Source organism: Phyllostomus hastatus, unplaced genomic scaffold, assembly GCF_019186645.2.
Source record: "Phyllostomus hastatus isolate PE091 unplaced genomic scaffold, TTU_PhHast_1.1 phas_contig_41, whole genome shotgun sequence".
In the NCBI taxonomy this organism is placed as follows: domain Eukaryota; kingdom Metazoa; phylum Chordata; class Mammalia; order Chiroptera; family Phyllostomidae; genus Phyllostomus; species Phyllostomus hastatus.
Window position 1 is genome coordinate 7378582 of NW_025333876.1, and position 288358 is coordinate 7666939.

General features: G+C 39.8%; 2 protein-coding genes, 1 non-coding gene and 1 pseudogene across 3 annotated transcripts; all 4 read right to left on the reverse strand.

The window, feature by feature from the left end:
• Window positions 1-1967: 1967 nt before the first annotated feature.
• On the reverse strand, window positions 1968-155747 carry RNF17 (ring finger protein 17). Its single transcript, XM_045844774.1, has 37 exons — window positions 155061-155747; window positions 147443-147578; window positions 138500-138594; window positions 133333-133424; window positions 131502-131613; window positions 130450-130530; window positions 128611-128711; window positions 110990-111161; window positions 107625-107701; window positions 107019-107093; window positions 96792-97087; window positions 95910-95987; window positions 94578-94736; window positions 87190-87379; window positions 86206-86374; window positions 84760-84950; window positions 82032-82177; window positions 68150-68299; window positions 62680-62795; window positions 61654-61774; window positions 47441-47561; window positions 44980-45207; window positions 44099-44249; window positions 43827-43945; window positions 37659-37749; window positions 36536-36651; window positions 34715-35004; window positions 33121-33284; window positions 25929-26048; window positions 22509-22589; window positions 19458-19583; window positions 17112-17165; window positions 9402-9518; window positions 8067-8235; window positions 5342-5477; window positions 3410-3599; window positions 1968-2066 (listed from the first exon to the last, which is right to left on the reverse strand). Exons 1-37 carry the CDS (start codon window positions 155745-155747, stop codon window positions 1968-1970), a joined length of 5616 nt encoding a protein of 1871 aa, XP_045700730.1.
• A 19199-nt stretch (window positions 155748-174946) lies between these two features.
• Window positions 174947-202660, reverse strand: ATP12A (ATPase H+/K+ transporting non-gastric alpha2 subunit). The gene is made up of 23 exons (XM_045844775.1): window positions 202603-202660; window positions 202211-202398; window positions 199355-199414; window positions 196650-196853; window positions 195726-195839; window positions 194671-194805; window positions 194429-194546; window positions 193924-194231; window positions 192367-192565; window positions 192093-192202; window positions 190317-190451; window positions 184821-185013; window positions 182745-182920; window positions 181924-182060; window positions 179659-179809; window positions 178601-178769; window positions 178357-178511; window positions 176736-176859; window positions 176422-176567; window positions 175859-175992; window positions 175623-175724; window positions 175087-175178; window positions 174947-175003 (listed from the first exon to the last, which is right to left on the reverse strand). The coding sequence occupies exons 1-23, from the start codon at window positions 202658-202660 to the stop codon at window positions 174975-174977; spliced, it is 3237 nt and encodes a 1078-aa protein (XP_045700731.1). The 3' UTR covers window positions 174947-174974.
• A 37881-nt stretch (window positions 202661-240541) lies between these two features.
• Window positions 240542-241593, reverse strand: LOC123822783 (annotated as a pseudogene).
• A 9658-nt stretch (window positions 241594-251251) lies between these two features.
• On the reverse strand, window positions 251252-251412 carry LOC123822793. The gene has a single exon (XR_006786418.1). It is a non-coding gene; the product is annotated as a U1 spliceosomal RNA (small nuclear RNA).
• Between the last annotated feature and the right edge of the window lie 36946 nt (window positions 251413-288358).

Consider the following 288358-nt stretch of genomic DNA (forward strand, 5'->3'; position numbering starts at 1 on the left):
TGAGCTGTTCTTCTATTTGAGACATCTCTCTCTCTCTCTCTCTTTTTTTTTTGGTCTGGTTACTCCTGTTACAGTGAGGGACAGAGCCTTAGGTGTTCACCAGGGCTGGGCACCCCAGTCGCTAGATTGTGACATTGTATGTGGGGGTGGGGCCGGGGGCCGGGGGGAACAATGGCAGTAGCTCTGTTCTCCTGGGACCTCAGTCCCTTCTCTGGGATCCTGGGTTGTGCGCTCTGCCCTGGTCCACAATTGCTGCCTCACTGGGTCCGCCAGCTGCCGCTTGCGTACTCAGGGTTTACCTGCTGCGATCTCGTGCACCCCAGATCCCTTACACACTCCCAGTTGCCTTATGCGCTCAGTTCTCCCTGTTCTCCTCACGCCGAGACCCCGCGCCCAGCTGCTGCTCTCCGCTGCTCCTACCGGTCTGGATGAATGGGTCTACTTCAACTTCTTCGCTGTCCGACTTCCATTCAGATGAATTCTCTGTCAGTTCTGGGTGTTATTCTGTCTCTAAATTGCTGTTGTTCCAATCTTGGTTGTGTGTGGAGGTGCGGTGCATCCACCTATGCCTCCATCTTGCCGGAAGTCGGATTTTTAATGTAATATAGAAAGCTCAAACCTTAAAAGGTTGGTAAATGAGTGAAGTTTCTATGTGTCTAAACATGTCACAAAAAAAAGAGTAATAAGCTACAGACTAGAAAAAGATACATATACCTGACAAAGGATTAATATGAAGAATATATAAAAAATCCTATAAATCAGTAACATAGTTGCAAACAACAGTAAAATGGACAAAGGACCTGAGCAAACAAGTGACTATAATGAGCTACCTTTTTATACTTGTACCATATACTGCAAATAATGGTCTAGCCGCACCACATGTTGGTAAGAAACTCAGATGATGCAGTAAGCTAGTAAAACCTCCTTTTGTAAAGCAATTGCCCATGATCTTGTACTAGTAAGTATATATACTAGAAAACTGGTAACAATCCAAAAATATTTTAGCAACAGAATAAATTATGTGCAAAGATGAATGTAACAGTGAAAGTGAATAAAATATACCAATACAGATAAACGGTATAAATAAAATAGGAAGCTAAAGGTAACTCTGTGACAGTTAAATATATACAGAGCAACATGGATACATTCATAGACAGTAAAAAATTACAAAGACCTATGTAAGAATGATAAACACCCAATTCACAGTAGTGCTCACCTCCACAGGTAAGAAAATGATTTGGGAAGAGGGACTATAGGTGCCTAAAACTGTACTGATAATACCGTATTTCTTAAGCTGAATATACATTAAATGAGGTTTTCCCCATCAGTCAAAAATATTTCAAAATTACAGGAAAACAAAAATATTTGAAAGCAAATATTTATTAATGATTTTTCAAACAATTCCTAACAGTTCAATATGTAAGGGGGAAAAAAGGGACTAGCATTACTGCAGAACAAGTTGAGAAAAACAAGCCTGAAATGGTCTGCATACAACAAAAAACTTTCTTCTGGGCTGTATACCTGGAAAACAAAAATTATTTACACCTTTTCTTAATGTTCAATCTAGTTCCTATATCACTTGTTACTTTATGTGAATGGATAAAAGAGTAAGCTCATTACCCAAGTACTTTGATAACTTGGTTACTAGGACCTTGATTATTCAGCAGTGCTTACGCACTCCATACAATGTGCTTTAGTTATTTATAGAGGCCCCTTTCTTCTGCTTTCTTTACCCCCATAACTACTACTAGGAACGGTCACAAGAGCCTTTCCAAGCATTCTAACACTTACAGAACTTCTGATACTGGCCTTCACTGCTGAGGGGCCTATGAAGAAATCTAGGAAAGATTCTTGTTGACCTCTGATGTCACTTCTTTGAGAAATCAAGGAAGTCCAAAGGTGCTTTTATGGGCATTAGTCACCTGCTTTGTGCCAGCTATACGGGGAAACAAGAAGTGACACTTACATCATTCATCTTGTTCTGCAAGCCCCATTTCTACTAATGACATATGAACTGGATACTGTTCATCTTCATATAATGTCACAATTTGTTCTGGTTCCTGAGCCTAAAATTAAGATACAATTGTAAAGAAAACACAATAATGTCTTTGCTGTCTTTTCCCTCCTACCTCTCTGACAGGAGAGAAAAAGCATTCTCAAACTTATTTATAATTTATACTCAGCACTTTGAAAAGGTATATAATGGTTTCCTGATAAAGCACGTTTTTTTCCGTCCTTCTACTTTATTTAACACGTAGCATAACTCTTCTCCAAAGCTTTCCTACATAGCCAACAAGCTTTAAACACCACCATCCTTGTTAAAATTAATTTACATTCTACACAACAAGCATTATACCTTTATGCAGAAACTGACCAAATTTTGAATGCTACTCATAGAGGTAAACATGTATGTCTAAGAACATTTACTTGCCCTACCTATATTCTCTTTTCAGGAGCTTCTTGAGAGAAAATGACAGAAGCAATTTGTACCATTCTGTACACACAGGAGCTGGAGAGGTACAGAGGTTTTCAAAAAAGCACTTTCTAGTAGCAGCATTGTTTCATTAAGAGCTCATTCTTATCACAGCCAATACACCAGGACTCCTAAAGGCTTGGGTCCCCAAAGCAGGACAGGTTGGGCTAAAACAACACTGTGAGGGTGGGGTGAATTGGAGAGAATATTTCCAAGTGAAAGGGTTCGGAAGGGAGAACTAGGGTTCCTGCATTTTATAAACCTAATCAGAATTCACAAGTACAGACTTTTAGGGGAGTAAAATTCTCCAATTTTAAAACACTGCACTATATAAAATATGGATGCAGGCTGGATTCTGCCTGTGGGCTCCCCTTTGTGACATGCTAACCTCTAAAGAAGAAAGTACATTTACACCAAACATCACCTGAACTTTCTTGACAGATGTTCTTCATTAAACAATTCAAAATTAGTGTATGGTATTAGTGTAATTCAAGCCTTTCTATGACCAGAATCCCCCTTCTGGCCTTTCCTATTTATCTGCTAGAATGCAGAGCAAATGTCACTTCCCTGTCCTACTTCTTCAATGTAAGTGCTGGAGTGCCTACTAAGGAATATCAAATGTAATATCCTCATCATTCCTGCTTCTTGCACTCCCCAAAGTTACCCTCTTTAATTAGTGGTTTACGTGTTTCCCTCACTGACTTGTAAGTTCTCTGATTACAGAAGACTTATCTTGATCACTTTTATCTTAGTCAAGACATCACCTAAGACATTTTAACAAGTCTTAAAATTAATCCTATAGTATTTACAGCTTTATATACTTTAGTTGAAGCATGTTTGCATGTAGAGTTGCATTGGCAGAAAGCATTTTAGAAAGTTAATAGGACTCTACAAATAACTTCAAAAGGATTCTGGAAAATTAAGCCAGATATTTACCATGGAAGAAGCATAAAGTTGTTTTCCTTGAAGACAGTCTATCATAGCCCACAATGCTTCCATACTCCACTTGGGACAATATGGTATTCTTGTCTTTCCTAAATCTTTTAAGGGAGGTTTAAACCCTGCCAGTAGAACCTTTATGGCTTGGGCTGGATACTGCATAAGGTGAAGAGGAATCTGACGTAGTCTGTCACAAAAGAAATTTTTAAATTAAAATGTTCAGAATGTTACAATTAAAATTCTCTAACAGCTAAAACTGGAAAACAAAACTTTGGATTTGGCAATGATTTCTTGGCGGTGACTGCACTACATCAAACTAAAAACTGCAAAGGACATAACAAGAGTGAAAAGGCAACCTACAGAATGAGAGAAAAAATGTGTGTTAAAAATAGTATCTTCTACTAAGAAGATATATAAATGGCCAACATACATGAAAAGATTCTCAGCTAGGAAAATGCAAACCAAAGCCACAATGACACCATCTCACACCCATTAGAATGACCATTATCACAAACACACACACATACACAAAATGCTGGTGAGGATGTGGAGAGAAACTGGAAACTTTGTACACTTAGTGGGAATTTTTAAATGGTACAGCTGCCAAGGAAAACAGTTTGGTGGTTCCTCCAAATACTAAAAATAGAATGAGCACATGACCCAGCAATTGCACTTCTGGGTACACATGTAACCAAGAGAATGGAAAGCGGGCCTTAAGGAGTTATCTGTACACCCACAGCAGCATTATTCACAAGAGCAAAAGGTGGAATCAATCCAAGTGCCCACTGGTGGATGAATGGATATATAAATTGTACTGCACATACAGTTCAGCCTTAAAAAGGAACACAATTTTGACACAAGGTGCAACTTGGATGCATTTTGAGATCATTATGCTCAGTGAATTACGTCACAACAATCAAATACATTAGAGACCTACAACAGTCAAACTCATACAGATGAGAGGGGTGGCTGCCAGGGGCTGGATGAGCGGGGATGGGAATTTTTGTTTAATGGGTACAGAGTTTCAGTTTTACAAAATGAAAAAATTTCTGGAGACTGGTTGCACAACAATGTAAGTAGGATTACCACTACCACTGTACATTTAAAAATGGTTAAGACTATATTTTGTGACAGGTATTGTACCACAATATAAAAAGATACTACAAATAAAACAAGCCAAACCCTCCGTCCCTTGAAATAACTATTGGCAAGGATGTGAAGAAAGTGGAACCCTTTTCATTGCTGGTGGGAAATGTAAAATCATCAGAAAGTTAAACACAGAATTACTGTGTGATTCAGCATTTCCACACCAGGGATGCACCTCCAGCAACTGAAAGATGGGCTCCAACAACTGCTTGTGCATGTTCACTGCAGCATTATTCACAGGAGTCAACAGGGAAACAACGTGAGTGTCCTTCAACAGATGAATGAAATGTAGAAATGTAGTCTATACATAAAATGACGTGTTACCCACAACAGTGATGAGATTCTGATACATGCAACAATTGGATGAACCATGATAACATTACACAAACTAAGTCAGACAGTAAAGGACAAATATTGTATGATTATACTTAAAGAAGCACACTGTGTGATACCAGGAGCTAAGGAATGGGGAATGGAATGTTACTGTTTAATGGATACAGAGTTTCTGCTTGGGATTTATGAAAAGGTCCAGAAAGTGGACAGTGGCAATGGTTGCACAACACTGTGAATGTATTTAATGTCCATTACTGATAACTGTATACTTAAAAATGGCTAAAATAGTAAGCTTTATCTGTATTTTAACACAATAAGAAAAACTTAATTAAAAATTCCCAGTATATCAACATCTTTAAAATATTTTCTTTGAAAAGTCAAAATATTCCTAATAATTATTACAAACAAAACTAAGAATCCTAATTCAGGTAAGTTGACTTTGTTAAAAACCTGTTTATTGTCAGCTTTTCAGTTGACCCGTAATCCACAAATTGAACCAGGATGGCTACCGGGTTAAATTCTTTAATGGAAACAATCTTTGCTCTATACCATAATCTATCATTGTATTCTGCAAGGCAAGGCATTTCTGGAGAGACAGAAAAAGAGAAAAAATCACATTGCCTTTTATTTTGTTAATAGTTTTTTAAAACACAGTAAAGTACAGAGAAAATGTAATCACAACATAGCCATTACTCAGAATTAAACACTCAGCAGTTAGCCATATGTTGGCTTGTGCTCTTTTCTGTTTAGACTACAGGTGGCAAACACAAGGCCTACAGGCCAAATCCCACCCTCCACCTTGTTTTATCTGGCCCGGCACCTTGTTTCTACCTGGTGGTAGCACCAAGCTCTCACTTAACTGTTAAGAAGTAGTTACATTTGTACAGTTCTAAAATTACATTCGGCCCTTTGAAGGCAACTGGGAGGCTGATGTGGCCCCTGGTGAAAATGAGTTGACACCCCTGGTTTAGACTTCATAAACTCTAAAGAAAGGCATGCTCATGGCTCTGTCTTGCTGTTGCCCAGGTCTGTGTCACCCTTCCACAGCCCCCTGGCTCTGTATTCCCTAAATCTCTTCATTTGGACCATTTTCTGCAGAGAATAATAAAACATTTTCTATTCCTGTTTTTGAGCTTGTCCTCCACCAGTACATTCTCTATAAAGCCATTAGAATTAAATAAAAATTTCAATTACACTTTCTTGTTTAAAATTCAATGGCACCTTAACTACCTGCAATATCAAGTCCTGAGAAATTTGTTTTCCAGGGTTCATAATCCACTCCCCGCCAACTCCTACCACAACCCTCAGTGTGCTACCTGAACACAGTTACTTCAGTGCATAGCTGTTCCATCATCTGGACTGTGCCCCATGCCCTTTTTTTATGATAAACATCTCTTCTTTCAAAGATCAGCTCAGATGCGACTTCAGAAAGCCAACTCCTATCATGGTCTCTGACCCAATGGTGCCAGGCACATAGCTTTAGCATTAGCTCTTCTTCTCACACTGGACTTATGCACATGTCCCTTCTCTGCTTCCCCACTACTCACACAATCCCACCAGGTACCTGGTATAAGCCTTTGCTCAGTAAAAAGTGTGTAAATGCATGCCAGGCTTGAGTAGAGTTGAAGAACAATGAGTATAACTACATGCTTCCCCTTCTTCATACACTCTCAGATTGCAGAGCAGACAGAATACACCTTAGGTTCCTATCTTGCTCTACTCCTGCCCCTCCCTTTATTCTCTTCTACAAAGTTTCTATAAAGAAAAGTAGTTGTGGGCAAGTGGCATTTAAATACTTCATACTCTAATGTTCAGATTTTTAAAAAACAATTTTTATCAAAGTTAATTTCAGTATATGGAGGTTATCAATAGAACAGTAAGAATCTCATCTGTCTGCATAGTAAACAACTGCCTGAATCATGGTTAACAATCCCCTTTAACCTTTACTATTTCCAGCCTCAAAAACATGGCTGAGTGACATCTCAAAATAGCACTGAAAAAACCCACCTAGTTGTCATTTTAAATCCACAAATCAATTCTTTAACATAAAGTACTTATTCAAATGTATGTCTTTAATAGGCACTTGCCTATGAATCAACTTGTACATATGTGCACTGAGGAACCAAGGACCTATAGAAGAAGTCACAAACGTGTGTACAGCTCCATGAATCAGAATGTCACACAGATGGTTGGTTTGACTTCCCTTGAGACAAGAAATACGAGGAAGAATTGTTTTTTTCCAGATTATAAATCTAAGTTTACCAAAAAAATCACAATGAATTTATTCTTTCATTCAACAGATATTTATGAGCACCTGCTTGTGCAAGATACCCTGATTGCTGATGACACAGCAGTACTGGGAGTCCCTATTTAACAAAGGAGAGGAGGTGGCATGGAGTGTGATGGGGTAGGGAAGGTGGTAGTGCCACTCACATAGGGTGTCAGGGTAGACCTGCAATAGGGGAAGAGTTGGGCAGAGACCTAAACTGCTCACAGGCTGGGAGAACATTCCAGGCAGAGGGAACTGCAAGGGCTATTTATCAGCCAAACATGGGTCACAAGTGATAAAATTCTCATTGAGTAAACTTAGGTACATCAGGCCAGATGTCCTTTGCTTTGGCACATCCTCTATGTACAAAACAGACTAAACACATCTCTATATCATACATGGACAGAAATGCAGAGACGTACTCAGTATCAGGAATTGTTGACACCTGTACTTGTGTACTCTCCTCACAGGAGAATCACATATATTTAATAAATATGGATAAGAATAAATTATAAAGAAAAAAGCAGAGTCTGACCTGGGTTCCCATGCCCCCAACTCTAAAATCATCAATTAATTGCAATGGCTTGCAATTAAAATGACTGCCATTTGGGTCTCAGTCACAACTCTCAAAATTTGAGCGAGTCACAAAACCTCAAGCTTAGACAAAACATCTTCATGCAATTTTCCAATGGACTCAAGTTCTGGAAAATCGAACTGCCCCGATGCAGTACTTACCTTCTCTTAGATGACTTAGAAAATGGGGAAAGTCATCTATAGCATCTTGAAAGTTGAGAAATGAGCAAATCCAGAGAGAGTGATAACATTAGAAATCACCAACCTCGTTAGTCCATTCAAACAGAACAAGTTTCACTAGGAATTCCAGGGTACTCAGAAAGTGTGGGCTACCTGTTCTGAAGTCCGTCAGAGGCAGGAGAGTCTCCACATTAGTGTTGAGCCTCTGCAGAGCTTCACTGAGGCTCTCAGACTCAGATTCCCAGCTGACTCCACTGCCATCTGTATCACTATGCTGGTTACAGAGATTACACTTTTCTACAGAATCAAGGCAAATATATACCTAAGTGGGGGGAAAGCAAGGGAAAACTTTCAAATTATTTTAGTATTCATTTATACAGACAAAAATCACCGTAGTAGACAGTCTCCAACAATGGCCCCAATGATTCCTTGTAAAGTTCCTCTCCCACATCATATTGGAGTTGATCTTCATGACCAAAAGAATGTGACATGATGCCTCTCTGTCTTGCTGGCATCACTGCTTTCCCAGGGAAAGCTGTGCTGTCATCCAGTCAATGGAGAGGCCCATAGGACAAGGCACTGAGTCCCCAGACAGCATCGTGTGAGTCTTTTTGAAAGTGCATCCTGCAATGCCTTCCCCTCACCCCAACACCTTCATTGTGACCTTGAGAGGTCCTGAGCCAGTACTGAATTAAGGAGCTTCTAATTCCTCACTCTCATTTGTGTTGTTTTCAGCTGCTATATTTGGGGTATTCTGTTAGGCAGCAATAAATAACTAATACAAAAAACCATTATAAAACCCAACAGTAGTATACCCCTATGCTCTCTGATGAAACTGAAGAGCAAATTCTTTCCTTGCCAGTGAAGGAAAGAGTTTACTGTGCAAACTGGCTGAAGGGACTCTTTTACTTCATTGTCATTGCTTCCTTTTTTGTTGGCTAAAGACTTTTTCGTTAGTGTACTTATTAAATTCAATTCATATTTATTGAGTGCCTATTATGTATCAGGCAGTATTCTAGGTTCCGGGGATACCAATGGCCAAAACAGACAAAAGTCCCTGTCTTCGTGGAGTGACAGTCTGGTAGGGAAAAGCAGACAAACATTGTAAGAAAATGGAGAAGGCATCAGAAGGTGATCACTGGTACAGAAAAACTGGTACAGAGCATCTAGACTTCCTCTAGAAAGAGGACAGGGGAGTGAGATGTTGAAGACTTCATAGTTTAAAATAGGTACAGATTAAAAATCTAAATGTCTGGTATAACTACAGCAACACAAGACTGGGAAAACCAGCCAGTTTAAGAAATACTTGACTTCTTAAGCATCAACAAATGTCTGAACAGGAAATTGCTGTGTGGACAAACTGGCAATCACCAAGCTCAATTATTTGAAGTCAGTAAGAAGAAAAGGAGAAGACTCTTAAGAGTTAAAGACCAAGATTGCATATTATGTCTTTAACAAACAACTAATCGTGCAAATTAAATTACACACCTCATTAGGCGAGACCACGTGCTTAACTTGAACAGCATAGAGTTCTCCTGGAGGAGGCAGAGGTGAAGGCAAATACGGTGGTAAGATAGGGGTTTCTGTTTCAGACAAAAGCAATTCCTAAAACACCACAAAAAATTCAAATTGAGAATGATTACTAAAAAAATCCACTACACTATCAAAATTCATGACAGTGCAACTTGCTTTCAGTTAGCAGAAAGCAAGTTCTCTGACACAGTGAATACCACAAATTGGAAAATATGACAACAAAAGATCTTTAGAATTCTTTTGCCCACCCAATGAAAAATTTTGTATAAACCCCCCCCCCCACATTTTCTTTTAACATATACATATCTGCACATACACAATGTTCTGCAGAAATGGTTAATAAATAGTTAACATTAATGCCACTGCCTAATAGGACCCTGGGGTTTGGACTTTTTGCTTTCCACATTTCTGTAGCATTTATTTTTAGAAAAAGTATGTTTTTGAATTTAAAAAAATTAAAAAAATTTTTTTAAAAATATTTTATTTCTAGAGAAGGAAAGGAGAGAGAGAGAGAGAGAGAGAGAGAGAGAGAGAGAGAGAGAGAGAGAGAGAGAGAGAGAGAAACATCAATGTGCAGTTGCTGGGGGTCCTGGCCTGCAACCCAGGCATGTACCCTGATTGGGAATCGAACCTGTGACACTTGTTTTTGAATTTTTAAAAAATTTTTAAAAATTGTTGTTCAAGATGCTGCTGTGTGGAATGTCTGAGATTTTCCTGCCAGTGTTTTCCTCTAGGACTTTTACGGTGTTACGACTTATATGTAAGTCTTTTATCCACCTTGAATTTATTTTTGTGTATGGTGTAAGTTGGTGTTCGTACCATTTTTTTTGCATGTAGTTGTCCAGATCTCCCAACACCATTTGTTGAAGAGGCTATTTTTACCCCATTTTATGCTTCTTCCCCCTTTGCCAAATATTAATTGACCATAGAGACTTGGATTTATTTCTGGGCTCTCTGTTGTGTTCCATTGATCTATGTGCCCGTTCTTATGCCAGTACCAGGCTGTTTCGATTACAGTGGCCTTGAACTACAGTTTGATATCAGGTATTGTGATCCCTCCTACTTTGTTCTTCTTTCTCAAAATTGCCGCAGCTGTTCAGGGGCGTTTATGGTTCCATATAAATTTTTGAAATGTTTGTTCTATATCTGTGAAATATGTCCTTGGTACTTTAATAGGAATTTCATTGAATCTATAAATTGCTTTGGGAAGTATGGACATTTTGATGTTGTTAATTCTTCCAATCCATGAACATGGTACATGCTTCCATTTGTTTGTGTCTTCCTTAACTTCTTTCTTCAGTGTTGTATAGTTTTCTGAGTACAGGTCTTTTACTTCCTTGGCTAGGTTTATTCCTAGGTTCTTTATTTTTCTTGTTACTCTTGCAAATAAATTTTTTCCCTAATTTCTGGTTCTGATATTTTATTGTTGGTGTACAAAAATGCCTTTGATTCCTGGATATTGACTTTGTATCCTGCTGTTTTGCCAAATTCACTTATTAGGTCGAGTAGTTTTTGGTGGAGTCTATAGGATTTTCTATGTACACTATCATGTCATCTGCAAACAATGACAGTTTTGTTTCCTCCTTTCCAATTTGAATGCCATTTATTTTTTTCTTGTCTGATTGCTGTGGCTAGGACTTCCAATACTGTGTTGAATAGTAGTAAATATTCCTACTAAGTAATAAAAGTGGCTAAGTAGTAAAAATTTCCTACTAAGGTCTTTCCTAAAAGACCTTAGTAGGAAAGCTTTTCATTTTTGCCCATTGAGTATAATGTTGGCTGTAGGTCTCTCATATATGGCCTTTATTATGTTGAGGGATTCTCCTTCTATTCCCACTTTGCTGAGTGTTTTTCTCATAAATGGGTGCTGTATCTTATCAAATGCTTCCACATTTGATATGATAATTTGATTTTTTGTGTTTTCTTTTGTTTATGTATTACATTGATTGATTTGTGAATATTGTACCATCATTTCATCCCTGGGATGAATCCCATTTGATTGTGGTGTATGATCTTTTTAATGTATTGCTGGATGTGGTTTGCCAATATTAAGCATCTATGTTCATTAGCAATATGGGTCTGTAGTTTTCTTTCTTTGTTGTGTCTTTATCTGGTTTGGGGATTAAGATGATGCTGGCTTCATAAAAGGAGTCTGGGAGTCTTCTGTCTTCTTGGATATTTTGGAAAAGTATGTGAAGGATATAGGTTAGCTCTTCCTTAAATGCTTTGTAGAATTCTACTCTGAATCTGTCCTGTCCAGGGTTTTTGTGTGCTGGGAGTTTTTTGATTACTGCTTTAATGTTGTCAGTTGTTATTGGTCTGTTCAGGCTTTCGGCTTCTTTTTCATTCAGTTTTGAAAGATTATATTTTTCTAGAAATTTGTGCATTTCACCTAGGTTTTCAAATTTCTTGGCATATAGTTCTTCATAGTAGTTTCTTACACCCTTGTATTTCTGTGGTATCAATTGTAATCTCTTCTGCTTCATACCTGATTGTGTTTATTTGGGTCCTCTTTTTTTCTTCATGAATCTGCTTGAAGGTTTGTTGATTTTGTTTATGTTTCCAAAAAGCAGTCCTGGATTTATTGATCCTCAGAATTGTTCTTTTAGTCTCTATATCATTCAATTCTGCTCTGATCTTGGTTCTTTCTTTCCTTCTCCTCGCTCTGGGCTCTCTTTGTTGTTGTTCCTCCAGTTCCTGTAGATGTAGGGTTAAGTTGTTTATTTGAAATGTTTCTATCTTTTTTTTGGTAGGCCTGTATCTCTATGAGCTTCCCTCTCAGGACTGCCTTCACTGTGTCCCATAAGTTTTGGAGTGTTGTGAGTTCATTTTCATTTGTTTCCAAAAACTTTTTGATTTCTTCCTTGATCTCATTCTTAACCCATTCATTGTTTACTAGCATGCTATTCAATCTCCATGAATTTGAGTTTTTGAGTTTTTTTCCTTGAGGTTGCTTTCTAGTTTTAGGCCCTTGTGATTTGAGAAGATGCTTTCTATGATTTCAGTTTTCTTCAATTTGTTGAGGCTTGTTTTGTGTCCTATCATGTGGTCTATTTTTGAAAATGTTCCATGTGCATTTGAAAAGAATGTGTATTCTGCTTCTCTGGGATGAAAGGTGTTTATATATATAAATATAAATTAAGTCCATTGATCTAGGGTATTGTTCAATGCTATAATACCCCTGTAGATATTTTGTTAGGAAGATCTATCCATTTTTGACAGTGGGGTGTTAAAATCCCTTAGTATAAGTGTGTTGCTGTCTATATCTTTTTTGAAGTCCTCCAAAATTTTCCTTATGTATTTGGGTGCTTCTGTGTTGGGTGCATATACGTTTATAATGTTTATGTCTTTTTGATGGATTCTTCCCTTGAGTATTGTGAAGTGACTGTCTGTGTCTCTTTTTATGGCTCTTGTTTTGAAGTCTATTTTGTCTGATATGAGTAACTCCTACCTCAGCTTTTTTTTCTTGTCCATGTGCTTGGAATATTTTTTTCTAGCCCTTCACTTTCAGTCTGTGTAGGTCTTTTGTTCTGAGGTGGGTCTCTTGTAGGCAGCATATGTGTGGGTCATGATTTTTTATCCATTCAGCTATTCTATCTTTTGATTGGAGCATTTAATCCATGTACATTTAAGGTTATTATTGATAGGTACTTCATTTTTCTTCCTTCATACCTGTGTTCCCCCCCCCCTTCTCTCACTCTTTTTCTTCCTTTCATTAATGCAGTCCCTTTAGCTTATCTTGCAGTGATGGTTTGGTGGAGGTGTATTCTTTGAGCCTTCTTTTTGTCTGGGAAACTCCTTATTTGGCCTTCCATTTTAATTGAGATACATGCTGGATAGAGTGTCTTGGTTAGAGACCTTTGCTTTTCATCCCCTGGAATATTTCTTGCCATTCCCTTCTGGCTTGGAGCGTTTCAATTGAGAATTCAGCTGCTAGCCTTATTGGGGCTTCCTTGTATGTTACTTCTCGTTTCTCCCTTTAAGATTCCTTTAAGATTCTCTCTGTCATGGAATTTTGCCATTTCAATTATGATGTGTGTTGGAGTGGGCCTCTTTGGGTTTGTCTTGATTGGGACCTTCTGTGCTTCCTGGATTTGTGTGATTTTTCTTTCATCAAATTAGGGAAGATTTTCCATCATTACTTTTTCAAACAGGTTTTCTATCCCTTGCTCTTCTTTTTCTCCTTTCGGTATCCCTATTATATGGATATTATTACATTAGAATAAGTATGTATTTTATAATAAAAAGTAAAAAAATATAGGCAATCCCAAAAGAAGATTTAAGTAAGTTAAAAATCATCATTAAAAAAAAGAGTGCTCTCTTTTAAGCTCTATAAAAGCATAAGGAATAAAAAGTTACATTATTCCCAAAAGGATTATAGCACTTAGCAGTTGTTAATAGCAAATATACATAAAAATGTGGGTGGTTTTTCTTTTAGAAAGTTAAAAAAATTCTTGAACATAATAATTAGCATACAAAGTAAAATTATCACATTCAAATTTGTAGATTAATTTATTACTATTTAACATTTTTAAACTGGTGATAAATCAAAACATATCTTAACCACTTAGTAGAGTTGAGCAAAAAAGTGATTACACTACTGTTGAATTTTACTGATTTCTTATGTTTCACTTCAGAACAAACATCTATTTTTATAATAATAGGAATGAAGTTCTACCTATGAGAAAAATTCATTTATTGAAACTCTTCCCATACCTAATCACACATGTGACAAAATATAACATAAATTGGACTCATTACAATTAAAAACTCTAGTGTTTCCATGGATGGACACCACCAAGGAAGTGAAAAGACAACCCACGGAATGGAAGAAAACATTTGCAAATCACATATCTGTTCAGAGTCCTGCAATACCAAATATGCAAAACCACAAAAACATCGGAAATTACAGGGTGGACAAACCAGAAGTCACCAACTAAAGCCCAGCTAAGAAGGGGTAGGGCTTTTTTTTCCATTCTTCTTTATTTTTATTTTCTATTTTTCTTCAGTTTTACTGAGATATAATTGATATATAACATTGTGTTAGTCCATGTATACCGCATAATGATTTGATGTAGGTACATACTGTGTGAAATGATTACTACAGTAAGTCTAGTTAACGTCAATTGCCTCACACAGTTAGAAAACCTTTTTCCTTCTGATCAAAATATTTAAGATTTATTCCCTTAGCAACCATCAAATATATAATATAGTGTTGTTGACATTAGTCACCATGCTGTATGTTACATCCTCAGGACTTAATTCTCTTATAACTGAAGTTTGTATCTTTTGACCATCTTCACTAATTTTCCCCACCTCTACCCAGCCCACCCACCTGTGGCAGCCACCAGTCTTTTCTCTCTATCTATGAACTCAGTTTCTTTAGATTCCACATATAAGTGAGATTATATGATATTTATCTTTCTCTGGCTTATTTCAGACCATGACTTCAAGGTCCATCAATGTTGCCATAAATGGCAGGGTCTCCCTTTAATGTCTAAGTAATATTTCAATATATACATATACATATATATCACTCATATATATATGTATATGTGTGTATCTATACATTTTCTTTTTTTGTTGTTCAGTTACATTTGTCCCACCTTTTTCTCCATTGATCACCCCAATCATGTCCCCTGCTGACTCCCACAGTCAATCCAGCTCTACTGTCTGTGCCCGAGTCCTCTATTTGTGTTCCTTTGCTTGCCCCTACTCACTCTGGTCACTGTCAGTTCGTTCTTTATTTCCAAGTCTCTGGTTCTATGTTGCTCATTTGTTTGTTTTGTTGATTAGGTTCCATGTATAGTTGAGATCCTATGGTATTTGTCTTTCACTGCCTGGCTTATTTCACTTAGCACAATGCTCTCCAGATTCATCCATGCTGTCTCAAAGGGTAGGAGCTCACATCTTCTTTATCCAATTGTCTGGCAATGGACACTCAGGTTGTTTCCATGTCTTGGCTATTGTAAATAATGCTTCAGTGAACACAGGTAGCAGGTATCTTTTCAAGATTGTGCTTTTGTTTCTTTGGATATATGTCTAGAGGTGGAATTGCTGGATCATAAGTTAGTTGTATTTTTAATTTTTTGAGGAACCTCCATTCTGTTTTCCATAGAGGTTGCACCAACTTGCAGGCCTACCAACAGTGCATGAGGGTGTCCTTTCCACTGCGTTCTCACCAACATTTGTTGTTTCTTGCCTTTTTGGTGATAGCCATTCTAAAAGGAGAGGTGATTATCTCATTGGGGTTTAGATTTGTACTTCCTTTATGATTAGTGATGTTGAGGATCTTTTCAGGCACCTGTTGGCCATTTGTATGTCTTTTTTTTTTTTAATCCTCACCCAAGGGCATTTAAAAAATGATTTTGGGGAGAGAGTAAGGATGGCAGAGAGAAACACTGGTTGGCTGCCTCCCATATGCACCCTGACTGGTGATGAAACCCACAACCTAGGTATGTGTCCTAACTGGGAATCAAACCTGCAGTGTTTTTGTATATGGGATGATGCTCCCACCAACTAAGCCACCCAGCCAGGGCATCATTTATATGTCTTTTTTAAAAAAATATCTATTTTGATTCTCTGTACATTTTTAAAATGATTTTTTGGGGCTACTGAGTTGTATGAGTTCTTTATATATTTGGGATATTAGCCCCTTATCAGGTATGTGAGCTGCAAATATTTTCTTTTAGTAGGCTGCCTTTTCACTTTGTTGTTTCTTTTGCTGTGCAGAAGCTTTTTAGTTGGATGCAGTCTTGTTTAATTTTGTTTTTGTTGCCTTTGTATTTGGTGTCAGAAATTTCTCCAAGGAAAATAAACAAATGGCCAAAAACACATGAAAATAAGCTCACTATCATCAGGAAAACACAAATGAAAACCACAATGAGAAACCACACTTCACACCTATCCTAGGATGGTTAGAAAAAAGTCAGGTAATAAGTGTTGGTAAGAGTATAAAAAAAGTAGAACCCTTATACATTCCCAGTAGAAAGGAAAATGATCCAGACCCTTTGGAAGACAGTCTTGGAGAGTTCCCTAAAATGGTAAACAGAGTCAGTACTGTGTCCACTCCTAAGTCCATACCCAGGAGAAGTGAAAGCAGATAGGCATCCACCAAAAAACATGCACATGAATGTTCATAGTAGCTTTACTTGCAATTGCAAAAGATGGAAATAACCTGTCCATCAACAGATTAATGGGCAAACAAAATGTGGTCTATTCAATGAAATATTAATCAGACATGAAAAGGACACATACTATAACATGAATGAACCTTGAAAATATTATGCTGAAGGAAAGAAGCTAACACAAAGGGCTTGGTATTGTGTGATTCCATTTGTGAGAAATGTCCAGAATAGGGAAATCCGCAGAGAGAAAATTTCTAGGACACAGATTGGGGAAAGGGAGAATGGGAAGTGACTGCTGTTGGTGAGGCTTCTCTTTAGGGTGATGGAATATGGAATTAGATAGTCATGATGACTGCATAACTCAGTGACTATACTAAAAACTACTGAATTGCACACTTTAAAAAGTTGAAATTTATGATATGTAAATTACACCTTGATGAAGCTGATATAAAAGAAAATGCTTACTTCCTGATTTTGAATCAGGTCCTCTGCATTGATAAAGTGTCCAAAATTTCCAAAATATCTGGATAGAACTTACCTCAAATCTTATTTCCCATCTTTCCTCATATTTTTTACTGTAATCTGTTGGTTTCTGAAATATAATATTATTAATGAATAAAACCATCTTTATGTAGTATCACTTTTAAGGCACTTTCATATTTCATCTCTGTAAAAGTTGGGTGCATGTCCTTGTTTGCATTCATTTAAGTATTTTAGGTTAACTATGGGAAAATCTAATGTCCTGAGTAATCTGAATATTGCAACAGTAAAAATCCTTAAAATTATGCTAAACATATAACAACAGTAATTAGTTTAATATAAGAGAGTGGGAGCACTTACCTTCCCCTTTAAATGTTAACAATGCAGTGTAACACTAAAAGAAACTAAATAATCTTTATAAAACCTGTTTGATATTGGAAACACCTTTTAGAGGAACACAAGGGGGGGGCACAAACGTACATGCGCACATCCAACTCCTTAAAGGAAACAGGTGGCAGTGAGGGTGACATGGACAAAGCTAAGTAGTATCACAGATACTATGTGAGAGAAGAGCCGTTTTCTACATTTGATCAAACATTCAATGTTTGGTTTTGTTCTATCACTAAAATGAATATTAAAAAAACTGACAAGTGGGCTAGGGTCAGGTTAGAGGGGGGAAAGGCAGAAAATTGAACATGAACAACAATAAAAAAAGAATTAAAAAATATAGAATGGGGGAAAACATATTTGCCAGTGATACCTCAGACAAGGGTTTAATCTCCAAAATATATAAAGAACTTACACGACTCCACTCTAAGAAGACAAGCAACCCAATTAAAAAATGGGCAAAGGACTTGAACAGACACTTCTCCAAGGAGGGCATACAGAAGATCCGAAGACACATGAAACAATGTTCAATATCGCTAGCTATCAGAGTGATGTAAATTAAAACCACAATGAGATACCACTTCACACCAGGCAGAATGGCCATCATAAACAAAGCAACAAACAACAAGTGTTGGAGAGGCTGTGGAGAAAAGGGGACCCTAATGCACTGTTGGTGGGACTGCGGACTGGTACAACCACTATAGAAAGCAGTATGGAACTTCCTCAGAAAACTAAAAATGGATCTGCCTTTTGACCCTGCAATTCCACTGCTGGGACTATATCCTAAGAACACTAAAACACCAATCCAAAAGAACCTTTGCACCCCGATGTTCATAGCAGCACAATTTACAATAGCTAGGTGCTGGAAGCAACATAGATGCCCATCAGTAAATGAATGGATCAAAAAAACTATGGTACATTTACACAATGGAATTCTATGCAGCAGAAAGAAAGAAGGAGCTCCTACCCTTTGCAACAGCATGGATGGAGCTGGAAAGCATTATGCTAAGTGAAACAAGCCAGGCAGTGAAAGACAAATACCATATGATCTCACCTTTAACAGGAACCTAAACAACAAAAAAAAGAAACAAGCAAAATATAACCAAAGTCACTGAAATAGGGGACAGACTGACAGTGACCAGAGGGGAGAGACGAGGGAATTTTAGGGGAGAATGGGAAGGGTTTACAGGAACAAATTTAAAGGACACATGGACAAAAGCTAGGGGGAGGGTGGTAATGAGAGGGAAGTGGGGAGGGTTGGGTGGGTGGGCTGGAATGGGAGTAAGTGGGAGAAAACTGTACTTGAACAATGATTAAAATAAAATTTAAAAAATATATAGAATGGGAGTAAAGGAGAGAAAACTGTACTTGAACAATGATTAAAAAAATAAAAAAAAATAGAGTATTTCCAAAAAAACAAAAAACTGAAAAGTGAACTATAACTATAGAAATAAAAGTAACTTATCATATAATATTTATGATAAATAGCATTTATGGTAGTTTGCAACGTGAGCCCATATCTATAATAGACTAATTATGTTTTTAAAAATATTAAAAACAAAAGCAACAAGCAATTGGACTGGGCTACTTAATGAAGCCAAGCTTAAAATATGGCTCTGAGTTTCCTATAAGCAGGCAAAATGGGGGTAATAGTATAATGCCAAATAAAAGTAAAATCATTTTATCTGAGAGTCCTCTTCTGGCAGTAAATTCTAGTAAGATTTTATTACTTACATCTGTCTATTCAAACAATACTGGCTAATATATGGGCTTCTCACTAGGTTTGAAGGTACAGAAACATTAACTGAATTTTAGTGCAATTGGTCTTTTATAGGACACCTATAAAGCATGTTATAGCATATCACTTTCTCAATAAAAAAATTTACAAATTCTCTTATCTCTCAACATATCAGACAGGTAGAATAATATTGAAGACTTGAGGTATAAGATAACATAGAAAATTTTAACCAGAATTTTTTCTCTAATTTAGATTTTTATAAAAAAAGAGTTCACTTACTTCTTTCAGTATCTCCTCAGAATGTTCAAAAGTACAATATTTATGGTGTGCCATAAAATAAGAAAGTGACATTCCATCAAAATAGAGATGAACAGATAATTTCTCCCATGGATTTACAGGTAATTCCTATTTCAGTTTAATTAAAAGAATTATTACTATCAAAATAAAGTCTTTTTGAAGATTAAAATTTTAGTCAGTAAAAATAAGATTTCTGAAAATTACAGTATTACCAGTTTGACCAGTGACTCATTTCATAACATTTTCTTCATAGTCCTTTGGCAGGTTATGAGGTAGTATGATGTTATTTTGGTTTTTGTAAAATATATTTACATATCAATAAGAGAATGTTATACTTATCTACTAAAAAATAATTTACTATATATAATTTACTACACCTCATTTTTATTTATTTTAAAGTTTTTTAAAAAGGTTTTTAAAATTTATTTTAGAGAGAGGGGATGGGAGAAAGAGAGAGAAGGAGAGAAACATCAATGTGTGGTTGCCTCTTGCACACCCCCCACTGGGGACCAGGCCTGCAACCCAGGCATGTGCCCTGACTGGGAATTGAACCAGCGACCCTTTGGCTCAAAGGCCAGTGCTCAATCCATTAAGCCACACCATCCAGGGCACTACACTTCATTTTTAGATGACACTAATAATTATACCAAGTAGAAGGAGAAAGAAAAGTTCTTTTCAGGGGTAAAAAGAACAGAATTTAGTTATAAATTCAAGAATGGAAGAAATGGAAGGATTAACAGCAGTCTAGAAGGCGTCACACTAATGGCTCTTCAGGCCCTCGACTGTGATCAGGTACTGAGCAGGCATATATTCACCAGCTGATGTGTCTCATCCTCTTCCCTTAGCTCCTGAGTCCAAAGCCAGGTTTCTACTGAGTTTCTGTAATGGCCTGCCAGTAGAGCTCTCTGCTTCTATCTTTTTCTACTATTCAGTTTCTATCAGGCAGAATGAAAACACTAGAATGTTAGGTCAGATCATGCCACTCTCTTACTCCAGGTCCGCCCAACAGCAGATCTCTTACAAGTTTTCTTCTTTGCCCACCTCTTCTCTGTGTTGATCCTTCTGCTCTTGCCACAGATGCTCCTTGGCTGCACAGGAATAGTCTAGGTAAGCTCCTGCCTTGGAGCCCTTTGTGCTATTCTTCTGGTACTCTTGCTCTCTCACCATTTTAAAGTCTTTACTTGAACCTTTGTAGTCATGTTATCCCTGACCATTCTATTTAAAATGACTTCCTCCCTGGCCTTACCTCTCCCTGTCAGACTTTCCTGCTTTATCTTTCCAGAAATTGTTACTACTTAACATACCTTATGTTTTAATTTTGTTCTGCACCACTAAAATGGAAGCTCCATGAAGGCAGGAATTTCTGACTATTCAGTTCACTACTGTGCCTCCAGGCCTGGGGAAAGTTTGGTAGACAGTAGGGCTGCAGGACATACAAATCCATGGTTCCTGAGACACTGAGCAGTGTTTGGTACATAGCAGGTCCTCCTTCAGTTAAGCCTAGAAACTTAACTTTTCATTTTGTTTGAGGACTTACTATACTACAGGTTGTTCTCCTATGTTAAGCTAATCAGCAGAGAAAGCTGCCTTGATAAACTAAAAAAATCTGAATCCCTGCCTTACTTCTGTGATGTCCCACATAGGCTGTGAGTAACCAGAGGGCCTCTGGGTACTAACACAAACAACATTAATGGCTTCTCTATGTTCTCATTCATGTAGGTCTGTGGCTCTTCTTAGGTCTTTATCACCCACCATCACCGCTTTCACAGAGAAATACTTCCCTTACAGTTTTGTATTTTTCTACTAGAATCCTCAAACATAGCTGCAGATTAATCTTAACTCACTCACTGCTCAGACTGACCACTTTCTTAAATCCTATTCACCACTATTTTTTTCTCCCAAAACCTCTGTTATTCTAGTCAAACAGTTATACTATTTCTTAAAGAATATGCTATGCTCATTTGTCTCTCTCTGTCTCCTGGTGCATTCCATTTCCCTGGTCAGAACTTTCCTATCTTTCCTTTAAGAACTACCTCAGTTCTCACTATCTCTAAGTCCCTATGCACTTACGCATTTCACCAGGCACTAGACTCTTGGCAAGTTACTTCATGGTGTACAGCTCTGAGGCTTATGTCTGGCATCTAGTTTCCCTGACTGGAGGTGGTCTTTGAGCACAGGGTTTTACCTGCAACTAGTATAGTGCTCCATGTGCAGCCTGCTCTGAAAACTACCACACATACTTTTAATTATTTATTTAAATCCTCGCCTTAGAATATGTTTATTGATTTTAGAGAGTGGGGAGAGGGAGCGGAGGAGGAAGGGAGAGAGGGAAAGAGAAACACTGATGAGTTGAGTATCATGTTCTCTGCATAGAGACTGAATCCACACCTCAGGCATGTGCCCTGCCTGGGAATCAAACCCATGACCTACGTATGTACCCTGACAAGGAATTGAATCCACAACCTTTTGGTTCATGGAATAACACTCCAACTGAGCTATCAGGCTAGGGCTACCAAACACATTTTTAAATACCTCTTACTCTTTAATATTGCTCCCTGCTATTAAATAAGTTGTTAAAGAATCTTACAAATTACTGACTTTAATGCTTATAAAAGTTCTCAGAAACTTGCTCAAGCTTGGCTTTATTTAAAATAAGGCCAGGGCCCTGGCTAGTGTGGTTCAGTAGATTGAGCACTGGCTTGCAAACTGAAAGGTCACTGGTTCGATTCCCAGTCACAGCCCATGCCTGGGTTGTGGGCCAGGTCCCTAGTTGGGGAGTGCAAGAGGCAACAGATCCATGTATCTCTCACACACTGATGTTTGTCTCCTCTCTCTCTCTCTAAAAAAAAAAGGTAAATAAAATCTTTTAAAATAAACCTAGGAACCAAAGTGGTAACTTCTTTATATCAATAAGTAATTTACAGTAACATAGGAACATGATTCATCATAACAAATACGCCTCAAATTATGTTACCTGTAACACTTTATGGCAAACAATTTAAATCAATGATATATGCTTTAAGTACAAATTACCATAACATGAATTTCCACCTCTCTCTTTGAAAGCAGTTCCTGAAGGAGTTCTATTGCATCTGGTTGCCAGATACCCCCAACCTATTTGAAAAGAATAAAATAAGAATCATTCATACTTTCATAAAATAATTCAGGAAGCAAATGAAGATATGCAAAAGTAGCCACAAACACATACTATTGGAGAACAGTACAAAATATATAAGCAGTTTTCAGAGAATACCTTGGGTGTACGATAGAAATTATCTTAAAAAACTAGTATTTGACTGAGCTTCCCACCATCATAACCTCTTAAAGCATTTTATGCTTTAAAAAATAAGCCTGCCTTAAAAATAAAGCATGATAATACTTTTTAAAAATGCCAATGTGGTGCTTGTACAATATGTATTACAATGTCTACAAAATGTGTTTATTAGGGAACAGTGATTGTTATGTTTCACATGCCGAGAACAAGGAACTGGGGCCTCCCGCTTCCTGCAGACGGAGTGTGAATGATAACTACACCTCTGGTGACACTGTGACTGCAGAACCACCAGGAACCCTGAACCAAACCACCTAATCTGTGGTTATAGAATCTTTGTGAAATTAAAATGAAGTTTACTGATAATTTAATCACTGAGCCTCAGCTTGTTTGTTATATATGCAGCAAGAGCTAATTAACATACAGTCCTTTATCTCATTTCTAGTTTCAAATCTACTGAAATTATATTTGATGAAGAACAATTTTTATAAGCTTATGCCTTTGCATCTATGAAGATATTAATTCTCTTCATTTATTCAGATGTTTTTCATCCTTCAGTGGAAGTCTGTAGTTTTCTTCATAAAGACCCTTTGGCTGTCATATTAAATATTTTATTATTTTTATTACATTTGAATTTTCATAAAATTGTTAACAACAGTATTTAAAATTAATCATCTGACAATCATATCAATATTACAACTAAAATGCAGAACACTCATCACTCAGAACCATCAGAAATTGAAGAGAATGGAAGTCTGACAACTATGGAATTAAAGAAACCACACATCATCCAGACTGGTAGGAGGGGTGCTGATGTGGAACAGGCTGGTGCTACACCCAAGTGTGTTGGATAAAAATCCAAGAGGGGTATCTCAGGAGTGAGGAGTCCCAGACCCACAGCAGGCCCCCCAACTCAGGGTTCCAGTACCAGGAAGATACATCTCCATAACTTCTGGCTGCAAAAACCAGTGGAGATTGAGTCAGTGGAAGAAACTTCCGCAGTCCTAAGCAGTTCCTTTGAAAGAACCCACAAAATGAGTTAATCAGACTCACTCCCTCTGGGCTTCAGCACCAGGGCAGCAGCTTAAAAGGCACCAATGGCATACAGGGAGTAAGTGAAGTGTCTGGAATAAAGTCAAGCAAAGGCCATTGTCCCCTTTCTAAACCATCCCCCAAAAGGAGCCAAAGAGCTGACAAGCTGGTGCCATATGTGACTCCATCAGTCTAACTAACACTGTTTGACCTGTCCTGGAGATCCTAAGAGACTCAGTCCCACCCAATTTACAGGCCTACCCAAGCTGCTTTTCCATAATAGTGGCTGGTCTTGGCTCATGCTTCACAACTTCCTAAATTCTCTCAAACAAGCAACAACCAGTCTCAGTGAGCCCTCAGCCTCTATACCCCTAACTAAGGGGTTGCTGGCCCTGTACTAACAGCAACCAGACTAGATTCACAGCTTGGATTTGCCTGGGAATCTCCAAGCCCAGCATAAGTAGCAGGTATCTAAGATTGCTTTATAGCTCAGGCAGGGTGACCCCAGGCAAAACATAGGTGGGGGCTGCACCATCCTGGAAACCCCAAGGCTTGTGCATCCAGTGGATGGCTACAGACCCTGTTGAGCACCACGACACAGCCCCTGCACAGCTGATCCTCCATGGAGAACAGAGGTTGGTGGTAAGTGGTCATAGCCTGTCCTTGTAGCTGACTGGCCTGGGTAAATCCCTCCCATTGACCTGCCAACAAGCAATCAAGGCTCAACTACAAGAGGAGGCTGTACTCAGTCCATACAAAGGGCACACCCTGAGTACTCAGCCTGGGTGATAAGGGACACTATGCCACTGTACCCCATTAGGCCATGCTACCAAGAGAGGGAGTCACAGCAACTCTACCTAATACATAGAAACAAACACAGGGAGGATGCCAAAATGAGGAGACAAAGAAACATGCCCCAAATGAAAGAACAGACTGAAACTCCAGAAAAAAAATTAACAAAATGGAGATAAGCAATCTCTTAGATGCAGAGCTCAAAACACTGGTTATAAGGATGGTCAAAAAACTTAGGACCACAACAGTATAAAAAGATATCCAGTCAGAAACAAAGGTTACACTAATTGAAATCAAGTACAATTTACAGGGAAACAACAGGAGAGTGGATGAAGCCAAGAATCAAACCAATGATTTGGAATATAAGAAGCAAAATCAATCAATCAGAACAACAAGAAGAAAAGAGAAACCCCCACCCCCCAAATGAGGATAATGTAAGGAGCCTCTGGGACAACTTCAAGAGGTCCAACATTTGCATCACAGGGGTACCAGGAGGAAAAGAGAAAGGGCAAGGAATTGGAAGTCTATTAGAAAAAAGAATGAAAAGAAAACTTCTCTAATTTGGAAGGAAATTAGACATGCAAGTCCAGGAAGCACTGTTAGCCTCAAACAAAATGGATTCAAAGAGGCCCACACCAAGACACATCATAATTAAAATGCTAAAAGTTAAAGATAAAGAGAGAATCTTAAAAGCAGCAAGAGAAAAGCAGTTTGTTACCTATAGTGGAGTTCCCATAAGACTATCAGACAATTTCTCAAAAGAAACTTTGTAGGCTAGAAGGGACTGGTAAGAAATATTCAAAGTAACAAAAAGCAGGTACCTACAGGCAAGTTTACTCTATCTGGCAAAAATATCATTTAGAATCAAAGGGCAGATAAAGAGCTTCTCAGATAGAAGAAACTAAAGGAGTTCATCATAAAGCCATTATTATATGAAATGTTAAAGGGATTTCTTTAAGATGAAAACTAGAACAATAAAATGGCAATAAATATATATCTATCAACAATTGACTCTAAGAAACAAACTAAGCAAACAAGAAGAACAAAGACTAAATCATGGATATGAAGAGCATTTAGATGGTTGCCAGATGAGATGGTGGGCATGGGAAGTGGTGAAGATGTGAGAAGATTAAGTACAAATAGGTAGTTATAGAATAGCCATGTGGACATAAAATACAGTATAGGAAATGGAGTAGCCAAAGAATCTCTGTATGACCCATGGAGATGGTGTGGGGATTGCTGAGGGAATGCTGGGTAGAGGGGGGAAAAGGGAGTAAATTGGGACAACTGTAATAGCATAATCAATATATTATAATTAAAAAATAAAGAGATCATCCTACAGATAACTGTTTACTCACAGGTATAGTACGATAGAGCTGACAAGGGATGCAAAACTGGGGTGTGTCAGGATATAGCAAAATAGGGTAAAGATGGCACTGCGGGATCTTCTCAGTGAGTCCATGATCTAAATATTGTACCTGAAACAAGATAAATGCAATTTATAATTAAAATTTACTATTAAAAACTAAGGGGCAGAAGAAATTCCTGGGGCTTATAAAAATGGTATCTTAATAATATATCTAAATCTCAAATTGAAAAATCTTCAGAAAAAAGCAACATCATATACCCTCATCCCATAGTGTATTAACATTGCCAAGAGGTTTTCTTACACATAAACCAGAGCTTTTTTAAAACAAACAAACAAAAAACAAACACACAAAAACCCAAATGAACTGGCCCTTATTAGATTTACAAATTCCTGGATATGAATTTATTTTTATGGAAATTTAAAAATTTTTCCCCCCAAGTATTTTAGAAGTACTCAGTTACATTTAGTAAAAGAGCATTTCTCAAATTCTCAGTATTTCTGAGTTTCAAAAAGTTCCTTCTTTGGTTATCTTGGCAATCAGCATTTTAAAAATGAAATAGATCACAGGATTGTGAAGTACATCATAGGGAATATAGTCAATAATATTGTAATAACTACATGTAATTGAAAAAGAACAACAGTCAAAGCCCCAAGTGAATAGAAGGAAGGAAATAATAAAAGATCAGAGCAGAAATAAATGAAAAAGAGTCTAAGAAAAAAAACAATACAAAAGATCAATGAATCCAAGAGCTGGTTCTTTGAAAAGATAAACAAGATTGACAAACATTAACCAGACTCATTGAGGAAAAAAGAGAAAGGATCCAAATAAAATCAGAATCGAAAAAGGAGAAATGACAACACCAAGGGAATACAAAGATTGTGAGAAAATATTATGAACAACTGTATATCAACAAACTGGATAACCCAGATGAAATGGATAAATTCCTAGATATATATAATCTTCCAAAACTAAATCAGGAAAAATCAGAGAACCTGAACAGATAGATCACAACCAGTGAAATTGAAGTAGTAATAAAAAAACTCCCAACAAACAAAGGCCCTGGACCAGATGGCTTCACAGGTGAATTTCACCAAACATTCTGAGAAGAACTTACACTTCTCCTTCTCAAACTATTTTATAAAATTCAAGAGGAGGGAAGGCTCCCACATGCATTTTATGAGGCAAGCAATATCCTAACCCCCAAACCAGATAAAGACACCACAAAGAAAGAAAACTATAGGCTAATATCCCTGATGAACATAGATGCTAAAATTCCCAAATAAAAAAATAATACTAGCAAACTGAATGTGACAATGCATCAAAAGTATTATACACCATAATCAAATGGGATTTATTACAGGAATGCAAGGTTGGTGCAACATCTGCAAATCAATAAATGTCATTCACCACATAAACAAAATGAAGGATAAAAACCATATGATCATATCAATAGATGTATTAAAAGCATTTGATAAAATCCAACACCCATTCATGATAAAGACTCTCAGCAAAGTGGGAATAGAGGGAACATACCTCAACATAATAAAGGTCATAAATGACAAACCCACTGCCTGCAACATTCCTTTTTGATGAAGGACAAAAACTACAAGGATTCCCTTTAAGACTGGGAACAAGACAGGGATGTCCAACTTCACTATTCTTATTTGACATAGTACTGGAAGTCCTAGCCACAGCAACCAGACAAGAAGAAGAAATAAAAGGCATCCAAATTGGAAAGGAAGAAGTAACACTGTCATTATTTGCAGATGACATGATACTGTACATAGAGAACCCCAAATATTCCACCAAAAAACTACTAGAACTGATAAATGAATTTCGGACAGTAGCAGGATACAAAATTAATATCTGGAAATCAGTTGCATTTTTATATGACAATAATGAACTAACAGAAAAAGAAATTAAGAAAAACAATCACATTGACAAATGCTTCAAAGAGAGTAAAATACCTAGGAATAACCCTACCTAAGGGTGTAAAAGACCTGTACATAGAAAATTATATGACACTGAAGAAAAACTGAAGAAGGTACAAGTAAGTGGATGCACATACTGTGTTTCTGGATAGGAAGAATTAACATCATTAAAATGTCCATACTACCCAAAGCAATCTATAGATTCAATGCAATTCCTATCAGGATTCCAATGACATATTTCACAGACTAGAACAAATACTTCAAAGATTTTTATGGAGGAACAAAAGGCCCTACATAGCAACAGTGATCCAGAGAAACAACAAAGTTGGAGGAATCATGCTACCTAATGTCAAACTGTACTATAAGGCCATAGTAATCAAAACAGCATGGTGTTGGCATAAAAAGACACATAGATCAATGGAACAGAATAGAGAGTCCAGAAATAAATCCACATCTTTATAGTCAACTAATATTCAACAAAGGAAGCAAGTACATACAATGGACTAAGGATAGATTATTCAATAAATGGTATTGGGAAAACTGGACAGATAGGTGCAGAAAAATACAGAAAAATGAAACTAGACCACCTTCTTACACCACACACAAGAATAAATTCAAAATAGATTAAAGAGTTAAATGTTAGACCTGAAAACAAACATCCTAGAAGAAAACACAGCAAAATCTTGGACGTAGCTTGTAGCAATTTTTTTTATCAGATATATCTCCCTGGGCAAGGGAAACACAAGAAAAAAATAAACAAATGGGACTACATCTCACTAAAAAGTTTTAGCATAGCAAAGGAAATCATCAACAAAATAAAAAAGACAACGCATAAAATGGGGGAACATATTCACCAATACATCTGATAAGGAGTTAATATCCAAAATATATAAAGAACTTACAAAACTCAACACCAAAAAAAAAACAACCAATCCAATTAAAAACTAGACAAAGAACCTGAATAGATACTCCTCCAAAGAGGACATTCAGATGGCCAGCAGACATAAGAAAAGATTTCTCAGACTTCCAGCAAGATGGAGGCATAGGTGGACGCACTGTACCTCCATGCACAACCAAGATTAGAACAGCAACAATTTAGAGGCAGAATAACATCCAGAACTGATAGAGAATTTATCTAAATGGAAGTTGGAGAGCCAAGAAGTTGAAGTAGACCCGTTCATCCAGACCAGTAGGAGGGGCGGAGACAAGCAGCTGGGCGTGGGCCGCGGCACAGGTTGCCGCAAGGAGAGTAGAGAGAGTTGGGTGCGTAAGGCAACTGGGGGCACGTAAGGCATCTGGGGTGCGCAAGATCGCAGCGGGTGGACCCTGAGTACGCAAGCGGCAGCTGGTGGACCCAGTGAGGCAGCAATTGTGGACCAGGGCAGAGCGCACAACCCAGGATCCCAGAGAAGGGACTGAGGTCCCAGGAGAATGGAGCTACCACCATTGTTCCCCCCTGCCCCCGCCCCCACATACAACGTCACAATCTAGCGACTGGGGTGCCCAGCCCTGGTGAACATCTAAGGCTCTGTCCCTCACTGTAACAGGAGTGACCAGACCAAAAAAAACCAAACCAAAACAAAACAAAACAAAAAACAGAGACATGTCTCAAACAGAAAAACAGATCAATGCCCCAGGGCTCATCCTTTTGAGCAACCAAGACATAGCCAGTCTATCAGATGCACAGTTCAAAACACTGGTGATCAGGAAGTTCACAGAATTGGTTGATTTTGGGCGCAAATTACATGAAAAAATGCAGGTTACCATAAAAGAGATGAAGGAAGATGCACAGAGAACCAATAGTGAAGGGAAGGAAACTGGGACTCAGAACAATAGAGTGGACCAGAAGGAAGAAAAAAGCAACCAAACAGGAAAGAATGGAGAAATAAGAATCCAAAAAAACGAGGAGAAGCTTAGGGACCTCCAGGACATCTTTAAACATTCCAACATCCGAATTATAGGGGTACCAGAAGGGGAAGAGGAAAAGCAACAGATTGAACATGTATTTGAACAAATAATAAAGGAGAACTTCCCCATTCTGGCAAAGGAAATAGACTTCCAGGAAATCCAGGAAGCTCAGAGAGCCCCAAAGAAGTTGGACCCAAGAAGAAACACACCAAGGCACATCATCATTACATTAGCCAAGGTAAAAATGAAGGAGAGAATCCTAGAAGCAGCAAGAGATAAGGGGACAGTAACCTACAAAGGAGTTCCCATCAGACTGTCAGCTGATTTCTCAAAAGAGACCTTACAGGCAAGAAGGGGCTGGAAAGAAGTATTCCAAGTCATGAAAGACAAAAACCTATATCCCAGAATACTTTATCCAGCAAAGCTTTCATTTAGAATGGAAGGTCAGATAAAGTGCTTCTCAGATAAGGTCAAGTTAAAGGAGTTCATCATCACCAAGCCCTTATTTTATGAAATGTTAAAGGGATTTATCTAAGAAAAGAAGATAAAGGAAAAACATGTATGGTAAAAGGACAGCAAACTCACAATTATTAACAACCACACCTAAAGCAAAACCAAAAGAAACTAAGCAAACAACTAGAGCAGGAACAGAACCACAGAAATGGAGATCACATGGAGGGTTAGCAACAGAGGAGTGGGAGGAGGAGAGAAAAGGAAAAGGTACAGAGAATAAGTAGCATAGATTGTAGGTTGAAGATAGATAGGGGGAGGGTAAGAATAGCATGGGAAATGTAGAAGCCAAAGAACTTATAAGTATGACACATGGACAGGAACTAAGTGGGGAGAAGTGGGTGGGAGAGGGTATACAGGGTGGAGGGGAGTGAAGGGTGGAATGGGACAACTGTAATAGCATAATCAATAAAGTATATTAAAAAAAGAACTCATGGGCATGGACAACAGTGTAGTGACTGTGAGAGAGAGGGTTGTGGCTGGTGGTGGAGGAGGGTATAAGGGAGATAAATGATCATGGAAAAATACAATAAAATTTGATATACTAAAATATAAGTAAATAAAATATATCTTGAAGTTAAAAAAAAAGAAAAGTTTCTCAATGTCAGTAGTCATCAGAGAAATGCAAATTAAAACCACAATGAGGTGCCATCTCACACCTGTGAGAACGGCTATCATTAATAAATCAACAAACAGGTGCTAGTGAGGATGTGGATGTGGAAAAAGGGGAGCACTTTTGCAGTGTTGGTGGGAATGCAGACTTGTGTAGCCACTGTGGAAAGCAGTATGGAGATACCTCAAAAAATTAAAAATGGATCTGCCTTTTGACCCAGTGATCCCACTTCTGGGAATATATCCAAAGGAACCCATAACACTAATTGACAAGAACATAAACACCCCTATGTTCACTGCAGTGTATTTACAACTGCCAAGATATGGAAGCAGCTCAAGTGTCTATCGGTAGACAAGTGGATAAATAACTACGAGACATTTACATGGTGGAATACTACCTGGCAATAAAAAAGAAGATTTTACCCTTTGCAACAGTATGGATGGAGCTGAAGAACATTATGCTAAGTGAAATGTGCCAGTCAGAGAAAGACAAATACCATATGATTTCACTCATATGTGGAATCTAGTGAACAAACTGAATTAACAACCAAAACAGAAACAGACCCATAGATGGAGAGCAGATGACAGCAACTGGGTGGCACAGAGGTTAGGAGGTGGAAAGATTGAGCAAAAAAGAAAAAGAACTCATGGACATAGACAACAGTGTGGTGATTGCTGGAGGGAAGTGGGTATAAAAGGACTAAATAATAATGAAAAAAATACAATAAAGATTAAATTAAAAAATGAAATGGATCACAGGAATGTAAAGTACAGCACAGGGAATATAGTGAATAATATTGTAATAACTACATATAATGCCAAGCAGGTACTAGATTTATCAGTGGGAACACTTTGTACATTATATAAATATCACTATGTACTACACCTAAAATAAATATAATATTGTATTTCAACTGCAACTGAAAATTAAAAAAAATGAATAGAGCTGAATGAAAAATGAGAATATTAAATGTAGTTAGGGTGAATACAGTTTCATGTAATATGTATTTCTTAATGTCAATTATAGGATAAACTTTGACAGATATCAGGTTAAGGAATGAAAAGTTTATTGTGCATACTTGAAATGAAAAATGACCACAGGAAATAAAAGTGATGATTAAAGTATGACAATACTTTGAAATAAATTTTAAAAAGAACAGATATAAGTATGAGAAAAAATAAAGTTCGCCACCATCTTATTTATTTGAATTCCATGTATGTAAAGTTCATAAATTATGGTAACTTAAAGTGAATTTCAGTTCACTTTTCAATTAAAGAAAGACTGTGTAAATGATTCAACTGTATGTGAAAATGTACTCATTTATACATAAACATATAAATCTGTAAGTATCCACATGCTTAAATACCCCAAATTTGAAACTACTTTACTTCTACTGCAACCATTTAAAGCTTGTCCAGTAGAAAAAGCACAAGCCTTAGATCAGAAATTTAGGAATGAGATGCTAAATTTCAATTATCCTATTAGTACAATGGAAATAACCCACACTTAAGAAAGTTAAAGACAAATTATGAAACATGAATGCACGTATTTGAAAGACCCTTAAACACCATAAGTGCTATGTAATTTTTAGGTATGATCACCAAATAGATAATAAACTCCATGCAAGTAAAAAAAAGACTTTTTTCTCCCCTCCTAAAATTGAAATTTTCAAGTGCTGAACTGCTCATGAGTTAGTTGCTTTACTTAGTAAATACATTATTAAAAATGGAGGTATTTTTACATGTATTTATATACACATGTTTTTTCAAAGCTCTTTCTGAAGATACTGCATGAAACTCAAGAACTGTGTCTCAGTATTCTGGAGGTAACCATTATCCTGATCAGGTAAATTAGCCGGACTGTAAACAAATTAGCCACGAAAATATGTGATGTACTGGGAAACAAGTTGTTTTGACTTAACATCCTGTATACAAACACGGCTTTCAATGATAAATAAGTGATACTATTAAAGCACCAGTGTCCAAATTTCTACCTGGAAGAATTTTTTTTTTTTGGTTGCTCAAGTTTATAAATATACTAAAAAATAAAAACAAAAATTCTTATTACAAACAAACATGTAATACATCTACTGGTCTTCCTACAGGGCTGAACTCATTAAAATATATATTAATCAAACTTTCATGTATTTAGATTCAAAAGACCACTTAATGTTATAGCATTTAGTCTTAAAATAGCCACAAAAGAATGTCAGACTCACCCTGATAGTGCCGCCAACGACTTCGATTACCTTGCCTCTATACCACATAGTGTCTGATCCTCTCACTGCACAGGCTTCTCCCTTTTTCCAGAAATAAGGCTCCAAAAGACCAAGGCATTTTAAATTACTTTGAATTTCATTCATCATTTTTATTAGCTCAAATTCTGAAGAAGTTATTAAAAATAGAAAGTATTTAGGAAAAATTTCCCACCATTTCAAATGAAGTCATTAACCTTTAATAATTTTATCACTTAGATAATATTATAAAGAATTAAAAATCAGTTCCTACATTATACAGCTTTAACAAAAATCTAATTATTATAGCTTCTCTACGTTTCAAAATGTACAACTGAGCAACAGCATATAAGTAATTATTTTGATCTTCAGTTATAAATGCAATCATTCTTTTGGAAGTCCAAGAATCATGAAAAACTCTAATTATGTACCAGATAACCTAATATGCCATTTTGTTAGCACACCTAAGTAAAATATAAGACAAGTTATGTTACTTGATGCTTAGATATGGCATAATGCTGGGATATAAAATTAAAATTCTCATGTTGCTACTTACTGCTAATTGGCCCATTATTTCCACAGTAAATACATATCCCCATAACTGATAGCATAAAACACAAGCTCTGGAGTTAGTTTCCATTAACAGTTCTACCACTTTAGTTGAATGATCTTGGGTAGTTCCCTTATCCCCATAAATCTCAGTTTGTTCTTTTGTGAACTGGGTATAATGGCACCTACCCACATTATCAGTTTTGTATGGTATTAGATGTAAAATGTCTAGCACACTGCCTAACACATAATAGTCAAGCAGTTTTAGCTATGACTATACATGTCTGGATTAAGTACTAATGCTAGAGGTCTCAAACATTGTTCACGTCTTCCAAAAGGGTTTCTTGGTTCTAGAATAGCCAACTGCACAGATTTGGTTTTTCAAATTAAAAAGTAATCAACAAATGAGACAAAAATTTCAACAAATTCATAGCCACCATCCCCTTAATCTATAGGTGGATTTACTATGGAGCCAAAAGAGTTTATAAGTCCTGTAAGTGCTAGAGTTGCTGGGAGTTGCTGGATACACTTAAGTTGTAGAAAGGAAAAATTTGTACATAAGCCTAACAAGATCTCAGAGAAGACCTGAGTATCTTCAAAGTATCTTCAAAGGGTCCTGAACCTCCAATCATTTGTGGTGATGTTTTTTCTCATTTTAGATGAATATACACTCTTGTATTCTTTTTTCTCTGAGAGCCTCCAAACTTGTGTGAGTGCCTAATATAAAAGACCTATCCACTTAAGACATGTGGAACCTGAAATCACCCCTATGCTTATCTTAGGCCTAACATCTATTCCCAATATCTCAGTAAATGGCTGTTATGTTCTAGGCATTGTGAAAAGCACTTTGCATGCATTATTTAATCTAACCCTCACAATACTACAGTGAAAATGAGGTTGGAAGAAGTTAAGTATTGTCCAAAGTATTTCAATCCATGTCTATCTTACTAGAGAGTGAGCTGCTCTCTTAATCCTAGTCAGTATAAACTAGGACTTATACTGACTAATCCTACAAGATAAAAGACCTTACCTGACAATTTAGGCACCACAAATACAGTTCCATCATCACCGATGCAGCTAACTACTGCCTCAAATACTTTCATGTTGGGAATAACTGGTGGTTTATAGCATCCAGGGGTTCTTGGTTCTATAATTTTCTCCTTAAATTCAGATACCTTGTGTTCACTGATAATATCAGAAGCTTTTTTGTCAGAGTCAAAGTTAATTTTAATATTCTTAGTAACCACTGAATCTTCTTGTTTCAGGAGGATTTCGAGGGGCTTCTCAGATAATGAATGGCTGTTGTCTAACTTATTAATTCTGTAACATCCAAAAAAAAATACATCTAAACATGAGCAATAAGAAATTCTGAAGAAAACAGTTTAAACAGAATACTTTTAATATACTTGAAATTTAAAATATTTGCTGTAGTCTAGGTTGTTTCATGAAAAGAAGGATAATTTAAGTTGTAATAAAAATTATTTTAAATTATGAATGAGTTTGATAAAAAGGAATATGATTTCACTTAAATGCTTTATATTTTACATTTGTATATTATTTTCTAATACTCATGAGTATTAGATAGCATTGGGAAATACAACATCTTCAGACTGATTCTGATTTAGTCCACATGTACATGTGGCAAGTTATCAACATTCATATAAGATACTACATGAATGTACATAAAGATACTGTAAGTCCCCTAAAAATATGGTACTATTCCTAGATGAAAATATTAACATTGCTCATTTTAGCAGAATTATAGCAGATTTTTGTTCCTTCTATTTTCCTATATTTTCTTTTAAAAGGAAATATACATTTATAAATAACTACATAATTTCTCATCTCCCAGGGCTCCCTCACAGTCCCCAACTTTGAGACAGCTGGTGATTTCAGTGCTGTAGAAGCAGGTACTATCTATCAGAGGTAATAACTTGCCCAGTATTGTTCTCTTTAACATTTCTTTTATTAGGAATTGCTTTAGTCTAAAGCCAGTGAACCAGAAGAGAGACACACGTGGGACTAATGATACAGAGGTAGCCATAGGCCACTGCCCAGCATTAGGGCAGCACCCACCAGGCCAGGCTAACTACCTCATGACCTATTTCACTTCTGATTTCTTGTTCTCCTTCCATTTCATCAGGACTGGGGCCCAGGTCCAAATAAGGGAAGATATAATAATGTAAGATTTAAAAAATAGAGATGTGTACATGCATGGTACCATGCATGGTACCATACCATGAAGGTGGCTGCTTGGAACATGTGTCAGTAATTCACATAGACCTCTATATCTAGAAGGAGAAGGGAAGCTAGAGGTATTGCAATATCCTGATCCTTCTCCCTGTGGACCAAAAGTACTTAAGCCCTAAAAGCAGTTCCCCAAAGGATCTTTAAATGTAAGTATCATTCAATTACAGGGTTTTTGTTACCCATATTTTTGTTTCACAAAAACACATTTTTGGTGTATACCTACCAGAATTGTCAACATAAAACTTAAACATTTCTGTCTAAGCAAATGAGGCCAAAGGGCGTGGATCTGGTACCCACTATACCATCCCCTCATCTCCTTCTCTTTGATTTGGAGTGTAAATGCCAAAGCAAAGGGAAAAGTAGAGAAGCAAACAAATCATTTTAAAGAAGGGTTTAAATATGCAAGAGCTGATGGGCTCAAATAAAGGAACTGGCAATCCTGAAGGACTCTGTTTCTGAGCTGGCTCCTCAGGGTTAGTTTGTAAATCATTTTTAAGAACGAACAAGATGAATTCAAATTTGAAAGCACACAGACATGAAGATTTACACAGGCAAATAAGAAGCATCATCACAAACTGATGTAAAGAAAAAAAGTTCATACCTCCTTTCTCTCAAAGCCAAACCCTTTCTAATCAGATATTTAGAGACATCAACACGCTCTCCTTTTTCATCTTTGCAGAAAATTTTCACTGGTAATGGCCATACCATGTTGTTTTCCTGGTGGTTTAAGCAGTGTAAGAGACACAAAAATAAAATCTATACAATACACTTTTCATGGGCATTTTCTTTACATTACTTCAACCCAGAAACAAACAAACAAAAACCTCCCAGCCAAGTAATTTTGATATATGTATATATCAGAGAGAAGACAGCCTGGAAGAGAGTCAATGGGGATAGACACTGACTTGAAAATGCAGCTGAAGGGGCTCACTGTCAAAACTTATCAAAATAGGGTCAGGGGAATACAGGTTGAAAAACAAGGTTTTTTTTGTGTGTGTGTGTTTTGTTTTGTTTTTTTTTAACCCCAGAAAGAGGGTGGGGAGGAATACACATCAGTTACAAGTTCTCTATTGTCCTAAACTCTGCAAATCATAGATCAAAACATATTTTCCCAGATGTGCCTTTTTTTCCCTACAAAAAGCAACAGAAAGGAAAGAACTATGAAGCATATATTCTGCTTCGTAGAAATTATAAAAGTGAAGAAAGTACACATAGAAAGAAAAAAGTAACATGGAAAAAATTACTTATACAGGAAAATTCTAGTCATTAATGTAATAAAACATATTAAATTAGAAAAAAGTAAAAGAGGCAAAGAATGTCCTTAAATGTTCCAGAAAGACATATTCTATACATATCCTCTTCTCAAATCCATAGTCACAGACACTTTTTATGACAGTTACTATGACTTCACTAGAAGCCCTATTAAGTTTCCAGTTTGAAAGAATATGAAAAGGCTTCAGAAATATGCTCTGGCATACATATATTCTTTTTTGCAACATGCAAATTATCAACTCAAGAATATTACTTTAGAAATGTTTTGATTCATTCATATGATCATTTGTATCACATCTGTTATCAAACAGGTGTTTTAACGTGAAATAAGACCAAAAGAAGTTTGGAAAAAAATCATTTTGCTGTTATTCTGTCAACAAGAAAATAAATGGAATATTATAAAAACGTCAATGAAATAATCAGTACATTTCTATTGAAATACCAATGCATACCTGCAAAATTATAGTTGCTACAGCTCCAGTTAGATACAATGAAAGACAGTCACAAGCTGTCGCTGTCCACTTGTCACTCCCACCAGTTGGTCTAAAAAATAATAACTTGTTTTATAACAAACAGCATAGGGCATATAAATATAAAACAATAACCATATACATATATATTTGAATCAACTACATATGTAATGAGAAATTAATTTCAACATGGCTTTTATTATTTCCACAATTTTATTCCCCATTTCATAGCCTTTTGTTCACTCTATTCAAATGATGAGATCATTGTAGGTATGATAAAAAGAAGCTGGCTAAACCTGTAACTTTAAATGGCTCATTAAGATTTTTAATGTTGAAAAGGCCTTTGGGGTCTTTTAGGGATCTTATAGCTTTGTGAACAGATCTGTAATATTCCCATTTGTGCCCATATTTGAAAAATGTACACACATACATGTATGTATGCCTTTCAGCCAAATAATAGCAGTTGACTAAATGGATTTACTTCAAGTGAGGGAGAAAATATAAGACAATCCCCAACTAGAGCTTCTTTGCATTGTGGATAACTGTGGGTAACACATCAAGCACAAGGAAATTATCCTCCTACCCAGCTTTAATTAAGATGGAGCTCCTTCTCACATGTGAAATTACATCTCATACTCCATAATGAATAGTAGCTAAGACCTACCCAGCAATAGCTAGTGACTCTTGAACCTCTGGAGGGAAGGCAAATTAGCTTTAGCAACACTGTTACTTCAGTAGCTAGATATTCCGATTTTTGTCAACAGAGCTAGAAATTCAAATATTTATATGGCACCTACTGGTTTTTAAGAAAATGTTGATTAAGTAATTCAAAATTTTAAAAACTTTCTGTAGGCCAGATACATGGTACTTGTTACCAGGATTTGGCCCAGACTCTGGAAACTACAACCTCTGACATAGAGATATGCTTTTAAATTTCCAGTTAATGTATCAGAAAGGACAGCTTAGATGTTAAATAATGGAATCTGAATTTCAAAACTAAGTAGATGAAATCTGACAGGAATAAATGTAAACCTCTATATTTTGGTGAAAAAAATGATTTAAGTGTATAAAAAGGTATGGTTTCCTAATAAGCTCCAGTGAAGAAAAGCAGGTGTCCCTCCTATGGAACCCCTTCTAAGTGGAAAGCCTGTGTAAGGACATCACAGCTTGTCCTGCCCTCTAGCTCAGTGCTGGGTTTTTGGCTGTAAACTCTGTTTTGTTTCAACGGGCGATATCTCCCCTTAGAGGAGATAGGGCATGATTATTCTGATAGAGTCCACAAATGAATAGAGATTGATGTACTCGGATGCTTTTCTATACTACCATTATTCAGTAAAACTGAAAGTTGAATGGAGTTACATACAGCTCACAGCACTGGGTTTTTAAGTAATATTTACAAGCTTAATGCAAGTTCAGTGAAAACTGCTTCAGAAATTCAACCTGACTCACCTCCACAAAATACAAATTCAAACTTGCAATGCTAACCAAATGTAATGATCAGAATCACATTTATAGTTTTAGTGAGATCTGCTCGGAATACACCTGAAGTAATTCTTCCAACTTAAACCAGAAAACATTTAGAGAAGGCAAGCAGGAAAACATAGAAATCATGTTATTTTAGGATTATTTGAAAAAACTGTAATAGCCTGGAAGAAAAAAGAAGTCTTAGTGGAATGCAATATCCACCTTTCCATATCTGATGGTTAACAGAGTCAAGAGGTTTATTCTGAGGTAAAATGAGGATGTGTGGAAGATATGAGGAGACAAACTTCAGTGTAGTGTAAGGAGATACTAGCAAGTTCCCTTGAGGAATAGTCTCCGTAGTACTGGAAGTCTTCAAGCAGGTCTTCAATGTTCATTTATTAGGACTAGTATAAGGAAATTACTGTCATGATGCCTCCATGGTCTTTGGATTCCAACTCTAAGATTCTATAATTCTTGTTACAAAGACACTATGATGTTATTGCTATGGATTTATCACTGAAGGAAGGTCTCCCAGAATCAAGAATTTGTTACTTTATTTTTCAAAAATAAGTCTGAGGGTAATATATTCCCATGCTAAGTGCTCCTGTGACTCCTTTCTAGCCTGGGAAAACCATAAAATGCAGGTCAGCACTGAGATCTATGAAGAACTATATTGAGTTTTACCAAACCAACATTTTCCTCTTAAATGATCTACTCAAAACAGTATTTTTCTATACACTTTTAAGCTATATCTTATTTAAGCTATATCTTATTTACAGGTTTTTCTTAATAGCTGAATAGTATTGAATATTTTCTTTAAAATCTGGTGAATTTGCCTCTAAAAAGTTATTATGGTAATTTTCAAACATATTCAAAAGCAGAATGAATAAAATAAATCTGATGTATCTATCACTCAGCTTCACCAGTTACAAATACATGATCAATTTTATTTCATTTAGACTCCCACATACTCCCATCCATGATTATTTTAATGAAGTCCCAGATATAACATTTTATTTGAAAAGATTTTAATTTGTATTTCCAAAATACAAAGCCTTTAAGAAACATAACTACAGTATTATCACATCTAAAAGGTTTAATAATTCTTTAATATCAACCATTCAGATGATACTCATTTTTTCCTGATGTTTCAAACCAGTCCTAATTGGTAGAGTAAACAAAGACCACACATCATGAATGGTTGATGTGTATCTTGAGTGCCCCTTTCCATCTCTTTCTCTTGTAACTTTCTGTTGAAGAAACCCAGTCATTTGTTCTACAGTTTCTATGGTCTGTATTTAGCTGATTACATTGCCATAGTGTTTAACACATTCCTTGTATTTCCTCTGAATTCACAGTGAGATCTAGAGTCTTGATCAAATTCTGGCTTGCATTTTCTTTTTGCAGTAACATTGTTTACAGGCACTTCCAACATGAGGTACACAATGTCTGATTCTCTTTTTGTGATATTAGCAGAACTGGTAACTCTCACCTAGATTCCCTCCTTTGTTTACTATGGTTAAAAAATGGTGCCATTTTAATGCTATCATTCTTCCTTGGTGAGAATACTTATAAAAAAACAACTTTATAAGCTGAAATATAATTGTAAAGGAAAAACAAGACAAAAAGCTCTTTCCCCTTATCTACCAGTTTTGAGGATAAAGAGGTGGTTCCCTAAAATCCTCTAAAGGTAAACAATGAGTTGTTTTTTTTAAATCACTTTATAAACTTAGGGATTTAAACACATCAAATACTTTTATACAATTATTCTACTGATACTCACATTGTCTTATCTTTAGTCAGGAATTTTACTCAGGTTGGCTAAATCCCTTTGTTATAATCTCCGTAATTCTTTATTTTTAAGATTTTATTTATTTATTTTCAGAGAAAGGGGAAGGGAAGGAGGGAGAGAGGGAGAGAAACATCAATTGGTTGCCTCTTATATGCCCCCAACTGGGGACCTGGCCTGCAAGCCAGGCATGTGCCCTAACTGGGAATCGAACCTTTTGGTTTGCAGTCCGGTGCTCAATCCACTGAGCCACACCAGCCAGGGTATCCATAATTCTTTACAGCTTTCTTGCTTTTTCTATTGTGCATTTCCTATCCCAGACCTAGAACCAGACATTTTTCCAAAGAGCAGGAATTTCTGTTAATGGGAAATGGCATTTGGAGGCCACAACCTGCTTCCAGCAAAGCTCATTGTGACTGGGGCCTTCATGTTACAAGGCTGAAAAATATGCATTTTTTTCTTACAATTATACCACCTCAAGAGTTTCTATTGACACTTCTAATTCAAAATCAGGAGTACAAGGTAAATTAGCTGTACTTTTACACCTCTGTCATCTGTCTACCACACCAGTTCTTACAATAAGTACATAATTCCTATTTTGACTTACCCCACAATACACACAAGAGTAGTTTCTGTAACACTACAACCCACTGTAGTGAAAGTAATGAAAACAACTGATGGAGGCAGTGGGGAGAGTTACTTTTTTGTCCTTACAATATATTCCAGTAAGAATGTATTAAGTCTACTTAATGTGTTTTAAGTCTTTTGGAGAAGTTCCTCTCTGAAAGGCTATGCCACCACTATGTAGACAAAGTGAATTTAATTTTCTTTACAATTTTACTGATTTGTTTACATAAAATATTAACATAAATCCAATATTAAATCAGTGTATTGTTAGTAACCTCTTCTCACTTTCCCCTAACATCTTATTTGAAGCACTTACTCCTAGTGAATACCAATTAGACAAACAGCAAGTTTATTCAAGTTTTCATATATATTTTCCTTTCCTTCCCCATATTTGAAGTTGTGCTATATCTACTTTGCATGCTATACTATTTCCTTAATCACAGTTCTGAGGTAAAATAAATGTTAATGTTCATCACCAGTCCTTATTTCAAAATCTCTTATGTCTTGTTATCTAAAGCTTGTTCTCTTACAGATTCCTCAGGAACAATACTTCCTGAGTGGTCATGTAAGTTTGTCTGTGGTCTTCATCCTGAAGGTCAGTTTGGCTGGACATAAACTCATGGCTTGCCAGTTTTTGTTTGTTTGTTTGTTTGTTTTTATTTAAAAAAATGTTACTGCATTATGTTATGGTATACAGTGGTGATGATGGTGTGATTTTATTCCTCTCAAAAGCCAACAGTTTTACTAGATAATCCCTCCATGTCCTGATTTTCCAAGCTATATGGTGTATTCTTTCATTATATAGTTTTAAATAATCTTTTATTTTAGAAACACTTTTGGGTTTTTAGTATTTGGTTCTATTTTAGTTTTCTTCTTTGAAATTCCTGGTACAGGTATGTTGAGTCTTTTTATTTTTTTTGGTCTCTTTTAGATATCTTTTGTCTTCTTTTGAATCCTTTGATTTTTTTTTAAATTAAAGAATGTCCTTATCTTGTATTTCTATTAAGACATTATTGTGTATTTGCTTTTGTGTTTTTCTAGTTTAGTGTACACTTCTGTAAGATTCTCTGTTATTTCTAATTCTTTCTTGAGTGTTATCTCTTTTTTCAAAGCTTCCTTTTTCTGTAATAAATCTTATTTGTGAGTTTTTCTAATTGTTTTATACTGCTCTCCACAATGTCTATAACTTTCAAATTTTTTTTGTTTGTTTTGCAATACTGGATTACTGTTTATTGTGAGTATGCTTTTCTGGTGGATTTACACTGCCTCTAGAGATAGTATTTGGCTCCTTATTCTTTCTCATAATAATTTGCATGGAATTCAACCATAACCTTTGCTTTTGCTCATATTTTAAACGAAATAAAATTTCCTGTGCTTTTAGGAGAAAGGGGTAGATCATACTGCTTTTCTAGTTTCATAGTTCTCTTATGTTGTTTTCTCAAAGTGACAGAAAATGGGGCCTCACACTTGATATTCTGTCTTTTCTTTGCCCCACTGAATGTCTTGTTCAAATCAGGCTCTTTTCCCAGCAGCCTCTCCTCAGTGTGGAGTCCTGGGTAAGAACTGAGATAGCTGAGAGGTTCCATGGCATTGGCGCATTATAAACAGGTCTCTGGCATCTAACTACAAAGTCACTCCCTTCTCAGTTCAGGTTGCTGGCCTGCATGCTCCAGTGAAACGCTGTGCCAATTCCTTTTGAGCTGTGTCAGCAGCTCAAACAGCTTTTTCTCCACATGCCTCTCACACAACTGCTGACATCATACAGGTTGATTTCTGTGTGCCACATCTGCTTGTATTTGCCTACTTTTGTTGTAGATGTTGATTGTGTAGTTTTAAAATTTTGCTATCACAGTTCTCTGTGTTTTTGGTAGGATTCTGGCAGACTCAAAAACCATGCCATGCCACTTTCCTAGAATTCTCTCTAACACAGTCGTTTTGGTAATTTACACATTTTTAGCTTTCCATACAATCCTATGCTTGTGAAATACATTTTATTTCTACATGCCTCTGTTCCTCAAGTTGTTTTTTGTATTTAACATTTTGAATTTTATGTAGATACCTGTCATATTTACCTACTTCTATTTCCTTAATACCACAAAAATTCATGTGCTCCAAATTTTTATCTTTCTCCTTAAAACCTTAAAATTAACTAGATTTTATGAAAATTTCAGAAAACATTAGCAAAATAGAAACTGATAAGAACCCATCCCAAAAGAAAAATATTTAAAATCACATTCAATAATGAGAAAATTTACTCAGATAAAAACTACCTTATATCAACAAGAGAGCACTCCAAAGATAATCTTCCCATTGTCTTTAGGTTTTCTTGAAGTTCTCGTAAACAGTTAACATTCACTACTAGTTCAACACCCACATCATATAGCAAGACCTAAGAAAACAATAACTTTAATTCAATGAAAAGAAAACGCTTCAAAATTTTTTTTTCAAATGAAAAGCTTAATAAAAATTAGATTAAATAAATCCAGGATAAAAATATGAAATACATTCACTTTCATGACTATATTTTTAACTCTGCATTTACCTCTACCAATGTTTCTGTAACCATCCTGATGATCTGGCCTCTTCGCCACAGATTGTTATCTGGAATCTTAACAGCACAGTGCATATCATTTTCCCATTTAATAGGTTCCCATTTTGAATTTTCATAAGCAGCTACCATCTGTTCTTCTAAACTATGTAAAGAAAAAATATTTTAACTTTCTGAAACTTTTCTTATGACATAAAATCCTCTGACCACATGTCTTCTACTGTCCTCCCTTACTCACTCTATTCCAGCCCAACTGAATGCCTTGTTCTTCCTTGACTACCCAGCCTACTTCCATTGTAGGGTCTTTAAACTAGCTCTTCCCTTTATCCCCCAGATATTCTCATGGCTCATGCCCTCTCCTCCTTCAGGATCCATTTCAAATGTTACTGTCTCTGTGAGGTCTTCCTTGATTATCCTAAAATTGTCCTCCTACCCACCTGCTTTATTTTTCTCTTCTTATCAGCATCTGCTATACTAAATACTTTATTTGTTCATTGTTTTGTCCTCCACTAGAATTTAACCTCCAAGACAGCAAAGACTTGTCCATGTTTTTACCTACTGTAACCTAAGATCTAAAACACTGGCTATCAAATAACAGATGCTCAATAAGCATCTGTGGAATGAACAAATCCTAATAAAGTGAAAATAACTGGTAAAGATACTATTTGTATACTTAAAAGTAGACTACTTAGCTGAAATAATGTTGCTACTTTTAAAATTCTACATTTATGATGTTCTTTGAAACAAAATATTAAAAAATAAAACCATATGCAATGTTTTCTTTTTTACTTTATTATTGTTCAATTACAGTTGTCTGCATTTTCTCCCCACCCCTGCCACCCACCCCAATTATATGTTTTCTTTATATCTAATACCTATTAAGTAAGTTTTCTGTTAATAACCACTGAACATAAATCTTCTCAGGAGATATTACATTACAGATATGCACAGGCAGTTCCTTATCATAAAGTGACTGAAGATTCTCATTAGGTAGAGATTTTGCAGACACAGAATTTAAGCTGTTTACTTCCTTTGAAATAATTTCTTCTGGAGAAGGATCCCACACTTCAGTATACTTTTTGGAATTATCTTTGATAGTGTATCTGAAAAATAACAAAACCCATTAGTGAAAAGATTACTTTGAAAAATATGTTTGCATTTCCTTATAGATCTAGAGATAAATGAGTTTTAACTATGACTCACTATTTCCCAGTTTTGATATGATAGCAATTTCAGTCTTTTTTAAAAAAGAGTTCTTAAATACCACCAAAGTAAGCACAAGAAGAAAAACCTAAAAGACAACCTTTATATCTTAAAAACAATTTAAAATACCAACTTTGCTGCTGATTTCATCATTTCCCATTGCTTTTATACAAACAAAGGAGAAGCATTATTCAGTTTTTTTGATAACTTGAATATTTCTCTATGACTAAAAAGTTATCAGTGTATGGTGATGAGAATACAAGTGGGAAACAATAGCTATTAAAAGGTGTTAAGGAGCAAAATTATTATAAAAAAGTTTAGAATGTTTATTAAATCAGATTAGTTCAGAGTCTAACTACAGCTAATTAGATACCATTTTCTATTTTTATAAAGGAAAAAACTTAATTTTTTTCATCATAAATTTGAGATTTAACTACCCAAAGTGAATAATTTTTGCTGCTAAATTTAGACTGTTTTCTGTCCTCTTGACATGAACTCTGAGAACTAGCTGACAGCTTAACTCAAAGAAATACAAGGTTCTATGGCCAAGAAAGAACTGTGCCTCTAACTTTTGGCTACAACTAGATTAATAAAACAATTTAATTATTTGACTTATATGTCCATGTAACAATATTAATATTGATGAGTAACTGAGGGCACGTTCACAGCTTGACACATAAATGTTATCTTCTACTGTGTATTAACTGTACTTTATGACCAGATGGACAATTAAAAAAAATATTAGCTTTACTGAGATAAAACCGATATACGAAATTTGAAGATATTTAAAATGTACATGCATAGCCCTGGCTAGGTAGCTCAGTTAGTTAGAGCAATGTCCCAATACATTGACATTGCAGGTTGGATCTCATGGTCAGGGCACATACAAGAATCAACCAATGGCCCTGGCTGGTGTGGCTCAGTTGGTTGGAGTATCAATCTGTGGACCAAAAGGTTGCAGTTCAGTCACCAATCAGGGCACAAATGGGAGGCAACTGATTGATGTTTCTCTCTCACACTGATGTTTCTCTCCCTCCATTCCCCTCTCTAAAATGGGCACGTCCTCAGGTGAGGATTTAAAAAAATCAATCAATAAATGCATAAATAAATGTAACAACAAATTGATGTTTCTCTCTCTCCCCCCTCCCCTTCCTCCCCCTCTAAAATATCAGTAAATTAAAAAAAATTCAGAAATCAATGTACATGCATGTTTATAAAAGTCCGTAACTGTGTACCTTAAAAAGGGTGAATTTTTATTGCATATGTTATATCTCAATAACTTTGACTTAAAAAAAACTCAATCTAATCTATTTTAGTGTTTCCTCTCACCTCTTTCTCTCCTTCACTTAGGACCTATACTGGATACAGGACAGGCCCTCTCTATTCTGCTACTAGCTCTTCCAGTATTAGGGTAGGGACGGAAACAAGACCAGATGCTGAGCACATGATTGCAAGACTCTGCTGGTGTCACTGCTTCTCTGGTTTACTCTGACAGACAATATTTGCTTTCTTGAGGGCTATATGTGGCAGTTCTTCAGAAGATCCCTCAAGGACTACCCCACTGCACAAGTCCCTATCATGGAAGAATTGCTTTGTCTTGAGTTCAAACCCTCCCAACCTTTCCTCACCACTACCCTTCCTTTTTGCTTTTGGGTGGTCTCAACCTCTGGCCGGTACTGGGTATTACTGCAATGGCTCAAGCCTGGTTCTCTTTTAAGTTATCCACTTGAACCCAGGAAAAATGTACATTTCTCCAAATGGGAATATAGGGTACTCTACCAGTACACTTATTCTGTACCCTGCCATTTCTCTAATTATCTTCTCACACAGGTATAAGAGAATGCCTAAGCAGATATTCTATCTAGAAATAAAATGTCAGTATTTTTTCTAACATGCATCCTCAATCTTCAGGAACCTTTCTCATCATTTCAGGATTCCTTAGGGATAGAGTGTAAAGCCACTGTAGTCCCCATTAGACTAATGACTTCAATTATTGTTCCTGACCCATCAACAGAAAAAAACGCCCACCTATGACCCAAGTAGATATCCAAAGGGGAATGCTGTGTCAATTTCCCTTCCTGTGAATAAAGTATTACATATGAACTAAAAATAAACATTCACAGGTCTACTTACCCTACTTCATGAGATGCTAGGCCCTCTTTGACCAGCAGGTCATTAATACTAGTAGGAGTCATTCCAGGAGCACCAAGAGAGTCGAAAAGCTCAACTAAGAGCACATTATCTTCCAGAATTTCTGTAAAACCATTAAGACTAGTTTGGAGAAAGAAAGAAATATGTTCCAAATACACTAAATTGAAGCAATTAAAGAGACTGGAAACAATTTTTTTCATTTAGTGTATATAAGGTTTCTTGCAAATAATGTTAAATTCTCTCAATGGCTAAGAATAGTATTTTGCAGACACAAGAAATGCCAATGTTACCAACAGCATACACAAATTAATAAAATGTTCATTTTAGGTTATTTTGTGTTGTTCTATAATGAACCAAAAGCAGTTTAAAGCTTTTAGATTCAGAAAAATATAAATTAATGTATATTCATTGAAAAATTGTTTTGTGTTTACACTGCCTTATTGTATTCAACTAAGTTACAGAGGACAAAAAAAAAAAGAATAAAAGTCAGTTTAGGTCAGTGATTATTTGTGAACATTTATGGTTTTAAAAGAACAATCTGACAGTAACCAGAGATGAGGTGGGAGGAAATAATGGAGAGGAAGGGTTTTCAGGAACAAGTATAGAGAACTCATGGACAAAACCAAGGAATCAGGGGAGGGAGGTGGAGAAGGCTGGGGTCGGAGGAGCACAGGGAGGGTTAATGCAGACAACTGTACTTGGACAATAAAACAATTAAAAAAATAAGATCAATATTACAAACATAAAACTGTAACCACTCTTGTAAGCTGTATTACATTTTGCAGTTTTTTAGAGTATACTAAGAATGTGTTTGATTTACTGCAAGTGAATTGGTTAAAACCTTATTTTTCTTGAGTTTTTACAAAATTAAAAGGATTTAAAATTGTGATTTTTATCTTATTACTAAAATTTCATTTGGAGAGGAGAAACTTTTACCTTTCCTCTAAAAAGTTGAAATGAGGGGCCTTGCCCATAGGAGTTACTACCAGAAATAAATGTTTACAACCTGCCCCCACAAAAAGAATGGCACAAAGTTTAAAACAACAAAATCCTCAATCTAGAACCCTTAATAAACTGGAGTTTCTCCTCATCACTTAACTGGATTTTGCAACAAACCAACTAAATTTCTTTTAGAAAACAAACTAGTTGATTTTATTAGATCTTTTTCTTTAACTAAAAGTTAGCTAAAGGTTAAGTTTACATACCATGTGACTATTTATTTATTTATGTTACACAACACAGAGAATCTGTTCAATGAGTACCTGAATAAATGACAGGCATTTTTTTAGGCAACACATATTTCTATGCATGAAGACCAGTTTATGCATAAACCTATAAATTAGTAGCTAGTACCTGCCAGTCAGAATGCAGACTCCAAATAAAAAGATAAACTGTTACTGGCAGTAACATGCTATATTACCTAGTCATAAGAATACATACTATAAAACATTTATCAAGAACTTAAAAATCATTCCTAACCACTTTTCAATGGACCAGCTATATTATTTAGAAATGAAAAGCTGAGGGCCTCAGTAAAGTTTGATTTCCTCACTTTCTCTTATGCTCCCTTTGATTCTCTGATTTTCTACTTCCCATACATGGAGTTCCTTATTCCAACAGGGCCAGCTTTCCCTGTGTTCTGTGCCTTCAGGACCTCCCTGCTCTGCTCCTAATTAAAATGTAAATGTCCCTTGCTTTATAAGGTAACAATGCATATTAAGAGGAGGCTCTAATTCTCATCTGTGGTAGTCTTGAACTCTCAAATCTCATCATCGTGCAAGTTAGTGGGGAAAGATATTTAGGTTGAGCAGGGCCTTCTGGCACTCCTTTAATCAAATGGTCTAGGGTTACTAACTATAGTACAGTTTTTGTGTTTGAATGCTGTTGGTATAACAAATAATTAAGTGGAGAAAGAAAAAGGGGGAGTCGAGAAAAAAACCCAGGGGGTCAGTTCTTCATGGGTTGTCCACTGGAGGGAACATTCATGTGAGAAGCTAAAAATCAACAAAATAAATACCTGAAGGATAGCTGAGAAGCAGAATTATCTACATTAAGGTAAGCTCAAAAACAGTGGAAGTTACTCAAGGACTAAGAATCCTTAACTTACTGCTCATATCAGAGAAGGCAGATATAAAACTTCTATACACTAAGAATGCAATTTCTATAATCATATTCCTCTTCGATAGAACTATTTTTTAGTTTATTTTTTATTTTCTCCATTACCATTTATCCCTATTATATCCTCTTCCACCTCCACCCAACCCAAACCCCCCCACAATCACCACACTTGTCTTCTTTAATTTTTGCTCCATGACTCCACCCCTAAACCCTGCCCCAACCCCAGAGCTGCCAGCCTACTTTCTATGAGTCTGTCTCTATTTTGCTTGTAAATTCAGCGTGTTCCTTAGATTCCCCATATGAGTGAAATCACATGATGTTTGTCCTTCTCTGACTGGCTTATTTCACTTGGCATAGTTCTCCAGGTCCATCCATGCTGTCACAAAGAGTAAACTTTTCTCTTTTTTTAAAGGCCAAGTAGTATTCCATTGCGTAGGTGTACCATAGCTATTTTATCCACACTACTGATGAACACCTGGGCTGCTTCTAAATCTTGGCTATGTATATAACACTGTACCGGACATAATGGTGCCTATATTCTTTTGAATTAGTGTTTTGGGTTTCTTCAGATAAACTCCCAGAATTGGAATCGATGGGTCATAAGGCAGTTCCACTTTTAATTTTTTGTAGTTACTGAATACTGCTTTCCACAGTGGCTGCACAAATCTGCATTCCCACCATGAGTGCAAAAAGGTTCCCCTTCCTCCACATCCTCCTCATCAGCACATGTTGTTTGTTGGTTTATTGATGATAGACATTCTGACAGATGTGAGGTGATATTTCACTGTAGTTTTAATTTTCATTTTTCTGATCAGTGACATCGAGCAACTTTTTCATATGTCTACTGGCCATCTGGATGTCCTCTTGGAGAAGTGTCTATTCAGGTCCCTTGCCCATTTTTTAATTGGATTTATTTTTTGGTGTTCAATTTTATAAGTTCTTTAAATTTTGGATATTAACCCTTTATCAGATGTATTGGTGAATATATTCTCCTATTCAGTGGGTTGTCTTTTCATTTTGTTAATGACTTCCCTTGCTGTGAAAAAATGTTTTAGTTTGGTGTAGTCCCATTAGTTTACTTTTTCTTTTGCATCTTTCACCTGGTAAGATTTATCAGAAAAAATACTGCTATGAGCGACGTCCAGGATTTTACCACCTATGTTTTCTTCTAAGATTTTTATGGTTTTTATTCTAACATTTAACTCTTCAATCAATTTAATTTACCCTTGTGTGTGGCATATAAGACAGTGGTCTAGTTTCATTTTTCTGCACACATCTAATTTTCCCAACACTATTTATTGAATAAAGTATCTTTAGCTCACTGTGTTTTTGCTTCCTCTGTCAAACATTAACTGACTATAAACTGTTTTATTTCTGGGTTGTTTTGTTCCATTGATTTATGTGTCTGTCTTTATGCTGATACTGTGCTGTTTTGATTAAAATGGTCATGTATAGTTTGATATTAGATAGTGTGACTCGTCCAACTACCTTCTTCTTTCGAAGATTGCTGTGGCTAGTCAGGTTTTATTTTGTGGCTCCATATTAATTTTTGGAATATTTATTCAAGTTCTGGAAAACACACTATTGGTATTTAGATAGGAATTGCACTGAATTTATGGATTGCTTTGTGCAGTATGGACATTTTAGTCATGTTAATTCTTCCTATCCAGGAACACAGTATGTGTTTCTACTTATTTGTATCTTCTTCAATTTCTTTCTTGGGCCTTATAATTTTCCAAGCATAGATCTTTTACATTCTTGGTTAAATTTATTCCTAGGTATTTTGTTCTTTTTAAAGCAATTGTGAATGGGACTGTTTTCATTATTTCCCCTTCTGGTAGTTCATTATTGGCATATAAAAGTGCAACAGATTTCTGGATATTAATTTTGTATCCTGATATTTTACTGAGTTCATTTATCAGTCAGTAGTTTCTTGGTGGAATCTTTAGGGTCCTCTACATATGGTATCATGTCATCTGCAACTAATGAAAGTTTTACTTCTTCCTTTCCAATTTGGGGGTCTTTTCTTCTCCTTGTCTGATTGCTTTGGCTTGGACTTCCAGTACTACACTGTATAGAGGTGAAAGCAGACATTCCTGTCTGGTTCCTGATCTTAAGGAGAATGCTCATAGTTTTTGCCCATTGAGCTGGAAGTGGGTTTGTCATATATAGTCTTTATGTTGAGGTATGGTCCCTCTATTCCCATTTTGCTGCGAGTTTTTATCATAAATGGGTATTGGATTTCATCACATGCTTTTTCTGCATCTATTCATATGATCATGATCATCCTTCATTGTGTTTATGTGGTATATCACATTTATTGATTTGTAAATATTGTACTGACCTTGTATCCTCAGAATAAATCCCACTTGATCATGGTGTATGGTCTTTATGATGTATTGCTGTATTCATTTTGTTAATATTCTGTTGAGGATTTTAGCATCTATGTTCATCAGGGATATTGGCCTGTAATTTTCTTTATTTTTAGTGTCTTGATCTGGTTTTGGAATTAGGATAATACTGACCTCTTAAAATGAGCTTAAGAATCTTCCTTCCTCTTCAATTTTTTGAATAATTATATGAGAAGTGTTAGTTCTTTTTGGAATGTTTGATAAAATTCGCCTGTGAAGCCATCCTGTACAGGGCTTTTGTTTGTTGGGGTTTTTTTGTTTGTTTGTTTTTAATTTTTTTGTTAGTGCTTCAATTTCACTAGTTGTAATCTGTCTATGTAGACTCTCTGATTCTCCCTGATTTAGTTTTGGAAGATTGTATATTTCTAGGAATTCATCCATTTCATTTGGGTTGTCCAATTTGTTGGCACATAGTTGTTTGTAATATTTTCTTACAATTCTTTGTATTTCTTGTCATTTGTTACTTCTCTTGTTCCAATTTTATTTAATGGGGACAACTCATTTCTTCTTGATCACTCTGGTTAAAGTTTTGTCAAACTTATTATCTTTTCTAAGAACCAGTTCTTGGAATATTTGACCTTTTGTATTGCTTCTTTCAACTATTTCATTTGTTTCTGCACTGATATTATTTCCTTCCTTCTACTCATTTAGGGCTTTGTTTGTTGTTCTTTTTCAAGTTCCTTTACGTGTAAAGTTAGACTTACTTGAACTTTTTTTTTTTTAAGATAGGCCTGTAATGCTATGAATTTTCCTCTTAGGACTGCTTTCCCTGTGCCCCACAAATTTAGGGTTGTGTTCTCATTTTCATTTGTTCAAGGTATATATTGATTTCTTCCCTGATCTCATTGTTAATCCATTCATTGTTTAATGACATATATTTAGCTTCCATGTCCTTGTGTATTTTTCAGTTTTGTACTTGAGATTGATTTCTAGTTTCACAGCATTATGGTCAGAGAGGATATTTGAGTGACTTCAATCTTCTTAAATTTATTGAGAAGTGTTTTGTATCCTAACCTGTGGTCTACCCTAAAAAATGTTCCCTGCGTACTTGAAAAGAATGTTATGTTGCTTTGGGGTGAAGTGCTCTAAAGATATCAATTTAATCCATTTAATGTAGTGTGTCATTTAAGGCCTCCATCTCCTGGTTGATTTTCTGACTAGATCTATCCATTGAAGTAAATGGGGTGAAAAATTCCCTACTATAACAGTATTCTGTCAATCTCTCCCTTTATTCCCATCAAGATTTGCTTTATATTTTTAGCTGTTCCTATGTTGGGTACATAAATATTTTCTAGGGTTATATCCCTTGTTGAATTGTTCCCTTTATTATTATATAGTGTCCTTATTTGTCTCTTAATATATCTTTGGTTTTAAAGTCCACTTCATCTATATAAGTATTGCTACTTTAGCTATTTTCCCATGTGCATGAAATATCTACTTCCATTCTTTTACTTATAGTCTATCTGTATCTGTTGTTCGTAGGTGGGTCTCTTGAAGAGAGTATATATGTGGATCTTGTTTTCTTATCCATTCAGCTACCCTATTTTTTTTTTACTGGAGCATTTAAACCATTTACATTCAAAGTGGTTACTGATATTTATTGCCATTATATTTTTTAATATACCTTCTCCTTTTCCTCCCTCTCAACTCCTTCTCCCTGTCCTCCTTCTTCAAGCAAGCTTTTTAACATTTGCTGCAATACTAGTTTGGTGGCAACAAACTCCTTTAGCTTCTTCTTGTGTGGGAAGCAATTTATTTCTCCTTCAGTTATAAAAGATAGCCTTGCAGGGTAAAGTAGCCTTGGTTGTAGGTCCTTGCTTTTCATCACATTTCAGGCCAGTCCCTTTTGGTCTGAAATATTTCTGTTGAGAAATCCCATGACAGTCTTATGGGAGGAGCTCCCTTACAGGTAACCAACAGCTTTTCTCTTGCAGCTTTTAAGAGTCTTTCCTTGTCTTTAATCTTTTCCATTTTAATTATGATGTGTTTTGGTGTGGGCCACTTTTGAATTCATCTTGAGGTCTCTGTACTTCATGGACTTGTCTTCTTCCTTCAGCAGTTAGGGACATTTTTGGTCAGTATTTCTTCAAATAGGTTCTTGATCCCTTTTCTTGATCCCTTACTGTCATTCTCCTTTGGTGTCCCTACGATGCAGATACTGTTATGCCTCATGTTGTCCCAAATGTCCCTTAAACAGTCCTCATTTTTAAAAATTCTTTTTTTCTTTTTGCTGCTCTGGGTGTTTCCTACCTTGTCTTCCAAATTGTTGATTCAATCCTCTGCTTCATCTAACCTGTTATATTCCTTCCAGTGTATTATTTATTTCAGATATTGGATTACTTATTATGGTTTCTATGTCCTTTTCATGCTGTTGAGAATCCTTGCAATCATTACCTTTAACTTTATATCTGATAAACGGCTTTTCTCCATTTTATTTAGTTCTTCTGGTGAAATCTCTTGTTCTTTCAGTTGGGGACTGTTTCTTTTTCTCCCCATTTTGGCTGCCTCTTTGAGTTTGCTTCTATGTACTAGGCAGATCTGCAATGACTCTGGTGCAGACCTATGTCAGATGCTGCTTGTAACTAACCCTGGGCAACCTACTGGAGCTATCCATAATCCATAGCATGGCTCCCTCTGCCAGGTAGGGTGCATGCTGAATGAACCAAGCTGCACACCAAGGCCAGCTTTTATCAGCACTGGTCCTGGGGCAGGGTCAGTTAAAGTCTCAAAGTTCCCAGAGATCTGCCTCTGCTTTTAGGCTGTTAAGCTTAATTCCTGTAATATTCTCCAACTGTATTCCTTGGCAGGGTTTAAGCTCCACATAGTAAGGCAAGAGGATTCCTGTGGGTGGATCTATCACTCCGCCCCAGGCTGATGCTGCATTGATGGGAGTGCAGTGCCTGAAAATGATGGCTTCTGCATTATGGGTAATGACTGAACACAGAGACCCTGTTGGCTGAGCCTTCAGCTATCACTACAGAGACACCAATTCCAGACTCTCCTCATGCAGCTCTAGTCTGCTCTGCCTTCCCTCTGCTGTAGCCCAGTGTAAATGGCTGAAAATGAATTTTTTTGCATTGGCCCTTTAAGAAGTTGATTGTGTCTCTAGACATCTCTCCCAGATGGACAGAAACACTGCTGTTTTTCACAGCTGGATGTTATGTGGGTGCCTTTACCAGTTCTGTGGCTTTAGGTTGGGGAGCCTGGATTGTAGTTTAAAATTCACACTTCTCAGGGGTAATGCCTCAGGCCCACTGAAGTATCCTTCTGAACCTCAGCTGCCACCCTTGAGAGCCCAGCCACCCCTCTCACATCTCCACACCTATCAGTCCAGATGTGATGGCATGATTCTCTCCAGCTAGTCTTTAGTTGGATATTCTGAATTATTTTTCTATAATTGAGTAGTAATTCCAGTTTGGTCCTAGGAGGGGATTAGTGTAGCTTCCAGGTATTCTGTTGCTGTCTTGGATGACAGAACTATTTGTTATCAGAATAATTTCTTATATCAAAGTGAATAAATTTGGTTTTAATTTGCATTTCTCTTATGATTAGTGATGCTGAGCATCACTCCACCCCTACTGGCCACGTGTGTGTCCTCTTTAGAGAAGTGTCTCTTCAAATCCTTTGCCCATTTTTAAATGGGATTTTTTTGGTGTTGAGCTTTATAAGTTCTTTATAAATTTTGGATATTAACCCCCATCAGATGTATCATCAAATATGTTCTACCATTCAGTGAGTTGTCTTTTAATTTTGTGGATGATTTCCTTTGCTGTAAAAAAAAACAACACTTTAGTTTGATGTAGTCCCATTTATTTATTTTTCTTTTATTTTCCTTGCCTGAGAAGATATATAAAAAATATTGCTATAAGAAATGTCTGAGATTTTACTATGTTTTCTTCTAGGATCTTTATGGTTTTGAGTCTCAAATTTAAGTCTTTAATCCTTTTGAGTTTATTCTTGTGTGTGGTGTAAGATAGTGACCTAGTTCCATTTTTTTTGCTTGTATCTATCTTATTTTCTCAATACCATTTATAGTATAAACTACCTTTATTTAGCCCATTGTATGTTTTTGCTTCCTTTGTCAAATATTAACTATAAAGGTGTGGCTTTATTCCTGGGCCCTTTATTTTGTTACACTGATCTATATGTTTTTATCCAGTACTATGCTATTTTGACTAATATGGCCTTGTAGTATAGTTTGATATTGTGATTCCTCCAGCTACATTCTTTCGCAAGATTGCTGTTGCTTCAGGGTCTTTTGTGGTTTCACATAAAGTTTTGGAATATTTGTTGTACTTCTGTGAAATACATTTTTGATGATCTCGATAGGACTTACATTGAATCTGTAGATTGCTTTGGATAGTATGGACATTTTAATGATGTTAAGTCTTCCTGTCCATGAACATGGTATATGTTTTCACTTATTTGTATCCTCTTCAGTTTCTTTCTTCAGAGTTTTATAATTTTTCAAATACAGGTCTTTTACATTCTTGGTTAAATTTATTCCTAGGCATTTGATTCTTTTTGATGTGATTGTGAATGGGATTGTTTTCATAATTTTCCCTTCTGATAGTTCATTATTGGCATATACAATACAGCTTATTTCTAGATATTAATTTTGTATCCAGATACTTTACTGAATTCGTTTATAATTATAGTAGGTTTTTGGTGGAATCTTCAGGGTCCTCTACATACAGTACCAGGTCATCTGCAAATAACTACAGTTTTACATCTTTCTTTCTGATTTGGATACTTTTTATTTCCTTTTCTTGTCTGGCTGCTGAGTCTAGGACTTCTAGTACTATCTTGAATAAGAGTGGCAATAATGGACATCCCAGTCTTGTTCCAAATCTTAAAGTGAAATCTTGCAGTTTTTGCCCATTGAGTATGAGGTTGGTAGTGGGTATGTAATATATGACCTGTAACATTTTGTTGAGGTATATTCCCTCTATCCCCATTTTGCTGAACATTTTTGTCATGATTGGGTGCTGAATTTTATTAAATGTTTTTTTTGCATCAATTGATATGATCATGTGGTTTTTATCCTTCATTTCAAACCACAATAAGTTATCACTTCACACCTATCAGAATGGCGACCATCAATAAATTAATAAAAAACAAATGTTAGTGAGCACTAGAAAAAGGGAAACCCTTGTGTGCTGCTGGCAGAATGTAGATTGGTCAGTCACTCTGGAAAGCAGTATTCAGTTACTTCAAAAAATTAAAAATATGAGGACTTCTGGCAAGATGGAGGCATAGGTGGATGCACCGTACCTCCACGCACAACCAAGATTAGAACAACAACAATTTAGAGGCAGAATAACACCTAGAACTGACAGAGAATTTATCTGATGGAAGTTGAACTGCCAAGAAGTTGAAGTAGACCCGTTCATCCAGGCCGGTAAGAGGGGCGGAGACAAGCAGCCGGATGTGGGTTGCAGTGCGGAAAGCAGAGAGCAGTGGGCGCATAAGGCAACTGGGAGTGCGTGAGGCAACCGGGGCGCACAGGATAGCAGCAGGTCGACCCTGAGTACGCGAGCAGCAGCTGGAGGACCCAGCGAGGCAGCAATTGTGGACCGGGACAGAACGCGCAGCCCAGGATCCCAGGGAAGGGACTGTGGTCCCAGGAGAGTGGAGCTAACACCATTGTTCCCTCCCACCCCTGCCCCCACATACAACGTCACAATCAGGTGATTGGGGTGCCCAGCCCTGGTGAACACCTAAGGCTCCGCCCCTCACCCTAACAGGAGCGACCAGACCAAAAAAAAAAAAAAAGAAAGAAAGAGAGAGAGAGACATGTCTCAAACAGAAAAACAGATCAATGCCCCAGGGCTTATCCTTTTGAGCAACCAAGACATAGCCAATCTATCAGATGCACAGTTCAAAACACTGGTGATCAGGAAGCTCACAGAATTGGTTGATTTTGGGCGCAAATTACATGAAAAAATGCAGGTTACCATAAAAGAGATGAAGGAAGATGCACAGAGAACCAATAGTGATGGGAAGGAAACTGGGACTCAAAACAATAGAGTGGACCAGAAGGAAGAAAAAAACAACCAAACAGGAAAGAATGAAGAAATAAGAATCCAAAAAAACGAGGAGAAGCTTAGGGACCTCCAGGACATCTTTAAACATTCCAACATCTGAATTATAGGGGTACCAGAAGGGGAAGAGGAAAAGCAACAGATTGACCATGTATTTGAACAAATAATAAAGGAGAACTTCCCCATTCTGGCAAAGGAAATAGATTTCCAGGAAATCCAGGAAGCTCAGAGAGCCCCAAAGAAGTTGGACCCAAGAAGAAACACACCAAGGCACATCATAATGACATTAGCCAAGGTAAAAATGAAGGAGAGAATCCTAGAAGCAGCAAGAGATAAGGGGACAGTAACCTACAAAGGAGTTCCCATCAGACTGTCAGCTGATTTCTCAAAAGAGACCTTACAGGCAAGAAGGGGCTGGAAAGAAATATTCCAAGTCATGAAAGACAAAAACCTATATCCCAGAATACTTTATCCAGCAAAGCTTTCATTTAGAATGGAAGGGCAGATAAAATGCTTCTCAGATAAGGTCAAGTTAAAGGAGTTCATCATTACCAAGCCCTTATTTTATGAAATGTTAAAGGGACTTATCTAAGAAAAGAAGATAAAGAAAAAACATGTATAGTAAAAGGACAGCAAACTCTCAATTATTAACAACCACCCCTAAAGCAAAACCAAAAGAAACTAAGCAAACAACTAGAACAGGAACAGAACCACAGAAATGGAGATCACATGGAGGGTTAGCAACAGGGGAGTGGGAGGAGGAGAGAGGTGGAAAAGGTACAGAGAATAAGTAGCATAGATTGTAGGTTGAAAATAGGGGAAGGGTAAGAATAGTATGGGAAATGTAGAAGCTAAAGAACTTGTAAGTATGACAAATGGACGATGACTAAAGGGGGGGATTATGGGTGGGAGAGGGTATACAGGGTGGAGGGGAGTGAAGAGGGGAGAATGGGACAACTGTAATAGCATAATCAATAAAATATATTTAAAAAATTAAAAATGAAACTGCCTGATGACCCAGTGATTCCACTTCTGGGAATTTATCTGAAGAAACTTGATACAAAAACTTGAAAGAATATGAGGTCTATCCAGAAGGTATCCAGCCATGTAATATGAAAAATAGAGACATTTATTGAAGAAGGTATAGGACACTGTACACAGGACAATGATGCCTCAGTCCCCTTCAAAGTTGGCACCTTGGCTCCTCACACAGTTCTCCCAGTCACTATCAGCTGCCCTGTTGTATTATCCTGAATCTCATTGAAGATCTGAAATCTCTTCCCTTCAAAGGTGATTTTAGTTTTGGGAAAAGCCAGAAATCACAGGGCACCAAGTCTGGGCTGTAGGGGAGTTGAGTCACCTGGGTAATTTGATGTTTCAGCAGGAAACTCTGCTTGACACATGATCCATGAGCAGGAGTATTGTCATGATGAAGCTGTCAATCACCAGTTTTCCACTGCTGTGACTTTCTGAATCATCTTAAGAGTTTTCGTGGAGGAATGTTCAAGCTTAATGCAAAATTTGATGCAGATTCATTGTTCTACTTGCTCATTTTGAATGTGATGGCCACACTGTACACATGCTTACTCAAGGTGTCTACTGACTCCACTGACTAATACAGTGAAGTCATCATTGTTCACACATGTGTGTTCCAGTCCACTCTCCATTGCTGCCAGGTTATGGCAATTTTGTACAAACTATTCACCTTATATTAACAATGGCTGGACTTTTTCCAGACAGACCTTGTATATGCACCTCTATTCATTGCAGCATTATGCACAATAGCCATGATATGGAAGCAGCCCACTGTCCATAAGTAGATGAGTGGATAGAACAACTATGGTACACCTACACCTTGGAATATGACTTGGGTATAAGAAAGCTTTACCCTTTGTGACAGCATTGATGGGCCTGAACATTATGTGAAGTGTTATAAGCCAGTCAGAGAAAGACAATTACCATGTGCTTTCACTCATGTGTGTAATCTATGAACAATCTGAATTAACAAGCAAAACAGAGACAGAGTCATAAGAGAGTAGACTGACAGATTTGGGAACAGGGGTGGGAGGTGGAGGGATCCAGACAAAAAGAAAAATAACTCATAGACACAAAAAAGAGGGTGATGATTGCAGGGTGAGGGAAATGAGGGGCATAAATGCTAATGGAAAACATACAATGAAGAATTAATTAATTAAATTAAAAATGAATAAATGATCATATATGTCATTTTTTCTAGGTTATGTTACTTTGAGCATTTGATCACTAAGCTTCAGTTTCCTTACTGTAAAACAGGTTAATAAATAATCTGTTTCAATGGTTGGGTTCACTTAACAGCAATATAATAGAAGTGAAAAAATGGAAGTAAAAATTACCCTTTAAAATCCCATAAAGACTAAGCAAATATAGTCTTGTTTATCCTGCATAATACTCACTAAAACCAGCACAGTCAATGTCAGTCATAGCTCTGGAACACATCAAAACCTCAGATAAATGACAGATTCCCAATCCCCCTATCCAAATCCCTTGGGCCCAGATATATTTCAAAATTCTACGAATTGAGGTAAATAGCATATTTCATAATATCCCAGCAGATTCTGAGGCAGCATACTACAAATGAGCATTATTATTGTGAAGTAGAATTTATATAGGTCCTCAAATAATGTCTTTTTATTATAATATTGATGAGATGTTGTAGGAACTGAACTCATTTACATCAATTAGCCTATAGTAATATTGGTTTCATTATACATTGTTTTGTTTAAAGTCTCAGAACCTATCGATGATGTTAAGTGAGGACTGATTGTGTGACTATCCATTGTAAAGGAGACAGAGATGATGTGTATATACTCGTATGTATCCTCATGTTCATTTAGATCAGGTTTTGCCATTAAACTGTTGACTTTCACAATTTGTTGGGTTACAAAATCATTGACTAATGTCAGTCTATGTCTCAGACCCAAAGCATTCTGAAACAGAAGTAACTTTTTTCAAAATATGCTGAGAGCCCAATGTTCAATTTACTTAAGTCAAATGAAATTAAAAACAAAAACTATTTACTAGTTATGTCCCACCAGCCTTTACTTTCCTGAAAATTAAATGTTGGTATCTGTGACTACAAAATCAGGGACAGAGTTCTAGCAAGAATGCAAGCAGAATAAGAGAAGCTAATTTCTAACTTTAGGGCTTTCATGAGGCTATGTTAATGGTAACTTGATATTTAATAGTAATTTTTGCCTTGTATGCTGATTTAAGACTCTAAAGCCTAAAGATACAGGGATGTCCAACCTTTTGGTGTCTCTGGGCCACACTGGAGGAAGAGGAGTTATCTTGGGTCACATGTTAAATACACAAACACTAATGAAAACTGATGAGCAAACAAAGGTTTTAAGTAAATCTATGATTTTATGTTAGGCTGCATTCACAGCCATCCTGGGCTGCATGCAGCCTGCACGTTGGACACCCCTGCTAGAAGATACTACTCCATTTTATCTAATTTCAATAGAAGTTATCTGCACTACTCTTACTGATACACACTGAATTTATTATCAGATCTGGTGAATGTTATTCTTATTTAAAATTATGGATGATCACAGAGCAAAAAATAAAAATGAAAATAGCTTACTAATGACTGAACATGTCATAAATTTATCTTGAGTTTTTTCTTCAAATTTTTCTTTAGCTTTTTTCGACCACTGCAATGTCCCTTTACATGGTTCAATATAGGCCAGCTTACATTTAATTGCCTGTGTCAAACAAAATTGCACCATTAAGACAGTGAAATTAATTTCTAGTTATTTTAGAATCTAAGCTTTATGTTAGCTGTGTTCAAACTAAACTTTGTGTTTCAATTTAAAACATATTCAGAAGATAAATATGCAAGATGTCTACAATATTACTTTATAAATTCAAACAACTGGAATCAACAGGGTATTTGGTTAGATGAATTACTGTACACTTAAATTATGGAATAACAAGCATCCATTAAAAGAATTATAGATCCTTATGCTATATTGTTAAATGACAAAAACAGGTTATAGGACTATACTATAGTTTAATCCCATAATTGTTAAAAAAACACAATGGATCTTAGAAGTACATATTTCAAAAAATATTAAATAATTTTGAGTAGTTTCCCTCAATTTGCTTATCTGTATTTTCAAGCTTTTTCCCTATAACTTTCTATCCATTTACCAAATGAAAAATATTGCTCAAAAGCAATTCAGAGGATTCTAGAAGGACAAATGTTTTTCTCTTTCATCTAAACATCTCTTTTTCTCTTGCACGTTATATACACTGAAACATAAATGGGATCACGGTAAAAGTACTTCTTCAATGAGCTTTTTTTCCACATAATCTGTCATACTTTTACCACATTATACATATATTTCAAAATAACATTAAAAATTGCAGACCAGAGTTCTCATAAAGACACAAATATATATACACATATATTTTTCTAAAAGTACTTATTTACTAAGATACACAATGTATTTTTTAAATAACTATAGCAACTTTTTTCTATAGTCCATTTAACAAATTATAGGCAAATATGGCAGTTATCAGAAACTTCCATGTGAAGATGGCTTCTAAAAATGCTTTCATATATGTGCTAAAATTCTAACCCTATAATTCACTGTAAGTAGAATACCTTCTCTGGGGGATTCAGAAACTCATCCTTTATTTTACGCATTTCTTTAAGTGTTATTTTTGCAGTATTGCCAAAGTCCACATATTTAACTTCAACTTCACGATGTCCAGGCAATCCTTCAAAAATTATGAAATTAGAAAAATTTTTTAAATTATGGAAAGAGAAAACTAGCAAAATTTAGAGTGATTCGGACTGAACTAGATTAGAATACTTTTATGCTAAACATACAAACTTAATATTTTTTAAAATGTAAAAAGTATTTCTAATATGTGAACTTCAAAAAAATTCAACCATAATGCACAGTTTTTCAAACTTGGTGAATGAGAAACTAACATGTTATTGAAAGGACAACCAAAATCAGGATAACAAAATAACTATCAAGTGCTTGGGGTTAGGCCTAAGAGTTAAGAATTAGGCTTTTAATTAGACTGACTGGATTAGAAACGTAGCTTAGTTACTGAATGCCATATGACTCTAAGCAAGTTAGTTAATATCACCAAGATACTACCCTGAGCAAGTTCATTTTTTCCTCCAACCTTCACCATTTTATTTGTAAAATGGATACACCAAAAAGAAAATCAAGTCTTGCACAGCTTTTTTTTGGAGGATTCACCAATTTCAAAAATTTTGCAAAACACCAAGCACAAAGTGAGCACTTAAGTATTGACTTTCAACATAGGATCAAACAAGGCAAAATATTTAATAATCAAACTAAAAATGTATTCATATAATGGTAGCTAACTATGAAATTTTAAAAATTATTTTGGGGATATTGTAAAAATGACAAGTAGAGGTAGACCTCTCTCTCTCACACACACACACAGAAATATGTATTTTTAATCCTTACTTGAGAATATGTTTTCATTGATTTTTAGAGAGAGAAAGTGGGAGGAGAGGGAGGCAGAGAGAGTAAGAGAGAAAGAAGCAAATAAGTCATAGAGAAACATTGATCAGTTGCCTCTCATACACACCCTGAAGGGGGATTGAACCAGCAATCTAGATATGTGCCCTGACAAGGAATCAAACCCACAACCTTTTGGTGTATGGGACAATGCTACAGCCAACTGAGCCACTTGGCCAGGGCTAGTTCTGTATTTTAAAGGATACCAAACAAACCTCTGAAAGATAAAAACACAGTGAAGTTTGAATAAAGTCTTCAAAAACTTTTTGAATAAAGTCTAACAAAAACTTTAAACCCCTCCCCCCCAAAACTCAAAGTATACCATTGACTTTAGGTTCTCTCACCACATGTATATAGTGCTAGTAAATTTGTTGCCATCAGTTTCAAATTTAAGGATTTTGTTTGGAAAAGTACAGGCATTCTTTGCTTCTTAATAGAAGTGGAAGCAGGTAGAACACAGGTACTCAAGATGACACTTCAAGATGACAGTCACCATATAGTAGGTGACTGAGAGGACACTTGTCCCTAGAAGGTAAGAAGGTGAGGGAACTTCTCTCTACTTCTACTGGAATCTACATCTAGAAGGATATTCTCAACTGTAACAATACCATTAAGCCTTATCATTCCTCAAGTCTCTTTTTTTAATTCTGATCTCTGAGTTATATTTATTCATTTTGATTTAAAATATTTAAAATTTTTTTTGCTGTCCAATTACACTTGTCCCCATTTCCCACCCCAATACTCTCCCCTGCCCCATGCACCCCCACCTTCCACATCCAATCCTGCTCCCCCATTGTCTTTGCCCATGGGTCCTTCATATATGTTCCTTCTTCAAGTCTCTGAATGAAGATGTCATTTAAAAAAAACAGAAATAAGGTATGGAATTTAAAGATTATTCTTTTACCCAAATTATCAATCATGCTTGAGAGGGAGTCAAGAGACATGCGAGGTCTCAAAATTTACCTACCATTTATTCTCTCTGAGGAAATATTTAGAAGATGCTCCCACCAAAATAAGGGAGGAAACCAAAGAGACAAACATGAGATCCAGAAAACAAGGGATCCCATACAGAGAAAAATAAAGTGAATAATCAAGTGAAATAAATTCTCAGAATAACTAAGTGTAGTAAGCCTGGAGGACAAGTAGTCTAATTGGAGCGGAAGAATTTTTTTTAAAATATATTTTACTGATTGTGTTGTTATAGTTGTTCCAATTTTTTCCCCTTTTGGTCCTCACCCAGCACCCTTTAATCCCCTCAGGCAATGCCCAAACCATTGTTCATGTCCATGGGTCACGCATATAAGTTCTTTGGCTACTCTATGTCCTAGGTTGTACTTTACATCCCCATGTCTGTTCTGTGACTACCAATTTATATTTTTTAATCACCTTAACTCTTCACCCATTCCCCCAAACCTTCTCCCATGTAGTAACCATCAAATGCTCTCTGTATCCTTCATTCTGTCTGTGTTCTTGTTTGTCTAGTTTTTAAAATTCAATTGCTAATAGGTATGTGTTTATTGCCATTTTATTATTCATAGTTCTGATCTTTTTTCTTAAATAAGTCCCTTTAATATTTCATATAATAATGGTTTGGTGATGATGAACTCTTTTAGGTTTTTCTTGTCTGGGAAGCTCTTTATCTGCCCTTTGATTCTAAAAGATAGCTTTGCTGGGTAGAACAATCTTGGCTCTAGCTCCCTGCTTTTCATGCTTTCAATATTTCTTGCCAATCCCTTCTAGCCTGCAAAGTTTCTTTGGACAAATTAGCTGACAGCCTTATGGGGACTCCCGTTCTCTTGCTGCTTTTATGGTTCTCTCTTTGTCATTAACCTTTCGAATTTTGATTATGTGTCTTCTTATGGACCTGTTTATGTCCATCTTGTTTTGGACTCACTGTGCTTCCTGGACTTGCATGTCTATTTTCCTTACCAAATCAGGGAAGTTTTCTTTCATTATTTTTTCCAATAGCATTCCAATTTCTTGCTCTTTCTCTTTTCTTTCTGGCACCCCTATGATGCGAAATGTTGGTTTGCTTGAAGTTGTCCCAGAGGCTCCTTATGGTTATTTCTTGTTTCCTTATGTTCCAGATCATTGATTTGATTCTCAGCTTCATCTACGCTAGTGTTGTTTCCCTGTAAATTGTTTATTTCCATTAGAATATACTTCATTTCTATCTGTCTCTTTCTTATGCCATTGAGAAACTCACTGAATTCCTCGGGCATTCTTACAACCACTGTTTTAAATTCTGTATCTGACAGATTGCTTATCTCCATTTTGTTTAGTTCTTTTTCTTGAGTTTTGATCCTTCTTTCATTTTGGCCATGTTTCTTTGTCTCCTCATTTTGGCAACCTCCCCATGTTTATTTCTTTGTATTAGGCAGAGCTGCTATGACTCCCTCTCTTGGTAGCCTGGCCTGTAGGCTCCAGTGGCACAGCTTCCCCTACTACCCAAACTGGGTACTCAAGGTATGCCCTTCATGTGGGCCGAATATACCCTCCTCTTGTAGTTGAGCCTTGCTTGCTGTTGGCAAGTCTCTGGGAGGTTTTTACTCAGACTAGTCAGTTGCAAAGACTGGCTGTGATCACTAACCACCAACCTCCCCTTTCCATAAAGGATCAGCTGTACCAGCACAGGGTGGTGGTGCCCCAATGTGGTCTGTAGCTGTCCATGGGGTGAGTAGACTCGGGTTTCCTGGGTGGTTCGGGTCAGCATCAGCCACCAATTGTGTTCTGCCTGGAGACACCTAGCTTGAGCTACAAAGCTATCTGCAGATGACTACTACTTGTGCTGGGCTTGGAAGTTCCAAGGCAGAGCCAAACTGATCCAAGGGTTGCTGCTACTTGTGCTGGTCCTGGGTCTACTTAGACAGAGGTACAGGGCTGGGGGAAGGCCATTAATTGGGTGGAGTGGAGCTTCAGTTAAATGCCAGGGCAAGGGAAAGAGTTTAAGCCAGGCTGATGGAGTCTCAGATGTGGCTACAACCTGCCAATTGTGGCTCTGTGGAGAGAGGGCTCAAAAAAGGTGGACAATTTACTCTGTTGCATTTCTTTATGGGAGAGAACTGTCCCTTAGCTCTTGCCCTGATGCCAGACACATTAGTTCCTGCTCAATATGCCATTAGTGCCTTTCAAGGGGCTATCTTGGTGATGCCAGAGCTCAGACAGAGTGCCTCTAAGTTTGGCACGGGCCCTTTAAGAGGAACTGTCAGGGAGCCCTGTATTTCTTTTTCATCAACTTCAATTCCACTGGCTTTTACAGCCAGAAATTATTGGGGCTTCTCTTCCTGGCACCAGAACCCTGGGCTGTGGGGCCTGGTGTAGGTCTAAGACTACTCACTCCTGAGATATCCCTGTTGTATTTTTATTCACCCCACATGGGTGTGGGATGTGCCTGTTCCACATCTCCCAACCCTTCTAGATTGTTGTGGTTTCTTTAGTTTTGTAGTTGTCTGACTTCTACTCAACTTGATTTCTGACTGTTCTGAGTGACCTTTGGTCTGTAGTTTAACTGCAATTTTGATGTGGTTGCGCGAGTAAGCAAGCTGTGTTTACCTATGCCTCCATCTTGACCAAGGTCTCCAGAAGAATGTTTTCAAAGTTAAAAAAAAAGATCAAGCTACTGTATTTTGCTATGTACAATGCATATTTTTTTTTGCCCAAATTGTTGAGAGAAAAATAAGGATGCGCATTATATATGCATAATACCTCACATACCTTGTATCTGTTCTTCTGTTTTGTAATTATTTGTTACATAAAATTTCTTGTACCAAAATACATTAAAAAATAAATGCTAAAATTCTTTTACAATACAAAAAAGTATCTAAATATAAGTGAATAAAAATTGAATTAAAAAATTAAAAGTTTTTCCTGAAAGTTTGGGCCAAAAACATGGGTATGCATTATACATGGCAAAATATAGTAATATTATCTGGAAGTCTAATCACATGGATAATTGTTTCAAATTATTAGGAAGATGTAGCCATAAATTAAAAGAAAAAGGGAAAAGTTAATGCAATTATTAGCTCAGAACTAAAGGATACTTTATGGCTTACTAGAGAAAATATTTACATAGAATAATTAACTAAAAAATGTCAGACTTCTATGGGGGCTAAGGTGAAGACAAAAGAGCAACGAGAGATCTAGAACTTATCTATCAAAATAGATAACAACTAAGACTAAAGTATCAACACAGTATTACATATTACTTAGAAGAAACAACCCAGGTAAATACCAAAAAATGGCTGGAAGAAAAGAGAAATGGTTGAAAGAATTAAACACATTTGCCTTTTAGGAGGAGAATGGAGTATAACTCATTTAGCATTATTCAATTTTATAAATATAGTGGACATAAGAAAACAAAGCAAAACAAAACAAACAAACGGTCAAATCAAATGAAATCTAAGAAGCCAGAAATTCATCTTCCAACATTGCTATCATTAGTTTTCTAGACAAATGACAGATAAAAATTATAAGATCAAATAATATCATTCCCAAAATTCAATGTGTACTCAGATGGTATCTCTTCTTAAGCATAACATTTCCCTGGAAAAATAGCGTGCAATTGCCTACCAATAACTTTTGCTCGGTACCAAACTCCATCTTCAAATTTGGCTACACAGGCTTGGTCTTGAACTGGACAGAGGATTTCCAGATTTTCCCCATCTTCACTTTTATAAAAATCTTCGATTCTTTTTAATAGAAATAAAAAATCCAGGCTCCCTACCTAAGAAATAAAGGAATTAAACACTGTAGTTTCTTAGAAACGTAAGATTTTAATGTTGCATGTATTATAGACATTGCTCATAAAATTATACAATGTTGGAATTAGATATAAATGTTATGTAATTTAAATATGAAATAATTTCAAAAGAAGCATACAAAATTAGCAGACATAAAAATTTTTAATCACATTATTCCAGATATCTTAAGTATATATCCTTCTAGATATTTTTCTACACTTTCCATTCTTTTGTTTTATAAAAAATGAAACCATACCATAAAGTACAATTTAATAACCAGCATTTTAAATCAATTCTCACCTTCTATATTTCAGTAAGGGCCCCTACTAGTACTTCTAGACCATATTTAGATTTCCCCAGCTGACCACAATTAGTATCCAATCCAAGACTACATATTGTATCTGGCTGTCTTAGGAAGTCTAGGATACTGTTCCTTTTTTAAAATGACCCTGTCTTATTAAAAAGTGTGTTATTTTTCTGCAGAATGCTCTACCTTTTGGATTTATGTGGTTATGTCCTCATGCCATTATTTAACTTGTTCCTTCACCGAGTTAGGTCTATCCCTTGAATTTCCCCAAAGCGGAACAGTGCTATCTACAGGTGTGATGAATTAAAGTAATCCTTTTTTACTAGAATAGATGGTATATATGATAACTAAAATTGTTGCTATATCAAAATACATATTGTTACTGAATCACTATGAATGTGCTAAGATTCACCTATGGATTGGGGTGCTTATTCTGATACCTCCATTGTACAGTTATGTTCCCCCTGGTGGCCACCAAGAAATTCCTGTAGTGCTACACTGGCATCATGTACAGCTTCCTATCTACGACCCATATAATGGTTTTTCACTGAATTGATAAAATATTTAAATCAGTTAATTTCAGCAGAGCTTGTGACATGACCACATTATGTAATAAAATAGAGCTTTCTATTATTAAATAGGAACATTTGGTTACTTTAAATCATAGTTCTTAAAGTTTTTATAGTACCTAAAATAGTTCCTAAAGTAAGAAAAAAAAGCATTTGATTATTTCTCCAAAAACCAAATCTTAAGGTTAAAAAATTCATCTCAACTGGCAAAAAATTAAGTTTTTCTCTTTTGTGAGTATAATAATGCATGTGGAAATTTTCGGAATCTCTCTTTTCTTAATTAAGTTACTTTAAAAATACTTAACATTCCGATCTTTTACTTCTAAGGATGAAATACTTATATTTTTCCATTAACAGGTTATCTGAAGTGAACACTGAAAAATTCAACAGGGATGACAATAGCAAAATAGCAGACTAGGAAGTTCCAAGATATTGTTCTCCCATACAAAGATTGAAAAATCTAGAAATCATCTGAATAAACTTCATTAGAGCTCTGGAAAATAGCCAAAGTGTTACAACAACCAAGCAACACCTCATCAAGCTCTTGACATTCAAGGAAATCACTGTAAAATGTTTGCTGAATACAAGCTAAAGGAACAGGTACCTCAAAGATCACAGAAGGAATACTCTTTGCCAAAAATAGTTCTCTAAACAAAGAACAAACCAACAATTACAGTCTTCAACAATTAATTAACAAAAAATTAATTAACAATTTAATTAATTAACAATTAATTAACAAAAAAATCCAGCAAACCTGATTGGGGAAATCTGATTTTCAGAAGGCACACATAATAAACAGACAAAAACTGCCCCCGAGGAAGCCCAGATAGTGACATTACTAACAAAGACTTAAGAGCATATTTATTTTCTTTTTTTTTAAAGATTTTATTTATTTATTTTTAGGGAGGGAAGGGAGGGAGAAAGAGAGAGAGAAAGAAACATCAATGTGCGGTTGCTGGGGGTCATGGCCTGCAACCCAAGCACGTACCCTGACTGTGAATCAAACCTGCAACACTTTGGTTCACAGCCTGCACTCAATCCACTGAGCTATGCCAGCCAGGGCTTGAACATATTTCTTAAATATACTGAAAGAGCTAAAGCAAAACATCAACAAAGAATCAGAAGAAACCAGGAAAACAATAAAGGACCAAAATGAAAATATCAACAAAAATTAGAAATTGTAAAAAGGTATCAAACAGAAAGTGTGGAGCTAAAGAGTACAACAGCTAAAATAAAAAATATATTAGAAGGTTCAAGAACTGGTTTAAGAAAGCATAAGAAAGAATCAGTGAATATGATAGGAAAATTGAAATAATTTTTCTTCTTCCAGAGAAGAGCAGAAAGAAAATTCAATGAAGTGAACTAGAGACTGAGAGACTTGTGGAACACTATTAAACACACTGATATACTCAGTATGGGAGTTCCAGAAGGAGAGAGAGAGAGAAAGAAGCAGAAAGATTATTTGAAGAAATAATGCTCAAAACTTCTCAAATTTGATAAAAGACATGAACCTACAAATCCAAGATGCTCAATTTTATGGGTTGAATTGTGTTTCTCCAAAAAACAGTCATAAACCTTTATTTATTTATTTTGCAGTCATAAACCTGTAGCCCAGAATGTGACCTTAAACAGAGAAAGGGTCTTTACAGAGATAATCAAGTTAAAATGAAATCACATGGAAGGTGCTAATCAAATACAACTGGTGTCCTTATTAAAAGGAGTAAATTTGGGCAAAGAGACAAACACCTGGGAGAAAGCGTATGAAGATGAAGGCAAAGACTGGGGTGAAGTGGAATCCATGGAGCACCAAAAATTTCCAGCTAACCACCAAAAGCTAGTAGAAGGGCATGGAATAGATTCTTACTCACAGTCCTCAGAAGGAACCAATGCTACTGATAATTTGATCTTGCATTTCTAGATCCAGAACTGTGAGACAATAAAGTTATGTTGTTTTAGCCACTTTACTCATGGAACTTTGCTGGGACAGTCCTAGAAAATGCATGCAGATTTTTGTTCTGGAAAGTAGGATGCTGCTGTAACAAATACTTAAAATATGGCAGTGGCTTTGGAATTGGGCAATGAGTAGAAAAAGAAGAGTTGTGAGGTAACTGAATGAAAAAATACAGATTACTTTGAAAAGACTGCTAGTAGAAATATGAACATTAAAGGTGCTTCTGGTGAGATCTCAGAAGTAAGGAACATGTTATTGGAAATTGGAGGAAATGCAATTTTGGTTATACAGTGGTAGGGAGCTAGGCTAAATTGTGTTCTGTTGGATGGAACACAGAACTTAGATATTTAACTGTGGAGACCACTACGCAAAGTGCTGAAGCACAGCCTGCTTTCTCCTTGCTGCTTCTAATAAAATGTGAGAGGACAGAGATAAATCGAAGAACTGTTAAACATACAGATACCAGAACTTGAAGATTTAGAAAATTCTCATACTATTCATACTGCAAAATATGAGGAAGAGTGCTCTGGAGACAAAGCAAAGGCTTGGCTGGACACTATTTCCTCAGATTACAGGTATGTGAGTTGTGGACCCAATCAACCATCTCAGCAGAAACACTGCCAGCTTAAACTACAGGGGACAGAGACTGGAGTAAACTAAAAGGGGTTGCTAGACACATGGGATTCTATAGGTAGAAAGAGAGCTGACAGAGATATTGGCCATGAAATATGCTATCTTTCAAGAAACAGAAGAATGACCCTGAAGGTGATTCAGACTGATGTGTCTGCCACTGCCACCACAAACCCAGAGGGCAAAGAATTGAGAGGCTGTGTCTACCTCTGTTCCAGGGGTGGGGCCTCCTACTGGGTTCCAGAGGGAGAGGATAACTCTCAATTCCAATTGGTAGGGCTGCTGCCAGGGCTGAGATGATAGGGCCACCACCCCAGTGGGACTAAAGGACAGAGCACCTAGCCAAAGAGAATTATTTTCAAGACATAAGAATCAGAATTTGCCCTGCCAGGTTTGAGACTTGTCTGGTCTCACAGACTGAGATGAAAATAAATTTAGCCCTAGTTTTAGTGATACCCAATTCTTACCTACTTGACTTAGATGAGAAGATTTGGGATTTTCAGTTGAGTTGATGCTGGAATGATTAAGACTTTTTGGAATGCTAGAATGGGGTGAATGTATTTTGCATGGGGGAAGAAAATTAACTTTTGGTAGACCAGAGGGTGGACTATTGTGAGTGAATTATGTCCTCCCTGCAAAGTATGTAGGAGTTCTAACACCCTAGTGCTTCAGAATGTGATCACAGATAGCTATTTGAAGCCAGGGTTTTGACAGAGGTTATCAAGTTATTCAAAATAAAGTCTTATGTGGGACCTAGTTCAATATGACTGGTGTCTGTTAAAAAAACTGCAAAAGACAAGTACACAGAGAGAATTCCATGTGAAGAAGGCAAAGAGACTGGTATGATGGGTGCTAAGAGAAGGCAATGGATGCTAAAGACTGCCAGCAAACCACCAATATCTAGGGTAGAGACATGGAACAGATTTTCCCTCTCAGAGCTCAGAAGGAACCAACCTAGCCAACACATTGATCTTAGGCTACACTTCAGAATTCTGAGACAATAAATATGTTTTATTTAAACCATCCAATTTGTGGTATTTTGTCAATAGCAGCTCTGGGAAATTAGTACACTGAACAAACCCCAAGTGGGATAAATTCAAATGGATATGAACTGAGGTGCATAATGATCAAACCATCCATAGTCAAAGACATACTTCCAGCCAAGATGGAGGCATCAGTAACTACACTTTGCTTCCTCCCACAATAAAAAAAGGACAATAACAAATTTAAAAACAACAATAACCAGAACTGTCAGAACATTGAACCATATGGAAGTACAAAAACCATGGAATTAAAGAAACCTTTACTCAGACTGGTAGGAGGGGTAGAGATGGGCAGCCAGGGCACAGAGGATGAGCAGCAAGGCAGCAGCTGGTGGACCAGGTGGTTCCACATCTGGGTGTGGATAAACTGGAAGGAACAACTGGGGAGTGAGAGGGACCATGCAACCCACGGTTCCAGCACAGGAAAAAAAAAAGACTCAAAACCTCTGGCTGTAAAAATCTGTAGGAGTTGCTGCAGCACCAGAAACTCCAAGCCTCACAGAGGAGTTAATTGGAGAGACAAACAGGGTCCTAGAATGTATACAAAACTACCTACCCAGGAATCAGCACAAGAAGGGCCCAATTTGCTTATGGGTAGCGGGGGAATGACTGAAAGTCAGCCAAGACATAAGTAAACAGCACTGTTCCCTCTCATACCCCTAAGGCAGATACAGCACCACAACACAGCAACATGGGTTGCCCTGCCCTGGCAAATACTTGAGGCTTTGCCCCTTACAACACAACAGGTGTGTGGAGAAAAAAATATGGCCCAAATATAAGAACAGATCAAAGCTCCAAAAACAGAGATGAGCGATATAGTAATAGCCAACCTATCAGATGCAGAGTTCAAAACACTGGTAATCAGGATGATCACAGAAATGGTTGAGAATGGTTGCAAAATAGAGGAAGAAGTGAAGGCTATGAAAAGTGAAATAAAGAAAAATATACAAGGAACCAATAGTGAAGGGAAGGAAACTGGAATTCAGATCAACAATTTGGACCAGAAGAAAGAAACATTCAACCAGAACGGAATGGAGAAACAAGAATTCAAAAAAACGAGGAGAGTCTTAGAAACTTCCAGGACATCATTAAATGTTCCAACATTCAAATTGTAGGGGTGCCAGAAGGAGAAGAGGAAGAGTAAGAAACTGAAAACTTACTGGAAAAAAAAATAATGAAGGAGAACTTTCCCAATCTCGAAAAGGAAATAGACTTCCAGGAAGTTTAGGAAGCTCAGAGTGCCAAAGAAGTTGAATCCAAGGTGGAACACACCAAGACACATGAGAATTACATTACTCAAGATTAAAGATAAGGAGGGAATCTTAAAAGCAACAAGAGAAAAGGAGATTGTTACCCACAAAGGAGTTCCCATAAGACTGTCAGCTGATTTCTCAAAAGAAACCTTCCAGGCAAGGAGGGCCTGGAATGATATATTTGAAGTCATGAAAAGCAAAGACCTGCATCCAAAATTACTCTATGCAGCAAAGCTATCATTTAGAATGGAAAGGCAGATAAAGTACTTCCCACATAAAGTAAATTTAAAGGAGTTCACTATCACCAAGCCCTTATTATACAAAGTGTTAAAGGGACTTATCTAAGAAAAAAGAGGATGATCAAAAATATGAACAGTGAAATGACAAAAAGAAAAAGAAAAGAAACTCACAGGTATCAACAACCAAACCTAAAAAACAAAAACAATCTTCTCCTTTACTTCTTTGCACAACAAAAAGGAGGATAACAATCAATGTACAAACAATAAACCACCAAAAATGCCAGAAAATAAAACTGCATGTAACTCTGACAACCAAGGAATTAGAGAAACATTCAACCAGATTGGTAAGAGGGAGACTGGCAGTTGGATGGGCAGAGAAGACCCACGCCAAGGAGGTCGGTCATGTGGGTGAGGCTGGCTGAGAGGTCCGGAGGCAAGGTGGCAGACTGCTCAAGCAAGGCAGAGCTGGCTTAATGGGAAACTAAAACTCAAAGCTAGCTGTAAACTATGGCAGGGGTTGCCATGGCAGGAGAAACTCCTATTCTCACAAGAGAGTTTGCTGGAAAGGAGTTCTAGAGCTGAGCAAGGGTGCCACATTGTTCCCTCTCTGATCCCTCTGCCACGTACAGCACAACAGTGCAGCAAAGAGGGTTGGCATGCCCTGGAGAATATTTAAGGGCCCACCCCCTTACAATGTAACAGGTGCAGTGAGGCAAAGAAATATGGCCCAAATGAAAGAACAGAGCAAAGCTCCAGAAAGAGCGCTAAGCAACAAGGAGAGAGCCAACCTGGCTGATAGAGTTCAAAGCCCTGATAATCAAGATGCTTACAGAGCTAATTGAGCTTGGTCACAAAATGAAGCAACAAAGTAAGGCTACCCAAAGTGAAATAAAGCAAAATATTCAGGAACCAACAGTGACAGGAAGGACACCAGGACTTAAATCAACAATGTGGAACAAAAGGAAGAAATAAAACATCCAACTAGAACAGAAGGAATAAACAAGAATTAAAAAAAAATGAAGAGAGACTTAGGAACCTCTGGGACGACTTTAAACATTCCAATATCTGAATTATAGGGGTGCCAGAAAGAGAAGAACAGAAGCAAGAAATTGAAACTTATTTGAACAAATAATGAAGGAAAACTTCCCCAATCTGGTGAAGGAAATAGACTTCCAGGAAGCCCAGGAGTCCCAAAGAAGTTGAACCCAAAAATGAACACACCAAGGCATATCATCATTAAGTTACCCAAGATTAAAGATAAAGAGAGAATCTTAAAAGCAGCAAGAGGAAAGGAGAGAGTTACCTACAAAGGAGTGCCCATAAAACAATCAGCTGATTTTTCAAAAGAAACCTTACAGGCAAGAAGGGCCTAGAAAGAAGTATTTGAAGTCGCAAAAGGCAAGGACCTACATCGAAGATTACTCTATCCAGCAGAGCTATCATTTAGAATGGAAGGGCAGATCAAATGTTTCCCAGATAAGGTCAAGTTAAAGGAGTTCATCATCATCAAGTCCTTATTATACAAAGTGTTAAAGGGACTTATCTAAGAAATTGAAGAAGATCAAAAACTATGAACAGTAAAATGACAACAATCCACAAGGAAAAAAATCCAAAACACTCAAACTCATGGTGATTGAATAGCATGCTATCAAACAATGAATGGGTTAAGAATGAGATCAAGGAAGAAATCAAAAAGTTTCTAGAAGCAAACGAAAATAACACACAACAGTCTGAGACCTATGGGACACAGTGAAGGCAGTCTTGAGAGGGAAGTTCCTAGCAATACAGGCCTACCTATAAAAAGATAGGAACATTTCACATAAACAACCTAACCCTACATCTGCAAGAACTGGAGGAACAACAATAAACAAAGTCCAGAGTCAGTAGAAGGAAGAAAATAATCAAGATCACAGTAGAATTAAATGACATAAGAGACTAAAAGACCAAATTTTGAAGATCAATAATTCCAGGAGCTGGTTTTTTAAAAAGATAAACAAAACTGAAAAGCCTTTAAGCAGACTCATCAAGAATAAAAGAGGAGCCAAATATATAAAACCAGAAATGAAAGAGGAGAAATGACAACTGATACCACAGAAATACAAAGAACTGTAAGAAATTACTATGAACTATATGTCAAGAAACTTGAAAACCTGGGTGAAATGGACAAACTTCTAGAAAAAACATAATCTTGCAAAACTGAAAGTAGAAGCAGAGATCCTAAACAGACCTATAACAGCTGGTGAAATTGGAAGTAATGACAAACTCCCATCACACAAAAGCCCTGGATCAGATGGTTTCATAAGAGAATTTTATAAAACATTTAAGGAAGAACTAACTCCTATCCTTCAAAGACTGTTGGAAAACCTCCAGGAAGAGGGAAGACTATGAAATGCTTTTTGTGAGAACAGCATCATCCTAATTCCAAAACCAAAGACACAACAAAGAAAGAAACTACAGGTCAATATCACTGATGAATATAGATGCTAAAAACCTCAACAAAATATTGGCAAACCACATCCAGCAATAAATGAAAAAGATCTTACACCATGATCAAGTGGGATTCATCCCAGGGATGCAAGGATGGTACAATATTTGCATATTAATACCCATAATATAACCCATAAACAAAAATCACATGATCATATCTACAGATGCACAAAAAGCACTTGGTAAGTTACAGCACCCATTTATGATAAAAAGACTCATCAAAGTGGGAGCAGAGGGAGCACACCTCAATATAATAAAGGCCATATATGAAAAACCTACAGCCAATATCATACTCAATGCATAAAAACTAAGAGCTTTCCTACTAAGATGAGGAACAAGACAAGGACATCCACTTTCACCACTTCTATTCAACATGGTATTGGAAGTCCTAGTCACAGCAATCAGACAAGAAGAAATAAAAGGAAAGGAGGACGCAAAAGTGTCATTGTTTGCAGATGGCATGATAATGTACACAAAAACCCCCACAGACTTGACCAAAAAACAACTCAACCTAATAAGTGAAGTTGGCAAAGCAGCAGGGTACAAAGTCAATATTCAGAAATTGAAGGCGTTTTTGTATACCAACAATGAAATATCAGAAATGGAAGTCAGGAAAAAAATTCCATTTGCAAGAGCAACAGGAAAAATAAAGTACCTAGGAATAAAACTAACGAAGGAGGTGAGAGACCTGTACTCAGAAAACCACACAACACAGAAGGAAGAAATTAAGGAAGACATGAATAAACAGAAAATATTCCATGTTTATATTTGGAAGAATTAACATTATTAAAATGTCCACACTACCCAAAGCAATTTATAGATTCAATGCAACCTCTATTAAAATACCAATGACATACCTCACATTTCTAAAATTTATATGGAATCATAAATGACCTTGAATAGCCACAGAAATTTTGAGAAAGAACAACAAAGTAGGAGGAATCACCATACCTGACATCAAACTATATTACAAGACTACGGTAATCAAAACAGTCTGGTACTGGCATAAGAAAAGACACATGGACCAATGGAACACAATAGAGAGCCCAGAAATAAACCCAAGTTTCTATGATCAATTAATATTACACAAAGTGGGGAATAAGCATAAAATGGAGTAAAAATAGCCTCTTCAACAAATGGTGTTGGGAGATCTGGACAGCTACATGCAAAAGAGTGGCTCGACTGAAAACTTACATCATACCCAAAAATAAACATAAGATGGGTAAAAGACTTAAATATGAGTCATGATACCATAAAAGTCCTAGAGGAAAACACAGGCAGCAAATTCTCAGATATTCCATGTAGCAGTATTTTCACCAATATGTCCCCTAGAACAAGGGACATAAAGGAAACAATAAACAAATGGGACCACATCAAATTAAAAAGTTTTGGCATGGCTAAAGAAATCATCAGCAAAATGAAAAGGGAACCAACCATATGGGAAAATATATGTGCCAATGATATCTCAGACAAGGGTTTGATATCCAAAATATATAAAGAACTCACACAACTCCACTCTAAGAAGACAAGCAGACCAATTAAAAAATGGGCAAAGGACCTGAACAGACAATTCTCCAAGGAGGGCATACAGAGGGTCCACAGACATATGAAAAGATGCTCAGTATCGCTAGCCGTCAGAGAGATGCAAATTAAAACCACAATGAGATATCTACTATTTCACACCAGTCAGAATGGCCATCATAAACAAGTCAACAAATAATAAGTGCTGACAAGGCTGTGAAGAAAAGGGAACCCTAGTACACTGTTGGTGGGATTGCAGACTGGTGCAGCCACTGTGGAAAACAGTATAGAACTCCCTCAAAAATATAAAAATGGAACTGTCTTTTGAACCAGGAATTCCACTGCTGGGATTATACCCTAATAGCCCTGAAACAGCAATCCAAAAGAACCTATGCACCCCAATGTTCATAGAAGCACACTTTTCAATAGCCAAGTGCTAGAAGCAACCCAAGTGCCCATCAGTAAATGAGTGGATCAAAAAAACTGTGGTACATTTACATGATGGAATACTACACATCAGAGAGAAAGAAGGAGCTCCTACCCTTCATGACAGCATGGATGGAACTGGAGAGCAATATGCCTAGTGAAGTAAGCCAGGCAGTGAAAGACAAGTACCATATGATCTCACCTATTACTGGAACCTAATCAACAAAACAAACAAACAAGCAAGCCAAATATAACCACAGACACTGAAATAAAGAGCAAACTGACAGTAACCAGAGAGGAAGGGGATGGAGATTAACAGGGGAAAGAAGGGAAAGAGTCATCAAGGAACATGTAAAGGACCCATGGACAAAGCCAAAGGGGGGTAGGATTCAGTGTGGGAGGTGGTGGTGGGTTGGGTGGGGGAAAGTGGTGGAGGGAAAATGGATACAAGTGTATTCAAACAATAAAAAATGGTAAAATAAATAAAAATAAAAATAAAATATAATGTGAAAAGAAAGAACTTAGGAAACTCAACACCAACCCCCGCCCCCCCAAAAAACAACTCCCCCCACCACGAAAAGCCCGATTGAAAAATGGGCAAAGGACCTGACCAGACACTTCTCCAAGGAGGATATACACATAGCCAATAGACACATGAAAAGATGCTCAATGTCACTAATCATCAGAGAAATGCAAATTAAAACCACAATGAGATACCGTCTCACACCAGTCAGAATGGCTATCATTGATAAATCAACAAACAACAAGCACTGGTTAGGATGTGAAGAAAGGGGAACTCTTACGCACTGTTGGTGGGAATGCAGATTGGTGTAGCCACTGTGGAAAGCAGTATAGAGATACCTCAAAGAATTAAAAATGGATCCGCCTTTTGACTCAGCAATCTCACTTCTGGGAATATACCCAAAGGAACCCAAAACTCTAATTTGAAAAAACATAAATACCCCTATGTTTATTGTAGCATTATTTACAATTGCCAAGATATGGAGGCAGCCCAAGTGTCCATCAGTAGATAAGTGGATAAAACAAGTATGAGATATTTATACAATGGAATTTTACTTGGCTGTAAAAAGGAAGAAAGTTTTACCCTTTGTAACAGTATAGATTATAGATGGACCTGGAAAGCATTATGCTAAATGAATTATGCCAGGCAGAGAAAGAAAACTACCATATGATTTCACTCATATGTGGAATCTAATTAACAAACAGAACTAAGAAGCAAAATAGAGACAGACTCATAGATAGCAGGAAGGCAGCTAAGGGGTAGGGGAGGGCAGCGGGTGGAGGGATTGAGCCTAAAGGAAATGGATGCATGGACAAGGATAATAGTGTGATGATTGTGGGGGGAAGAGAGTTTAAGGGGACTAAATGGTAATTTAAAAAAATACAATAAAATAATTCATAGCTCTAAATCAATAATAAATAAATTTTTTAAAACTTACAAAAAAGAAGTATGAATTGGTAGTTACAAAATAGTCATAGGGATATAACTATGCATGGTGCCAGGTGGGTATTGGAAAATATTGGGAGGCCTGCTCTCCAAGGTATTTCCAAGGTACATGATTGTCTAATCACTATATTGTACACCTGAAACTAATACAATAATAATATTGAAATAAAGTTAAACCGAATTCATACACTATAATCTAGTAGTTAGACTCCTTGTTCTGTACCTAAAAGAACTGAAAGCAGAGACCTAGACAACTGTACATGTTCATAATAGCATTATTCAAAATATCCAGAAGTTTAAAACAATCCAAGTGTCCATCAATAGATGGATAAACAAATATGGAATATACATAAAATGACCATTAATCAGCCATGAAAAGGAATTAAATTCTGATACATGCTATAACATGTTAACATTATACTAAGTAAAGTAAGGCACACACAAGAAAAACTAGTGTTTGTTTTACACTTAGAGAAAGCAGAACAGGTCACACACTGCGGGGGGTGCAGAATGGGGAGTTACTGTTTAATAGGAATAATGTTTCCATTTGAGATGAAGAAGATCTGGAGAGGAATAATAGTAATGGTTGCACGACATGGGGAATATACTTAATGGCACAGAGCTATACACTTAATGGTTAAAACAGTAAATTTTGTTAAATATGTTTTACCTAAATTTCAAGACACAAAAAATTTAACAGAAGAAACACATAAAAGCTGTACTTAGTGCCAAATAGGCAGATTTCCACAACTCCTTTGGGGAGGCAGTAGAGTGTGGTGCAGTGTTTGAGGTGACAGGCTCTGAATAAAGCTGCACTGCCCAGTCTGATCCTGGCTCTATCCTTTGTAGTTGTGTGACCTATGACAAGTTGCTTCACCTTTCCAGTTTATCTCCACATATAAAAGAAGGTAACTGTATCTTTCCCATAGGATTGTTGTGGATTAATGAGAATTCACACACAGCATTATGGCCCTTGGAATGAATTAATTTATATAGAGCATTGATGCAAAGAGATCAATAAGAATGAACTCACTGTTAATAGCCTTCTAAATCCACCAGTCACATGTCCAAAAATTTAATATGAAATATCTTCAATTTGAAATCTATTTTGGCGCTCAAGTTCCAAAAATTACATAGTAATAATTCATAAGTGTTCAGGTATACATGATCAGAAACAGGTCTTTTTTCATTTTGATTTGTCAGCTCTATGTGCTTTCCTAATCTCTACAGTTGATGCTTGAACAACACTGGTTTGAACTGCTTGGGTCCACTTATATGCAGGTTTTTCCAGTAAATACTGTTAAATATATTTTCCTTATGACTTTTATAACATTTTATTTTCTCTAGTTTATTTCAATAATACAGTATATAAAACATGAAATATACAAAATATGTTAATCAACTATGTTGTTGGTAAGGCCTGTGGTCAACAGTACACTATTTACTAGTATTCACATTTTGGGGGGGAGGTCAAAATTATATGTGGATTTTTGACTTTATGAGGAGGGGCAAGGGTTAGCATCCCATGTTGTTCAAGGGTCAACTGTAGATTTCAGATGATAGCAAGAAAAATTTATACATTATATATCCTTCACTGTCCTTTCCCTCCACTAATCACTAATTTGCATGACGAAGAACACCCTCAATTCACTATAAATTATGTGAATTTCTTGAAGTTGCAGCCACTAAGAAAATTAAATTTTCAGAAGATTCATAAGTGGTTTGTTTTGCTCTGAAATTCATACTAGGCACTCATTTCTGTTATACATTTCCACTTAAAACTTTCAAAATAATTTGTTTCAAAGGAACACTATATACTTACCAACTGAAGATAGAAATCAGAAGGACTATTTATATGACAAACCATTACTGAAGCATCCATCATTTCTTTAGGCAAAATAGGTGGATGATAGTGTAAAATCGTATTTTTTTCACAATGACTTCCTGGTGAGTTTGACCTAAACCTAGTTAAAAGAATAATCAAAAGCATAATTAGGAGCCATTTTCTTTAAGTCTCTCTTCTCTCAGTGACTTGATCTAAGGAAAGGACTCGTACATATACTGATTTATCTACTAAGAGTATACCCTTTCCAACTTCTCTCTTCTAACTTATAATACTTCTTGGTATTGTATCCAATTACAAAAAAAGGGTTAAATAAGATGTTAAGTTTCAAACCTCAATAATTAACCTTCAAATTTGTGTTGGAGCATTTTTGAGCTGGACCTCTAAGTTTCTCTACTCTTTTGAATTGGTAACCAGTCTGACAGGAGAGTTGAGGGCTCTCCATGGCCCCTTGCAGCTCCCAGACCCTACTTTTATTTTTTTCAGAAGAGAACCTACTTAGTTCACTTCCAGAGTCGTGTAATTGCTCAGGACAGAAAGTTAGTATCTTCCACTATCTCTGCAGTAACTGAGATGAGGGAGGAAATGAACTCACAGAACCCATTCTAGATTCATATATTAAATACAGACTAGTTAGAAAATTTGTCAGGAACTGTTAAACTACAATTCCTTTTGTAAAGAGTATATTTTATTGATTATGATGTTACAGTTTTTCCAATTCCCCCCCTTTATCCTCCCTCTGCCCTGTACCCCCTCCAGTATTCAACCTCTTTAGTTCATGTCCATGGGTTGTACATGTAAGTTCTTCGAATTCTCTGCTTCCTATACCATTTTTGACCTCTTCCCATCTATTTTATGCCTACCAATTATGCTTATTATTCCCTGTACCTTCTCCCCATTCCTTTCCTCTCTGCTGAAAACCCTCTATGTGATGTCCATTTCTCTGATTCTGTTCCTATCCTGTTGTTTGCTAGTTTTTGTTCTTGTTTTTCTTTTCTTTTAGGTTCATTTGTTGATAGTTGCAAGTTTGCTGTCATTTTACTATTCATAGTTTTTGATCATCTTCAATTTCTTAGATAAATCCCTCTAACATTTCATATAAGAGCTTGGTGATGATGAACTCCTTTAACTTGACCTTATCTGGGAAGCAATTTATCTGCCCTTCCATTCTAAATGATAGCTTTGCTGGATCTCTATCATTTAGAATGTAGGACCTACATCTTGAATGTAGGTCCCTGCCTTTCATGACTTCAAATATTTCTTGCCAGCCTGTTCTTGCCTGCAAGGTTTCTTTTGAGAAGTCAGCTGATAGTATTAAGGACACTCCTTTGTAGGTAACTCTCTCCTTTCCTCTTGCTGCTTTTAAAATTCTCTCTTTATCCTTAATCTTGGGTAATTTAATTATGATGTGCCTTGGTGTGTTCCTCCTTGGGTCTAACTTTTTTGGGACTCTCTAGGCTTTTTGGACTTCCTGGGTCTTATTTCTTTTGCCAGATTGGGAAAGTTTTCCTTCATCATTTGTTCAAATAAATTTTCAATTTCTTGCTCTAGTTCTTACCCTTCTGGCACCCCTATAATTCAGATATTGGAATGTTTAAAGTTGTCCCAGAGGTTCCTAAGCCTCTCTTCTTCTTTTTTTTTTTTGAATTCTTGTTTCTTCATTCTGTTCCAGTCGGATGTTTACTTCTTCCTTTTGTTCCAAATTATTGCTTTGAGTCCTGGTTTCCTTCCTGTCACTGTTCGTTCCCTGAGTATTTTGCTTCATTTCATTTTGGGTAGCTTTCATTTGTCCTTTCATTTTGCAACCAAGCTCAATCAGTTCTGTGAGCATTTTGATTACCAGGGTTTTGAACTCTCCATCAGGCAGGTTGGCTATCTCCTTGTCTCTTTCTGGAATTTTGCTCTGTTCTTTCATTTCGGCCATATTTCTTTATCTCGGCACACCTGTTAAATTGTAAGGGGGTGGGACCTTAGGTATTCACCAGGGCAGGGCAACCCTCCTTGCTGTGCTCTGATGCTGCCTGTGGGAGAAGGGCCAGCAAGGGAACAATGCAGTTCGCCTGCTGAGCTCTAGCTCCACTTTCCACCAAATCCTCATTTAAGACTGGGAGTTTCTCCCACTGAGGCAACCCCTGCTGTAGTCCAGTCAGCTGAGTGTCAGTCTCCCGTTCAGCCAGCCCCACCAGCATGGTCCATTGCCTTGCAGCAGGTTCTCTCAGTCTATCCATCTTACAGGTCTGCTTGGTCTGGTTGACTGTTTCTTTAATTCCTTGATTGTCAGAGTCCCATGCAGTTTGATTTTCTGGCACTTCTGTTTGTTTATTGATTTTAGATTGGTTGTTATCCTCTTTTTGGTTGTGTGAAGAAGTGAAGGGTTTCTACCTACCCCTCCATCTTGGCCAGAACTCTACAATTCTTGAAACCCTAGCGCAGTTGCTTGTGAAGTTATCAAGAGTATTGTTCACTATCTACAAATAGTTTCTACTTTGAGGTACTGTGCTTTCTCTATTTCTTTAAATCAAATGATCTGAACAAAGTTTTCACAGACAACTGTAATTAGAAAGCTTGACAGTAATATTTTTAATCTCTTAACAGAGAATGTTGAAGTTATATTTGAAGCCCATAGTTTTTAAAGGTAAAATCTGCTATTCCAATTTATAGCTATAATCTCAAAAAATATTTAAGGTTTAATAAATTACCTACCTGGCCAGTTCCATAAAAACTAATGCATCTCTAAGAGACACAGGCATGTCACTGCTTATTTTATTTGTTGGTGGTTTCTGCAGATCTACAATAAGCACACCATCTTCTTCTCCAAAAACTTTCATTAAAACAGCCTTGTTGTTTACCATTTTCAAAAACTCGACTTTAGCTTCTTCTCCCCATGCTTCATTCTGTGGAAAAAGTTAAATTCCAATTAACTCAGTAATTACAGTTAGCTCTAATGTTATAATGCTCGGGATTTAGCTTTACACCAACTGAAGTCTGCAAATCTGAGCAGAGGCACTGAGTCAACCACAGACATTAAAAGCAGAAGCTGAGGCCACAAATCTGAGGATAGTCTTATAGATGCACAGTTGTGGGTCATACTTTGATATATAAATATCATCTCAAGGTTGTATAGCTACTGCACTTCAGGACTTAGTTTCTCTTCTCAATATTAGTAGAAAGATTATAAATATTTTAAAATAAAACATGTATTAAATATAAATTTTCCACTTAAATGATAAAAAATTCAAAAGGTAATTCTGGAAGTATCATGGAAGCCATGTAATACAATCAAGATGTTTATAACCATGACCAGTTAACTTAGTTCCTATTACTACAATAAATGAGGTATATGCTACTTAAATGAAGAAAAATATTCACCCACTAGAAAAAAGGTTTTTAGGTTGATCTTTGAAACTTTACCTAAACCTAAAGTAAATTTCAAGAATCAAAACTACACATTCCTTAAAAACAAAAATAAAACATTTTTCTAAAGGTTTTATGAGCATAAAAGTAAAGCCTACTCAGAATAAGAAACAATAAAAAAAACAATTTACCATTTTGAGGAAAACACATTTTTATGTTTTCTCCTAGTTTTTATTCATTTACTCATTCTTTCAAATATCTGCTACATGCCTGGAGTACAATAATGAGCAAACATATAGATTCCTGTTTTTATAGATTTCATAATAATATAACTGCTTAAAATGTTTTCTTACACACAACCCCTATCTCCCAGACGTTTGCAATCTCAATAAGGAATATCCAGATATCCATAAATACTACAAAGCAGAATGCCATATGGACTATAAGTAATGAACAATGTGCCAAGGAGACAGTGAAGAAATGTACAGAAACATAAACCACACCATATTTTATTTTCCCATACTTGTTTAACTTCAAAACTTAGTGGTTTGCTTGGACATTTCACCTATCATTATGTTCACATATGTTTATTCAAGTTCCCACTAAGAACATTTCCAGTTGTGGAAAGCAAAGTTAGTTTCTTGTTTCATCAGCACCTATCGGGTTATTACGCAAAATGGATTTACCAGGAGTAGTGATGCCTTAAACCTATACTCAGCAATCTGACTGGCAATGCCTAGCCAAAACTGGAATACTTAGCCCCCAAGATGAAAGCATAATTTGAGTTCCACTTACTGAATTCTGTGGAACAATGTCCTTCAATGAGCATGGTTGTGCTAATGGCTGGACGTCTTTCAGCAGCCCTTCAATATATGGTTCAGACTTCCTTAGGGCCAGACATAAGTCATTTAGTACTACACGTTGCTCAGCAATGTGTTCTGATCTCACATGGTTATCACCAATTCTAGGAAGAATTCCAGTAATATTTTTTGAAAATGCTTCAAACCCAAACTTATTTCTCCCATAAAAGTTACACATTTCTAAGAGTATTCTCCTTACATTAAATCTTCTAGGAAATTATATTCTAATGCATATTTCCTTACAATACAGATTAAATCCAGCTTTTGTAAGTACAGACACTTTTTCTTATCTGTAGCGTACATACTCAATTGCCTTTTTCTGAGTTGTCTTGCATATATCTATTTAGCTTGAACTTAAGGGGATAATGATGTCCCCAAATAGACATCTACTTATTTATAAAGCTATGACCAGTAAGTAATTAGAGAGCATGCTGTGTAGTTAATACTGGTCCTTATTACAAAAGCATTCTTAATTTGTTTTATTTTCTTGGAAAACATTTTTGAACATAGAGTGAGCTAGACACTATGCCACTTTAACATGTATTAATAAAATAAGAGAAATTTTATTAAAATTTTTAGTCAATCATCCTACAGCTAACTACAACACTTTAGTTCAAATAAACTATTTTTATGCATCATTCCCATGCTTCGAAAAAACAAAGAAGAGTAAGTTCAGATACATTGAGAATCTCCTTTTCTTAGGTCCCTGTCTAGTAACACTGTTAAATAATACTTTATTAATTTAATAATTAGTAAGACAAATAATAGAGCAAAATAAAAAGTATATGCCTTAGAAGTGAAGAAATGTAAATTACTCCTCTCCACTCTTTCCCAGTTTCCTTTATTCTTTATACCCTCCCCGCAATCACAAATGTTTCCAAGCAGACTGGGTACACACAATAATTATAAAATATCATACCCTGTAACAATTAGGACTTCAGAATTTCCAAAATCTACCATAAATATTTGTATTAGTGCAACTTCACATACTGAGAATTTGGTTGGACTACAATATTTTCTAACGTTTTCCTTTTCTATTGGAATTAATTCAGTAATAATTCCTCGACACCACATTCCATTTTCAATACTGCTGACAAATACTGTTGCACCTAATAAGGGAGACAAATCATATCAATGTTTATGGAGAAATAATACCTAATAAGCTCTAATTTACAAATGTGTACATTACTTACACTACTAAGAAGTCTTAACTCATTTATCTACTGATGATATAGTACTATGTCATTTATCTACTGATGATATAGTACTATGAGAAGAATGAAAGTAGTGTATTAGTATAGTGTTATAGAGAACCTTATGAGCTAAATGGGGAGATAAAAACAAAGAATACTCAGAAGTCACTTTTTGAGGGCCTATATTTTATGAACTATAACATATATGAATAGGAGCATGCTGCCATCAAGACATTCAAGAAAGACAGGCAAATAAATTACTACAGTATGTTGTATTTGTAACAATAAAAACCTTCTATCCTTGTATATGTACAACACATGCATGTACAGATACACAAAATATTGTGAAATACTTTGGTAACAGAAAATAACAATTACCTTCACTTGGTTAAGGGCAATGAGAATAAGTAATGAAAAAGGCAGAGTGTGAAATGTCAAAATTATATTAATACACAGTGGAATTCAAGAGAAAGAGAAGATGAACCAAAGACTTACCAGCAGAGGACGATCTTATGGAGGGATCAGATGAATTACCAATTAATAGCAAAGAAAAAAAGAGCAAGGAAAAATGAGCAAGGAAAAAAAGAGGCCTGAATTTGAATGCTTACAGTGAGCTCAGCAATATCCTTGGTATTTTATGTCTGAATTCACTTACTCTGTCAACTAACCTGTGGAGATGGTGCTCCCATCACATAGATGAGGCAACCAGGCAAAGAGAGGTTGAAAAGAGAGGTACTCCAAGCCACAATGGTTACTTAGAAGAGTGGGAAGAGAATGCAGGTAGTCTTAGAACCCATTCTTTTAAAAACAACTATGCATCACAGAGAATTTGGTAAGCCATTGATTATAAACATAGGATGCTGTATATTCACCTTTGTGCATGCTAATAAAAACAGGAGTTGAGAGGTACTTCAGGGTGGGCTTTTAAAATTTCAAGTTCGACCGAAACATTTGTGTTTGGTCTTCAGATTGTCATGGATCCTTCTCTTATGCTTATATACCACATAACCAATATTCTTAGTTTTAACCTACATGCTATTAAATAAATCTTTCTTGCAAAAGATAAGAAAAAAGCCTGCTGAAGCCATTTGCTGTTCTACATAACGAAGAATGAGAAGAAAAAGGGAATAATAAGTTATCCTTCTAAAGCATATCACATTTCTACCCTTGTAAAAATGCCTCAAAATATAATTGAGTAAATCATGTACACTTACCTTGGAATAATAACTATTAGTTTTTGGTTTATTTTGAAAAATATATTTTATTACTACCAGCAGGAGGGACATGGGGGTGGTGGATACACTGGGTTCAGGGTATGTGTGGTCTGTGAGGAGATGATTATGACTGGGAAGCTGGAAGGAGAGGGTGTGGGTCTGGAGGCCAGCTCCAAGGACTTCTCGGGTATACTTGTGGGAACAGCTAAAGGACTCATAGCAAGCTGCTGCCAGGCCACCAGTAAGATTAGGAAACTCCTAGAAATCTAACTGCCCATTCCTGTTCATATCCAATTTCTTTATCATGCAGTTAAGGATACCAGGGTCCTTCTGGTTCTTCGTGAATGCGGCCAGTTCTGTATTCCTGAAGGTTAGGAATATCTTGGAAAGTGTATAGCTGTTACTGTCCTTTCCAGCATAACTCTGGAAAACACCAATCAGGGACTTGATGCACCAGTAAGTCTCACTAAGACTGGACATTTTTGCCATGTTGGAGTAGAGTGATGCACAAAGGCTGTGAGCACGGAGCAGTGTGGTGAGCTTTGGGCAGCGCTCAAATTATTAATTTAAAACAATGAATGATTTTCTGGCTTTCTTAGAACACTTTCTAAATGGAAGCTGAGCAATTTTGGGCATGTATTAAATTTTTGAGAATTATTTGCAGCCATAAAAATAAGTTTAACACTATACTTCCCTCCTTTAAGATACTCATAATTTAAGTGCTATTTTTGTTTTAAAATGATCAATCTTTTGTTATAAGCATATGATGACCTTAGGCTTCTAATATTCTGTTAAGCTACAAACATGAGCTAAGCGTTAATCACACTTAATTTTTTAAATAACATTTTTAATTTTTGTTCAAGTACTGTTTTTTGTCTTATTCCCACACCACTCCCCATGCTCCAGCTCTATCCACTCCTTTCTGTTTCCACCCCCCACCATTATTGTCCATATGTCCTTTATAATTATTCCTGTAAACTCTTCACCCTTTTCCCCATATGCCCTCCCCTCTTCCCTCTGGTCACTGACAGCCTGTTCTCAATTTTGATGTCTTTAGTTATATTCTGCTTCCTTGTTCATTTTGTTGATTAGGTTCCACTAACAGGTGAGATCAGATGGTATTTCTCCCTCACTGCCTGGCTTATGTCACTTAGCATAATGCTCTCCAGTTCTATCCATGCTGTTGCAAAGGGTAGGAGCTTCTTCTTTCTTTCTGCTGTGTAGAATTCCATTGTGTAAATGTACCATAGTTTTTAAATCCATTCATTTACTGATGGGCACTTACGTTGCTTCCAGGACTTGGCTATTGTAAAGTGTGCTGCTATGAACATTGGGGTGCAGAGGTTCTTTTGAATTGGTCTTTCAGGGTTCTTAGGATATAATCCTAGCAGTGGAATTGCCAGGTGAAAAGGCAGTTCCATTTTTACATTTTTTGAGGGCTTGTTCCATACTGTTTCCACAGTGGTTGCACCAGTCTGCAACCCCACCAACAGTGTGCTAGGGTTCCCTTTTCTCCACAACCTCTCCAACACTTGTTTGTTGCATTATGATGGCCATTCTCAATGGTGTGAGGTGGTATCTCATTGTGTTTTAATTTGCATGTCTCTGATGGCTAGTGATACTGAATACCTTTTCATGTGTCTCTGGATCCTCTGTATGTCCTCCTGGGAGGAGTGTCTGTTCAAGACCTTTGCCCATTTTTAAATTGAGTTGCTTGTCTTCTTAGAGTGAAGTCATGTGAGTACTTTATATATTTTAGATATCAAACCCTTGTCTGAGGTATCATTAGCAAATATGTTTCCCCATTTGGTTGGTTCTCTTTTCACTTTAATGCTGTTTTACTTAGCTATGCAGGAGTTATTTTGATGAGATCCCATTTGTTTATTCTTTCCTTTATGTCCCTCTAGGAGACATATTAGTGAAAACATTGCTGCATGGAATATCTGAGATTTTCCTGCCTAAGTTCTCCTCTAGGACTTTAATGGTGCCATGGCTTATTTTTAAATCTTTTATCCACCTTGGATTTATTTTCATGTATGGTGTTAGTTGGTGCTCGAGTTTCATTTTTTTTGCATGTAGCTGTCCAGATCTCCCAACACCATTTGTTGAAGAGGCTATTTTTGTTCCATTTTATGCTTCTTCCCTCTTTGTCAAATATTAATTGACCATAGAGACTTGGCTTATGTCTGGGCTATCTATTATGTTCCATTGGTCCATGTGTCTTTTCTTATGTCAATACCAAGCTGTTTTGATTACTGTGGCCTTGTAATACAGTTTGATAGCAGGTATTGTGATCCCTCCTACTTTGCTCTTCTTTCTCAAAATTGCTGCAGCTATTCAGGGTTGTTTATGGTTCCATATAAATTTTTGCAATGTTTGTTCTATGTCTGTGAAATATGTCATTGGTACTTTAATAGAGACTGCACTGAATCTATAAATTGCTTTGGGTAGTATGGACATTTTGATGATGTTAATTCTTACCATCTATGAACACAGTACATGCTTCCATTTGTTTGTATCTTCCTTAATTTCTTTCTTCAGTGTTGTACAGTTTTCTGAGTACAGGACTTTTACCTCCTTGGTAAGGTTTATCCCTAGGTATTTTATTTTTCTGATTGCTATATCAAATGGTATTTTTTCCTGATTTCTGTTTCTGACATTTCATTGTTGGTATACAAAAATACCTTCAATTTCTGAATATTGACTTTGTATCCTGCTGTTTTGCCAAATTCATTTATTGGGTTGAGTCTGCAGGATTTTCTATGTACACTATTGTGTCATCTGCAAACAATGAGTTTTGCTTCCTCCTTTCTAATTTCTACGCCTTTATTTCCTTTTCTTGTCTGACTGCTGTGACTAGGACTTCCAAAACTATGTTGAATAGGAGCGGTGAAAGTGCACAAGCTTGTGTTCTTCCTGATCTTAGTGGGAAAGTTTTTAGTTTTTGCACATTGACTATGATGTTGGCTGTAGGTCTCTCATATATGGCTTTTATTATGTTGAGGAATGCTATGTGTATTCCCACTTTGCTGAGTGTTTTTTATCATAAATGGGTGCTGCACCTTATCATATGCTTTTTCTGCATCTACTGATATGATCATGTGATTTTTGTCTTTTGTTTTGTTAATGTGATGTATTATGTTCATAGATTTGTGAATATTGTACCATCCTTGCATCCCTGGGATGAATCCCACTTGATCATGCTGTATGATCTTTTTAACGTATTCCTGGATTCAGTCTGCCAGAAGTTTGTTGAGGATTTTAGCATCTATGTTCATCAGCGATATTGGCCTGAAATTTTCTTTGTTGTGTCTCTATATGGTTCTGGGATTAGGATGATGCTGGCTTTATAAAGAGAGTTTGGGAGTCTTTCATCTTCTTGGATTTTCTTGAATAGTCTGTGAAAGATAGGGGTTAGCTCTTCCTTCAATGTTTTGTAGAATTCTCCTGTGAAACCACCTGGTCCAGGGCTTTTGTCTGTCGGGACTTCTTTGATTACTGCTTCAATTTCATCAACTATTATTGTCTGTTCAGGCTTTCTGCTTTTTCTTCATTGAGTTTTGGAAGATTATATTTTTCTAGAAAGTTTTCCTGAATCCTAGGTTTTCAAATTTCTTGGCATATAATTCATAGTAATTTCTTATAATCCTTTGTATTTCTGTGGTATCAGTTGTAATCTCTCCTCTTTCATTTCTGATTGTGTTTCTTTGGGTCCTCTCTTGTTTTTTCTTGATGAGTCTGCTTACAGGCTTGTTGATTTTGTTTATCTTTTCAAAGAACCAGCTCCTGGATTTATTGATCCTTAGATTTGTGTTTTTAGTCTTTATGTTGTTTAATTATGCTCTGATCTTGGTTATTTCCTTCCTTCTGCTTGTTCTGGGCTGTCTTTGTTGTTGTTCCTCGAGTTCTTGTAGGCATAGGGTTAGGTTGTTTATTTGAAATGTTTCTATTTTTTTTTTTTTAGGTAGGCCTGTATCACTATGAACTTCCCTCTCAAGTCTGCATTTGGTGTGTCCCATAAGTTTTGGGTAGTTATGAGTTCATTTTCATTTGTTTCCAAAACCTTTTTGATTTCTTCCTTGGTCTCATTCTTGACCCATTCACCATTTAATAGCATGCTATTCAATCTCCATGAGTTTGAGTGTTTTGGAGTTTTCCCATTGAGGTTGGTTTCTAGTTTCAATCCCTTGTGATTGGAAAAAATGCTTGATATGATTTCAATTTTCTTCAATTTCTTGAGGCTTGTTTTGTGACCTATCATGTGGTCCATCCTTGAAAATGTTCCACGAGCATTTGAAAAGAATGTGTATTTTGCTTCTTTGGGATGTAAGGCTCTCTATATATCAGTTAAATTCATTTGATCTAGGATACTGTTCAATGCCACAATGTCTTTGATGATATTTTGTTTGGAAGATCTATCCAACTTTGACAGCAGAGTGTTGAAATTCCCTACTATAATTGTGTTTCTGTCAATATCTTTCTTGATGTCCTCCAAGATTTTCTTTACATATTTGGGTGCTCCTATTTTGGGTGCATATATGTTTATAATGTTTATGTCTTCTTGATGGATTCTTCCCTTGAGTATTATGAAGTGACCTTCTGCATCTGTGTTTATGGCCCTTTTTTTTGAAATCTGCTTTGTCTGATATGAGTACTGCTACTCCAGCTTTTTTTCCCTGACCATTTGCTTGGAATATTTGTTTCCAGCCCTTCACTTTCAGTCTGTGTATGTTTTTTGTTTTGAGGTAGTTATTTTGTAGGCAGCATATGTGGGGGTCATGCTTTCATATCCATTCAGCTACTCTATGTTTTTTTATTGGAGCATTTAATCCATTTATGTTTAAGGTTATTATTGATAGGTACTTATTCATTGCCATTTTTTCATACCTGTGTTCCTCTCTTTCTTACCCTTTTCCTTCCTTTTCTTAAAGTAGTCCCTTTAGCATCTCTTGCAGAGCTGGTTTGGTGGAGGTATATTCTTTTAGCCTTCTTTTGTGTGGGAAGCTCCTTATTTGGCTTTCCATCTTAACTGAGAGCCTTGCTGGGTAAAGTAGCCTTGGTTGCAGGCCCCTGGTTTTCATTACTTGGAATATTTCTTGCCATTCTCTTCTGGCTTAGAATGTTTCCATTGAGAAATCAACTGTTAGCCTTACTGGGGCTCCCTTGTATGTTACTTCCTGTTTCTTCCTTGCTGCCTTTAAGATTCTCTCCTTGTCTTGGAATTTTGCCATTTTAATTACGATTAATCAACCTTTAATAAGAATTACTAAATAAGGCTAAACAGGTAACAGTTTTTGGCATTAGTTACATATTGATATTGACTGCTATTAAGAAAATGAGAAAAATGCTCTATTAGTCAAATAAACCATAGCTTTATTCACCTTATTGGAGTATAATCAAATTTAGCCAACAGAGTTAAAAGGAAAATATTTGTAATGAAAGCCTCAATTATAGCAAATAATACATGCTGTTAGAATTAGAATGGGCTGATTAAGTTTTCTAACTATCCTCCAGGAGGCTCTAGGAAATGGATGCCACCATTCTCCTGCATCTCATCAAGTGTTCAATGATATCCTGAACATTTATATGTGGACGTCAGGGGACTGTTGTCACACTATGAGGGATAATTTTCCCTGGAGACAAGGGGGAAAACTACATAATTCCCCTGCCTTGAGTTCTGTCATTTAATCAAAACTCATATTGCTCCATAATAGAGTTTTTGTATATATCTCACTCAGTGGTTAATTTTAATATTTAGCTAACTTATCTAAACAAAATTTAACTTAAGTTCAATAATTTTAAAACCCTTATGCTCAGAATATAAATGTTTATATGTGTTAGACAAATATTACAATATTTACATAAACTTGACATTTTAACTTGGAGTAATGTTCCATTACCTAGCTCCAAGATATCTGAAGGGTCAAGGTGCAAACTCTTATTGCAGAACTGATTCACCATCTTTTCCAACACTGTTGCATCATTTATTTGTGAATACTTCCGAATGTAGAAGTGGCAAGGGTGTATTACATGACTTACAAAAACAAGCTCTGGAGAACCTGGATAAGAATATTTAAACATTAATAAACCATAAATCAGGTAAAAATGCATTAAAACTGAATGCAATATCCTCTAAAACAGTATTCTGCAAACTCTAGAATACTTACGTCCCACAAGAATCCAACCCCGAAATAGTAACTAGACTGCTAAAACAAATCACATCTTCAACAAGGAATTCTTTAGCTATCTGAACCACAAATATTTTATTTTACTCGCAAAAATGTTCACTAAGTAGAATTGCAGTTCATGTGGTAGTTGATTCTAACGTCAACTGTATGCTGTAACTCCCTTGTATTATAATAAAACTTCTGCGTTTATTTATGAACATATTTGAAACTCAGAACCACATTGAAAATGATCAGGTTTCTCCTATAGCTCCCCAAATCCTGTTTAATCTATACTATACCTAAAGAATCAACAATTAGCTCAGAGCCACTCTGAATCCCAAATCTTATCAGGTTAGAAAGGTGTGAAAAAAATGTCTGGGTAAAGTCAACAGACAGCAGCATTTAGAGGAAGATGTATGTGTTTTCATGGAGGCAGGGTAGGCTACAGTAAAAGAAAATGAGGAATTTATTGTATATAACAGTAATTAAGCCAAATGTTACTACTGATATGAAAAATCTCCAGAGCATAATGTTAAGAACACTATTCTGTTAATTCCTTTGTTATCAGCATTAATAGATATGTTATGTTTTCCGTAAAAAAAAACTAGAAAAATAATTTATGTATATCTGCTTGTATATGCATAAACCAACCCTGGAAGGGAGAGACAAACAGGATAGAGTGGGTTAGGGGAAAAGTTTCACAGGGTATTTTAATACATGTATTTAATTTTTACTAGATGTTTTACCTAGTAAAAATGTTTGAAAAACAAAGACTTGGAGGACTGGAATTGGAGATAGACAAATATAGATAAAAATTGAGTGAATAGATCAATTTAACTATCCATTCTACAGATCACAAAAAATAGCTATATTGAGGATGGGGTAAAGGGATGCATGTAAATGGGAAGGCAGCTGAGAGAAGCATTATAAATTTCAGAAATATTTTTGCCAAAAACAACCAAAACTTTTAACATTGAAAAAAAGTTTTACTCATTACCTCACCCTATATAAGAGTTACTATGCATAGAGCAAACACTCCAACATCAAGTTCAGTTGTTAAAGTACCTGCTTTTGATCCAAAAGGAATAGATGATTTTTTCTGAGGAGGCTTGTTTGGATAAGTAGGTGTCTCCATAAGATCATCTGTGAGGCATGCTTCATCAAGATAGGAAATAAAGGCAATTGTACTAATTTTGTTTTAAGTTGACAATGGCATAGTATTGTTTAAAAAGCTGTATTTATATTTGTCAAAATACTGGAAAGGCAAGACCCCTTGTATCAGTAGGTAAAGTCATGAGAGGCTTCTTAACTCACTGAGGTGTCAGTGATGATATTTCAGTAGAAATGAGAGCAAACAGCATGTCCTTTTTCTGTATGCAAACATCACTCTGGAGAGCAACCAATGAAACAGATATGTGTGGGGGGCAGGGGCAGGGACAGAGAACCAAGTGAATCTTAAAAATGGTCTTCAAGAAGACTGGTAGTCTAACTCCAAATAGTAGTATCTCACTCTCATGTTAGTAGAGAGAACACCAACACTGAAAATCTAATCAGATCATTATGATGTACTTAAATATTACAAAAGAGATAATATATTCACAATAATTCAGTTTATAACAGATTATATCTCAAAGATTTAGGAGAAGCTATTACTTAAGGTCAAAGTCATGAGATTACTTCTATAAATCTCATTTATATTTTCATTTTTTATACAAGGTATATATATGTGGAACTAGAAAGTCAAATACCCTAAATATTATATTTACACTTCAGAGTTTAGCTGTATTACTGTACTAAAATAGAAATTACCCTACATTTAGAAAAAGTTGATAGTGGAGGCTGGTGTAAGCTAATAGCAGTTCCTTTCTGTGAAGTACAGGGACAGAAGGTAATAACTTTGTTTCTAATTATGATACTTCATTTTCTTGCTTTCGTATTGTCACTCACTTTCTGGATTTTCTTCAATAATTTCTTCAATGATCACATCAGGGCTAGATCCCACCTTAGGTAGAATAGCAATGGTTTTAGGGGTTGTTACAACCACCTCTTTCTGTGCTTGGATGTTTTTTGCTTCCAAATACATATCACTGGTTTCTGATTTTAAAGGAGTTGGAGGGGCTTCATTAGTCAAGACAGACACGTCAACCTTTTTTTTTCCTGGTGATGGGAATGTATCACAAGAAAATTCCTTTTCATGATTATTTTGAACATTCCGGCCAATTTCATTTTCCTGGGGATCACATCTGTTGAAAACACAGAAGCACATGACTACTTTAGATCACTTCATAAAATCTCTGTGTCTACCCTCAACCCATTTCCTTTCCACAGGATAGTTAACACTTGTGACACACACAAAGGGGTGAAGTTATACAGGTGTCTGGGGTACTGTTTAGCAGCTTTTTTGATATATAATATATAATCTATACACAATTAATTCACTAATTTTTACTAAACTCTAAGATTTGTGTAACCATCACCACAATCTAATTTTAGAATATTTCTATTATCCCCCTACACCCACACACATACACAGAAATATGGCATATTCTCAGCCCAAGGATTGTTAAAGGGCAACAAGAGGTTGTAATCAATGTGATTCTGAAGAAAGAGGTTGACAATCACACTACACTGGTCTGGTCCTAAAACAGCAGTGGATATAATTTTTCAAAAGAAGTCATTCTGATTTCGTCTAGGTGTCTGATTTTAAATTATGCTATTACTTCTATTAATTCACTGGCCTAAAAGTAAAGTGTAGGAAACAGTGAAAAGCATGATCCTAAACATGTTAGAAACCTCAACCTTGGCTAGAAATCACCATTAGTCTGAACCCTTTGGATAAGACTATTCGATATGACTATTCACTAACCCACAGCTGATAATTCATTCTGTTTACTTTGTATTTTTCTATCTTCTTTATTAGTCACACAGATTTAGGCAACCAAATACACAAATATAGAAATTCTATCAAGCCCTGGCTAGTGTGGCTGAGTGGACTGAGCACCAACCTGTAAACTAAAAGGTCACCAGTTCGATTCCCAGTCAGGGAACATGTCTGGGTTGTATGTCAAGTCCCCAGTTGGGGGTGTGCAAAGAGACTAGTTGATGTATCTTTCATGCATGCTTCGATATTTCTTCCCCTCTCTTTCACTCTTCCTTCCCTTTTTTCTAAAAATGAGTAATTTAAAAAATATTTTTGAAAATTCTATCAAGACTTCCACTCAACAAGGCAGCTTAGGCAGACATGGCTCACCTCTTCACATGACCACTTCAAAATTACAACTGAAATATAGAACAACCATCACTCAGAACCATCAGAAGTTGAATGGAAAGAAAGTCTGACAACTATGGAATAAAAGAAACTAGATCCATCCAGACTGGCAGGAGGGGTACAGACAACAAGTGTGCTGGATAAAAATTCAAGAGGGATATCTCAGGAGTGAGGAATCCCAGCCCCACATGGCAACCCCCTAGACCAGGGTTCCAGTGCCAGGAAGATTAGTCCCCACAACTTTGAGCTAAACATCCAGGGGGACTGAGTCAGTGGAAGAAACTGCTGGACCACCAAGCAGTTCCTCTTCAAGAATCCACACATGGACTCACCTACTCAGACTCACTCCCTCTAAGTGCCAATGCTGGGGCAGCAGCTTAAAAGGCACCCGGCATACTGGGAGAAACTGAAGAGTCTGGCATCAAGGCAAGCACAGGCCACTGTCCCTTTTCTAAACCCTTCCTCCACAGAACCATAGAGCCAGCAAGGTGGTGACATATCTGAGACTCCATCAATCTGGCTACTATTTTACCTATCTTGGAGATCCCAAGACTCCAACCCACCCAGCTTACAAGCCCATCCAAGCTCCTTTTCCATATGAATGGCTGGTCTTGGCTCATGTTTCACAACTTCCTAAATCCTCTCAAATGAGCAATAGCTGGCCTCAGTGAGCCCCTAGCTCCCATATCTCTTGCTAAGTGGCCCCAAGACTGGCACTAGAAACAGCCATCCTAATTTACAGCTTGGCTTTGCTGGGAATCTCAAAGCCCAGAACAAGTAAAGGACATCTCAGACTACTTTATAGTTCAGGAAGGGTGGCCCCAGGCAAAACACAGGTGGGGGCTGACCTTGGCCTGTACTACCAATGCAACCCCAGGCCCAGCGCACCCAGTGAACAGCTACAAACCACATCAAAGCACTACCACCTTGCACAGCTGATTCTGCAAGGAGAGTAGAGATTGGTGGGCAGTGGTCATAGCCAATCCTTGCAGCTGACTAGCCTAGGTAAATCTCTGCCATTCATCTGCCAACAACAATCAAGGCTCAACTACGAGAGGAGTACGTGCCCAGCCCACACAAAGGGCATACCTTGAGAACCCAGCTTGGATGACAGGGGAGGCTGTGCCACTGGCCCCTATAGGACACTTATTACAATAGACCACACAACCAAAATACAGAGTCAACACAGCTATACCTAATACACAGAAACACACACAGGGAGGCTGCCAAAATGAGGAGACAAAGAAATGTGGCCCAAATGAAAATACAGATAAAAACTCCAGAAAAGAGCTACATGAAATGGAGATAAGCAATTTATCAGATGCAGAGTTTAAAATCCTGGTTATAAGGATGCTCAAGAAACTTAGTGAGGACCTCAGAAGCATAAAAAAGATTCAGTCAGAAATGAAGAATAGTCTTTCGGACAACACGGAAATGTAGGTAGATACATGTTGCCTCCCTGCACACCCCAAAAAAAGGATAATGACAAATTTAATAAAAAAAATAGCCAGAAATGCCAGAAAATTGAACTATATTGAAGTCTGACAACCAAGGAATTAAGGAAGAAACATTCATTCAGACTGGCAGAAGAGGTGGAGATAGGCAGCCACAACGAAGAGGATGTGCAGCAAGGAGGCGGATGGAGGACTGGAGAAGGCAAGGCATCAGCTAGTAGACTGGGCAGTCCTACATTTGTGTGTGGATAACTGGGAGGAACAACTGGGGAGTGAGTCAGGACATGCTATGCAGGGTTCCAGTACAGCAAAATAAAGTCTCAAAACCTCTGGCTGTAAAAACCTGTGGGGGTTGCAGCAGCAGGAGAAACTCTCACCCTCACAGGAGTATTCACTGGAGAGACCCACAGGGTCCTAGAATGTACATAAAACTACCCATCCGGGAATCAACATGAGAAAGGCCCAATTCGCTTGTGGGTAGCAGGGGAAGTGACTGAAACTTGGGAGAGGGCCGAGCAAGTGGCATTGCTCCCTCTCTGACCCCTCCCCCACATACACCACAAAGTAGGTTGACCCACCCTGGCACATACCTAAGGCTCTGCCCCTTACAATGTAACACATGTGCCAAGACAAAAAAAAATGGCCCAAATGAAAGAATGAACCAAAACTCCAGGAAAAGAACTTAGCCATGAGGAGACAGACAACGTATCAGATGCAGAGTTCAAAACATTGGTAATCAGGATGATCACAGAAATGACTGCATATGGGCTCAAAATAGAGGAAGAAGTGAAGGATATGCAACGTGAAATAAAGTATATAGGAAACCAACAGTGAAGGAAAGGAAACCAGGACTCAAATCAACCTTTTGGAGCAGAAGGAAGAAATAAATACTCAACAACAACAGAATGAAGAAATAAGAATTCCAAAAAAAAAAAAAACAAACTGAGAGGCTTAGGAAGCTTTAGGACAACTTTAAGTGTTTCAACATCCAAAACATAGGGGTGCCAGGACAATAGGAAGAGCAAGAAATTCCAAACTTATTTGAAAAAATAATGAAGGAAAATTTCCCCAATCTGGTGAAGGAAATAGACTTCCATGAATTCCAGGAAGCTCAGAGAGTCCCAAAGAAGTTGGATCCTAGGAGGAACACACCATGCACATCATAATTAAATTACTCAAGATTAAAGATAAGGGGGTCTTCCGGCCAAGATGGAGGCATAGGTAGACACACTGTACCTCCCTGCACAACTAAAAAAGGAACAACAATTTAAAAACAAAAAACAACCAGAACTGACAGAAAATCAAACTACATGGAAGTCTGACAACCAAGGAGTTAAAGACATATTCATCCAGACTGGTGGGAGGGGCAGAGTCAGGCAGCAGGGTGGAGAGGACTCGCAGCAAGGCGGTAGCTAGTGGATGGGGCACGTGAGGCGGTGGTTGGCCGACCAGCGAGGTGGCGGATTGTGGAATGGGGTGGGCAAGGGTGCAGACTGGGTGGTCCCACATTTGCACCCAGATAAACCATGTGACACAAACGGGGAGTGGGAACTCCCAGCCTCACAGGAAAGTTCGTTAGAGAGACCCACAGGGTCCTAAAATGTACACAAATCTACCCACAAAGGAACCAGCACCAGAAGGGTCCAATTTGCTTGTGGGTAGCGGGGGACGTGACTGAAATTCACCAGAGATTGGAGCATGCGCCACTGTTCCCTCTTGGACCCCTTCCCCACATACAGCATCACAACACAGCGACTCGGGTTACCCCACCCTGGTGAACACCTAAGGCTTTGCCCCTTACTATGTAAAAGGTGCGCCAAGAGAAAAAAAAAGAAGGCCAAATGAAAGAACAGATCAAAGCTGCAGAAAAAACTACAACTAAGTGACGAAGAGCCAACCTATCAGATGCACAGTTCAAAACACTGGTAATCAGGATGCTCACAGAATTGGCTGAGTTTGGTCGCAAATTAGATGAAATAAGTGAAGGCTATGCTAACGGAAATAAAGGAAAGTGTACGGGGAACCAATAGTGATGGGAAAGAAACTGGGACTCAAGTCAATGGTGCAGACCAGAAGGAAGGAAGAAACATCCAATCAGAAAAGAATGAAGAAATAAAATTTCAAAAAAATGAGAAGAGGCTTAAAAACCTCCAGGACATCTTTAAACATTACAACATCTGAATTATAGGGGGTGCCATAAGGATAAGAGGAAGAGCAACTAACTGGAAACTTACTTGAACAAATAATGAAGGAGAACTTCCTCAATCTGGCAAAGGAAATAGACTTCCAGGAAGTCCAGGAAGCTCAGAGATTCCCAAAGAAGTGAGACCCAAGGAGAAACACACCAAGCCACATCATAATTAAGTTACCCAAGATTAAAAATAAGGATAGAATCTTAGAAGAAGCAAGAGAAAAGAAAGCAGTAACCTACAAAGGAGTTCCCATCAGACTGTCAGCTGATTTCTCAAAAGAAACCTTACAGACAAGAAGGGGCTAGAAAGAAGTATTCAAAGTCATGAAAGGCAAGGACCTACATCCAAGATGACTCTATCCAGCAAAGCTTTCATTTAGAATGGAAGGACAGATAAAGTGCTTCCCAAATAAGGTCAAGTTAAAGTTCATCATCACCAAGCCCTTATTTTATGAAATGTTAAAGGGACTTATCTAAGAAAAAGAAGATAAAAAACATGTATAGTAAAATGACAGAAAACTCACAATTACTAACAACCACACCTAAAACAAAAGCAAAAGCAAACTAAGCAAACAACCAGAACAGGAACAGAACCACAGAAATGGAGATCACACGGTGGGTTATGAACAGGGGAGTGGGAGGGGGAGAGAGGGGGAAAAGGTACAGAGAATAAGTAGCATAGATGGTAAGTAGAAAAGACAGGGGGAGGGTAAAAACAGTATGGGAAAAGTAGAAGCCCAAGAACTTGTATGTGTGACACATGGAAATTAACTAAAGTGGGGGAAGGTGGGCAAGAGGGGGCATGCAGGGTAGAGAGGAGTGAAGGGGGAAAAATGGGACAACTGTAATAGCATAATCAATAAAATATATAAAAAAAGAAAAAGAAATGAACAAAATGAAAAAAAAAAGATTAACAATAAGGAGAGAATCTTAAAAGCAGCAAGAAAAAAGGAGAGTTACCTACAAAGGAGTTTCCATAAGACTATCAGCTGATTTCTCAAAAGAGACCTTGCAGGGAAGAAAGGGCTGGGAGGAAGTATTCCAAGTCATGAAAGGCAAGGACCTACATTCAAGATTGCTCTATCCAGCAAAGCTATCATTTAGAATGGAAGGGCAGATAAAGTGCTTCCCAGATAAGGTAAAGGAGTCTATTGCCAAGCCCTTATTACATGAAATTTTAAAGGGACTTATCTAAGAAAAAGAGGATGATAAAAAATATTAACAGTGAAATGACAACAAACTTACAACTATCAATAGCTGAACCTAAAACAAAACCAATTAAGCAAACGACTAGAACAGGAACAGAAATGGAGATCACGTGGAGGGCTATTAGCATGGAGGGGGTAGGGGGAGAATGGGTGAAAAGGTACAGGGAATAAGGAGCATAATGGTAGGTACAAAACAGACAGGAGGAAGTTACAAACAGTATAGGCAATGGACAAGCCAAAGAACTTATGTGTACGTCCCATGGACATGGACTAAGTGGGGGGAATGCTGGTGGGAGAGCTGAATGCAGGGCAGAGGGGAATAAAGGGGAGTAAAAACTGGGACAACTGTAATAGCATAATCAATAAAATGTATTAAAAAATAAAGAAATGGAGGATACACTAATTGAAATAAAGAACAATTTACAGGGGAAGTACAGTAGAATAGATGAAGCTGAGAATCAAATCAATAATTTGAAACATAAGTATAGGGAACCATTTTGTGTGGTGTGGCAAATGTAGCCCAGTCCCTAACTCAGAAAGTCCAGTGGGGAGCGAGTTGACACACAGGACCCACACCAATGGATTGGTTTTCTCATGGGAAATCAGGCCTGCACTGTATGTACCTAGGCTGCTATGAGGCTTGCTTTTGCTAAAACTCCTTAAGCCTGAATTGAGGCAGCAAACATTTACTGCATATCTTTAAAGTAACTTCCTAAAGTCTGTGCTAAACCTCCCAAGGATGGAATGTAACCAGTTCAACCACTTTTCCTTTGATCTGCAACATCCTTTTCTCTGAAGTAATTAGCAACATTCTTTCCTTTGTTATCTGTAAAAGGTAATCACCTGCAGCGAACCTGTGCATAGCAAATGAGGACCATCCTCATGTGATGTACCCAGAAAAGCAATAAAGCCTGTCCAGGAAGGGTCATAGTCTCTCTCACTTAGAGAGTGGCCATGCCATCCCCTTTTCTCCACAGGACTTCTGTAGTCCATGTGAATTTGTCCATCACAGCCACATGGACCCCCTGGGGCTGGGGTCTGCACCATATAAGGAAGCAAAAAACCACCAATCAAAACAACAAGAAGAAAAAAGAATCCAAAAAAATGAGGACAGTATAAGTTGCCTTTGGGAGAAATTCAAGAAGTCCAACATTTGCATCCTATGTGTGCCAGAGGGAGAAGAAAAAAGAGCAAAAAACTGTAAAATTATTTGAATGATGAAAGAAAATTTCCCTAATTTCATGAAGGAAATACACATGAAAGTCCAAGAAGCCAGTGAGTCCTGGAACAGGATGGATGCAAAGAGGCCTATTCCAAGACACATCACAATTAAAAAGCTAAAGGTTAAAGATCAAGATTTAATCTTAAAAGCAGGAAGAGAAAAGCAGTTAGTTACCTACAGGGGAGATCCCAGAGACTGTAAAACAAACTCTGCAGGTTGGAAGAGATTGGCAAGAAATATTTAAAGTCATGAAAAGCAGATATCTACAGCCACGATTGCTCTACCCAGCAAAGCTACCATTCAGAATTGAAGGGCAGATAAAGGGCAGACAAGAAAAAAACTAAAAAAGTTCATCACCACCAAACCATTATTATATGAAATATTAAAGGGACTTATTTAAGAAAAGGAAGATAATCAAAACCATGAACAATAAAATGGCAAAAATACATATCTATCAACAACTGAATTAAAAACAAACTAAGCAAACAAGAACAGAGTCAGAATCATAGATATGAAGAGTGTTTTGATGGTTGCTAGATGGGAAGGGGGTATTGGGGGTATTAGTAAAGAGGTAAGGTGATTAAGTACTGCAAATAGGTAGTTATTGAATAGCCACAAGGATGTAAACTACAGTTTAGGAAATGGAGTAGTCAAAGAACTTTTATGTACAACTCACAGACATGAACAATGGTTTGGGGACTGTTTGAGGGTGTGGGGGTTGCTGGGTGGAGGGGGCAAAGGGGTAAAAATCAGGACAACTGTAATAGCATAATCAATAAAATATAATTTAAAAAAGTAAGTATATCAAAGAAATGAGATTGGGTCTCAAAAGCTTGCATGTTAGTTAACCCTTGATGGGTTTAGCTTTGTCACAGATCAGCATTTAAGAAGCATTTTAGAAATAATAACCAATATAGCCAGATGGATTCAGTAATAACACATCTGTTTCTTCCAACAGTGATTGTGTACTTCACCCATGTAAAATTAGTCCATGTGGAATGAAGTTCCAAGCACCTTGAGGATGCACATATGGGCACAACATTGCAATGCAAATATTTCTTTTTATAACAAATTTTAAAAAGAATTTATTTATGTATTTACAAATTTATTAAATTTTACAAATTTATTTATTTATTTTTAGAGAGAAAGGAAAAGAAGGAGAAAGAAAGGGGGAGAAATAACAATGTGGGGTTGCCTCTTGTGCTGCCTCCCGCACCCCCTACGCTCGACCACCACTGCCACTAGGGACCTGGTCTGCAACCCAGGAATGGGTCCTGACTGGGAATCAAACTGGCAACCTTTCAGTTCTCCGGCCAGTGCATAATCCACTGTGCCACATCAGCCAGGGAAACTGGATAGCTTTTTGATTAAAAATATTTGATAGTAACCATATTCAAGTTAGGAAAATATCTAAAATGTACTAATGTACTAATAATTAGTACACTAATAATGTACTAATTTAAAAAATGATAATGATCCATGGAAGCACAAAAGGAAAGTTACAAAGACACATACAGGGCAGGACTCCATGTTGGGGGAAGATGACTAGAGCCAAGTCCTCTGGAAAGGTGTTCCCTGTGGTGGCAAGGCATGCACCACATTTGCCGTATCACTCTCCAGTGTTATTACCTACATTTGGTTTCTCATCATTTACTGAGACTACCGACAATACAGTCTCCGGCCCCAGCCTCCAACTCTTCTGAATAATCCTGTTAATCACCACAGTGAACTTTTAAAAATGTAAACTAATTATTTTACTTTCACGCTGAGAATTTTTTAGTGGTTGTCTACAGCTGTGCCGTACAACAGAACTTTCTGTCGTCGTGAAAATCTGCTGCACCATCTAATATAGGAGCCACTAACCACAAGCAGCTACTGAGACTTGAAATGTAGCAGTGTAACTGAGGAACTGAATTTCTCAGCTTAAGTTTAAATCATTAATCTTAAATTTAAATGGCTGTGTGTGGTTACTGGCTGCCACACTGACAGCACAAGTCTAGAAACTGAAGTTCAAATACCTCTGTATAGCATACAAAGTTTTTAGAATTTAGTCTCCATGTATCCTCTGCCAAATGTAGCTCCCTGAATGTAGTGTGTAATCTCCATGCACACACATCTTTCTAAGATGCCTATATCCCTTCTGTCCTTTGCAATTGCTACTCATTTTTCATGGATGAGGGAAAATAAAATCTCCCTTTCCGGATTTCTTGTTACTCTCAGAAGAGGTGACCATTCCCTTCCTTTGTATCTCCGCTTAATTCTGCACATATTACCATCATAGCAATTTTGTACTTTATTGTTTACATGTGTCATCCTTTACTTATAACTTTCAGACTTATATCTCACAATCTAGGGTGTTAATGCCTAGCACAAAATCAGTGTTCAATGCTGACTGAGTGAATAAAATCTCTAGAGATAACTTTGACACATATATCATTGAATATCCCTCCTAGGTATTTTTATTCTTATATGTTTAACATAGAATATAACTGACTGAAAAAATTTTGCTCTGTTTTTCAACTTCTGAATCATATACAGTAACCACAGGGGTTAAACACAAGGCCCGTGGGCCGAATCCTGCCCTCCACCTTGTTTATCTGGCCTGGTACCTTGTTTCTGTCCAGTGGCAGCGCAGAGCACCTTGCCCTTAATTAAGCAGTAGTTACATTTATACAGTCCTAAGATTACATTCGGCCCCTTGAAGGCAACTACGAGGCTGATGAGGCCCCCGGTGAAAATGAGTTTGACACCCCTGCACTATCCTAAGCATCAAATTTCCTGTCTCTTAAGCCCTGTCACTACATTATGTTGTCATTCTTATAAATACTTACTTTGTTGAGTCCTCAAAGTTAATCTTTATCATATTGTTGAACACAGAGATGATCTCACTGCAACTCATATTCAACCTACAATAAACACTGGCATATAAATAAATGTTCTAAAACAAGTTTATTACTTTCTCGAAATAAAAACCAGTTGCTGACACTTATGCTAAGTGGAATAAGCCAGTCAGACAAAGACAAATGCCATGTGATTTCACTCATACGTGGAATCTAATGAAGAAACTGAACTAACAAGCAAAATAGAGGCAGACTCATAGCAGCATAACAGTTCTTGTGGGGAGGTTAGGGGGTGGAGGGACAGAGCAAAGAGGAAAAAGGACTCATGGACATGGACAACAATATGATGATTCAGGGGGGAGGGAGGTATAAGGGGACTAAATGATAATAAAAAAACAATAAAAATTTAAAAAACCCTCTAAAAGACAGAACATTTAAATAACTTTCATGCTTACCATATATTACACTTATTTAAATTTGATGGCTAACTTGTGAAACATTTGTGACCCAAATTTTCAATTTATAATTGCTTGACATTTTAATAAATTAGGCTCTAATACATTTGTATATATGCTGTTTTCCTAAATTACAACTTACCTGAGAGAGTTCCTTAGTTTTAGAGTGCTAACTTGTGACAACTCACTCTCAAATGTTAACTTCAAAGTCCGGATAATCTAGAATCAAAATAGAGGTGTCACTCAAATGTAAATTTTCTTTTGATGTTGTTGAAACAGAATAAGATTTTAGAAGGAAAACTATATCCTTTAGGATTTTGCTAATTAATGTATTCAAGGTTTGATTTTAGGCATGTGAAAGGTGAAAGAAGGAATGTAAGTAAGTGTTTATGACTTCTTCCTTCCTAAAAAGAATTTAAATCTTTTGGAGATATATATTAACAAATAACAACAAAAGGCACTTGTTAATAAATGAGATATAGCTACATGACCAGAGGAAATTCTGATCAGACTCATTTTGCATCTGCATTGCTGTCCTCAAATGTTTCTCTCTCTCCTTTTTTGCCCTATCTTCCTAATGAGGCTAACTAGAATAAAAACCTTACCATTTTTCAAAACTTCCTAATGCCTCATGTGTGATCCACTAGAAAGGACTGTTACTATTTTTAGAACTACAGTTGGAAGGAGGCCTGGCCAAGTAAGACAGTGACAAACTCTTATCCTTTCACTTCAAGTTAGAGACTTTGGAGGCAGATAAACAAATGGCTTCTATTTGCACTCAGTTCAGTCCAAACATTTGATTATCTATGGGAAGTGAGGCCCTAAGGATTCAAAGACAAAAGTATGATCTATTCCCCAAGGAAGCAAGGTAGAAATTAGCATAGGACAGATGGTTAACTCTATTCCTGCTAAATGATCTTTTAAGAAACATGTTTCTGAATTTTTGCCCAACTCTGTTCCCTGGGCACATAATTAAATGACTGGACATAGATGAAGCACCTCTTTTCCTCACCTGCACATTAGGGAGGCAGAAGGGTAGAAAAAAAAACCTGAATGGAATTTTTTTTCTATTTTTTCTTTTTGAGAGAGAGAGAGAGAGAGAGAGAGAGAGAGAGAGAGAAACATCAATGTGTAGTTGCTGGGGGCCATGGCCTGCAACCCATGCATGTGCCCTGACTGAGAATCGAACCTGTGATGCCTGGTTCGAGGCCCGCACTCAATCCACTGAGTTATGCCAGCCAGGGCAACCTGAATGGAATTTTTAAGTCAAAAGTTGGCAGTCATACCTATATTGTATGTAAAAAAGAAAACAGAGTCCCATTTAGTTTGCAACCCCTACTTGTCTTGATTGTTTATTCAAATGTCCTAGAAACATCATTTTTCAACTCAATGTCATTATACTTGTTCTCATATCACGTTTTATAAAAACCTTACTAACCATTTACCTAAGTGATAAATATAAAAAGATAAACAAATTTCTTAATGTTTGTCTTAAAACTCAAACTAATAATTCTAATTTTATGCCAATGCAAGAAAATCTGACATATATTCTCAAATATTGTATTTAAAACATGTAAAATAAGATACCTCAGAAATAATCACATCAAGACATAGCAATCTTGAAAAAGAACAAAGTCAGAGGTATCATGCTACCTGATATTTCAAACTATACTACAAGGCTCTGGTAATCAAAACAGCATGATAATGGCTTAAAAACTGATACATAGATCAATGGAACAGAACAGAGAACCTAGAATCCATGCCTATCTGGTCATTTTGTATTTGAAAAAGGAGGCAAGAACATACAATAAGGTAAAGACAATCTACTCAATAAATGGTGCTGAGAAAATCTGATATGTGAAAAAATGAAAATAGATCACCTTCTTACACCATATAAAAGAATAAACTCAAAATGGATTAAAGACGTATATGTAAGACTTAAAATGATATAACTCCTAGAAGAAAACATAGGCAGTAAAATATCTGACATTTCTCTTAGCAATATTTTTCTGATATATCTCCTTGGGCAAGGGAGAGAAAAGAAAAAAATAAACAAATGGGACTACATCAAACTAAAAAGGTTTTGCATAGCACAGGATATCATCAACAGAACAGACAACCCACTGAACAGGAAAACATATTCAGTGATATATCCGATAAGGAGTTAGTATCTAAACTTTATAAAGAATCCACATGATCTATTTCACCTATAAGTGAAACCTAATCAACAAAACAAGCAAGCAAGCAAAATACAACCAGAGATATGGAAATAAAGAACAAACTGACAGTAACCAGAGGGGAGAGGGGTAATGGGGAAAAACAAGGGAAGGACCATCAAGGAACATGTATAAAGGACACATGGACAAAACCAAAGCGGGTAGGTTTGAGGGTGGGAGGTGGGAATGTCTGGGTCAGGGGGTGTGGTGGGGTGAAAATAAAGACAACTGTACTTGAACAACATAAAAAAATAAAAATAAATAAAGGAACTCATATAACCCAACACTAAAACAAACAAATAAACAAACAAACTAAAAAATAGGCAGAGGACCTGAATAGTGACTTCTCCAAAGAGAGCATACAGATGGCCAACAGACATATGAAAAGTTGCTCAACATTACTAATCATCAGAGAAATGCAAATTAAAACCATAATGAGATATCTCATACCTGTCAGAATGGCTGCATCAATAAATCAACAAACAACAAATGTTGGCAAGGATGTGGAGAAAAGGGAAGATGTGCTCTACTGGAAGGAATGCAGATTGGTGCACTCTGTAAAATGGTATGTAGGGTCCTCAAAAAATTAAAAATAGAACTTACCTTATAACCCAGTGATTCCATTGCTGGGTGTGTACATAGGAAGAAACCCAAAACACTAATTTGAAAGAATATATGTATCCCTATGTTCATTGCAGTGTATTTACGAGAGCCAATATATGGAAGCCACCCAAGTGTCCATCAATAGACAAGCTGGATTAAAAAAAGCTTTGGCACATATATACAATAGACTATGTCTCAGCCATAAAAATGAATGAAATCTTACCATTTGTGGTAGCATAGATGGACCTAGAAGGTATTATATTAAATGAAATGTCTGACAGAGAAAGACACATACCAAGATTTCACTTGTATGTGAAATCTAAAGAACAGAACAAACGAACTAGAAAGAGACTCAGATACAGAGAATAGACTGATGTTTGCCAGAGAAGAGGGGGGTTGGGAGACTGAGTGAAAAACGTGATGGGATTAAGAAGTCCAAATCTCTAGTTCCAATATAGTCACAAGATGTTAAAATACAGCATAGGGAATACAGTTAACAATATTGTAATGATATGTATAATGCCAAGTGGGTACTTGAAATATCAGGGGACCACTTTGTAAAGTATGTAAACCACTATGCTACACATGTGAAGCATATAAGAAAATAATACTGAATGTAAACTGCATCTGAAAAATACAATTTTTAAAAAGAGAAAAAAGAAATCACATCACAAACTATTAAAATTACCTGATTCAGGTCACAATAAGTCCTTAGCGAAGGTGCTGATTTTAACTCTCTTGCTATCTTCATAGCTGCATCCAAATCATTTTTTTTCTCTTCAATGCAGTTTTTAGCCATTATTATGTTTGATAAATAATCATCTGTATTTCTTACTACTTCTTCACACAAGTTCTTTTTCCTTCATATAAGATCCCAAAGTTATTTGCACAATTTCATAAACACTTATGTGAGAAAGGGAGTTATAGTAACTGAATAGTTAACAAAAGGGTAATTTCCCTAGTTTATGAACTTAATATGGTTAACTAAGGCACTCAATTGAACTGAAATATATTACACTGGAAAGCTATGTATGGATAACAAGGAAAAAAGTACATTTTGTAGGTTATTTTGCAAATACATCTCACAGATCTACAAGGTTAAGGCAGACCCTAGATGATTCTCCTTAAAATAGAAATCCCCACTACCTTGCAGTCACTTATGCCAGTACAAAGGCACATCTAGACTCATTTCTCAATAGGATCTACATGCACAGTTTAAAATTTCCATCAATAGATACATGTTACATGAATATAAAATGGTAATTTAAATTTACTCCACCATATTGGAACTTAGGTATCAATTAAGTATAATCTTCAAGGTCATCAGGAAGGCTATGTAGTTGTTCTTTCATTTCTTGTATCTCATTACTCAAAATATTTGTAGACCTATAGTGAAATTGCCTCACTATGGCAATTAAACAATTTGTACCCAAAATTGTAGTGTTTAACTTATTCGTTTAATTCACCAAACAAGTGTCTTTTGATTATTTCCTCAAAACCAAATCTGGCCTCAAAAAAGGATAGTCTGCCACACTAAGGAGTAACAATAATGTAATATAGACTCTAGAAGAGGCATCTAAAAAACCTTTTAGTAATTGTATATATAATCTTCGAAAGTGATTTCTTTAGGAGAAAAAAATGGTCATTTGACAACTATATGGTTCCTAAAAACTCATGCTTATGTAGCGATGTCAGCAAAATGGCCGGCTAGGAAACTTTAAGCCCTTTTACCCAACAAAGATGTCAAAAAATATGCAAAAATGAGTAAAATCATCTTACAGGAACTCTGGAAAATAGACAAAGGTACAAAGAAATGAAGCAAATGCCCAGTCAATAAAAAGTCACCCTCAAAACAGTCAAAAGAGTTATGGTGTTTTTACTTGTCCTTGTCTGGCCCCTCCGTGGCACGGTACACTCTAGGTCTGAAGATAGCACCAAAGTTCCCAGTTCCTTTGCTCAAACCAAAGGAAGCAAAGCAGACTTTATTTGCAACTTTCTAATTTATTTGGGGGCTTCCTGAAGAACTAGTCTGTTTTACCTAACTTGGGAACACTGGGAACTACTTGTGAAGGTTGCAGGAAGACCAGAGCTGTAGATACCTGCATAGGAGATTACAGGTGAAAAGATACAAAAGACCATCTGAGGCTCAGAGGAGAAGTTGACTCTTTGGTAAATTATGACATTTAAAGGCAGCTATGTATGCAAAATAATAAAAAAGCCACACTCAGACCCAGGCAAGAATTCTCACAAGAGACCTAAGAATTCTTAAGCCGTCATCTCATGTTGATCCCAAGGCTACTTAGTGAAGGACAGCCCCAGCGAAGAGCCAGTATGCAATAATAGGGATAGGTGGCCATGCCAAATTTTCAACAGAACACCACAAGGCATGCAAAGGAAACCAGGAAAGCAATGAAGGACACAGAGATAGAAATTATTTAAAAGGAACCAAACATAAAATCTGTCACTTAGAAGTACAATAACGGAAATGAAAAATTCACTATAGGGTCCAACTTCAGATTTAAGCAGAAATAACACTCAGGAAATTTGAAGATAGGACAAATATAATTATTGAGTTTGAGGAGCAGAAAGAAAAAAGAATCAAGAGAAGTAAACAGAGCCTATGGAATTTTAGGGATACTCTTCAAGAGGATCAACATGTATATTATGGGAGTTCCAAAAGAAGAGAAAGATGGATATGGAGAAATTATTTGAAGAAACAATTGTTTAGAACTTCCAAAATTATATAAAATGCATGAATTTAGAAATCCAAGAATTCAAAAGAAATCTAAGCAGAATAAACCAAGAGATCCTACACTGAAACACAACATAATCAAACTGCCAAAAGACAAATAGAGAATCTTGAAAACAGCCACAGAAATGCAATTTATCCCACACAAAGGATCCTCACTAAAATTTTCAGCAGAAACCTTGGAAGCTAGAAGGCAGTGAGATGACATATTTAAAGTGTTAAAAGGAAAAAAACACAAACTGAGACTTCTATACCTGACAAAGTTATCCTTCAAAAAACTGAGGGAGAAATTAAAACAGTCCCAGATAAACAAAAACTAATGGAAGTCATTACCAATAAACCTGTCCTATGAGAAATTCTAAAGGAAATCCTGCAGGTTAAAATGAAAGGAGGCTAGACAATAACTCAAAGCTATACAAAAAGAAACACCTCTGGTAAAAAATAAAATAAATACATGAGCAAATATAAGATCTAGTATTGCTGTAATTTTAATTTATAACTCCACTTTTTATTTTCTATAGGATCTAAAGGACAAATACATAAAATGACCATTAATCTATGATGAGGGTACACAATATGTAAAGATGCAATTGTGCCAGCCAAACCAACAGGGTGTGGAGATGTAAAAGAGTGTACTTTTTATATGCAATTCAGTTAGGCTGGTATTAATTATATACAGACTGTCATAACTTTGAAGTGTTATATGTAATACCCATGGTAACCACAAAGAAACTAAAATATGCAAAAAAGAAATAAGAATGGAATAAAAATTTTTACCACACACACACAAAAACAAGTAAACAGAAAGGAAGGTAGTGATACATTAAATAAAACTACAAAAAAGCTGTAAGACATAGTGAAAACAACAACATGGAAGAAGTCCTTCCTATCAGTAATTACTTTAAATGTAAATGATTAAACTTCCAAATTTTGGATGCAGTGAAAAGTGAAATAAAAGGGAAATGCATACTGTAAATGCATTAAAAAAGAGATGGCAAACCAACAACCTACCTTTACACCTTAGGAACTAGAAAAAGAACAAACTAAATCCAAACTTAGCAGAAGGAATGAATAATAAAGATTAGAGTTTAGATAAGGAAATGGTGAATAGGAAAAAAAAAAAGAAAAACCAATGAAACCAAAAATTGTTTCTTTGAAAAGATTGGTAATTTTTTAGGTGCACTAAGAAAAAAAAAAAGAGAGAAGAACCAAATTTCTAAAACTAGAAAGAAAATGTGCACTTGATCAACCTTACAGAAATGAAAATGGTTAGGAAGAATACTATGAACAACTGCATGCCAAGAAACTGGAAAATTAGATGAAATGAACAAATTGTTAAAAATGTACAATTTACCAAAACTGAATCAGGAAGAAACAGAAAATCTGAACAGACCAATAACAAGAGAATTGGCAATCAAATACCTCCCAACAAAGAAAAGCTCCAGATTAAATGGCTTCCACTGCTGAATTCTACCAAACATTTAATGAAAAATTAATACCAACCCTGCTCAAATCCCCAAAATTAAGGAGTCAAAATACTTCCTACCTCATTCTATGAGGACAGCATTACTAAAGCCGAATGGAAGAAAACTACAGACCACTATCTCTTATGAGCACTGATGCAAAACCCTCAACAACACTCTAGCAATGAACTCAGCAGAATGTTAAATAGGTAATGCATCACAACCAAGAGGGATTTATTCCTGGAATGCAAGGATGGTTCAATACATGAAATTCAATTAACATTATACACATTACAGAATGAAAACTCATCCATAATCCTTTCAAATAATGCAAAAGAGAATGTCACACATTTCAACATATGTTCATGATAAAAAAATCCAATAAATGACTAATTGAGGAAAACTACATCAACATAATAAAGGCAATATAAGAAAACCCCACAGCTAACATTATAGTAAGATGATAAGGAAATAAAAATGACAAGTTTTCTTCTAAGATGTGGAAAAAGATGATGATATGTACTTTTGCCATTGCTTGTTAACATATTATTGTAACTTCTAGCCACAGAAATTAGGCAACAAAAAGAAATAAAAGTAAAAGGAACCCAAATTGTAAAAGAGGTAAAATATCTTTTTGCAAATGACATAATTTATAGGGAACTGATCCATGTGGCAGTGGTGAATATAGCCCAGCCCCTGATTCAGGAAGCTGGCAGGACCAAGGTGGCATACAAGAGCCAGGCCCACAGATTGGTTTTCCCATGGGGAACCAGGCCTTCATTGTACCTAGGCTGCTACGAGGCTTGCTTTTTCTAAAACTCCCTCATTCTGAATTGAGGGAGCAAACATTTACTGCATATCTTTAAAGTAACTTCCTAAAGTTGTGCTAAACCTCCTAAGGATGGAGTGTAACCAGTTCAACCACTTTCTCCCTTCCATTTGCAACATCCTTTTTTTTTGCAGTAATCAGCAACATCCTTTCCTTTGTTATCTATAAAAGGTAATCACCTAAAATGAACTTGAGCATAGAAAATGAGGACCATCCTCCATGTAGTGTGCCCAGAAAAGCAATAAAAGCCTGTCCAGGCAAGGGTCAGGGCACTCTCTCACTCAGAGAGTGGCCATGCCATTCCTGTTTCTCCACAGGACTTCTGCAGTTCATGTGAATTTGTTTGTTGCAGCCACAACACATGGACCCTGCTGGTTGGAGTCTGCATCAATGATTGTATATGTAGGTAACCCTAAAGATGCCATACAAATACTAGCAGGGCTAAAAAGAATTTAGAAAAGATGTAGGATAAAAATCAACACACATATCAGATGTCTTTCTATTCACTAATAATGAACAGTTTGAAAAGGAAATAAAATAATTCCTTTAAAATAGAATAAAAAAGCATATACTTAGAAATAAATTTAACCAATGAGGCAATAGACTTGTATACTTACAGTAAACTATATAAAACTGCTGAAAGGAATTAAAGACAAAAATAAAAGGAAACACACCCCATATTCATGGATTAAAGACTTAGTATTACTAACATCACCCAAAGCAATCTATAATTCCATGAAATCCTGATCAAAATACCAGTGGCATTTCATCTAGAATAGAAAAACTAATACTAAAAGTCATATGGAGTCTCAAGGAACCCCAAAATGCCAAACACTCTTGAAAAGGAAAAAAGTTGGAGGGCTCATGTGTCCTGATTTCAAAACTTTCTATTGAGGGAGACCCACAGGGACTAAGATAGTGGCCGAGTAGATGGAAGCTGCATCCATTTGCTCTTGCCCCCAACATGGATTTTTGGCTGTTCTCTACTTGTACACCTGAACAATCAATGAAATCTTAGCTGATATGAAGTTTTGAAAACAAGGAGTAAAGAAGCTGCTTTGCATCATCCAGTAAGATTTTATAAGTTAAAGGGAAAATTACCCTGTATGTGATACCTGCAGCAGTGGAGATACCAGTGAGAAATCACAGCATATTATCTCCTTCCCCTACTAGGACAAGGGGCCCTAGTCCCACAGCAGGGCTCCCCAACCCTAATTGGGAGTGACTTGGGAAGACATATGGAGTCTGGGAGAGCCAGGCTACACACATACAGTGAACAGCATGTTCACAATTGCAGCACCAATGAAGAGAGTGCCAGAGAGGGACTCTATCTCCTAAAACAAACAGAGGCTGCATCTGGTTATGTCTGAGGCACTGGCAGGCTGCTGCCAACTGTGACAATGAGAGACTTTTTTGCTTTTTGGGAAGACAGTGTATGCAGAAAACTGGACAGTGACTCAGTACTGCAATATGGGTGCCACATAAAGACTTTATGAAAGGAGAGCTGAAGTGTGGCTGGGAAGGGACTTCACATGTAGCTGCTCTGCCAGCAAAGAGACCACATTGGAAGCAGTTTGTTCCCACTGAACCTAGCTGGGCTGGGAGTCACAAAAGTTGCACAGAGAAGAGAGTGAATTCTGGGCAGTGTGGCTACCAAGCTGGGAGCTCCTCAGAACTGAGAATTTGGGACTGTGTCTCTGGCGAGGACAGATGGCTGAGAGTTAGACATACAAGAGTTGAGTGTCTGAAATCCTTTGCAGCCAAGCAAACTCCCCTCATGCCCCAGAGTAAAAACCACAGGGAAGGGAAGGGTGGACTCAGCCCCCTTCTTGTGCAGGATTACAGGCACCACATCCAACAAGGAAGTTCTGCAGAACAGACAGGCCAGGCTCAAGAACACCCTGCTGGGTGCATACCTGCAGGAGAAAGAGAGAGAAATTCCAAAATGGACCTTTCTGAAATTTTCTCAGGATAACAAGCCACACTGATTTCTCCAGCCCTATTCCACCAAGGGCAGCAAGGCTGAGAGATCAGAAATAGGTGCAGCAAAGGTTATTCAGAGCCCCACTCAGCCTCAGCTGTTACACAGAGCTGCCATCAGTGACAAGCAAAAAGAGCTAGCCTCTTACATAGATTGGTCCCTCAAATGAAATGGACAGGTAAGACATCAGAAACTATATATTATTGGAAATAATCTGGAACAAACCAAGATGTGTGGCACCACGGCAGGAGAACACACCCACAATCTTCTCTGAAGAATAAAGAGCACCTCCTAGGGGAGATCCAGGGATCTTACTCTCTCCATCACACCTGAAGCTCCCTCTAGAGGCTGGTGGAGGTGGTAACTGTGGTGCTGCTGGACATTACATGACCCACCCCTGAGTCTTGTGCTAATAAAAGGTCAGCAGAGCAGAGTGGTGAAGGCCAGCCCAGACACAGCCAAGCCTGAAGGAGACAGCCACAGACTGGACCACTTATAACCTCAAACAAGCTGCCTAGAGCTAGACAGGGACACCATCTGACATCACCAGAGTTAGATCCAGAGGGAGAAGACAGCAGGCAAACACCACACTTTGAGATGAACTCCACCTTGTTCTTTATCGATATTTGTATTATATTTCCTCTCACATAGCATTTTAACATTTTTTCTTTTTCTTCAATTTTATTCCTATTACTTCCCTTTATTTCAAATCTTGTATTTTACTCTTCCCTTATCTTATTCCATTTTGCCTAATTCCTTCCCTTTCTTAACCTCATTTTAAATTTTATTTTCTTTCTATACCTTATTTACATTCCTTACTATTACTATTTCTCCTCCCTCTATCCTTTCACAATTATTTTTCTTTCCTTTAGTCATCTCACATTGCCTTTACCTATTTTATAATATTCTTATCTCTTTCCACTGTTACTAATCTTTGCTTGTTTAGTGTTGATTTTGCAGCTGTTACCTTCAAGTCCAGCCCTAGTTGTTCACTATTCCTTTATTTTCAGATCTCATACTTTACTCTTTCCCATCTTACTCCATTTTACCTACCACCTGCCCTTTCTTGTTTTCGTTTAAAATTTTATTTTCTTCCTACTCTTAGCCTTGTATCTATTCCTTACTTTTATTATTTCTCCTCCCTCTACCCTCTAAAAATTAATTTTTCTTCCTGTAGACACTCATATTCCTTTTTCTCTTTCTTATATTCTTATTCTTTTTTTCACCTTTATTAATCTTTGTTCATTTGTCATTTATATTGCTACTATTATTTTTCTTCAATTCTATATACTCTACCCTTTCCTCACTCTGTTTTGCATTCTTCCTTTCCTCACTTGGTGAGGAAAAAAGCCATGCAAGTTCAGGAAGCACACAGGGTCTCAATCAAGATGAATCCAAAGAGACCTACTCCAAGATACATCATAATTAAAATGGCAAAATTTAAACAGAGAGAGAGATTCTTAAAGGCAGCAAAAGAGAAACAGCTATTAACACACAAGGGAGCTCTGGTAAGGTTAATAGATGCTTTCTCAACATATATACTTTAAGCCAGAAGGGACTGGCACAAAATATTCCAAATAATGAAAAGTAAAGACCTGCAACCAAGACTACTCTATCCAATAAAGCTCTCATTTAAAGTAGAAGGTGAAATAAAGAGCTTCGCAGACAAAAAGGCTAAAACAGTACTCCACCAAACCAACACTGCAAGAGATGCTAAGGGACTGCTTTAAGAAGAAATAGAGAGAAACAAAGGTATAAAGGGGAAAAATGGCAATACATAAGTACCTGTCAATAATAACCTTAAATGTAAATGGATTAAATGCTCCATTCAAAAGACATAGGATAACTGAATGGATTAGAAAACATGACCCACATATATGCTGTCTTCAAGAGACTCACCTCAAAACAAAAGTTCCCACACAAGCTCAAAGTGAAAGGATGGAAAAAAATATTCCAAGCAAAGGAACATGAAAATAAAAAGCTGGGGTAGCAATATTTATATCAGACAAAAAAGACTTCAAGGCCACAACAAGAGACAAAGAAGGTCTATATATAATACTTATGGGAGCAATCCAACAAGGTGGTATAACCCTTATAAACATGTATGTACCCAACACAGTAGCACCTAAATATACAAGGAAAATCTCAGAGGACGTCAAGAAGGAGACTGAAGCTATACAGTCACTGTAGGTGATTTTAACACTCCACTGTCAACAATGGATAGATCTGCCAAACAAAGAATCAACGAGGATATTATGGCATTGAATGACACTCTAGATCAAATAAATATAATTGATATTAACAGAGCATTTTACCCCAAAGAAGCAAAATATACATTCTTTTTAAACTCATACAGATCATTTTCAAAGATAGACCTCATTGTAGACACAAAACAAGCCTCAACAAATTCAAGAAAATTGAAATTATATCAAAGCATCTTCTTGGATCACAATGGCTTATAACTAGAAACCAAACTTAAGGAGAAACATCCAATTACATGGGAGACTGAATAACATGTTATTAAGTAATGAATAGGTTAACAATGAGTCAAGAAAAAATCAAAAAGTATATGGAAGCAAATGAAAATGAACATACAACAACCCAAAACCTATGGGACACAGTAGAAGCAGTCCTGAGAGGGAAGTTCAAATTAACAACTGAACTCTTCATCTAAAAGAACTAGAGAAACAACAAAGCCCTGAGTGACAAGAAGGAAGGAAATAATAAAAATAAGAGCAGAATTAAATGACAGAGAGACTAAAACAAACAAACAAACAAACAAAACAATTCAAAGGATCAATGAATACAGAAGCTGGTTCTTTGAAAGATAAACAAAATTGACAAATATTAACCAGACTCAGCAAGAAATAAGAGAGAAGACCCCAATAAAAATGTGAGAAACAAAAGAGAAGTAACAACTGATACCACATAAATACAAAGGATTTTAAGAGACTACTGTGGACAACTATATGCCAAGTAATTGGGCACCCTGGGTGAAATGGATAAATTTCTAGAAACATATAATCTTTCAAAATTAAATCAAGAACAAGCAACAAGCCTGAACAAACCAAAACTAGTGATATTGAAAGAGTAATAGAAAACTCCTGGTACATAAAAACCCTAGACCAGAAGCTTCACAGGTGAATTTTACCAAACATTCAAAGAAGAACTAATAACACCTATCCTTCTCAAACTATTCCAAAAACTTCAAGAAGAGGGAAGATCCCCAAACTCTTTACAAGGCCAGTATTATCCTAATCCCCAAACCAAGTAAAAACACAACAAAAAAAGAAAATCACAAGCCTATCTCTCTGATGAACACAGATGCTAAAATTCTCATCAAAATACTAGCAAATCAGATCCGCCAACACGTTACAAAGATCATACACTATGAGCAGATGGGGTTTATTCCAGGCACACAAGATTGGTACAATTTCACAAATCAGTAACTGTGATACATCACATTAACAAAACAAAAGACAAAAATCACGTGATCGTATCAATAGATGCAGAAAAAGCATTTGATAAAATCCAAAAGACTCAGCAACATGGGAATAGAGGGAGCATAACTCAATATAATAAAGGCCATATATGAGAAACCTACTGCCAATATCATATACAATGAGCAAAAATTAAAAGTATTTGCCTTAAGATCAGGAATAAGACAAGGGTGTCTGCTTTCACCATCCTTATTCAACATAGTACTGGAAATTTGAGCCACAGAGATTAAACAAGAAAAAGAAATAAAAGGCATTAAAATTGGAAAAGAGGAAGTAAAACTGTCATTATTTGCAGATAATATGATAATGTACATAGAAAACCCTATACTCTCCACCAAAAATTACTTGAACTAATAAGTGAATGTGGCAAAATAGTGGGATACAAAGTCAATATTCAGAACTGAATGTCATTTTTGTACACCAACAATGAACTAATAGAAAGAGAAACTAAGAAAAAATACCATTTACTATAGGAACAAAAATAATAAAATACCTAGGGATAAGTTTAATGAGGAGTTAAAAGACTTGTACTTGAAAAACTATAGAACACTGAAGAAACTGAGGAAGATACAAATAAATGGAAGCACATAATGCACTCATTGATAGGCAGAATTAACATAATTAAAATTCCATACTAGCCAAAGTAATGTATAGATTCAATGTAATTCTTATTAAAATACCAATGGCATATTTCACAGATCTAAAACAAATATTTCAAAAATTATATGGAATGAAAAAAGACACCAAGTAGCCTCAGCAATCCTGAGAAAGAAGAACAAAGGCGGAGGGATCACAATACCAGCTATCAAACTATACTACAAAGCCACTTCAACCAAAACAATCTGGTCTTAGCATAAGAACAGACATATAGACCAATGAATAGAATAGAGAGCCAGGAATAAACCTATGTCTTTATGGTCTATGGTATCTGACTAAGGGGGCACAAGCATACAATGGAGTGAAAACAGTCTCTTCAATAAATGATATTGAGAGAACTGAACTGGTACATGCAAAAAAAATGAAACTAGACTACCAACTTATATCATACATCAGAAAAAATTCAAAATGGATAAAAGAATTAAATATAAATTGTGACACAATAAAAGTACTAGCAGAAAACATAGGCAGTAAAATTTCAAATATCCCACATAGCAATATTTTTGCCAATATATCTCCTAGGGCAAGGGAAATTAAGGAAAAAACAAACAAATGGGACTACATCAAATTAAAAAGCTTCAGCACAGCTAAAGAAATTATAATCAAACTGAAATGGGAACTCAATATATGGAAGAACATATTTGCTAATGATACATGGGACAAGGATTTATATAAAGAACTCATACAACTCAACACCAGGAAGACAATCCAGTTAAAAAATGGGCAAAGGATCTGACACTTCTCCAAGAAGGACATACAGATGCCCCAGAGACATATGAAAAGATGCTCAACATCATTAGCCATCAGAGATACAAATTAAAACCACATGAGATATCACCTCACACCTGTCAGAATAGCCATCATTAATAAATCAACAATCAACAAGTGCTGGTGAGGTGATGGAGAAAAAAGAACACTAGTGCATTATTGGTAAGAATACAGACTGGTGCAGCCACTGTAGAAAACAGTACTGAATTTCCTAAACAAATTAAAAATTAAACTGCCTTATGATTCAGTGATTTCATGGTTGGGAATAAACCCTAAGAATCCTGACACACCAGAATCCTGAAATTCCAAAGAACTTATGCACCCCTGTGTTCATAGCAGTGCCATTTAAAATAGCCAAGTTGGAAACAGCCTAAGCACCCATCAGCAGATGAATGGATTTAAAAACTGTGGCATGGTTACACAATGGAATACTACACAGCAGAAAAAAGAAGGAATTCCTACCTTTCACAACAGCATGAAGGAAACAGAAGACTATTATGCTAAATGAAATAAGCCAACCAATGACAAAGAAACACCATATGATCTCACCTCTACTTGTAATCTAATGAACAAAATAAACTAATGAGCAAAATACAACCAAAGACTGGTAACATGGAATAGACTGAGAGTTCTAAGAGAGGAGGCAGGAGGGAGAAATGTTGGAATGAAGGAAAGAGAAGGGATTAAACAAAGACTATGTAAGAATGACTTATGGACATGGACAACAGAGTGGGGACTGACTGAGGAAGTGAGGGGTGGGTTGGGGGGAGGGGGGCAGAGGGGAAAAACTGGAACAGTAATAAAATAAACAATTAAAAACCTCTATTTGGCTAGTCAAAAAGTTCATTTAATTTCTTCTGTGAGATGGCTCTAGTAGTACTTAGTTTTACCTTCATTCTAAACAATATTGGTAGATGTATTGTACTGATCTCCTATCAGTGCGCATTTAAAAAGAAATTTATTGACTTCCAGTTAAGATGGTGGCATAGGCAGACATAGTTCTCCTCTTTGCAAAACCATATCAAAATTACAACTAAAATACAGAACAACTAAAATTCAGGAACATCAGAAATTGAGCTGAATGAGGTCTGACAACCACAAAATCAAGTTGCATGGAAGGCTGACAACTATGGAATTAAAGAAACTACATCCATCCATACTGGCAGAAGAGGTGTAGATGAGGAATGGGCTGGTCCCTTACTAACAAGGATAAAAACTCAAGAGGGATCTTTTGGGAGTAACGAGTCCCAGACCCACACCAGGTGCCCCAGACAGGGTTCCAGTGCCAGGAAGATAAGTGTCTACAACTTTTGGATGCAAAACCCAACAGGATTGAGTCTGGAAGAAACTGCTGGAGCCCCAAGAAGCTCTTCTTAAAGAATCCCCCCACACACTCACCTACTAAGATTCATTCCCTCTGAGCTCCAGCATCGGATAGCAGCTTGAAAGTCACTAGGGTGTACAGGGAGAAACAGAAGTGTCTGGCATCAAGGCAAGCAGAGGTCATTGCCCCCTTGCTAAACCTCCCCCCCACCACTACCACTGAGCTGGTGCCATCTCTGAGACTCCATCAACCTGGCTAACACTATTTGACCTATCTTGGAGATCCCCAAGGTTCTGCTCTACATGATTTAAGGGCCCACCCAAGCTGCTTTTACATATGAATGGCTGGTCTTGGGTTCTAAATCCTATTAAACAAGCAATGGCTGGCTTCAGTGAGCCCTAGCAGCAGCCAGCCTAGATTCACAGCTTGGCTTCACCTGGGAATCTCCAAGTCTAGCACAAGTAGCAGCCACTACAGATTGCTTTACAGCTCAGAAATGTACCCCAGGAAAAATACAGGTGGGGGTTGACCTTGCCCTGCACTACCAGTGAAACCCCAGAGCCAGCCCACCCAGGGGACAGCTACAGATGACACGGGAGCATCACCACCTTGCCCCTGCACAGCTGATCCTCCACGGAACGTGGAGGTTGGTGGTCAGTGGTCACAGCCAGTCCTTGCAGCTGACTGGCCTGGGTAAATCCCTCCCATTGATATGCCAACAGCAACCAAGGCTCAACTACAAGAGGAGAGTATACTCAGCACACACAAGGGGTACACCTTGAGTAACCAGCTTGGTGGATAGGCGAGGCTGTGACACTAGACCCTACTACATTAGGCCACACTACCAACATATGGAGTCAAACAGCTCTACCTAATATATAGAAACAAACACAGGGAGGCTGCTAAAACAAGGAGACGAAGAAACATGGCCCAAATGAAAGAACAGATCAAAACTCCAGAAAAAGAGCTACACAAAATGGAGATAAGCAATTTATCAGATGCAGAGTTCAGAACACTGGTTAAAAAAGACACAGTCAGAAACGAAGGATTCAGGAATTGAAACCAAGAACAATTTACAGGGAAAAAAAAACAGTAGAGTGGATGAAACCAAGTATCAAGTCAATTATTTGGAACGTGAGGAAGCAAAAAACACCATGAAAAACAAGAAGAAAAAAATAATCCAAAAAAATGAAGATAGTATAAACAGCCTCTGGCACACCTTTAAGAGGTCCAACATTTGCATCATAGGGGTGCCAGAAGATGACAAAGGGCAAGAAATTGGAAATCTGTTTGAAAAAATAATGAAAGAAAACTGCCCTAATTTGGTGAAGGAAATACAAGTCCAAGAAGCAGAGAGAGTCCTAATTATGATGGATGCAAAGAGGTCTACTCCAAGACACATCATAATTAAAAGACCAAAGGTGAAAGATACAGAGAAACTCTTAAAAGTAGCGAGAAGTTACCAGATGGGTTGCCAGATGGGAGGGGTAAGGGGGAGAATGGGTAAAAGGTGAGGGGATTAAGTACAAATAGTTACAGAACAGCCATGGAAATGTAAAGCTGATAAGCATTACTCATGGATATGAACAATGGTAGGAGGATTGCCTGAGGGAGTGGGGGATGCTGGATAGAGTGTGGCAAACAGGGGTGGGGTGGGAGAATCAGGACAACTGTAATAGCGTAATCAATAAAATATAATAATAATAAAAAAAAATCCTAACTCCCAATGTGATGGTATTAAGAGGGAGGGATGATTAGATCAGGAGAGAAGAGCCCTCATGAATGGGATCTCAGAGGGCTCCCTCACCCCTCCCACCATCTGAGCCCACAGTGAGGGCGTGGCTGTCTAGGAACCAGGAATAGGCCTCACCAGCACCAGATTTGCTGGTGCCTTGATCTTGGACTTGCCATCCTCCAGAATTGTGAGAAATAAATTAGTTCATAAAAAAATAAATATTTGTCATAATTTATGAATTTTTATTTAGCCATTTTAATATTGAAGATGGAAGAAAATAGGCAACATTTTCAGCATATTATGCTTTATTATTTCAAGAAAGGTAAAAATGCAACTGAATGCAAAGAAAGATTTCTGCAGTGTATGGAGAAGGTTCTGTGACTGATTGAGTGTGTCAGAAGTGGTTTGCGAAGTTTTGTGCTGGAGATTTCTTGCTGGACAATGCTCCGCAGTCAGGCAGACCAGTTGAAGTTCATAGCAATCAAATTGAGACATTAATTGAGATTAATGTTCTATCACACGGGAGACAGCTGACATACTCAAACTATGCAAAATAATAAAGTTATTAATGAAAATGAAAAATGTGTCTTTTTTAATGGAAAAAACTAAACAGACTTTTTGGCCAAATCCACAAAGCTAAAGTATTCAAAACAGTGTGCTACTGGCATAGAATAAAATAGAGAGCCCAGAAATAAGCCTTTACCTATATGTCCTGAGTTTTGACAAGCATGCCAAGACTATTCAGTGGAGAAAAGATCATCTTTTCAACAAATGATGCTGAGGAAACTGGCTATCTACATGGAAGAAAATGAAGTTGGACCCTCTCCTTACACCACATGCAAAAATGAACTCTAAATGAATCAAAGACCAAAACGTAAGAGCTAAAACTACAACTATAATACTTAGTAGAAGACATAAGGGAAAAGCTTCATCTTAGATCTGGCAATGATTCTTGGTGATGACATCAAAAGCATAGGCAACAAAAGAAGAAATAAATTGGACTTTTATCAGTAACTCCTGTAGATCAAATAACATAATCATGAGAGTAAGAAGGCAACTCGTATAAGGGAAAATATCTGAAAATTAATATCTGATAAAAGATTAGTATTAATAAGATATAAAGGACTCCTACAGTTGACAATAAAATACATGATCCAACTCAAAAATGGGAACTCATACAACTTACACCTCCCCCCAAAAAACATTCCAGTTAAAAAATGGCAGAGGACCTGAACAGACACTTCTCCAAGAAGGACATAGAGATGACCCACAGACATATGAAAAGATGCTCAACATCACTGGCCATCAGAAAGATGCAAAATAAAACCACACTGAAATATCACCTCGCATCTGTCAGAATGGCTATCAACAATAAATCAACAAACAACAAGTGCTGGCAAGCACGTGAAGAAAAGGGAACTCTTGTACACTGTTGATGAGCTTGTAAATCAGTGCACCCAATGTGAAAAGCAGTATGGAGATTCCCCAAATATTAAAAATAGAGCTGCCATATAATTCAGGAATTCCACTTCTGGGTATTTATCAAAAAAAAAAAAAACAAAAAAAAACAAAAAATCCCAACCCCAAAACACTTAATTTAAAAACATAAATGCACCCCTATATTCACTGCAGCATTATGAAGCAACCTAGATGTCCACTGATAGATGAATGATGAAGATGTGTGTGTGAATAAAATATTATTCAGCTATAAAAAGAATGAAATCTTGCCATTTGTGACACCATGGGTAGACCTAGATGTATTATGCTAAGTGAAGTAAGTCAGAGAAAGACAAATACCATATGATCTCACTTATGTGTAGAATCTAAAAAAGCAAAATAGCCCTGACCACTGTAACTCAGTTTTTTGGAGTGTTGTTCCGTAAAACAAAGGTTGTGAGTTCAATTCCTAGGCAAGTTCCGTTCCTGATCAGGGCACATACAAGAAGGCAACCAACAGATGTTTCTCTCTCTTATCTCCCTCTTCATTCCCCCCTCCTTCCACTCTCCCTCCCCTCTCACTCTCCCTCCTTCCCTTTACTTCCTCTTATTATCTAAAATCAATGGAATCTGTCCCAGTGAATTAAATAAGAAGGTTCTTTAACCCTTGAAAGGTTGTAAAGCAATAAAAATTCCTTAGGCAAGGATAAAAAATAAACAAAAACAAAATAAATGAAAAAACAAAGCAGATTCATAGATACAGAGAACAAGCTGATAAGCTGATAGCTGCCAAAGTGGAGGGAAGGGATGTGAATAAAAATAATAACATTTTTTAAACATTTCCCCCAAATGTATGAAAATGACCAATAAATAAGCAAATGAAAAGATACTCAACATAACTGTCATTAGGAAAATTTAAATCAAAATCACAATGAGATTCAACTTTATACCCACAGACATGATTATTTAAAAAAAAAAGCAAATAACTCTGTTGGAGAGGATATGGAGAAACTGGAACCGTGTACACTGCTGGTGGAACTGTAAAATGTGTAGCCACAGCAGAAAAGTTTGATGTTTCCTCAGAGATTTAAACATAAAATTACCATACATCCTTAAACTATACACTCAAAATGGTTAAAAAGGTTAAGAACTGTTATATATTTTACCATTATAAAATCTGTAAAATAAATGCATGTGCATGACCTATCACTTAAATGTTATAAAGACCAGATGTGAGATAGCATCAACATGGAAAAATAAAGAATATCAACTGATTCACTGATAGTGTACTGAGCCTATGTTTTAGGTACCCTAATGAGATTTTTTTTAAAGGACAGTCAAAAGGAAAAGTACCATTACTAATATATTTTTTGTGCATGCCATAACTTTTATGATTCTGTTTCTTCAAATATAAAATGTGATTATATTGATGATCACATATATCAGAGTTTTTTTAAAAAGTGGTGGACATACTGCATATTTGTTTATAAATGAATACTAGAAAGTATTAGGGCATTATTTGCTCTGTTGCAAATAAACACATAAAAATTATGGAACTAAGTATAAGAAAATGTTTGCATTTTCCCATGTAAGCTGAATTCTACAACACACATTATGCTACTTTAAGAAAGAAGCTTGTTATCTTAACAGTTAGCTTTGGGACCAGAAGACAAATAGATCAAACAATTTAAAGAATGAACAAATTGTTCTTTATTTTGAAGTTGTAATCATCAGCCTGTGGAGACCACCTACTACCTTCCAAACTTATTTAAAATTTAATCATTTCTTCAATCTATATAAAGAAATAAAATAATAAGTTGATGTTAAAACTTCACTTTGATTGAGTCTGTATTTTTAAGTTATTACCTGGAATCAAGAAAAGTAAAAAGTCGATCAAATTGTTTTCCCAGATCCTCTAAAAGACTGTCTGTCTCCTCTTCTGTTTGACTGTGTATGTGTTCGAGGACCTGGGAAGAACACAATAAAAACTTAATTTGGTATAAATTGTACTGTTCAACATAATTTTGAAAATAGAAGGTACTTTTAGATTTTTCAAAACAATGCAGGAGAACATCAGATGATAAAAATGGAGTAAGTCGTGTGGTTCAACTTCAAATCCTGGTATTTGTCACCTTTGTTGGCACTGTATACTGATAAAATGGCAGAAAGGCCTAGAAAATCCACTAAGTATTCTAAGGATCTTTCTTATCCCTTTTTGTTATTACAGGAAACAAGTCATTTTAAAGAGCTGAATTTCTCTCTGGCACCATTCCTTAAATTTAACAAGTTTAATCCAAGTATTTTAAAAAATATTTTTATTTTTTAAAAGATTTTGTGTATTTTTAGAGAAAGAAGAAGGGAGGAAGAAAGAGAGGAAAAGAAACATTGATGTGTGTCAGAATCATCAACAGGCCACCTCTCACAAGCCCCAAACCAGGACCTGGCTCACAACCCAGGCATGTTCCCTGACCAGGAATTAAACCAGTGACCTTCTGGTTTGCGGAACAATGTCCAGCACACTGAGCCACACCAGTCAGGGGCCACATGCTGCATTTTTAAACAAAGAATAATTCCTTTAGACCTGTGATCCCCTTTTTCCTTCCAATTTCTCCCTTTTGGAATGGGAATGTCTATCCTATGCCTGCCTAACCAGTGTATTTTAGAAGAAAATAATTTATTATCTAGTTGCACAGTTTCACTGTTAAAGAGGAATCTGGCCTGAGTCTCAACCCATACTTGATCAGAAGATATTTAAATGAGATAAGATTTTGGACTTAGAGCTGATGCTGGAACAAATTAAAACTAAATTGGAATTGGGGTGAAGGTATTTTGTATGTGAGAACAATGAGTATGAGAAGGCAGAGCATAGGGCAAGACTGTTATGGGTTGAATTTTGCCCCCCACTTGAAATTCATACATTGAAGCCTTAACTCCCATATCAGCTATAACATTCTGATTGCCTTGGTTGTAAATTTGCTGTTGCTTTTTCTTTGTCACCAAATAAGTGAGCTTCTCTTTCGGGAGATGCGTAAGGAAGAAAAGAGAGTAAGACTCTTTGGGAAAGGGTATACAGCCAAGTAATGAGCAATGTTAGAAAGATGATCTGCAATGATATGACATAAGAAATCATGGTTCCTTATTAGAGCTTCTACATCAGTGGGCTACTAGCACAATGCTACAAAAACCAATTCTATAACAACCACACCTAAAACAAAAACAAACTAAGCAAACAACTAGAACAGGAACAGAACCACAGAAATGGAGATCAGATGGAGGGATAGTAACAGGGAAGTGGGAGAGGGAGGGAAAAGGTACAGAGAATAAGTAGTATAGATGGTAGGTAGAAAATAGACAGGGGGAGGGTAAGAATAGTATGGGAAATGTAGAAGCCAAAGAACTTGTAAGAATGACACATGGACATGAACTAAAGGCAGGGAATGTGGGTGGGAGGGGGTGTGCAGGGTGAAGAGGAGTGAAGGGGGGAAAATGGGAAAAGTGTAATAGCAAAATCAATAAAATATATTAAAAAAAAATCCTAGCAGGCATGGGAGTTTCCCATTCTTCTGTATGTTTCTCTATCATTACATTATTGTGTTTAATAACTCAGTGCTAAACTCTAACTTCAGTGATAGAATATCCAAATATGCACATTTAAAGAAACCTTGCCCTAATTCATGATAGAATTTGACCATTCAAAATGCTTACTTTTACAGCAATACTTAATTGCTCAAAATTATTGCCTGCTGTCTTTAGTGCTTCATCAATTTCTTCTGCAGTTTTAGTCTCCTAAAAAAGGAAAGAGGGACCATATACAAATACAAAAGTAGATATTTAGATACATTATATTAGTCACAAAAATACCACATTACTATTCAGTTACAAAAGCAACATTAGACCCACTATAGCAATCTGAAAACAAGCAAGAAAAATAACACTGTTAATCCTACTTACCCAGAGATTAAAAACAATTAACCTTTTACGGTTTTGGTTATAGCATTCCAGATATTTTTAGATAACTTTTTGAAAAAATAAGATTATGTTCTGTGACCATTTTCAAACTTAAAACTATTTTGAAAAATGTATCATGGCAGTATGTGTACACATGTAAAAATGAACAGTTTAAGGGAAAAACTTATAATTTGGCTATGTTAAGATTTAAAATTGCAGTAAAAGATAGCAAGATTAAGTGCTCTCTTTCTTTCCCCAGCTCACTAAAGATCTTCGTAACAAAAAGATTTAATATTTCATTTAACAGCATTTGGAGGTTGTTCTTTTTCTAATCTTAAGTTTAAAAAAAAAACACTATTTAAAGTTATCAGGTGCAGTAACAGGTAAAATTCAGTCTTCCAACATCAACAACAACATCATCATCATCATCACCACCATTAATAACAACAAATGCCATCACTGGAAAAATCACACTTAGAATTTAGAGACATGTACTTTATACAAGTTTCATAAAATCTGAATTCAATAATTAGGTTCAAAGGGAAGAAACTACATACAGGTAAATATCAAGAACAGGAACAGAACTGTCTAAGGTAGAATGGGCTACTTTGGAAGAAAAGAGAATTGTTCAAGCATAGTTTAGAATAAAACAAGAGGTTCAAGTAAGAAGTATAAATTTCTCTCCTACCTTTAAGCTTCCAAAAGAATCTATAATTATAGGAAGCTTGAGGGGAGAGGAAAATTAAGCTACCAGAGACACAGTAAAGCTGTCTGGTTTCATCTTACTTCACAAATAACATTTTTCATACCGCCATTACAACTGACGAAGTCAAAAGAGTCCTGTGTGTGGATGGCGAATGTTCTAAACCAATAGTTAGCTTATCAGTCGTCTTTTTCAAGTCCTGAGAAGAATTCTTTATCCTAAAAAATGTCAAGTACATTATTTTAAATACCAGCATTAATATAACAGCTTTAACATTTTATTCTGATTTTTACTCTCTATCAAAAAATAATTCATATGATGACTTGTAGAACACACACGCTGGGTTCTCAATCATCTATGATAAGCAAAGAGAGGAAACCATGACTAAATTATGGATATGGGAGATCCTGTGGAAGTCAGAATCTGAGGGGGTAAAATGAATGAGAGATGAGGAACTGGGTGCATTACAGATGCTTTGCTGTCATTATCAAAACAAAAAAGTTCCAAATGAGATTCCTTGAGGGTATCCTATATTTCTTTTAATTCCCACAAAATTTACTATCATAATAAGTATTTTTAAAAGTTAAAAATCACTCTGGCTGGGTGACTCAGTTGGTTGGAGCATCATGTGATACACCAAAAGGCTGTGGGTTTGATTTGGGCCTGGGTGCATACAAGAGGCAATCAACAGATGTTTCTCTCTCTCTCCTTTCTTCTCTAAAATCAACAAAACATATCCCAGTGAATTAATAAGAAGGTTCTTTAACCCCTGAAAAGTAGCAAAGCAACAAAGAGCAAACTTTACTATTTTTCACTATGATCCATTCCAAAGTCAATCCTAAATGTAAACTTGCTTAAGATAAAAAAAATTCTTCAGAAAAACTATAGCAAATGTCAAAATACTGTATCATGGTTTTTTATCTAACAAACGCTTATTAAATGTTTACTCTGTGTCCAGCACCAGGGATGTAGAAAGCAGTAAAATGTTGTCCATGACCTCAAAGGAGCTTATAGACTTGCAGAGGGAAACATACAGGAGTGGGCAAAAGTAGGTTTATAGTTGTGAGTACACAAAACAGAGTTTGTATATTCCTGTATTGTTATTTATCAATTATTGTAGTAAACCTACTTTTGCCCACACCTGTATAAATAAATAAATGCAGCCCTGGCTGGTGTGGCTCAGTGGACTGGGTGCTGGTCTCTGAACCAAAGGGTCACTGGTTTGATTCCCAGTCAGGGCACATGCCTGGGTTGCAGGCCAGGTCCACAGTAGGGGGCGTGTAAGAGGCAACCACCCATTGATGTTTCTCTCCCACTCTTTCTCCCTCCTTTCCCCTCTGTCTAAAGAAATAAAATAAACAGAAAAAATAAATAGATACAATAAAAATAACAGAGGAGCTCTCCAGTTCGGATATTCTTTTTTAAAAAATCTCTGCATCACTGATTCAAAAAGCATTTATTAATGTGCAAAGTCTTGCAGAGGAATGGAAAAATGAATAAAAGAATCCCAAAGTTATTACTTTTCCTTTTATAAATCACATCTCAATATACTCTTCCCAAAGTCCTCTACTGTACTGTATTCGTGCTCGTCTCAACAGTCAACAGAAAAGTTCTTATTCTTTCTCCACGTCTTATTCTCCCCTACCACACACAGCTTCTGCTAGAATCTTACCCTTAGCTATTCTTGATCTGATATTGTAATCTTGTTTTCCTTTATTTTCTTTCCCCCTTTAAATAAGGACAAACTAGTACTGCTTCCTTAGGAACCAGAGTCACTATTTCATTAACAGTTAAGACAAATTATAAACTTAAAGAGTACTCTATGAACAATGGGTTAAAAACACTGATCTGAGAATGACACTCTATCAGTAATGCTAAAATTACTTGCAGAAATATATTGAACTTTAAATACTAAAATAAGTGCACACTGAACTTACTTTTTAGGCTGCAGTTTGTCCATGAAAGAATATTCTTTAACATATCCATCTAATTGGTAGTCTCCTTGTCTCATATTTACAGTTGTAGCAACCTTCGAACAGAATAAACAAAAACAGAAAGCCATTCAATAAATTCTATTTATCCAGAATTCAAACAACTAGTGTGCTATTCACAGATACATTTGATGATAGACGTCAAGATACTTAAATCCTCATTAAATAAAAAAATGTGCATATATGTTGTTTTTATCCTATTTGGTAAAGAAATCAGTAATTGGCAATTATGAATTAAACAAGAACATTAAATTAACTAAAACACTTCATTATACCACAATTCTAAAGGAAATACTGGGAAAAATACTTTTAAAATTTACTATAAAAATTTTACAATGATACCTTAACGCATGTTTAAAACTCCAAAATACTCAGGAATAAATTTAGTAAGAAAAATATATGGTCTAAGAAAAGAAAATCAAATAAGTTATTGGGGAAAATAAGACAAGGTTCCTGGAGACAATCTCCTAAAATACATCTCCTAAAATACATCTAACATAAATTAACAGAATTCTCAAGTTCATATAGAAAAGATATTATGCAAGAATTACAACAATTTTTAACACAATCATTTGGGAGTGATCTACCCCCCCTCCCCCCCCGATAATAAAGCTACTGTAATGGAAACACTAGGGTACTGGCACAATAGAGGAGAATGAGCCGTGAAACAAATCCACATATACATGGGAACTTAATACAGAATACAATTGACATTTCAATTAAATAGAGGAAGGATTACTCAGTAAATATTCTCGGAAAGTCAGCTAATCATTCTGAGGAATAAAGTTTACACACACCTTACACCATATATGAGTATCGTAAAAAAATCAAGCATATATACCTTTTAAAAAAACATGACATAAGCACTTAAAAACACAGTGGAACCTTGGTTCTCGAACTTAATTTGTTCCAGAAAACTGTTCAAAAAGCAATTTGTTTGAAAGCTGTTATCTTGTTTGTCATCTGAGAGACACATGATTGATCAAACAAGTATCAGCATAAAAGGACTGTCACATTGAGAATGGAGAACCGAAGTTTTTGAGTGGGGACTGAGACATTTTTTTTCTGTGACCTTGGTCAAGAACTGAAATGTTTGAGAACCAAGATGTCTGAGAAACAAGGTGTGCGTGTGTGCGTGCGTGTGTGTGTGTGTGTGAGAGAGAGAGAGAGAGAGAGAGAGAGAGAGAGAGAGAGATGGGAAGGTCTGATTAATCAAAGAAAACCTAGAGCAATGAAGGAGGGGGGAAAAGACTAAATAGGAAAATGTCTCTGAAAGGCTAAAGGTAATAAAAAAATTAAAAACGAAAGATTGGCAGAAAACAGCTAAATACACAGGACAAAGTGTTAGCATCCCTATCACATGAAGTATTTCTACAAGTTAGGAAAAGACAATTCAAAAGGGAAATATGCAAAGCCTCTGAAAGGGTCTGTTGAAGACATCTGAAAAGTCTGCTCAATTTCACTAGTAGTCAGGGAATTACAATTTAAAGCAAGAAGATGCTTTTTGTTTTTTGTTTTTTGCTCATCAAATTGTCAAACATTAAACAAATGACAAATGGAAACATGAATTTGTTTTGGAGCTAGAAATTAGCAGAACTAATGGAATTTTTTTGGTAGGGGTAAGTTTGAGGAATAGTGAAAAATTGTGAAAACCACCTAAATGTTTATAATGAGGAGATTAGTTAAGAATTATAGCACTTATGTACACAGCTTAGTATGTAGCCATTAAAAGTAATGCAGGAGGTTCTCATGAGAATAAGTTAATGTTGCTAAAATAAAGCAGATGACAAAATGTAATGGTCTCCCACTTCAATATACATCTTTGGTGGGGAAGACAATGTTCTGTCAAGGTTTTAAGTGTGAGGAACCAAAGGTAGCCATGTATTGTTAGATAATTAGGGAAAAAGTGTTTTTCAGCCCTTTTGCAGCTTAGTCTGCCCTCCACAGCCACTTTGCTTTCCATCATTATGCTGCTTTCTCTGTGCAAACAAGAGAATCCTTGACCTTCTGGTATTGTGTTTCTTTGTGGGGTTAATGCTTGCCACACTTTATAAAGAAAGGCCAGCAGACTTTCGAAACAGTCACCATGTTTCTAAGAATGCTATTGGCATGAAGACTATCAAGAGATTTGATGATACAGGACATGTCTTCCGAAGATTTTTTAAAAACTATTAATACAAGTGATTTAAAAGATTTCAGTGAAAACTATATAGATTCTTAACTTATAATTAAGTATAATAAAAGCTTTCTTCCTCTTCCTACTCTAGCTTCTCATTCAAGTTTTATTTATGGTAGTGTCTTACTTATTTGTTTTGTTACTTGTGGTCAGATTTAATTAGCATTTCTTCTTTGATTTCTGACTTCAGTGATATGTTTAACAAGACTTCCCCATCTAAGATTAAATTGTCTGTATTTTCTTCCAGTTTACACTCTCAATTTGTATGTTATGAACATTTACAACCCATATGGGATTTTAATATATATTATATATTGATTGGATAACTTATTCTTTGCTCATGCACAATATATTTTTAGACTCATGTCTGAAAGATCAATAAAATGCTGGTATTTCTGGAATGATACCTAAGTATGATCCTATTTGGAACGAAATCTGCCATCTGGCTGTGCAAAATTATAGAATGGTTATTATTATTATTATTTTAAAGATTTTATTTATTTATTTATTTTTAGAGAGGGAAGGGAGGGAGATAGAGAGAGAGAAACATCAATGTGCGGTTGCTTGGGGTCATGGCCTGCAACCCATGCATGTACCCTGACTGGGAATTGAACCTGCGACACTTTGGTTCGCAGCCCGCGCTCAATCCACTGAGCTATGCCAGCCAGGGCCTAGAACGGTTATTATTAAATAACCATTAATATCACCCAACAGCAGAGAAGGGATGTTATTTTAAAAATATACAACTATGAAAGATAAATACTAGTAGATAAATCCATACTACTTACCTACTCTCAGGTATAAGAACAAATGTATACCCTTAACCCTGAATGAAATCATTTTAGGCTTAAGTTTGAAATAAACAGCATCACCTTCAACATGCAAGATAAATTATAAGCTTAACAAGAATATAGCTACTTAACTCTTACTTTATAGAGCACTTACTTTTTAGAGCATATATGTAATAAGTTAAAAGTAATAAACAACATTCCTGAAGTATTTTATAAATTCACACTTTTCACTATTTTAGACTGGATTCTTCCACTCTTATTCCAAATAAATACTAAATATCAGCAAAAATCTCAAATTTAAAAACTTGAATGTGATACTGATTTCATCAATTTCTCAAAGGACTCCTTTAAATAGCAATCAGCTTTGGTGCATCTGGAAAATTTGAATATAGCCCCTTGCTAATAGTACCAGGGAGGGGGAAAGGAGGGAAGGATGGGGCAAATCACATGTCTCCCAGTGACAGAGTCAGAACTAGTCAATATGATATAAAATAGATATATTATAACCTTAAAATCAAAACTAGTATTTGTAAATGACTATGAACATTTATACAGATATTATCCAAAATAATACAGTATAATGATTTAAAACCATCAAACATGAAATCATTTGCCAAAAAGGGCAAAAGTTACTGTTCTAATAAATTTGTCTGTGTTTAAATATTAAAACAGAATGGATATGGGCAGAAAAAGTTCTGACTGCCTGCTCCTTCACTTTCTCTTACTCTTTACCCACCAGAAGACTGAATTGGTCAGGGAGCTTCCACTACAACCACAGGAGCCAGGACCCCCTTGTCTTAACTATGTAGGAGCCACATCTGAGGAACCTACTGTCAAGAAAGGAAAGGGAATAAGAACTTCCCACAATGAAGGCCTTAATTTGTAAGGTATTTAATTTCAAAACAGACATCTGCTAATATGTATATGTTTCTGCTACAATTAAAACTTTCAAATCTGTAAATATGTACCGTATTTTCAGACCATAAGATGCATCTAGGATTTAGAGGAGGAAAATAAGAAAATTTTGAAGCAAAAAATGTGGTAAAATATTTAATAACATAAGTAATATTTCACCAATGTAAATGTAAACAGAACTCAACAGCAGCATTAACAACCATTATTCCTCCCAAATTTGGAGAGGATAAAAAAAAAGAAAAAAGTGGGGAGTGGGGAGGGGAGCGTGTCTTATAGTTCGAAAAATATGGGTATATATGTATTTTTAGCATGTTTAACGTGCAAACCAGTTAATCTGCACCTAAATAACCAAGGGTTGACTAGAACATTTATTTTAATGACCTTGAAGCTTGCAGAGAACTTTGATATACTTCAGATTTAACTCTTGCAATACTACAAGATAGAGGCAGGTACTATTTCCATCAGACAAATAAGGAAATTCAGGTTTAGTGTGACAGAACTAGGATTGTATTCCAGGTCTTCTGCCTCCATAGTAACTGTCTGCCACAATGCCACAGAAAATAATAAATACAAACCCTCATCATCTGATCTCTCAAGTGGAACATTGAGAATTTAGAGATTAAGACAACTTTCCAGAAACATGCAATATAAAACAATTTACATTTCTATTTGTAGTGAATTCAAACAATGTTTATTAAATTTTATTTTAAACATTGATTTGATCTCATTATTATGGGTACACAGACATAAGTCCTGGTGCAACTGTACTATTTTTAATGCTTCTGAAGTTAACATTAACTTTAGGCCTCTGTTTTATTTCTCTTTCTATACTATGACATCTCTATAAATATAAATTTGATGACATAGAAAGGTTGAGGGGCAGGTGGTGTTCAAAATTTGCTTGCATGGTACTGAGTGAAAAGAAGGAAACAGATTTCTATACTTCACTGAAATAAAAATAAATAGAGCCAATTTTCCACAGAATTCTCCAAAAAGTCAAGACCCGAATGCCGAGTAATATATGACCTTAACCTTGTAGTTTTCTTGATCACTCGGAACAAATGTAAAATGGATGGGATTACATTATCTTTTGCTAGGCTTCTTGGCTTAAAGATAAGCAGTAAAAATGCAACTAAAAAGTTTCTAACTAGAAGCATGCTTTATTTCTCTAACATTTTTACCTTTAACATTTGGTTATAATGTATTCAATATGAAAAATGATAAAGCTTACCTCACAAGCAGGGCATATAATTGTGTTGTATTCTTCAGTTACTAATAAACATAGTTCACAAAAACCATGTCCACATTGAAGTTCGTTGTGGTGACCTATTGATGAAATTATGAATTAATCTTTCCCGTTTGTTAACAGTATGCAGCATTAGTCAAAGGAGAATGTTAGAGGAGATTTTCTTGTGTATGAAAAGATATCAAAAGTTAGTTAGAAATGGATGACTTAATATGGTGGTGTAGACAGACATGGCTTGCCTCTTTGCACAACCACATCAAAATTACAACTAAAATATAGAACCAGCACTCAGAAATATCAGAAATTGAGTTTAATGGTAGTCTGACAACTATCAAATTAAAGAAACCACATCCATCCAGATTGGTAGGAGGGGCACAGACGCTGAATGGGCTGGTCCCTCATCCATGTGTGATATATAAAAATTTGGGAGGGATTTCTTGGGAGTGAGGAGTCCAAGCCCCACACCAAGCCCCCCAGCACAGGGTTCCACTGCCCTCCTAAGGATAAGTCCCACAACTCTGGCTGTGAAAACCAGTGGGAAGTGAGTCAGAGAAAGAACCTTCTGGAGTCCTGAGCAGTCCCTCTGAAAGAATCCACACAAGGACTCACCCACTCAGACTCACTCCCTCTGAGCTCCAGCACCTGGATAGCAGCTTGAAAGACACTAGAGATATAAAGGGAGGAACTGAAGTATCTGGCATCAAGGTGATCAGAGGCCATTGTCCCTTTTCTAAACCTCCCCTCTCCAAGAGCCAGCATATTGGTGCCCTATCTGAGACTCCATCAACCTGGATAACACTGTTTGACCTGCCTTTGAGATCACCCCACCCAACTTATGGGCCCATCCAAGCTGCTTTTTCTTATGAGTGGCTGGTCTTGGCTCATGTTTCACAACTTCCTATATCTTCTCAAACAACAGCTGGCCTCAGTGAGTCTCAGGCCTGGTACTAGCAGCAGCCACCAATTTACAGCTTGGCTTCACCTGGGAATCTCCAAGCCCAGCACAAGTAGCAGCCATCTCAGATTGCTTTATAGCTCAGAAAGGGTGGCCCCGGGCAAAACACAGGTGGGGGCTAACCTTGGCCTGCACCACCCAGGAAACCCCAGGGCCAGCAAACCCAGTGGACAGATGCAGTCCACTTTGGAACACCACCACTCTACTCTTGCACAGCTGGTCCTCCATGGAGGGTGGAGGTTGGTGGTAAGTGATCACAGCCAGTCCTTGCAGCTGACTGGCCTGGGTAAATTCCTCCCATTGGTCTGCCAACAGCAACCAAGGCTCAACTACAAGAGGAGGGAGCACACACAAAGGGTATACACCCTGTTTACCCCAGCTTGGGTGATAGGGGAGGCTGTGCCACTGGACCCTATAGGACACCTATGATATTAGGCCACACTACCATGACATAGAGTCAAAGCTGCTCTACCTAATACATAGAAACATAGGGCAGCTGCCAAAACAAGGAGACAAAGAATCACGGCCCAAATGAAAAAAATAGATAAAAACTCTGGAGAAAGAGCTACACGAAATGGAGATAAGCAATTGATCAGATGCAGAGTTCAAAACACTGCTATAAGGATGCTCAAGGAACTTAGTGAGGACTCAGCAGCATAAAAAGACCCAATTAGAAATGAAGGATACAGTAACTTAAATCAAGAACAATGTACAGGGAAACACAGTAGAGTGGATGAAGCTGAGAGTCAAATCAATCACTTGCAACATAAGGAACAAAAAACAACCAATCAGAACAACAACAAGAAAAAAATCCAAAAAGATGAGGAAAGTATAAGCTGGGTCTGGGACAACTTCAAGACGTCCAACATTCACATCACAGGGGTGCCAGAAGGAAAAGTGAAAGAGCAAGAAATTGGAAACTTATTTGAAAAAATAATGAAAGAAAGCTTCCCTAATTTGGTGAAGGAAATGATATTCAAGTCCAGGATGCAGAGAGTCCCAAACAAGATAGATGCAAAAAGGCCCACTCCAATATACATCATAATTAAAATACCAAAAGTTAAAGATAAAGAGAAACTCATAAAAACAGCAAGAGTGAAAAGTTAGTTACCTACAGGCAAATTCTCATAAGACTGTCAGCTGATTTCTCAAAAGAAACTTTGCAGGCTAGAAGGGATTGGCAAGAGATATTCAAAGTCATGAAAGGCAGGGACCTACAGCCAAGATTGCTCTATGCAGCAAAGCTATCATTCAGGATTGAAGTGCAGATAAAGAGCTTCCCAGATAAGAAAAAAACTAAAGGAGTTCATTACTAAAACATTATCATATAAAATGTTAAAAGGACTTATTTAAGAAAAAGATCAAAACTGTGAACAATAAAAATACATTTCAACAATGGAATCTAAAAAACAAACTAAGCAAACAAGAACAACAGAGTTAGAATCATGGATATAGAAAGCATTTTGATGATTGTCATGATGGGAGGGGGTTGTGGGGGAAAGGGTGAAGAGGTGAGGGGATTAAGAAGTACAAATAGGGACTTCCGGCAAGATGGAGGAATAGGTGGATGCACCGTACCTCCTCGCACAACCAAGATTAGAACAACAATAATTTACAAATAGAATATCACTCAGAACTGACAGAGGATTTATCTGAATGGAAGTCGGACAGCCAAGAAGTTGAAGTAGACCCGTACATCCAGACTGGTAGGAGATGGCGAGCTGGGCGGGCGTGGGGCTGGTGCGGGTCGGCGGCGCGTGGAGGTCGGGGAAAATTTGGCGTGAAATCGGCGGGACAGCCATCCGGGGCGCAAGAACGCAGTGGTGATCCCTGAGTACGCAAGCTGCAGCTGGCGGACCCAGTGAGGCAGCGATTGTGGACCAGGGCAGAGCTCGCAGCCCAGGAACCCAAAGAAGGGTCTGAGCCCAGGAGAACGGAACTACCGCCATTGTTCCCTCCCGCTCCCACCCCCACCCCCACATATAACATCACAATCTAGCGACCGGGGTGCCCAGCCCCGGTGAACACCTAAGGCTCCGCCCCCCACTGTAACAAGAGTGACCAGACCGGAAGGAAAAAAAAAAAGAGGAGAGACAGGGAAAGACATTAGACATGTTTCCAACAGAACAGATCAGTCCCCCAGGACTCATCCTTTTGACTGACCAAGAAATAGCCAATCTATCAGATGCACAGTTCAAAACACTGGTGATCAGAAAGCTCACGGAATTGGTTGATTTTGGGCGCAATTTAGATGAAAGGATGCAGGTTACCATAAAAGAGATGCAGGAAGATACGCGGAGGAGAGCCAATAGTGAAAGGAGGGAATCTGAGTCTCAAAACAATACAGTGGACTAGAAGGAAGATAGAATCAACCAAGCAGCAAAGCATGATGAAATAAGAATTCAAAAAGTCGAGGAAAAGCTTAAGAGCATCCAGGACACCTTTAAACGTTCCAACATCTGAATTATAGGGGTACCAGAATGGGAAGGAGAAAAGCAACAGACTGAGCACATATTTGAACAAATAATAAAGGAGAACTTCCCCAATCTGGCAGAGGGAACAGTCTTCCAAGAAATCCAAGAAGCTCAGAGAGCCCCAAAGAAGTTATATCCAAGAAGAAACACACCAAGGCACATCATAATTACATTAGCCAAGGTAAAAACAAAGGAGAGAATCCTAGAAGCAGCAAGAGATAAGGGGACAGTAACCTACAAAGGAATTCCCATCAGACTGTCAGCTGATTTCTCCAAAGAGACCTTACAGGCAAGAAGGGGCTGGAAAGAAATATTCCAAGTCATGAAAGACAAGGACCTACATCCCAGATTGCTCTATACAGCAAAGCTCTCATTTAGAATGGAAGGGAAGATAAAGTGCTTCTCAGATAAGGTCAAGTTAAAGGAGTTCATCATCACCAAGCCCTTATTTTATGAAATGCTAAAGGGACTTATCTAAGAAAAGAAGATAAAGAAAAGACATGTATAGTAAAAGGACAGCAAACTCACAATTATTAACAACCACACCTAAAGCAAAACCAAAAGAAACTAAGTAAACAACTAGAACAGGAACAGAACCACAGAAATGGAGGGCACATGGAGGGCTAGCAGCAGGGGGGTGGGAGGAGGAGAGGGGGGAAAAGGTATAGAGAATAAGTAGCATAGAATGTAGGTTGAAAATAGTTAGGGGGAGGGCAAGAATAGTACGGGAAATGTAGAAGCTAAAGAACTCATAAATATGACACATGGACATGAACTAAAGGGGGGAACGTGGGTGGGAGAGGGGGTGGAGGGGAGAGAAGGGGGAAAATGGCACAACTGTAATAGCATAATCAATAAAATACATTAAAAAAAAAGAAAAAAAAGAAGTACAAATAGGTAATTACAGAAAAGCCATGTGGATGCAAAGTACAGTATAGGAAATGAAGCAGCCAAAGCACTTATACCCACAACCCATGAACAATGGAGGTGGACTGTCTGAGGGAGTGGGTGGTGCTGGGAGGAGGGGGGCAAAGGAGGAAAAATCAAAATAATAGCATAATCAATAAAATACAATTTTAAAAAAGAGATAGGGAAAGAGGAGAAAAAAGAAAAGGAAAAGGAAAAAGGGATTACTTATTAAACAAAATTCAGGAACACCTATACTTGTCAGAAGGAGTGAGAAACATCAGAAGAAAAACCAGGTGGAGCTACATATTTCACCGTGTATAATGCGCATTCATGTTTTTGACCCAAATTTTCAGGAAAAAAAATCTTCTGTTTTAATTAATTCAATTTTTTATTTACACGAAGAAACAAAACGGACTATTGTATTCCAGGGTATTATTTTGCACATGGACATCATTATTGCTTTCTGGAGTTACACTTTTAATGCACAAGCATAAATAAAAGAATTAAAAACATTTATAGAGATACGGAATTAGTACTACCCATATATAATGCACATCCTTCTTTTTCCCTCAAAAATTTGGGCAAAAAGTGTGCATTATACACGGCAAAATACACTATGTAATATTGTTTGCATCAATTCAGATAGCTTGTGGTACCTATGATACTTTCAATTTGCCATATCTTAAAATCATACAAAGTGCTCTGACATTCTTCATTGGCTCTGTGTAAACATCTGGCTAAGTTGGCTGAAAATGTTATATGCAACCTAGAGATGGGAAAACATTTTGGTGGTGTGGCTAATTAAATGGTATAATTAGACTCCAGCCTGGTTCTGTTTCCAAGTGCAATGTTTTTTCTAGTTGATCATACTGCCCTCTACTAATTTATATTTCCCATCCTGTAAAGTAGACATAGAATGCAGATATAAGACATTGGTAAGATGCTACTAAGATACTGGCAATGACAGAAACTAGATGCTACTACTGCCACATGCATGATCCATGTAAAGATCATTTTCACAAACCTAGCATTTATGGGGGAAACACCATAATCTTAATTGAAAACCTATTATCAAGATTTTTTATTAAACATTTTTAAAATATTTATTTAGAGGGGAAGAGAGAAAGAGAGGGAGAGAAACATCAAGGTGTGAGAGGAATATCCACTGGGTTGCCTCTTGCACACTCCCCCCCAACACCAGGGCCCTGGCCTACAACCCAGGCACGTTCCCTAACTGGGTATCAAACCAGCAACATTTTTGGTTTATGGGACTCAGCCCAATCCACTGAGCTGTTGGGGACAGCCCTGCCTGGTCTCAGGAAGCTGTAACCCCCAATGACTTAGGCTGAGTGAAAGACCTCTGGACCAGGAGCCACTGAAGGAGACAAAACTTATTCCCCTGGCATGAACGCTACCTGTTCGGTGCCTGGCCTCCTAGGCTTGATCAGTTAGCCAATGACGGGTAAGATTTCCCTGGAGGGAATCATCTAAGACAGGCATGATCACGAGGAGGCCTCTGGGTAGAGACTCAGGGGCTGTGGAAATGAAGGCGTGATGGACATCAACCCCTGCCCCCTTGGCTTTGTCGAAGCCTGAGTCCTTGTTCTTAGATGTGAGAAACCCAAGTCTCCTGGCTGCCTTTGTCACCTCTGCCCAACTCAAGCCTGCGGAGATATCAGAGGGGTGCAGCCCAGACCAGAAACGGCGGACCCCTGGGGTAATCAGGCCTGGGACATAAAATATAGAAGATCCTGTGAGATCTGTTTGCTGGAGGATGTTACTGAATTAGAATTTAAAGGCACAGACAGGAAACCAAAAACAGCCCTTTGGGCCCCATAGTCCTTTCAAATGATAAAACTCCAAACTCTGCCCAGAATCCCAGCAGGGGTTCTGCCAGCATCTTTGAAAGTCACCTATTTCTGTTGGTCTTTTCTGCCAGACTGTGAATCCACAAACTAAGTCTCTATTCTTAATAAAAACCTGCTTGGGAATGGAAATGGCGTGCTCCCCACCAGAGAGAGTGGCCATTTCGTCCCTATTTCCCCACAGGACCCGGTTGTCTCTGTGTATGTTTTTCTCATGTTTCGATGAGCATCTGCAGCAGGGATGGATACTGCTGGCCAGTATCCGCCACACTGAGCCACAGCAGTCAGGGCTATTATTAAGATTCCACTGCTGGTATTATACTTTAAAAATACCAAAACACCAATTCAAAAGAACCTCTGCACCCCAATGTTTATAGCAGCACAATTTACAATAGCCAAATGCTGGGAGCAACCTAAGTGCCCATCAGTGAATGAGTGGATCAAAAAACTGTGGTACATTTACACAATGGAATACTACACAGCAGAGAGAAAAAAGGAGCTTCTCTATCCTTTGGGACAGCATGGATGGAACTGGAGAGCATTACGGTAAGTGAAATAAGCCAGGCGGTGAGGGGAAATACCATATGATCTCACGTGTAAGTGGAACTTAATCAACAAAACAAACAAGCAAGGAAAATACAACCAGAGACATTGAAATAAAGAACTGACTATAACCAGAGAGGAGCAGGGAGAGGGATAATGGGGGAAAATAGGGGAAGGGTTATCAAGGAACTTGTATAAAGGACACACAGACAAAGCCAAAGTGAGGACTTTCAAGGGTGAGAGGCGAGGATGGGTGGGGCTGGGAGGTGTGATGAGGTGAAAATGGAGACAACTGTACTTGAATATTAAAAAAAAGATTTTAACTCTTTAAGTAGAACTTAAAGTTTATCATAGTAAGCATGTTCTTAGCTATGCAACTTCAAAAGGATGTCATTTTAAAAGACTGCAAGACCAAAAGGAAAGGAAACTAGATAAAATCAGTCATCTTTCACTGGCAAAAAAAAATTAGTGTTCTTGCTGATTAATAACTGCATTATTTTGATTAAAAAAAGTTTTAGGCCCAGTAGCTCAGTTGGTTAGAGCATTGTTATGATACTCCAAGGTTGCAGGTTCAACCCCTGGTAATGGCACATAAAAGAATCAACCAATGAATACATAAATAAGTGGAACAAATTAATCTCAATTTCTCACTTTAAAAGCAATACATTTTTTTATTTTATTTATTTATTTTTTAGAGAGGGAAGGGAGGGAGGGAGGGAGAGAGAGAGAGAGAGAGAGAGAAACATCAATGTGTGGTTGCTGGGGGCCGTGGCCTGCAACCCAGGAATGTGCCCTGGCTGGGAATCGAACCTGGGACACTTTGGTTCCCAGCCCGCGCTCAATCCACTGAACTACGCCAGCCAGGGAGCAATACATTTTTTTTAAAAAGCTTTAGTTTTTAAGCCAAGAGAAGTATCTGAAACTTGCTTACTAACAAGCTAACTTTTTAAAGCTCTATTTAAATTCCAGAGATAGTACCAAAAATATCCAAACTGTTTAACTGTTTTGTCTTTATAAACTTCTTATACTGTACAAGTCAAAATAACTTGTGGTATATTAGTGCTTACAAAGGAGGAAGTACTTTTCACAATTCTAGATGCATAACCACCACCTTTCCAGATGAGTATTTCTAAGCATTGTAACATAGAACATTCAAGAGAACCAGTGATTTTTAGAAGGTCATGTTCTAGAACTTCTTGTAACTCTTATTTCCTTCAAACAATGGAGACTTTCTATACAACAGTCAAGATCAAAACTCAGATTAGGAGAAAGTTGGTCTCCACCAGGTAAACACAACCCACCAATTTTTCTCTACACAGATTCACAAGTCCCCAGCTGAGTCTACCTAGGAGGGACTAAGAAAACTGATGGAGTGACTTTGAAAGTACAAACATTAAACAATTACACAGGGTAACAAGGCTTACCATCATCTCCAGGAGTTGAAATTCAAAACTAATCCCTGTCAGAGACAGAGCAGTCCAAGGCACCAATACATTTTTAAATGTATACAGTCCAATACATTTAAAAGTGTACTTTACATTAAAATAACGAACCTGCTTTCACTTGAGCAGATCTAAATTAGCACATCAATGCGAACCTAAAACTGCTCTAAAACAAAGTCTAACATATATAAAATACAGACCTTGTATAAAGAAAAAAAACAGATCAATAGGAAGGCTGTGTATGTATTCCCTCGCACAAAAAAAACACAAGATGCATAACAGGAATTCTTCGTGGCAAACAGCAATAATTCCCTCCTCCACCAAAAAAAAAAAAATCTCTAATAGCTGTTTAAGTCAGGAACATTTCACAGTGGTCTACTTGTCACTTCTACAACTAAAACTACACAAGAAATTCAAGGCTCATTACGTCTTGACCGCAAGGCCCAGACTCTTTCGTGAACCTGTGGGCGTTTTTCCAACCGGTGCTGTGGGGAGGACGCAGTGTCCCGTGGGAACGTCAAGAAGTGGCGGAAGCTACCGAGGAGGAGGAGCGAAGCACCCACAACCGACTTCGAGCTCTACTCTGCCCTCTGGGGGGGCGACAGGAGGTGTCCTGTGTGACCGTTTCCAGTCAGCCCAACTGCTGATAGCCTAGCTGCTCCCACCTTCGCTGGCCTCGCAGTCTCCAAGCCCGCCGCCCTGACCGAGCCCCCCGCTAAACTGACCCTTGGACTCCTCACCAGAAGCTCTAGTTACCCTTCTTTCACAACGAGCGCACTGAATTTCAGCAGCTACCCACTGCCGGCCCTTCCTTTCCATCTGCTGATAGGAAAATAAGGTGAGGCGACCTGACGAAGACTCTGCCGCTGCCGACTTCTAGATTCTAGGAGTGTACCACGTGCCAGTCCCAGCAACCCTTGCGCCAGCCACCAATCATCGAAAGCATTACTGCAGTTTGCCGATCAGCAGGCTAGGAGATTAAAGCCCGCACCCTCCACTTGCCCCCACCCCTCAGCTTCACAACACCGCCACCCCCCTCCCACCAACGGTCGCGCACGTGTGGGGAGACTTTCAGTTTTATCCCAGTAGCTTTACTGCCAAGGAAGAGCAGGTGGCAGTTTGAAGGACTGTTCACTTTCAAACCTCTACCTAAGATGTCACCCGCTGAGCACTCAGTGCATCACATCCGCAGTTCCCATATTATTACATACTCTGTTGTAGGCCTTACAGGCAGCAAACAATCCCTGTATTGAAGGGATCCCCCTTCCCTGGTATCTATCAGGGCCAGGAAACCTATACCTATTTAAAAATAAAGTATTTTAATCCCATATTTGAATCATCTGCTAGGGATTTGAAGGCTTGACTACTATTGGGTTGCCCAAAAAGTCCGCATAATTTTTTTTCCATAAAATAAAAGACACATTTTTCATTTTCAACAATAACTATTGATTTGGATATTTTGAGTATGTTGGCTGGTTCCCGGTGATAGACAGGTGATATCAATTAATGTCTCAATTTGATTGCTATCAACTCTAATTGGTCTACCCGACCTTGGAATATCGTCCAGCAAGAAATCTCCAGCACGAAACTTCACAGAACCACTTCTGACACGTTTGATCAGTCTCAGCAATTTCTCCATACACTGCACAAATGTTTTTTGTGTGTTTCAGTTGCTTTTTTACTTTTCTTGAAATAATAAGCATAATATGCTAAAACTGTTGTGCATTTTCTTCCATTTTCAATATTAAAATGGCTACACAAAAATTCACCAATTCTAATGTTTTTTATTTGCATCCTGATATGACAACTGTGACAATACAATCTAACAAAATTGTTTTAGATGAAGTTAAAGATAACTAAGTGCTATTAGATCAGTCTTACTAAAAAAAACAAGCAAATATTTTGCCCAACCCAAAAGTAGATTCAGTGGAGAACCTATCAGTGTCTACTGGTGGGAAATTCAATTAACCATTTCAGACTAAGAGATGGTCATCATTACTAACAGTCGTTAAACTGGGAGTGGTTGGTGAAGCTAAGAATTTATAAAGAACAGGACAAGTATAATCTCTACCTGAAACAGTAACCTCTGTTACGGTAGCTTGTGGTGAGTTCCAGAGGGTAGTTAGAGACAATAAAAGTCACTACACTCTGGAAAGATAAAGTCAATATGGCATGAAGAGCTTTCCTAGAGGACATGGGGTTTGCACTGGACCCTAAAACCTAGGTAGCACTTTAGGCATAAAAAGGAAAGGAGGCATTCCAGGGAGAAGGAACAGCATAAGCAAGGGAAGGTAGATAAGAGATGCAGTGCTGTCTTTGGAAATTAATTCATCGACCTCTTGGCCAGAGCATTAATTTCCTTAAAATGAGTTTTTTGAGAGGATATTGGGGTGGAATTTTGGACAGTCTTGAATGTTGGACTGAGTTGGAACTTTACCCTTCAAGCAGTAGAGTTCTGTCTAAGTGTGTGACCAAGGGACGAAGTCCCTGTGGCAGGTGTATTATGGAGTAAGCACCTGGAGATGATGGCAGGGTGCCGTCAGCCTTTAAAAATAAGAGCCTGCACATATTTTTTATTCCCCTTCTACATTTTTTTCTGAAATATAAACAGAAGTTCAAAAGCTCACCTGTAGCACAGAAGCCCCAAACCAGGGACCTGCTTAAGTGATCATGATATTCTGAAAAAAACCCACCTGGAGCACTACCAGATGTGGTCATGCCATTTGTTACTCACATATAGGGGAGTTTACTGACATCAGTGGGTCAGTGCAAGAGAAACTGCACTTCCTCCACTCTGAGGCTCATTATAAGGGGTTCAGACAAAGGCCACATGGATCCAGGTTGCACAAACCTACATGTAGCCTAGGAGTACGTTACATTAGTGTGTACGTGCAAATGGAAAAGGTCAAGAAGCAGTCACAGGACAAGACGCCAATGTAGCATCCAGCAAACTCGAGAACAAATATCGGAGACTTTCAGGGTATCAAAGATGTTACTTTATTGGCCAAGTTTAACCTGCGCAGGGGCAAACTCCCAAAGTGTCCAGTGACACAGTGCCCACAAGGAGCTGCAAATGAGAGTCGCACCGAGTGCTTACAACTACGTTCTTATATAGGGGCGGGCAAGCAAGTGCTATACAGAAGCAGACGTGGCAGTTAGCAATTCGCTTACAAAGACCGCGCGTGGGAATTTCAAACCAAGCATTCTTGCATAAGGCGGGAAGGCAGGCTGTTTGTTCATTAACCTAGTAATCTCCTGGCTCTAGCTAGCTAGTTTTCTATTTTCTCATTAAAAACTACAAAGCACTGCTTATCTAGCCTACCCAGGGGAGAGCATCTGCTAGACACAGGATATTTGCTTAACTGTACTCTGGCTCTTTTATCATTTCTTTTTAGCTACAATGTGGTTCTGTTACAGGGTGCAGCCAAGAGGGGGGACCCCAAATGGGCATTTGAAATGGGGTCCAGAACTTAAGGTGTCCAGGAGATTTTAAGATGTCTCCATCCCCCCAACCCAGGGTGTGGGTTGGGGGAAGGGACAAATGGAGCAGGGCCAGTGAGATCTGTTTTGCATAGCAACAGCCTTGCAGCTAAGCTCTGGCGTGGTCATTTAACATATCGATAGCCTTTGGCTGGTTGCATGGATATGTTAAATAGCTGTGATCATCTCTGAGCCAGGGGAATGGAAGTAACTTCCCCACCAAGACGTGACTGGGGGCAGATCCCCCAAGCTACAGCGCCTGCGTGGGAGCTCGGAGATGATTGACTCCAGGACATGGGGCCACACCTGCCCAGACTCATGATGGCAGCCCAGTAAAGCTGGAAGGATACGAGTTCTGGCATGTGAAGCCAAGTGTGGGAGGAGTCAGAAATGAGGCTGCAGAGGAAGATTGGCCGCGGGGATTTCAAAACCCAGACTTGGCAGCCATTGGTGAGAGAGAACCATGCTGCTTTGAGAAGGAGAGCCATGCGCAGCCCTGAGGAGGTGAACCATGCGCAGCCCTGAGAGGGAGAGAACCATGCGGCTTTAGCAGAATGGGGAGGACCTCAGCCATTGGGAGAGAACCATGCTGCTTTAGGAAAGAGAACCATGTGGCTTTAGCAGAATGGGGAGGACATCGGCAATTAGGAGGGAGAACCGTGCTGCATTAGGAGGGAGAACCACACGGCCTTGACAGAGTGGGGACTCCCATGGCCCTGGGAGAGAGGACCACATGCCTATGCCAGAGTGGGGACCCCCACAGCTTTAGAAGGGGAACCACCACCTGGTTTTAGCAGAGATCCCGGCGACTCAGCTGAGGGTGCCGGGAACCCAGGGAGGTCTCCCAGTCGAGATGGAGTATTAACTGGGAAGAACCAGAGGACTGCCTGAGCCATGGACTTCTATTTCCTTTCCTGAGATACGGTACTCTGGACTGGGCAAAAGGGGGAAGGAAGGAAGGACTGTGTCTGTTTGTGGGTGTTTTAAGGGACTTTAGGATTTTTGATGAAGACATTAGGTCACTACTTGAAGCCTGTATAGCATTAAATAAACATTTCCTTTCCTTTTCACGAATTTCTGGCATTGAGAGACGTCTTTCCTAGGGCAGCGGACATAACGGACCCGGGGCTTCTTTCAATAATAGTATATTGTCCCAGGCACCCCTTGTTCTGTTCTGTAACAGTTCTTGTCTATTAAGGTTAAATTTAGTTCTTAGTTTCCTTGTTCCCAACATTCCCCCGTTTTCTCTTGGGGGTTTGTCAAACCCTTGACTCTTCATCATCAGGAATCATAGTATAGGGTTGGGATACAACCATTAGCTTTACTACTTCTATTCTTTCTTTAATAAAGGCTATGACCCTATTTAAAATGTAGGGCCCTATAGTGATTGCTAGCAGGAGTATACCCCAAGGTCCAGTCTACTTTTCTTCTAATTGATTTTCTGGGGATTTTGTCCTCCAAATCTCTATTTGGGGACCCTTTGGCTGCACCCTCCTTTTAGATATACCACTTTAAATTCTTTTAAAGGACAATGGACGAAGGTCTCATCTTCTTGTAACTGCTTCCGGCTGGAAAATGGACGTTGTTTTACCCACCCATGGGTCAGGGGTGCCCTGAAAGGGGGGGGGGTGCAGCACGGAGGGAGTCCTTCCTGTAAGGGGAGGGCCTTTACAGAATCCTGGTCAGTTGGCTATTATCAGGAAGTCGCAGGCTCGGTGTCCAAAGGCTGGCATTACTGGACCGTTGGCATCCTGATTATTTTCTGGAGGTGACAGATTTGGAAAGAGTTGGAAGGCACAATTAAATAATAACCACTAAATGACAAAGGCAGGGACTTAAGTAAAGAATGGCTTATCTGGAGGAAGGTGTACAAGGCATGCTACACCTATTCGAAACTTGTGGCCCGCTATACTTCACTCGGGCTGAGGGGAATATGTTAGGATTTCCCTCCTTTTAGATATCTGGGCCCTTTCTGTCCAAGCCATCAAGACAGAAAAGGCAAAATTAGTTCTAAAGTGAAGCCCACAGACCGCCCAAACCATTCACCAACCCAACCACTCAGTTCAGCCAAACCGTTGAGTCTCGGGGGTGATGATGAAAATGGGCTCCTTAGGCAAGGTTTATATTCACTCACTCATTCCACCAATTACTCAGGTAATGAAGTCATAGGCATATGCCCTATGAAAACAGAAGAACACACAGGTTAATTCACACAACAATTCCCAAACCAGTCTCTGTGCCTGTGAGACTGTCTTTTGGGAAGACATTCAATTGCAAGGTTCTTCCTGCACTAACATTTAGCAATGGCAATTTCACAAGTCCTCCATACCTGTAAATTGTACATCTTTGGTGATATTACAAACTCTGTTTCAACTTTCAAATGAAAACAACCTTTCAAGACAGTTAGCTGCACCATTCTGATGTCCAATACTAAGCACTGTGATTTTCCTTGAACCACAATTTTTCTCCTTAAGATCACCCTCACTTATTACAGGGACTACTTTGAGTCCCGCTTTTAATTTTGACTGTTTGCATAAACACACCAAGAGCAGCCTGGATCACTTATGATCCTTGAGTCTACCTTGCTGGAACTCACACAGGGAGCCTTTAGATTGACTTCTCAGTCCGCCCCCCTGGAGCACAGAAGCAGAGTCACACATTTGCCATCTGGCTTCGCCTGTACCAGTTGTTTCACTCAAATCCTTGAGGCTTCCATTGTGCTTACAGGTTCCTTTTTGGCCATCTTTCATGAAAGCAACCATCGTTCCTTCCCTGGAAAGACTGCCATGAACCACACAACCAACCAAAGTACCAGGCTTTTTTGTGGGCTTATGCTAGCTTCACAAGTCAATCCCAGTTCCTCAGGGCTTTCTGGTGACGACCAGAACCCATACATGCCTCCTTCAGGCGTAACATTCCAGTCAAAGTTTCAGTTAACAAAACCACTATTCACGACCGGTCTTATTGGTTTTATGCAAAGAAACCTTATATTATCACTCACTCCTTCAGAATGCCAAATTCTGGAGGGATCAGGTAGGGAGAAAAATACAAAGTGTGAAGGAAAATCCTTCCCCTCCTGATATCCACCAGGCTTCTCAAAACCTTCACTTCCACAGACCTGCAACATTCACAAACCCTTTATTTTATACAGCTTCTGATATCCACCAAGATTGCATTTTTATGCCTTATACCTTCTTTTATTAACTAACACCACATAATTCCTTTCTAAAACTTTCCTACAGAGTGTGAAGTTTCAACTTTCCCTGGAATTCTCAATTTCCTTTTTAGAGCAGATACAGAGCAAAATCCAAAACACAGAGTTTCCAGAACAGTACACAGGTAGGGGCATTCTCTTGCACAGAGACATGCTTCTTCAGGCCCGGTCTTTTGGCAGAGACATGCTGCTTTGCCCACGGCTGAAGCACTTATCAGCCCCAAATGACCCTGCCTAGGTCCTGAGTGGCAAAGGCATCCTCCCCAACCGGTTACAGGCAACCTTTCCTAGGTCTTAAAGTACAGAAGGTTTCTAATCAGAAGCAACACCAATGTTAGAAATCTTGCTTGTTTCCTACAAAACCAGAAAACAATTCAGGTTTCCTTTACTCCAGGTTTAAATCTTTCACATCCTTTACACATAATTTTTACACATCCAGATTTAACCATCAATCTCTTTTAATCCTGGTTCCTTTCCCACACTGGGAAGGACTATACTTAAACTCAGTATTAGACTCAGCACTTAGACTCAGCATGTGGCACTCACTGATTCCGATTGGTGCCTCCAACAGTTGGTGGTTCCTCTCTCCCCCTCCGCCCAGGTCTTTGAGCAGTCGGGACGCGGCACGGGAGTCTTCACTTAATCCCTAGGATTTTACTAACCTTCTGTGTGATTTCTTGAGTTGATACACACATTTACTCTCTTTCCATGAGACAATTCCAGTCTGGTGATGAAGCCAGGTGCACTTTCAGAGACTCAAAAGCCTGAGTGTGCTCCTTTGTCCACTTTAAAGGGCTATATTCCGGTCCCTTCAGAGCCTCACACAGTGGATTAGCAGTGAGCCCAAAGCTTGGAATTCAAATGCAGCAGTCACTTGCCATCCTCGGGAATCTCCTTAACTGTTTCTTAGTGTTGGGAAGAGTCCTCTGTGGACTTTTGTTGCACGGCCTGCACTTACTTAGACTTTCTGTTTAGGGATGCCTTTCCCATTTCACTCACAGGAGTGGATCCCCTGGGGCTGCAGGAACTCTGACCAGCCTGCAGCGGTGTTAATACCTAGATCTTCCTGGCCCCTCTCCTCTGACCTTCTATCTTTTGTAGTTTCTTTCTGATGTCTGAGGCAGCCTGTGTTACAAAAGCTATATTCATCAGTCTTCGATTCTCTTCTGCCTCAGGGTCTAGGGGAGTATATACTCTATATGCCTCCAAAAGTCTCTCTAAGAATGCAGCGGGGGATTCTTCCCTGCCCTGAATAACCTCTCTAACTTTGCTAAAATTGGTAGGTTTCCTTGCTGCTGCCTTGAGTCCCCTGAGTAGAGTCCAGCGATACTGGAGGAGCGCGTCCCTTCCCCCAAAAGTACTAGGGTCCCAAGCAGGGGGTTGAGAGGGGAGGATGTCCTCGATCTCCCTTCTACCAGCTATTGTCTCCCCCTCCTGTCCTAATACAGATTTTGCTGCCTCCCTTATAATACGGTCTCTTTCCTCTGATGTAAAGAGAGTCTGCAAAATCTGCTGACAATCATCCCAGGTTGGCTGTTGAGTCCTAAAAATAGTTTCCAGGAGGGAAATCAATCTCTGGGGTTTCTCAGAAAACAGGGGATTCTGATGCTTCCATTATACAAATCACTAGTGGAAAAGGGGACATAGATCAACCGTGGGAGTGCCTGCGACGGAGCATCCGGCGCTAGGGGCGCCTCCCGAAGAGGCAAGACGGCAGCCCTTCCCACGGCAGGCAAAAGCGCCCTGCCCCCTTCCCCAGGCAAAATGGTGGCCTTTCCCGCCGAGTAAATGGCCCCTCCCCGAGTGTGTGGCAGGCTCACAAGTCCGTGGATCCCTGGCAGAGAGGAATCTGGCTCCTCCTCCCTACGAGGGTAAGGAGAAGGTGCATTTACTGGGTCTAGATGGTCCTCCGGTGGACCGGACAAAACTGGGTACAACCTAGGCTGAGCTCGGGGAGGTTCTGGGGCGGGTGCTGTGTCTTTTCCCTTTCCCCTATTTTTAGGTGTGGCCAGGCAAATTGCCCGCCTCCCCCGCTGGCTCCCGCACAGGCACTTCTTTATGTATCCAGGCCTTTCTGTTGCGATGTCTACCCAAACATCAATATAAACGAATTGGTCGGGATGGGGAACCCTGTATACTGTGGCCCACACTGCAAACAAGATAGGCAGATCAAAAGTACCCTCCGAGGGCCATCCCACATCAAAGGTGGGCCATTCTAATTGGCTTAGCGTCTGCAGGAACTCAGAATCTAATGGTAGACCACCATAATCTCGGGCTCGCCTCTGGAAATCAGAAAAATTCTTCAGCAGGCAGTCGAGGGGTGAGGCCGGCACCGACTCTTGTTGTCCCATCTGGCCCTGATATGGAGGCTCTAGGATTAAAGTAACAACCACAAAAACAGCCCAAGAAAGAAAAGTAAAACCAAAAAGAGTTCGAACACAACAAGGATCGTTCACTCCAGGCATGTAATTCAAAAATCTATTTGCTACACAGAATGCAGACAAGACAAAACACAGAACACAGTCGCTCGCCCGCCTGGCCTGCCCTCTCGCGAGGTGATGTCGATCTTGGCTAAGGTTGCCCGATCAGAGTCCGGGTTAGACTGCCAACCATTATGCCGTATGATCTGACACAGGAACCACAGGTTAGGGTCCTCTCATGCCCCGTAGGTTTCCCCGTGGTGCTACAAACACAGTCACTCACGAGCTCGTTCACTCACACACTTAAATATTTCAATCACAGTGCGGCGCAAAAGGGAAGGGAACCTGACGTGACCAGTCACTACTTAATTTCCAAAACCAAATTCCACGGGTGGTGTCCCACCTCTGGAGGTCCCTGGGTAGGATACCAGCAGCGTCCCGCCTACTACCTCAGGGTTATTTGCTTTGGAGCCCAGAAACCAGAAACCAAAAGAGGATCCTCGGTACATACTTACTCAGCTGAGCTGCCCGTCTGGTCTCCGAACCGAATCTCCACCTATAAGGGAGATCTCGCTGGGGCCTCCAAATGTAGCATCCAGCAAACTCGAGAACAAATATCGGAGACTTTCAGGGTATCAAAGATGTTACTTTATTGGCCAAGTTTAACCTGCGCAGGGGCAAACTCCCAAAGTGTCCAGTGACACAGTGCCCACAAGGAACTGCAAACGAGAGCTGCGCCGAGTGCTTACAACTACGTTCTTATATAGGGGCGGGCAAGCAAGTGCTATACAGAAGCAGACGTGGCAGTTAGCAATTCGCTTACAAAGACCGCGCGTGGGAATTTCAAACCAAGCATTCTTGCATAAGGTGGGAAGGCAGGCTGTTTGTTCATTAACCTAGTAATCTCCTGGCTCTAGCTAGCTAGGTTCCTATTTTCTGATTAAAACTACAAAGCATTGCTTATCTAGCCTACCCAGGGGAGAACATCTGCTAGACACAGGATGTTTGCTTAACTGTACTCTGGCTCTTTTATCATTTCTTTTTAGCTACAATGTGGTTCTTGTCTATTAAGGTTAAATTTAGTTCTTAATTTCCTTGTTCCCAACAGAGAAAAGGGTCTTAGGGTCTTAGCCATGGGATTTGAAAAGATGCAGAAGGACCTCCACTGGGCCACCATGAATGTGCAGTTTTGGATTAAGAGCAGGAGCCTGGCCCAGTATGGACAACTGGGAGAAGCCAGGAATGCTGAAATGAAACCAGGAGAATGCTGAGCTGAGGACTTCTGTTTCTTTTCCTGAGAGACAGTACCTCTGATTGGCCTGATTTGGCAAGGGGAGACAAGACTGTGTGATTACAGGTGGATTTTTTTGTTTGTTTCTAAAGGGAATGGGATTTAACACAGAATTCCATTATTCTAAACCTGTATAACTTCCGAATAAATAGTTCCTTTCCTTTTCGTAAGACTCTGGCATTGGGGGTCATGGTTCTTATTGGTGGCAGGCAATAGAACCCAGAGCAATAGAATCCCATGGTTCTGTTACAATAATATGTATCTAATGTGGTCCAGTACAGAGGAGTCATTTCTGAATATCATCAGGTGTGCTGGAGAGAATTATGACTTTGGTAATTCCAGAAATTAAATAAACCTTGGATAAATTAGGGCCAGTGAGAAATACAGTAATAAATGTTTAGACTCCATATGTCAGGTCTTAATATTTCCTCTCAAATAGAACAAGCAGAATTATTATCTTAACATGTAATTTAGATTGTTTAAACCCTGTTTTTGGAATCTTCTAGTGACTTCCTATTGACTGTGACAAATCCTTAAAATGGCATTCAAGGCCTCTCTAGCTTCATTTTGCTCTACTTCTCACTATGTTCTAGATACACTCATCTTTTTCAGTTCTGTACATAGATCAAGCTCTTTTCAATAGGACTTTTGCCTGGAACTGTCTTCCCTGCACTATGAAAAAATTATCATAACATATTTTATCCCCACAGAAGGAATAAAGAATAAAATTATGAATACCAAGTACCCTCCAGACACTTTTAAAAATATTCTAATTTTATACAGATAATCTGGTTTTATTATGCCTGGCCAATTTACTCACATGTTGGCCAATTCTTTATTCCCCCTTATGTTTCATATGTCCTTCTAAGATAATTTTTCTACTTCAAGGAAATCCTGAAGAAATGTATTTAGTGAGATATGTTAGTGGCAAATGCACTTGGTTTTTATTTGGATAACAAGGTATTTTTATTTCATCTTCATCCTTTTTTAAAAAAAGATTTTATTTATTTAGTTTTAGAGAGTGGGGAAGGGAGGATGAAAGATAGGGAGAGAAACATCACTATGTGGCTGCCTCTTGGAAACTCTCTACCAGAGGTAAGAAGACCTGGCTTGCAACCCAGGCATGTGCCCTAACTGGGAATCAAACTGGCAACCCTTTGGTTCTCAGGCCTCTACTCAGTCCACTGAACTACACCAGCCAGGCTCACCTTCTCTCTTGAGTTATTATTTAGTAACATAAAATTCTAAGCTGACAGGACTGCTGGCCAAGATGGAACCATAGGTAGACACACTGTGCCTCCTGTACAACCAAGATAAAGATAACAACAATTTAGAAACAGAGTAACAACCAGAACTGACAGAAAATTGAACTATATGGAAGTTGGACAATCAAGAAGTTAAAATAGACCCATTCATCCAGACCAGTAGGAGGGGCAGAGTTGGGCAGCTGGGCATGGGTTGCGGCGCGGAGATCAGAAAGCATTGGGACTGGGCGTGTAAGGCATCCAGGGTGTGCAAGACCACAGTGGGTGGACCCTAAGTGCTCAAGTGGCAGCTGGCAGACCCCAGCCAAAGGGTGGCAACTGGCAGACCCAGCAAGGCAGCGATTGTGAAGCAAGGCACTGCATGTAACCCAGGATCCAGCGCTGGGAAATAGAGCCTTGGGACACTGATTGAAAACACCTGTGGGGGTTGAGATGCAGGGAGAGGCGCAGGGAGAGACCCCACCGCCACATACAGTGTCACAACCCAGCGACTGGGGTGCCCTGCCCTGGTGAACACCTTAGGCTCTGCCCCTCATACATAACAGGCATAACCAGACCAAAGAGAAAAAAAAGATGGCTCAAACAGAAGTGAAAGTTCCACAACCAGTACTTTTAAGCGACCGAGAGATAGCCAGCCTATCAGATGCACAGTTCAAAGCACTGGTGATCAGGATGTTCACAGAATTGGTTGATTTTGGTCACAAATTAGATGAAAAAATGAAGGCTACAATAAGTGAAATGAAGAAAAGTGTACAGGGAACCAACAGTGATGGAATGAAAGCTGGGTCTCACATCAATGAAGTGGACCAGAAGGAAGAAAAAAACATATAGTTAGAAAAGAATGAAGAAATAAGAATTCAAAAAAAGGAGGAGAGGCCTAGGAACCTCCAGGACTTCTTTAAACGTTCCAACATCCAAATTATAGGGGTACCAGAAGGAGAAGAGGAAGAGCAACAAGTGGAAACCTTATTTGGACAAATAATGAAGGAAAACTCCCCCAATCTGGTGAAGGAAATAGATTTCCAGGAAGTCCAGGAAGCCCAGAGAGTCCCAAAGAAGTTGGACCCAAGGAGGAACACACCAAGGTACATCGTAATAAAATTACCCAATATTAAAGATAGGGAGAGAATCTTAAAAGCAGCAAGAGAAAAGGAGACAGTAACCTACAAAGGAGTTCCCATAAGGTTATCAGCTGATTTCTCAAAAGAAATCTTGCAGGCAAGAAGGGGCTGGAAAGAAGTATTCAAAGTCATGAAAAGCAAGGACATACATTGAAGATTAGTCTATCCAGCAAAGCTATCATTTAGAATGGAAGGGCAGATAAAGTGCTTCCCAAATAAGGTCAAGTTAAAGGAGTTCATCATCACCAAGCCCTTATTATATGAAATGTTAAAGGGACTTATCTAAGGAAAAAAAGGTAAAAAATATGAATGCTGAAATGACAATAAACTCACAGCTATTAACAACCAAACCTAAACAAAAAAACTAACCCCCCCCAAAACTAAGCAAACAACTAGAACAGGAATATAACCACAGAAATGGAGCTCACATGGAGGGTTGTTAGTAGAGAGGGGAAGGGGGGAATGGGTGAAAAATATACATAGAATAAGAAGCATAATAGGTAGACAGGGGGAGATTAAGACTAGTATAGGAAATGGAGAAGCCAAAGAACTTACATGTACAACCATGGACATGAACTGTGTTTGGGGGGGGCAATGCTGGAGGGTGAGGGGGACAGTGCAAGGATGAGAGGGATAAGGGGAGAAAAAAATGGGACAACTGTAATAGCATAATCAATAAAATACACTAAAAAAAGTAAAAAGTAGAAATTGAAAGTTACAAAACCATCACAGGAATGTAAAATACAGTATAGGAAATATAGTCAATAATATTATAATAACTGGATGTGGTGCCAGGTGGGTACTAGACTTATGGGAGGACCACTTCATAAGTTGTATCAATGTCTAGCCACATGAACAGCTGTCAACCTGAAATGAAACTAACATAATATTCAATATTAGTTTCCCAAATAATTGGAATTGAGAAATAAAAATATGTTTTAAAGGATTTACAGTTTCTGTGTGTTGTTTCAGAATTTTTTCCCTAAGCTAAACATTCATTTTATTTACTATCTGCCATAAGCTTTACTACCTTCTCTTCTCTAAAATTCAGCTTTGTTGATGGTATTTGTGTAGGACTGGGAGGAAGTCAGGTGCAATGGAAACATAAGAGCCCAGTAATTTGGATGGACAGGGTCATGAATCTTGATTTACCTTTTATATGTGTGTCCCCATGTATATACCATTGGTGTAGTATCATCTGAGAACATGACACATAGATAGATAGTAGATAAATAGGTAGATATTCCACAATAACATTTTATAGTGATTTTTTAAAAAAGAATTAAGTATAAGTTTGATTCTGCTTTTGTTTCAATAAAACTTTGAACTTAACATTTTTCTTCTAGATTCACTACAAGTATCAAGTTGTCATTAAAATTGTTACAAGTATGTAATTAGTGAGTTATTGGAGAAGGAAATGAGCAAATGCTATCAGACATTAAACCTGATTAATCAGGAAGGGGCAACTTCACAGACTCCCTGGGGGACAGCCTTATCCGGCAAAGGGATTTAATAATGTCTGAACAGGCAGGAAGAACCAGTTTTCCAATCTCGAGGGGAACAACCAACTCATTCCCACAGAGAAACAAGTGGAGAGATAAACAGTGAGAGGGAGTTCCTTTGCTGAGCACATGTGCAGTAGACGCCAAGATGACAAAGCAGAGCTTTGAAGAATGCACAGTAGTGCATTCTTGTGCAGTGAAAAGGTATGAACTGTCTTCCATATATCTTCTGGAGGAGACAGAATACCCAACTCTTTCAAGAAGTGACTCTTTTTTTTTTCCTAAAAAAACTACAAGGCTGTGAAGCAGAAAGGATCTTTGGAAATCACTGAACCCTACCTCTTCACTGAAGATGGGGAAGCCAAGGCTCAGAACCACTCTGACTTTCTTGGGCAGAGCAAGACTCATGGTGTTCTGATTTCTGGACCACGCTCCCACACTTTACTACACTAATTGCCACATCCACTTCCAGAAAACTCTACTATGGGGAATTATAGCAGAACCACAGGGAATAAAAGTTGGGATCAATGAAGATGTGACAAGTGCTGCTCCTAGCCAGATTTGTGGGCTTTTGATGAGGATCAGCAAAACTTCAAACTTGCTGTTGTGAAGAGCTAGGGGACAAGATGGGGACTTGCATGTCCCTTCTTGAAAAAGAGTCCCAGGAAGAATTCTGGGGTCCTAAAAGTTGGGGAAGAGACCTGAAGGGAACTGAGTCCTAACAATAAGTTTACATCTGACTCCTCAGTGATTCCTGTACATTTCTGTCATTCCTGTCATTCCAAGGCATACACGCACTATTGTATACATCATATTTTCTTCTTTTGGAAACACAAAGCTGTAGACACTGAGGGAAAAACAACACCCATGTTTTTAGCAGTTTTGTTTGTTTCCACTGAGACAAGTTATTAGGATTAGGAAATCTCTGGGGTGAGTTGGGGAATGGTGCGGAATCAGTTCAAGCCTGTGCTCTGTGTCTACTCTGTGGTGAGATATAATAGAAAATTACAACTTGTTGGTTTAGACTCTCATAGACGCTGGTTGTGCATCTATGATGTGAACTGTAAGTCATTCTTGCTCTATGGGCCTTTGCTCAGGAGCCTTCATAAGGTGTGGGTAGGTACATATCTGTAGTTCTGTGTTCTCAACATTTCCAAACTCTGACCTGCTCTCTCTCATGGACAGAAAGATCCCCATGACTCCTCTCAGACTTTGTAAAAGTATAAAACCTTTCCTGTGAATTTCATGTAGCAGAGTCACTTCTTAGGTCTTACAGTGTCTTGTTATGGTGTTCTCTGGCTGCCATTTTTTGTTCTAAATGCCATTTTTACTGTTCATATTCTAGTCAGATATGTGATTAAATGAGGCTCACCAGCCCTGATTATGATTCTAACAGAGATGGCATCAATTTTGATGATATCTTCAGGGAGAAGATGAAAAAGATGAAGGAAGATTTGAGAATTACAGGTAAATGAGGATTTGAGAATTATGGAAGAATGGTGGCTGAGGGTGGGCATGGGTCACAGGATCACTTGGGTCACATGATCATACTTACCATCCTTTTCTCACTGGGAAAATTCAATTCTCAGCCTTCCTCTGCCTCTTGGAGATTGTTCTCTCATCTCCTCCCCACCCAAACATCTTTCACCTTAAAAGCAAATAAACTCATATCTTAATTGACAGGACTTTTCCAGAAATCTGTATTCACTGGCCTTCCTATATTTACTGGCCTATCTCATTTTAGTGAAAACAAAATACTCAATGTCACATTTCACCATTGTGTTTACACATAAAGCTGCTTTCAAATAGTCAGCACCTCCTTCAAACCTCCCCCCCACTCCCACCCAGGGCTCAACCCAGGGGTGGATTCCCACCAACAGCAAGCACTCTTCAGATGTCTGTAGTTGTCTGCACTATCCATCTTAACACCCAGTTAGTTATACTCTATCCTATTGGTATAATTGTTTCACATGAATTCGTATTGGTTTTTGAGGCAGATTGCATTTTCTTTAAAAAAATTTTTTTATTCAATTTATTGGGGTGACACTGGTTAACCAAATTATAAAGGTTCAGGTATACAACCCTATAATACATCATCTGTATATTGTATTGTGTGTTCACCACCCCCCAATCTCCCTCCATCACCACTTATTTCCCCTTTACCTTCTGCTACCTCACCCCACCCGGCTTTCCCTCTAATAATCACTATACTGTTATCTGTGTCTATGAGTTTTTTTCTTTGCTTAATCCCTTCATATTTTTCCACCCACCCTCAAACACCCCCTCTGACAACTGTCAGTCTGTTCTCTCCATGAGTCTGTTTCTATTTTGTTTGTTAGTTTATTTTTATTCATTAGATTCCAAATATAAGTGAAATCATAAATTGCTAGTCTTTCTCTGACTGACTTATTTCACTTAACATAATAACTCTCCAGGTCCATCTGTGCTTTTACAAAGGGTAAATTTCATTATTTTTTATGGCTGAGTAGTATTCCATTGTGTAAATGTACCACAGGTTTTTTTATCCACTCATCTACTGATGGGCACTTGGGCTGCTTCCAAATCATGGCTATTGCAATTAACTTAAAACTTATTGTAATTTAATATAGAATTTTCTTAAAGATACCCACCCCCTGTAATGAGCTATTGGCACTCTTCCTTGTAGTGGTGGTGTGTGAGAAAGACAGTGGGCCAAAATGAAGATGAAGCAGTGGGCAAAGGCAGATTATGTAGAGCACTGTGGGCTATGCTAAAACTTTGAATTTCATAAAGCAGGGGAATGACATGATCTAACTGCTTCCTTTCTTTAATGTTGGTAGCAGTGGGTTGAAGAGTTTTAGTTGTTGTGTTATTGTTGTTGTTAGCTCCAGAAAAATCCTCCTGGCCTGGAGATTCTCCTGCCCATGATACTGCTTACCAATGAGATAAAGAAGGGTATGGGCCTGCATACCACAGAGGCAGCGGGAATGCTTATATTGAATCAACTTGGCTCTAAAGACACTTCTTACCTATGTGACCTTGGTAAGTTATGTTACCTTTCTGACCCTCTTTTTCCTCTTCTGCAAAATGGTCACAATAACAGTCCCTGCCTCATAGAGCTGCTCTTGGGGTTCACTGAGGTAAGACATCTGTTTGAATGAGATGTGTTCTCATCTGTAAAGTGCCCAGATCATCAGGTTTATTGTGAGGATCGAGAGTGAAGGGCTTTGTAAACAGTCCACAATAAAAAGTGTAAGGTATTAACTCTATTCTTAAGTGTCTTGTGATCTTCCCTGTTCCTGGTGAGGTTAATGAGTAGAAAGCATTCAGGCTGTGGCAAGGGCAGCCTATATGAGGTGTGGCCGGGAAAAGTCCAGCTGTTGTTAGTTAATAAAATGAGAGTGGCTTGCCTGACATCATTGCAACCTGGCAGGCGAGGAGAGCGGACTGGAATGGGCATATGGTGTGCACAGTGACAACTTCACTGTACTAGTCAATAGGGGTAGTAGACACCATTGAGTGAACATGTGTACTGTGTGGCCATCACACTCAAAATGACCGAGCAAGTACAGCAATGAATCTGCATCAAATTTTGCATTAAGCTTGAACATTCCTCTGCAGAAACTACTCAGATGATTCAGAAGGCTTTCGGAGATGATGCAATGAGTGCTGTGCAAATAAAAGTGTGACACAAATGCTTTAAAGATGGTCGAGAATCTGTTGAAACTGATCCACATTCTGGAAGGCCTGCAACAAGCACAACACCTGAGAAAGTTGAATGTGTATGGGCTGCAATGAACAAAAATCAGCAATTGACTTTCGAGAACTAGAAGCTGATCTGAGGATTCCAAAAACTACTGTGTCTGAGATTTTGATATAGAATCAGCATGAAACATGTTGTGGCAAAATCTGTTCCACAGCTTCTGCTACCAGGGCAGAAAGAACATCATGTTGCAGTTGCTAATGACTTGATTCAAACTGATTCCAATGAACCATATTTCAAGAAGGTGATAACCAAGGGGAGGGAATTTCAGGGGAAAAGGGGAAGGGTTTACAGGAACCAGTATAAAGAACACATGGACAAAAACTACGGGGGGGGGGGTGGAAATGGGAGGGAGGTGGGGAGCACTCAGCAGGTGGGCTGGGATGGGAGTAAAAGACAGAAAACTGTGCTTGAACAACAATTAAAATAAAAAAGTTTAAAAAACCTTAGAAAATTGATATTTTTAAGCTCAGAAACAATAAACAGTTTCAAAAGATTCAGCTTAATAAAATGCTTAATTTTTCAAGTTAAAAAAAAAGAAAGAAGAAGAAGAAGGTGATAACCGGAGGTGAATGGTAGGTCTATAGCTGTGATCTGGAAACAAAGGCTCAGTTGTCTCAATGGAAGTTGCCTGGTTCTCCACCCCCAAACAAGGCACGGCAAAGTCACAGCAAGATTAAGACCATGTTAATTGTGTTTTTGATTGGAAGGTGTTGTCCAACATGAGTACACCCCTCCAGGTCAAACAATGAATGAGTACTACCTGAATGTTTTTCATTGGTTGAAAGATGCAATATGATGAAAATGGCCAGAGCTGTGGACAACTGGTGATTGGCAGCTTCATCATGACAATGTGTCCACACACGCAGCACATCTCGTGCAGAGTTTTTTAGTGAAACATCAAATCACCCAGGTGACTCACCCCTCTTACAGCCCAGATTTGGTGTCTTGCAACTTCTGGCTTTCCTCAAAACTAAAATCACCTTTGGAAAGGAAGAGATTTCAGATCTCTTCACTTTCGATGACATTCAGAAAAATATAAAGGGGCAACCAGTGGTGATTCCAACAAATGAATTTGCAGTGTTTTGAACAGTGGAAGAGTCACTGGGAGAACTGCGTGAGGTCCCAAGGTGCCTACTTTGAAGGGGACTGAAATGTCATTGTCCTATGTACAATGTTTCTTGCATCTTCTTCAATAAATGTCTCTATTTCTAATAGTACATGGCTGGATACTTTGTGGACAGACCTCATGACTATAAAGATGAGTAGTGTGATGAATCAGGGACACCCTTCCCATGACAACGTTTTCTGAAATTCCACAGCCAGACTGCATTGCAACATACATTATAGGAGTGAGACATAGAAAGGAGCTCTCCCATAATTTATAATTTTGCCAACTCTCCTCTTTGGTTGATCTCAAGATCAACTTTCAGAGGTTGGTTCAGGTGAAGTATGACTCCCAGCAATGTCTGGCCACAGTGCTTTGTTATCCAGACCTCACTTCTCAGAGCCTTGGTGTCCCTTCCACAGGATGCAAGTACAGCAGAAAAACATATTTTTCATTTCATTTCCACAGATGTTATAAAATTGAATGAAATGTTTAAAGTTGTATAAAACCATTCAAATACTTTTGAGATTTTCCTTCGAATGTTAGTACATAAAAATCATGATGGAGAATCTTTTGGGGAGTGTGCTCTCTTCAAGTAAAAGAGACATAAATAAATAGCTTTGCATTTTCATGGGTATTTGTGAGAGACAGTATCATATAGTGGCTTAGAGCATAGACTTTGGAACCAGACAGATTGGGTCTGATTCCAGGCTCTGAGATTTGAAGCTAATTCTATGTGCCTGGGCAATGTATGTGGTGTTTATAAAACACATCTTCTTTATCCATTGAGGCATCAAAGAAGCAAAAGGGAGAATGAGAAGATAGGCCTGCGGGTACATGGGGTTGGCTGGGTGAGCCAAGTGGGAGTTTAGCACAGTTTCATGCATAGGCAACTGGAGCTGGCCAATGTATAACTGTGCCAAGACTAAGAGTGCCACTGAACAGAGTAAATGGTGGGTTTATGCCCCTCTTTTCATTGTGAAAGGACAATTTTCAAAGGAAAGGTGTAGGGTAAGTGGAGGCAATCTGGCTTCCTCACTGAGGTGTCTGGGAAACTAAGGGAAGGAGTGTTCCCATAGCCTTTGAGGGGCCTGATAACCAGTGTTCTCATAGCCTTGGTACTGGATCCAATAAACTGTTCCCATAATATGAATTGGGCTTGCATGCTCAGAATTGTTACGTTATGTAATGTTCTGGCAGTTTTCCAGTTTTGTTCCCTTCCAGTACTTGAACAAGTAGGGGCCTCCCACTAGTGAGACACACTGCTTGCAGCCTGCGTGGCTTGCCCACCCATGAATAAAGGTATGTCAAGCATCCCCATGACTCTGTGCATTTTCTTCTGTCTCCCAGAGGTGAGAGAGGATCTGCCCAGTCTTGATCACTTGCAACACAAAAGGTAAAATCATGACTATCCTACATACATAAAATGAACAAATGGTAAAGAATGTGTTTAGGTTATGGAATTCACAATTTAGGTTATGGAACTAGGCAGGTGTTATATGCAGTTCAAAGGAGCAAAGCAGCAGGCATTTATCTGGATTCCAAGAATGTCAGTTCTCAATAACCTTAAAGCTAGAAAGCATTCTTCAGGGGTGAGCTCTGGATAGTGTATGGTGCTCCATGTAAACACAAATTCTCCCCACACTGCCTAGAGATTTCTACAGCTGAGCCATTTAGTGGAAAAGAAATCCACAGTGCTGAGCAAGTCACTTAACCTCTAAGCCTCAGTTTCCCTATTTGTAATTAAAAGTCTGAGGCTACTAGCTGATGGGGTTGTGTTAACCTGAAAAAAAAAAAGGCCAAAGGGAGAGGCAACAAGGGTTTATTTGAGATCCAAAAGAATAGCCATTTGGGAAGTGCCCAAATGGTACTTCTGATTAGCAGAAGTACCCAAATGGTATTCTGATTAAGGGTGAAGGCAAGGGTTTATATGAGAAAGGAAATAGAAAGAAGGAAATTCTATTGGTGTTAATATGTCAAGATAGGAATTTCTACACTTAAGGTAAATTATTCTACACCTAACTTAAATTATTCTTTAGCTATACATGGTGGTATTAATTATAAATAATGTCTTTAATTTTCAGTCCTGCACTTAAATAGTGTCTGCTTTCTTGTTAGGTTTGCAAACACTTGTTTGGAAGGCAAATGCTGCTAGGCCCAGTCCAAAGGTTATTTTGCCCAGTTTAAACATGAAAAAACTTTGGGGAGTAAGACATGTAAAGTAGTTCCTCTGGGATGGCAGCTCTGACTCCATTTTGAAATGGACCTATTTGTGTTATTTTTCACATAAGCATTAATGAGATGTTTTTATGAGGTTATCACACTGCCCAGGACACAACAGGTATTAAATGTCAGCTATTGTTACTCTTCTGTTAAGAGATGTTAAACTGCCTTGACTGGGTTGACTTATTTGGTTGGGCATTGCCCAGCAAAGCAAAAGGACACTGGTTTGATACCTGGTCAGGGCACATTCCTGGGTTGCTGGTTCGCTCCTCAGTCGAAAGGGGATGCATGGCTCCCTTTCAAGGCATGTATTACAGACAGCCAATCGAGGTTTCTCTCTCACATAGATGTCTCTTCTCACACTCTTTTCCCTCCCTCCCCCTCTCTCTAAAAATACATAAATAAAATCTTTTTTAAAAGAGACATTAAAAAAAATAAATAGACATTAAATTCCACTAGTGGAATGATGCCAGAGTGGATGAATGTGGAGACCTGACAATCTTTGTAAGTGTAGAGTCAAAGGAGGCGGCATGTCTGCATTCAGATGAATATGGTGTTTTGTTTTAAAAGTCTTTGCCTCAGTAACTTCTCTGTCCTCATCTTGATAATAACGGAGTTTATCAGGGGAGGTGGTGGCCTTTCCAGGGGCCTAGTCTAAATACATCCTAGTTTGGGTCTCTGCAAGTAACCTCCCTTACAAATACTTCCTTACAGGGGAGTCTGTTTATCCAGGTAAAGGTGCACATGCACACACTCACACATGAGCTAAGTACTTCACACGCTTGCATTAGTTGCCTTGGCAAGACTGGAATGCAAGGTGATTCTGACACTACCTGGAAGGGTTTCCGATTCACTAGGGCTACTGATAAGAGATTAATTCCAGGATAATTATGTGATAATTGTGGCTAAAAACAGAGCTTAAAAACCTTGTGGATGGCAACATTTTAACTTAAAGATACATATACAGTAAACATTGTATATTATAATCTATTTTTTATTGATTATGCTATTAGTTTCCCAATTTTCCCTTTATCCCCCCTCCATCCTGCCCCCCAACCCTCCAGCATTCCCCTCCCCTTAGTTCATATCCATGAGTTGTACATGTAAGTTCTTTGAGTCCTCTGTTTCCTACACAATTTTTATCTCTCCCCATCTGTTTTATGCCTACTAATTATGCTTCTTCTTCCCTGTACCTCCCCCCTCCATTCTTCCCTTCCCCTTCCCCACTGACTTCCCTCTGTGTGATGTCCATTTCTCTGATTTTGTTCCTGTTCTGGTTGTTTGCTTAGTTTTTGTTTTCATTGTTTTTCTTTTCTTTCAGGTTCATTTGTTGATAGTTTTGAGTTTGTTGTCATTTTATTGTTCATATTTTTTATCTTCTTTTTCTTAGATAAGTCCCTTTACCATTTCATATAATAAGGGCTTGGTGATGATGAACTCCTTTAACTTGACCTTATCTGGAAAGCACTTTATCTGCCCTTCCATTCTAAATGATAGCTTTGCTGGATAGAGTAATCTTGAATGCAGGTCCTTGCCTTTCATGACTTCAAATACTTCTTTCTAGTCCTTTCTTGCCTGCAAGTTTTCTTTTGAGAAATCAGCTAATAACCTAATGGGCACTCCTTCGTAGATAATTCTCTCCTTTCCCCTTGCCTCTTTTACAATTTTCTCTTTGTCTTTAATCTTGGGTAACTTAATGATGATGTGCCTTAGTGTGTTCCTCTTTGGGCCCAACTTCTTTGGGGCTCTCTGGGCTTCCTGGAATTCCTGGAAGTCTATTTCCTTCACCAGACTAGGGAAGTTTTCCTTCATTATTTGTTCAAATAAGTTTTCAATTTCTTGCTTCTGTTCTTCTCCTTCTGGCACCCCTATAATTCGGATATTGGAATGTTTCAGGTTGTCCCAGAGAATCCTCAGCCTATCATTTTTTTTGGATTCTTGTTTCCTCATTTTGCTCCAACTGGATGTTTATTTCTTCCTTTTGTTCCAAATCGTTGGTTTGAATTCTGGTTTCCTTCTTGTCGCTGTTTGTTCCCTGAATATTTTGCTTTATTTCATTTTGGGTATCTTTGATTTATTCTTTCATTTTTCAACCAAGCTCAATCAATTCTGTGAGTATTTTAATTACCAGGGCTTTAAATTCTCCATCAGATAGGTTGGCAATCTCCTCATCGCTTAGTTCTTTTTCTGAGGTTTTGCTGTGTTCTTTCATTTGGGCCATATTTCTTTGTCTTGGCAGAGGTGATAGGTTGTAAGGGGGCAGGGCCTTACTTAGTCACCCAGGCAGGGCAATCCTTGCTGTGCTGCAGCGCTGCCTGTGTGGGAGGGGCCAGAGAGGGAAGAGTGTGGCTTGCCTGCTGGTCTTTAGTGCACTTTCCAACAGACTCTTAAGTCAGACTGGAAGTATCTCATTGTGGCAACCCCAGCCTTAGCCCATAGTCAGCTCTGAGTCTGTTTTCCCCTTAAGTCAGTCACTCCTGAGCAGCTTTGCTGATCTCTGCAGTCAGTACCACCCCTCAGCTGTCTCTCAGGGTTTTTTCTGAGTCAGCCAGTGAGGTCTGCCTCACCCCTCTGGTAGATTTTTTCTTAAACTCCTTGGTTGTTGGAGTTCCACGCAGTTTGATTTTCTGGCAATTTTGGTTTTTATTGATTTTAGATTGGTTGTTATCCTCCTTTTGGTTGTGCAAGAAAGTGAAGGGTTTCTACCTACACCTCCATCGTGGCCAGAACTTCAACATCTATAATCTATTTACATAAAGTTACTATGCTGTCTCTCTGACCTTTTTTATGCTTCTAAATGTGACTCTGAGACTATGGTAGAGAGTTATGGCTCTAAGTGGCACCTTTCCTGATGCACCAGCAGCAGAATGCCCTTGTGTATTTTATTTTTTTAATTATTTTATTGTTTTTCAATTACAGTTGTCTGCATTTACTCCCTACCACTCCCCCACCCACCCCAGCCAAACCCTCCTCCCTGCCTTGCTTCCACCCCCCTTGGTTTTGTCCATGTGTCCTTTATAGTAGTTCCTGAAAACTCTTCCTCCCTTTCCATTATCCCTTCCCACCTCCCCTCTAGTTACTGTCAGATTGTTCTTAATTTCAATGTCTCTGGTTATATTTTGCTTGCTTGTTTATTTTGTTGATTAGGTTCCAGTTAAAGGTGAGATCATATGGTATTTGTCCCTCACTGTCTGGTTTATTTCACTTAGCATAGTGCTCTCCAGTTCCATCCATGCTGTCATAAAGGATATAAGCTCCTTCTTTCTCTCTGCTGCATAGAATTTCATTGTGTAAATGTACCATAGTTTTTCGATCCACTCATTTACTAATGGGCACTTAGATTGCTTCCATCACTTGGCTATTATAAATTGTGTTGCTATGAATATTGGGGTGCACAGGTTCTTTTGGATTGGTGTTTTGGGGTTCTTAGGATATAATCCCAGCAGTAGAATTGCTGGGTCAAAAGGCAGTTCCATTTTTGGCTTTCTGAGGAAATTCCATACTGTTTTCCACCGTGGCTGCACAGTCTGCATTCCCAAAAACAGTGCACTAGGGTTCCCTTTTCTCCACATTCTCTCCAACACTTATTTGTTGATTTGTTTATGATGGTCATTCTGACTTCAGTGAAGTAGCTGTAATTTGCATCTCTCTGATGGCTAGTGATGCTGAGCATCTTTTCATGTGTCTGTGGGCCCTCTGTATGTTCTCCTTGGAGAAGTGTCTGTTCAAGCCTTTTGCCCGTTTTTTAATTGGGTTGTTTGTCTTCCTGCAGTGGAATTGTGTGAGGTCTTTATATATTTTGGAGATCAAACCCTTGTTGGAGGTATCAGTGGCAAATATGTTTTCCTGTATAGTTTGTTCTCTTTTCATTTTAATGCTGTTTTCTTTAGCTATACAGAAGCTTTTAAATTTGATGAGGTCCCATTTTCTTTTTAGCAGAATGCCTTAGTTTAAGTGAATAAATGGAGGAGAGGTCATAGGGTAGTAGCTACTAAATGGAAAAGGGGTGTGTCCAGTTTGTGCAGAGTGTGCCATTGATGGAAGGCTGTGAATATTCCCATCCCTAGGGTACTGTTGATGAAAGCCATATCTACCCATAGAAATCCTGACTTTAAAATGTGGGCCCATCAGAGACGTGGCATACAAGGCAGTGATGCTGGTGAGGAAAGAGTTAGGAAGGAAAATTCTATATTTTCAACCTTCTATAGAAAAGTAAAATGACTGGAAGAAACAAAAAGAAATTGAAATCACATCTCACTTTCATGCTCTGCATTCCAGAAAAACTTGATTTAGTAGGAACACCACGATGAAACCTGGTTTTTATAAAACACCTTTTACTTAAAAATGAGGACTCTCTGGGGTTGTCAGCATGGATCTATAGTTTCACATGAATAAATCTAAGTTAAGACATGAAACATGACAGACATATAATGAGTGCTGGAGGGTGCTTTGCAACTGTTTTACAAGAGATAAATATTACTGTTTTAAACAACAGTTCTCTACTGAGGCTGACTCCTGTGAAATGAAGATTCCTTTGGTTCAGGAGAGCATCTGGAACAGGTTATGTAAGATTGACCTGGAGCTTATTTTGGAGCAGTTGGTGGTAGGGGACAATGGCAGCATGGGAGGGAGGGAGGTATAAGAGAGGGTAGCCAGGGGGGGCCCAAAAGAGAGATTTATAATGGGGTCCAGAACTCAGGGTGTCCAGGAAATATTAAAAATATGGGATGTCCTCACCCCCACAAGTCTGAACTGAGGAATGGGACACATGGAGCAGGGCCATTGAAAGTTGTTTTGCCGAGCAACAGTTTTGCAGATAGCTTCTAGAATGGTCATTTAACATATCTAAAACCTTTAATTGGTTTCATTTATATGTTAAATAGCTGTGGCCTTGCTTTGAGCCAGAGAGAAGGGAGTGACTTCCAGTCAGGAGGTAACTGGGAGGCAACTCCCCCTGGTTACAGAGCCTGTGTAAGAGCTTGGAGATAATTGGCTCCACATCACAGGGCCATGCCTGCCTGAACTTACTATGGCAGCCCAGAAAAGCTGGAAAAATACAGGAATGCTGGCAAGGGTAGCCAATTGTGGGAGTAGCCAGAAATGGGGCTGCAGAGGAAGATTGGTACTGGGATTTAAACCCAGGTGAGGCAGCCCTGATGAGAGGAACTACTCGGCTTTGGCAGAGAATCACCGTACAGCTTTAGCAGGGGAGAACCATGAGGATTTGGGTCTCTCTTTGCCATGCAGCTTAGGAAGCTCGAAAGCAAGACATGGCAGAGATGCAGAGCTCTCTCTTAGCAGTTTGGAAGAATGCAGGAGAGATGCTGCAGGAGGGAAAGGGGTGAAAGGACTCTTGCTGGTGGGCCATGAGAAGGTGCCATGTGGTCTTGGATTAAGAACTGGAGATCCCGGCGACAAAGCTGATGGTGCTGGGAACCGAGGGAGGCCTGCCAGTGGAGCATGAATTACTGGGAAGAACCAGAGGCAACCTGAGCCGCAGACTAATATTTCTTTTCCTGAGATACAGTACCCTGGACCAGGCAAAGGGGGCAAGGAAGGACTGTGTGTGTTTGTGGGTGTTTTAAGGGAATCTGGGATTTGAATGGAGACATTAGGTCATTACTCTTAAGTGTGTATAACTTTTAAATAAAGAACTCCTTTCCTTTTCACCAATCTCTGACATGGAGAGCTATAATTCCCTGGTGGTGGGCAAGGCAAACCTAGTATGGGGGACCCCAGGAGAAGAGGGGCCCACTTGGTAATATTATGTGACTCCTTTTCCAGTGGCCAATCAAGGACAATCATGGAAGAGCACATGCACAGTAGCTTTAAAGTAATACAACTACTTGCACACGCACAGTAAAAGTCCACCAAAACTAGCCAGGAGGGATCTGCCCCATAAGAATAGAGTCCCTCTGGCCCATGAAGTCAATCTCTGCTTGGAGTTGGCCTGCTCCCATGTTCTCTGCTATAAACTCTGGGTGTTCAGTTCAATTCTTCGTCCCGATTACCAAGAAACTAGTTACTTGTGCTCACCTGTGACAGAGGGGTCACATTGGTAGGAGGGAGAGCACCGAAGGATGGTTGAGGTAGTTCAGCTAAGTGGCTAAGGACCCTTAAGAAGGACATCTCAAAGTCAAAACTGAGATTATCCATGTTGCTGTGATGTAAACATACCATCATTTCCACCTCTTGCAAACCTTCAGCAAAACTGCACTGGCCTCTTTTGACAAGATAACTCTGAAAATATAAGATATTTTGGAATTCACAGGAATCTTTGGGAGGTGACTAGACTTTTAACAGGGTGTGGAATGGAGGTCTAAGCAATCCTATGAGAGCTTAGGGAGCTGGGAGACCATGGAAGATATCTGGATTACTCAAGACTATCTCATGAGAGTGAATTTAATATACATATAAATACATAAGTTTCCCCTACACTGTTACCTTGAAATTCACATCTTTTTATGTATGTATGTAGGCATGTATTTTTTTAAAAAATATTTTATTTATTTATTTTTAGAGAAAGGGAAGGCAGGGAGAAAGAGAGGGAGAGAAGCATCAATGTGTGGTTGTCTCTCATGCACCCCCATTGAGACCCAGCCCACAACCCAGGCATGTGCCCTGACTAGGAATCGAACCGGCAACCCTTCAGAAGCTAGTGCTCAATCCACTGAGCCACACCAGTCAGGGTGAAATACACGTCTTTTTAAATAAGGAGGTGTGTACAGAGATGAAAATCATATATAAACAGTTGAATCTCTGCTTTAAAGTATAAAGCATCAGGCCATGTCTTTCCTATGGTTTTCTGCCTTGTCCCATATGCATTCTGATGATGTCCCTGCTGAGCCAGGAGATGGAAAGGAACATCCCCATGTGTAGGCAGGAGGCCTGAGGAAGTGGGTGGTCCTAATAATACATGTTCTTATCCCACCAGCCTGCAGAGGTAGAAAGTAAATTAGAAATGGATAGTCTGTTCAAGTGGATAGGCAGGGTCTCAAAGATCAATCCTGCAACTTACTTCCAGGGTAGAGTCTGATGAAAAGTTTCCGCACCTCATCATACACCCAGATGAGAATGGCGTGGGGCACAGCCACAAACCAGTATTGAGGCCTAGAAACAAAAAAGGGATATGAGCCTGAACTCATCGAAGGGAGGGCCAGACCCCACCAAGGGGCAGAGGCCTCCCAGTTCATTTTTCTCATGAAAAGAACAGAGTCTCAGTGAAAAGAACAACAGATCCATGGGTTCACACAATGTGAAACTGGAAAGTTTCTTATTTAACCTGGATAGTGGCCAGTAGAAGTAGCATCTGCCTTTGAAATAACTGGTTAGATGAGGGTAGAGATGAGATGGCAAGGTGTGTGAATTCCATTTTCTCTTTGGGCAAACTAGCAGATCAAAGACTCTGACTAATACAGTACTGACTCGATTTTATCTCTTTTGAAAGACTGGAGGAGAACCCCACTTACTCCCTTCAGGTTCTAATGATTTTTTTAGGCCATGACAGTTCAGAGCAGGGCTAGCCCTTTCCTCCCCAGTGTCAAAGGAACTCACTGGAGCATGGTGAAATTCAGGGCTGTGATGCTTCCAAGACCGTAGGAGAGGATCAGAGCGATGATGATCTGGGAGGCAATCGCCACCCAGATGACTTTATTTCTACAAGAAACATTAAAGCATGAATATTCTGAATTCCCATGGCTCAGAACCACACACCCAGTGCCTGTGACATAAATGCCTTGCATGGTATGGTGCCTCATCATCTGGGAAGTGAGGTGGGATGCAGGTAGTACCTGAAGAGGCCCTGTTGGAAGATGGAGTTCCTCCGGGTTTTCCTGATGATCAGATCTGCTATTTGTTGAACCATAATGCCAACAAAGTAAGCTGTATAGCCTGTCCACTCTAGGTACTTCCTCTGGTAATGTGTCTGTCAGGACAGAAGAGAGAAAACATGAAGTTTCTCCCCAGGAGAAACTTCAGGGAGATTTCAATGCAGTTCTGTGATGCCCTACTCTCCCCACCTCCCTGAAATTGAGAGATTAAGAAAGGATCAGTATAGGTTTTTATTTGTCTTTTTAACCAACCAAGCAGGAAAAGTTGATTTGGACAATTGCTGGACTGGCTACTCTTCTGTAAAAACATGACCTTTATGCTTTGCATTCTAGAGATGAGGCAAGTCCTGGCAAAGACCACAGCAATGCCACTCAGGGGCTCAGAAGTCCTGTTAACTTAGAAAACTTTCATCTTCTCTGTACCACTAAGGCTGTCCAGGGAAATTTAGCTCTGTGTTGCTCAGGCAGGGCAGTGACAGGAAGGGAGGAGCAGGAGGGCAGGGAAGGCAGAGCCCCCTCCTTACCCATTCTTGTCCATAGCTATCTTCCAAGTTGTTCACAGAATCCTGCTCCCATTCCACCCGGAGGTTAATGAGGATGCTGGGTCTGAAGCCCTCCTGTGCATACACGGTGAAGTACACAAGAAAAGCTCCCAGGGACTGCATGAGGCCTGAGGGAGTGAGAGTAAGGTATACATTCCCCAGTGACTTCAGAACTGCCCTGGCCTCATTCTCCTTGTGGTTCCTCCTCCCACCCCAATCCCATCCCATAAAGAAAAACACAGCTTCCGACTGTGACTGGGTGGTCCCCTTGGTGACAGGACATGTTCTCATCATACCGATGTGGAGATAAGAGTATAGGGCAAGCTGCTTGTTCACCAGTCGATCTTTCTTCTTGTGGCGAGGCTTTCTGTTCATAATGTCACTTTCAGCTTTCTCATAAGCCAAGGCGATGGAAGGAACCTGGAGGGGAGAGTCCAAGAAGCCCAACCCTTAAACACTGTGCTCCAACCACAGGATGACAGCAGGGGTACAGTCTGGGACTTGGGTGTGGGTGGGAGGGATGGTGGAGGGTGGTGGTGGGTCTATCCACATCTATCCAGGATGAAGGCAAGGAGGGGGTGTTTTCTGTAGAGAATTTGAGAACAGTCAGCTTTTATTATTATTATTATTATTCCTTTTTAGATTTTATTTTATTTTATTTATTTTTAGAGGGGGAAGGGAGGGAGAAAGAGAGAGAAACATCAATGTGCAGTTGCTGGGGGCCATGGCCTGCAACCTAGGCATGTGCCCTGACTGGGAGTCGAACCTGCGATGCCTGGTTCGCAGCCTGCGCTCAATCCACTGAGCCACGCCAGCCAGGGCAAGAACAGTCAGCTTTTAAAACCAATCTGCTTTCCATCATCACCATGTGCTGACAATTCTATACAATGCAAGTTATAAGTCACTTTGCCCCTCTGGGGTGGATTTCTCCTACCAACACCTCCCCTATTGGCATGCCCTTGGATCACAGTGGTTCTCTCCCAGAGCACCACTCTGGCACGCCTATTAAAAGATATCTCAACAGACCCACCCCACTATAGACTTTCTGATCCAAAAGGTCCTGGCTAGGTCCAGAGACTGCATTTCTAACAAGTTCCCAGGTGGTTCCTGGACGATACTGGAAGAATTACTGCACTGAAGAAAAACGAGCAAATCTAAAGAGCCTGGACATGATCTGACTGTAATCTCTGGGGATCTCAGTTCCCCTCCAAAGTATAGCTATCTCCAGTCTCCCTGCAATGTGAAGGCTGTGTAAAGCAGGGAAGGGGCAAGGTGGCAATTTGCAGGGCTGTGTCCTCAGTGTGAATCCAGACTGCTCCCTGCTGCCTTTCCTCCTTTGCCAGTGTAAGCCAAAGACACATGCACAATGTCACAAAGATTTTTTACACACATGCGAACTAGCAGAGAGGAGGGTTTAGGTGGTAGTATGGTAGGTCAATGTAAGGCTTTATAACTATGGCTTCTTATTGTGTTGTGGCAAGGGGCCTCCAGATCACAGATCCTTTACTTAAGAAGGGAATGCCATGGGTTATCACTTTAGCCATTGAACCCCCAGTAGCACAGGGACTATCTTGGTGGCAGCTGCATCTTCTCAAAAGAAAAGAAAGCTGATCCTGACCAATGGCATTTTTTTTTGAGGGTGAAGAACTCATGTTTGAAAAGCTCTTACAATGAAATGAGGTGGTTTTAATTTCCAAACATTTGACAGGTCACTCTAATCTTTTGCTTTGAAGAGTGGTGGGCCAGTAGTATTGGCATCGTGGAAAAGATCATTAGAAATGCAGAGCTTCAGGCCCCATCACTGAAAAGTTTGATAAGCATTGATTTAGTCTTTCTCTTTATCCTTGGAGGCAATGACTCTGAAGTTCACATGACCTGGGGGTTTTATCAGACCCTGTTCCCTGTAGTGTTACTTACGATATCTGTGCCCAAATCAATGAACAAGATGGTGATGGTGCCTATGGGCAGGGGTATTCCAATGATGATGTAGATCAGAAAGGGGCACAGCTCAGCAATATTCTTGGTCAGGGTGTACGCTATGGTCTTCTTGAGGTTGTCAAAGATCAGGCGACCTAGGCAAAGATGTTTCTCCTTATAGGGATGGCTTTTCCCCCAGTTAACCACAGTTTTCATGAAGATCACTTGGAGGAAGACTACTCACCTTCCTCCACCCCAGTAACTATGGATGCGAAGTTGTCATCCAGCAAGACCATGTCGGCTGTATTTTTGGCAGCATCTGAACCTGCTATCCCCATGGCAATCCCAATATCTGCCTTCTTTAGAGCTGGAGAGTCATTCACTCCATCCCCAGTCACAGCGACAACTGCATCCTATGCAGAGGGACGCAGAAAAAAATGGGAGTGAGCAAGACAATGGGGTCACAAGTCTGACAAGAATACTGTTTCTCTTTTGTTTGGAGGATGGAGGACAACTGGAGTGGAGACAAAGGGCTAAGTTTGGGTTTTGGAGAAAAGATAAAGAGATGGGAAATCCTAAGTCTCACACTGTGAACTCAAACAATACCTGTTTAAATAATTAAACCAATGTGTGTGGCAGGCGAGAGGGACACCATTAGCCCTCTGTATCCACAGGTTTCCCATCTGATTCAATGGAGGATCAAAAATTTTTGGAAAAAAACCCCAGGAAGTTCCAAAAACTGAAACTCAAATCTGTCATATGTCAAGCACTATGCTGATGCCACAAACATGAAGTGATGTGTGGGTACATCCTGCTGTAGCCTCTGTTCAAATGTAGGTTATATGAAAATGTAGGTTACATATATGTAAACAGGTTATATGCAAATAATGCTCCATTTTATATAAGGGACTTGAGCATCCATGGGTTTTGGTATTGGCAGAGTAGGGGTGGGGGGTCCTGGAACTAATTCTCTGAGGACACCAAGGGATAACTGTATATTTTATATCTTACATTTTCATTTTCTGTCTTACATTTTAAGTCTTTCTAATCCCATACCTACCATAGTACCAGTTGCTTCACTGTCAGAAAGCCCTTTGGAGAGCATGCAGCTCCATGTTGGAGGGTCTCTAAGTAGGTCAGAAGGTCATCCCAAGAGGTAGCAACGTGAGGTGATGAGGATGGTCAAGAATTGTCTCAAGAGGTTGAAAAGGCATGAAGCCATGACCTGGGAATCACTGTCCTGCACTTCCTCGCAGGACAGTGAGGGACTGGGAGGTCCTCTGACCACTGCTGTCCACCCACCTGCCTCTGACAGCCCTCCACAATGATCAGCTTCTGCTGGGGAGATGTTCGGGCAAAGACAATTTCCGAGTAGCTGGTTAAGACCTCATCCAGCTGGTCCATGCTCATGTCCTTCAGCTCCATGCCGGTTACCACTGCAGCTTTAGCATCCCTAGAAAGGCCAGAAGGAACTGGGTGAGGCCAAAGGTTGGATCTTTGGCTGAAACACTGTTCTGGGCAGGATGTGGGCTGAAGCCTTTTTGACTTCACTGGGAACCCAATGTCCTTGACACTCAATACTTAAATAGGATGAGAGAGTTTTTGAGTACTGGGGACACTTTGGTCTCCATTTCAAGACAGTAAACTGAGGCTAAAAAAAGAAAGCCATTTTTTCCAACAGGAATAACCAAGTAGTCTTTTCCTAGTAGGATTGGGTGAGAAGTGGTACTTCCTGGGCTATATTTTACTTAACAAGTAAATGGAGAATTAAAAAAAACTCTGCCTGTTTACATATTTTGGGTCCTGGAATTCAGCCAAAACATGGGTAACAATTCCCTGTTATTGTGTATTTCAGATTTATAGAGTATCTACTACGCAAAGAGCTGTGTAGGAAAAAATGTTTTTGGGGGTCTTATTTGAGGAAAACTTTTCTGATGACTATAAAAAGGTTCTAGAAACTACTGATCATTCACATCTGATTCTGTTATCCTCTAATAAAATTCTTTAAAGGCTTTCCACTGTGCTTAGAGCAGACCCCAGGTGTAGCTGGCAAGGCCAGGTGCAGCCCCTGTTATTCAGCCTCATGCCCCCAGTGGCTTTCTTCTCCAGCCCATTGGACCACTCAGTTCTGAGCCCACACACCCTTTACTGTTCAAATGCCTTCACTGGTCTTGCTGCCCCACCTTCCCTTCACTAACACTCCACATTTCAATCTTAAAATCTCAGCTTAAACACTGAGCAAAGCACTGTGCGTCTTTTTCTTTACATCTTTAAAGTTTTGAGCTTTTTTAGGTCTGTTTTTTCCACTGGTGGTAAATATTGGAATTCTAGCATTTGATTCAAATCACAAGTCTTCTAAGTACTGATAAGAAAATAGGAAAGTAAGATAAGAAGGAAAGGGTGGTTCCTTTCCCCCAATAGCCACAAAAATCCACTTATTATATGAGCACGAAGCTAGAATTGATAGAGTAGATAACTGAAAACATTCACAAAACTATCCACCCCACTTTCCTGTTTAGTGTGTGACTTGTGTGAAAATGTATAATTCTATTATTTTAAAAAATAAAACAAACAAAAGCTCTAAACCTGTGTTTCATAGATTAATATTATTTCTACAAAGGAGAAGACACTTAGATTTCACATATGGTTGTTGTGCCCACAGGCTGTAATTCTGTTTGGTTGCTTTAATTAGTAATTTTTTGGCCTGGTGATAATTTATTACCTGACAGCTCTGTATTCCTAAAAGGCATGAATGCTTGGATAAACTGCAAGAGGTTCACTGGTCTTTCCCTGTTTCCCTCACATGCATGAAAGTATAGTAAAGCCAATGACATTTATTTTCACAGTGAGACCTGGAGTTCTTAATCATTTAAATTACCAGCTAAATCTCTCCGTACTGCCAGCTCCTCTGTCCCCTGTGTCTCCTTTATTGTGCTCGTCATAACATAATCAGTTTTGACTTTCTGCCACTCTTGTTAGATAGCAAGAAAGAAAGCTCCCCCAGGGTGGGGACAGTGTCCAGTCTGTTACTCTAGTTCCAGTGGCTAGCAAGGTGCCTGGTACAAAGCTGGCACTCAACAATTGATTATGGAAAGAATTAACACAAGGGAAAACCAAATCTTTCCTTAGGAAGCTTCCATTACATTTACTTCACCCTGCCCCCTGCCAAAAAAAAAGAAGTGTACACAGCCCCAAAGGTTCTTAATACTCCCGATTATACAACTAGATCACTGGCAAGTCATTTCATATTAACTCTTTGTTTCAGTTTTTCTCGATGTAAATTAGGCACTTAAGTTTTCAGATCTACTTTTGTGGTTTTTGCAATTTTATACAAGGAATCCATAAAGGATAATTTTTAAATTATGAATACAGTGCCTGGTACATATCAGGTGGTAAGTAAAATGATGAATGAATGAATGGATATGAGTTATTGAAGAAACCAGCCTAGAATCACCCTGAGAGAGTGTCTGGCAAAAATGGGATTTACTCCAAATTGTACAGCTCTTTTGAGCCAACAAGTTCCCACTGAACTTGAGTTTCTGCCACATTAGTTCTGTGGTTACTTACTGTTTGTTAACTTGCTCTACAGGAATGTGGAGGCGTTTTGCAATGTCTTCCACAGTCTCACTATTGGCTGAAATGATACCTACACTCTTGGCAATAGCTTTAGCTGTAATTGGATGATCACCTGTAACCATAATGACCTAGAAAACAAACATGGAGGATGATGAGGGACTGGATAGCCAGAGTAAGGGCAGTTCAGTATTACCTACTCTGCCATTACCTGGTAGAACATGGTTTGTGATGACTGGTCAGCTCTTACAGAAAATTCTTGATCTTTAGATCAAAGATACAACTGCCTTTTAAGGACACACTGATCCCACTGGATCAATCCTTGCTCTTAAGCTTCTTGCATTTCCTCCTTTGATTAAAAGAAGCCCTTTCCCTATGATGTTGCTGTGTTTGTGAAAGGGCTGGGACAGGCTCACATGGCTTCCACAGTCTTGAAATTGACATAGTAATGGAGTGAAGATTTTGATTTAGAAATCATGAAGGCAAATGGATTATGGAGGCTGAACCTCCAGATATAGTAATAAAATCTTTTATTGTCTATATACTCTAGGGCAAAATATGGCTACCTCATGGCACAGGGAGTGAGCTTGCTTCTCACTATAGTTATGATTGTGGTTCATTCCACATAGACACAATTATTTTGCTTTTATTGCAGTTACTGAAATATTAGTATGATGACAGTAGAGATTTTTAAACAGGGAATTGTGGTATTTACTTGAAAAGACCTAAATACTGACTATCTCTTCGGACAAACATCCTTAGGAAGGAATGCAACATCCATGGAGGACTTCTTAAATCAGGAAGGTAACTCCCACCTTGATCCCTGCATTCCGGCATTTGGTGACTGCATCTGGGACAGTGGACCGAGGAGGATCAATCATTGACAAGAGCCCCACAAAACACAAATTGGACATGGGGAAATTCATGGTGTCGACATCAAAGGAATAGGTTTCTGGAAACTTGTCTGCTGGCAGGTGGAGATGACAGAAACCTGGAATGGGCATGAATTTGGGAGTCAGTGAAACTAGGCTACAAAATGACATGAAAAAAGGAGGAACATTTTCACACATACCCAGTCCTTTACTCTGTTACCCATAGAGTCTACCAGAACTCATCTTTCAGTTCCATAATGCATGTTGTTTTTAGCAAAGAAATGGTTCATCTGAAAATAGTTCACATGCCATTTAGGTTTTCTGTTATGTTTTAAGGTTATGAAGACTGTGAGGGGATAGCCTTTACTTCTGAAGATGTCCCAGTTGAGTGTGGGGACAAAGACATAAAGGGAAAGGCATAACAGAGCCCGGTGAGCATTACTGAGGACAGCTATGCTCCAACCACACAGGGAGTCAGGAAAATCTTCACCAAGGAGGTAGTATGTGAGCTGACTCTTGAGAGAGGCATTAGGGAAGATTGGGGGTGGGGTGGAAAGACCATTTAGGCAGACAAAGTAGTTCATGCTACTGCACAAAGGGGAAATGAATCTGGGGTATCAGGGGAATGGTATAGAGCTCAGTCTTTAATTGAGCTAAGTGTGAGGGAAAGGCCACAAGGAGTAGAGCAGAATCATTTGTTATTCAGATGGCACCTGGCTCTCACAGGCTGAGGTGAAGGGATTCCTGTGTCTGGCAGGATTTTCAAGATCATGTGGCTTTTTCATTAGCTTTCACATCAAATTTATTCTTATCATGGCCCACTACATTACATGTTTCAGTAAAACACAGGATCTAAGAGGTCAAACATGAGGTCTCTAGAGTGCCTCTAGTTAGATGAGTATTAATCTTGCCCTGAAAAGACTACCTGGTACTATGGGCTATTTGTGGCACACCTAAAGCATTATCATCTCATTTATATATTTTACTTGTTTTACAAACTCAAATATCCTTTAGAAACACACATTCCATGGATTCCATCTCTACTGGCAAGAACTTTCATGATGTCTAATGAGCTTTATCATTGACTATGAACTTGTTACCTTGAATTCACCATCCTGTAGTTCATAGGTGCCACTCTGTTGACCCATAATTGTCACATTAGGGCATACTCTGTGATATTACTGAAGTGATCACAATTTGGATCCTGCCACAGTGGTTTTATTTCTACAGTTTCTTCTACCTCTAATGACCCTTGTCTCTGTTATTAGTAGTATTGTCCCCAATCACTAATTTTAAAATGTTTAATATTTTTAAACCTTACTTTTCTCCTATAATTAGGTGATAAGTCTTACTAATTTTGCCTTTGAGAAATCTCTGGTATCTGACCTGTCCTTCATGTTCCCACTGCCTTAGATCAAATTCCTGTCTTCTGTCACCTGAACGAGGTGACCCAGGATACTCTGCTCCCTGATGCTGCCAAGTATGATCCTTTAGAAAACACTGACTCTAATCAGTTTATTAGCTGCAAAGTCTCCAGTGGCTCTGCTCTGACTATAAAATGAAACCCAGTTCCTCGCCCAAATAAGTTCTCCATAGCTTGACCTCCAGTCTATCTTTCCAGTCCTACTTCCCAGGATAACATCATCTCCTCTGTCCTGCAACACTCCACACTGGTTCCCCGACAATGTTCACACCCTCCTTCCTTCTACCTCTGGGCCTTGGCCTATGTTGTTCCCTCCACCGTGAATCCTATCCCTTACTTTCCTTCAAATATTATCATTTAGGGCCCACTTTAAATGCAACTCTTTCCATAGGATCTTCCCAGATTTTTCTGACCTGGCAACAACCCCATCCTCATTGCTGCTATCATGTGGTATTCGCTTATCTGTCTACCATTCTTCTTCCTGTGAGTCCTGTGGATGCCCTAGCTACTCTGCTGGATTGTCAGCCTGTTTCATCTTGTGCCATGATAAGGTACTGAAGAGGCAACATATAAGTCTTCTTCCACTAAGAGCTCACCCAGCACGCGTTCCCCTAGACCTCCCAGCTCCATGTATGCAGTATGGAAGGCCTCAGCTGTGCTCTTATCCAGAGGCTGCTCCTGGCCGTTGACCATGATGGTGCTGCACTTCTCTAAGACCTTCTCAGGAGCCCCTTTCATCACCATGAGGAAGCGCTTGTCAGTGGTGTTGTCTGTCTCATGTATGGAGAGCTGGGAGGGAAGGAAGTGAGCATAAGTACTGCATGCTAGTGAATCATGACACTGTCTCCATTACTGAAGGCCTGAACTATACAGATCTTTTAATTAGCACCATGATGGGATGAAACAACCATTTTTCTTGCTGGGCTACTTATCCTTGAAATGTAAGGGAGGAATTCTATAGGCAGGTTTTCTCCTTTTCATTTTCTGGCCAAGTGATATGCAAGAGACCTGGACTCAACTATCTAGTCCCAGCCCAGCAGGGCACTCTGAGTACAAACTAAGTGGTTGCTTGAGGGGGAACAGATGTGGCTGTCAGCTTGTGACATCTTCTGCCCTGAATAAGATCTGCAGGGGTGCCCACGGGGGTCAGGAACTGTAAGCCACCTCATCTCACCTCCTATCTCTACTTCCCTATTGTGAGCAGCAGCCTCTTCATCTCCACATTGTTCCACTTTTACTACCTGGATATAAGAGAAAATGGTAGGGGTATGAGGAAGTGGGAAGTCTCATGTTGAGGCTTGCAGGAGGAGAGTTAGGTAACAGGTATTACAATTCTTACACCAATATCCTTTGACCTAGTAATTCTACTTCTAGACTCATCCTAATAAGATAATTGGCTTAGTACGTTGTTGGTGGGAATGCAGACTGGTGCAGCCACTGTGGAAAACAGTATGGAATTTCCTCCGAAAACTCAAAATGGAACTTCCTTTTGACCAAGCAATTCCACTGCTGGGATTATACCCTAAGAATCCTGAAACACCAATTCAAAAGAGGCTATGCACCCCAATGTTCATAGTAACACAATTTATAATAGCCAAGTGATGGAAACAACCTAAGTGCCCATCAGTAAATGAGTGGATCAGAAAACTTGGTACACTTACATAATGGAATACTACACAGCAGAAATAAAGATGGAGCTACTACCCTTTGTGACAGCATGGATGGAACTGGAGAGCATTACGCTAAGTGAAGTAAGCTAGGCAGTGAAAGACAAATACCATATGATCTCACCTATAAGAGGAACTTAATCAACAAAACAAACAAGCAAGCAAAATATAACCAGACATTGATATAAACAACAAATGGACAGTAACAAGAGGGAAGGGAAGAGGGGGATAGTGGCAGAAAGAAGGGGAAGGGTAGTCAAGGATCATGTATAAAGGACCCATGAACAAAGCCAAATGGGGGTAGGATTGAGGATGGGAGGTGAGGGTGGGTGGGGCAGGGAAGAGTGGTGGTGGGGAAAATGGAGACAACTGTACTTGAACAATTAAAAAAGAGAGAAAAAAGAGTTTAGGAGAAAATTTTTTTTAAAACATAATATTGTGAAAATAAAACTTAGACTAGATGCTCTGTTTTAATAGAACTAAAGCAAAGAAAAAGAAAAAAAAAGATAATTGGGAAAAGTGTGAAAAAAGGTATAGAAGATAGTAAATGGCTAACTCTTACATATCCCTTATTATATACCAGGTACTCTTCTAAGCTCTCAGAAGAAATTTCAGAAAGCTGAGACTTCTGGCGAAGATGGAGGTGTAGGTAGATATACTTTGCATCCTTGCACAACCAAAAGAAGGACAACAAACAATTTAAAAACAAATAATAATACTCTGGTTTCTCTTCAGATTGTATAAATCTTTCACCTTTTAAAAACAAAAATTAATCCAGAACTGCCAAAAAATCAAACTGTATGAAAGTTTGACAACCAAGGAGTTAAAGAAAAAAATACTCATACAGACTGGTGCACTGAGATAAAGAAAAATAGCCCAAATAAAAGAATATCAAAGAAGATCAAAACTCTAGAAAAAAGAACTAAGCAACAAGGAGATAGCCAACCTATCAGATACAGAGTTCAAAACACTTGTAATTAGGATGCTCACAGAAATGATTGAGTACAGGTGCAAAATAAAGGAAGAAGTGAAAGCTATACAAAGTGAAATAAAGAAAATTATACAGGGAACCAATAGTGAAGGGAAGGAATCCGGGACTCAAATCAACGATTTAGAACAGAAGGAAGAAACAAGAATTCGAAATGTGAGGAGAGGCTTAGGACTATCTGGGACAACTTTAAATGTTCTACCATTCAAATCATAGGGGTGCCAGAAGGAGAATAGGAAGAACAAGAAACTGAAAACTTATTTGAACAAATAATGAAGGAAAACTTCCCTAATCTGGTGAAGGAAATAGACTTCCAGGAAGTTCAGGAAGCCCAGAGAGTCCCAAAGAAGTTGGACCCAAAAATGAACACACCAAGGCATATCATAATTAAATTACCTAAGATTAAAGATAAGGAGAGAAACTTAAAAGCATCAAGAGAAAAGGAGACAGTTGCCTACAAAGGAGTTCCCATAAGGCTATCAGCTGATTTCTCAAAAGAAATCTTGCAGGCAAGAAGGGGCTGGGAAGAAGTATTCCAAGTCATGAAAGGCAAGGACCAATATCCAAGATTACTCTATCCAGCAAAGCTATCATTTAGAATGGAAGGGCAGACAGAGTGCTTCCAAAATAAGGTCAAGTTAAAGGAGTCCATCATCACCAAGCCCTTATTATATGAAATGTTAAAGGGACTTATCTAAGAAAAAAAGGATCAAAAATATGAATGCTGAAATGACAACAAACTCACAACTATCAATAACAAACTAAAAAAAAAACAAGAACTAGTTGTTGCAAGAACTAAGCAAACAACTAGAACAGGAACAGAATCACAGAAATGGAGATCATGTGGAGGGCTATCAGGAGGGAGGGGGAGAGGGGAGAATGGGGGAAAAAGGTATGGGGAATAAGAAGCATAAAGGGTAGGTACAAAATGGATAGTGGAGGTTAAGAATAGTATAGGAAATGGAGAAGCCCAAAAACTTATACATATGACCCATGGAAATGAACTAAGGGGAGCTAATGCTGGAGGGCAGGGGGGTGTTGGGTAGAGGGGGATAAAGGGGAGGAAAAAAATGGGACAACTATAATAGCATAATCAATAAAATATATTTAAAAAGAAATTTCAGGAAGCTGGAGTATTTGAGATAGAATTAATAAGTTTAAGAGAAAAATTCTACCATTTGGGTCTGTCAGTTGATTCTAAATCAGTTCTTAGACTTTCAGATATCAGACATGAGTACAATTAAAAAAAATAGAGGGCAAACATAGATTTGCCAGCTCTTTTTTTTATTCATGGCCAATGAAAGACATTAAAAAGCAACCAGCCAACCAAATCAAACCAAAAGGAAACCAAACAGAAAACCTCCCATCTACTATCAGTCTCATTTTCTCAAAGATAGAGCATTTTAATGTTTAAAAAGTAGGAATAATAAACACATATAGTTCTGCATGCTTATAGTTACTCATGTAATTCTCAGAACTGCCCTAAGGCTGTATGTACTCTTATCATCTTTTCCAAGGCAGGAAGCTCAGTGTGGAAAGGTTAAATGACTCATGAAGGTCACACAGTAGCAGGTCTCTGCTGGGGTGGGGGGGTGGAGGAGGTTTAATTCAGGCTGGCAGGTGTGAGACCCACCCTGATCATGAAGGACATAAAGGATAATCATTTAAATGAACAGATTCATCTTCATATAAAATTTTATAAAACATTGTCCTAAAAATCCAATTTGCCATAAACTACTCAAAATCTCTTCATGGATCAGCCTCAGTTTGGGGAATTGCTATTTTAAGGTCAATAAGACATAGGCTTTCCTTTGTTTCCTTCAGTTGACCGAAAACTTCCAAGGTCATGACATCCAATGCTCAAGGGTAGAGTTAAAATGGCACCAACAACATCCAAAGAGGTGCTTTGGCCTTATCAGCAGAAACATACACAGGCCCTCTTTTCTTTCTGGTCCCAACTGTGGTAGCCCATTTTCTCCCTCCATTTTTTATACATGAGACCTCATGGGACCTGCTTTTCCTCATTTTTCATATGACAAAGGAAGTTTTTACTGGAATAGATGAAGGATTCTGAGTCTTGTTCCTGACTGCAAGGCCATCCAACCTACTATGAAAGAGCATAGACTCCCTACTGTGAAAAGCATGTGTGAGTCCTGGCTCTGGCCCTTACCAGCTATGTGATATAGCTCTGGACCTTACTCTCTACCTTACAGAGCTGTGACGAGAATCAAGTGATTTAATACATGTGGACGTCAGCACACAGGCTATGATTACTATTGTTATTTTAGGATTGTGACTCATTCACTTTCACTTAAGTTTTGAACAAGAGATCTGCTTTCCTGGTTTTAATGTTTGACATTGCACAATTTTGCTGGTTGTCTATTTGGCTAACTGCAGTTCTTCATTGGTGCATTATCCACAAAGATATTTGCAACAACCATTTCTTTTCCATCTAAACAAAATGACAGTGTAATCACCAGAAACTTTGACACAAACATGGCTATGCTATTTATACACTTTAGTGTTAATGCAAAGACAAAGTCATAATGGCTGTCAGTGCTGGACTCTACTGGAAAACCCATCAGCAGCAGGACCTTGGGCTATATACACACTGCTATTTGTCCAAACATGGGAGGACATGGGTGTTTGGTTTTTGGCCAACCCTGAGTTAAGAGGAGATATCCAGGCAAGAACAGCCATTTTCTTCCTGAGAAATGAGTAGAAGAAAGATTCCTATGAGGCTGAACTGGAAAGTCACATGGCTGGCCATTGGAGATACTCCTTACCAGCTTGGTAAAGAGCAAGGATTTGTCACATGGCCTCAGCAAGGCTGTTCTTCTTCTGAGTTATGAGGTAGAAAGAGCATGTTCTCAGGAACCAAACAGATGTGTGAAAACTGGTTGTGACACTTTGATGCTGGTGTGAGTCTGGTGACATCAACACACTCAGGGGCCTGTTTCCTTGCCTATAAATTGGGATTAATTAGTCCTATTTCATACACTTATGTGAGGATCAATGAGACAATGTATGTGAATCACCTGACACAAACTGAGGGCACAGTTAGCTGTCCCCCCTACTCTCACATTTCATTTGCCCTTTGGGCTCTGGCCGTTGTCCCTCACTTGTGCTAGTCACCCCACAGGGGCATGTGCGTGTGTGTGTTTGTGTGTGTGTGTGAGTGAGAGTGTACATGAGTATGCCTATAATAGACATAGATTGTTCCAGGAGCAGCCTGGCCAACCAGATTCTTTTTGTCTACCTGTTTCAGGCCAGCAAGGAAAAACCTGTTCCAAATTTACCAGACATCCAGCCCATCCATTTTGGAGGACTGTTTTTGAAATCAAGTATCATTCAAAATCCGTACTAACCTAAGGGTACTTACAGGTAGAAATGCTGTTCTAATCATAACATAGATTTTCTTGTGAGGAACAACTCACCTGAAATTTGTTGGTGGAGTTAAAAGGGATTTCTGCTACTTTGTGGTTTCTTTTTCTAATGTCCATCACATCACCCAAAACCACCTCTGAGAATTTCAAAAGAGCAGTTTCTGAGGCATCTCCAACCACAACTCTCTGAAAATCAAAAGAGATTAAAAAATATATATTTATGCAGCACACAATCTGGTTCTTTCAAGATTATTTTCTATGAACCAACATGTTGCCTTACTAATAAGCTTACCATCTAGCTGGAGAGACAAAACAATGTCACACATTTGCGACTGAGTTAAGATCATGGTAAAAGTGTTAAAGTGAGCCCTGGCCATGTGGCTCAGTCGGTCAGAGTGTTGTCTTATGCACCAAACGTTGTGGGTTCTATCCCTGGTGACTGATCGATGTTTCTCTCACATTTCTGAAGTCTGTCTGTCTGTCTGTCTCGCTCCCCCTTCCTCTCTCTCTAAAATCAATAAACATATCCTCATATCCTGAGTGATGCCACCTAGTGGCATTAGCAAATCTCAAACTCAGAGCTCTGACAGCTAATCGGTTTCATGAAAAAAGCAGTTAGGAACTAGATCTTGAAAAGAGAGGAGAAGAAGTCAGAATGTCACAAATGGAGGCAAGAAATGGAAGACTTCTGGCATAAGTGCTGGAAGGACAAATGGACATGGAGGGCCCTGAAAGGCAGGCTGAAGTATAAATTTGAGAAGCAGTAAACAGAGAAGCAAAGGAAATTTTTAAGCAAAGTTAGGTGACATTTTTCATCTAATGTCATTTTTAAGGAAAATTAGTGCCATGCAAGAAAGACTGGGGGAGATATAAGCCAGAGTTGTACAGGACAAGTACGAGGCTGGCACAGTTATTTAGATGCAAGGTATTGGTGGTAATAGAAATGTAAAATTATAGATATTTTGAAGCAAGAATGATAGCATTTTGTGAGGAGAAAGTAAAGATGGCTTCTAAAAGTTTTGGCCCCAATGACAAGTAAAATGGTGATGTCACAGAAAAAAAGAAAAATTGGGACAAGATTTGTTGAGAGTCTAATAGTCAAAACTTCTAAGTGGAAACACAGCTAGCTGGGGATCCATGCAGTTGGGGTGACAAGTTAGAAGTGGACATAAGGATTTGAAAGACAGCAAAGTAATTGGCCATGAAGATAACTGATGAGCAGATAGAGAAAGAAAAACAAACAAAAATACACAAAAATAAAGAGTCAATAAAGAAAACAAACAGCAAATAGAAATGCCAGGGGGACATAGATTCAGTGACTCATTGGGAGGTAGAAGGAGAGAGAAAGAGAGGGCAACAGAGGGAGGAAGTGAGGCAAAGGGAAAAAGGGAGCTAGTTCATTGCATATTCCAATATTCTAAGATCCCTCAGAGCATCTGCTGCCAAGAAGACTGTGTTCTAAGATCAGTCCTTTTATTTCCATCCAATTATATTTTAAAATTCAGTGGATGGTATTTATGCAATAAAAATTTTTGATCATATCTACTTATCTGATTAAGTCAGGAAAGTAACTAAGGGCACATTCATTTTCTGGAATGAGATAAAATTTTCAAAGGATTGAGAGCAATCTGTGACCTTTAGACCTCTCTGTGATGTTGCAAAGCTAGTTAGAATGAAGGAAATCTTCTGCAGGTCTTGGGAGCAGGTCTTACTCTTACTAGTACAAGCTTCCCTGTGTAGGAGAGCTTAAACCTAGCATCAAGTCAGAACAAGGAAAGTGACTTCAAGTTGGCTGTGGTTTAAGACCGAGCGATGCAGATGCTTTACCTTCATGATGGGGACACTTTCCTGTCCTGGTCTGAACTCAGCTCGGTTACACAATGCAATTATCTTTGATAAGGAAGCCCAGGTTCCAGAGCTTTGATCAAAAGTTTGCTCTGGAAAAAAAGAAAGCACAGGGGATGCTGTGGGTTCTGGGCCCACTCTCTACATCCAAACTATTCACACAATTCTGAGACTACACACCAACCCTGCCACACTTGGGGATACCCTTCTGCTCCAGTTCACAGGTTTGGGCCAGACTGTGCTCCAGAAAACTTACTGGAATGGTCTTCACTGGTGTCAGCCACGAAGATCTGATTATCGAACCACAGATGGGCCACGGTCATTCTGTTCTGAGTCAGAGTCCCTGTCTTGTCTGAGCAAATGATGGAAGTGGAACCCAGCGTCTCCACTGCTTCCAGGTTCTTCACCAGGCAGTTCTTCTTGGCCATCCGTTTTGCTGTCAGTGACAGAGTCACCTGGACAGAAGAGAGAGAGAAAAACACATTTGAATGTAAGTACAATAACAAAAATTGCTAGAACAGGACTACTTTCAAGACAGAGCTACCAACATAGAGGCAGTGGCTGATAAACCCTACATGCCGCAATTCTTCTTATTAAACATGGGATACTTCTTTTGTCCCTTCACCCCTTGAAAAAAACTGATCCTGAGGAAGCCACAGGTAACAAAGCCAAGCCAGGTTGCTATGGTCCATATGCATGTGTATTATAGAGGGAGCTTTGGCTGCCCACACTCTGTTGGGAAAAAGGGTGAATACATAAAGTTTGTGCCAAAAAGCTAGTCCCAAATGTTCACTTTTTGCTTTGGTGAATCAAGCAGTGTTCATATTTTATTTTAAGAGGTCCAGATTTTAAAGGTTCTTAGCTCTCTCTTTTAAACTCCCTGATCTCAAAGGTTTCTTTGGGCTCAATTTCTTCAAATTACTACCTTCTGGAATCAGAAGAGACCTGTAGTCCAGATACTTCCTCTGTCCACCTTTGCTGAGGACAACAGCAGGCCAATGATCTGAAGCTGCCTTATTACCTGAAACCATGGTTCCCTTTGTTTAAGGATAAATTGATTGGGCTTTACAAAGGGAGACCCACAGCTGAATTTGGGGGAAGGTGTAGGAAAGGGCCAAATTTCTCTGAAGAAAAAAGGGAAGGAATTTGTGCATCTGTGTGTGTCAGAGGAAAGAGAAATTAGGTAAAAAATGTGCCTAAGTTCCTCAGCTGTAGAAAATGCCAAGGAAGTTGTGGAAATGTGAAGAAGGCATCCAACTGCTCAAAAATCTGTGACTGGTGTTTTGAGTCTGTCTAACCTAGATTTTTTTTTCCCTTTGTTTAAGGTTTTATTTATTTATTTTTAGAGAGAGGGGAAGGGAGGGAGAAAGAGAGGGAGAGAAACATCAATGTGTGGTTGCCTCTCAGGTGGCCCCCACTGGGACCTGGCCTGCAACCCAGGCATGTGCCCTGACTGGGAATCAAACCAGTGACCCTTTGGTTCATAGCCCGTGCTCAATCCACTGAGCTACACCAGCCAGGGCTTTATCTAGATCTTAAGGGGCAAAGTTACATGTGCAATTTGCAGACAGAGACCCTATATGAAAATAGAAAGTTTTCGAGGACAGTGCATTCAAATATGAACAACCTCATAATTCCTTCTGTCCCTCTAAGAAATATTCAATTCAGATTGTTTCCTGGTTGTCCTGACAGGGAGGGAGGGTTGATCTGAGCTGGAGGAGACCCAGAGTTTTTGGTGGGAGCTCCCCCAGCATAGAAGGGTGGCATGTATTAACATGATCAGGGGACAGACCACTTAGAAGCATGGACTCACAGTGACAGTGGCCAGGAGGCCCTCAGGCACATTGGCCACAATGATACCAATGAGGAAAATGATGGAGTCCAGAACATGGTACTTCATGGACACTGCAATGATGAAGAAAAGGACGCCAATGGAGACGGCCACTCCTGCTACGATGTGAACAAAGTGCTCGATCTCGGTGGCAATGGGTGTCTTCTCATTCCCGACTCCTGAAGCCAGTGAGGCGATCTGACCAATGATGGTGCGGTCACCCGTGTTGATGACCATGCCAGTCGCTGTGCCTACAATTGAAATGGACATTTTATTCCAAAAGTCCTCAGCTAGGAAAGGACCACAGCCTTCATTTGCCTCTCTTTTGTTGGCTTACATGATCAACTAGCACATGACATTCCAAAGGCCAACATCAGTTCTCTAGGCCCTGCAATTTCAGGTTTTCTCTTGGACAATATTTGTATAAAACATGGAAAGAGACACAAACATAGAGGCTGATGGGCTCCTGAGAGCCAGCCAGACTTACCTTCCAGGCAGGTGGTAGAATAGAAGCCAATGTTCTTTGTCTCCAGGGGGTTGTTGTGGGTGAACTCACAGGAGCGGGGCTGGGGCTCAGACTCCCCAGTGAGAGATGAGTTGTCGACCTAGATGAAATTGTGAAAAGGTTCAATATGAAGTACTGTGTCTCCTGACACAGTTACACTGAGAGCTGGAAGGACCACAGAATGCCAGCCAGTTAGCAGCCTGATCCTCAGCCCTGACACTTGCCTTGCATCCCTGGGCGAACAGCAGCCTGATGTCTGCAGGGATCTGATCCCCTCCTTTAATCTTCACTATGTCCCCCACCACCAGCTGCTCTGCAGGAATGATCTTCTTCTCTGAATCTCGAATGACAAGTGCTTGCTGCAAAAGAAAATGTGATAGACACTTCAGACTTGCAATGATGCTGACACTCTTCCAGCTACTCCTTATTCAAACTCAGGTGGCAGTCAGAATGGCAAAAGATGAAACAAAAGACTTTGACTTGGGCACGAAGACCCTAAGAACTATTTTTTTTTCTTGAGAAGGAGGTCCTAGTGATATTCTTGGACCCATAAAATGTACTGTGGGCAGATATAGCAAAGGGACAGCCTGGGTCTGACTGAAAGGGATGAAAACTCCAGGCTGGGATGTCAAGGAAGAACCCTGAAGGTTAGACCAAAGGGTTTAATAATCTTGCTCAGGTCAGGAAAACCTTACTGGAGGGGGAGGTGAATCCCCCATTCATTAGCACAAAAGATCTCCAGAGTCCTGTCTAGCTGGTAGCTTTGGAGCCCTGGGACTGTGTGGTTTTCCTACTGCTGATAGTGGTGCACAGGTCTCCCTAGAGGACAACTACCAGGGTCTTTCTGGGGACACAGGAACAGTGCATCTCCCCCCACTGAGAGCATTCTGGGGCAATATGCAGTGAAACTCAGCAGTGGCAGCCAAGATGGTCACAGGTTAAAAAAAAAATCATGGGTTGATGTCCTTGGCTACCAGACTACCTGAATGACTTTTGTCTGAGCAGCTAGCTTACCACACCTCTGAGCAGTAACAGATGATGTGCAATAAATAATGTTTCCATCCTACTATACTCTTGACTAAGCATTTTCTTGTCTCTTACCTCATTGATCATCTCAATCCCTGAGGAAATGGGGGTTCAGAGAGATTAGGTCATTTGCCCAAGACTTCTCAGAGAGCAAAGGATGGAGCTTGGCCTGAGCAGGAACCCCGTGCTTCCAAGGCCCCATTCTCTTCACCTGAAGTCACACAAAGGCAGGAGAGAGACAGCTGCCACTCACCTGTGGACTCATTTTACTGAAGCTGGCTATGATGTTGGTGCTCTTAGCCTCTTGGTAGTAAGCAAAGATCCCTGTTAAAATGACGACCAGAGCGAGCACGGTGCCCAAGTACACCTGGGTCAGGAGGAGAGGCACTGGTCAGAGAGAGCAGCCTCAGGATAAGCCAGACCCCAGGGCTAGAGCTCTCCACAGGAAGGCTGAGAGAGATAAATTACACCAGGCAATTGTGTCCTGGTGTAATTTATAGGCCACAAAATGTACTCATTAGAAGACTATAATACAATGATTTTTAAAACATTTATATAGTTGTTTATTGAAGTTGCAACAATCACCACAATACAGTTTTAGACCATTTCCATCATCCCAATAAGACCTCTTATGCCCACTGGCAGCTTCCCCACTCCCGCTTCCAGCCCTAGCAACCAGTGATCTGCTTTGTTTCCAAGTTGTGTCTGTTTTGGGCATGTCATGCCAATGGAATTGCAGTATGAGGCCCTTTGCATCTGACTCTTTTCTCTCAGCTTCATGTTGGCCAGTGAGGTTTTGTGGTTTGCTGCCCGGTCATAAGCAGGCACACGTGCTCCCCATGTTAAAGGAAGATAATTAGATTTCAGGAGACAGAGCCCCAAAATACTTCATATGCATATACTCTTTTTTTTTTTTACTTAGGAACTTACAATGTTTCTCTTCCTCTCTCTCTTTTTAAAATTCATGTTCATACTGCTTCTGAGACATCAGGAAGTCAGATATAATTTCTATTTTACAGCTGGGAAAATAATTGATTTTCTCAAACCAATGCAGCGATTGGTCAGTGGGAACCTCTCGATTCCACCCAGGGATCTGCTAATGAAAGGCCTCACTTATGAATCTGTTTTTCCCTGCTACTAATTCAGCAAAACCACACAGGAGACCCAAGTGCCTTACATTGTCTACAGATGAGGATTTGTCGTTAGAGTACTGGATCCCATATGCAATCCAGCACAGGATGGCTCCCACCCACAGAAGGATGGAGAAACCCCCCACCATCTGCTTCAGAAACTTGATAATCTCTGGTGTTTCCTTGGGAGGAGAGAGGGTGTTGGGCCCATCCCGAGCAAGGAGCTCAGCAGCTTGGGTGCTGGAGAGACCCTGAAAAAGGTGAACAAAAACCAATAGAATTAAGAAGTACAAACTGTCAGTTACAAAATAGTCAGGGCAGGTAAAGTACAGCATAGGGAATATAATCGATAGTATTGTAACAACTATGTATGGTGCCAGGTGGGTACTAGACTTATTGTGGGGGGGAGGGGAATCACTTTGCAAGTTATACAAATGTCTAACCACTATTCTGTATACCTGAAACTAATAAAATATTAAATATCAACTATAACTGAAAAAAATTAAAATTAAAACAATAAAAAACAAACAAACAAAAAAACTTATACAAAATTAGACACTTTTTCTGCCTTGAGTTAGACATCATACTTCTGCAAGTTTTGGGGAGGAGTTATCATACCCAGGGAGGACCTGGGAAAAGTGGATGATGGCTCATTTTTACTACCTTCTTAAAAGGAATATTTAATGCTTAATGTCAGCCAGGTGGTGTTCTCCACATATTTACTCACTTTGTTTTTCAAAATAATCCTCTGAAGAAGGGACTACTATTATCCTCAGCTTACAGACATGGAATTTGAGGCATATGGTGTTTAGGTCACCATGATTCGCGACAAGGCATCCCAGAGCTGGACCCAGAGCTGCTATATTCTTTCTGCTAATGTGGTTGTTTCTTAAAAATTTAGCCAGAAATAGCAGCAATCTGGCTATCACATCAGCAAGTCACTAGGGTGAAGGGTAATGTAGTAACATCCAGAAATACTGTCTCTTCTGGAACTTTGATATGGCATGTGGCTGATTTTTCATCTTTAAGTCTTGTGGTTTTTCTGCTTTTCTAGATATTGACCCTAAGTTCTAAGTTCTTGTTCATCTTAAGACTTAAAAGTCCTACCAACCTGAGGCACACATGGCCAGTCACTTCTTGTCAGAAGCCCTTCATTCACAGGTGCATGGAACCTCACCTTGAAATCCTGAACTATCATCCACAAGGTTTATCCCCCAAAACTACATTTTATAGAGAAAGTCTTTTACATAACTTCTCTCCCTAATTATGTTATAAGCAGTTGGAGGTAAGGACCCTGTCCTTCTTCATCTGTGTCTTGTACAGGGCCCACTGCTTTTTCTGCAACAGAGGCTCACACAGTTGTTGAATAACTGGATTTGGAGTTGCCAGCTAGATATCATCACCCCTTTGCAATTCCTTCCCCAGAACCTCAAACTCACCACCACCCCTCCCCCCCAATGCCTTCTCTAATCTCTTGCTCCGACCCCCAGTAGGGCCCAGCTTACTACCTGACCCCCTGCCCACTTTTCCTCCTCAGCTGGATTAGGTATTTGTTAAAAAACTTCAGTGTCATGGGGAGAAAAAGGAGACAACTGTACTTGAACAACAATTTTTAAAAAGTATGAAAAACAACAACGATAACAACAACAAAACCTCAGTGTCTCCTAAACCTGCCCCTTCCTTCCTGTCTTACTGCTGCTTCCCTGATTCACATGCTCACCTCACAGTCCTGTATTCTTCTAGACCTTCCATTTTCCATTTAGAAATGAAATGGGTATATATATGTACCTCCATATTGCTCTATATTTGTTTTCTCCCAGAATTGGTAAGAAAACCAATCTTACCAAACTGTTTCCTTATTTAGAAATTATGCTCCTTATATAATTAATATAGTTCTTATTCCTTAGTTTAATATGAAAGTGCTGGAAAGTTCCACCAAAATTACCTCTCTCTCTGCCTGATTTTCTACATCACCTTCCTCCCCATGCATTCCACGCGTTATGTCCTACCTGCCCCTCTGGATACTCTGGCAACTTAAATCTAAGCCATCATCCTATGTCCCACTGGTCAGAATCCATTGCTCAGCATGTCCTGGAGACCTCTCAGTTGACCTCTCAGTGGAATGGAGTAGATAATATACTTTCCTGTGCTTACTCCATAAGACCAGGGCTGCCTGTTTTTCTTTGCCCCTCTGACTGTTGGTTCAGTGGGTCTTTTGGTTGACTTGAATGGATGTAGCCAAAAGCAAAGCTTTTGAAATTTGAGTTGAGTTTGATTTCACAAGGGAAGAAGTATCTCCGTGGTGGGAGAGTTGGGAGCTGCCTAGGACCACCACTCCTTCTTGGAGGAGGAGGAGGCAGACAAGCAGTGTCTAAGACTGTCACTCTGGACCCTGCTTTTTAACACTGGTTTTCCCCATTCTTTGATCATCATACTTCCTGGACACTGGGATTAAAATAAACTCCGACCATGACAATGAGCAAGCATCTGATCTTTTGGGGGAGACCATAGTTTTCTGTAGTCAGTCAGAAGAACTATATAGTCAGCATACAGCTCAGCTGAGGATCTTGACCAGGGCCTTGGTTCAGAACACCATCTCCTGATGCCAGCCGCTCTCGGTCACCCATCACGTCATTCTCAACATTGGTGCTATAAGTCACTCATCCTGAAGGTGCCATCCACTCTCCCACACATCCTTTGCCTTTACAGTCACAAGGCTGTTCCTCCCAATCTGAGTTCCCTCATGACTTACCGTAACGATATTTGTATGATATTTATTTTCTAATTCCTTATTGCTGAGCTTGTGGTCATCCTGAAATTCATGGAGAGAAGAACAGAGTGAATTAGGTTATTCCAAAGATTCAAGCCCAAAGCCCTGGCAAGCCCCATAAGAGCTGGGAGTGGCATAGATGATGGGAGAAGGGCCAGGAAGTATGGGAGTAACAGACATAGCCCTAGGTGCCCAGTGATCATTGCAAAGAGGGAACGGAGGGTCCTGCTACAGAAGAGGCTTGTCCTGATTCAGGGAACTTTCTGGCCACCTTGGAAGAGTCCAGACTCAATTTGTCATTTACCACATAGTTTTTATGAACAAAGCATTCCACCTCAGTCTGAGCTCCAGCACATGTGACTCTGAATCTACATGGTGTCAAGGTACCAACTCATATGTGAATGTGGCATCAGTGGAGGTCGATAAGGAATATCAAGTAACCACATATCACATGTTGTGACAAATTCAGGACCCATGCATGACTTCTCTTATTCAAGTACTTGAGACTCAGGTAGGTCACTGATTACAGACACCCTGTACTTTAAAAACCTGCCATATAATACCATTATGACCTATACTCACTAATTTTACCACAGGACCATTAGACTCAAGCAAAGATTCTCAACCTAAGTATCATTGACATTGTGGACTGACGACTCTATTATAAATGACTTCCACTTACCAGCATGTCCTTTAGGCCCAGGACAGAGTCTTTATGCTCTGATGATCCAGAACAAAGATTTATACTGTCACTGGGACCAGACCCACTTCTTCTTTTAAGTATATGCAAAAGCATCATGTTAACAGATTAGACTTTATGATTAAATATTTTTTTGCCATTCCTCAGCCAGAATCTGCTTTGCTCATTCTTTCATCAACTGAAGATGACATTGACATGTGGATTCAAAGGATTAATACACATTGTCCTGGCTGGTGGGGCTCAGTGGAATGAGTGCTGGCCTGTGAACTGAAAGGTCACTGGTTTGATTCCTAGTCAGGGCACATGCCTGGGTTGCGGGCCAGGTTCCCAGCTGGGGGCGTGCAAGAGGCAACCAAGTGATGTTTCTCTCACACATCGATGTTTCTCTCCCTCTCTTTCTCCCTCTCCTCTCTTTTCTCTAAAAATAAATAAATAAAATCTTAAAAAAAAAAGAATCAAGACACAGCTCTGTGCACTGTGTGCTAAGCTCTGGACAGATACAAAGAACAGGGAACAGATGAATAGAGCCACTGTTTGCATGAATGGATCTGGGCTTCAAGAGGCTCCACTGGGAGGCTGAGCATCTGTCCCCTTGTCCTTGGCTTTTGGGATGATGATGCTGCTGAAAGGCAAGAAAGGGCTGGTGGCTGGAGCACCCTCTGCTGGCCAGAATTGGAATAGCACAGGGCAGCACCCGAGGCTGGGCTTGGGTTTTTTCAGAAGGTGGGCTACTTTGGCTCTCATCAAGGTTTTAATTTGCTGGAGAAGTCAGAGTGCAAGGGCATCCAAGCACATTGTCCAAATTATAGAATTATTGGGAAGTGGGGAACACTGACTAATCTTGTGGAAATGATTTTTAAGTATTACACATCTACACAAATGCTTAAGAAAGCAGATTCTCATGTTAATAATACACAAGCAAGTGACAGAATGGATATATTTTCATGTTGTATGTGGCAATTTCAAGGAAGACTAGATATGCTTTTAATCCTGAATGCTAGAGACACATAGGAAATAAGAATGACTATCTATTGTCTGATGCTATTCGAAGTCTTCCTCCTGCTGTATTTCATTGAACCGTCTTTACAAGTCTAAGTGGTAGGCATCCTTTTTCATTCCCATTTTTCAAAATAGGAAAAAGCTTCAGTCAAAGTCAGATTTGAGTTCAGGTCAGTCCAACCTCATGTTTGTGTTCTTAAATGTCTATCAGTATATATACACACAAATGCTTAGTATGCTGCTCTAAGTTTTTCCAGCTCTTCAGGAGAAACAGGAAGCCCTGATGTGTAGCATATGATTATTTCCCACCATAACCAAATTTTAAGCTATTAATGGAATGTCAAGATGTTGGTCAGCTTGTTAAATTCCTGAATATTTAACCACTGGCTCTCTAGCCACCTGGAGCCTATGCCACTACCGTCTGCTCAGACAATCATAGGGCTTTAAAGTCTGCAATGAACTTGAGTGCAGAAGCTTCCCCTTTGGGACTTCTGAGACAAAATGTCATATTTCATCTGAGGCAGCCTTTTTCCATGGCCAAAGTCCTTCCTCAATTGTAGTAATATTGTACTTCCATAAAGCACTTTAATTACAAAATACTCTTATTCTTTTCTAACTTTTCCCCCTCACAGACCCATGCAAACTGTTTATTTCCCATAAAGAAAGTGGAGCTTCCATGAAGCCAGGTAGATTTTCTCAGTTACAGGTAGAACTTTAATGTGGTGTAAGGTCTTCTGACTCCAAGCCCATCAGTCTTCTCACTTTCTCATGGGTGATACTGGCCAATAGTTTCTTACATCTCACTGAAGTAGCTGGAAGGAGAGTGGTTTGGGACAAGCCTGTGGGGACTGGAATCTCAGTCCTTTCCTGAGTCCCACCTGGGAATGCCTACAACCATAATGCAGGAATCCTGCAGAGGCCTGACCCCTGGGCCCATACCTTTCTTTTACTCCCCTTTAAAAAACAAACAAACAAACAAACAAAAAACACAAGGAAACAATCTTACAGGAAAATTCAAAAACCCTTGGGACTGCTTTTTCTTTTGGAAAAGGAAGGTTATAGGGGCAGGTTCCCAGTAAGCTTCCCAGGGAGGACAGCACTCAGTGGGCCCCTTTGGTTTAAGGGCCCAATTCACTGACCAGATCAACTTCTTTCCTCAGCTCTTCTTTATGGTGATTCTTTCTGAGTTCCAAGCAGTTCTCCCGTAGGCCCCTGTACTTCTTGTCATCTCCCTTGTCTGTTTGCTCCATGTCTTTAGCTCCATTGAGCTCTACAGAGTAAATTCGTGGTGTTTTCTGAAAGAGAAGCAGATGTGCAGTGTTAGCCCCTGGTGGGTTTTCTCATAGGTTCTCTGATGAGAGTCAGGGACTGCCCTCCTAAAGGAAGGAGCTAGACTGTGAGGAGGTTCCTCCACCTTCAAAGAGCAGCTTCCTAGCCCACTCTGCCCTCTCCTTCCCTCTCTTCCTGTGTGAAGGGCAGGCTGGGGAAACCCTTCCTGGGTGGGGGGAAAGATAGGATGTGATTTCCTCACGTAGAAAGAACACCTCTTCCAAGGAGCCGTGGGGTCTCTCTAGGACCTTGTTCCCCATTTCTTGGATAGAGGGCCCTCACTGTCCCATTTTTGGGGGTGGAGGGTGTCCACTGCTCTCCCGTTTCTTGGGTTGGGGTGTGCCCACTGAGCTCGTGAGCCTCAGCTCCAGGCAGGGCGCGTCTCTACGCACCAAGACGCATCCGTGTAAGCCCAGCCCGTGCCACCCTCGGAATAGGGGCTGCCCTGGGACCCTGGCCCCTCCTCGCATGTGGGGCTGCGTCGTCGTCGTCTCCTGAGGAGGCTCAGCTCAGACTGAGGGCTTGGGGTGGGGCGGGGAGAAAGCGGCTCAGAGGCCGGAGGGCGCAGGGTGCAGGCAGCCCTCAACATCCCCGAACCTTCCGACCCGCCCAGGGTCCGGCTGCACGCACCTCTCCCATGAAGCTGGGGGGCAGGCCTGTGTCCAGGCCACCGCTGGCGTGGGTAGGGTGGCTGATCAGGCCGCGGAGGGGACGGCGGAGTAAACCAGTGCGCGCCGGAGTGGCGGAGCGCTGTCGCTGGCCCGAGAGGCGACTGCACCTTAAATGCCACGCGCCCCACCCCCGCCTGCCCCACCTCTGGCTTCGGGGACCCACGCCCTTCGCCGCCTGATAGTGCGACTTGCTTACCAATAATGGAACTGATACAAATACACCACCAGTACGGCGGGCACGTGGCGGGTCTGGAGACATTTGCGCTCTAAGGTGCCCTTTAGGGAATGGAAGGCTGCTCCTGGACCATAGGGACAGGTTCGTCTCGAAGGGAATTTGGGGACAACAGAGAGCCTCTGGGAAGCAGCTGAATTGCTTCCAAGGATCCAGATAGGAATTTGGAATCGGAAACAATTTGAGAAGGAGAGAGAAGAGAAGAAAGATGGGGAATTCAGCGCCAAACCGAGGGGCTGCAGGGTCTGAGGACTGGGATCAGGGTCCTGGGGCGCAGAACTGCAGTTGTAGGCTGGGCGTCTCCACCCACCCGGTGGCTTCCCAGAGCTCCATTCCCAGGCACCACACACACTTCCAGCCTCCCAGGCTCCCAGCACCCCTACTTTCTTCCCTCCTTTCCTTTCCCCTTTTCTTCCCAGAATGACAGAATTTAAAGCCTAACCACCCCTACCACATCCCCAGAATAGCAGAGCAACACCAATGAATCATTCCTTATCTAAACTAAATGTGAAGGGACAGGTAGACTTTGGGTGACACCTGGTGACAGATACACATCACAGGTTCTTTAGAGTGACAAGGATGGGGTAGGGGATTAAAATCTTGTCCAAATTCAAGCAACAGTGGACTTCTGGGAAGGTCTGTGGTGTGTCCTTCTTCTCCCAACCCCTGCACCCCCACCTCTGCCCAACCACAGAGTGCTCTTCAAGGAACTATTGGAAGATAAGGGGAAGGAGATAAGAGATTTGCAAGAAACTGCTATTGCCACTGTTTGCAGGGAGTCTGGGAGAAGGGGTTTCACAGGCATGAGCTGCTGCTGCTCACCTTTGCCTGTTGCAGCCCCTGCAATGTGTTTTTGAACAGGTGTAAGACAGACAAGCAGGATGAAGGGAGAGATGCTTCTGACCCCAAATCAAGTGAAAACTTCAAGAGCAAACTCCCCCATTCATGCTGGCTTTTTGGGGAAGGGAGGGGCTCATGCAATGGTGATGGCATGGGTTAAGCATTAGAAAAGTGTAATGTGTTCCCTTGGAGAAGATTCTTATTTATTCTTGTTGGTGTCCAGTTTGGGAAAGTTTTAGTTATGATGAAACTGGCCAAAATAGAACATTGTCAGGTTCTCTAGCACCTCTAAGGTCCTGCAGGGTGTCAGTCCCAGCCTCTGAGACAATGAGGTGTCCTGGAGTGCAACCTCTACCAAAAAGGACAAGTGGGGCTACCCTCCCCACACCCACCCTGACTCCAGAGTTATTGCTTCACTGTCACCAGTCATCCTGCCCAGAGTCTGGGCATCCCATTGTTCCTTGAGAGGAATAGCCTCCAGATGTCTGTGATGGAGGAGCCTGGAGTAGTCCTCACCTGAGGGAATTCTGAACTGGATTTCCCCTGAGACACACAGACTCACCTCCTTTTGGCTCCAAGGGCTATCGCCAGGCAGTTCTGGGCAATGGATTCCGAGTTCCACCCAATTCTAATGCCCTCTCTTGAGCTGCCCATAAAATCTACGGCACAGCCTGAGGCACCTCTTCAGTCCTCATAATCTAGTAGTGATTTTTGTGTGAGGCTAGGTTTTCCCTTCTTTCAAGAGAAGCCTGTCCATGCCAAGAGTCTCTTTTAGAAATTTTCTGGTCAACAAATATTACATATTTGGAACAAGCTGTTATATTCCTAGCTTATTTTAATACATTCAAAATTAATATACATAATTAAATTTAAAAAGTGCTAGACACAGGAGGTAGTGGGGAGAAATGGTACTAAAATTATGTCAATCTCTGACCTCAAGGAAGTTACACTTGATCTGTTGGAGGGGAAACTTAATGAATAAACAGTAAGTGACCCAACATAAAAAAGAATTTAACACTAAATGGTATAGTCTCTAGGTGCTTTAAGAGTTGGAAGGGAAAGTGGGAGAGATGGCAAGACTTTTATTCCTTTAAATTAGTTATTCAGACTTGTTTCTATTCCTTTGCATGCTCCCTTCCCCTGTGAATGGTGCAAGAGAGGCAGAAGAGGGGCTGAGTCAGGGCCTGGCATCTATTGCTCTTGGTGCCTTGAAAGGTTCCCTGCTGCAGAGTCCTGGGTAAAGGGACATCCACCTGCTGGCTCATAGGTGGGAATATGAGAATTCAGGTACAGAGAAGGAAGAGGCCCAGGTGACAATGGGAAGAGGAAGGTCCCCTACCAGCCTCACATCTGGCTTAGCCAGTGCCTCTGCCCACTGTCCTTTTTCTCTCCCAGATTCCTCTCCCACGCAAAGGGGCAGTCCCCACACACCTGTGTCCACTTGTCATGCCTGGCTATGACTACGCCTGGAGTTGGAGTAAGAATGAAAAACAAAAACAAATCCTCAGCCAGGCACATTTCTGCACTGTTTCCTCATTGCCTCATGCAGAAGAAACCCTGAGACTGGGGTAGGAACATCCTACAGAGAGGACAACCTGCTTTCAGACATGGCATATGTGCTCTGGTGATGGCCTTGCCTGGGGTGCTTAACAACCATGGCCAGAGCAGCTGGTGCTGCTCTCAGAGCAGGTAAAGGCCCACAGGACGCTCACAGGGCTCCGGGGGCAAGTATAGGCCTGTTTTCACCTCATGTGGATACAGCTCCCCAAAAGGTTAGCTTCCTGCAGAGTTCATTCTTTGTGACACATTTTGGGTAAAAAGATTGTTTATTTGTTTGTTTGTTTTAGAAAACTATCTTGTAATAGGGTATTGAAAAAAAACTGACTGTATTCTGGTTTTTTATTTATTTTATTACTTGAATTTTTAAATGACTTTTGCTTTTAATGTTAGACAGATTTTTCCCACTTAAATGACCTTCACCTTTAGATACATATGTAACATATATAACATATAACCTGTATGACATGAAGGATATTATTCACACAAATATGCTCAGTTAACTTTGTAGGAATTTTTCTCTTCTGTTGTGAAGTGATGCTCTCTTGGTCATCAGCTCCCACACTCTTCAGTCAGGGAGCCCAAAGTAGACACCCCAGAATTTATCCCTGAAACACGCATTGGAAGCTTGTGTATGTGTGTCACACCATACCAGATGTGGAAGAGCTTTCAACCCAGTTAAGGAGATCAGCTATGTCACCTAGTTAGAAGATTAACATAAGACATGTCAAAGGCCACACATGGTCCAACACTGGGTGGGTGCAGATGCCAGGATTCTAGAAGTGCCAAGAGATGTGGGAGCTTTGTACAATGGAGTGATGGGTGCTTCATGAAGTGGGTCAAGTGCATATAGAGTTTGAAGGCTGGGTAACCTGCAAGAGGTAGGGAGGAGGAAAGAGAGGAAGGTACTGGCTCCTGCAAAGACATGGCTGGTAGGAATGACAATGGTGGTGGTTTCAGGGACAGCGAGGGGCCTGGTAGCTGGAGAGGACAGGTTCTCTCAGGGATAGGAAGGAGGCCCAGCTGTTAGGGAGGGACTGTGCAGACACTGGGACCTTACCCTAGGTCTTGTGAACCCTTGAGAATGACAGTAGCATAATGAAAATAACATTTGGGGGAAGATGAGAGGTTCTCTAGCAAACCCAAGAGCCCTCCAGACTCTGTGAAGTTGTGGGCTTACAGCTGTCCATTGAGACTTCAACGCTGTTCCCTGTCAGTGAGCAGCTTGTCAATGAGGGAGGCAGCTTGCTGCTTCTATTATTTAAACATTAACACCCCATTGCCAGTCTCTAAGCAACTGTTAGTTCAGATGTCATTGATTTGTTCTACCAAGTGCCTTTGAAAAGAAACCAGGGGAAGAGAAAATGATAGTCACTTGAGTTAGATAGTCACAATCTAAGTGAGAGAAGTTTTCAGGATTCTCCACTCTCCATACCCCAAAAGATATATATTTATCCTATATTTCCAGGGTGAAGTGAGCTGTTCTAAGAGCCGTGGTGGGGGGCGGGGAATGGCCGTTGGTGGGGGGGGGGCGGGGAGCTGTGGAATGGAACACTATCCCTAAGAGACTAGGTCCATCTCATCTACAAAGTTTAGCTTCAATCTCATAATAGTAGTTGAGTGCGGTCATTATTTATGATGACCTGAGTTAATAAAGGAAGTAAAGTTTTATTTTTTTTCTAGTGATGTTAACAGAGCTGTGTTCAGCTCCCTGTTTTCATGCCTGATCTGTCCCTTGTGAGATGCTAGGTTCCGTTTGGGGTGCATGAGAAGACTGACCTTGTCCATACAGGGTCAGTGTTCCATGTGAGCCAGGAGCCAAAAACAATTACTTCGTTATCTTGGTAAGCACTCTCTCTCTTGAACATGCTTTTAATAATTGTCTGGGGTATCCCAGCATCTTAAGTCAGTATGCAGGTAGGTGATCTAACTGTATGAGCATATCCATCCTGGGTCAGCACTTTAAACTAACACAAGTTCATAGTAGAAGTAAATGGGGGGAAAAGGGAAGGAACACAGCCTGAGCTCCTGGTCTCCATCACACCAGAGCAACTTGGCTCTTGTTGATCCAGAAAGGTATACAAGACTGGATCGTGCCATAGCCTAGGTCAAGAGTTCAAAACACTGCTAGAAATGTGAAGAAATAAAAAGCAAGGAAAGGAAACAGGAAACTGCTTTCAAAAGACAATCGAGGGAAAACTGGCAGCTGCTTGGCTGCAAATCCTACTGGGAGTTTCCCTGAGTGATGAGTGGTGTGTGAGTCCTCAAGTTCTGCCTGCGGTCCTGCCACACAGGCTTAGCCCTGCTCCCAGAGTGCATCAGGGAGCTGGGGGAGAAGTGGGAGAGGAAAAAGGAAATGCTTGGCATATTTATAAGAGAATTTATTGTGGCTGCCAAAGTATGCCCTTAAGGAATAAAGCCACCACCGGCTGTTGATGCACAGGATGTCTTAACTAACCTGCCTCCAGCAGGTGGAAATCAGGGTACTGCCACCAGCTTCCAGCCACTGCCCACTTTGAGCAATATTCATCCAAGAACCTTCTCACACTCTGGACTGACATTTCTCCTCACCCTAGTCTCTCTTTCCTCCCTCTGAGGGCTGCACAGGGCTCCCATTAGAATTGCATTTTTTCAGCTAAACAATAAATAATTTTTTGTATGTTTCAAATATTGCATGGGATATACTTATACTAAACATAAATATTCATTATTTAATTGAGATGCAAATTTAACCAGATATTTTTGTTTTCTAATTCCGGCAATACTACTCCCTTTATATGCCTCCTGGGGTCAGTCCTTTACTGTTGGTCAGAAGGCACATCTGGGGAAATTGACTAAACTCTACTGGTCTTCTCATTGCTAAGCCAAACATAAAAATAAAAACACATTCAGATTTTCCCTTTGTGCCATGCCAGTCTCTCCAAAGAGCCACATGAAGTATATTTGCCTTAAGATAATCAACTTGAATGAATGTGGGAGTAAATTATTTTTTTTAACATTTTTTTATTGTTGTTCAAGTATAGTTTTCTGCCTTTTCCCCCCACCCCTCCCCACCACCCTAGCCCTCCCTACCTCCCTCCCTTGTTTCCACCCCCCCACCCCTTGTTATTGTCCATGTGTCCTTTACAATTGTTTCTGTAAACCCTTCACCCTTTTCCCCCATTATCCCCTCCCCTGTCCCCTCTGGTCACTGTCAGCCTGTTCTCAATTTCAATGTCTTTGGTTATATTTTGCTTGCTTGTTTGTTTTGTTGATTAGGTTCCAGTTAAAGGTGAGATCATATGGTATTTGTCTTTTACCACCTGGCTTATTTCGCTTAGCATAATGCTTTCCAGTTCTATCCATGCTGTTGCAAAGGGCAGGATCTCCTTCTTTCTGCTGCATAGAATTCCATTGTGTAAATGTTAAGTTTTTTTTTTTTTGTAATCAGTTAGCTTTTCAGCCAGAAAATTGTTACCATTGTGCAGAGGTCATATTCTGGGATCTGAGAAGTGCATGTGAGACTACCATGCTGTCTCAAGACCAATTTTCAGTTTTACAGAGAACCAGCAGAGGGGGCACATTCTATAGCCACACGGGGCTCAGATACCAGAGTGACACTGTCACCGTCAAGGCCACCTGGAATCACTCAGGCACCAAGAATTTATAGGATAGCCATGGACTTTGCAACTGTGTGCCAAAGACTTCATTTTGGATGGAGCAAAGGGTAACCTGGGAAAGAGACAAACCCCAAACAAACCAATCAGGAAAAAAAAACACCCACCAGTTAGAGAAAAGAAACAACAAAAAAACTCCAGTACTAATTAACACAAAGAAACAGTGAAGTACAAGGTTATAGAAAAGACAAATTGTGAATGATTTCCTGCTCCTAGGCCTGGATGAGATTGAAAAATATCAGGGTCAGTCTTTTGACATGTGCTTCTTTCATGAGGTGTTCCACAGGGCTAAGGTGTTCAGTTTTGGCCTTGCAGACCCCTGATTGCTTCCTGTCACTAGTCTTCTCCTCACCGAGGCAATGTGCTCTTTGAAGACAGGTCTTATACTTTCTTTGGTTCTCTCAAAAACACAGCCACAGTGACTGGCAAGTAATAGATGTCTCCATGTCTCAATTCTCTTGGATAAATGAAAGAATATTTCTAAAATATTTTAAAAGGAGTTTCCACTATCTTCCTTTATTACCCTTGATTATGGTGACTGACTCTTGTACTTAGGAAAGTTTTCCTTATAAATTATTGAAAAAATTTCATTTTGCAGCTGGAGTTTATTTTAGATGTGAAGAGGTCCTGTTGAAATAGAAAGAAAAATATGCTTTAAGTTTCTTGTGAAAGCTAAAACATAAATGTAAATGTTCCTATTCAGCTTGAGAGAGCTGATCTTATTTCATTTACTAAATTTTAATTTTTTATTTTAAAATATATTTTATTGATTATGCTATTATAGTAGTTCCATTATTTTTTCCCCTTTATTCCTCTAAGCCCTGCACCTTTACTCCCACCAGCATTCCCCACCCCCTTAGTTCATATCTATAGGTCGTATATACAAGTTCTTTGGCTTCTCCATTTCCTATACTCTTCTTAACCTCACCCTGTCTATTTTGTATCTACCATTTATGCTTCTTATTCCCTGTACCTTTTCCCACATTCTCTCCTGTCCCCTTCCCCACTGGTAACCCTCCATGTGATCTCCATTACTGTGATTCTGTTCCTGTTCTAGTTCTTTGCTTAGTTTTTGTTTTTGCTTTAGGTTCAGTTGTTGATAGTTCTGAGTTTGTTGTCATTTTACTATTCATATTTTTGACCTTCTTCTTTTTCTTAGATAAGTCCCTCTAACATTTCATATAATAAGGACTTGCTGATGATGAACTCCTTTAACTTGACCTTATCTGGGAAGCACTTTATCTGCCCTTTCATTCTAAATGATAGCTTTGCTGGATAGAGTAATCTTAACGTAGGTCCTTGCCTTTCAAGACTTTGAATACTTATTTCCAGCTGCTTCTTTGCCTGCAAGTTTCCTTTTAAGAAATCAGCTGACAGTTTTATGGGAACTCCTTTATAGGTAACTGTCTCCTTTTCTCTTGCTGCTTTTAAGATTCTCTCCTTATCTTTAATCTTGGGTAATTTAATTATGATGTGTCTTGGTGTGTTCCTCCTTGGGTCCAACTTCTTTGGGACTCTCTGAGCTTCCTGGACATCTATTTCCTTTGCCAGATTGAGGAAGTTTTCCTACATTATTTGTTCAAATAAGTTTTCAGTTTCTTGCTCTTTCTCTTCTCCTTCTGGCACCCCTCTGCTTCAAATGTTGGAATAGTTAAAGTTGTCCCAGAGGTTTCTAAGCCTCTCCTCATTGTTTTGAATTCTTATTTCTTCATTCTGTTCTGGTTGAATGTTTATGTCTTCTGTTCCAAATCATTGATTTGAGTTCCAGTTTCCTTCCCTTCACTGTTGGTTCCCTGTATATTTTTCTTTATTTCACTTTGCATAGCCTTCATTTCTTTGTCCATTTTGTGACCATTCTCAACCATTTCTGTGAGCATCCATATTACCAGTGTTTTGAACTCTTCATCTGGTAGGTTGGCTATCTCTTCATTGCTTAGTTCTATTTGTGGAGTTTTTATCTGTTCTTTCATTTTGGGCCACATTTTATTTTTGTCTCAGTGCACCTGTTATGTTATAAGGGGCAGAGACTTAGGTATTCACCAGGGTGGGACAACCCATGTAGCTGATGCATTGTGGCACTGTATGTAGGGGAGGGGTCAGAAAGGGAACAATGCCACTTGCTCGGCTCTTGGCTGGATTTTAGTCACTTCTTCCACTACCCACAAGAAAATTGGACCCTCCTGGTGCTGATTCCCAGGAGTGTGGACTTATGTATGTTCTAGGACTCTGTGGGAAGATACTTAATTTTAATTATCAAGAGTTTCAATAATTAATAATTTCTTCATAAGCAATATTGAGTGGAAACTCTGTAGATATGAGTTTTAGTTCTGGCTTTCTTGTTTGCTGATGATTATTGCTGGAGCAAGACATGTAACATTTCCATAATCAGTGGTTCCCAAACCTGACCACAGAATCTCCTGGGAGTTTAAAAAATTCCCTGGATCCCATGTGCAAATAGGTCTGGAGTAAGTCCTGGATGTTTATTTTTATAAAGATTCCCCCACCCCCGTCCACTGGGCGATTCCTATGACTGTGGCTTTGAGAACCACTGGACCAGGTTATTGGTCCTCAGCCTGCTCTATTGATGCCTGAACCAGCACAGAAGAACTCCAGTGAATGGTGTGAGCTGAGACTGAACTGTGTCCAGTGGTTCAAACATACAGCCAAGGGCTAAAAAGGACCTTAAAAGTTCTGATGTTGGAGGCCATTTGGGATCTAGCTTGAAGCTCTGTAATGCCTTCACTGGGTTCCTTTGCCCTTGTGTAAACACACTCACATCAAGATTTTTAAAGATATGACTTCTGGTGAAGATGGAGGTGTAGCTAAATATGGCTCACCTCTTCACACAACCACACAAAAGTTAAAACTAAACTACAAAACAACTATCACCCAGAACTGTCAGAAAATCAAGCTGTATGGAAGTCCAACAACCAAAGAATTAAATTCACTCAGATGTGCAAGAGGGGAGGAGATCCAAGGACATGGAACTTGCTGGTTGGTCCCACATCCACCTGTGGTGGACAAAAATCAGAAGGGATATCTCAGAAGCAAGGTTTCCAACCAGATCATGCAGCCCAGGGTTCCAGTAACAGGAAGATAAGTCCCCATAACTTCTGGCTGTAAAAACCAGTAGAGATTTGGATGGCAGAAGAAACTGCTGGATTCTTGGGTGTCTCATCTTACAGGGCTCAAAACAGACTTAGGACTTACTCAGACTTACTCACTCTGGGCTCCAGCTTTGGGAGAGCAGCTTGAAGGACATCAGTGGCATATGGGGAGAAACTGCAGTATTTGGCATCAGGGTGAGTACCAGGGGACAACTTCCACCCAGAGAAAACTCCAGAGGCCAGGCAGAAGCCATTTTTTTCTGAGCCATCCCCCACACAGAGACACAAAGCAGAGGAACCATATCTGAGACTCCATCAACCTGGTTCACATGGGTTGCCTCCCCTTGGCAATTACCTAAGGCTCTGCCCCATCCAACTTACTGTGTGCTTTTATACATTAGGCCACACTATTAAGATAGATGGTCAAAGCAACTCTACCTAATATGTAGAAACAAATACAGGGAGGCTGCCAAAATGAGGAGACAACGAAATATGGTCCCAATGAAAGAACAAAACAAAACTCCAGAAAAGAACTAAACAAAATGAAGATAAGCGATCTATCAGATGCAGAGTGAGTTCAAAACACTGATTGTTAGGATGCTCAAGGAACTCACTGAGTATTTCAACAAAATAAAAAGACCCATGCAGAAATGAAGGATACACTAAGTGAAATAAACAAAAATTTACAGGGCATCAGCAGTGGAGTGGATGAAGCTGAGAATCATATCAATGATTTGGAACATAAGGAAGAAAAAAGCAGTAAGAAGAAAAAAGAATCATAACAGCAAGAAGAAAAAAGAATTCCCCCCTCCAAAATGAGGATAGGCTAAGGAGCCCCTGGGGCAACTTCAAATGTAACAACATGAATCATAGGGGTTCCAGAAGGAGAAGAGAAAAAGCAAGAAATTGAAAACTTATTAGAAAAAAAATGATGAAAGAAAACTCCCCTAATTTGGTGAAGAATAGACATTCAAATCCACAAAGTTCAGAGAGTCCCAAACAAGATGAACACAAGGGGGACCATACCAAAATACATCATAATTAAAATACCAATGCTTAAAGATAAAGAGACAATCTTAAAAGCAGCAAGAGAAAAGCAGATAGTAAACTACAAAGGAGTGCCTGTATGACTGTCAGATGATTTCTCAAAATAAATTACAGACTAGAAGGGACTGGCAAGAAGTATTCAAAGTGATGAAAAGGGAGGACCTATAACTTTGGTTACTCTATTAAACAAAGATATTATTTAAGGCACCTTAAATGATACAGAAGGGCAGGTAAGGTGTTTCCCTCACAAGGTCAAGCTAAAGGAATTCGTCATCACCAAGCCATTGTTATATGAAATGTTAAAGGGACTTATATAAGAAAAAGAAGATCAAAAGTCTGAACAGAAAAATGGCAATAAATTCACTACTATCAACAATTGCATCTAAAAAACAAACTAAGCAAACATGCAGAACAGAAACAGAATCATAGGTATGAAGATCATTTGGAAGGTTACCAGTTGGGAGGAGGAAGGGAGGGAATGGGGGAAAAGGTGCAGGGGTTAAAAAGTACAAATTGGGTGGTACAGAGTAGACAAGAGAATGTTAAGAACAATATAGGAAATGGAGTAGTCAAACAACTTATATGCATGATATGTGGACATAAATTAAACAGGGGTGGGGGGAGGTAGAAGGGATTGATGGAGGGTATGGGGGTTGCTGGGTGGAAGGGGACAAAAGGGGAAAAACTAGGACAAATTTAATAGCATAATCCATAAACCATATTTTAAAATATTTTTAAAGATCCTTTTGAGTCAACATTTTATGGTCTGATAACATTTACCTTCCTTTATAAGTACCTATGTAGTTGTTTTATTGCATTTAATTAGAATGGGAGATTTGCTCTTGTAGCTCAAATCTGTGGACTAAAGGGCAAATGTCTTGTAGCCACCCCTGAACAAAGGGCTACTTTGTTCACAGAAGGAAGGGGAGTGTGAGTGTGTGTGAGTTAGCACAAGCCAGTTACACCATGAGAAACGCAACCTGAAGTGCACATTGCATGTCCCAGGCATCTGATAGCTTCTGGTTATGTGTCAACATTATTATACTGTTATTATTATTTATTCTTTTTTATTCCATTACATTTATCCTAATTTTCCCCCTTTCCCCTCCTCCTTCCAGCCCATTCCCTGCTCCCACAGTCATTCCCACAGCATTGTCCACTGGTGAGTCATACATGTTCTTTGAAAAATCCCTTCCCCTTCTTTCCACCATTCCCCAGCTCCTCTCTACCTTCTGGCAGCTGTCAGTCTGTTCCGTGTTTCCATGTCTCTGGTTCTATTTTGCTTGCTGGTTTATTTTTTTTCATTAGATTCCACTTATAAATATCATATAGTATTTTTCTTTCACCATCTGGCTTATTTTACTTAGCATAATAGTCTCCAGTTCCAACCATGCTGTCACAAAAGGTAGGAGCTCCTTCTTTCTTTCTGCTGTGTAATATTCCATTGTGTAAATGTGTTGGGGGCTGCCCTGCCTGGTCTCAGGAAGCTGTAACCCCCCGTGACTTAGGCTGAGTGAAAGACCTCCAGACCAGGAGCCACTGAAGGAGATAAAACTTATTTTCCTGGCATGAACACTGCCTGTTCTGTGCCTAAACCTCCTAAGCTTGATCAGTTAGCCAATGACGGGTAAGATTTCCCATGGAGAGAAACATCTAAGACAGGCAGGATCACATGGAGGCTTCTGGGAAGAGACTCAGGCCTGTGGAAATGAAGGGGTGATGGATATTAACCCCTGCTCCCTGGGCTTTGTCAAAGCCAGAATCTTTGTTCTTAGATGTGGGAAATCCAAGTCTCCTGGCTGCCTTTGTCTTCTCTGTTAACTCAGGCCTGCAGGGGCAGCCCAGACCAGAAACGGCAGACCCCCAGGGTGATCAGGCCTGGGACATAGAATATAGAAGATCCTGTGAGATCTGTTTGCTGGAGGATGTTATTAACTTGGAATTTAAAAGCACAGGCAGGAAACTTTTGGAACCTGTAGCCCTTTAATATGTTAAAGACCACAACCCTTGCCCAGAATCTCAGCAGGAGTTCTGTCCCCACCTTTGTAAGTTGCCTACATCTTTTGATCTTTTCTGCCAGACTGTGAATCCACAAACTAAGTTTGTTTTCTCAATAAAAATATGCTTGGGTATGGACATGGACACCCTCCTGACTTGAGAGAGGGTGGCCATTCTGTTCCTATTCCCCTACAGGACCTGGTTGTCTCTCTGTATGTTTTTCTCGTGTTTCGACGAACCATCCACAGTGTTCCGTGCTCACTGCAGGCAGGTGGGCACGCGTCAGCATAATAGTCTCCAGTTCCAACCATGCTGTCACAAAAGGTAGAAGCTCCTTCTTTCTTTCTGCTGTGTAATATTCCATTGTGTAAATGTACCACAGTATTAATACTGCTGTTATGAACATAGGGGAGCATAAGTTTTTTTCAAATGGTCTTTCTGGATTCTTAGGGTATATTCCCAGCAATGAAAGTGCTGAGTCAAAATGCATTCCATTTTTAATTTTTTGAGGAAATCCCATACTGTTTTCCCAAATGGCTGCACCAGTCTGCATTCCCACCAACAGTGAACTAGGGTTCCCTTTTCTCCACATCCTTGCCAGCACTTGTTTGTTGATTTACTATTGATAGCCATTCTGACATGTGTGAGTAGATATCTAATTGTGGTTTTAATTTGCATTTCTCTGATGGCTAGTCATGTTGAGCATCTTTTCATATGTCTATGGGCCATCTGTATGTTCTCCTTGAAGTATCTTTGACCATTTTTTTTCAATTGGATTATTTGTATTACTGGTGTTGACTCATGAGTTCTTTATCTAGTTTAGAGATTATACACTTGTCAGATGTATCATTGTCAAATATGTTCTCCCATACAGTCAGTTCCTTTTTCATTTTGATGATGGTTTCTTTAGCCACATAGAAGCTTTTTAATTTGATGTAGTCTCATTTGTTTATTTTTTCCTTTAATTTCCCTTGCCTTAAGAGATATATTGGCCAAAATATTGTTATCTTGGATATCTGAAATTTTACTTCTTATGGTTTTTGCCAGGACCTTTATGGTATCATGACTTATATTTAAGTCTTTTATCCACTTTGAGTTGATTCTGGTGATTGTGTAAGTTGGTGGTTGAGTTTCATTTTTTTGCATTTGCCAGCCTAGTTCTCCCAACACCATTTATTGAAGAGTCTATTTTTACTCCATTGCATGCTTATGGCTCCTTTGTTAAATATTAATTGACCATAAAGACATGGGTTTATTTCTGGGCTCTCTATTCTTTTCCATTGATCTATGTGTCTTTTTATGCCAGTACTAGACCGTTCTGATTACAGTGGCCTTGTAATACAGTTTGATATGAGGCATTATGATTCCTCTGACTTTTTTCTTTCTCAAGATTGCTGAGGCTATTTGGGGTCATTTTTTGTGCCATATACATTTTTGAAATATTTGTTTTGATCTGTGAAATATGCCATTAGTATTTTAATAGGAATTGTGTTGAATCTATTGATTACTTTGGGTAGTATGAACATTTAATGATGTTAATTCTTCCTATCAATGAACACAGTATATGCTTTATTTATTTTTATCTTCCTCAATTTCTTTCTTCAGTGTTCTATACTTGTTTAAGTACAGGTCTTTTACCTCCTAGATTAAATTTATTCCTAAGGTCTTTATTTTTCTTGTTGTTATAGAAAATGGGGTTTTGTTCTTAGTTTCCTTTCTGATAGTTCATTGTTGGTGTACAGAAACGCCATTAATTTCTGAATATTAACTTTGTATCCCACTATTTTGCCTAATTCACTTATTAGGTGAAGTAGTTTTTTGATGGGACTAAAAGGTTTTCCATGTACACTGTTATGTCACCTGCAAATAATGATAGTTTTACTTCCTCATTTCTAATTAGGATGCCTTTTATTTCTTTTTTTTTTCTGATTGCTGTGGCTAGAATTTTCAGTACTATGTTGAATAAGAGTGGAGACACCCTTATTCAACAGACACCCTTTTCTTTTTCCTGATCTTAAGGGAAAAGCTTTTAGTTTTTTCCCATTTAGTATGATGTTGGCAGTAGTTTTCTTGTACATGGCCTTTGTTATGTTGAGGTATGCTCTGTGGTCCCACTTTACTTAATTTTTTTTTTAGCATAAATGGGTGCTGGATTTTACCAAATGCTTTCTCAGCATCTATTGATATGATCATGTAATCTTTGTCCTTCATTTTGTTTATATGATTTATTATGTTTATTGATTTGTGAATATGTGCCATTCTTGCATTCCAGGGATAAATTCCACTTGATCATGGTGTATGATTTTTTAATTATATTGCTGGATCCAGACTGCCAATATGTTGTTTAGGAATTTAGCATCTATGCAGTCTGTCCAGAATGTATCCAGCCATGTAATATGAGGAATAGAGACATTTATTGAACAAGATACGAGACACAAGAAACATTGTACACAGGACAATGATGTCACAGTCCCCTTTTAAGTAGGTACCTTGGGACCTCACACAGTTCTTCCAATCACCATCAGCTGCCCTGTCACCTTTTCCTGAATGTCATCAACTGTTTCAAATCTCTTCCCTTTCAAAGGTGCCTTTACTTTTGGGAAAAGGCAGAAGTTTCAGGGTGCCAAATCTGGGACTTAGGGAGGCTGAGTCACGTGGGTGATTTGATGTTTCACAAAAAAAACCCTGTATGAGATGTGGTGCATTAGCTGGTGCATTGTTGTGCTAAACCTGCCAATCACCAGTTGCCCATAGCTGCAGCCTTCAGAATCATCTGAATAGTTCCCACAAAGAAATATTAAGCTTAATGCAAAATTTGATGCCCATTCATTGCTCCACTCACTCAGTTATTTTGCCTTTTTAAATTTATTTTTATTTTAAGTATATTTTATTTGATTATGCTATTACCATTGTCACAATTATTTTCTCCCCTTTATCTCCCTCCTCTCTGCACCCCCATTCTCCAGTGTTCCAGTCCCCCTCTTAGTTCACATCCATGGGTTGTACATATAAATTGGCTTCTGGCATCTCCATTTCCTATATTATTCTTAACCTCCTCCTGTCTATTTTGTGCCTACCTATTCTGCTTCTTATTCCCTGTACCTATTAATCCCTGCAATGCCCCCTTTCTCTTCCCTGCTGATAGCCCTCCATGTGATCTCCGTATCTGTGATTCTATTCCTGTTCTTGTTGTTTACTTAGTTTTTGTTTTTGTTTTTTAGGTTCAGTTGTTAATAGCTGTGAGTTTGTGGTCATTTTACTGTTCATATTTTTTATCTTCTTCTTTTTCTTAGATAAGTCCCTTTAACATTTCATATAATAAGGGCTTGGTGATGAAGAACTCCTTTAACTTGACCTTATCTGGGAAGCACTTTATCTGCCCTTTCATTCTAAATGATAGCTTTGCTGGATAGGGAAATCTTGGTTGTAGGTCTTTGCTTTTCATGACTTTGAATACTTCTTTCCAGCCCCTTCTTGCCTGCAAAGTTTCTTTTGAGAAACCAGCTGATAATCTTATAGGAACTCCTTTGTGGATAACTCTCTGCATTTCTCTTTCTGTTTATAAGATTCTCTCTTTATTTTTAACTCTTGGCATTTTAATGATGATGTGTCTTTTTGTGGTCCTTTTTGGGTTCAACTTACTTGGGACTCTGTGTTTCTTGGACTTGCATGTGTATTTCATTTGCCAAATTAGGAAAGTTTTTTTTCACTATTTTTTCTTTTCTTTTTTTTTTATATTCCAATGTGTTTTATTAAATTTGAACTGAAAACAATTATTTTATTTTATTTTATTTTATTTTATTTTAATTTTTGTTATTTTTTTAATTATTTTATTGTTGTTCAATTACAGTTGTCTGCATTTTCTCCCACTGCTCTCCCCCCACCCCAGCCAAACCCACCTCCTTCCCTTGCTTCCACCCTCCCCCTTGGTTTTGTCTATTTGTCCTTTATAGTAGTTTCTGAAAACTCTTCCCCCCATTATGCCCTCATACTTTCCCTCTATTTACTGTCAAATTGTCCTTACTTTCAGTGTCTCTGGTTATATTTTGCTTGCTTGTTTGTTTTGTTGATTTATGTTCCTCTTGTAGGTGAGATCGTATGGTATTTGTCTTTCACTGCCTGGCTTACTTCACTTAGCATAATGCTCTCCAGTTCCATCCATGCTGTCGCAAAGGGCAGTAGCTCCTTCTTTATTTCTGCTGCATAGTACTCCATTGTGTAAATGTACCATAGTTTTTTGATCCACTCATTTACTGATAGGAAGTTAGGTTGCTTCCAGCACTTGGCTATGGTAAATTGTGCTGCAATGAACATTGAGGTGCATGGGTTCTTTTGGATTGGTGTTTCAGAGTTCTTAGGATATAATCCTAGCAGTGGAATTGCCAGGTGAAAAGGCAATTTCATTTTTAGTTTTCTGAGGAAATTTCATACTTTTTCCACAGTGGCTGCACCAGTACTATGTAGAATAGGAGTGGTGAAAGCGAGCATCCTTGTCTTGTTTCTGATCTTAGTGGGAAAGTTCTAAGTTTTTGCCCATTGAGCATGATATTGGCTGTAGGTCTTTTGTATATGGTCTTTATTATGTTGAGGAATGTTCCCTCTATTCCCACTTTGCTAAGTGTTTGTATCATAAATGGGTGCTGTACCTTATCAAATGCTTTTTCTACTCTATCGATATGGTCATGTGATTTTTGTCTTTAGTTTTGTTAATGTGATGTATTATGTTTATTGATTTGGAAATATTGTACCATCCTTGCATCCCTGGGATGAATCCCACTTGATCATGGTATGTGATTTTTTTTAACATATTGCTGGATGTGGTTTGCCAACATTTTGTTGAGGATTTCAGCATCTACGTTCTTCAGCGATATTGGCCTGAAGTTTTCTTTCTTTGTTGTGTCTTTCTCTGGTTTTGGGATTAGGATGATGCTGGCTTCATAAAAGGAGTTCGGGAGTCTTCCATTTTCTTGAATTTTTTGGAATAATCTGTGAAGTATAGGGGTTAGTTCTTCCTTAAATGCTTTGTAGAATTCTCCGGTGAAATCATATGGTCCAGGGCTTTTGTCTGTCGGGAGTTTTTCGATTACTGCTTCAGTTTCATCTGCTGTTATTGGTCTATTCAGGCTTTCTGCTTCTTCTTCATTGAGTTTTGAAAGATTATATTTTTCTAGAAATTTGTCCATTTCACCTAGGTTTTCAAATTTCTTGGCACACAGTTCTTCATAGTAATTTCTTACAATCCTTTGTATTTCTGTGGTGTCAGTTGTAATCTCTCCTCTTTCATTTCTGATTGCGTTTCTTTGGGTCCTCTCTCTTTTTTTCTTGATGAGTCTGCTTACAGGCTTGTTGGTTTTGTTTACCTTTTCAAAGAACTAGATCCTGGATTTATTGATCCTCAGAATTTTGCGTTTAGTCTCTATGTCTTTTAATTCTGCTTTGATCTTGGTTATTTCCTTCCTTCTACTTGCTCTGGGCTGTCTTTGTTGTTGTTCCTCGAATTCTTGTAGGCATAGGGCTAGGTTGTTTATTTGAAATGTTTCTATCTTTTTTAGGTAGTCCTGTATCTCTATGAACTTCCCTTTCAGGACTGCCTTTGCTGTGTCCCATAAGTTCTGTATTGTTGTGAGTTCATTTTCATTTGTTTTCAAAAACTTTTTGATTTCTTCCTTAATCTCATTCTTGACCCATTCATTGTTTAATAGCATACTATTCAATCTCTATGAGTTTGAGTGTCTTTGGTTTTTTCTTTCACTATTTTTTTCAAATAAGTTTTCAATTCTTGCTCTTCCTCTACTCCTTCTGGCCTCCCTATGATTTGGATGTTAGCATTTTTGGAGATGTCCCAGAATCTTCTTACTCCTGTCTTACATTTTTGTTTTTGTTTTATTATTTTTTTCTTCTTGTTATTCCGCATGGTTGTTTTTGCTTCCTTATGTTCCAAATGATTGATCTGATTCTCGGCTTCACACACTCTACTGTTGTTTCCCTGTAAATTGTTCTTTATTTCAATTAGTGAATCCTTTGTTTCTGACTGGGTCCTTTTTATGCTGTTGATGCCCTCACTAAGTTCCTTTAGCATCCTTATAAACAGTGTTTTGAACTCTGCACCTGATAGATTGCTTATCTTTCTTTTGTTTAGCTCTATTTCTGGAGTTTTGATCTGTTCATTCATTTGGGCCATGTTTCTTTGTGTCCTCATTTTGGCAGCCTCTCTGTGTTTGTTTCTATATATTAGGTAGAGCTGCTTTGACTTTGTGTCTTGGTTCTATGGCCTAATGTAGTAGGTGTCCTGTAGGGTCCAGCGGCACAGGCTCCCCTATCATTCAAGGTGGATATTCAAGGTGTATCCTTCATGTGGGCTGAGTACACCCTCCTCTTGTAGGTGGGCCTTGATTTCTCTTGGCAGGCCAACCATAGGGATTTACCCAGGCCAGTCAGCTGCAAAGATTGGTTGTAAACACTTACCACTAATTCATCCTCTGTGGAAGATCAGCTGTGAAAGGGCAGGGTGGTGATGCTCCAACATTGTCTGTAGCTGTCCACTGGGTGCACAGGCTCTGGGGTCTCCTGGGTGGTTCAGGCCAAGTTTAGTCCCCCATCTGTGTTTTGCCTGGGCCTTCCCTTCCTGAGCCATAATGCAATCTGTGATGGCTGCAACTTATGCTGTGCTTGGAGATTCCCAGGTGAGGCCAAGCTGTGAAACTAGTCTGGTTGCTGCTAGGGCCCAGCCTGGAGCTCACTGAGGCCAGCTGTTGCTTATCTGATAGGATTTAGGAATTTGTGATACACCATCCAGTCCTACGGAAAAGCAGCTTGAGTGGGTCTGTAAGTTGAGTGGGGCAGAGTCTCTGGGAATCTCCAAGGTGGGTCAAACAGTGTTAGTCAGGTTGATGGAGTCTCAGATAAGGCACCAGCCTGGCAGCTCCCTGGCTGTGTGGCAGGGGGTGGAGGGTCAGAAAAGGATCAATGGCCTCTGATCACACTTCAACCTCTCCTAATATGCCACTGGTGCCCTTCAAGCTGCTACCCCAGCACTAGAGCTCTGAGGGAGTGTGTCTGTGTAGGTGAGTCTGTGTTCCTCTTTAAGAGGAACTGTTTGGGGTTCCAGAAGTTTCATCCACTGACTCAATTCCTGCTAGATTTTACAGCCAGAAGTTATGAGGACTCAACTACCTGGCACTGGAACCCTGGGTTGGGGGCCTGGTATGGGGCTGGAACTCCACACTCCTGAAATATCCTTGCCAAATTTTTATTCACCACACATGGGTGAGAGACCAGACCATTCTTGGTCTCCACCCCTCATACCAGTCTCAGTGGATGTGGTTTTTTTAATTGCATAGTTGTCAGACTTCCATTCAACTCAATTTCTGATGGTTATGAGCCATGGTTGTTTCATATTTTAGCTGTAATTTTGATGTGGTTGTGTAAAGAGGTGAGCTATGTCTGCCTATGCCACCATCTAGGGGGAGAGGACTTTTAAACAGAGTGAACTGGGAAGCAAAAAGTCAGTTGGCTCTTTCCCCTCCCCTGGTGGAGGGTTGTCAATGGTCACCAGCAGGCCTGCTAACAGTGGCCAGTAGAGTAGAGGTGCGAGTAGAGGTGCGAGGGCGCAGACTCCAAAAGGTGCCTGAAGCTGGACAGTGACTGAAGACTAACTAAACCACCAATGTTTATGATATTTTGGGGTGAGAGAAGAGGTTCCTGGTGCAACCTTGAAATGAGCTGGCCAAGGGTGACATGTGATTTTTTGGGGGGGGGTGTTTTAGAGGAGACAAGTTTTCAGGCAGAAACTTGTCATTGTTTCCAAATACCTTGGTGATAATAGCACTGTAAACAGATTTTTTTTCTTGTGCTATTTTCAGTTCTTGAACCTATATAGCAATTGTAATGACAAATATTTAATTAGTTATTTTTGATGTCATACTCTGACTTTTTCTTTCCTGTTGCTGTTGTTACCCACATATTTTAGGCAGAAACTTGTCATTATCTCCAATTATGTGGTTGATAAATAAAAGATTCCTTTCTTTTCCACTGAACCCTGTCTTTGGAGATTTGCCTGGTAGGTGATAAGAGGTAGGACCCCCTGTATTAGTTGGGTTCAGTAACATTTATATGTAAGTTGCTACAAAATTCATCCTCCCAGTTCAGAAAGATAGCTTCTCCCAATTATATAAAAGTGTGTGTCAAAAGAGAGGCAACGGTCCCCAAATATTTTTACTTAGACTTAACCTTTGTAGTTTCCTTATGAACACATCAGATCCTTAAAATAGAATTTTCATATGTGTTCTCATAAAGGCTGTGTAAATACGGATTCTAACATAGGTTGGAAAATTACATATTCAAGGCCAGATGTGTGATTTGCACAATTTGTTTCCTCAAGTAACCCCCTGACTTGGGGAGCAAGAAACCAGAAAGGATGATGGAAAGAAGCTCTTTTTTTTCCAAAGTGCTAATTACAGCAGCAGCAGAAACTGAGCTGCTTTTGTTTTATTGTGGGTATGAGGGAAGCCCGTGAAGGCCAATATATTGAGACTATGATGTAACTTTTAAAACTAAAGCACAGCTGATGTTACTTTCCTGAATTGTCTTGGAGGACATCTTTACATAATTCCATAATTCATTTTAAGGCATGGTAGCTGGCATGGTCATTCTCCTTTTAAAATAGGAGTGTCCAACCTTTTGGCATGTCTGGGCCACACTGGAAGGAGTTGTCTTGGGCCACACATTGAATACACAAACACTAATGAAAACTGATGAACAGAAAAAAGGTCCACATAACTTTCATGATATCTGCTAACACAGATAAGCAAAAAAAGTCCTCACATGAGGCCTGCAGGCTGCAGGTTGGACACCCCTGCTTTAAAAGGAGAATGTACTTTTATGGTGAGTATGGCCTTTTCCCTCTGTTTCAGCAAGCACATGATGTGCTTGCTGAAATCTTGAATCTGCATCATTCTTGAGGAAAATTAGGAACTGATTTATGAGACACTCCTTGTTGTGACCACTTAGCCTGAGAAAAGTGTGTGATGTTACTTATGAGGTAGTTGCTGAGGATGACATGACCACCACCATCATCATTGGTCTGTGAGTAGAGGAATAACATGAAAAAATTTGTTTGGATTTGGAGGAAAGGATGTCCAGAGAGGAAAGAAAATGGAGCCAAGAGGTAAGTTAAAGGGAAAGAGAATTTTTCTGCCATACTTAGCTTCCAGTTGGAGTCATCAGATTATTAATCTCATGAAATTTAATATGACAGTATACAGATGTTAAATTAATGGTATAGAACGTACTAGATACTTAGAAAGAAAAAATTATTTTAAACTGGGAGTACAGAGAAGAGGGAAGTCATCACACAAGAGTGGGGATATGAGGTGGCAAATTTAGAAAGATGGGGAGAAGAAAAGTGGGCCTTCTGAGTGGAGGGATTGAGTAATGTGCAAAAAGCTTTTGAGGCCAGAAAACTGTGTTAGACAATTTTGTCTGGAGTGTAGTATTTGGGGAAAGGTACATATCCAGGGGCAAGACTTCAGAGACAGATGGAAGACACTCATTAAATGTCAATGAATACCTTTCAACTTTATCTTGTAAGATTGCTATTACAATGTAATACTGAAACATTTGCAACAACCTAGATGCCTATGGATCAGGGAATAGTTAAATAAGTTACAATCCTGCCCATCTGAAGCACACCATCTGGCAGTCACAAAGAGTTAGATTTGCTTGTACTCACTGGAAAGATCTCCAAAGCATTATAAGAGAAAACACCCAGAGTAAGGCTTCTTGAGGAAAGCAGGCACACATCCACACCTGTGGTACTCCATGTTCCTGTGCAAATGTATGAACACACACAGATGTTTGTGAATGCATACTTGTTCTGGAAAGATATACCTTAAATGGTGACAGTGTCTACATCTGGACAAAGGGCCTGGGACTGGCCACAGCACTGCCTGTTCTGAATGGTTCTGAATGGGACTGTCCTTAGATAGTGTTTGAGGTAATGGCACCTAATCAAATTAGCTCTCTATGGCCTGAGCCTGCTTCTTTCCCTAGCCCAGTTCAAACTGGATATTAACCCTGGTTATCACATAGTTGGACCAGTTTGGATTTGCTTTCCTTCCCATCAACTAAAATGCATTTATAGTAACAGAAGGTAGTAAATACCCCAACAAAATAAACAAAGCTCCCTTTTATCTAAAATTATTTTTTAATGGATAAAAATCTTTCTGGCAAAGACAGCCTTTTGAGAGTGATTATTTTGAAGTTTTTCTCTACGAGAAAATCTTTAATACTTCCATTTGAGTAAAAGAAATCAAACTACAGAGTACTTCAAATTAAAATGAACAAAAAAGTACAAGAACTTTATGAAATCAGTTATAAAATATCTTGAAGGATATGGAAGATCCAAATAGATAGAGAAATGGACCAGGTTTTATGACTGTAGAGAACAATAGCAGAGTTGTAAATTCTACAGAAATTGATCTCTAGATATAATACAATTCCAATAAAAATTCCAACAACATTTCTTGTGGAATGTCACAAATTATTCCTAAAATTTATATAAAATCATCAAAGCACCAAGAGTAGCTACAATATTTCTGAAAATTTAAGAAAAAGGACTTAACTGTTGGATATAAGAAATTATCATGAAGGTATTTAAAACACAGTGGGCCTGGGCTGGTGTGGCTCAGTGGATTGAGAGCTGGCCTGTGAACGAAAGAATTTCTGGTCCTATTCTCAGTCAGGGCACATGCCTAGGTTGCAGGCCAGGTTCTCCAGCTGGGGGCAGACAAGAGACAACCACACATTGATTTCTCTCTCCCTCTCTTTCTCCCTCCTTCCCTCTCTCTCAAAAAATAAATAAAATCTTTTTAAAAAGCCACACTGGTATTGAATCAAAATAAACAAATGGAATGGAAATTGAATATATGTTTATATAAGAACTTGAGGTAAGATAGTGGGAGCATTACAAATTAGCTAAGAAATGATATTATATGTAAAAAAATGAAATTAGATTGCTGCCTCATATCACATACAAACAAACAAAAAAAGATAGGAAATATAGTAATTTTAAGATAGGGAAGGATAGTAGCAATGGCAGAAACCACAAAGGAAAACATCAATAGATTTGTTTATAAAAAACTTCTAATATCAAAAAATTTGAAATAGAAAGTATTAAAATTATTTTTATCTAAAGAATTCTTTTAAATCAATGAAACAAACATAAACATTTTGATATAAGAAAAAGACTAGAAGAAATACAGAAGAAATACAAATTGGAAATTAACAAATAAAGGAGTGTTATTTAAATAGCAATCAAATTTATGCAAATTAAAATGAGATACTATTTTTTACCTACAAAAAAAGTCCCTATATTACTCAATACTGGTGAGGGTGTATTGTTACAGATATTCTCATCTAATGCTGGTAGGAATGTATATTGGCAAAATTTCTGGAAAACAATTTGACAATGTATATCATGACTTCAAAAAATGTATACCTGCTATATTATTACTTATAATAATAAAATTGAAAAATTAAATGTATAACAATATTAAACCAATAAAGGTAAACATATTTTAGACAATTATGCAGTTAGTAGAAATCCTATTTTGAAGATATATTTAGTTGTCATGAGGAAGCTATTCAATATTAATGTTCAGTGGAAAAAACAGCCTACAAATTTTATAAAATATAATTTCAATTTATTTATTCATTTATTTAAATATTTTATTTATTTATTTTTAGGGAGAGGGGAAAGGAAGGAGAAAGGAAGAGAAACTTCAATGTGCGGTTGCCTCTCACATGGTCCCCACTGGGGACCTGGCCAGCAGCCAAGGCAAGTGCCCTGACTGGGAACTGAACCAGCGACCCTTTGGTTCACAGTTCGGTGCTCAGTCCACTGAATCACACAAGCTAGAGCTAATTCCAATTTAATTAAACAAACAAAATGTATGCGTACTCTAAAAACAAAATTGGAAATGAATTAATGAAATTTTAATAGCGATTATCTCTGAGTGATAAAATAATGGAAGATTTATATTTTCTTCTTTATTGTATTTTTTAAAATTTCCAACTTTTCTTCAAGAGGCATGCATTAATTTTGCAAAGAGAAAACATCTTTATAAATATCAGAAAGAACAAAGAGTTGCCTCTAATAAATGACTTATTCAAAATTTAAAATAAATATAGGGTTCTTTAGTTCTGTCCACTTAAAGATCTGGAAGCCCAAACAAAAGGCGAAGAAATCAGGTTATAGGTTCCAGGTAGATGAAGCAATTGTTCTGCAGCAGCATTTACCAAAGTGTGTTCCATGGACTTTAGTGCTGTTAATATCATTACTGGTCATTTAATATTAGGAAGGATGATGGAAAGAATAGTTCCCTGGCTCCTAGTTTGGTAACAAAAGTAAAATAGTTCTCTACTTTTCTTAAACCTTTGTTAAGCTAAGTGTCTATAATGCTGTTATTTTGAGCTGTAATATATGCTTTAGATTCTGAACTACAGGCTTCAGAATAAATATTCTGTTTGTAAATTCAGGAGCTATGTTTTAGCTTAAATAGAAGCCCATTACCATAGTGCCTATGGGGAGGGTGGATTTTTTAGTAGGGGCTTATAATCTGTTGAACTCTAATTTGACCCAGTTCTAGCGTTCTGTGCTGTCAGCATGAAAGAGTCGATTTTAATCTGTAAATATTTTTTCTCCCCAGGCTTCTGCTTGCATCATCAGTGTCCTCTACAATCAGGTTCTCCACAGAAACTTTGTAAGCCACTCGTTAACTATATCATAATAAGTGTTTTAAAAAGGAAATATGTCTGGGAGGGTGTGAGTTTGTTGGAAGTATTAAACCTGTCACCTTTGAACCCATCCAACAGTTATTTGAGGTACAGAATTCTTTACACTCAGTTCAGAGCATCTCAAACCCTATTGTTGTTTGATGCAGTTCTCTTGGGTAAGCAGGCCTGTGTTTTAAATTTTGTTTTAAGGATGTAGAAACAAGGCTAGTGAGCACAAGAAAAGCACGAGTGGAAAGGTCTGTCTGAACATCTCTACTTGACTGAGTTGGAGGACCTGGAACAAACCCAAACATGTTGTCCCTCCCATTGTACGCTGGGAGGAAAGATAGCAGAATTTGCATAATGACAGTCTCAAGGGATCTGAAACTGTTCTTACTGTTTGGGCTGAATAAATGTTTAGAAGGAAGCCTGCTGTCCATCTTAAGAAGGAAGAATGCCAGGGCACCAGGACTAGTCTGGGGGAGCCTGGGAGTTGAACATCAGAGGCAATGGCCTCTGTCGGTTGGTGGAAGGTGCTGCTGTGGGGCTATGGGGTGGTACTCAGGACTGCTGGTAAACAAGTAGCCTGACAAAAGCAGTGCCAATCAACCCCATGAGGTGGAACTAGTGTGCCAAGTCAGCAGTGAGTCCCACCTATCGAGAGCTGTGGGGACCCAGCTGTCCATTTTCCACTTCCCAGACCTCTGGTGGTCAAAGGCATGAATTTGCAAAAAGGCCAACTGGAGTATTTGCTACCCTAAGAGTTGATAAAAGCTGCTTTATTAGAACTTGCTAGTTTAGGCACAGGGAGAGTCCACCTTGACAAACAACCCACAGAGGTATGCTTCCTAGAACCTACTCTTGGGCACACCCGCACCCACCCCAGATACAAACGTCAGCACAAACCACAGAGGCATTTGTCAGGAACCCCTACCTTCCTCTCACTGTCAGACCTCTTTCATCACCTCACCTAGAGATGACGGTCACATTCATGTTGTTTCCCCATTCCATCCCACTTCAGGGCTCAGGAGGTGAGACATTTGCATAGTGTTTCAGAATAATTATTTACCAACAGTATTTTTCCTCCCCAGTCTCACCCACTTAAATGCACTGCAGAAAAGACTCTTTTGTGCATTGCTCTACTCTCAAGTTTTATAAAAAGAGCTTCAAACCTAAGGAATTGCCGGTGAGTAGAAAACTATTCATACCAGCCTATCTTGACATCTGACTTGACCTGGGTTGCTGTGCAATGATCCTTGCAAGGGGGAAAATTGTGTAGAAATCCTGTACCTGGAGGCCCAGCCTTTGAGTCTGTTTAATAACTGTGCAATTATCCTTTGTTGAGGAAGCATGATAGGATCAGTGGATTTCCGCATAGGTGCTGCCATGCTTCCTGGCTCTTAGGCTTGACCTAAGCAATAGTCGTCTCCAGTCTTCCAAACCTTCTTCCTGCATGTTCTGATGCTGCCAGGTCAACATTTCCCCTCTTGGCTCAATTCTGTAGACCCATGCAGAACTCAGGTGTGTGGGAGAAATGCCCAAGAGACTCTGCTCACTAGACAGAAATATCTCATGCATGTTCCTCATCTCAGTACTTTGTAGATCCTTTCTATTTTGCTGTATGTTAACCTTTTCTAGACCTGAATGATTGAGATACAGAAATTGGAACAATATTTTGCATGCTTTATGAAGAGGTGGTGTGGAGTAGGGGTTCCCAGCCACATGCCCTGGTGACCCTCCCACAACCTTAATTTCCTCACCTGTAGCATGGGGCCAACATACCTCCCAGGAGTGTATTGGCACAGGTTGTGATGTGTAGTAATCACTTGTCAAGGTGGCTATTATTGTGTCTTTTATAGAATAGAAGCCTCTATTAAACATACTTTAATATGAGTTACATAAAAGGCATTATTAGTGATATGTACATCTGAAGAGATTTGTGGATCAAATGGCAGTAGTTCCTGTATATATGAGAGTGAGCTCAAGAATTTGTTATTTGATTTCAGGAAGAAATGTTTTGTCTTGCTTTGTCAAACTGAAATCCTTGTGATATGAAAGGAAAGACATGTATATGCAGTCATTTAAACATGATTAAAGAATAAGAACAATGGCATGCTGATAGTCTTATTGTGTGTTTTTACATTAAGAACAAAGCTAAGGTGCTTTGAAATATACACTTACTACCTTTGTTAAATGAGCAAAAGTCAATATTGGAATAGAACATATAAGATCAAAGCCTAGAATGAGGAGAATATTTCTTAGATATATTTTGTTGAATTCCTGATTTTCATTACAGTGAATCCACAATCAGAAAAGGGGAGCATTTGATATTTGAAAATGTCAAAAGGGCTATTCAAGCCATTACTGATGATCTGTTCTAGGAGATCTTTTAAAAAGGATTTAAAGCCCTGGCTGGTGTGGCCCAGTGGCTTGAGCACCAGCCTATGAACCAAAGGGTCACTGGTTTGATTCCCAGTCAGGGCACATGCCTGGGTTATGGGATAGGTCCCCAGTAGGGGGTGTGTGAGAGGCAACCACACAGTGATATTTCTCTCCCTCTCTTTCTCCCTCCCTTCCTCTATCTCTAAAAATAAATAAAACCTTCAAAAAAAACTTATAAAAAGGATTTAAAAAGTGTGCACCAGTTGAGTGATTATGTAACAATTATGACCAAGATCCTTTTTAGTTCTAAAATATGTCTATATTCCTCTGAGTTAATAACTAGGACAAATTTAAGTATAACTTCCTAATAGTTTATTCCAGAAATATGAATCTTTATTACTTTTCAGTGCAAACCACTTCTTAACAAAAGAATTGTTCTAAAATTGGCAAACTTTGTGGTGGGCAGGGCAAAAATATTGGTATTATGTGGATAAATTTGAATGTGAGAATAACCCTGTGTTCATGGGCCAAATAGGACAAATGATACAACTTTTGGCTGGTCCTCAGTTCAGTTCTCAATCCACTGAGCCACACCAGCCAGGGCGAGAAATGACATAACTATGACAAATAGTTGTGCTGACATGTTCCGACAGAAAATCATCCTGGTTGATTTGGGTAAAAAAAAAAAAACTTGACTGAAAACAGCTACACTTTCTCCAATGTGAAATGGGATGCAAAGTGAAAGTGGGGCAATCATCCAGCCTCTGCCTATGGAAAGGTAGGAATAAAGACCATTAATAACCCTAGTAGAAACATATGAGCATGGCACAGAGGAAAGCCACTTTCCCTGTAATAAGATTTGATAATCACTAAGCCATGCTCTTTTTCCCTAGTCTGTCCCTGCCTGATACATGGTGTCATTCTTTCCTTACACCAGCCTCAGCAGCTCCCTGGAGCCAGAAAAGCTTCACTCTTTTCTCTAATATCCTCCCTCCTGTAGGCTTCACTTTGCCACCTATCTTTTCCACCTCCCTTCTTCCATCCCATCTGCCTTCAGAAAGCTTCCCTCCACTCAAATTCCCAACTCATTGCCAGTTCTGCTCTTCTCTGAGTATGTCAGGTGGAAGACAGGAAGGAAGTTCATCTGTAGTGCATGACAAAGGAGAGATGTCTGATCCACAACGTGGTCGATGACAATTTTAAAGTATGCCAAGTTGCCATTTAAAAGGGGCTTCCTCTTTTCTTCACCTTTTGGCTCATTAAAAACTTTAGATTTCTATTGATTGCTACTAGTTTGGACTTCAACTCCTTGAATCTGAAGATATATAAAAAAATTATCTGTTCACATCTCTTTGAGTGTGGCCCCTTGCCTTTTCTCTCCTGAAACACCTGTTAGTATGGTGGATTTTCTGCTGGTTTCTGTGTCTCTGACTCCTGGGAACAAGGCTGATCTTTTCATTTATCTCAGATGCAACTTTCAATTCTACCAAATCTCTCTTTAGTTGTGTATATTGTTATTTTATTATTTTGTGGAACTTCCAATTAAAATACTATGTATTTTTTATTTCTGGATTTATTTCTATTATTTATTGCTAGCTTTCACATGCCCCCTTTATTTTTAAATAGGAGTTTGCTCTTGTTTAGAAATTTGATTCATTGTTTTGTATTTTTACAGGGTTCAGCATACTTTTCCATTCTCTTTCATATGGTCATGTTTTCATCTCAAATACTTATAGCTTGAATTTTGCCACTCATTCTGTTTGAGGACTTTTGATCACTGTGTTTTGTCAGTTTGATACAAGCTTGAATTTATTAGGGCTTACTTCATTCATGAGAATCTCCTGTGGCTTCATTGTGAAAGTCCTTACAGACCCTTTTTGCAGCCAATTTTTTTATGATATTGTGGCTTGGGGATGCTAGTGTTAGGCAGGATAGATAGTAAGCCAAGGCGGGGGGGGGGAGGGGAAGGAGATATGTCTCACCCATTAACTAAGTAGCCCTGAGCCTGGTCCAATTAGATTGCCAGGTGTTCCAGAAATCACAAGAAAATCCACGATAGCACAGGAGGAGGGGAGCCTTTGAAATTCTGTATAAATTGTTTCTTCTATTGGGAAAGAAAGCCTTTGTAACTGTATATTAATCCCAAGGACTAAAGAGGGAAGGAGGAGAGGGAGCCTAGAAGCTGAAGCTGGCTTCAAGCATAATACCCCCCAAATCCTAATAGTTAGGATAATCAGGCTAGCTGTCACAGGTGGGCACATGTAACCAAGTTCTTGGTGATTATGGACCGAGAACTGAAATGAACACACAGGGAGTTCATAGCAGAGAGGGAGAAAGCAATTAAGTGATAGTACACTTCACAGAGCATGGGAGTAGGCCAACTCTGAGCAGAGATTAAACTCAGAGGCTGGAGGGATTCTATTCTTATAGGGCGAATATTTTCTGGCTAGTTTTGATGAGGTCTTATGGCACATGTACAAGTAATTATATTACTTTAAAGCTACTATGCATGTGGTCTCCCATGATTTTCTGTGATTGGCCACCAGGAAAGGGGGTCCCACAATACTAATTTATTATAATGCTATTATAATGAAGCTGGGGTCATGTGGCATCTTCTGCACAGGTGCATTAATGATTCACCACCATTCAGTGCTTTTCCAGAAAGCAGGAATGACTGGTCTCAGAACAAGGTCTTTGTCTTCCTGAGTATCTCCTGCCTCAACTTCCCCCTGAGAGACATGGTTCTCAAAAATGTTTTGGGGGTTGTTGAAGGGTGCAGATCATTCTTCTGTAATTTCTTCTGGCTGAGATGGGGCAGTAGTCTCTGCCTATCAAGAAACATGAAACTCACTATTCTATCTAGAGGTTGAAGAGGAACTCCTGAGGCCATCACAAATGCTATTCATTGGGCAGCTTCAACATCTCTTTCAGGGATTGGTTGGAAACTCTGGAGCATCACCAATCTGATGTGGAACTGCTTAAGTCTGGAAGATACAAATTTAACAAGTAAATGAAACAAATAAGGTCCTAAAAGTAATAAGAGCAGCAATGTTATTAAGGGACCTGAAAGGGGTAGTAGCCATTTTAAGCTAGGGAGCCAGGAGGTTAGGGTATCCCTAATTCCTTGGCTCTGTTGATTATATTTATGTAGCCACTCTGCCTGTTCATAAATTTTCCTTATGTTAGTTTCAACCATTCCAGGTGCAGCAGGTTTTACCGATAGCAGTGCATACCCCACCCTGTTCTGTTAGAAGATAGTCAAGGGTGAGGTGATTATCCATTACTACATTTGCCAGGGAATCTACTGATCTTTATAGTCCAGCTATTGGATCAATATTGATGGTATTTTGTCTTCTATAATCTTAGTGAGTTCCCTTAGGGTAGCCTCATGGTAGACAAAGCCTTCCCAGGGGGCTGCAGCAGCTATATTGGCAGCAGCTCCAGTCACTACTAGACCAAAAGCTTATTGTTGTTGTTGTTATTGTTGTTGTTGTTTTCTGCTAAGAGATAGACTTCCAGGACCCTGGGTTATGTTTATAACAGTGAGGTCTTGAGGTGCTAAGGTCCCTAAGCTCTAGGGACCTTAAGCTCACCCCCATGTTTAGCGTTGCTGAGATGTGTATAAGCAATAGCTTCCTGAAGTTCTGAATGATCTGCTAGCCAGTTACTGGGAGTCCCACATAACCAGACGAGGCCCCAGGGGTGCTGCGATGACTGTGGCATTGGTGGAGTTATATTTGTTAAGGAGGGTGTATGGCAAGGGGGAAAGGCAGTCCCTAAGGGGTCCCAAATTATCTCCCTGATCCTCCTCTCCTGCAGGAGGTGGTAGAAATTTTGCTGATACCCCTTGAAGGGGTTGGTTCAATTTCCAACTTATTCCAAAATATTGTTGGTATCTGCATTATGACTTTTGTCAAAGCAACAATGTGTACTGTTAAGAATGCAGTTAGAATCATAATTTAGGTAGCATGCTATTTGTGACCAATTTGAAGGCTTGAAAATTTCTCCCTCAGAAAGATTCTCTAGAAAGCTGGAACTTGAAAGAAAGGCCAGGGCTTCAAATGGGTTAATGGTCCTGGTATGAGTATTATTATAACATGGGGTGGATCCTATAGTACTGTTGAGTTTAAGAGAGATGTTGGAGTAATTAAATGACTCTAATTCTAGCGGGCCATATGGAAGCACAAAGGAGGGTTCCGCTCCCATCAGTGAACCATTTGTCATCAGGGTTTTCTAAGAGTGGGTCTAGCAAGTCAGTCCTGCTGGAGTAAGATTAATAATCTCTGAGCAGGAATGGGTCAAATCTGGGGGTGATTCTGTAGGCATTAAGGAGGATTTAAGGTATTACAAGTCTTACAAGTCTAGGTATTACAAGGTATTACAAATCTGGGGGTGATTCTGTAGGCATTAAGCTGGATTTAAGGTATTACAAGTCTTTACAGTTACTTCTGTATTGTCCAAAAGAAGGGCCTGGTATTTGGTCATTTCATTTCCTGTAAGCCAGAGGTGCCTTTTCATTTCTAATACTCATTATACCTCATGTGGAGTTAAAACCTCTAACTTCTGTCTGAGAGTTAACTTAGCAGCTTCCTTGGTTAGCACAGCTGTGGCTGCAACTGCTTTTAGACATGGAGGCTATCCAGTTGCTATAGTGTCCAGTGTTTTAGAGAAATATGCAACTAGTTGACATTCATTCCCTAGTTGTTGGACCAAGACCCCTAACGCTATTCCATGCTTCTCCACAATGTATAGAGAGAAAGGCTTGTTTAACTTAGAGATGCCTAAGGCCAGGTGCTCAACTAGGGCTTGCTTGGTTTTATTAAAAGTCTGATCACATTCCTTTTCCCATATAATGGGTTCTGTGTCTGGCCCCTTAGTAGCTTCATACAGAGTTTTGGCAATTAGGCCAAAGTTGGGCTCCAAATCCTATAGAATCCTGCCATTCCCAAAGAAGAGTGAAGCTGCTGTTTAATAGCAGGTGGAGTTAACTCAGTAATGGCTTTTAATGAAGCAGGGGTCACATAGCCTCTTCTCTGCAGGTGCATTAATGATTCACCATGAGTCAGTGCTTTTCCAGAAAGCTGAAAAAACTGGTCTTAGAACAAGGCCTCTGCCCTGTGTCAATGTCCTTTATCTTAGCTGTGGGGCACCTCCAGAGTTTCCTCCTTCCTGACTATTTCCTGCCTCAGCTGGGTGCCCACTTGCAGCTTCATGCTCAAGTGTATTTGATAAATAAACTTACTGTCTCATTTTCACTATACTTGTTGTCTCTTGCTTGAACACTCTTGTGAGCAAGGTGCCCACAAGAGCAAAGGAGGTGGAATCCCCTAACTTTGGTTTCTGCAGTAACACTAGGGTAATATAAACTCAAACTCCACCTTGATGAAGAGAAGTCCTGGAGTTCTGAATTTCTGGGGGAACTTTTACTTAGTGCCACTGGGTGAGGTTTTCCTAACTCACCGGTTTGTGTGCAGAGGGATTTGGGAACTACGTATTACATTTGTGCTTGTTCTCCGTCCCAATTACCCTCCTTGTAAGGATTCAAAGTCTTGTTTCTGATTAAGGGGATTGGGACCACACTTGTCTCAGAGCATCACTCAAACACTCATGGTGCCAGTGTTCGGTTCTCTCTAGTTTATGGCACTTGGCAATTACCCTTTGCCTCCCTGCCCTACACTTCCTTCTGTTTAAAGATCAGCCTTGCATTAGAAAAAGTTGTTCTATTTTAGCAATCAAGAATTTCAGGCAATTTAAACCTATTGCCAGAAAGAGAAACAATCACTGATAGAATTGGGTAAGTTGTCAGTAGGCATGGTTGTTTCTGCTAATTAATGGTGATTGGACTAATAGGCTGCTCTGCTGGTGATAATGACTGTGTCTGTGTCACACTATGCCGTATACACTGACATATCTAAACCCATGCTTTCAGGAGTGTGAGGTTGCCCCCTGCTCAACTGTTCCATACCCACAGTTCAGAACACAAGCTTCCACATTCTTTTTAAAATATATTTTATTGATTATGCTATTATAGTTGTCCCATTCCCCCCCTTCACTCCCCTCCTCCCTGCACACCCTCTCCCACCCACATTCCTCCACTTCAGTTCATGTCCATGGGTCATACTTATAAGTTCTTTGGCTTCTACATTTCCCATACTATTCTTACCCTCCCCCTGTCTATTTTCTACCTTCTATCTATGCTACTTATTCTCTGTAACTTTTCCCCCTCTCTCCCTCTCCCATTGCCCTGTTGATAACCCTCCACATGATCTCCATTTCTGTGGTTCTGTTCCTGTTCTAGTTGTTTGCTTAGTTTGTTTTTGTTTTTGTTTTAAGTGTGGTTGTTAATAATTAGAAGTTTGCTGTCATTTTACTGTACATATTTTTTATCTTATTTTTCTTAGGTAAATCCCTTTAACATTTCATATAATAAGGGCTTGGTGATGATGAACTCCTTTAACTTGATCTTAGCTGGGAAGCACTTTACCTGCCCTTCCATTCTAAATGAAAGCTTTGCTGGATAGAGCAATCTTGGATGTAGATCCTTGCCTTTCATGATTTGGAATAGTTCTTTCCAGCCCCTTCTTGCCTGTAAGGTCTCTTTTCAGAAATGAGCTGACAGTCTGATGGGAACTCCTTTGTAGATAATTGCCTCCTTTTCTCTTTCTGCTTCTAGGATTCTCTCCTTAATTTTAATCTTGGGTAACTTAATTATGATGTGCCTTCATGTGTTTCTCCTTGGGTCCCACTTCTTTGGGACTCTCTGAGCTTCCTGACTTCCTGGAAATTTATTTCCTTTGCCAGATTGGGGAAGTTTGCTTTATTATTTGTTCAGATAACTTTTCTACTTGTTGCTCTTCCTCTTCTCTTTCTGGTACCCCTGTAATTCAGATGTTGGAATGTTTAAAGATGTCCTGGAGGTTCCTAAGCCTCTTCTCATTTTTTTTTTTTTGAATTCTTGTTTCTTCATTCTGTTCTGGTTGCATGTTTTTTTCTTCCTTCTGGTCCACATCATTGATTTGAGTCCCGGTTTCCTTCCCATCACTATTAGTTCCCTGTACATTTTCCTTTATTTCACTTAGCATAGCCTTCATTTCTCCTTGTAATTTGTGACCAAATTCAGCCAGTTCTGTGATCATCCTGATTACCAGTGTTTTGAACTGTGCATCTGATAGGTTGGCTATCTCTTCATTGCTTAGCTGTATTTTTTCTGGAGCTTTGATCTGTTCTTTCATTTGGGCCATTTTTTTTTTTTTGTCTTGATGCCCCTGTTACATAGTAAGGGGCAGAACCTTAGGTGTTCACCATGGCAGGGCAACCCATGTCACTGTGTTGTGATGCTGTATATGGGGAAAGGGTCCAAGAGGGATCAGCTCTCTGCAGGATTTCAGTCACTTCCACCACTATCCACAAGCAAATTCGTCCCTTCTGGTGCTCATTCCGGTGTGGGTGGGTTTGTGTATGTTCTAGGACCCTGTGGGTCTCTCCAACAAACTCTCCTGTGAGGCTGGGAGTTTCTCCCACTGCTGCCTCAACTCCCACAGGTGTTTTCAATCCATGGTTTGAGGCTTTATTTCCCCACACTGGGACCCTGGGTTGTGTGGTCTGTCCCACTCCCCTGTTGTTTCTTTCGGTTTATCGGTGTGCAAATGTGGGTCTGCCTGCTCTACCAACTGCCACCTCGCTGAGTCCACTGCAGACTTGCTGCGAGTCCTCTCTGCCCTGGCTGCCTGACTCTGCTCCTCCTACCACTCTGGATGAACGTGTCTTCTTTAACCCCTTTGTTGTTGGACTTCTATGCAGTTCGATTTTCTGTCAGTTCTGATTGTTTTTTGTTTTTAAATTGTTGTTGTCCTTCTTTTGGTTGTGCAAGGAGTTGCAGTGTGTTTCTCTATGCCTCCATCTTGGCTGGAACACTTCCACATTCTTCACCGGTTAAAGGGACCTTGAGGATTCTCCCTGTTTATGCCTCATCTGTGACCTTCATTGGAAGAATAAAATATAGGCATGCTATCTCCCAGGAAAAACTGGCCTTTCTCCCTGGGAGACTAGTACCTTTGATCTTTAATTGTTCCTTCCAGGAGAACTGGCCCTTCTCCCAGAGGGACCAGTTGTTTAGTCAAGTCACACAAGGCCCTTAGAGTGTAGCCACTTTTGTCTAAAACATATTTAACCATAGACCCCATAGTGAGATTTTGGAATCTCACCCGAGGGAAGGACAGGATCTTCACTTGGAATTTTTCCCAGTTGGACCCCGAATGCTGTGTCTGGGATTCCCCAGCGTCTGTGTTGGGCTGTTGGTGATTTTCTTTCTGGTGACGTATGCTCTTGATTCTTGTTTTTCTCTTTGCTCTGACTTAAAGTGCTTAACTATTCACTGGTACGTTGGAGTTGCTCAAGAAACCAGGTGGACAGAGCGAGTCAAGGAGCAGGGTTTATTAGTGGGGAATTAGAAGGGAAAGTGAAGCCAACCAAGGGAGGTTAAGACTCGTTCTCTTGTTCTTAGGGCAGGGGTGTGTGTGTGTGTGTTTTGGGGTTTTGTTTTGTTTTTTTGAGCATTATAAACCTTTATTTCTTGCCTTTCTGACTTCACTTGACCCAAGGCAACATAAAAATGAAATACATAAAATACACAGAAATCACCACAGACCAGTTAATGTGCTTACATACAGAGGGACTAAACATTATCTAGTGACACTGGGGTTTCAGAAAGTGACAAAATTTAACACAAAACTGACACATGATTGTATTCATAAATGTGTATAAATACATTGGTCTCCCAAATGCAAAATGGTATCTCTGCCATATTCCTAGACAAAAATACCCTCAAATATACTATTTGATTAACTGAATTAAAACTATCAGTCTTATGTACTCTTTTCAAACACTGAATTTTTAAAATACTTAGAGAAATTAAAATATTACATTTCAACCTTAAAAATAATTAAAACATTAGATTTACCAATACCTCATAGATTGCAGTTTTAAGATTTAAAAAAGCAATAATGAACAGATGTTTTGTTTTACCAGCCTTTTATGAAAGACCTTTTAAACATACACATTTGGCCAATTCATTTTCAACCTTAAATCAAGTTCTCTGAATATTTATACTGCATATTTTGGTAGTTAAAAGAATAAATACTTGACTAAAGGTTATTAATTCATGTTGCTTCATGAATTCTGAGTTCTGTATTTTCTCTACTGTCAAATTTCAACACACCTCTTCTCATAAGCAAATGGCTGACTCCAATTTTTAAAGTTCATCCAGAAGGAATTCAAATCTGTGGTTTCATTAACTACATGTTTTAGGTGAGAACAGTTAAATCTCACTACACTTGTTTCATTTCTGGTAGTTTATAATTTGAGAAATTTCTATAGCCCACACACCCAACTGCTGTTCAGCAGATGTGAGTTTTTACTCATTTGAACATGGTTAGCTGCTTCAATGCACAGATTAGAACTTGCTCTGCATGTTTACATGTGAGGGCACACATCCTCCTTAATTCTCTAGGTCAGTTTGGCTCCTCCAAAAAGAGAAACAAGCCTTAGGTTAATATGCTACCTGACACTTTAGTTTCTTCTAAAATCAAAAGTCGGCCAATTTTCAAAGGAATGGAAAGAGAAAATACTTATTTAGAAGGACAAAAATTAAATGTGGCAAAAGCAGTGACTTTTATTCACAATTATATGTAACAAAATGATGAGAGAAACTAGTGCTGTCTTTGGAACAAAAGCAATGATTTATTGGTAATGGCAATGAATGGAATTTTGACAGTCTCTGGTGAGAACCAAGCAGTCATCCAGAAGCTGTGGGTCTGATTGCCATGTGGCCTTCCAGTGTCTTTTGTACCTTAGTGACTTTCTTTTTTTTGCTCACTACTCATCTGAAGTCATTCATATTTGTTGCCTGAACTGCAGTACCAATGAAAGTAAAATATGAAATTAAAAAAAATATTTTATTTATTTATATTTAGAGAGAGAGGAAGGGAGGGAGAAAGAAAGGGAGAGAAACATCAGTGTGTGGTTGTCTCTCACATGGCCCCTACTGGGGACCTGGCCTGCATGTGCCCCAACTCGGAATCGAACCAGCAACCCTTTGGTTCACAGCCCACATTCAATCCACTGAGCTACTCCAGCCAGGGCAAAATATGAAATTCTTGTGGTTTCTTCTTCTCCTTGATTTGACTGAACAAATATAGTTACACTGTTAATGCTCTGAAACTTAACATAATGAAGTGGAGTAATGCTATCTTCTTTAATATCATCCTCTGTTAGTTCCAGAGCTTGAATTTGTTCACTTCTTTCTGCTTCTTCCAAATCCATAGATTGGGGTAGATTGATAAAAAATTTTTATGTATTTAGGACTCTGACCATTATCGGGCCCTTGAAATTTCATTGAATACAGCTTAATAGGTTGATTGAATGCTACAGTAATAAGCAGCTGTTTATTGCAATCAGATTCCAGGAAGGTTGTGTCTTTTTGTAAACAGTTGTCAAATCTATGCTCATCACTTTCATTAAGACATTCACAGCCAGCTTTGTTAATAAAAGGCATTAAATCCACATAGTCTTTTGGAATATCTCTGTTGTCATTGCTTCTAAGGTCATTTTCTAAGTGCTGCTTGATTTTTTTCTTCTAATCCCATGGCATCTGTTCCTTGATATTGATCAATTCTTACTTTATTTCAAAAAAACAAAAATGAAGGTGTTGCTGATATATTGTTGGTGGAAGCTGTTCCCTGACACTGGTGTACATCTACTTTCAAGAAAACTGCCTGTGGATGCTTATTACCCATGGTACTGAATGCTGGGGCAACCCTTAAACATGGTCCACACCCTCACATGGTAAACTTGACCACAGTGAGTCTGGAGCCCACCACTTAGCTTCTGCTGGAAATCTGGGTCGCTCCCTACCAGCTTCACTCCTACCATTCTCAGAGAGCCCAGGAGGGAAGTCAAGATACCACTGGCTTCAAAAGTGAAGAAGATGACCCAGGAGAGGAAGGCAGGGGACTGGAAAGAAGAGATGACTACCTCAGAGCTTCTCCAGGGGCTCTCAGGGCAGAATCCTGCTAGGGAGCAGAGCAGTGAGTGAGCAGGTGGGGACAGGGGAGGGAAGAGGCAAGAGAAAGTAAGGCATCTCTTAGGGCAGGGTTTTTTAAGCACAAAAACCAGTGAAGGGTAACTGATTGGGGTGTCAGAGTCTGACTGGCTAGAGCTGGTTGCTGGGTGCCATTTCTGCTGACCAGTGTTCTTGATATATCTTGTCAAGTCTGAGGTTAAAGCTGCATCCTGTTATGCCTGATAGGCCCACCCTGGACCCTAATCTTAGTCAATCATCTGTTTGTCCTGGGTAGGGACGACAGGCAGTTTCCCAGGCCAGTAGTTTCCCACCTTGCAGTTTTCCCTCCTGGTGATTTTCCATTCCTCCTAGGCCTCCCTAGGTCTGTTATTCACCTTTGACTTGGGGTTTTTATTGTCTGTGAATCCCAACCTCCAAATTAAGTGGCCATGATCTCATATGTGCCCCTTAACGGTACAATTCTCCACACCTGGGTTTCAGTCCCAGCTCCGTCACCCATCTTGCTGTGAGATCATGGGCTGATTGTCTTCCAAACTTCAGTTTTCCCATATGTAAGACCAGGACAGTAACATCTGACTTACCTGAGCACAATAAGGATTACATGAGGTTCTGCACAGAAAATACTTAGAATCTAGTGCATGGATCATCGTAACTGCCACCAATAAATCGTAAGTGTTCTTGCCATTGTCCCCAAGAATAGCAATCAAACTATTTCCAAGCTTGCCAACACCTGTGTTTTGAGTCCACCTTTGTGACTCCTTTCTTTTTTGTCATCTGAGTCACTTAAGGTGAATGAGTGTGGGAGAACCAGGAGGACCCAGGGGTTTGGGTCTATATCCCACTCTGCTTCTTGCTGGCTGTGGTAGGTGACAGCTTCCCCAAAACTCATCTCCTTGGCTGTAAAATGAGGATATGAATACCTCACTTGTGGGCTGATGGTGCAGAATGAACGTGAAGATGCCCAGAGAGGCAGGTAATGGGCTCAGCCTCCCCCAAGTCTGGGTCTGTGTGGTCTGTTCCCTCAGGCACCTTATGTTCCCTGCAGTGTCTGCTCTGTGTACTCTGGGCTGAGTGGAGTGACTGAAACCAAGAGGAGAAATGTGACACCACTGACCACGGCAGGAAACAGTGACTCCCATCATGTGTGGCCACAGGATGTCACAGCTCAAGTGCTCATGTTTTAGCTGTAGGAGTTTTGCTCTGAGATGGGGACATTATCTCCACCTTTCTTATCTTTCCACAGAAGCCAGAATCTGCTTGCACCAGGGAGGAAACTCATCAGGTGAGCATTGCTGAAGCCCAGGTGGGTGGAGATGCCCAGAGGGAGGTTGAATCACTCCTGGCTGATAATATAAAAGGCCTGTTTCTGCCTGAGGAGCTGGCAAAGGGTGTGGACTTCTTAAAAGGCTGACTGGATTCTCTTCCTACTTTGCATAACAATCTTGAACTTGACAGTTCTACTTCCAAAGGAGGGGGAAATACTGGAGAGTCCTGAAGGATAACAGAAATCTTCCTTCTCCAGTGGCTCAAGACTTTCACCACAGCAGTGGATGAACCAGAACACTGGAATGTTCACAGAAAGCCAGGACAAGCCCACGTTGACACTGACTTGGAGCTCTAAAAATCATTTGTAGTATCAACTGGTGGTTCAGATTCCTCAGCTTGGCAGTGTCTGTGTCTATCAGCTGTTCTGTTTCTTCCTCTTCCTCATAACAATCATTGTGGCCCAGAGTGTGACAGGTGCTTTGTATTCCCACTCACCAACTTCTCAGCACTATCTATATTAACATGCCACTTTTACAGAATGGAAGTTGAGGTCAGAGAAATGAAGGTATTTGCCCAAGGAGGAGAAGACAGCAACATGTAGGAGTACCTACTTCCAAAGATGGCTTCATCCATTGTCCTACATGCCCACTCCACCTTCTTGTCCTGGGTCTTGCTCCTTGTCCTTCTGGAAAGCCTAATTGAGAGATCAGGGCTCCAGGCTCCCCTCCCCAATTCACAAACCAATAGCTCTGGGAAGTTCCTTCCTCCACTGGGGCTTGGCTTCTTCATCTATCAAATGGAGGGTGTAATTAGATGACCTCCAAAGCTTTCAGGATTCTTCCGATCAAGTTTTAGGAGAACACACATTTCTGCCAGATCATCTCTGGTATCTCTTCACCTCACAAAATCTTACCTGAAAGTCTGAAGATAGAATGCAGGGGACTAGTATTTATAAAGAGCTGACTTTGAACCAGAATTGTGTTTGGTGCCAAAGTTTCTGATTTTCATTAGGCCTGATACTAATCTACTTTGATTGTTTCCGGTATTTATAAACTCCTCGTTTTTTATTTGTCTTTTTTCTGTTACTCTATGTTCCTCTATGTTTACAATGTTTTCTTCCTGCCCTTCCCTGCCAGAGAACTAGAGCAAGAACCATTTACTTTGGAGAACACCCCACAAGATTTTCCTACTCTGTTGATTTTGGGTAAAAAGCTGGAGAGAAGAAGGCTAGGCAGGAAGGTTGGCTTAACAAGAATGAGCATGGATGATTTTCTCTAAAGGGCTGGACATGGTCTTTTGAGTTCTCATTAATCTGGACCATTTGGGGGACCTCCTGGGCCATGAAATCTTGATTCCTTTTGTGTTTGGGGGTAAAAAGATTGTTTCTGCTTATTTCTACAACTTCCCAAGAACCTTTTTTCTATATGGGAGTGTCTTGCTCAATTATCACTGTTCATTCAGGGTTAGAATTCATGAGTGACTAGGATCATGAAAGAACGCTTGGTAAAGAAGTATCTCAGAAGACTTTGCCCTTGGCCTGTAGATACTACAAAGTGCAATTGGGAACGAACAGTCTTGTAAAAAACCAGCCTTTAAGAAAATGATAAAACATCATTTGATGAAGCCAAACCCACCCACCCTGGACAATCCCATGGTGGTGGTTGGGACTTGGGAGGCTTCCCACTTCATATTTAATAGAAATATGTAGACTGAGAAGCTCCCAGGAAGACTGAAGCTGTAGCTCCTGTTAGCTAGACCTAAGAACATGTAAAACTCCTGGGCTTTGGTTAAATTCACATCAATTCAGCAGATTTATCTAAACCTTGCTATTCTCTTTGCTAATCCCCAAAGTTTCTGTGGCTTAGCACAAGTGAAGTTCATTTCTCCTGTGACACCCAATGGTGGAGGGCAAGAAATTGGCTGGAATGGGGGGATTTCCTCACATTTCTCCCGAAACCAAGGTGAGGGAGGCTCTGCCATGGCCTCACTCTGGGTGACTACCCAGCCGGGGGAAAGGGGAAGAGTAGGATGATCTCTTAGGAGGGCCCCATGTGCAGTTATGCCAGCTCACTCTGGGTGGCCCATAGTCACCTACATGGATCCAGCTACTGCAAGAGGACTGGGACACAAAGTTCCCAGCTGGGCAGTGCACATACATACTGTGTGTATGGCATCATGTTCCCAGGGGGCTGACAATGCAGGCAGTGAGAACAATCACTTCCCTTCCTACCTGCACCTCCTCACCACTCCCCAAGCGCCTTTCCCTCATCTCATCATTCCCTGCATCCTTTCTTACCTCCAAGACACACACACACACTGTCATTGCTTCAGGCCTAGCACTATTTTCCCACAATATAATTTTCATCAGTCACTGCCTTGCCTAGAACTTGAGTGGATTCCCTGATGATGCATCAAGGATGCACTGCTTTGACTTTTGCTTTAAATCCCTTGTAATATGGCCCCCACTTCCTTGTCCCAGACTATATGAAGACTTCAAACAGTTCTTGCCCTGATTGGAACTTCTTCTTGGCTATGGGTTGTCCTGCAGTTTTTACACATTTCCCTCTTCATTTTTTATGCCTGTTTTGGTGTTCGTTGTTAGGTTGTAAATTCCTTAAGCAGAAAGAACAAGTCTGATAGAGACCATGCCTGCTCCTCATTGCTCAGTGTTCTGCTATCCTCCACCTGGGATAGACCTAGGCAGTGTCCTTATCTGTACAACACTGCCATCTGCCAGTGGAGACAGTCACTATAGGCTTAGGGAAGATGTTTCCTGACCAAAAAATCAGGACCTGCTCATGAGAATTAATTTTTTCATTTTGCTATTGTTTTTTCTTTTAAGTTCCATTTTTAAATATATTTTATTGATTATGCTATTGAAGTTGTCCCAATTTTTTTTCTCCCCTTTATCTCCCTCTTCCCTGCACCACCACCCCCACCCTCCAGCCACCCCACACAGTTCATGTCCATGGTTGTACATATAAGCTGGTTTCTGGCTTCTCCATTTCCTATACTATTCTTAACATCCTTGCTGTCTATTTTCTCCCCCTTCCCCTCCCCACTGATAACCCTCCATGTGATCTCCATTACTGTGATTCTCTTCCTGTTCTGGTTGTTTGCTTAGTTTTTTGTTTTGTTTTTTAGGTTCAGTTGTTGATAGTTGTGTTCTCATTTTACTCTTCATAGTTTTTGATCTTTTATTTCTTAGATAAGTCCTTTTCACATTTCATATAATAAAGGCTGGGTGATAATGAACTCCTTTAACTTGACCTTATCTGGGAAGCACTTTATCTGCCCTTCCATTCTAAATGAAAGCTTTGCTGAATAGAGTAATCTTGGATGTAGGTCCTTGCCTTTCATGACTTGGAATACTTCTTTCCAGCCCCCTCTTACCTGCAAGGTTTCTTTTGAGAAAACAGTTGATAGCCTTATGGGAACTCCTTTGTAGGTAATTGTCTCCTTTTCTCTTGCTGCTTTTAAGATTCTCTCCTTCTCTTTACTCTTGACTAATGTAATTATGATGTGCCTTGGTGTGTTCTTCCTTGGATCCAGCTTCTTTTGGACTCTCTGAAGTTCCTGGACTTCCTGAAAGTCTACTTCCTTTGCCAGATTGGGGAAGTTCCCCTTCATTATTTTTTCAAATAAGTTTTCAGTTTCTTGCTCTTCCTCTTCTCCTTCTGGCATCCCTATGATTCAGATGTTGGAATGTTTAAAGATGTCCTGGAGGTTCCTAAGCCTCTCCTCATTTTTTTTTTGAATTCTTGTTTCTTCATTCTGTTCTGGTTGAATGTTTTTTTCCTTCCTTCTGGTCCACACCATTGATTTGAGTCCTGGTTTCCTTCCCATCACTATTGGTTCCCTGTACATTTTCCTTTATTTCACTTAGCATAGCCTTCATTCTTTCATCTAATTTGTGACCATATTCAACAAATTCTGTGATCATCCTGATTACCAGTGTTTTGAACTATGCATCTGATAGGTTGGCTGTCTCTTCTTTGCTTAGTTGTATTTTTTCTGGAGCTTTGATCTGTTCTTTCATTTGGGCCTTTTTTTTTTTTTGTCTTGGCACACCTGTTACATAGTAAGGGGGGGAGCCTTAGGTGTTCACCAGGGCAGGGCAACCCACGTCACTGTGTTGTGATGCTGTATGTGGGGCAGGGGTCTGAGAGTGAACAGTGCCCACTTGCTCTGCTCTCTGCCAGTTTTCAGTCACTTCCACCACTATCCACAAGCAAATTGGTCCCTTCTGGTGCTCATTTCTGGGTGGGAAGGTTTGTGTACATTGAAGGACCCTGTAGTTCTCTCCAATGAACTCTCCTGTGGGGCTGGAAATTTCTCCCACTGCTGCTTGAACACCTACAGGTATTTTCAGTCAGAGGCTTTGAAGCATTATTTCCATGCACTGGAACCCTGGGTTGCGCAGTCTGTCTCACTCCCCAGTTGTTCCTCCCAGTTTATCTGGCTGCAAATGTGGGACTGTGCAGCCCACAAGCCACTGCCTTGCCTGCTCTGTGTGCTGCCGCCTTGCCTGGCTCGGTCCTCCAGCTGCTACCTTGCTGGGAGTCCTCTCTGCCCAGCTGCCCATCTCTGCCACTCCCACTGATTTGGATGAATATTTCTTCTTTACATCTTTGGTTGTCAGACTTCCGTACCATTCAATTTTCTGTCAGTTCTGCTTGTTTTTTGTTTTTAAATTTGTTGTTCTCAGCCCTGGCTGGCGTAGCTCAGTGGATTGAGCACGGACTGGGAACCAAAGTGTCCCAGGTTCGATTCCCAGCCAGGGTACATTCCTGGGTTGCAGGCCATAACCCCCAGCAACCGCACATTGATGTTTCTCTCTCTCTCTCTGTCTATCTCCCTCCCTTCCCCTCTAAAAATAAACAAATAAAATCTTAAAAATAAATAAATAAATAAATTTGTTGTTCTCCTCCTTTTGGTTGTGCGAGGAGGCACAGTGACTATCTATGCCTCCATCTCGACCAGAAGTCTCCAGCCTAGAGTTTTGAGTCTTTAGTTTTCTGCACTGAAACCCTGGGTTTTGCAGTCTATCTTGCTACTTCATTGTTCCTCCCAGTTTCTCTGAACATGAAAGTGGGATTGCCTGTGCAGTCCACTGGTCTGCAGCCTTGCCTGCCTTGGTCTTCCAGCAGCCTTGACCTGTCGTTCTAAAACTGGAAAAGACATTGGAGTTTGGGCTGCCTGTTACTACCGAACCAGATAAGCAATGACTGCAATCAAATCTTTACGGGTGCTTTATTCAGATGGCCGGTGATCTGAGAAAATGGCAGGTTTATACACTAACAGACCATCTTAAATTCCATTTTAAAATGGCCCTTTTTATAAGGAGAAAAAAGTGTAGGTAAGGGGTTTGGAATTCAGGGAGAGGTTAATTGAATTTAAAAAACCCCACAACTTCAGCATTCTCACCCTGGGTGGTAGTCTTAAGTTGTGCCCAGGTGGTGGCCTTTACCTGTGTCCTGAGCAGTGGTCATCTCACCCTGGAGTACAATGGCTCAGATATCATCTTGAATTGCTTGCAGTCCTCCTGAGGAACAAAGGTAGAACTGCATATAGTCTCCTGGAGTCAGGGTGGGTCATACCTTCAGTTCCTGGAACAAAAGTTTTTACATGCATTGATTACTAAGCTTATTAGCTATTACTTAAACTAAAATTTTCCAACTCTTAAGTCCCCTATCAGTTCTTCCCTTCCTCCTTGGCTGCCCATCTCCACCCCTCCTACCATCTAGATGAATGTTTCTTTAACTCCTTGGTTGTTGGACTTCCATGCAAATGTTTTTCTGGCAGTTCTGGTTGTTCTTTTTTTTTTTTTTTTAACTGGTTGTTATTCTTCTTTTGGTTGTGCAAAGAAGTGAAGCATTTCTGCCCCATGCCTCCTCTACCTTGACCAGAACCCTGTTAGTGTCTTTTCTGATGCAATGCCAAGAGTTCATTTCAGCCAGAGCTGGGACTGATGTCTCTCCTTTGTTTCCCCAGAGTGCCTAGCAACTGATACAGACTCACTGGTTACTTATTTAAAATTAACAACAGCTGCTTCCCAAGTTTATTTAGTATCCATGCTTTAATTTCATATCCATCATGGACCATCCTTTATTTATTGTGCATTCACATATGTTATTTCCAACTTTCAGCAGCTCAGTGCCATCAGTATGATTGTAACCGAGCAGACAGGCCTGTTCACATGGCCCCTTGGTGTATGACCCAACAATTAATGCTGGAAGAAACAGGTTTTTATTTACAATATTCCAACTGTAGCAGGGCCAGGAGCACTTCACCCTGATCCCTTCTTTCCCACAAGACCCAGCACTTCCCTTGCTTCCCAAAAGGCCATAAGCCAAAAGCCCTAAAAGTTCTCCATATCCTTCCTTAAGCTGGCTGCGCAAACCACTGTCTAGTCCCTCTGGAAGGTACCAAAGTCACCATCCTCACGCAGCAGCTCTCCCCTTTAGAATCTGGGATACATTGTCATTAGTCTCCATGTCATAGTCCAGAAAAGCATGTACTGTGTTACACTGAATGATGATAAAGTCCAGGAAGAGCACAAGTCCCAAGTGTCCAGATTGGGTCCAGGTTTGCATAGCAGCAGGTCAGCATCTTGCAAGGCACTCAGTCCTTGGTGGCTTCAGAGTCAGCTACAGCAGGCAAAATCAAGGCAGCACGTCTGCTTTCTTACTAGCCCATGGCGGATCAACTCTTACAGCCAGCATGGCTCCTATCTTACTACCAGCAGCATGGCTCTCCTTTCATTGCTTCCTGCCCTTAGTTTTTAATCTTGACCTGGAGCCTCCTGTGCAACCTCATCTCCAACTCCTCTCACAATGAGCTACATTTGCCAGTTCTCCTGTACTGTTTACATTCTCTCAGCTGCCATCCCCAGTCAGGGCAAGAGTGACTCAGTGACCCAGGGGGAACTACCTCCCCTGGCTACAGTCAGAAGTCAGGATATACCCTTAAAGTCACACCCAGCTTGCCAAAAGGTGGTAGCACAGCTATTAAACTAGCTACCAAGTTGTCATTGTAGTGTAAAGTATCTTAATCCTATCATCCTCTCTCCCCCATCCCCCAACCAAGGGCTGTGAGGGTTTTCTCCCATTTCTCAGGCACCCCTCACCCTGTACCCTGTTACATGATCACCCCATTTTTCTAAAGAGAAAATGGGCTTCCCAGAAAAGAGGAGGTAAAAATTACAGCCAGTGAGTAGAAGAACCAGCTATCCTGACTTCAAATCCTATGCTTTTTCCTATTGCTGATTTTTGATAATAACCACTTATGTTTCAATACTGGAACCCTTGAAGTGGGGGCTAAGGGATTTGGAAAGATTTATTTGATAGACCCATGTTTTAATTCTGCACCAGAAACTGACTTCATTGAAGCCACCAACCTTATGATTCTGATTGGGGACTCAAATGTTGGAAAAATTTTAGTTTCAGGTAATAGCTAATAAACTTAGTAATCAATATATGTAAAAAGCTATTGGCCCTGGCTGGTGTGGCTCAGTGGATTGAGCAACAGTCTGTGAACCAAAGGGTTGCTGGTTCAATTCCCAGTCAGGGCACATACCTGGGTTGTAGTCCAAGTCAGGTCCTCAGTAGGGGGTGCATAAGAGGCAACCACACATTGATGTTTCTCTCTCTTTTTCCCTCCCCCCTCTGTCTAAAATAAATAAATAAATAAAATCTTTTTTAAAAAAGCTATTGTTTCAGGAACTGAAGGTGTGACCCACCTTCACTCCAGGAGACCATAAGCAGTTCTGCCTTTATGCCTCAGGATGACTGCAAGCAATCTAGATGGTATCTGAGCCATTGTACTCCAGGGTGAAACACCCACCACCCACCACACAAATGAGAAAATGCTGCAGGTTTTTATCTGATTGACTTTCCCTGAATTCCAATCCCCTTACCTACACTTTTCTTCTTATAAAAGGGGGTTTAAAATGGATTTTAAGATGATCTGTTAAGGTACAAACCCACTGTCTTCTCTGATGGATGGCCATCTGAATAAAGTGCCCATAAAAATTAAATCCCTGTCTCTTCTTATTGGGTCTGGTAGGTGACAGGCAGCATGAATGCCAGCTTTTTTGGTTTCAGTTCTTCCCCTGTTCCAACCCCTACTGTGCAAATCAAATCAGATACGCAGGAGAGTAGAGAAGAAAGGCTATTCCTCCCTACTTTCTGCAGGAGTAATTTTTTGCTAGAAACTTTTTTTCTTTTTCCTTTTCATTCATGGGAGAATGTGAATGCAGTCTCCCACTACCACAAATTATACAGTTGAGTTTCCATATTTGGGGAAACTGCAGGGGTCAACACATCCAGAATGCCATGGGTAAGCCTCGCCCTGAGAAAACAACCTTCATGATCATGGTATCTCCCCTGCCAGGTAAATAAATATCTCCTCCCTCCCTCCCCTCCCTCCCTCCCTCCCTCCCTCCCTCCCTCCCTCCCTTCCTTCCTTCTCTTCTTTCCTCCTCCCTTCCTTTTTTGAAATATGTTCCAAGGACAAGGAGAAACTAAACTTGAAATACATCTGTCTGAGAAACATTTCACTCAAGTTTCTTTCAGTGTTTTTGCCATCTTCTGGACAAGCGTGCACTGATATTTAAAACTCTAAACCAGCCTGGGAATTCAGATTGCAAACTCAGTGTGTCCTAGTTCTGCCTCAAGTCTGACAACAAAGTTCAGGATGACAGCAGAGGAGGGGTGCACTCAACAGCAGCAGGAAAGGCTCCCAGCCTATCAGCTTAGGCAGTTTTCTCTCCCTCCCATGTTGCAGTGGAGCGCAGGAAGTGGGTCTCTTTCCTCTGACTCCTGGGAGGGTCCACAACAGAAACTGCTATTATTTGCATAATGCTTTACAGTTTCTACAGTGCTTCTTACACTCAGCTAAGCATTTAATTTTTGCAGTTACCCATGAGGTGGGTGTGTTATATCACCCATTTTATATCTGTGGAGTCAGAAGTTCAGGTGACTCACCAGAGACCTCCCAGTAAGGAGCAAAACCCAGCTTCAAAGCAGCTCTTTGGATGCAGGTCCTGCCCTGCTCAGCATACCTCCATGTGTCCCAGCCTGCGCTAAACTGTGGTTCCCTGGATGTGCTCCCTTCCCAGACTCCAGGCTCTGGCACATGCTGTCCCTCTGCCTGGAAAATTCCATCTTCTTCCACCATCTCCAACTGCAGAATTCCAACTTAAAGGCTCAACTTCCACATCAACATGTTTACAAAAGTTTTCTTGATCCCCACTTGGACCCTCTCCCCTGGAATTCATGCGCTTAAAAAAAAGGATCAAGTCACTGCAACCTAATGAGCGTTCTAATCACCACATTCATGTCAGCGTATGGTCTGCAGAGTTTAGAAGAATGCCTTGTTTTGTACAGCACGTTCTCAATAAAGTGCTTATCCAATTGAATTCTTATTATAGACCAAATAAAGTCATAAAAGGTAACATTTGTTGGCACTTTCTGTGTGTCAAGTTCTGTTCTAAAAGCTGTGCCTGTCTCATATAGTCTTCATCTCCAGCCTGTGAGTTAGGTTCTATCACTGTCCACACCTCAGAGGTAAGAAAGTAAAACTTTAAGTAATGTATCTGGGGGTCACCTGCTGGTAAAAGATAGAGCTGGGGTTGAACCACTTTCTCCACTGTCTCTAAGGTAGGAACAAGTCCCTGGACCCTAAGATCTGTATGTTTATTTCCTCCCCCAATAAAGAAGGCTTGGTTCCAACATGAGGCTGAATTAAGTCAAAAACTGGCCTTTGCCTTACTAGGCTTTATTTTGGCCAGAGATAGGCAGCAACTCTGTGGAAAGCTGACACCCTTGACCTCAGCCCAGAGAGAGCCTGGAAATAGAGGCCAAATTCTCTTGAGCTCTCAGGTGTGGAAGAAAGGGAAGAGAGGGCTTGACCTGGCATTTGAAGTCATCTCTGGGTCCCTACCTACATTTTGTATTAGGGGCCAGACCACTCGTTTTCTATGATTTCAGAACATCCTCAAAATAAAAATGGTAAACCAACCAGCCTGCCACTTATAGAATACTAGCTTGCATGGAAAACTCAATGCATGCTATTTCTTTTCTTTTGAGATTTTATTTATTTATTTTTAGAGAGAGGGGAAGGAAGGGAGGGAGGGAGAGAAATATCAATGCATTCATGAGAGATACATCAACTGGTTGCCGCTCTCGCATGCCCCAAACTGGGGACCTGTGGTGGAGCTCCGCACACAGGACCCCCCCCCCCCACCCCGGCCTGGGCCACCATGGATGAGAATAAGTCTACCAAGATAGGATCTTCTTGGGGAGGAAAGGTGGTGATCTCTCAAAGGAGAAGGGTCAAGAGCCTTTTCCTCAATGGGCTTTTATTGGGTTCAATTTGCACATGAATACAAGTAAAGCTCATTAATCATTGTCAGGCAGTAAGGATCAAACAATAGATGTCATACAAAGAACTACAAGGGCTTATTCTGAGTCAGGGTCAGTTAGCTAAAGGGCTACTAAACTTTGGGAAACAAACTCATTTCCTGCTGTGACCCTTATCAGAAAATTGAGAGCATTCTTAGCAAAGCAGTTTTCACAGGATTTTATGTATTCTTTCTTAGGCCTGATCACCCTGGGGAACCTGCCCTTTCCAGCACAGGGCTGTACCACCCTCTGTCATTGTTTCAGGCTTAAGTCAGGCAGGGGAAGTAAGGCAGCCAAGAGATTAGGAGACTTCTCACAGACAGAATGAGGACTCAGGCTATGTCAAAGCCAAGGGGCAAGGGTCCATTACCCCTTTTTGCTATAGCCCCCAAGTCCTTCCCTGAGGACCCCAGTGACCATGCCTGTCTTAGGTCATCCCTCCCTTGAGGAATCTTACCTGTCATTGGCTAACTGGTCATGCACTGGGAGCCAGGCAGGGTGAAGTAAAGGGGGCAGAGGCAGCACCCCTGCCAGGGAGATAAGCTTTGTCTGCTTAGTGGCTTATGGTCCCAAGGTCTCTCACTCAGCCTTAGCCATGGGTGGTTACAGCTTCTGAAACCAGGCATGGCAGTTCCCAACAGGGACCTGGCCCAAAACCCAGGCATGTGCCCTGAACGGGAATCAAACCTGTGACCTTCCAGTTTGAAGTCTGGTGCTCAATCTACTAAGCCACACCAGCCAGGGCTCAATGCATACTATTTCTAACTCTAGAGTTCAAGCCTTGGGAATCTAGCAATGCAAGCCTCAGAAATTACCCTTCCCCCACTTTTTTCATTGAATTTATTGGGGTGACACTGGTTAACAAAATTATGTAGGTTTCAGGTGCACAATTCTGTAACACATCATCTATATACTCTATTGCATTGACCACCCCAAGTCAAGTCTCTGCCCATCACCATTAATCCCTCCAATACCCTTCTCCACCTCTCCACAAGGGAATCACCCTTGCTTTACTGGTGGAGAAACTGAAGTGCAGAGAATTTAAGTTGCTTGCTTTTTTGTCACTCACCTAGAAGGTGGCACAGCTAGCAGTGAGCCAAGGTCCATCTCAGGCTACAGCTCTGCCCTGTGGGAGAGGGAACCACAATTCTGGGACCTGCATGGAGTTGTCATTTTTCCCAGCCTTAACTGTGAGTGAAATGCAAAAATCTCATTAATATGTCCATTACCTAGGTTGGAGCATAAGCATCTTTCACAGCACAGGCCCTTCCAGTCTCTCTTTGTAGCAGGTCTTCTCCGTTTGTGAAGCTACATGCAGGGGCTGCCAGGGTTGCCCATCCCAAGAGTGGCTCTGCTTCAGCCCTCTGACCTTCCTGATGCTTTAGCAGTGCTTGGGGGACATGCTGGGAGGCAAAACTGTCCTGGACACATCAGTGCTGAGTTAATGTTGTCAAAAGCACTGAGAGGAAAGAATACAGTACAGGGTGGGATGGGGCAGGGCCATGTCACAGGCCCTGAGGAGTTTTGGGACTGTCCCTTCTCTGTGGGGATGGTACAGGGGTGGTAGGGGTGGAACAGGCTAGGAGCTCCTCCCAACGTGGAAATACTGAGGTGTTTTCCCCACATATGCTGCCCATGGAGGGGAAATAATGCCTTTTTTACAAAAGTGGTGGAGGCCTAAGGCTTCACCCAGAGGGGCAGGGTGGGTCACTGCAGAGCCAACCCCACACCTAGAGAGTAAGACACTCTAAGTAGGGTGTCTTATTGCCAACAAAAGCATAGCAGGAGGAAGTGTATGATGTTGAAAAAGTCCGCCTTTTAGTTGTATAAGTTATATTATGGGTTCAAGTTCATAAAAGTAACTTATTATAAAGCAGTCAGTGAGGATAAAGAGGCTTTTCTGACAGATAAAAAATATTTTAAATAGGAGGCAGTGGGTAGTGTTCAATGAGAAATTCATGCCAATGCCTCACTTTCTGTTTATGTTGGCACATTATTGAGAAAAATCCGTATTTATACAGACCAACTATTATGCCTTCCCAAAGTGTCGAGCTTTGTGTGTCAGGATATTTTATTTTATTTATATTTTATTGATTATGCTATTACAGTTGTTCTGATTTTACCCTCTTGCTCCCCTCCACCCATCACTCCCTACTCCCTCAGGCAATCCCTCCAACTTTGTTCATGTCAACAGGTCATGTGTGTAACTTCTTTGGCTACTCCCTGTCCTATACTGTATTTTACATCCACAGGGCTATTCTTTAAATACCTATTTGTACTACTTAATCCATTCACCTCTCTCCCTTTCTCCCACATCATCCTCACATCTCTTTATTTTTAATCTTTGGCATTTTAATTATGATCTGTCTTAGGATGGGCCTCTTCCCATCCATCGTGTTTGGGACTCTCTCTGCTTCCTGGACTTGCATGTTTGTTTCCTTCACCAAGTTAGGGAAGTTTTCTTTCACTAGTTTTTCAAATAGATTTTCAGTTTCTTGATCTTTCTCTCTTTCTAGCACACCTATGATGCAGATTTTGGACCACTTGAAGTTGTCCCAGAAGCTGCTTACACTATTCTTGTTTTTTAAATTTTTTTCTTCTTGTTCTTCTGATTTGCTATTTTCTGCTTCCTTATGTTCTAAATCACTGATTTGATTCTCAGCTTCATCCATTGTAGTTTTTCCCTGTAAATTGTTCTTTATTTCAATTAGTGAATCCTTTGTTTCTGACTGGATCTTTTTCATGTCATTAAGGTCCATACTGAGTTACTTGAGCATCATTTTTTTTTCACTATGACAAGTGATTTTTCCCCATTTTTCACTTTATTATTGTTGTTCAATAACACATGTCCCCATTTCTTCCCATTATTCTTTCCTGCCCTACCCACCCCCACCTTCCACATTCATCTTCTCCACTGTTGTCTTTGTCCATGAGTCCTTTATACATGTTCCTTGGCTTGACCCTTCCCCTTCTTTCGCTTATTATCCCCCTTCCTAGTCTTATCTGGTCACTGTCAGTTTGTTCTTTATTTCAATGTCTCTGGTTCTGTTTTGCTTGCTTGTTTGTTTTGTTGAACCCAGTAAATGGATCAGGTTCCACATATAGGTGAGATCATATGCTATCTCTTTCTTTCTTTCTGCTATGTAGAATTCTATTGTATAAATATAGCAGAGTTTTTTGATCCAATCATTTACTGATAGGCACTTAGGCTGTTTCCAGCACTTGGCTATTATAAATAATGCTGCTATGAACATAGGGGTGCATAGGTTCTTTTGAAGAGGTATTTCAGGATTCTTAGGGTATAATACCAATAGTGGAATGGCCAGGTCAATAGGGAGTTCCATTTATAGTTTTCTGGGGAAATTCCACTGTTTTCCACAGTGGCTACACCAGTCTGCATTCCCACCAACAGTGTTCTAGGGTTCCCTTTTCTCCACAACCTCACCAGCAATTGTTGTTTGCAATTTGTTTATAATGGCCATTCTGACAAGTGTGAAGTTGTATCTCATTATGGTTTTAATTTGCATCTCTCTCATGGCTAGTGATGCTGAGCATCCTTTTATATGTCTCTGGTCTGTCTGTATATCCTCCTTGGAGAAGTGTCTGTTCAGGTCCTTTGCCCATTTTTTAATTAGATTTTTTGTCTCCCTGGTGTGCTGGAGTCATGTGAGTTCTTTATATATTTTGCAGATCAAATCCTTGTTTGAGGTATCATTGGCAAATGTATTTTCCCATATGGTTGGTTCCCTTTTCATTTTGCTGATATTTTCTTTAGCTGTGCAGAAGCTTATTAATTTGATGTAGTTTCATCTGTTTATTATTTCCTTTATGCCCCTTGCTCTGGGAACATATGAGTGAAAATATTGCTGCATAGGATATCTGAAATTTTACTGCCAAAGTTCTCCTCTAGAACTTTTATGGTGTCATGACTTATATTTAAGTCTTTTATTCATCTTGAGTTTATTTTTGTGTATGGTGTAAGTTGGTAGTCGAGTTTCTTTTTCTTTCTTTCTTCTTCTTTTTTTTTTTTTTTTTGGCATGTAGCTGTCCAGATCTCACAACACCATTTGTTGAAGAGGCTGTTTTTACTCCATTTTATGTTTCTGTCCCCTTTGTTGAATATTAATTGACCATAGAGACCTGGGTTTATTTCTGGGCTCTTTATTGTCTTCCATTGGTCTGTGTCTGTTCTTATGCCAGTACTGTACTGTTTTGATTACAGTGACCTTGTAATATAGTTTGATACCAGGTATTGTCATCCCTCCTATCTTGTTCTTCTTTCTCAAAATGCTGTGGCTATATGGGGTCATTTATGGTTCCATATAAATTGTTGAAATGTTTGTTTTATATCTGTCAAATATGTTATTGGTACTTTAATAGGGATTGTGTTGAATCTATTAATTGCTTTGGGTAGTATGGACATTTTGATGATGTTAGTTCTTCTTATACATGAACATAGTATATGCTTCAATTTATTTGTGTCTTCCTTAATTTCTTTCCTCAGTGTTGTGTAGTTTTCTGTGTACAAGTCTTTTCCCTCTTTGGTTAAGTTTATTCCTAGGTACTTAATTTTTCTTGTTGCTATAGCAAGTGAGATTTTTTTTCCTGATGTCTGTTTCTGATGTCTCATTGGTCTGTGTCTGTTCTTATGCCGGTATACCAATCTAACAGAGAGTCTCTTAACAGAGAGTCTCTTAACAGAGAGTCTCTTAACAGAGTGTCTATTTTGTTTATCTTTTCAAAGAACCAGCTCCTGGACTATTTGATCTTTTGAATTGTTCTTTTAGTCTCTATGTCATTTAATTCTCCTTGGATCTTGATTATTTCTGTCCTTATACCAATTTGTTGGTATACAAAAATGCCTTTGATTACTGAATGTTGACTTTGTCTCCTGCTGTTTTCCCAAATTCATTTATTAGGTAGAATAGTTTTCTTGTGGAGTCTGTAGGGTTTTCTATGTACACTATCATGACATTTGCAAACAATGACTGTTTTACTTTCTCCTTTCCAGTTTGGATGTCTTTTATTTCTTTTTCTTGTCTGATTTCTGTGCCTAGAACTTCCAATACTATGTTGAATAGAAGTGGTGAAAGTGGTCACACTTGTCTTGTTCCTCATCTTAGTGGGTAAGCTTTTTAGTTTTGCCCATTGAGTATGATGTTGGTTGTAGGTTTCTCGTATAAGGCTTTTACTATGTTGAAAAATGTTACCTCTATTCCCACTTTGCTGAGTGTTTGTATCATAAATGGGTGCTGTACCTTATCAAATGCTTTTCCACATCTACTGATATGATCATGTGATTTTTGTCTTTCATTTTGTTTATGTGATGTATTATGTTTATTGATTTGTGAATATTGTACCATCCTTGCATCCCTCGGATGAATCCCACTTGATCATGGTATGTGACCCTTTTAATGTATTGTTGGATGTGGTTTGCCAATATTTTGTTGAGAATTTTAGCATCTATATTCATCAGAGATATTGGCCTGTAGTTTTTTTTCTTTGCAGTGTCTTTATCTGGTTTTGGGATTAGGATGATGCTGGATTCATAAAAAGAGTTTGGGAGTCGTTCCTCTTCTGGGATTTTTTTTTTTTTGAAACTTTTGTGAAGGATAGAGGTTAGCTCTTCCTTAAGTGTTTTGTAGAATTCTCCTGTGAAACCATCTGGCCCAGGGCTTTTGTGTGCCAGGAGCTTTTTGATTACTGCTCCAATTTCACCAGCTGTTATAGGTCTGTTTGGGCTTTCTGATTCTTCTTGATTCAGTTTTGGAAGATCATATGTTTCTAAAAATTTGTCCATTTCTCCCTCATTTTCAAATTTCTATAGTTGTTTCCAGTAATTTCTTAAAATCCTTTGCATTTCTGTGGTATCAGTTGTCATTTCTCCTCTTTCATTTCTGATTTTCTTTATTTGGGTCCTCTCCCTTTTTTTCTTGATATGTCTGGTTAACAGAGTGTCTATTTTGTTTATCTTTTCAAAGAACCAGCTCCTGGACTATTTGATCTTTTGAATTGTTCTTTTAGTTTCTATGTCATTTAATTCTCCTTGGATCTTGATTATTTCTGTCCTTCTACTTGCTCTGGGTTGTCTTTGTTGTTGTTCCTTGAGTTCTTGTAGGTGTAGGGTTAGGTTGTTTATTTGAAATGTTTCTATCTTTTTTAGGTAGGCCTGTATTTTTATGAACTTTCCTCTCAGGACTGCCTGCGCTGTGTCCCATAGGTTTTGGATTGTTGTGTGTTCATTTTCATTTGTTTACAGAAATGTTTTGATTTCTTTCTTGATCTCATTATTAACTCATTCATTGTTTAATAACATACTATTCAATCTCCATGAGTTTGTGTGTTTTTGAATTTTTTCCTTGAGGTTGGTTTCTAGTTTCAGGCCCTTGTGGTCTGAAAAGATGCTTGGTATGCTTTCAATTTTCTTTAATTTGTTGAGGCCTGTTTTGTGATCTATCATTGAAAATGTTGATGTGCATTTGAAAAGAATGTGTATTTTGCTTCTTTGGGATGACAGGCTCTATATATATATATCAGTTAACTGCATTTGATGTAGGGTATTATTCAATGCTGCGATATTCTTGTTGGTATTTTGTTTTGAAGATCTATATATTTTTGGCAGTGGGGTGTTAAAATCCCCTACTATAATTGTGTTACTGTCAATATATTTCTTGAAGTCCTCCAAGATTTTCCTTATATATTTTGGTGCTCCTATGTTGTGTGCATATATGTTTACAATATTTACTTCTTGATGGATTCTTTCCTTGAGTATTATGAAGTGTCCTTCAGTGTCTCTTTTTATGACCTTTGTTTTAAAGTCTGTTTTGTCTGATATAAATATTGCTATCCCACCTTTTTTCCCCTGTCCTTTTGCTTGGAATATTTTTTTCCAACCCTTCACTTTCAGTCTGTGTAGGTCTTTTGTTCTGAGGCAGGTCTTTGGTAGGCAGCATATGTGCAGGTCACATTTTCTTATCCATTCAGCTACCCAATGCCTTTTAATTAGAGCATTTAATCCATTCAGACTTAGGTTATTATTGATAGGTACTTATTTATTTTCCTCCTTTGTGTCTGTGTTCCTGTCTTTCTCACTGTTTTTCTTCATTTTCTTAAAGCAGTCCCTTTAGCATATCTTGCAAGCTGGTGGGTGGAGGTGTATTCTTTTAGCCTTCTTTTGTCTGGGAAAGTCCTTATTTCAAATTCTATTTTAATTGAGAGCTTTGCTAGATAGAGTAGTGTTGGTTGCTTTCATTGCTTGGAATATTTCCTGCCATTGCCTTCTGACTTGTAGTGTTTCTATTGAGAAGTCAGCTGCTAGCCTTGTCAGAGCTCCCTTGTTTGTTACTTCTTCTTTCTCCCTTGTACCTTTAAGATTCTCTCTTTGTTTTTGAATTTTGCCATTATATTTTAATTATGATGTGCCTTGGAATAGGCCTCTTAGTGTTCCTCTTGATTGGGACCCTCTCTGCTTCCTGGACTTGTATGACTTTTTCTCTCATTGAATTAAGTAAGTTTTCCATCATTACTTTTGCAAACAGGTTTTCTATCCCTTGCCTCTATTCTTCTCCTTCTGGCATCCCTATTATATGGATAATATTATGTTTCATGTTGTCTTGCAGTTCCCTTAACCCCTCTGCATTCTTTTTTTAGTTTTTTTCCCTTTTCTTGCTCTTTCTGGGAGTTTTTTTTCTACCTTGTCCTCCAGTCCTTGAGTATCCTATTAACCAGTGTTTTGAACTCTGCAGCTGACAGATTGTTTATCTGTATTTTGTTTAGCTCTTTTTCTGGAGTTATGATCTGTTCTTTCATTTCAGCCATGTTTCTTTGTGTCCTCATTTTAGCAGCCTTCCTGTGTTTGTTTCTATGTATTAGGTAGAGCTGCTTTGACTGTTTCTTGGTAGTGTGGCCTAATGTAGTAGGTATCCTGTAGGGTCCAGTGGCACAGCCTCCCCTATTACCCAAGCAGAGTACTCAAGGTGTGCTCTTTGTGTTGGGCTGAGTACACCCTCCTCTTGTAATTGAGCCTTGGTTGCTGTTGGCAGATCAATGGGTGAGATTTACCCAGGTCAGTCAGCTGCAAGGATTGGTTATTACAACTTACCTCCAACTTCTTCCCTCCATGAAGGATCAGCTGTTCAGGGACAGGGTGGTGGTGCTCTGATGTAGTCTGTTTCTATTCACTGGTGCACTGGCCCTAGGGTTTCCTGGGTGGTGCAGGAAAACATGATCCTCCACCTGTCTTTTGCCCAAGGCCACCCTGACTGAGTTATAAAACAATCTGAGATGGCTGCTACTTCTGTGGATCTTGGAGATTTCCAGGAGAAGCCAAGCTGTGAATCTAGGCTGCTAGTTCCTGGCCTGGGGTTCACTGAGGCCAGCTGCTACTTGTTTGAGAGGATTTAGGATGTTCTGAAGCATGAGCCAAGACCAGCCATTCATACAGTAAAGCACCTTGGTTGGGCAGGTAAACTGGGTGGAGCAGGGTCTCTAAGGATCTCCAAGGTGGGTCAAACAGTGTTAGCCAGGTTGGTGGAATCTGAGATATGACACCAGTCTGCTGGATCAGTGTGAATAGATGTGGTTTCTTTAATTCTGTACTTGTCAGACTTCCATTCAAATTGATTTCTGTTGGTTCTGAGTGATGATTGTCCTATATTTTAGTTGTAATTTCATTGTGGTTCTACAAGGAGGCAAGCCATCTGCCTATGCCACCATCTTGACCAGAAGTCCTGGGTTTGTTTTTTAACCTAAGTTTTTCTTGCTTTTCTGGACTCCATTTTAATGAGAGTTAATTCTTGCTCTCTGCTCCAGTCTACCAGAATTGATGGGACAGAGGTTTGAATCACCATGGTCTTTGCCATTTGTTCTGCAGTGTCAGGATACTTTAAAATTAGAGTGGACAGGAAACTTATTCCAGAGTCTACATTCAAACACACTAAACTAGCAGATGAGGTTAAAACTTTGGTGATTTCCAATTATTAGTATGTTGGCTGTTACATCTTTGAATGTATTTTTTTTTAATTTTCAGTTTTAGAAATAGTTAAGAAAGTATACTTAGGAAGTGAAGGTGAGTCCTTATAGTACTCTGACAGCTGCCCAGGGCAGACCCTCTATTTCTGCAGAGCATGCATTGGAACTGTTGGCCCAGGCAAGTAAAAACCACTTCCTATGGGACACTGGGCACCTACTGGGCTGCTCATTACAATCACATGTAGAATTCAGCACAGTCCCTAGTGAGCCTGTTCCTGAGAATAACTGTAGCATGGTAGTTAAGAACATGGGTTTTGTTGACATGCAGAATAAGAACCCTGTAACTTAGCAGTATTTCTCCACCCTCTGAACAGAAATGGCACCGCCTAACCAGTAAGATTTCTGTGGACATTAAAAGAGATCATATATTTAAAGCTGCTAGTCCAGGCATTTGCATTTAGAAAGCACCTGCTAGGGGGAAGTGAGAACAACCACTTGGGAAGCTGGCATGGGCTGAACACTGTGCAGGCTGTGTACCACATGCAGTCAAGGGGCTCTCCTGTACACAGCTCATACTCAGAAACAAATGGAATTCATGACCCTCAGACTATATTATTCTCCTGGTTAATGACCTTAAAATAAAATCCACTTTTCTTACAATGGTCTGTGACCTTGGACTCAAACTTTGAATCCTGATGTCCATCCTAGAGCTGGTTATATATACAGATACTTTGGCCCTCTATAATCACATGCTGTTTATTATGTGCTAAACCTACCTCCACTCTGAGTTCTTCAGGGGTCAATATTCTCCTGGTGCAGAAGCCCCACACTGTGAGAACCTAGGCCAGACACCCCACCCCCACATACCTTGTTTCCCTCTAAATGAAGGGTGGCATCCATATTTGCTAAATGCCTGGCTGCTTCAATGGTTGATTTAGGAACTTTGAGAGGTAGCCCTGAGCTCAGGTCTGGTTAGACAGGCCTCCTACTCCAGCTGGCTCCTTCAGGCTGATCCTTCAGACCACAGGCAGGATACCTCTTGGAGGCCATGGGAAGCAGTTTGAATACACAGAGGGCTGCCTGGAGGCTGGACAGGAGAGAAATAATATCACTGGTGCTTTTGTTTTTTGGTGCAGAGTGGGGAGTGACCTTCCTTCTGTCTTGGCCCAGGAACTTGCTGCTACTAAAAGGGACAATGGTCATTCACCTCTGTAGAGAATAGTGATGAACATTTCAGAGAAGGTTGTACCAGCCAGAAGGCCAAAAACCAGATGGTGGTCAGCAAACCAACTCATCTCACTTCAGGACCTAGTGAGGACCCCATCAGGGACTGTAGCCTCTGTGGCAGCTAGTCCCTCCTCAGTGGTCTCTGGTTATAGGATTTCATGGGTAGCAGAAACCTTGGAGACTTATAATCTCTCCTGCAGTGGCAGCTCCTGAAATGTAGGAGGCATGGCAGAGGTGGCCACACTGAGGGACCCAATAAGAAGCAGAGAGGGTCTGTTCCTTCACGGCCTGTGCAAGTATCTGCTCAGGACCCCTGGGTTTGCTGCCTGGAATCCAGCTCCATGGAGGGGCCTGGGCACTTGGACCAAGCTAAGATGTTGGAGTCCAGATGTGGCTTGATCTGGCTGCTTTGAGGGCCATCACAAGAGGTAAACATGGTTCTGTGACCTGGCCATGGGCCAAGCAGCTCTAGCTGGGGAAAGTAGGGGAGTTCCTGGAGCCAAGGTTTCCTGAGGCTTCAAGACACTGCCATCCCTACTTCCTCCCATAGTTTCCTCTTCCTAAACTGGCCTGCTCTGACTTTTTTGACCAATACCTTGTCTATTTTTTCCTCTTTCTACCTGCCTAACTAACCTGAGGTACTCTCCCTTCTCCCTGCCCCTTTCCAACCATGCATATTTCATATCCTGCAAGGCTTAGGCCCTATAGCCCTGGAGCTCCTTCTCCCTCACCTATGAGTGCCTTCCTCCATCCTATTTTGTCCACCAGGCTGGAACTCAGCTCTGTGCTGGTGTGTGTGTGTGTGTGTGTGTGTGTGTGTGTGTGTGTGTAGTTTCCCATAAACTGAGGCGGTCCCAATGTGACTGTGCGATCTCAAGGTCAGTGTCTGTATCCCTGATTGTCAGTTACATTCATGAAGCACTTCCAGGTCACCCAGTACCCTGTAGGTGAAGAACAGTGTGCTAAGCTCTGTGTGTGTGTATGACACATTCTGTCTTTAAGGACCTTACATTCTAGAAGGTAGACCAAAACATGGCACAACAAGAAATCAGGCAAATAGTAGACAAAACTCCATGAAAATTCAAGGAGAGAGATTGGAAAAGAGGTTGGAAAGAGCTTCCTGGAGCCAGTGGCCTCTGGGATAGGTCTCAAAGGGGGAAGAGAGTTTCAACTAGAGTGACAATTGGGGGTGAATTGTTAGCTGTTCTGGGAAAACAGAGTGTCTCCTCCAGTGTTGGAGGCCCTGAGTGTGGCCCCAAGATCATTGCCTGCCTCTCTATCATCCAAGAGGTCACTAGAAGGGAACATGGACTCCTGGGCTCCCCCATAAGGACTCGGCAATAACAGAGGGCAGGGGTATGGAAACTCCATGCTCACCTGCATATCAGTTTGAGTAGTCCCCACCACAAGCCCTTCTTACCCCCGAAGCTAAGTACCCCAGGCAAAATTTTGGAGGCCTATGGCCCAGACCATAGCACCCAGTGGCCAGCATCCTGTCAAGAGGATTGAGGAACAGACTCAATTATGGAAACACACATTGATTTTCTCAACTTGTGTAATTTTATTTTCACCTCAAAGGACCACAGACAGGAATCAGCATAAACCAAAGTCCAGGCTTTGAAAGAAGTCTGAGTGTGTCAGAGACCCAGATACACACTCCTGGCCCAGGTGACCCCTTAGACGCCCACTCCTTCCTACCAGGAGTGACCAGATTCACCTGGCCATGTTCTCCATGGGGAAGGCACACCTACAGGTAGCCACCACAGCATCCTGTGTGACTCAGGAACACATGGTGCCATCTGCCACCTGGAGGAGCAGGGACAACTCCCATTCTAGGTCTTCAATTCTCTGAGCCAAGTGGGCCCTTCTCACCTTCAGTATCAGAGCCTGGTCACTCCTCAGAGCCCAGGTTCTCAGATGCCTTCTGTCTGGGCCATCTGCCTCTGCTGGGTTGGGTTTGTCTTCCTGCCACACAAAAGGGAAGACAGTGGGAACCACCTGAGAAGAACACAAATGGAAAGAAGAGAGGTGACTCTGGAGAGTTCTGAACTCACTCTGCCCTGGACCTGCGATGTGACCCTGGCATAATTGTTGTCACTCTGACAGTCTCTAGGCAACAATACCTGTCTGAACACTGGGGAAGATGCCAACAAGTTACCTCCAGGAACTGACCTTATGAGTCTTTAATAAAGGCATTGTGTCCTCTAAGTTTATGTTGTCACATTAAGGTATAACAGCAACTAATTATATCATTGCCCAATCATCATGATTAATAATTTGGAGCAATTATTGAGTAATTAAATCTTGCCGCATTTTATGGACCCTCAGCTCATCCTGTTTTCCTTCCCTAATAATAGATATTTACATAATGTTTATTTAAGCATGAAGTTTTCCTGTTAGTTTATTGTCACCAAATCACTATCATCTGAGTTCCTTGGTCTTCCCACAGGGGAACTGCCATGAAGCTCAGGGAAGGAATGCTGGATATGCTGAGACTAGGGCACAGGGGAGGCTGGCATGTTAGCACCTATATTTGGATTTCACAGGGAGGACCAGCTTCAGTGATTCAGGGGTTCAAGGACCCTTTGGGGCTCAGGAGACACTGTTCCTGCAGCCCTGCTGGGAGAGGAATCTGTGTATTTCATACATCATTTGCACACAAGATAAATTTTCCTGTCATTTTTTTTGTAGGAACAGGTGTCTTTCCTGTCATTTTTGTATTGAGAGAGGTCAGTTTAACCAAGAAACACTGATTTTTCCAGACTTTTTAACATCAAGACTCAAGCACACTTGAGTTCTCATGGAATTCTCTGAATTCAGGGAGCAGCACAGCTCTCCTTGCCATCAGGTCTTCCTGGTCCCCACTCCCAGAGTAACTGTGACAGGTGGCCTGGTCATGAAGAGGGGACTCCTTGGTGACACAGAGCAACCCAGCACATGCCCACTCTGTGAAGTCTGGTGACAGGCAATGCCTGCCCATGCCCATCCACCATCTGGGCATTGCCCACCTCAGCAGGGTGGAAATGAGGTGAAATGAGGGGGGCCTGGTTGTAGACTCAAAGGTTAGGGGGGCCTAAAAATACTCAGGCCAAGAGAAATAGTACTTTAATGAGGTATTTAAAAAACTCAAACAGGCAAACTGAGGCCCATCAGTCAGCTGCCTGTTTTAGTAAAGAGAGTTTTATTGAGCTCAGTGAAGACATAACAGAATGATTACTTCTATCTCTTGACTTTGTCCCCTCCAACCTTCCTATGTCAATGTCTCCAGAGACCTGAGAGAGGATGGGGAGTGATCCAGATGGGAGATGTTTCCCATGGACAACTCCTTGTTCCAGAACAAGGCACGTCAGTCAGGCTGTATCTAGATGAGCTGTTTTATTGTTCCCTTTTCATGCCCTTCCTCAATCTTTCCAGGACATCAATTTGCTTAGACACCTGCAAGCCCAAGCTGATGACATGTGCTTCCCTGCTTCTAGACCCATTTGCCAAACCAAACAGGCAAAACCAGACTTCAGCTTGTGGGATTTCTGGTCAAAACAGATTGTTCTGGTCCCAACCCCTTTCTATGGAAGGGTCTGTGACCCCACAGGCCCCATACTGTGGACAGCTCAGGAACTGAGATGGTAGTCTGTGGGGCTTACCACAAATGTACTGCTCTTGCTTGGGGGTGGTTGGCCTGGATTGTCCTCTTCTCTTTGAAGCTCCAGGGCATGAGCAGTGAGCCAGAAGAACTCCTCATTCAGCTCATCCAAAGTGTCTTCTGCCTGCCATATCATTCTCTAGAAACAAAGGACATGTCTTCATTACTTTCACTTTTATTCTAATTTCGTTAAAAATCTATGGAGCTCCTGCTCTACCACAGGAAGTGGGATCAGTGCTGGACAAGAGCTGGTCAGGTCTGGTCTCAAAGAGCTCAGAGCCTAAAGACAAGTAATTCCAGACCCACAATCCTGCAGAGTGAAGGCTACTGTGGAGGCTGCAGGGGCAATAAGCAGGACACCAAACCTAGGCAGGTGCGGTTAGGGAGAACTTGCTGGAAGAGGAGACATCAAACCTGTATCTTGACGGATGAATAGTAATTAGCTAGGTGGACAATGTTAGAAAGGTTTGCTAGGCACAGGGAACAGCGTGTGCAAAAATACAGAAATATGAGAGAGTATTGGGAACATTTATCCAGCTATCAGTCCATTTACCCATAGATTTATCCATCCATCCATCCATTCACTCATAAGCAAAGAAAGATTTATTGAGCACCAAGCATGTGTCAAGACTTTGATCAGTTCTGGGACTCATTAGTAAACTTCCATGGGGTTTCCAGGCTATCAAGAATGGCAGACATGGGGAGGACTTCTGTCCAAGATGGAGGCATAGGTAGATATGCTTCACTTCCTTGCACTACCAAAAGAAGGAAAACAACCAATTTAAAAATAAAAAACAACCAGAACTGCCAGAAAATCAAAATGTATGGAAGTCTGACAACCAAGGGGTTAAAGAGGAAACATTCAACCAGACTAATAGGAGGGGCAGAGGTGGGCAGCCAGGGCAGAAAGAATGTGTGGCCAGGCAGCGGCTGGTGGACTGGGAGAGTGAGGCGGCAGCTGGCAGACTGGGTGTTTCTGAATTTGTGTGCAGATAAACTGGGAGGAACAAATGGAGAGTGAAACAGATCACACAACCCAGGGATCTAGCATGGAGAAATAAAGCCTCAAAACCTCTAGCTGTAAAAACCTGTGGGGGTTGCAGCATTGGGAGAAACTCCCAGTCTCACAGGAGAGTCAATTGGAGGGACCCACAGGGTCCTAGAACATACACAAACCCATCTGCAAATCAGCACCACAAAGCTGTAATTCGCTTGTGGGTAAAGGGGTAAGTGACTGAAAATAGGCAAATAAGTAGCATTGTTCCCTCTCTGACCCTTTCCCCATATGCAGCACACAACATAGCAAAATGGGTTGCCCCACTCTGGCAAATACCTATGACTCTGCCCCTTATAATGTAAAAGGTACACTGAGACAAAGGAAAATGCCCCCCCAAAAAGAACAGATCAAAACTCCAGAAAAAGAACTAAGCAACAAGGAGATTGCCAACCAATCAGATGCTGAGTCCAAAACACTGGTAATCAGGATGCTAACAGAATTGATTGACCTTGGTCACAAAATGAAAGAAGAAATGAAGGCTATACAAAGTAAAATAAAGAAAAATATACAGGGAACCAACAGTGAAGGGAAGTGATGGGACTCAAATCAATGATTTGGAACAAAAGGAAGACATAAACATTCAGCTGGAACAGAATGAAGAAACAAGAATTCAAAAAAGTGAGGAGAGGCTTAGGAACCTCTGGGACATCTTTAAACATTCCAACAACTGAATCATAGGGGTGCCAGAAGAAGAGGAAGAGCAAGAAATTGAAAACTTATTTGAAAAAAATAATGAAGGAAAACTCCCCCAATCTGGCAAAAGAAAGACTTCCACGAAGTCCAGGAACCTCAGAGGGTCCCAAAAAAATTAGACCCAAAGAGGAACACACCAAGACACATCATAATTAAATTACCCAAGATTAAAGATGATAGAATCTTAAAAGCAGCAAGAGGAAAGGAGACAGTTGCTTACAAAGGAGTTCCCATAAGACTGTCAGCTCATTTCTCAAAAGAGACCTTGCAGGCAAGAAGGGACTGGAAAGAAGTATTCCAAGTCATGAAAGGCAAGGACCTCCATCCAAGATGACTCTATCCAGCAAAGCTATCATTCAGAATGGAAGGGCAGATAAAGTGCTTCCCAGATAAGGTCAAGTTAAAGGAGTTCATTATCACCAAACCCTTATTATATGAAATGTTAAAGGGACTTATCAAAGCAAAAGAAGAAACTATGAAGAGTAAATGAGAACAAACTCACAACTATCAAAACTGAACCTAAAAAACAAAAACAAAAATGAACTAAGCAAACAACTAGAACAGGAAGAGAATTGAGATCACACAGAGGGTTATCAGCAGGAAGGGGGAGGTGGAAGAATGGGGAGAAAATGTGCATGGAATAAGAAGCATAATTGATAGGTACAAAACAGACAGGAGAAGGTTAAGAATAGTACAGAGAATGGAAAAGTCAAAGAACCTATATGTACAACCCACAGACATGAACTAAGATGGAGGAAATGCAGAGGGAGGAGGGGTCCAGGGAAGAGAGGGTTAAAGGACAGGAAAAAAATTGTACAACCATAATAGCATAATCAATAAAATATACTTTAAAAAAAGAATGACAGACATGGAACAAGGAAGTATGAGTGGCTTACCTGAGGGGAATGTCAGATTGCTATGGGAAGTAGTCAAAGCTCAGCTTGGTGATAACATGGAATTTGTTAGGAAAAGTGAAAGGAGATGATGCTGGTAAAACAGAGGTGGTGTAGGAGATGGGGAAAGCAGGTCATGAAGTGTCTTGTTTGATGGTCTTGGCTATTATGGCTGAGACTTTCTTATTAAGAAAATCCTCAGTTCTTTGAGAGTCAATATGCACATCTGAAAAACTGCTCTTCTCAGATTCTTTAGTAGATAGAGATGATCATGGCCAATTTGGGCCAATGAGATGTAAAAGAAAGTTGTTGAAACAGTGATTCTGGAAACTTCTTTGAAAAGAGAGTTGACTTAGTTGGCCTGTGCCCTTTTATCTTACCATATTTCTAGCAGCTGTCTTGTGACCAGAAGTGACCATGAAGATGAAAATTGTGTGTAAGGATTGTGAAGCAGAAGGATAGAAGTATCCTGGAAGTGCTAGAACTTCGTGGAAGCTGATGTATTTGCTTTTAAACATGTTGATTTAGGCTACCTATGGTATGTCCCATGAGTTCGTACACTGAATAAATGGTGAACTCAGTTGTCACAGAAAGCCTACCTTTTACTCCACACATGAAACACCATGTAAAATACAAGTACAAATGCAGAGTAACATTTGAATGGGGATTCTCCTGAGGCCAGAGATGAAGAGGTGAGTCAGGGGTAGGAAGAAGTTGTAGGCACGTGGAAAGCAGGTATTCCGCTTTAGAGGCTCAGGCTTTAACTCTCACCTTGGGTATACGTTGAAGCCACAAGGCAGTCTATGGTGGGGGAACTGTCCAGAGCTGCCTAAGTCAAGTCTGGACCCAGGAAATGGCTGTCCCGTCCCTTAACTAGAGTGAAAAACCTGCAACTGGCATCAACATGTGGCCCTGTCGCTGAACAGACATTTTGCTCAGGGCTGAGCTTGGAACAGAATTGATGTAGAAATTGGAACAATGAGGCTATGCAGCCATCACAGGAGGCCAGAACTTTCCACTTCAGATGGGGGATACCAAACCCACCATGTGTGAGCAGAGACCACAATTGCTCTATAGGGTGGCCTGCTCAGGCAGGAGAAAACCCCACTGGCCATAACTCAGACAAAAACATAAAACAGGGAAACCCAACAGCATGAGGGCCAGCAGACCAGATGAAAATACACCCAAGAGATTAGAGATTGCAGTGAGATCTGAGCCCAACTGTCATATAAGCATGTTTAAAGTGTGAAGATGCAAAAGAAGGACTAGAACACATAAGGCAAGACCAGGAACATTATGGAGGAAAAGAGAAATCTAAAAAAAAATGTCAAGAGAACAGCAATGGGATTGATGGATTGCAGATGTACTGAGCTGTGGTGAGTTTATAGAAACGTGTGAGGAAATTACCTGGGATAGAGCTTGGAGACACAAACAGATGGAAAACATAGAGAGAAGTGAAGAAATGTGGATGTAGAAATTTTAAGTCTTGTCTGACAGTATACAGTAATAGATGGTGCTTTTTTATACACACATTTCTACAGGTGCTTGTATCATGTGTGCATTTTGCTATCACACTGGCTTCTGGGACACTCTGCTGTACTGATGTCAGTTCCTGGAGTAAGGCACCGAGTTGGTCACATGTGGATGCCCTGCTCCCTCACTTGGCCCCTGTACTGTAAACCCTGGTAAAAAGGGACAGGGAGCTTAGGGCAAGATATTCTACCTCTGCTTCATGTATTTCTTGAGGAAGAGAGCGAGGAAATAAAATGGACTCACTTTAGTCAAGCTGCTAACTTACTAAAATCAAATGGGTTGAAGCATGAAGAAATGATTCTGTTCTCGTGTATCTAGCTTGAGAACACCAACTTTTGAATGAGTGTATTAATATCAAGACCACTGAGGCAGATGCCCTGAGGGTCCCATTCTCCCCTCTGTGCTTATGCCTTGCTGTTTTCTTGCAGGGCCCTCTGCTGTGTGTGTGTGTGTGTGTGTGTGTGTGTGTGTGTGTGTGTGTGTGTGTTGGGGGTGGGGAACTTTATCTCACCCATTGATACTGCACTCTACCATCTGACTTGCTTTGGCTATTAGGACAGGCAGACATCACCCTGTGCCAGTCCTGAGCTTTGTACTCAAGAGGCCTTTTGCAATTCTGCCACCACTATGAGAAAGGGATGTCCAGGTTAGCCCACTGGCCCTGACAGGACTGGGACAAAGTTACCTCTGACACAGTGTCCCAGGCAAGTCCAGACCAGAACTGGGGCACAAGTGAATCCCAGATACCCAGAACTGCCAGACAGCCAGGCTAGAGCAACTATGCCCCTAGAAGAGGAGCAATAAAAGCTTATTGTTCTCTGCTGTTTGTCCTGCAGTAAAGCTAACTGATACAACCAGTAATGATTTCTGTTTTTCTCTTGCTTCCACAAGCTGGTCTCACTCCTGCTTTTATGGCTCTCTCTATCTCTGTTATTCCCTTTGTGAGAAATTACATGTACTCACAGGTGAAATCTGGTTGTGTATGCAATTCTCCACACTCGTCTTTTACTTTAGTGACATTTCAAATTCTCCTCACCCTTTTTAGAAGCATTAATAAAATTCATTATAGGGCTCTCCTGTAATTCAGGTAACTCTTATACTCTTGGAATTTTAAGTCATCTCCATTTACTTTCATTCCATAAAAATTGCAAGGAATATGTTTCTTCATGTTTGCTTGTATTTAAAAATTATTTTCTCTAGATTTCTTTGTGTTGGAGATACTGAAGCAAATGAAATGAATACTTCAGAAGCTTTTGATGCAAAATTGCCAGATGGCTTTCCAGAAAGATTTTAACTTTTACCTTCAGTCAGGTGGATATGGAATTGTTAACTTCTTTAATCCTCACAATTACTTAGGGCTTTAGTTAAATGTTTTAAGTAGAATAAAAGGGCATTTAGTTTAATTAACATTTCTTTGCTTCTTTGGCTGTTTTTCATATAATTTTACCAGTCTGTATTTCCTTTCTCTTAAAGCTGTTTACACATTTTTCTAATAGAGCAAAAGTATCTGTTGGGGTAAATTTCTGACCCAGAAAATCCTGTTTTGTGTTATTACAGAATCATATCTGTTGATACTTTACTTTGGAGTTTTCTCCCATTGTTTTGGAGATTCTTTTAAACCTCCACAGGCTCTGCCCTGCCCTCCAAATATTGCACAGCATCCTCAGGGGCCACAGTGAGAACAGGTGGCCCAGGGCTTCTGCTGTGAAGAGGGCTTTGGCCTCAAACTGGCCCTTTCCTACCTGCAGCTCAGGAAAGCCTCCATGCACGTGCCCATGTCTGGAGCCTGAGCTCATGGCTCCTCCTTTGCTGTCATTCTGGGGGTACTTTCCAGGTCCCTGGTCCTGCTGGGGGCTGGGAATAAGAGGAAAGACCCTTTAGTAGAAAATCCCCAAACCCCATAAACAGAATGAAAAAGACATTGGCCATTTCTAACTCCTTTCTCGGGTACCTGAGATTGGAGAAGGATGAGATAGTCATGTAACTGGAACACTGACAAACTCTCAGATTCCCTGAAGCTAGATTAACCAGCCACATAGCTTCCCTACCACCCCAAATATGGCACATAGATTGTTTTGAGCTAAAAGCAATGAGAAGTTGATACAAGAACACCTCTCTGCTCTTCCCCTATTTGCCTGAAAGCAGGACATAATCACCTGAGGTGACACTAGATCCTTGTCAGCCCAGATACCAACAGAGAATTTACATAAAAACCTGGCTAAAACTAGCCCTCATCAACCATTGATTCCCCATAATTTGCCTTCTCACAATTTGCTATTGTAGAAACTCAGTCCTTTTCTTTCATCTTGTTACTTCTCCAAAAATGTATTCTTTTGTGAAGATGCTCTGTGACCCCCATTCTAATCACCCCTCTGAGAACCTCGTCCCAGAGACTCTAGGTTCTGACAGTTTTTCTCTTATGATCAGTCTTTGTCAATCACAGGGAGCTGCCACAGATAGGTGGAAGAAAAGGAATTTTTCCTTTCCTATATCAGGCTGGCTGTGTCCCTGCAGAAGGCTGCACCCATTAGGGCCTCTCCACATGGTGCTTCTCCAGTGCTCTCTGTCCTCCAGGTTAACCTTCATGGTTACACATCTTTATATGCTGTCTCTTATATACCCTCCTCAAATTTCAATCTAGAATGTCCCATTTGCTTCCTGTTGAGCCCCTAGGGAATACATTGCTGTACTGTTCAGATGCCCCTTGGGCAACTCAATTCTGGATCTCATTTCTGCACCTTGAATGAGAGGGCTGGATATCTTCTGGAGCATTGGGGTTCCTAGGACTGGCCTCAGTTCCTGAGCCTTAGCTCCATGTTTCCACTAATACTGTTCCCCTCTGACACTGAATACCCTTCCCAACACCTCGCTGGTTAGCACCCAACCCTTATTGTAAAGCCTTCCTCAAATTATACCACTTCACCAAAACTTTCCTGATCCTTAAAGCCTTATTCAAGCCTCAGAGCAGGGATGTCAAACTAATTTTCACCAGGGGCTACATCAGCCTCGTGGTTGCCTTCAAAGGGTCAAAATAATTTTAGTACTGTATAAATGTAACTACTCCTTAATTGTTGAGTTGAAATTACATTCGGCCCTTTGAAGGCAACTGTGAGGCTGATATGGCCCCCAGTGAAAATGAGTTTGACACCCCTGCTCTAGAGCTTTTATTATAATCATTGGTTCTTTTAGACTCCTCAGCCTGGCATCAAAGGCAGCAGTAAGGTAGCAGTAAGCATCCTCAGGTTGTAGCTCATGCTGCTGGCTAAAAAGTGTTTGCTAAAATTTACAATGTTCACGGCAGAGTCCAGGCCAGATCCAGATCTCTGGATTCCAAACCCACCATTCCCTGTGTTATCCTTCCTTCCATCTTGACCCTCCAGGCCCCAGGAATTTAGCAGGAGAGTTTAGATTCCCTTGCCTTTAGGAGACTTGGATTATTTGGATATACTTTCTCGGTATCTTAAGTAAGAAAACCAATAGGAGAGATGTTTCTGGATGGAAGGACTGCCCGAGACATCATTGTGTGGCCCCATAAGATCTAATTTTTAGATCTTATAAGTAATATACCTGTATCTTTTTAATTGATTGATTGATTCTGAGAGAGAGACAGAGAGACAAAAACATCAATCTATTGTTCCACTTATTTGTATATTCATTGGTTAATTCTTGTAAGTGCCATGCTTGGGGATCAAACCCACAACCTTGTTATATCAGGATGACACTCTAACCAACAGAGATACCCAGCCAGGGCTACACTTGTATCTTTTCAAAGTGTTCTGATGTTTATTGCTGAAGGCGTCTTGGAGTCTTAATAAGAACCACAAAAGCTGGTCCAGCCACAACATTGGTTATTGATGAGCTGAGACCAGCATGTAACACATGGACAGAAATGAAGTCAACATAAGCAAACAAGCCCACTTCAGCCTCAGGCTGACTTGGGGGAAGAAGAAATAGACCATGTGGCTACCCCCCTCCAGAAGAAAAAGTACATTCAAGGAGGGAGAATTAGAAGGTGGGTAGAAGTATAAAGTCTGGGGTCAGCCAGAGTAGTTGTGGCCTCATGCCAACAGCTGGGAACAACACCAGTATATGACAAGCATTCTGATGACTGACACAAATCAGTGAGCTCCTCAGCAAACCAGAGTGGCCATGACAGTTACTGCAGGCAGGAGCCCTAGAAACTTGAAGCTGGATTTGAGTGGGTTAAGGCTTTAAATCAGATTCTGGTTATGAGAAATAAGATTGGCAGTGCCAGGGAGCTAAGAGCCAACCCTAAGAACACAGCTGCTGTGTATAAACCCCAACACAATGTCAGTCCCCACCTTGCATTTTGGTGTTCCTCATCTGAAGTCAGGGGCAGCAGCTTCGGGTGCACATCATTCACCAGTTGAGGGTCTTGTTGACAGGTGGAGACAGGCTGTTCATTAATCTGACCAGAGGCCTTGGAAGAACAGATATTCCCTTAACTTTCCTTCAGTTCTGGGCCCAGGAAAGGACAGTGGTGGACCAGGACAGTGTTGCTAAATCAGCCTGGGCACATGCACTGATCTGAATTGGGAGCCCCTGTCTCTGTGTAGCCTGGTGCCTGATTGCCTGGTTCCCTGGAGGGCCCCAAGCATATGCCTAGTAGCAATTAAAACCCAATGTGGGTTGTGGTCTCCCTTTTAATGCTTCCAGGCCTCTAGAGGACACCTGCCATGGCCACAGATTCTGCCCTATTGCACAATAGGGGGATGCTGAACAGAGGCCCCTTATGTCTGCCTTCTCTTTGACATGCTGCTCTCAGGGCAGGACCCATGCCTGGTGCTTCCCTGAGCTTCATGTGAGGGCCCAGATCACAGGTGCACTGGGGAGGTTGTCTCCCCTAGCTCTTGGAGGTGATTGAGAGTGGAAACTGGGGGCTAACTTTTGAGCATAGGCTGTGCACCTGGGTTTGTGACCAGAGTGCAGAGCCACTTTCAGAGACTTGGGTGTATGTGAGTGTGTGTAATATGTGGCTATGTGATATATGTACATGTGTGTGTGAGTGTAAATGTGTGCAGGTATGGTTAAGAACCTGTGAGTACCTATACATGCACACAAGCATATATGAATGTGTGTATGTGGCCTGAGTATGTAATATATCATATGTGTGTGTCATGTACATGTGTGGGAGTGTGTGCATATGTGTGGCTGTAGGTACATGCACATGTGTCTGTGTGCCTAATGAATCCCCATGAATCCCTATGGCTCAAATGGAGCTGCTTTATACACGCAACAGAGGTGAGCACTGTTGCCTGGGGGCCTTTCACCTTGCTGCTGGCCCCAGCTGGTGGCTCGCATGCATGAGAAAGTGCAGATGCCAACGCCAAAATCACTCCATCAAGCTCCAGCTGAAAGCCCAGGGGAAAGACACTGGGAATGCAACCTGGGAAGGAAAACATGAAATGACCACTGATACATTCATGTCCTTTGACCACAGATGCCTGGCTCATATCCATTCACTGCTCCCCAGTTTTGAAGCTTGTGTGCCTGCTGCCCTTCATTCTATCTGTGCCTCCCACTCTAAAACCCACTTCCATGTCTCTCTTTCCTCTAGGCAGTAACTCCAGTGTAGACTTTGATTCCCATTTGTGGACCCTTCTGTACCTAAGAACTTTTGTATGGAGCCATTTAGACAAACAAAACAAAAGATATAAAGTAGGGAAACTCAACATCCTTAGGGTCCTGGTCACTCACATCCCACACATGACCAGCCTTAAAACATGGTGATGGATGTGCCAGGCAGAGAGCTGAGGTAGGACCTTGTTCTACCATGCATTAAATGAGGCTCCCCCTCCTCCTGGCAAACAGTATCCCTGCCTGGGCCCAGGACCATGAGTGATGAGGACTGATGTTACAGCATGGGGCATTAAGCACCAAGTGAGAAGGTAATCCTCAGATGCAAGACAGGTGTTCAGTAGAGTTAGAGTTAATATAATGCTGAGGCTATTGAGGGTCATTTTTGATTCCATATAAATTTTTGAAATATTTGTTCTAAATCTGAAGTATGTCATTGGTATTTTAATAGGGATTGCATTGAATCTATAGATTGCTTTGGGCAGTATGGACATTTTAATGATATTAATTCTTTAAATCCATGAACAGGGTCTATGCTTCCACTTATTTGTACCTTTCTTAATTTCTTTCTTCAGTGTCCTATAGTTTTCCAAGTATATGTCTTTAACCTCCTTGGTTAAGTTTATTCCTAGGGACTTTATTTTTCTTGTTGCTACAGTAAATGGGATTTTCCCCCTAGTTTCTCTTTATGATGTTTCGTTGTTGGTATACAAAAATGCCTTTGATTTCTGAATATTAACTTTGTATCTGCTGTTTTTGTCAAATTCATTTATTGGGTTGAGTAGTTCATTGGTACAAAGTAGAAGGGGTCACAATACCTGATATCAAACTATATTACAAGGTCACTGTAATCAAAACAGTCTGGTACTGGCATAAGAACAGACACATAGATCAAAGAACAAAATAGAGAGCCCAGAAGTAAAACTATGTCACTATGGTCAATTAATATTTGACAAATAGGGCAGGAGCAAAATAGAGTAAAAATAGCCTTTTCAACATACAGTATTGGGAGAACTGGATAGGTATATGCAAAAAAGTGAAACTAGATCACCAGCTTACATCATATGCCAGAAAAAAACACAAAATGGATAAAAAGGCTTAAACATAAGCCATGGCACCATAAAAGTCCTAAAGGAAAACACAGGCAGTAAAATCTCAGATACCCTATGCAGCAATATTTTCACCAATATGTCCCTTAGAGCAAGGATATAAAGGAAAGAATAAACAAATGGGACTACATCAAATTGAAAAGCCTTTGCATGGCTAAAGAAAACATCAGCAAAATGAAAAGGGAACCAACCGTATGGGAAAATATATTTGCCAATGGTACCTTGAACAAGGGTTTGATCTCCAAAATATATAAAGAACTCATACAACTAAACACCAGGAAGACAAACAATCCAGTTAAAAAATAGGCAAAGGACTTGAACAGACACTTCTCCAAGGAGGACATACAGATGGGCCAGAGACAATATGAAAGTATGCTCAACATCACTAGCCATCAGAGAGATGCAAATTAAAACCACAATGAGATATCACCACACACTGGTCAGAATGGCTATCACAGACAAATCAACAAACAACAAGTGCTGGCAAGGATGTGGAGAAAAGTGAACCCTAGTACATTGTTGGTGGGAATGCAGACTGGTGCAGCCACTGTGGAAAACAGTTCGGAATTTCCTCAGAAAACTAAAAATGGAATGCTTTGTGACATAGCAATTACAATGCTGGAGTTATACTCTGAGAATCCTGAAATATCAATTCAAAAGAACCTATGCACCCATGTTGATAACTGCATTGATTACAATAGCCAAGTGATGGAAACAGCCTAAGTGAGTGGATTAAAAATATGTAGTACAGGACTTCCAGCCAAGATGGAGGTGTAGGTAGATACACTGTGCCACCTTCCACAACCAAAATAAGAACAACAACAAATTTAAAAACAAAAAACAACCAGAACTGACAGAAAATCACACTGTATAGAAGTCCAACAACCAAGGAGTTAAAGAAGAAACAGTCATCCAGACCAGTAGGAGGGGCAGAGATGGGCAGCCTGGCACAGAGGACTTGAGGCAAGGCAGCAGCTGGCAGACTGGGTAGTCCCACATTTGCACGAGGATAAGCTGGGAGGAACAACTGGGGAGTGAAACAAACCAGTGAAATAAAGCTTCAAAACATCTGACTAAAAAAACCTGTGGGGGTTGCAGTGGCAGGAGAAACTCCCAGCCTCACAGGAGAGTTTACTGGAGAGACCCACAGGGTCCTAGGACAGACACAAAACCACCCACCCAGGAATCAGCACTAGAAGGGCCAAATATGCTTGTGGGTAGTGGTGGAAGTGACTTAAAGCTGGAAGAGAGCTGAACAAGTGCCATTGTTCCCTCTCTAACCCCTCCCTCACAGATAGTGCCACAACACAGCGAACTGGGTTGCCCTGCCCTGGCAAATACCTAAGGCTCCGCCCCTTTCTATGTAACAGGTGCACCAAGACAAAAAAAAATCCCAAATGAAAGAACAGATCAAAGCTCCAGAAAAAATACAACTAGGTGACAAAGAGATAGCCAACCACACAGTTCAAAACATTGGTAATCGGGATGCTCACAGAAATGGCTGAATATGGTTGCAAAATAGAGGAAGAAGTGAAGGCTATGAAAAGTGAAATGAAGGAAAATGTAAGGGAACCAAGAGTGATGGGAAGGAAACCAGGACTCAGATCAATGGTGTGGACCAGAAGGAAGAAGGAAATATTCAACCAGAACAGAATGAAGAAATAAGAATTCAAAAAAATGAGGAGAGGCTTAAGAACCTCCAGGACATCTTTAAATGTTCCAACATCTGAATTATAGGGGCACCAGAAAAAGAAGAGGAAGACCAAGAAATTGAAAACTTATCTGAACACATAATGAAGGGGAATTCTCCAATCTGGCAAAGGAAATAGACTTTCAGGAAGTCCAGGAAGCTCACAGAGTCCCAAAGAAGTAGGACCAAAGGAGGAACACACCAAGGCACATCATAATTACATTAGTCAAGATTAAAGAGAAGGAGAGAATCTTAAAAGCAGCAAGAGAAAAGGAGACAGTTACCTACAAAGGAGTTCCCATAAGACTGTCAGCTCATTTCTCAAAAGAGACCTTGCAGGCAAGAAGGGGCTGGGAAGAAGTATTTCAAGTCATGAAAGGCAAGGACCTCCATCCAAGATGACTCTATCCAGCAAAGCTATCATTTAGAATGGAAGGGCAGATAAAGTGCTTCCCAGATAAGGTCAAGTTAAAGGAGCTCATTATCACCAAACCCTTATTATATGAAATGTTAAAGGGGCTTATCAAAGAAAAAGAGGAAGATCAAAAATATGAGCAGTGAAATGACAAAAAAAAAAAAACCAACAACAAGTCACAACTATCAACTGAACGTAAAAAAACAAAAACAAAAACAAAAAAAAACCCCAAAATGAAGTAAGCAAACAAGCAGAACAGGAACAGAATCACAGAAATGGAGATCACATGGAGGGTTATCAGCAGGGAAGGAGAAGGGGGAGAATGGGAGAAGAGGTACAGGGAATAAGTGGCATAAATGATAGGTACAAAATAAGCAGGGGGAGGTTAAGAATAGTGTAGGAAATGTAGAAGCCAAAGAACTTATATGCACGACCCATTGACATGAACTAAGGTAAGGGTAGGGAGAATGCAGATGGGAGGGGGTGTGCAGGGTGGAAAGGAATAAAGGGCGAAAATGGGACAACTGTAATAGTATAATCAATAAAATATATTTTTAAAAAACTGTGGTACATTTACACAATGGAATACTACATAGCAGAAAGAAAGAAGGAAGTCACTCCTACCTTTAGCAACAGCATGGATGGAACTGGAGAGCATTATGCTAAGTGAAATAAGCCAGGTGGTGAAAGACAAGTACCATATGATCTCACCTATAGGAGGAACCTAATTAACAAAACAAACAAACAAGCAAGATAGAACCAGAGGCATCAAAACAAGGAAGAGACGAACAGTGACCAGAGGGGAGGTGGAAGGGGGATAAGAGAGGAAAGTAGGGGAAGGCTTTAATCAACAAACAGGTATAAATTACCCATAGACCTAGACAGTAGGGTGGGGATTGACTGTGGGAGTGGGGTGTTAGCAGGGCAGGAGAGGACAATGGGGGAGAGCGGGACAACTCTAATAGCACAATAAAAAAAGGGTTAATATAATAACTTTCCAGCTGCCTGCATGACCCCACCCCTGCACCTGCCTCACACCTGGAGGAAGCTGCCAGTGCTCCCTGGGAGAAGCTGTGGTATGGCCCCACGATTCTTCACACTGGCTTATGTCTGTCCTGGTGGAGGCTCTGGCCCCAGTCTCAGTGGTGCTGAGGCCCTGCAAAAGGTCCTGGAAGAGCCAGAGCTGTGTCACTCATTTAGTTACAAGTGTCCTTCTTGGTCCAGGCAGACTCCTGAAGGGGGTGTGGCTGTCCCCTGGGACAGTAGGGATGACAGTGGCTTGGTTGTCTCACCTTGAGCCCCCAGAGCTGCTGACTGGCTCCCCTGTAGAAGGCCAGGGCATCACTCCTGTGCTTGCTGAGCTGGGCCACCACATGCAGACTCTGGTCTTCAAGCTTGTCATAGAGCGTTCGGATGCTGAAGTCCCCCAAGGTCCCAGTAGGGAGCAGACCCCCTGCGAGAGAGGCTTTGGAGAGAGACTGTGGGATGAGCAGGGCCCTGGGCCGGGGTGTGAGCTCTGTGGGATGGAGGTGCTGCCTGCAGGAGTAGGCATGCTCAGGACACTCAGGGGTAGGGGTAGCATTGGAGAAGAAAGTGGGGTCAGGCTTGGTGGCACAGGGGGGGAGGTGGCAGTGTCTGCACAGAGATCCTCCTCTGTGGTGTGACGAGTGGGGTCCTGCAGCCTCTGACTGCTCCGTCCTAGGTCCTGGCCTCACTCTGCCTTGCTGAGGGGGGTCTCCCTGTCTTGATTGTCTGTCAGCCACCTGAGGTGTCTGTTTGCTGGGTCCTCCAGGCTGAGTCTGACCTCTATCCCTTCCTTTCACCTAAATTTGTCTCACTTTCCCCATGTTGCCATAACTGTCTTGTATTTCCAGTGGCAGCTCTCACCAGACTGTCCCCACTGCTTTATGGACTCCTGCCCCACCCCCGTGAGCTTCTCTGAGGGGTATTCCACAGTACTCCCCACTAGACTCATACACAGCAGGCATTCACTAGGTGCATGTTTGGCTGAGGCACCTTCTCCAGCCTTCAGGCTGGAGTGTGGCCCAGACTGGCACCAGGAGAGCAGGTAACTTCGAATCAGGTCTTACACCCCTTGAACTCCTTCTTCCTCAAACTCTGCTCTGCTGGTAGGACCTAGGAGGTAGGGAAGCCCATCCCCTGGGGAGCCGGGTCTTGAGGAAGAAGGAAGGAAGGGAGTAAGGCTTCCTGCTGGCCTGTGTTTAGCAGGGCATGCCCTGCTAGAACAAATGTGAGACTGAGTGGGTGTCCACGGCAACCTTCACACCACCCTTTTCTAGGCCAGGTAGGTGCATGTGGGGAGCCCCATTAGTGCTGGCAAAGTGATGAGGCTTGTTCTGAGCAACACCCAGGGTACCCGCCCATGCATAATCTGCTTTGCATTTCTGTCCTCTGTGGCCAGGGTGGGGTCTGTCTCCTGAGCTCCCAGCCAGTCAGGTGGGTGGAAGGGCAACTTTTCAGAAGAAGAAAAGGGACCTTGCACACCATCAGTATTCTCCCCTCCATCTGTGCTGTCACATGCCCCACAGTGAAGGGGCTCTTCACCTTGTCCTAAAGGACCAGTCCTCTAACAAAAAGAACCCTGTCCCAGCACCCCAGGGGAGGCCTACCTGGACCACCTCCTCTTGTGGGGACTCCCAGAAATGGGTCCCCAGCCCCTGGGTCTGAACAGAGGCTATTTGGGGGGATTAAAGTGCTGATATCCATCACTGATTCTTTGTAGCTCCTACCTGTCTCCTCACTGCACACGCTCAGCACAGTCTACCCTGCTGATCACCCACCAGAGTGACACGTAGTGGGAAGAGTGGACTTGTCTGAACTCAGTCAGTCTCTGTCTCCCAGGAAGGCCCTGCCCTCCCTGTTCAGAGCCTTCACCAGGAAAGCAATGACTGGCCTCTACACCCCATGCCAAGACAGAGCAAGGCCCACCCTGGACGGGGTGTGTGTGTGTGTGTGTGTGTGTGTGTGTGTGTGTGTGTGGTGTGAGAAGGCCTGTGTTCAGGTTCATACAGCTAGCAAGACTCCAGTGCTAGTTTGACCCCATGACCATGCTTATGACCACCTGAACTCTTCCAGGCCCTGGCCCATTCAGCTTACTTCTTGGGATCCCCACTGCTCTGCAGTTAAGAATATTTACTTGGCATATAGTAGGAACCTGATAAAATTAATTTTCTTCCTTAAAAAAACAACAGTAGAGGCTACTATTAAGCTGTGTAACCTTAGGCCAGTGAGAATTACTGAGTCCTTCTGTCCCTTCGTCTGACATTGCCCAAAGGGAGGCAGCCCAGCTGTTCCTCCCCAGCAAGTGAAGGGTCTCCCCACCACAAGGCCTCCTCTCCATGCCCCTCTGCACACACTTTCTGCTCACAGTGGGTGCCATGGGGGTGGGGAGGTTTGGGTTCCTGGTTCTCCAGGTGTGAAGAAGAACTAACAGGGCAGGCGAGTGATCCCACAAAAGAACCCTGTGGGCAGTCCTCATTTCTGTCCCATGGTAAATGAGGACATAGCCAGAACTTGGTAGCCCTTGGGTCCCTGAGAATTCCTGACCAGCACAGTAGGCTCAGAGAGCTCTTGCCTCAAACCCAGTGGCACCCTCTCTTCAGCCCTGACCACCTTGGGACCCTGGGCAAGTCACTCACATTCCCTGAGCCTCAGTTTCTTTGTCTATGAAATGGAGAAGTGCATACCAGGAAACACCCAACTGTAGGTGTCATTGGAAGAACCACATGGACAACATGAGTATCCCACAAACTGTCAGTACTATAGAAATACAGTATGTTGCCCAGAACATGTATCTGGGTAGGAAGGGGGTACAGAGAAAGTGAACAGAGAAGAGATGTACTTCACCCAAGTGTGGTACCTGTGCCCTGGGTAATGGCTCTATCCTGGGAATCAGCTCCTTCAGAGCCCTGAGGACACTGGCCTTCATGGAATGGAGGGCTGGAAAGAAGCAACAGCCTCAGTGCATAGGTAGCATAGGGCTAGTGTGGCCCCGAGTGCCAGCAACAAGCCCAGATCAGCTCAGGAAGACACCCTTTCCCTTATTCACAGGGCCACACTGGGCTCATGGCTGGGGCAGGGAGAGAGGTGTGAGAGGCAGAAGGGGACTCACCTATCCCTGAGGCATGCACACGCAGTGGGCACATGGGGCTCTCTGAGGACCCTCCATTGAGGTCTCTGAGCCCTCAAGGGGAAGGTCTGGGCCAATGAGGGTCTCAGCATCAGGCCCAGGCCCATCAGCAGTGCAGTTGCCAAGCCAACAGCCAGCAGCACCCCTGCAAGATGAGGGGAGAGGAATGGGAGCCACATGGTGTCCTCTCAGAACTTTGCCAGGCTGCAGGGCCCTGGAGAGTCCTGCATTTGCATTTGCCTCCATGTTCCTGGTCTCTGTGTTCTGCTGCCTCAGAAACAACTCTTATTCCTGGCCTGGGGCTTTACAATGTCAGGGGTCCAACTGGGGGGTCCTACTCAAGCCAGCACCCCTCATATGTGGGCCCTTCTAGGACACTGCTGCTTGGCTTCCCCCCCCCCACCCCCACCCCACTTATCCTAGCACCAGGCCTGCTCCATGTGTTTTGCTGGCAGCCCCAGGACCAGATGGCTTTGTACTTCAGCCATTAGAGGGCTGCCTTTTTGTGGTCTACCAGGAAGTGGCTAAAATGGTCCCTGTGTCTGGGGCTCAGCCAGGAAAGCTCAATTCAGAAGATGAGAAGAAAAGAAGACAGAAAGATAAATTAGACAGATTTCCAGTCAAGGTGGTGGCATAAGAAACATGCCTCACCTCCTTGCACAATCATATCAAATTACAACTACATTATAGAACAACAATCACTGAGAATTGTTGGAAATCGAGTTCAATAGAAGTCCGACAACTATGGAATTAAAGAAACCACATCCATCCACTCTGATTGGATGGATAGAGACATGGAATTGGCTTGTGCCACATCCATGTGTTGTGAATAAAAATTTGGAAGGGATATCTTGGGAGTGAGGAGTCCCAGCCCCACACCAGGCTGCTCAGTCCAGGGTTCCAGTGCCAGGAAGATCAGTCCCCATAACTCCTGCCTGCAAGATCCAGCAGGGACTGAGTCAGTGGAAGAAACTTCTAGAATCCCAAGCAGTTCCTGTTAAAGAACACACACATGGACTTACTCAGGCTCATTTCCTCTGAGCTCCACACCATGGTAGCAGTGGCATACAGAGAGGAAGTGAAGTGTCTAGCATCGAGGTGAGAGCTGAGGGACAGCTTTCTCCCAGATAGAAAAGTAGGCAGAAGCCAATGTTCCTTTTCTGATCCCGCCCCCAACAAACGCACAGAGCTGGGAGGTAGATGCCATATCTGAGACTCTGTGAACCTAACACTGTTTGCCCCACCCTGAAAATCCCCTGACACTCCACCCCACCCAATTTATAGGTGCACCAAAGCTGTTAACAGAGACTATTCCAAATGAATGGCTGTTCTTCACAACTTCCTGAATCCTCTCAAACAGGTTGTTGCCTCCATGCCTCTTGCTAAGTGGCCACAGGTGTAGCTCCAGCAGCAGCCAGCCTAGATTCACAGCTTGGCTTCACCTGGGAATCTCCATGCCCAGCACAAGTAGCAGCTTTCTCAGATTGCTTTACAGCTCAGAAAGAGTGGCCCCAGGCAAAACACAGGTGGGGGCTGACCTTGGCCTGCACAACCTGGGATATTCCAGACCTGCCCACCCAGTGGACAGCAACAGACCACTTCAGAGCACCACCACCCTGCCTCTGCACGGCTGATCCTCCATGGAAGGTAGTGGTTGATGGTCAGTGGGCACAGCCAGTGCTTGTAGCTGACTGGCCTGAGTAAATCCCTTCCACTGATCTGCCAAAAGCAACCAAGGCTCAACTACAAGAGGAGAGTGTACTCAGCCCACATGAAGGGTGCACCTCAACTACCTAGCTTGGGTGATAGGGGAGGCTGTGCCACTGGACCCTACAGAACACCTACTACACTAGGCCACACTACCAAGACAGAAAATCACAGCAGCTCTACCTAACAATAGAAACACAGGGAGGCTGCCAAAATGAGGATACAAAGAAACATGGCCTAAATGAAAAACAAATAAAAACTTCAGAAAAAGAACTAAACAAAAGGGAGATAAGATAAGCAATCTGTCAGATGCAGAGTTCAAAACACTGGTTATAAGGATGCTCAGGGAACATAGTGAGGATTTTACCAGCATAAAAAAGACCCAGTCAGAAATGAAGGAGCCACTAATAGAAATAAGGAACAATTCACAGGGAAACAAAAGTAGAATAGATGAAGCAAAGAATCATATCAATCATTTGGAACACAAGGAAGCAAAAAGCAAGCAATCAGAATAAGAAATAAAAAGAATCCAAGAAAATGAGGATACTGTAAGCAGCCTTTGGGATAACTTCAGGAGGTCCAATATTCACATCATCAGCGTGCCAGAGAAAGAGAAGAGTAAGAAATTGGAGAGCTATTTGAAAAAATGATGAAAGAAAACTTCCATAATTTAGTGAAGGAAATAGCCATTCAAGTCCAGAGAGCACAGAGAGTCCCAAACCAGATGGATTCAAGAGGCCGACTCCAAGACACATCTTAATTAAAATGCCGAAGGTAAAGATAAAAAGAAAATCTTAAAAGCAGCAAGAGAAAAGCAGTTAGTTACCTACAGGGGAGTTTCTACAAGACTATTAGCTGATTTCTCAAAAGAAACTTTGCAGGCTAGAAGGGATTGGCAAGAAATGTTCAAAGTCATGGAAAGTAGGGACCTACGCCCAGTTTGCTCTACCCAGCAAAGCTGTCATTTAGAATCGAAAGGCAGATAAAGAGCTTCCCAGACAAGAAAAAAGTAAAGGAGTTCACCATCACCAAAACATTATTATATGAAATGTTAAAAGGTCTTATTTAAGAAAAAGAAGAAGATCTAAAGCATGAACAATAAAATGGTAATACATTCATCTCTATCAACAATCAAATCTGAAAAACAAGCTAAGCAAACAAGAGCAGAGACAGAATCATGGGTACAGAGAGCATACTGACAGTTGCCAGATGGGAGAATGTTGTGGGGGAATGGGTGAAGGGTTGAGAGGATTAAGAAGTACAAATAGGTAGTTACAGAATAGCCATGGGAATGTAAAGCACAGTATAGGAAATGGAGTAGCCAAAGAACTTATACACAAGACCCATGGACATGAACAATTGGGTGGGGATTGCCTGAGGGAGTGGAGGGTGCTAAGTTTGGGGGCAAAGGGGGAAAAAATTGGGACAACTGTAATAGCATAATCAAAAGATATAATTTAAAAAAAAGATAGGGAAACCACAGATTAGGTGAGGATAGGCATCTCTGTGACCCTGTGATTCCACTCAGGGCCCTGTTCACCATGAAGTGATCCCATGCACTGGAGCAGGCACTCTGTTCACAAGGGCAGGTCCCAGGACTGAGGGAAGGGAGGCTGAGGAACATGACCCTGGAAATGAAGTCCAATTTTCTTTGCCTGGTAATGAGGTCGCAGTTGAAGGACAAGCCCATCCTTGTACACATCTGTCATCTCTGGGGCAGTGCCAGAGTCACAGACAAGGCTGGACACACATGTGGTCCATCTGGATCCTGGCCTCTCTGGTTTGGGTCATTACCTGTGATTGCTGTCCAGTTGGGGCCTAGGTTTGGCATCCTGTGCCTGATGATGCCATGCCTGGCAAGCTGGTATGGGGAGGAGGGCTGCATGGGGGCTTGGCCTGGGCCACAGGCCACCCCGTTCTTCTTCACCAGCACTACAGCCATACTCTCAGGCAGACCGTTGTCTTGAAATACATATGTGCCTGGATCTAGGAACTGGTGAGCAAACCTGGGGGTGAAGGCCAAAATATGGGGAGAGGTGGCTGCTCATAGTAGGCTAAATCTGGCTGACTTCTTCCCATGGTCTTGGGAAGCTGCCTGTAACCCTCCCTCTCCCACCTATGCATGCTCACAGTCTACAGATTCCCATCCTCCCATGTCTCCTCTTGCCCCTTGAGGAAGACACCGTTACCTACACTGAGGACCCAGCCAGCCCCACCATGCCCCCAGGTAGCCCCATGTGGTCACCTAGAAAAGTTGAGA

Bases quoted from the DNA above. Each gene is read 5' to 3' on its own strand.
- RNF17 (XM_045844774.1), bottom strand. From the start codon at position 155,747: ATGGGACAACAAGAGTCGGTGCCGGCCTCACCCCTCGACTGCCTGCTG. The intron at 130,531-131,501 runs GTATGAAAAATG...TTCCTTTTTTAG, and splicing joins CTTCGTCAGTTGTAATGGCG to GAGACTAAAACTGCAGAAGA. The intron at 95,988-96,791 runs GTGAGTGACAAT...CATGCCTCACAG, and splicing joins TATTGAAGAAAATCCAGAAA to ATGATCTTATGGAGACACCT.
- ATP12A (XM_045844775.1), bottom strand. From the start codon at position 202,660: ATGGGGAACAAGGTCCTAGAGAGACCCCACGGCTCCTTGGAAGAGGTG. The intron at 182,921-184,820 runs GTGAGCTCTTAG...TGCCCATTCCAG, and splicing joins TCTAGGGGAACGCGTGCTGG to GTTTCTGTCATCTCCACCTG. The intron at 178,770-179,658 runs GTGGGTGGACAG...CCCTCTGCATAG, and splicing joins TGGAGGGCTGTCAGAGGCAG to GATGCAGTTGTCGCTGTGAC.